General features: G+C 48.0%; 10 protein-coding genes, 3 long non-coding RNA genes, 1 other non-coding gene and 3 pseudogenes across 25 annotated transcripts; 13 read left to right on the top strand and 4 right to left on the bottom strand.

The window, feature by feature from the left end:
* The first annotated feature begins 20452 nt into the window (after positions 1 to 20452).
* On the top strand, positions 20453 to 20933 carry LOC101430960 (serine/arginine-rich splicing factor 3 pseudogene; annotated as a pseudogene).
* A 7977-nt stretch (positions 20934 to 28910) lies between these two features.
* Positions 28911 to 34365, bottom strand: LOC101431832 (zinc finger protein 689). The gene is made up of 3 exons (XM_004479375.4): positions 33807 to 34365; positions 33484 to 33597; positions 28911 to 31741 (listed from the first exon to the last, which is right to left on the bottom strand). Exons 1-3 carry the CDS (start codon positions 34018 to 34020, stop codon positions 30558 to 30560), a joined length of 1512 nt encoding a protein of 503 aa, XP_004479432.1. The 5' UTR covers positions 34021 to 34365; the 3' UTR covers positions 28911 to 30557.
* A 790-nt stretch (positions 34366 to 35155) lies between these two features.
* On the bottom strand, positions 35156 to 40789 carry LOC101431409 (zinc finger protein 785-like). Its single transcript, XM_004479374.4, has 3 exons — positions 40585 to 40789; positions 40233 to 40346; positions 35156 to 39525 (listed from the first exon to the last, which is right to left on the bottom strand). The coding sequence occupies exons 1-3, from the start codon at positions 40787 to 40789 to the stop codon at positions 38309 to 38311; spliced, it is 1536 nt and encodes a 511-aa protein (XP_004479431.1). The 3' UTR covers positions 35156 to 38308.
* Positions 40790 to 41107: 318 nt separating this feature from the next.
* Positions 41108 to 41726, top strand: LOC131275500 (uncharacterized). The gene is made up of 2 exons (XR_009182969.1): positions 41108 to 41365; positions 41496 to 41726. It is a non-coding gene; the product is annotated as an uncharacterized lncRNA (long non-coding RNA).
* A 31591-nt stretch (positions 41727 to 73317) lies between these two features.
* On the top strand, positions 73318 to 79332 carry PRR14 (proline rich 14). 4 transcript variants are annotated; one of them, XM_012520009.4, is made up of 12 exons: positions 73318 to 74274; positions 75113 to 75184; positions 75301 to 75469; positions 76074 to 76183; positions 76254 to 76443; positions 76709 to 76752; positions 76930 to 77039; positions 77528 to 78116; positions 78241 to 78310; positions 78388 to 78479; positions 78772 to 78843; positions 78933 to 79332. In XM_012520009.4, the coding sequence occupies exons 2-12, from the start codon at positions 75162 to 75164 to the stop codon at positions 79216 to 79218; spliced, it is 1755 nt and encodes a 584-aa protein (XP_012375463.1). In that variant the 5' UTR covers positions 73318 to 74274; positions 75113 to 75161; the 3' UTR covers positions 79219 to 79332. The 4 variants fall into 4 exon arrangements, with proteins under 4 accessions (XP_012375463.1, XP_058142042.1, XP_012375462.1 ...); XM_058286059.2 differs by having other exon boundaries at positions 74103 to 74270; XM_012520008.1 differs by having other exon boundaries at positions 74262 to 74341.
* Positions 79333 to 81617: 2285 nt separating this feature from the next.
* On the top strand, positions 81618 to 93109 carry FBRS (fibrosin). Its single transcript, XM_058286057.2, has 18 exons — positions 81618 to 82188; positions 82478 to 82657; positions 83385 to 83420; positions 83540 to 83569; positions 84641 to 84689; positions 84781 to 85078; positions 86477 to 86778; positions 86992 to 87197; positions 87313 to 87357; positions 87583 to 87678; positions 87900 to 87968; positions 88777 to 88806; positions 89192 to 89263; positions 89587 to 89704; positions 89809 to 89889; positions 90823 to 90906; positions 91033 to 91240; positions 91341 to 93109. Exons 1-18 carry the CDS (start codon positions 81736 to 81738, stop codon positions 91912 to 91914), a joined length of 2931 nt encoding a protein of 976 aa, XP_058142040.1. The 5' UTR covers positions 81618 to 81735; the 3' UTR covers positions 91915 to 93109.
* A 19090-nt stretch (positions 93110 to 112199) lies between these two features.
* On the top strand, positions 112200 to 112318 carry LOC111763841 (5S ribosomal RNA; annotated as a pseudogene).
* A 5778-nt stretch (positions 112319 to 118096) lies between these two features.
* SRCAP (Snf2 related CREBBP activator protein) lies at positions 118097 to 147699 on the top strand. Of its 5 annotated transcripts, none has more exons than XM_004479379.5 (34): positions 118097 to 118421; positions 119839 to 119912; positions 120551 to 120813; positions 122397 to 122648; positions 123925 to 124110; positions 124339 to 124479; positions 125190 to 125421; positions 125537 to 125814; positions 126435 to 126528; positions 126665 to 126754; positions 127224 to 127415; positions 127515 to 127843; positions 127939 to 128116; positions 128394 to 128530; positions 128756 to 128925; positions 129066 to 129258; positions 130745 to 130881; positions 130973 to 131159; positions 131554 to 131723; positions 132109 to 132374; positions 132552 to 132845; positions 133356 to 133520; positions 133802 to 133987; positions 134206 to 134472; positions 134780 to 136257; positions 139660 to 139925; positions 140065 to 140267; positions 141964 to 142133; positions 142280 to 142476; positions 142569 to 142683; positions 142858 to 142977; positions 144157 to 144351; positions 144437 to 144520; positions 144626 to 147699. In XM_004479379.5, exons 3-34 carry the CDS (start codon positions 120760 to 120762, stop codon positions 147287 to 147289), a joined length of 9690 nt encoding a protein of 3229 aa, XP_004479436.1. In that variant the 5' UTR covers positions 118097 to 118421; positions 119839 to 119912; positions 120551 to 120759; the 3' UTR covers positions 147290 to 147699. The 5 variants fall into 5 exon arrangements, with proteins under 5 accessions (XP_004479436.1, XP_004479439.1, XP_058142038.1 ...); XM_004479380.5 differs by lacking the exon at positions 118097 to 118421 and adding an exon at positions 118531 to 118713; XM_058286054.2 differs by lacking the exon at positions 118097 to 118421 and adding an exon at positions 119338 to 119419.
* Positions 126245 to 126373, top strand: LOC111760812 (small nucleolar RNA SNORA30/SNORA37 family). The gene has a single exon (XR_002794399.1). It is a non-coding gene; the product is annotated as a small nucleolar RNA SNORA30/SNORA37 family (small nucleolar RNA).
* A 447-nt stretch (positions 147700 to 148146) lies between the features above and the next one.
* TMEM265 (transmembrane protein 265) lies at positions 148147 to 150915 on the top strand. Of its 2 annotated transcripts, XM_012520000.4 has the most exons (3): positions 148147 to 148221; positions 149202 to 149372; positions 150632 to 150915. In XM_012520000.4, the coding sequence occupies exons 2-3, from the start codon at positions 149205 to 149207 to the stop codon at positions 150791 to 150793; spliced, it is 330 nt and encodes a 109-aa protein (XP_012375454.1). In that variant the 5' UTR covers positions 148147 to 148221; positions 149202 to 149204; the 3' UTR covers positions 150794 to 150915. The 2 variants fall into 2 exon arrangements, with proteins under 2 accessions (XP_012375454.1, XP_023440674.1); XM_023584906.3 differs by lacking the exon at positions 148147 to 148221 and having other exon boundaries at positions 149122 to 149372.
* Positions 150916 to 154323: 3408 nt separating this feature from the next.
* Positions 154324 to 154790, top strand: LOC101427154 (small ribosomal subunit protein eS17-like; annotated as a pseudogene).
* A 3954-nt stretch (positions 154791 to 158744) lies between these two features.
* PHKG2 (phosphorylase kinase catalytic subunit gamma 2) lies at positions 158745 to 181553 on the top strand. Its single transcript, XM_058286052.2, has 10 exons — positions 158745 to 158842; positions 159168 to 159280; positions 176967 to 177142; positions 177409 to 177463; positions 178428 to 178493; positions 178571 to 178734; positions 180361 to 180451; positions 180542 to 180695; positions 180767 to 180892; positions 180990 to 181553. Exons 2-10 carry the CDS (start codon positions 159186 to 159188, stop codon positions 181281 to 181283), a joined length of 1221 nt encoding a protein of 406 aa, XP_058142035.1. The 5' UTR covers positions 158745 to 158842; positions 159168 to 159185; the 3' UTR covers positions 181284 to 181553.
* CFAP119 (cilia and flagella associated protein 119) lies at positions 177333 to 185330 on the bottom strand. 2 transcript variants are annotated; one of them, XM_004479389.5, is made up of 9 exons: positions 185020 to 185330; positions 184669 to 184700; positions 184020 to 184085; positions 183662 to 183831; positions 183090 to 183160; positions 182734 to 182850; positions 182578 to 182638; positions 182422 to 182508; positions 177333 to 181849 (listed from the first exon to the last, which is right to left on the bottom strand). In XM_004479389.5, the coding sequence occupies exons 1-9, from the start codon at positions 185218 to 185220 to the stop codon at positions 181671 to 181673; spliced, it is 984 nt and encodes a 327-aa protein (XP_004479446.1). In that variant the 5' UTR covers positions 185221 to 185330; the 3' UTR covers positions 177333 to 181670. The 2 variants fall into 2 exon arrangements, with proteins under 2 accessions (XP_004479446.1, XP_004479447.1); XM_004479390.5 differs by lacking the exon at positions 182422 to 182508 and having other exon boundaries at positions 181605 to 181849.
* Positions 185331 to 185538: 208 nt separating this feature from the next.
* Positions 185539 to 200361, top strand: RNF40 (ring finger protein 40). Of its 2 annotated transcripts, none has more exons than XM_004479393.4 (20): positions 185539 to 185793; positions 185902 to 186103; positions 186505 to 186672; positions 186819 to 186960; positions 188066 to 188272; positions 188819 to 188940; positions 189062 to 189208; positions 189302 to 189376; positions 190179 to 190298; positions 190404 to 190583; positions 190771 to 190906; positions 194128 to 194249; positions 194334 to 194761; positions 194856 to 194973; positions 195110 to 195259; positions 195445 to 195657; positions 195742 to 195867; positions 196889 to 197029; positions 197132 to 197233; positions 199192 to 200361. In XM_004479393.4, the coding sequence occupies exons 2-20, from the start codon at positions 185972 to 185974 to the stop codon at positions 199366 to 199368; spliced, it is 3006 nt and encodes a 1001-aa protein (XP_004479450.1). In that variant the 5' UTR covers positions 185539 to 185793; positions 185902 to 185971; the 3' UTR covers positions 199369 to 200361. The 2 variants fall into 2 exon arrangements, with proteins under 2 accessions (XP_004479450.1, XP_058142034.1); XM_058286051.2 differs by having other exon boundaries at positions 185745 to 185831; positions 185880 to 186103.
* Positions 200362 to 204989: 4628 nt separating this feature from the next.
* On the bottom strand, positions 204990 to 235332 carry ZNF629 (zinc finger protein 629). 2 transcript variants are annotated; one of them, XM_058286049.2, is made up of 4 exons: positions 235251 to 235332; positions 233610 to 233888; positions 210813 to 210921; positions 204990 to 210692 (listed from the first exon to the last, which is right to left on the bottom strand). In XM_058286049.2, the coding sequence occupies exons 2-4, from the start codon at positions 233718 to 233720 to the stop codon at positions 208165 to 208167; spliced, it is 2748 nt and encodes a 915-aa protein (XP_058142032.1). In that variant the 5' UTR covers positions 233721 to 233888; positions 235251 to 235332; the 3' UTR covers positions 204990 to 208164. The 2 variants fall into 2 exon arrangements, with proteins under 2 accessions (XP_058142032.1, XP_004479454.1); XM_004479397.3 differs by lacking the exons at positions 233610 to 233888; positions 235251 to 235332 and adding an exon at positions 213415 to 213601.
* Positions 213696 to 218709, top strand: LOC105744794 (uncharacterized). The gene is made up of 3 exons (XR_001117747.2): positions 213696 to 213742; positions 217478 to 217615; positions 217756 to 218709. It is a non-coding gene; the product is annotated as an uncharacterized lncRNA (long non-coding RNA).
* Positions 228666 to 232758, top strand: LOC101440441 (uncharacterized). Its single transcript, XR_011647188.1, has 3 exons — positions 228666 to 229793; positions 230661 to 230747; positions 232054 to 232758. It is a non-coding gene; the product is annotated as an uncharacterized lncRNA (long non-coding RNA).
* Positions 235333 to 258274: the final 22942 nt, after the last annotated feature.

Genomic DNA, 258274 nt, shown 5'->3' with positions numbered 1-258274 from the left:
GGGGTGGAGTCAAAAGGGCAGCCACTAGCCTCCTCCCAACTTGGACAGATTCACACCCCAGTTGTTCCTAGGGTTATACCTTAGGCAGCCGAATCTACTAATCAGTAGCCAAAATCAGTGGCCAACCATCTCCTCCTCCCTTATTTTGGGAAATGGAGTTTCCAATTTCAGCCTTAGATAAGGTCCTGGGGCGACTTGTGCCACCAGAGTAGGATAATCACCAGCCTCTGAGGCTTGGCCAGTAATTTCCTGGAGAGGCTGGTGCAGGTCCCCACAGCTTCCTCCCTTTTGGAGGTGGCGCTAGGGCCTAGGCTAGAGCTGCAACCTGACCTGGATGTAAAGAAACCAGTCCCCACCAGTGCTGTGATTTTCAGTCTGCCCCACTTCCCCTCATGCCAGGCATGGAGTTAAGATGGCAGCTACCAGCCTCTTTCTGACTTGGACAGGTTCAAACTTTAGCTGTCCTTAGGATTATACTTTAGCTCGCTGAATCTACTCATCAGTAACTGAAGTTGATGCCCAATCATCTCTTCCTCCCCCGTTTTGGGAAGTGGCACTTTCAATTCCAGATGCAGAACAGCTCATGAGGCAGCTTGTGCCTCCAGTGGAGGATGGGCACCAGCCTTCCTGGCATGGAAAGCTCTACTTACGAATCTTCTCTGCAGATGGGCAGTCTCTTCCTTCCACCCCCAAACAGGTGCTTCAGCTAGCTCAGAAAGCTCTGGGTGTTTATTAACTGCCCTGTAGTAGGAGCTGACTCTAGGAGCTCCTTACTCCTCTGCCATCTTGCTGGTTGTCCCTTATATTTTTTTATGTAAATTTTTTTAAAAAAAAGATTTATTTATTTATTTAATCCTCCCCTCCCCTGGTTGTCTGTTCTTGGTGTCTATTTGCTGCGTCTTGTTTCTTTGTCCGCTTTTGTTGTCGTCAGCGGCACGGGAAGTGTGGGCGGCGCCATTCCTGGGCAGGCTGTTCTTTCTTTTCACGCTGGGCAGCTTTCCTCACGGGCGCACTCCTTGCGCGTGGGGCTCCCCCACGCGGGGGACACCCTTGCGTGGCACAGCACTCCTTGCGCGCATCAGCGCTGCGCATGGCAAGCCCCACACGGGTCAAGGAGGCCCGGGGTTTGAACCGCGGACCTCCCATATGGTAGACGGACACCCTAACCACTGGGCCAAAGTCCGTTTCCCTGTGTAAATTTTATGTAATCTAGATATTTTTAAAATAAATAAAAAACATATTAAAAAACAAAACCAAAGGTTGGTTCTTTGAAAAGATCAATGAAATTGACAAACCTTTAACTAGACTATAAAAGAAAAAAAGAGGATGCAAATAACAAAAATCGGAAATGAACAGGGGCATATTACTACTGACCTCATAGAAATAAAAAGGATTATAAGGGAAGCAGATATGGCTCAAGAGTTGAGCACCTGCCTACCACATGGGAGGTCCCGGGTTTGGTTGCTGGTGCCTCCTAAAGAAGATAAGGAAGACAGCAAGCTGACCTGATGGGCTATCGTGACAAGCTAATGTGGTGAGATAATACAATGAGGAAACAAAATGAGATACAACAAACAGGGAGCAGAAGTGGCCCAAGTAAGCAGGTGCCTCTCTCCCACATGGGAGACCCCAGGTCTGGTTCCCAGTGCCTCCTAAAAAGAAGATGAGCAGACACAGAATACAACAATCAGACACAGAGAGCAGAGAGGTGCGCAAACAACAAGGTGGAGTGTAGAGATAAATAAATAAAATAAATCTTTAAAAAAAAAAGAATTATAAGAAGACATTTTGAACAACTTTACACCAAGAAACAGATAACCTAGATAAGATGGAAAAATGTCTAGAAACACAAACTACCAAAATTGACTAAAGAAGAAAGAGAAGAACTCAACAGACCAGTAACAAGTAAAAAGATTGAATCAAGAATCAAAAACTTCCCAATAAAGAAAAGTCCAGGACTGGATGGCTTCACTCCTGAATTCTACCAAACACTTAAAGATAATTCCAATTCTTCTCAAACTCTTCCAAAAAAGTTGAAGGGAGAGAACACTTCCTAATTCATTTTAGTAGGCCAATATTATCCTAATACAAAAGCGGCTAAAGAGTGCACAAAAAGGGAAGCAGATGTGGCTCAAGCAGTTGGGCGCCTGCCTACCACACAGGAGGGCCCGGGTTTGGTTCCTGGTACCTCATAAAGACAAGCAAGACAGCAAGCTGACCCGATGGGCTGGCGTGGTGAGCTGATGCAACAAGGTGACTCAATGAGGAAACAAGTGACACAACAAAGCAGGGAGTGGAAGTGGCTCAAGCAATTGAGCGCCTCTCTCCCACATGGGGTGTCCTGGGCTCAGTTCCCAGTGCCTCCTAAAAAGAAGATGAGCAGACAAAGAAAGCATACAACAAATAGACATAAAGAACAGATAGCAAGCCAAACAATAAGGGGGCAGGAGAAATAAATAAATCTCTGGGAAAAAAAGAGTGCACAAGAAAAGAAAATTAAAGACAAATATTGCTTATGAATATAGATGTAAAACTCAACAAAATTTTGGTAAACCAAATCTAACAGTATATTAAAAGGACTATATGCCACAACAGAGTGGAATTTATTCCAGGAATGTGAGGGTGGTTCAACATACAAAAATCACTCAACGTAGTATACCACATTAATAGGATGAAGGAAAAAAAAACCCACACAATCATTTCAATTAATTCAGAAAAGTCATTTAACAATATAATATCTTTTCATCATAAAACTACTCAGAAAGCTAGGAATAGAAAGGAAATTTCTTAGCATGATAAAGGACATTTATAAAAAACCAGCAGTGAACCTCACACTCAATGATGACTGAACATCATTACCATAAGATCAGGAAAAAGACAAAGATGCCTGTTGTCACCAATATGATTAAACATTTTACTCTATCAGTCAGAAGGAGAGACATCTAAAGAGATGTCAACCCACTCCAATACAGGTGTTGCGGCTCTGATGGAAAGATGTTTTACTCTCATAGATAGAGACAGAGCAAGGTCAACTTCACTAGTGTCATAGGCTCCCCATTGCTGACAGGTCTTAATCTGTGGCCCATGCAGAGAGATGTTCTACACACTGCATCCCTCTAGCGTTTATGTGCTGCTGCAGTGCAGGAACCATGCTCCTTCCCCACCAGGGACAAATGTAGAGGATATGAGTTAGATGACATAAAACATGCTATTAGACTGTCTCCAGTGAATGCTCGCAGATGCCAGCAGTTCCCTTTGTGTTTTATCTTGTCTGGCTGACAGCCCTGGTCCTGAATACAGGATATTTGTGGGTCCCAAGGAAAGGCGACAAGCCACAATAGAACTATTCCCTACCATGTACTGGAAGTATTAGCCAGAGCAATTAGCCAAGGAAAAGAAACAAAAGGTACTGAAATTGGAAAAGAAGTAAACCTATTTCTATTTGCAAATGACATGATCCTATTTGTAGAAAATCCCAAAGATTCCACAAAAAAGCTACTAGAGCTAATAAACAAAATCAGCAAAGTTGCAGGATAAAATATTTACGCCAAAAATGTTTGTTTCTATGTACTAGTAATGACATAATAAATTTAACCAAGGAAATTAAAGACTTGGACACTAAAAGCTCAAAACAGGGAAGCGGACTTGGCCCAATGGATAGGGCATCCGCCTACCACATGGGAGGTCCGTGGTTCAAACCTCGGGCCTCCTTGACCCGTGTGGAGCTGGCCCATGTACAGTGCTGATGCACACAAGGAGTGCCCTGCCACACAGGGGTGTCCCCATGTAGGGGAGCCCCACGCACAAGGAGTGCGCCCCGTAAGGAGAGCTGCCCAGCGTGAAAGAAAGTGCAGCCTGCCCAGGAATGGCGCCGCACACATGGAGAGCTGACACAATAAGATGATGCGACAAAAAGAAACACAGATTCCCGGTGCCACCGATAAGGATAGAAGTGGTCACAGAAGAACATACAGTGAATGGTCACAGAGAGCAGACAAAGGGGGTGGGGGGTTGGGCTGGAAAGGGAGAGAAATAAATCTCTAAAATAAAATAAAATAAAATAAAAGCTCAAAACACTGATGAAAGAAAGTAAAGAAGACCTAAATAAGTGGCAAGATATCCATGTTCATGGATTAGAAATCTTAATGTTGTTAAGATGATAATACTACCAAAAGCAATCTACAGTTTCAATGCAATCCCTATTGAATCCCACCAGCCTTTTTTGCAGAAAAGGAAAAGCCAAATTTCAAATTCACATGGAATTGCAAAGGGTCCCATTAACCAAAGCAATCTTGAAAAAGATAAATAACATTGGCGGATGCACACTTTCCAATTTCAAAACTTATTACAGGGAAGTGGATGTGGTTCAAGTGATTGGGCTTCTGTTACCATATAGGAGGTCCAGGGTTCGATTCCCAGGGCCTTCTGGTGAAGGCAAGCTGACCCTCATGGTATGCTGGCCTGTGCAGGAGTGCTGGCCTACACAGGAGTACCAGCTCGCATAGAGTGCTGGAAGGAAGAGCTGGCACAGCAAGATGATGCAACAAAAAAGAGACACAGAGGAGAGACGATCAGAGACTCAGCAGAACAGGGAGCTGAGGTGGTGCAAGAGATTGAGTGCCTCTCTCCCACTCTGGAAAGTTCTAGGATTGGTTCCTGGTGCTGCCTAAAGAGAAGACAAGCAGACACAGAAGAACACACAGTGAATGGACACAGAAAGCAGACAGCAAACATAAAATAGCAATGGCGGGGGGTGTAATAAATAAATCATTTTAAAAAAACTGATTACAAATCTGCATTAATTAAAACAGTATAGGGAATGGAGTAGCTGAAGTGGTTGAGTGCCCGCTTCTCATGTATGAGGTCCTGTGGTCAACCTGCGGTACTCCTAAAAACAAACAAACAAAAACCCCAACTCTCATTAGGGGACAGATGTTGGCTGAGGACCCATTTCCCATGTATGACGTCCTAGGTTCAATCCCCAGTAACTCCTTAAAAAACAAATTGGAGGGAAGCAGACTTGGCCCAGTGGTTAGGGTGTCCATTTACCACATGAGAGGTCTGTGGTTCAAACCCCGGGCCTCCTTGACCCGTGGAGCTGGCCCACGTGCAGTGCTGATGCACGCAAGGAGTGCCATGCCCCGCAGGGGTGTCCCCCGCGTAGGGGAGCCCCACATGAAAGGAGTGAGCCCCGTAAGGAGAGCTGCCCAGCACGAAAGAAAGTGCAGCCTGCCCAGGAATGGCGCCGCACACATGGAGAGCTGACACAATAAGATGACGCAACAAAAAGAAACACAGATTCCCATGCCGCTGACAACAGCTGAAGCAGACAAAAAGAACACACAGCAAATGGACACAGAGAACAGACAACCAGTGGGGGGGGCGGGAAGGGGAGGGAAATAAATAAAATAAATCTTAAAAAAAACAAAAACAAATTGGAGGCAAGTTTTCTTTAAGAGGTTATCAAGGGAAGAGGATATGTCTCAAACACCTACCACATGGGAGGTCCTAGGTTCAGTTCCCAGTGCCTCCTAAAGAAGACGAGCAAGACAGCAAACTGACATGGGCTGGCATGGTGAGCTGACGCAACAAGATGACACAACAAGATGATACAGCGAGATAACGCAAGGAGGAAACACAGCAAGGAAACATGAGAGACACAACAAGTAGGGAGAAGAGGTGGCTCAAGCTATTGGGTGCCTCCCTCCCACATTGGTAGTCCCAGGTTCAGTTCCTGGTGCCTCCTAAAAAGAAGACAAACAGATAGCAGGCAAAGCGCAAACAACAAGGCGGGGGGTTGAAATAAATAAATAAATAAAAAGAGGATATCAAGTACCAACAACTTCAAAATCTGATTAGGGAAGCGGACTTGGCCCAGAGGATAGAACGTCCGTCTACCACATGGGAGGTCCGGGGTTTGACTGGTGTGGAGCTGGCCCATGTGCAGTGCTGATGCACACAAGGAGTGCCCTGCCACGCAGGGGTGTCCCCACGTAGGGGAGCCCCACGCACAAGGAGTATGCCCTGTAAGGAGAGCCGCCCAGTGCGAAAGAAAGTTCAGCCTGCCCAGGAATAGCACCGCACACACGGAGAGCTGACACACAAGACGATGCAACAAAAAGAAACAGATTCAGGGTGCCACTGATAAGGATAGAAGCAGTCACAGAAGAACACACAGTGAATGGATACAGAGGAGACAACTGGGGGGGAGGGGAGAGGAATAAAAATAAATAAATCTTTAAAAAAGGAAAATAAGCAAGACAGCGAGCTGATGCGACAGGCAGGCACAGCAGCTGATGCAACAAGGTGATGCAAAAAGAGACACGAGGGAAAGATAATAAGAGACATAACAAAGCAGGAAACAGATGACTCAGGCAATTAGGCGCCTCCCTCCCACATCAGAGGTCCCGGGTTCAGTTCCCGTTGCCTCCTATAGACACAGGATATAGCAAGTGCAAACAACTGCAGAGTTTGTGAGTCCACTGGACCACCCTCTGGCACTACCTGCAAGTTTGGGATCCCAGGTCCACCTTTGGATTCCTTAATTCACTTAAAGTACTCACAGAGCTCACTGAAAGCTGTGATAATCATGGTTACAACTTATTACAGCAAAAATATACAGATTAAAATCAGCCAAGGGGGGAGCGGATGTAGCTGAAATGGTTGAACACCTTCTTCCCATGTATGAGGTCCCAGGTTTGATCCCTGGTTCCTCCTCAAAACAAACGAAAAAAAAACAACTCTTGTTGGGAAGTGGATGTAGCTCAGTGGTTGAGCTCCTGCTTCTCATGTATGAGGTCCTGGGTTCAATCCCCAGTACCTCCTAAAAATAATAAATAATAAATAATAAAAAAAAGATCAGCCAAGGAGAAGAGATGCATGGGGCAGAATCCAAGAGAATTCCACACACACAGCTTCCAGTTGTCTGCTCCTTAGAGTTGCTATGGACAGTATTAACTCTCCTGGAAACTATATGTGGCATTACTTGCAGAACATTACTAACCAGAGAAACTTATTTGAACCTTGGTGTCCGGAGTTTTTATTGAGACTTGGTCACAGAGACATGGTTGACCAGCTACGTAGCTGACTTAGTCTTCAGCCTCTCAAGACGTTGAGCAGATAATCCATGACCCAAAGCCCCCCACCATATATCACATTGTTTGGCTATCCAGGTTGACCCAAAGCCTCCAGATAAACAAAGACATTCTTACTAAGCAGGACATTCCAAGGGCTTAGAGATCACTTTCCAGGAACTGACGAAGCTAGACTTCTCTTTGGATAAGGTTCATTCTTTACTACACAGATCACCCTGTAACCATTGACTGAAGCTGTCTTACAGGGAAATGATCTTATTTTTCTGAGAATCTACATTTAATACAGCTTTTATATGACAGATTCAGCAAAAGTATCAGTATGTTAGAAATAACTAATTTACCCAATAAAGCCATTACATACATTTTCATGTTTTGTATTAACTTATTACTTTTTCCCCTTGATCTGCCACCATTTTTACCTTATGATAATTTTGTGCAGAATTATTTATCACAGAAATTAGCCAATGGCTCACTAACTCCAGTTCTTACTCATGCCATTGGTTATCACATCCTGAGGAGGCTTTGACTCAATCTCCCAGTGTATTTGATTATCAATATCAGTATTAATATAAGACTTATTTATGTAAGGTATTAATAGTTGAACCTTATGAACAATGCCAATGTTACACCATATCACAGCATGGTCATCGCATGGCAATTCAGTTTCATTAGAGGTCCAGTTAGTAAGAATTACAGAGATATTTGTTTTGCCATTCCTACCAATCAACTCTTGCCTGCATACCATGTATTACTATGGATAAGCATCTTTACAATTGGTCATGATTCAATTTTTTCATTCTTCTCAGAATTGTACACTACAGTTTGATGACACATTTGGGAATAGTTCTTGGAATTTCCTTGCCAAATGAATCTGAAAAATAAGTCAAAAGATACTAACGGGAAGCAGATGTGGCTCAACTGATAGAGTGTCTGTCTACCATATGGGGGAGTCCAGGGTTTGATCCCCAGGGCCTCCTGACCCACGTGGTAAGCTGGCCCACATGCAGTGCTGCTGTGCACAAGGAGTGCCGTGCCACGCAGGTGTGCCCCCGTGTAGGGTTGCCCCATGCACAAGGAGTGCACCCCACAAGAAGAGCCGCCCCATGTGAAAAAAGTGCAGCCCGCCCAGGAGTGGCGCCACGCACACGGAAAGCTGACGCAGCAAGATGATGCAACAAAAAAGAGACGAATTTTCCCAGTGCCACCGCATAATGCAAGCGGACAAAGAAGAACACACAGCAAATGGACACAGACAGCAGACAACGGGGAGGAAAGAGAGAGAAATAAATAAAATAAATCTTTTTTTAAAAAAAGATACTAACAATTGCTCCAGTTCATCATGGTATTTTTTTAAATTTTTAAAAAGATTTTTAAATTTATTTCTCCCCACCCCCTCATTGTTTGAATTTGCTGCGTCTGTTTGTTGTGTGCTGGTCTTCTTTTTAGGAGGCACCAGAAACCGAACCTGGGACCTCTCCTGTGGGAGGGAGGTGCCTGATCTCTTGTGCCACCTCTGTCCCTGCTTTCCTGTGTCTCTCATTATGTTTTCCTGATGTCTCTTGTTATGTTATCTTGTTACATCAGTTCACTGTACCTGCCCATCGCATCAGCCCACTGTCTTGCTCGTTTTCTCTAGGAGGCACTGGGAACCGAACCTGGGACTTCCCATGTGGTAGGCGGGAGCTCAATTGCTTGAACCACATCTGCTTCCCTCATCATCATATTATATGACCAGAATGTTTCCCAGAACAATGCCAGGTTTGCAGGCTTCCATCATTTCCTTGTCAGATTCCACATGCAGGTATGGTCTTGGCAAATATATAGCTTCACCCTTTCAGCATCTGATATAATTGTGCCAAGAAATAATATTCTCTTGCTCTGAACCAGTATAATACTGGATTTCTTTCATTGCAGAATCCATTTATTCATAACTTCAGCTACTATTTCTCCTTTTCTCCATGCCATACATTTTTTCTTTTTATTTATTTTAAAATTAAAGTTAATAGATCACAAGGAACATTACATTAAAAAACATAAGAGGTTCCCATATAACCCACTCCCCACCCCCACCACATCCTTTTTGTAAATTGTATTTTTTTTAAAGATTTATTTTTTTATTTATTTCTCTCCCCTCGCCCCCCCAGTTGTCTGCTCTCTGTGTCCATTCACTGTGTGTTCTTCTGTGACCACTTCTATCCTTATCAGCCGCACCAGGAATTTGTGTTTCTTTTTGTTGCATCATCTTGCTGTGTCAGCTCTCTGTGTGTGCAGTGCCATTCCTGGGCAGGCTGCACTTTCTTTTGCTCTGGGCGGCTCCCCTACGCGAGGGACACACCTGCATGGCGCGGCACTCCTTGTGCGCATCAGCACTGCACATGGGCCAGCTCCACATGGGTCAAGGAGGCCTGGGGTTTGAATTTTGGACCTCTCATGTGGTAGGTGGATGCCCTATCCATTGGGCCAAATCCACTTCCCTGTAAGTTGTATTTTTTTGAAGATATATACATCACACAAAAAAATGTTACATTAAACAATATAAGAGGTTCTTGTATACCCCCTACCTCCCCACCCCACTCCTCCCATACCAACAACCTCCCTCATCATTGGGGCATACTCATCACACTCGGTGAACACATTTTGGGGCACTGCTGCACTACACAGATAATAGTTTACCCCGTAGTTTGCACTCTCCCCCAGTACATTCAGTGGGTTATGGCAGGATATATAAAGTCCAGCATCTGACCCTGCAATGTCATTAAAGGACAACTCAAAATTCCAAAAATGCCCCCACATCGCCTCTCTTCTACCCTCTCCCTGCCCTCAGCAACTACTATGGCCACTTTTTCCACCTCAATGCTAAAATTTCTTCTATTACTCGTCACAATAGTTTTATAGTAGAATATCAGTAAGTCCACTCTAGTCCATATTTTATTCCTTCATTCTGTGGACCCTGAGATGGCAATGTTCCCTCCACCTCTAGATCAAGAAGGGGCTTAGACTCCACGTGAACAATGGATGCAATTCCTCTGCTTACAGTTGTAGGCACTCTTGATTCCCTGGTGTGGTGGTTGACCATCTTCACCTCCCTGTTAGCTGACCTGGGTAAGACCAACGAACCATAGAGGAGGAGTCGCCATTCTGCTGAGGCTCAGGGCCCAGCTGGCGCATGGGCAGTCCCAAGATTCAAGTCTTCTGAGTATGGACCATCCCTAGCACCAACCACAGGTTCAGTAAAAGAAGAGGCATGTGTAGAAAAGTCACATCTGAGTCCAGCTCCGTCACACTCAGGAGCACAAATTCCAAAGTAGGGTCCTCTGACATGGCACAGAGCTCCAAATCCATCTGCCATGACTATATACTCTGTGGATCTCTGTAGCCTTCAGGAGAACCGGTACCTAGGGTTGTATCTACTTTGGCTTTTTCTGGGGTCCTGCTGAGGTGTGTGTAATGCGACCCCTCTGATGACCTCCTGACTCTTTTTGGAAGACTCTTAGCCATATCAAGTCATTTGTCTTTGCCATTCCCCCTTTTATTCAAGGTCAAAGAGCAGTTTTTAACACTTGATCCAACATGTAGGCTGAGATACTCTGCTGGTCTGAGTTGACCCTTTTATTTGAGGTCTCTTTCTAGTTGCTTCTCCTGTTAGTGATTGGTAGTAATCCCTCAGCACCAGGGAGGCTCATCTCCAGGAGTCATGTCCCACGTTTGGGGGAAGGTAATGCATTTACTTACTGAGTTTGGCTTAGAGAGTGGCCACATTTGAGCAACATGGAGGCTCTCAGGAGGTAACTCCTAGGCACCCTACTGCCCTGGGCCTAGTTCATATTTCAGACACACAGGCTCCTAAGCATAGTCATTAGTATCAAGGTCTCATTATTGGACCATCCTTCCTTATTGATCTTTGCCATTGCACTTGGGCATGTCATACATTTTTACCAGTCTTTTCCATTTTGGAAGGGTCGACCACTGCTGATCTGTATTGCCAGCAGCAATACTAGCCTAGAAAGTACTTCCCCGTCAGCCCATTCCCATTCATTTAGGATAAGGTTTATACAGGTATAGAACTAGTGGCCTTCCTCTAACACTAGGCAATAAATCAGTATTCATTGTCAACCCTGACTTTGTCAGATGGGATGACACACAATCCACTCCCTTAGGAATTCTGACATAAAGGACCTGTCCTGGGATTACTGCATCAAGTAGGAAAAAAGAAAATCAAGGTGATATTGGGAAAAATTGTACAGTTTTACTAGCATCATCTCTCACCCTCTCTCCCCCACAACCCCCAGAAAAGCAGGGGAATCTATCTAGTGGGGAATCTCTTTTGCACACACACACCCATGTTGAGTGTGAGCACACATCTGTGAAGGCCTAAAAGTCAATACTTCATGCCTTTATCACTCTCTCTTTTATATAATACATATTTCAATTGCCTGTTCCAATTCTCTATCACCCCATTATTCTGAGAATGATGTGCAGCATGATATGTTCATTTGATGTGATAGTTCTTTACCCACTGCTGGACAGTATGGGCTGTAAATTGTGTTCTTAGGTCTGAAGAAATGTGACTCTGTGCTCCAAATTGGGGTAGTAGTGTCTTCTTTTTTAGTCCTTTTATAGTATTTTGAGCATTTGCATTTACCACCAGGTATGCAAAGCCTAGTTCAGAGTAAATATCTATTCCTGTCAGGACCAATTGGTAGCCTCCCAGAGCTGCCAGCATTGATCCATTGTACTCACATTACCAGCTATGTTTGGGGCCTTTCCCCTGGGGAATCTGCCTCACAGCCAACTACCATCTCTGTCTCTCTTATAGGCAAACAGAACAATACTTGCTGGCATTTTATCCTTCAGAGGCTACAAGATGAATATACCTAGATTCTAAATCTCTAAATCTAGATCTAAGTCTAGATCTTTGCATTGCTGGACTCTGCCATTTCCACTAACTTCAAGGTCCCTGGTGACCACCTCAAACAAGCACTCCAGGATATCCATTTGCCGGTTCTAATAAATTTCTGATTGTGGAATGTGCTTTTTTCTGATCAGCATCACCTTGTCCTACTTTAATGCACCCCTTAAGCTCCTTTACTGACTTCATAGGGTGATGTCCCCTTATGGACATCTCCTTACCTTCAACTTCAACATCCTAAAACATCAACTCCCGCCTGAATTTCTAGCCTGCCTGCCTGCCATATGTATTCCAGACTTGCCAGCCCCCACAATCACATGAATCAATTCCTTAAAACAAGTCTCTGAATATATGTGTGCGTGTGTGTGTGTGTTTATGCTGTTGGTTCTAATTCTGTAGGAATCCCTGACTGATATACAGGTGGACATAAATTTTGGGGCACACTATTTAATCTAATACACCATTTGGCCCACAAAAATCAAGTCCATCCCACGTGGAAAATACATTCACTCCATTGTAGCATTCCCAAAAGTCTTAACCCATTCCAATATTAACTCTTTAAGTCCAAAATTTCATCATCTGAATCAGGTGAGATTCTGAGTATAATCCACACTGGGGCAAAATTTCTATCTATAATATCTATGGACTTGTGAAACTAGAAAACAGGTTATCTATCTCCAGAATACAATAGTGGATATACAGAGAATAGACATTCCCATTCCAAGAGGGAGAAAATGTAAAGAATAAAGGGGTTGGGATGTGGATATGACTCAAGTGATAAGGCCTCTGCCTACCATACGGGAGGACCTGTGTTTGATCCCTGGGGCCTCCTGGTGAAAAAGAAGAAGAGAAAGTATGCCTGCATGGCAAGCCAGTGCCCACGTGGCAAGTCGAGTGCCCACATGGTGAGCCAAATGCCCATGGGGCAAGCCAAGTACCCGCGTGCCGAGCCGAGTGCCCATATGAGTGTCTGTGTGGTGATCCAGTGCCCACGCAGTGGGCCGAGTGCCTGCTTGAGTGACCACGCAGCGAGCCAGTGCCTGCATGGCGAGCCAAGTGCCTGCACAGCAAGCCAAGCGCCCGCGCAAATGAGTCACGAAGCAAAATGATGACACAACAAAAGAGAGATGAAAGGCAGAGTCAAGGTGAAGCACAGCAAAGGCCAGAAACTGAGGTGGCTCAATTGACAGGGAACTTCTCCTCATCAGAGGTCCCTGAGATGGAATCCTGGTGAATCCTAGAGGAGAAAGATGAGAAGAGTAGACAGAAAGAGAAATAGATACAGAAGATCACACAGCAAATGGACACAGCAAAAACAGCAGAGCAGGGGAGGAGGAGAAGAAAAAAAAAAAAAAGACTAAAGGGATCACCAGCAGGGTAAATTCCTTTAGATTTCAAGGCCCGAGAATAATTCTCTGTGGTGCCATGCTTTGTCCTCTCAGCCTGAAGTGGCAGCCCCACCCTCTTGGCCTGCCGTGGCAGTGGTCCCACTCTCTCAGCCCATGGAGGCCCTATTGGCCCTGGCCTCTGGGCCTTCAGAGTCCTTCTTCCTTCTTTTCAAGTCCTCTCTGTCCCTTTCAGTCCAGGCTGGCAGTGTTTATGCTGCTTTAAAATTCTCGAAGACTTGTTGATTTCCTGTGCAGTTCATAGGGGCCTTTACCGTCATACAAGAGAGTCCTCCACAGATCTTTCCTAGATAACACCTTCTCTATTCCTGGCTTCAGCTGAGATGGTTCATTGGATCCAAGAGTCACTTGTCTCATGTCTCCATCAAAAGGTAGTTCAGGCACATTTTTGTCATTCTCTCCAGACATGCTTTTGCATGTTTTTGCAGTATGGATAAGATGAGAATTTTCCAAATCATGAAGTTCTTGTTCCTTTTTGCTTAACAGGTCCTTCCTTGATTATCTCTTTGCTCTCACATTTTGCTATAAGCAGCAAGGAGAAACCAGGCCATATCTTCTACACTTTGCTTGGAAATCTCCTCAGCTCAATATCTGGGTTCATCACTTACAAATTCTACTTTTCACCCAACAGCAGAAACAATTCAGCCAAGGTTTCTGTTAATTTATCACAAGGATCACCTTTCTGCCAGTTTTCAGGGACATGTTCCTTATTTCTATGTGAGACCTCAGCAAAAGCACCTTTAATGTTTCTGTTTCTACCAACATCCTGGCCATGATGATCTGTATTCTCTAAGATGGGAGAAGCATTCCCTATAGTTCTCACTTTTCTTAGCCCTCACCAGAATCAACTTTAACATACATATTTCTACCAATAGTCTCCTCAAAACCTGTCTCTATCAAGTGCCTCAAAATTCTTCCAGCTTCTACCCATTACCTAACTCCCAAGACATTTGCACGCTTTTAGGTTTTTGTTAAAGCAGCACCCTACTTCCCAATACCAAAATCTATATTTGTTTCCTAGCCTTCAGTGGCTGCATCACTTCAATTTCTACCTCTGTCTTCATGTGGCCTTCTTTCTCTCTCTCTCTCTCTCTCCCCTTCCCCCGCCCCCAGTTGTCTGCTCTCTGTGTCCATTCACTGTGTGTTCTTCTGTGAACGCTTCTATCCTTAGCAGCACCAGGAATCTGTGTTTCTTTTTGTTGAGTCATCTCATTGTGTCAGCTCTCCATGTGGGCAGCGCCATTCCTGGGCAGGCTGCACTTTCTTTCGTGCTGGGCGTCTCTCCTTATGGGGCGCACTCCTTGCGCCAGCTCTTCTTATGGGGCGCACTCCTTGCACGTGGGGCTCCCCTACACGGGGGACATCTCTGTGTGGCAGGGCACTCCCTGTGCGCATCAGCACTGCACATGGGCCAGCTCCACAGGATCAAGGAGGCCCGGGGTTTGAACCACGGACCTCTGATTTGGTAGACGGACGCCCTAACCACTGGGCCAAGTCTGCATCCCCTATGTGGGCTTCTTTAAAGGACACCAATCATTAGTTTGCCAGTCATTGCTCTAGAAAGGGCAATTCATTGCTTTTTCCCTATATCCCCTCCATGGGGCACTATTTGTTGGATAGGCTACAAAATTATACTTTCAAATTCAGAATACATGTACTCACCTTTTTTATTTGTTTATGTATTTATGTATGTATGTATGTATGTATGTATTTTAGGTTCTTCTTTTGTTCGCCAAATTCTATTTTCAGTGATACATTCAATTCCTTACAATAGATGGAACCAATGTAACTGTGTGGGCAATAGAAGTCTTCCACAAGATTATGCAAGGATAGGGCGGCGGACTTGGCCCAGTGGTTAGGGCATCTGTCTGCCACATGGGAAGTCCACGGTTCAAACCCCAGGCCTCCTTGACCTGTGTGCGGCTGGCCCATGCGCAGTGCTGATGTGCGCAAGGAGTGCCCTGCACGCAGGGGTGTCCTCCACGTAGGGGTGCCCCACGCGCAAGGAGTGCGCCCCATAAGGAGAGCCGCCCAGCGCAAAAGAAAGTTCAGCCTGCCCAGGAATGGTGCCGCACACACGGAGAGCTGACGCAGCAAGATGACTCAACAAAAAGAAACACAGATTCCCGTGCTGCTGACAATAACAGAAGCAGACAAAGAAGATGCAGCAAATAAACACAGAGAACAGACAACCGGGGTGGGGGGGAAGGGGAGAGAAATAAATAAATAAATAAATCCTTTAAAAAAAAAAAAAGATGACTATAAGACATGTTAAATTTTACACCAAAAATATATAGGGGCTGATAGGCTACAATGTAAATCATAATATGAAACATAAGATAACCAAAAATTTAGAAAATTGTATAGTCTAAAATATAAACCATAATGTTAACCCAAATGTTACCTTGTTTGAAAGCTATTGTCTCAATATCTGTACATCAGTTTCAGTAAATATAGTATGAATATGTAAAAAAAAAAATTCCTTATTTCCCCCCACCTCCATAGGGTGGCTCCCTCATCTGTTTGCTCATTGTTTTTGCTAGTTGTCTGTTCATTGTCTATTTGTTTGTTTTTGTTTTATTTCCTTTAGGAGGCACCGGAACCGAACCTGGGACCTCCAGTGTGGGAGGCGGGCACTTAACTGCGTGAGCCACATGCCCTCCCCCCTCTATTCAGTTCTTTATTTATGCATGCTTAGCTCATGAACTTGTGCCCTTTCAAAAAAAAAATGTATGTCAAGTTAGTTATTAATGCTATAGATTTTGAAGGGAGCGGTGGTATCCAAGTTTTTTGTTTTTTATTTTAGAATTAAAAACATTAACATTTTATGACTGCTGTCATAAGGAATTAATATTCACCTCTAAAGGACTTACCTGCAACGTGTAATTCTTTTTACCTAGCATGGAAATAAAGCATTTTTAATTTAATCTCCAGAAGGAAATGCTGAAAATAGCTTTTATTTAGTCAACAGTTCACCTGAGAAAAGATCTTAATCCTTGTTGTTTTGTTTGTTATGTATTTGGTATATAGTAACTAGAATAGTTCATAACTTGTCCCTTCTGAAATTTTAAATATATGCAAGAAAATATGTGTCATTAGAATCCTCTAGTGGATAATTTCTTCACATCCCAAAACAGGTATCTAGTGACTCCTTAATTGTTCCCAAATTGTGTCAAAGATGAATTGACAAATAAATAATGGAAATGAGGAGTGATATGGAAATGGTATGTAACTACATACTACTTGTTTCTGATAATCGTCTAATTTTTTTTAAAAGCCTGTTTTCGAGAATTGAGGTATATAAAACTTGTTAAAACTTCTTGCTAAAAATAGAAGAGAAGAGGAGGTACTGTGTGTTCAAAAAATTTTTAAAGAATTCAGTGTCATTAAACAACAACAACTACAAAATTAAAGGCCCCTAGATAAATCTGGTTTATTCACCCCAGTTTGGAGGAATTTAAAAGAATGGAAGGCAAAGATGAGTATGAGAAACCAGACCTCTAGTTGCCTGTGACAGTGGTCCCACAAACTAATCAAAGTAAGGATAACGAAAGGACCTAAGTCCTCTGGCAGACCCCATGCTGGGGATCTGAAGCCATATGCACATGTGTGGGTAAAATTGTCTGGGTGGGGAGTGGCTGCAGCTTAGTAGGTGAGCACCTGCTTCCCATGTACGAGGTCCTAGGTTCAATCCCCAGTACATCGTAAAAAATAAAATTTGGGAGTTATTTCTATAGTCTTGGAGCCTGTGGAAACCTGTTGGGAATAGGACTTCTAAAATGGCAAATATGCCTGGAAGGCTGTGGTCCAAGGTCACTTCTACTGGCTATAACCAGGATCTCCAGAACAAGTGAGAGCGCACACAGTACTTCTTAAAATTGAAAGCATTCATGCCTAAGATGAAACAGGATTCTATTTGGGCAAGAGATGTGCTCTTGTGTGCAAAGCAAAAAACAACATAGTGGAAAGCAGATGTGGCTCAACAGATAGAGCATCCGCCTACCATATATGAGGTCCAAGGGTTCAATACCCAGGTCCTCCTGGCTCGTGTGGTGAGCAGGCCCATGCCCAGTGCTGCTGCACACAAGGAGTGCCAGCACATGCAGGGATGCCCCTGTGTAAGGGTGCCCCCCACACAAGTAGTGACCCCTGCACAAGAGAGCCACCCTACATGAAACCGCAGCCCACCCAGGAGTGGTGCCACACACATGGAGAGCTGACACAGCAAGAGGATGCAACAAAAAGAGACACAGATCTCCAGTACCGCCTGATGAGAATACAAGTGGGCACAGAAGAACACACAGCAAATGGACACAGAGAACAGGCAAACGGGGGGGGGGGGGGCGGGGGGGAGAATAAATAAATAAATCTTTAAAAACAACAACAACAGCATAGTGACTAGTGGCAGAGCTAACAAAACCAGAGTAATCTGGGGAAAGGTAATTTGTGCCACGGAAACAGTGGCATGGTTCATGCCAAATTCCAAAGCAACCTTTCTCCTTAGGCCATTGGACAAAGAATCCATATGACACTGTGTCCATATGATGCTGTGTCCCTCAAGGATTTAATATTATTGAAAAATAAATAACATTGTGGGGGACAAATGGTCTGGGAGTGCAAAAAAGACTTCTCTGGAACTCCTTGACACAGGAGTCCAGTGCACTATGATTCAAAAGCCTGTTGAGGAAGCGGACTTGGTCCAATGGATAGGGCATATGCCTACCACATGGGAGGTCCGTGGTTCAAACCCAGGACCTCCTTGACCCATGTGGAGCTGGCCCACGTGCAGTGCTGATGCATGCAAGGAGTGCCCTGCCACACAGAGGTGTCCCCTGCATAGGGGAGCCTACACACAAGGAGTGCACCCCATAAGGAGAGCCGCCCAGCGCGGAAGAAAGTCCAGCCTGCCCAGGAGTGGTGCCGCACACATGGAGAGCTGATGCAGCAAGATGACGCAACAAAAAGAAACACAGATTCCCATGCCACTGACAAGAATGGAAGCGGACACAGAAGAACACACAACGAATGGACACAAAGAGCAGAACTGGGGGGAGGGGGAAGTGGAGAGAAATTTAAAAAATAAATCTTTAAAAAAACAAACAAACAAAAAAACGATTGGTAGGAAGCGGATGTGGTTCAAGCAATTGGGCTCCCATCTACCATATGAGAGGTCCAGGGTTCAATTCCTGGGGCCTCCTGGTGAAGGCAAGCTGGCCCATGCAGCACGCTGGCCTGAGTGGAGTGCTGACCCACACAGGAGTGCTGGCCCACTGACACAGCAAGATGATGCAACAAAAAGAGACAGAGGAAAGACAATAAGATATGCAGCAGACCAGGGAGTTGAGGTGGCACAATAGATTGAGCACCTCTCTCCACTCTGGAAGGTCCCAGGTTTGGTTCCTTGTGCTGCCTAAAGTGAAGACAAGCAGACACAGAAGAACACACAGCAAATGGACATAGAGAGCAGACAATGGGGGAGGGGGTAAATAAATAAATCTTAAAAGAAGAAGAGAAACTTCTTGATACAGGGGAGCTGATGTAGCTCAGTGGTTGAGCACCTGCTTCCCAGGTCCTGGGTTCAAGCCCCAGTACCTCCTTGAAAAAAAAGAAAACATTTTTTGCTACTGAAAAATAAAAATAAATAAATAACCTAAATAACCTATTGGTAAAGTCCTGGGGACTACAGTTAGACTGGGAGGATATGAAGATGCAGTGGTTGAGAGGTTAAGGTGAAAAGGTAAAAGTTTGTATGAGTTATTAGAATGCTTGAATAGACCCATGAAGTCAGCATGACTCCTTTACCTGATTGTATTATGTTATGGGGTGGATATTGTGTCTAACTGGGGAACACATCCTCTGCCTAGGATTGTAAAACAGAAGGGAAGGAAGGAAGCAAGACTTGGCCCAACAGTTAGGGCGTCCACCTACCAAATGGGAGGTCCAAGGTTCAAATCCCGGGCCCCCTTGACCCGTTTGGAGCTGGTCCATGAGTAGTGCTGATGTGCACAAGGAGTGCCGTGCCACGCAGGGGTGTCCCCGCGTAGGGGAGCTCCACGTGCAAGGAGTGTGCCCGGTAAGGAGAGCTGCCCAGTGCGAAAGAGTGCAGCCTGTCCAGGAATGGCGCCGCACACATGGAGAGCCGACACAGCAAGATGATGCAACAAAAAAAAAGGGGGACACAGATTCTCGGTGCCGCTGACAAGAATAGAAGTGAACACAGAAGAACACACAGCGAATGGACACAGAGAGCAGACAACTGGGGGGGGGGGGGGAACGGGGAAAGAAATAAATTTTAAAAAATAAAATTAAAAAAAACAAAATAGACGGTAAGTAAATCTGTCCTTCAGCCAGTATTGATTGAAAGATTGCCTGAGCCCACACAGATTAAGTTGAAAAATTATAGGATACCTGGTGGAACAAAAAGGTTTCCTTAACTTTAATTAATGACACGTTAGAAGCCCAGCATCTGGTCGATTTATTTGGATTTTAGAGCATAGTCTACTAACAATATGATTTACTGGGGACTTTGACCCAGGTGGTATCCGCCCAACCTCTGGAGGAGCTGGAGACTAAAGGCAGCCAAGCAAACAGTCAACACTAGCTACCTGACTGAGCCCCAATAAGAACTCTGGACCATCAAGGTTTGAGTGGGCTTCCCTGGTTGGCAGTACTTTTGCCAGAAGTTAGAGCTGTACATGACTGCTGAATGGAGGAAAACAGAAAGCTCCACACAAAACTCCTGGACTCTGCCCCATGTACATCTTCCCTTGTGTAGTAGGTTGAATTATGTACCCCATGAAAAAACCTGTTCTTAATTTTAATCCCATTCCTGTGTGTGTGAACCCATTTTAAATAAGATGTTAGAAGATGTTATTTTTAGTTAAGGTGTGGCCAATTGAATCAGGATGGGTCTATAAAGAGAGGGCCCTCCTGGTTTAGCCCACTGCAGTAAAGGAGAGCATCTGCCAGAGTCGGATGAAGAACTGGAAAAGCCATTCCAGCACGTGGGGCTGAGCCAACGCATTTCAAACCAAGATCTCAAAATGCATCGCAATTCCTGTCCATCGGGCTGAAAGATTCATGTAGATAATCTTGGAAACAATGGCAGCAAGACTGAACTGGAATGGGCTTTTCACTATTATGGACCGCTCCAAAGCATGTGTGGGCTGCTAGAAACCCTCTCGGCTTGCTTTTATTGAATTTGAAGATCCCCGAGATGCAACTGATGCTGTCTGAGAACTACATGGAAGAACACTCTGCAGCTGCCGTGTAAGAGTGGAACTGTCCAATGGTGAAAAGATAAGTCATAAGGGAGGCCCTCCTCCCTCTTGGGATTGTCGCCCTGCAGATGATTATCGTAGGAGTCGTCGGCCTCGCCGCAGATCTCCAAGAAGTTTCTAGCGCAGCCAGAGCAGGTCTCCTAGAGATAGAAGAGAAAGATCACTGTCTCAGGAAAGAAATCACAAGCCGTCCCTATCCTTCTCTAGATCTCTAAGCCCTTCCAGGTCAAATGAAAGGAAATAGATGGGTTTGCAAGAGGAGTGGTGTGCAGGAAATAACTTCATTTGATAGGAGTATGCAGAGAAAATTCAAGGTTTTTTTTTGTTTTTTTTTTTAAAGATTTATTTATTTATTTAATCCCCCCCCCTCCCCCGGGGGTCTGTTCTCTGTGTCTATTTGCTGCGTCTTGTTTTTTCTTTGTCCGCTTCTGTTGTCGTCAGCGGCACGGGAAGTGTGTGTGGCGCCATTCCTGGGCAGGCTGCACTTTCTTTCGTGCTGGGCGGCTCTCCTTACAGGGCGCACCCCTTGCCTGTGGGGCTCCCCAACACAGGGGACACCCCTGCGTGGCAGGGCACTCCTTGCGCGCATCAGCACTGCGCATGGGCCAGCTCCACACGGGTCAAGGAGGCCCGGGGTTTGAACCGCAGACCTCCCATGTGGTAGACAGACGCCCTAACCACTGGGCCAAGTCCGTTTCCCAGAATTCAAGTTTTGAGACTTCATAAACTTGGTGCATTTTTAAGATGTTTTGGCTATTTGGATTTATTTATTGTCTCTAATAACAGGGGCATACATGAAGATGTAGTTCTCTATGGTTTGAAATTGATCATATGAGGCATGTTGTAATACCAAGAATTTGTTACTTTACAATGTTCCTTTAAGCAAAATTGAATTGCTCTGAATTTTCAGTCTTGCATAGACTGATAATAAACCTCTAAATCCTGTCCAGCTAGAGTGTGATTTTTTTTTCCTTTATTTTTAAGAGCTTTAGATTACAATAAATGTTACATAGAAAATATAGGGGATTCCCATATACCCCACCCCTCCCCCTTCCTCTGATGTTTTAATACTATGGTAACAAAACTGGCAAAAATGAAGGTCTTTAATTTTGTCCATACCTGGGATGTAGTATGCAACTGTAGTTGAACAAGCAGTCTTTAAAAGCCGCTATGAACGCAAGCCAGCTGGTAAATAAAAGCTGTACCATTATATCAGATGTTTTTAAAAATCTAACTAGTCTTCACACTGGGCAGAGTTGTCTAGTTGGTATAGAATCTATTTCAAGAAAATTAGTTACCTTTGCTTTAGGTCATAAATTCCTTTTGTGATTGCTGTGTATGAATATATTAACTGTTTAATAACATCCTTTATTTGGAATTTGAGACTTAGATAATCAATGTCCTACCAGTTTAAGCTTACAGTGCAGGGAAGTGGACTTGGCCCAGTGGTTAGGGCGTCCATCTACCACATGGGAGGTCCACAGTTCAAACCCCGGGCCTCCTTGACCCATGTGGAGCTGGCCCATGCACAGTGCTGATGCACGCAAGGAGTGCCCTGCCACACAGGGGTGTCCCCCGTGTTAGGGAGCCCCATACGCAAGGGGTGCGCCCCGTAAGGAGAGCCGCCCAGCGCAAAAGAAAAGTGCAGCCTGTCCAAGAATGGTGCCACAACACACGGAGAGCTGACACAAGATGATGCAACAAAAAGAAACACAGATTCCTGTGCTGCTGACAACAACAGAAGCAGACAAAAAGAACATGCAGCAAATGGACACAGAGAACAGACAACTGGGGGAGGGGAAGGGAGAGAAATAAAGTAAAAATAAATAAAATAAATCTTTAAAAAAAAGGTTACATTGTAGATCTGATCTTTGAGTTACTGTGCAAGATTATTTCATGCTGTCATTTGTAATATATTGTATGAGAATCCTCGGGATTAAAGTTTTGGTTACAAATTGTTTAACTTGAAAGCCTATTTTCCTTTGCAAAATTCAAGCTGTGAGCTTGGTACCAAGTCCAGGTATAACATTCCTATTGGAAGCCATATTTATATTTTCTTGTAAAGTGCCTTTGAAGTAATAAAATATTAGCATAATTGTGTAATATACAGTCAATCAACTCCACTATTACCACAATTCTTGTCCCATGGAAAGCAGTTGGTTACATAATTCTTATTTTAAAACATATAATAGAGGCACTATGAATTTAATATTTAGAAATAAAGAGAATTTGGGGTTGTCACCCCAATTATGGTTAGTAATCCATTTCTTAGAGGAACTAGAAGCCAGTTAAGGGTCGATGATAGTGACCAATATTTTAAAGTATAGCAACCCTGGTACATTATAACTGAGGTAATTTGCCCGTTTAAAAAAAAAAAAAGTCTTATCATTAGCATGAAGACTTTTTCAAAGTTTAAAACATTGCTTTCTTTTTTAAAAAATATAATTTGAGATGTTGCATGGGAATTCTAAACAGTTCCATCTGTCCATCGTGATTAACAACATGGCTCAAATGTAACAGTGTAGAACTGAAACCTTTCTCTTAGAAATTGGGAGGAGTTGTAATATGTCACATTTTTGTGCAGTTAGATAAAATCCGTAATGCAATAGTCTTGTGATTTAGTTTCCTTAAATGCTGCGCTAACTTTTTCTTTAATATGGAAGATAAGTCCTTGCATTAAAAGTTCAATTTAGGAAGCAGCAGTGGCTCAATCAGTTGGGCTCCCATTTACCATACGGGAGGCCCTTGGGTTCGTGTCCTGGGGCCTCCTTGTGAAGGCAGGCTAACCCACAGGCCGCGGAGGGCCAACTCAGCGAGGTGACCCAACAAGAAAGGGAGACAAGTAAAAACACAGAAAAGCGTGCAGCAAATGCACACAGAGAGCAGACAGCAAGCAAGCCGCAAGGGGAAGGGGGAATAAAAAAAAGTTCAATTTATATAAGGATAGATAAACTGTAGGTCCTAAACAAAAGACTTAATTTTCAGTGGTTAAAGACCTTTTTTTTTGTAAATCTCAGAGGGAAGAATTTGGTGGCAGGTTCAGCATGAATCTTTTCACAGATGTATGTGTTCATTTACTGGGAGTCTATATTTTGGGCTTTTCGGCATTTTCCCATAGCCTAAAAACTGCTCATGTTAGGATCAAGCCATATAGGTAGAAAGTAAAAGAGAGTAATATGTTACATCAATAATTACTCTTACTTGTATAAATGCGTTTTATGTAGTCATTTATTTGGTAGTGTACAATTTGCAGAGGGTTAATTTGGAAGGGATTTCATAAAAAGGACAGTAGGCTATACATATGATGAGGCTAATGTAGAAATAATATTGAACCTGAAATAAAGTTGACCTCTTCAGGACAACTGTTGGCTTGGAAAAAACAACAGAAGTTGGAAGTTGTTAAAACATTGGGCAGCATTCTATTTAGAAATATATTTTAAATGTTAAAATTGGGCTGCATTTAGAGTGTAGCTGTTTGAAAGTTCTGCAGTTCTTGTTATTTCAAAAATAATATGTCATTAGCTAGTTTTGTTAAGCATCCTCTGAGTTGAACACAACACTGAGGGCAATCACAACCACTTTGATCTGTGGTGTAATTGACTATGGGTGTTCACCAGAGGTCAGTTAATAAAATAGGAAATTTAGCATGGCGGTAACTTAAGGAAATATCTAAAGTTACAGTTGTTAGGTTGTCAGGAATATTTTAACTTCATCCATGGTATCATTATGGGCTGCTTCTGACCTTCATGTCTTTAAAGCAAAAAAGGAAGTGAAAACAGCTTGTTACGCAGATAAAGGTAAATTTCATGAGACGTAAGCCCATCTACCATTTATATGCTTAACTGTCTTCCATTTATTCTTTGCAAGGACAATGTGATCTGTTAGTGCCACTATTTATTAGATTGCTGTTGGGGAAACAGACAGAGATTGAGAGTTGAATTTTCTTGTTTGTCTAGGTTTTGTCTATTATTATTATTACTACTGAAATAATGAAAATGCTCCAATAAGGATTGAAGTGATGCATGCACAACTATGATTATACCAAATACCACTGGTTGTACACTTCGGATGAACTGCATGCTTTATTAATATGTATCAATAAAATTGATTTGTTAAAAAAAAAGATTGCTGTCAGTGGTTTACATTCAAATCCATACCTGAAGGAGATCCTGGTTGCTTTTTATTGTAGATCCCTGGTTCATTTTAGTACAGGATTTAGGAATGGTGTTGCTCAGAGATTTTTCAAAATATACACAGCCTAGTTATTCTAGGCCCATTGACTGTTTCTAAAAGAACCACTGCTTTTTTTTTTGAGATTTATTTATTTCTCCCACCCCACCCCCCTCATTGTTTTTGAGCCCACTGTCTGCTCCCTGCATCCATTTGCTATATGTTCTTCTGTGTCTGCTTTAGGTGGCACTGGGAACCAGTTAAGGGACGTTCCAGAGTGGGAGAGGTGCTCAATCTCTTGTGCTGCCCAGCCCCCTTTTCTACTACATCTCTTATTGTCTGTCTCTCCTTTGCGTCTTTTTTTGTTGCGTCATCTTGCTGTGCCAGCTCTCCGAGCGGGCCAGCTTGCCTTCACCAGGAGGCTCTGGGAATCACACCCTAGACCTCCTATACGGTAGATGGGAGCCCAATCTCTTGAGCCACATCCATTTCTCAACCACTGCCTTTTTAGTACTTTTTTCTTACATGTTTTTATTTTCAGAATCTTTGTGTGATTTAGTTGGATCTAGCTTTGGTAATGTCTTCCAGTTGTCTAATTTTTATACTATCAGATTTTGCCTTCTGATTTTCCATCTTTTTGAGAACATGAAAGATTCTTATAATTAAAGTAGCTGTAGGAAGTAAAAAGAGAGAGAGAGAGCCAGAGGGAGGAGCCAGAAGTCAGAAGTCTACAGGAACCTGGAAGAGAAAGGAAAGGACATCACCATGTGATTGCAAAGATTTCTGGCCAGCCAGAACGCTACTGACCCTAGAAGGAAGTAAGCCCTCTAGCCTGTAAACCATGAGTTGTGTGCTAGGAGAGGAACAATGCTTGGAGAACCTGCTGTTTTAAAGCATGTGGTAAGCAAGGTGCTCTTTGTCCCAGATAGAGAACATTAGCTCATCCCTCAAGGCTGCAAACAGAACCCTGAGAAATGGCTTGGGTAATGAGTGATCAGGGCCTTGCACTATAGGGTGGCTCAGCAAATGTGAAGGAATGTGAGACATCCATGGAGGAGGGTCTCCCAGACCTCTCTGTGGGGTTCTTGTGAAAATTAGTTTGGCTAGAAATAAATCCATACATCAATGATCAACTGATTTTTTGACAAGCATGCCAAGTCCTTCAATGGGGAAAGAATTGTCTCTTCAATAAATGATGCTGGGAAAAATGGATTTACACAAGCAAAAGAATGAAATTGAAGCCCTACCTTACTCCATATATAAAAATTAATTCAAAATGGATCAACGACCTAAATATGAGGGCTAAAACCATAAAACTCTTAGAAAAATATTTTGTATAATGCTAGAGTTGGTAAGCATACATCCAAGAGACTTAAATCTTTGGGTGGTCCATGTACCAGCTGGGCCATGAATCTCAACTGAATTGTAACACCTCCTCTCCAGTTCATTGGGCTCATGCAGGACAACTCACAAGATGATGGACAACCACCACACCAAGAAACTGAGAGAGTCTACAGCTTCAAGCAAGGGAGTCCCATCTATCAGACATATGGGATCAAAGCCCCCTCTCAATTAGAGGTGGAGTGGGCATCACCATTCCAGAATCTTCAGACCTGGGGAATGAACTATGGACTAAAGTACTTACTGGTATTCTACTGTAGACTTATTGTGATTCTAGCAACGGAAGAAATTATATCATTGATGTGAAAGCAATGGCCACAGGAGGTTCTAAGGGCAGGGAGAGGGAAAAACAGGTATAATACGGGGGCATTTTTGGGACTTGGGAAACGCCCTGAATGACATTACGACAACAGGCACAGACCATTATATAGTTTGCCGTAACCTACAGAATTGTGTGGGTGAGAGTGTAAACTACAATATAAACTATAATCCATGTTTAGTACCAATGCTCCAAAATGTATTCGTCAATTGCAATGAACGTACCACACGAAAAAAAGGATGTTGTTAATGTGGGAAAATATGGGCACTGTGGGGAGGTGGGGCATATGGGAATCTCCTATATATTTTATGCAACATTTATGTAATCTAAGTATCTTTAAACATAAAAAATAAAAAGACTTAGGAGAAAATCAACATGACCTTAACTTTGGCAATGAATTATTAAATATGACACCAAAAATGCAAGCAACCGAAGAAAAAAATTGACCTTCATCAAAATTAAAAATTTGCATGCATCAAAGGACACAGCAAGAAAGTGAAAATACAACCTACAGAATGGGAGGAAATAGTTGCAAATCATACATCTCTTAAGAGCTTACTATGCAGAATATATTAAAAAATTCCTACAACTCAACAACTTAAACAATCCAGTGTAAAAATGGGCAGAGGATATGAATAGATATTTCTACAAAGATTTAGAAATAGCCAATAAACACATGAAAAGAGCCTCAACATCACTAGGGAAGTGCACATCAAAACCACAATGAGATGTAACTTCACACTCACTGGAGTGGCTACTATATAAAAAAGGAAAATCACAAGTGCTGGTGAGGATGTGAAGCAATTGGAACCCTCGTACGTTGCTGGTGGGAATGTAATATGGTGCAGCCGCTGTGGAAAACAACGTGGCAACTCTTTAAAAAGTTAAACATAGCACGACCATATGACCTGGCAACTCCATTCCTAGGATTATACCCAAAAGAATTGAAAACAGTAATTTAAACAGGTATTTATAAACCAAATATTATGGCAGCATTGTTCAAGACAGCCAGAAGGAGGAAACAACTCAATTGTCCACCGACACATGAATGGATAAACAGAACAGGTTACCAGGGGTTGTGGGAAGAGGGGGGAATGGGGAGTTATTGCTTAAAGGGGGTACAGAGTTTCTGTTTGGAGTGATGAAAAAGTTTTGTTAATGGATGGTAGTGATGGTAGCACATTATAAATGTAATTAATACCACTGAATTGTACACTTTAAAATTGTTAAAATGGTAAATTTTATGTTATGTATAGGTTACCACAATAAAATTTTGCAGAATTAGATGGGAATGCATGTAATGTGCTTTACTCATTATCTGGCACATCATAAATGCTCCATAAAATGACTATTAATGATAGTATTGCAGCAGGCAAAGAATAAGCAGATGATGAAGTGGATACAGTGAATATAGGCCATTCTGAGAAATTTAGCTGAAAATAGAAGATGGGGGCAGAGACCAAAGGGAAAGTTCTTTTTTATTGTTTTCAAAGACAGAGTTTAGCTTGGTTGCAGGTTGGGGTGATTTGGGACAGGAGGAGGTCTTTGAGACCATAAAACTTAGAGAGGAGAAGGAATAATAGGTAGGACCCAGGCACAGTTCCAGGGATTGCACTGTGTACCCTAGAGTTGGAAGATAAATGTTGTCACAATGGTAAATTGGGAGTGAGGAGTGGAATGTTGGAGTTCCTTTTTTTCTTTTTGACACCTTGAGTTTTCTTAGTGAAAGAAGATAGTCACTGGTTAGGGATCTATGCAAGGCATAAGCAGTGCTGAAGGTTTAGGTAAGGTTGGACATCAGGGAAGGTAGTGTGGCACCTCAGCAACGTTGTGATATGTTTTCTTCTTCCAGCTCAGAAAGAAAGAGGCATGAAGGCAGATGAGAGATTAACAGACTGAGGCTCTTAGTTAACTCTTGGTTGCAGGTAACAGAAAATCACCATCAGTTACAGGTAACAGAAAATCACCATCAGTTACCTTAAGCAGAGAGGTAGTTTATTGCAGAGCCTTAGGGACCCTAGCAAATTGTCTTTCATCTCTGCCCTCCTGAGACCACACTCAGGAACTTGGCCACCAGTGGCTCCCAAATTACAATCCAGGCCCAGAAAGTTAAAAAATCCCCAGGTAAGGAAATAGTTGGGGCAGCCTGGTAAAAGGATAGGGGAAGCGGTGAGTTCTAAAGCATGGGATTAGGCAGATATTCTAACAGGTCTCTGCTATGGCAGGGCAGGTCTCCTGATGTAAGGGGTGGGACCTCCTCTAAAACACATTTTTACTCAGACAAGGCACTAGATTTTCATTCTGTAAATAGTAATTCCACAAGGAACATAATTCATTCATCAGACATTTTAATGAGATCCAATCTGGTATGGCCCTTGCCCTAAAGCAGCTCACCAGCCAAGGACAAACAGACAAAGCAGTGTGTGAACTTCCAGAACAGAGGTAATTACAAAATGCTGTGTTCTCCAGCTGCTCCTGCCTCTGGGGTTGAGATCAGGAGAGCTGAAGAAAGCCATAGGGGTAGAAAGATAACAAATCATGTTTGGAAACTCCAATTTGGTACAGCTGCCCAAGGCAAAGTGGCAAGCCAGGTTCACATGTAAGTCAGGCGAGCTTTACTGTGGGTTCACATGTAAGTCAGGCAAGCTTTACTGAACGCGTCCTTGAGGCTGGGGGCGATGGTGGAATAGTGATGAGGAAGCTTATGAGGGAGAGAGGTAGGGACACAACTTGACCGGTTACTGTGGCTTCTTCCTGCTTTGTAGACTCCAATTACCTTTCTTCCTACTCTCCTCAAATGACCTCATCTCCTTTTACAGAAAATAATGGCCTTCTGTAAGGTTCTGTGCTGGTTCTCATTATTTTGATGAGAATCAGAGAGGCATAAGACCCGTGCTCAAGGATTTTCCACCCACTGGCTGCCTGGAACTGACCCAAAGCCACAGGATGAAGTACAACAAGCAGATATCCCAGCTTTACTTGTTGCTTGACCACAGGTCCCCTGTTTTTCCTGGAAATCAACCTTCTCTGAAAGCTTACTGTGCTCATGGTCCTACATTCTACTTGAACCAACTTTCCAAATGCAGGGTAGGGTACAGAAGACTTAGCCTCATAGCATGGAGTTAAAAAAAAAAATTACGGCATTTAAATGTCTGCAACCCGATAAACTCCTGGCACAGTGCATCTTCCCCCTAACCCAATGCAATCTAGGGCAAACTCCAGCAGACCAAGGAGGTGTACAGTACACACAGTGGCACTGGCTTATTCTTACAAGAGAAATAGAAAAACCAATGCCTTTTTGAAGATCACATGTGGGAATTGAAGCCCAGTCTTTAAGGAATGATAGAGCAAATTAGTCCTGTTTCACCTGAAGACTCAGGGACTAAGTACTGTGATGAAGGGTTATCTGAATGGCTCTGGGCAAGGCTTACCTCCTGAACATCAGTGCTATCCCACAACAAAACAACCTGCCTTGAGGTAGTGAGATCCCTGTCAAGGGAAGTTTTCAGGGAATGGGGCGGAAGACCACTTGGCAGCAGTGTTGTAAAAAGGGTGCTAAACTGGTTTTGTTCAGGCCTTATATGGAGGAAAAGGCAGAGGAGGGGAAGGTCCTGTCCCCTAGAAATGGGCTTCTCCTGACTACACGTGAAGGGACAGGTAGTCCCTGTATGCACACACTAGGAAAAGTAGGCCCTAAAATAGATGCAGAGAACTCCTAGCCCTGATATCCATAAGACAAAAAGTACTGATTGGAAAACATTAACCGAATGACATCACCTCTCACAACAGGACTGTCTGCTCTAGTCCCACACAGTAAGGCAGCCAGTGCGGTGGAATATACTGAGTTCAGGTCTGGGTAGCACGAGACCTGGGTTTTAGTGCTGACAGCTCTGCATCACCTGGGGCTTCTCCTTCCCTTCCCTTCTCCAACCCCCATGAAAATGAAGGGGTAGAAATCCTTATCCAGTCCTTCCCATTCTAAAGGGTGCTGCCTTTCTGGCTGGCCCCCCCGAGAGCAGATCTAGGGCTACAGTTTGGGGCCCTGGGGCTACACTTGTGCACTGCCAGAGACCACCTTTGGCGGAAGCAACGGCCACACTCAAGGCAGGGGAAAGGTTTCTCCCCAGTGTGCAGAAGCTGGTGTTGAGCCAGGTGGCTCCACTGGGCAAAACGCTTGGAGCAAAGGTCGCAGGCATAGGGCCGCTCGCCGGAGTGCACGCGCCGGTGGCTGGCCAGGAGCGAGGGGTAGGCGAAGCGGCGGCCGCAGTCGTCACACGCATGCAGCTTCTCCTCGGTGTGCGTGCTGCGATGTATGGCTAAGGAGCCACTCCGCCGGAAGGCACGTCCACAGTCTGGGCAGGGGTAAGGCTTCTCTCCCGTGTGCAAGAGCTGGTGCTGCAGCAGGGTACTGCGCTGGGAGAAGCGGGCCTCACAGTGCTCACAGGCGTAGGGACGCTCCCCAGAGTGCACGCGCCGGTGACTGACCAGGCGGGAGGACGAGGAGAAACGCCGCTCGCAGTCCGGACAGGGATATGGCTTCTCGCCGGTGTGGATCCGCTGGTGGATGACGAGGGCGGTCCGCTGGCGGAAGCGGCGGTTGCATTCCAGGCAGGTGTAGGGCTTCTCTCCTGTGTGCGTGCGCTGGTGGATGGCCAAGAGGGAGGGGTAGGCGAAGCGACGCCCGCAGCTGGGGCACTGGTGGGGTTTCTCACCCGTGTGCGTGGTCCGGTGATTGGCCAGGGACCGGCTCCTGCGGAAGCAGCGGCCACAGTCAGGGCAGTGGTAGGGCTTCTCCCCGGTGTGGATAACCTGGTGCTGGGAGAGGTTCTTGCGCTGGGAGAAACGTTTACCACACTGGTCGCAGACGTAGGGGCACTCCCCAGAGTGTGCCCGCCGGTGGCTGACGAGCAGGGATGGGTAGGAAAAGCGGCGCCCACAGTCTGGGCAAGGGTAAGGCTTTTTCAGATTCTGGGCACACTTGTGGCTCTCCAGGGCTGGGTGATCGGGGAAGGTGCAGCCACAGTCAGGGCAGATGGGGCTCCCAGACGTCTGCCTAGGGATCAGTCGGGGTTTGCTGGGCCGCCTCCCTCGCTTTCCCTTGCGGGGTGCCTCCTTAGGTGGGAATACTTCTTTCTCCCCATTCTTCTTTCTGGTTCTCATTTCTACAGAGAGACAGGGAGAAATTAATGTCATAAACACTGGGTTCCCTACTCCCATCTAGTACATTGCTATGGGCTAAGGTTACAAGGCAAACAGACTCAGCCCCTGTCCTCAAGGAGCTCAGTGTTAGTGGCACAGATAGCCAAGTGTGACATACCAGTAAGGAAATATGGAGGGTATCACAGGAGCCCATATCCCAGTTCCTGGAACTCGGGGAAGGTTTCTTGGAGGAGATGAAGGTGATTTTAAAAATTAAAAGTTTAAAATTTTATATTTATATGGTTCAAAAGTCAAAATTATTTAAAAAGGAAGTGAGAAAACTTGCTCCCATCCTTGTGCCTCTCCACCCAGTGGAAACCCTATTACTTTTGAGTAGTTTTGTTTGTTTTTAATGCAAATACAGTATACTCTTCTCCCATCTCTTACCTAAAAGAGAGCATGTTATGCATACTTTATTATACCTTCAGGTTTTCACTTAATATAGATTCTGGAGCTTTTTCTGTCAGCACGTCTACTTTACAGTTCCATAGAATTCCACTATGTGCATGGGCCATAGTTTATTTAGCTTAGCTGATTCTTAAAGATAATGAGGATGAGAAAGGTTGCCGTGGCACACCAGGCAGAGGAGGATAGCATGAATACCCAAGGCTCAGTGTGGAGAAGGTACAAGCTGGACAGTGACTGTGTCATGGAAGACCCTGTAAGCCAATGGTTTTCAAACTTTATTGTGATCTGAATCATTTGGAGTGCTTATAAAACAGATTGCCAGGCTGTACTCCCATAGTTCCAGACTCAGCAGGTATGAGACAGGGCCTGAGAATTTGCATTTCTAACAAGTTCCCAAGTGATGCTGCTGCTGCTGATGTGGGGACCCCTCTTTGAGGACCAATGTTGTAAGCATTAAGACCTTGAACTACATTTTATTCACTTGGTCCTCAAACCTAGATGCATATCCAAATCAAGTGGAGCTCTTTTTAAAAAATACAAGATCCTAGACCTACAAGAATGAATCAGTGGTTTTAGGGTGGGATCCAGGAATCTCTATTTTTACCATGTTCCCCCAAGTGATTCTGATATAATTGACAGCCACTTGAGAGCCTACCTTGGCAAGAACTAAGCAAAAGCTTTTAAGCAAGAAAATATCACTGTCAGATCTGAATCTTAAGATAGTTTTGGCCTTAGCATATTAGGCACAGAAACTCTGGTCCGGAGAGTTCCATCTGCCTCTGTGGATGGCTGTGGGATGCTTCTACCTGAATCCTCTTACCCTGAATCTTGCCTGATCATGAAAAGAAGACAGTATGTCTTGCACCAATCAGGATCATCCTGCCAGAATGAGAGAAAGAGGCCCATGCACCCTAGGGAGCTGTATCCCACCAACTCCCTTCAACCACAAACCAGAAAACTCGAAAGAATTACAGGGTCTCTGTGATAGAGCAAAATTCAAAGGTGGTGGGGTGGGGGTTGATCGTGGGAAAGCAGGAAGGTAACTCCTTTTAGAAGCGCACTGATTCATCCACATAATGGAGAACAGCAGGTGGTTAGTTTGCAAACTAACATGTGAAACTCTGTTCAGTGTGGTGGACCAACCCCATTATCAGAGAGATGAAGACCCTGAGGTTGTAAAAGTAAACACAGTAAATGGGTACCCCTAGCTGAACAAAACTCTGAACTGGGTCATTAGAGGTCAGAACCAGGACGTAACTGGAGGGCTGCAAGGCCTCCATGGGCATTTTTCACTCACTTCTCTGGACTGTTATCCCTTTGGGGTACTCCTGCGGATCCAGGGCAGCCGGTTCCCAATCATCTGTATTTCGTTCCAACCAGGAGATGAGGGCTGGTTTGGGACCTGCACACCCTGGATTAAGAGAATCAGTCAGCCCAGCCAGCAGATAACGACGGATAAACGCCTACCTGGTGGCATCTCCTGCTGAGCCTTTGTTTCCCTCCTCTGACCCAACCTGTTTGCAGGCTAGGCTCCATGCCCTCCATGCCCTCACCTCCCCCGCATCCCCATGCGCCTCCATCCCTTCGGGCCCCAAGGAAGCGGATGGGGCCAGGCCTCACCGAGCATGCCCAGGTGGCCATAGGTCTCCCGCATCACGTCCCGGTACAGAGCTCTCTGTGCAGGCCGCAGACATCCCCACTCTTCCGGGGAGAAGTACACCGCCACGTCCACGAACCTCACGGCCCTCGGCCTCCTTCCCCTTTTCCGGCCGGGTCCGACCTCTCCTGAACCCGGAGCGGAGAGCGGGGCCGACGGCGGCGCCATTGGACCCATAAAGCCTGTGCCCCGGCCTTCCCTGTCCCGGCCTCGGCCCCTGGGCGCTGGGGGGCCCGGGGGTTCAGGAGCCCCCGCCGGATCCGGGCCGACTGTGCCCGAGGAGGCCCGGAGGGTACCGGAATCGGCCGCCTGCGGAAACCTATCGGTGTTATTCAGGAAACTCCTGTCCGAACTTGGGTGAAAGGCACTGGAGGATGCCTTCGGGGAAAATGGCGGCGCTGCTGCTGCACCGCTTTTCCCTGGAACACCGGCAGCTTCCAGCTATCGATTTTATTGACCAGAGCGCCATGCCGGCTTCCTAACCTCTTTGCCCTCAAGTGTAATGGCGCTGCGATTGGGCTTCACGCCCCTTTTTCCCCCCACTGGACGCGGTCATTGGGCAGCGGCTGAAGAACGAGCGTTCTGATTGGGTGCTGGCGGACGCGGCCTGTTTGAACGAAGCCAACGGATGCGTAAGGGCAGGAAGCAGGGCCTTTAGTTTCGGGTGACTGCTGTCTAAGGAGGGAAACGGCGAGTTAGGATCCGTAAAAGGCTCGAGGGCTGTTTCCCCCTGTTCTCTGGCAGGCTCAGCCAGCTCTGAGGGAGAGAAGGAATTGAGCGACGCTGCGATTCTGGCCAACCCGGCGCTCAGATGATCCTGGGTTCCCGTTTGCGGCTTTCTAGGTGGAGCCTTCGCTTGGGATGGTTACTAACTTCCTTGTTTCCCTTTGGGGAAGGGAATTCAGGTTAGCGTTTACTGGGGGCAGGTTCCGTGCCCAACATTTCACACCCTTCATTTTATTTATTCTTTGCTACCAGTCTGTGCAGTGATGGTTATAACCCTGGCTTTAATGACACGAAGTTTCAGAGGGATTCCATGAGTTTCCCAGGACCAGGCTACTAGTGAGAAGTGACAGTTTTAAATTGAAACCCAGGCTGACAGGGTCTTTATTTGTACCACTACACTGGGCACCCTTCCTTCACACCATTCTAATTTGCTTTCTGACTTAGGAATCTACCTTGGGTTCTGATCTCTCATTGGGTCCAACCTTCCACACATCTTTCCATCCTTTATTTTTATATGGCATTTGTTCAATGTACAAGGCATCGTGTGAGGAGAGGCAGGGTTACAAAAATAAGTCTCGGGCCAGACTCTGAATGGAACTTAACAGTTTACTGAGGCAGACAAATTAGCAAAGAATAACAATGGTACAAGCGTGTGTATGTGACAGAGACAGAAAAATTGCAGGAGAACCAGCCATCACCCATCCTATTCTCACCATCCTGTTGTACCTAACTGTATAAATGTTGTTTCACCAGCTCAGTACTGTCTCCTAGGGGATCTAGGGCAGCAGGAGGCTATACCATTTCCCATGTTTCTCACCTCAACAGGTGACATACACATTTCTCTTTCCAATCCATTACTCAATATTTTTAAAGTACCTACTATGGGCAAAACATTCAAAGTTTTCAGAAGATAAACAAGGTGACAGGAAAAGTCACAAACCAAGATAATGGCAGCTTCCAGAAGCGGTGAGATGTTCCAAGGAAGATGATTGCTTTATCATAGGTGGTAGAATAAAACTGCAGTTAACATACACTGGTTTCTACTCTGCAAGGGATGGGAGCTGTTTATTGAACAATTTGGTGGGAAAATGAATAAGATAAAGTACTTCCTCATAACGAATTTCCAGATTGATGCTTTGGGTAGGAAATGAGTTTGGTCTATGGAGGGGTAGGACTTAAGGGAGGGCAGTGGTGCTTAATATACATTCCTTGAATCAGCTGAATTCAGTGGTCATAACGGTCTCTGCCACAAATCCAGAGAGTCAGGAAAGTTCTGGATGTGAAGGAAATAATGATACTTTCTGCTGTAGTAAAAGACGCACTTATGGTAAAACTGAAAAACTAAAAGAATAAATTGGCACCAGATATTGGAGGGCTCCATCCTGTCCATTGGGGAGCTCTTTCATAGCACCTGACCAGGTCACCCACAATCCTAGGATGTATCTGAAAAATAGCAGACATGAACTGTGAAGCCCTGGTCTTCAGAGGCAGAACCTGGCACAAGGGCTGCCCCGGTGTTCTCCCACACCTCTACCTCTCCCCTTTTGCCTGGTGGATCCACTGGTGGGCTTTTGGGGCATTCTCTTTTGAAGGTTTTCCCGCAGTCACTGCAGGGATAGGTCCGCTCAGCAGAATGGATATGCCTGCGGCTGAGCAGGAGGGAGGAGCGGTGAGGCAGATGCCACACTCTAGCCAGGGGTAAGGTTTCTTGCCTGTGTGTGGCAGAATCACTGACTCCAGCCAGCACCTTGGGGGGGCTTCTCGCCTGTGTGGATGAGCTGATGCTGCAGTAGGTTTTGCTGACAAAGCGAGCACCATATGGTGGACAGTGGCGGTGGTGTACATGCTGATGGCTGGCCAGGAGGGACATGCAAGCAAAGTGGCACCGCAGTCGATGCACACCATTGGCTTCTCCCCGACCAGTCTGGGTCTGTGGATAGTCAGGGCCATGGGCCGGTTCAAGTGGCACCCCCAGTCAGGCCCACACGCACGGGAACAGTCACCAGAGTGGATCTGACTGTCTGACCAACAGTGAGGAGCAGATAAAGAGCTGTCCATAGTCAAGACACGCATAGGGCTTCTCCCTCATGTGTGTTGTGAGAGTGCGTGGGTGGCCAGAGCCTCACTTTTTCGGAAGCAGCCACACTGGGGGCGGCAGGGAGATGGGCTTCTTGCTCAAACAGATGAGCTGATGCTGGAGCAGGTCTTTGCACTGAGAGAAGCAGTGCCCACACTGGTCACAGGGGAAGACGTGCTGGTGGCCAGCTTTGGGTACTGGAAGCTGTGGTCACAGCCCAGAGTTGGGTGGGGCACCTTTGGAGTCAGTCCCCCATTGCTGTCTGAGGAGCCCTGGGGCCATTTTTGGCCTGGCCCCCATAGTTTGGGCTCTTGGCTACTTCAAGGGGATCTTGCCAGGCCTTAAGTGGTGGTCTCTCCCTCACACAACTCCCTTGACCCATATTTCTTCCTTCTGTTCTTCCTTGTTACTCTTGTTTTCTGCAGACAGGAGAATTGGAACTGAAGAGTGTAGAGTACTCTGCCACCTCCTGGAGTCAGGCAGATGTGTCTGAGGATGGAGCAGCACTGAGTGGCTGTTCATCGGGGCATAGGACATAAGTGTAAATCCTTTATTCAGAGATTCCCTCCACCCCAGAGGCAGCAGTTGCCCATTTTCAGAGAAAGTTATCATCCCTTCCTCCTCACTCAGGGCCTCCAAAACTGTAAGTGTTCCCAAAAGAGGGGCTGAACGCTCTTTAGGGATAAGTAGGGGCTCTCCCTGGTTAAAGACCTTACTGTGGACATTTCACTGGAGACATATTTCTCAAAAGCTGAACCTTGGCATGAGAGTACATGAAAACAGCTTCATTTCCAACATATGTACCTGTGATGATGACAAGGGATCTGCTCTGAGAAAGCCACAGTGGTAAGCACTGGCAGATTCCAGGGAATTATAAGGCAGCCTCTCACCTCCAAGTTTTCAGCTCAGAGAAAGACAGGCATTGTGAATCAGGAAGGAAAAAAATAAGCCCGTAACTTCCAACTGGTTGAAACATGGAACAGGTGCTAGAGAGATTACTTAAAAAGCCCTTGTTCTTGGCAGGGATGATTAGGGAATGCTGTCCCAATATTTATAAAAACTTGCCATGCGTGCAATGCTTGGAGGACATACAATGTGAAAAGTATTGGCTAGACAAATATAACTAAATGTATATTATTTAATCCTTCCAGTAACCTTAGGCAGTAGTATTTTTGTACTCATTAGATGAGGTAACAATCAGAGAGAAGTTGATATTACAAAAGGATAAGTCAAGACTGAATAGTGGATGCCAGGCTCAAACCTTGCTATCTTCCTCTTACATTATGACTGTTGGTCCAAGCTGGGTGCCCGAGTCTGTAATATGTTCGCTGGAGCTCTAGAGTTAGGGTAAAACCTAGAGCTTAAAGTTTATAGAGACCAGAAGTCAGTGCTGGGAGAGTAAAGAACACTGGGGGAATCTCACGCCTTCCCTGGAAGTGTCTTCAACCTGGGCGTCATCCCCTCTCTCTGCTCTAGTCGCTGCTCCTAGGTCTCCCAGAGACTGCCGGTATGGCTCGGCCCCCACCATCTCCTTTCTGATGGGTTCCCTCTTTTTCCCCTTCCTGTACCTTGCCCTATGTATGGCCTCCCCATCATCCCCTTGATGAGGGAGAACTATTAAAGGCCTGGCTCATTCACACTGCTTAACTCAGGACACTTGCACTAGTGGAACACATCTGGAAAATGCCGGAAGTGTACGGATGGTTCCTGGGCCTGAGGGACAGAAGCCTGGGTTGGAGCTTGTGCCAGAGGTCTGCCACCCCTCCGACTCTCCCTGCCTGATCGATGGATCCATTGGTGGGCGTCCACGGCACTCTTCCGCTTAAAGGTTTTCCCGCACTGAGAACAGGCGAAGGGCCTTTCAAGAGAATGGATGCGCCTGTGGCTGTTGAGGACGCAGGAAGAGGTGAAGCGGTGCCCACACTCAGAGCAGGAGTAGGGCTTCTCCCCTGTATGGGTTCGCCTGTGGATGGCCAGAGAGCCACTCTGTCGGAAGCAGCGGCCACAGTCAGGGCACTCGTAGGGCTTTTCGCCTGTATGGATGAGCTGGTGCTGGAGCAAGTTGTTTTGCTGGGCGAAGCGGGCGCTGCACTGGGCACAGGGGTAGGGGCGCTCCCCAGAGTGCACCCGCTGGTGGTTGGTCAAGAGGGAGGGGTAGGCAAAGCCCCGGCCACAGTCAGGACAGATGTGGGGCTTCTTCCTCGTGTGAGTACGCTGGTGAATGGCCAGGAGGGAAGGGTGCGTAAAGTAGCGCCCACACTCGGTGCACAGGTACGGCTTCTCCCCGCCATGCCTGTGTCTGTGGATGGCCAGTGCCCCGCTCTGGCGGAAGCAGCGGCCACAGTCAGGACAAGAGTAGGGTTTGTCCCCTGTGTGGAGCAGCTGGTGCTGGACCAGGTGAGCCCTCTGGGAGAATCGAACCCCACAAGGCCCACAGACATATGGACGGTCTCCAGAGTGGATTCGCCGATGTCTGACCAGCATTGAGGGGTAGGCAAAGAGCCGCCCACAGTCTGGGCAGGAGAAGGGCTTCTCCCCTGTGTGTGTGCGCATATGGATGGCCAGATTGCCTCTCTGGCGGAAGCAGCGCCCACACTGGTCACAGGGAAAGGGCCTCTCCCCAGAGTGGATCCGCCGGTGGCTGGCCAGGAGGGAGGGGTAGCTGAAAGTACGGCTGCAGTCCAGGCATGGGTAGGGCCTCTTGGGAGTCTCAGTGTACTGGTGCCCTGTGTCTGGAGGGCCTCGAGGCAACGTCTCCCTGCAGTCCCTAGAACCAGGGACCAGCCCGGCCTTCAGTGGTGGGCCTTCCCTCATGAGCACTTCCTCAGGCGCCTTGGCCCCCATTCCGTTGCTCTGTTCATTCTTCATCTTCTTGATTTCTAAAGAGACAAGAGAATTGAAACTGAAGAGTCCAGAGTGCTTTGAATCGCCACACCTATATTTTCTCTCAGGATGGAGAATGGAGATACGTGTAGAGGGAGCAGCTGTCCTCCCTAGACCTGTTTATCTGGTGAGGATCCTTGTCTAGAACCCACCCTCCCATCTAAGGCAGCGGTTTCCATTTCCAGGAGCAGATGCCATCCCTTTTTCCCCATTCAAGGTTTCAAAAATTGCGGTTTTGTGAGAAGGTGAGGGGTGGTACTGTGTCAGAAATAAACAATCACCTCTGCATGTTAAAGTCCTTCAGTGCGGGAATTTATGTAGGGAGACAGAGAGTTTCCAAGAAGCTTTTATATACACCTACAGAAGAGTGTATATATAAAAACACTGGTTACCACCTGGACCACAGTCATGTTAATTCACTTCATTGACGCTCTGGCCTCTCTGAGGCATGCAGATCCTCTGGGCAAACAGCGGAAAGAAGGCTCCAAAGATTCTATCCCCAACTTCCAGTACCTCTCCTAACGACTTGGCTACCCTTGGAACCAAGAAAAGGGAGGAAGGGGGAGCAGCGAAGTGCTGCAAGTCCAGAAGAGAGAACTTTGGAAGGGTAGGTTCTGAGGATTTTTACCCACTTGAGCCTTTTAAAAAAGGGCTGCCCACCACGACTCACACCCCTCTCAAGAGAGGGCTCTACATTCCTCACCTGTCCTAGCTCCTGGGCATTTCAACCCCACGTGGGGGTCCTTGGCCTCTGGGCTCCATGCCTCCTTCATTCCCTCCAACCAGGAGATGAGGGCTGGTTTGGGGCCTGGAAATCCTGGAGGAGAAGAAGGCGTCAGAGGACCGAGCTGAAGCCCAGGCTGGAGGCCAGGATGCTTCCTCTGCAAAGGCGTGTGGGGCCTCCTCAACCTTCAGGGCCAAGACCCTCCTTCCCAGGTCCTTTTCCCACTTATCCGCCCTCCCCGGCAGGGCGGGCACACCCTCTCGGGAGCTTGGGAGCAGAAGACGGGTCCTCTTGTCCCGCAAGGGTGGGGAGAAGGCGGGCCGGGCCTCACCGAGCGCGCCCAGGTGGCCGTAGGTCTCCCGCATCACGTCCCGGTAGAGGACTCTCTGCGCGGGCCGCAGGCACCCCCACTCCTCGGGGGAGAAGTACACGGCCACGTCCGCGAAGCGCACGGCCCCCGGCGCCCCCGGCCTCCCCGGCCCGGACCAGGCCTCCCCAGGCGCGCCGGCGGGGAGCGGGGCCGGGGGCGGCGCCATGGGCCGGCGCTCGGGCTCCCCGCCTCGCCCCGGGGTGCCCGCCGGCCCGGGCTTCGGGGGACGCAGCCGGGTCGAACCTGCCAGTCCGCGGACGCCGAGCACCGCCGAGGAGGCCCGAGGGCCGCCAGGCCGGCCAACCTTGGGGCCAGGCAAAAGCACTCCCAGGTTGTTCGTATGACTCCTACACGGACTGGGTTAAAGCACCCAGAGGGGCCCTTCAGGGACTGCGGAGGCGCCGCAGACGCCGGCCCGGGGCTCCTGCTACAGATTTACCGACCCGAGCGCGGCGCAGGACCCATCAATTCTCTGCCCTCAAGCCTAATGGCGCACCCGGCTTCACGCTCTCTACCCTACCGTGCCTGGTCATTGGGCGACGCGTGGCGTAAGAGCAAAGAACAGCGTTTTGATTGGGTCTCGGCGAACGAATCCTGTTTAAAGGAAGCCGGGCGAAGCCTGCGGGCCGAACTTCTCGAGCGACAATTTGCCAACAGTCAACAACTCATTGAACACTTGGCAGGTGCCGACACTGTGCTGGACCGCACGTGGATGTGTGAAGCGGAAAGCGAAGAGCTCGAGGTACTGCCCCGGCACTCTGCCCCACTCGTGCCACAGCTTGCTCCAGAGCTCCCCATCGCCTTTGTACGTAGGCTTGAACGTGCATCATTCATTGTCTCCAGTTTATTGGGCGCCTGCTGGCCCATTCTAGGCACTGGAGCAGACAACACAGAACCTCGCGAAGTCTCTTCAGTCGTGGGGGTTGCATTCCTCTTCACAGCGACCCGGATTCTAATTCTGAGTTCTCCACTGGACTTGGCCCCAGGCTTGGTTGTCCTCAAGCTTCTGCAGCTCTCCACATCTGATTTTATTTAAGATGGCATCTCCGAACATAAGGCTCAACCCTGGAAAGAGTTGATAAATAAAAAAGTTTTTCATGCAATTTAGCATCTCACACGTTTTACTGAGGGATTCGTGAATCAGACATCATCCCATTCAGAAAGTAAAAGGGAGCTCCACGGAGGAAGTGGAAAGGGGAAACACATAATAGGGTCAATCCGGAAGCAAGTGAGGAAATGTTCTGAATGGCTACAACGTTTCCACTTTACATAGGGGGGATCTTACAAAGTGGGGAGCAGATAGACACTGATTAATATGGTATGCTTGTCCATTCTGATAAGTTGTTTCTACTGGATGGAAACATTTTATCACCAAGTGTTGCTTATCAGTTACCCAGTAGGGTGTTCTGTTTTCTCAGAAAACCCCAGCAGGTCAATTGTGTTTGTCTTCTGGATAAGCCCTTCTCAGAAAGGAGGCTTCTCTCAGCCAACTCCGATGCAAGTGACTTTTTTTTTTTTAAGATTTATTTTATATTTACTCGCCCCCCCCTCCAGTTGTCTGCTCTGTGTCCATTCGCTGTGTGTTTTTCTGTGACTACTTCTATCCTTATCAGCTGCTGCATTCAGCTCACAATAGGTTGGCTCGAAGGGAAGGCAACGCAGAAATAAAGGTAGAGACACAAGAGGGGAGACAAACATGGGACCAGGGGACTCACAGCTTCTGGAACTGAGAGCCTCAACCCTAGTTGTCCCATCGCATTTTTTGGGAAACTACCAAGCAGCTGTTTGCTATCTGAACTGTAACATCATTTACAATAACAGGGAACAACTGCAACATTTAACAACTGCTACATTTAACAGGTATAACATTTACAATAACAAACAGGTAAGCCAGTTTCCCACAACAATCAGCCGCACCGGGAATCTGTGTTTCTTTTTGTTGAGTCACCTTCTTGTGTCAGCTCTCCATGTGTGCAGCTTGGCCCAATGGATAGGGCGTCCACCTCCCACATGGGAGGTCAGCAGTTCAAACCCTGGGCCTCCTTGACCCGTGTGGAGCTGGCCGATGCACAGTGCTGATGCGTGCAAAGAGTCCTGTGCCACGCAGGGGTGTCCCCTGCGTAGGGGAGCCCCACACACAAGGAGTGCACCCCATAAGGAGAGCCATAAGTGACTATTATTCTTTCACAGAGATGGGGCTCTAAGGAGGACTGCTCTCACTAAGACACAAATAAACAAAGGTGTATGTGGCCGAAGGCGCAGGAAAAATCCCTGCGGGGAGCCAGCAGTCCCCAGGAGGCCACCTGAGGTCACTGCCATGGTGCAGAGCAGACCTTCAGTCCTAGCTTAGGGTGTGGTCTGTGAGCACTTGAGGGCAGGACAGCAGGAGAGCAGGCCACCATGTCTCTCAGTTCAGGTGACAGCCTCATCGCCAATATATTTACCTGTGAAGATGACAAGGGATCTACTCTGAGAAAGCCACAATGCTAAGCACTGGGAGATTCCAGGGAATTATAGGCAGACTCTCACCTCCAAGGTTTGAGCAAAGAGGAAAACAGGCCTCATGGATCAGTTCAAAAGTAATAATAATAGTTCCCAGCCGGTTGAAACAAGGGGGAAAAATGCTAGAGAGATTACAGCAGGAATGGTTAGGGAATGCTATCCCAGTAGTCATAAAACTTACCATGCCTGCCACATTTGGAGGATATACAATGTGAGTAGTACCATGATGAGATATCATTTCCATGATTAGAAAGTTGACTTTAATAAAGGGCCTGACCTATTCAGGTGAACCCTTAGAAGAGACTGGGCTCTTCCTGGTGGAAGAGGGATTTAAAGTGAGGGAGACTGTCTCTGGCTTTGAAGATAGAGGCAGCTGCCTCCAGGAGCTGAGAGCAACTCCCTGCTGACAAGTCGAAGGGAAACAGGGACCTTAGTCCTAACAATCACAAGGAACTGAATTCTGCCACAACCACAGGAGTCTGGAAGAGGACCCCGACCTTTGGATATGAACACAGCCTGACTGACACCTGGATGTAAGCCTTATGAGATCCCAGGCTGAGAATCCAGCCATGGTGTGCCCAGACTTCTGACCCGCAGATTTGTGAGCCAATAAATGGGTGGTGTTTTAAGCCTCTAAGTTTGGGGTAATTTGTGTGTGTGTGTGTTTTTTTTAAGATTTATTTATTTATTTCTCTCCCCTCCCCCTCACCCCAGTTGTCTGTTCTCTGTGTCTATTTGCTGAGTGTTCTTTGTCCACTTCTGTTGTCAGCGGCACAGGAATCTGTGTTTCTTTTTGTTGTGTCATCTTGTTGTGTCAGCTCTCTGTGTGTGCGGTGCCATTCCTGGGCAGGCTGCACTTTCTTTCACGCTGGGCGGCTCTCCTTACGGGGCGCACTCCTTGCACGTGGGGCTCCTCTACGCGGGGGACACCCCTGCATGGCAGGGCACTCTTTGCATGCATCAGCACTGCGCATGGGCCAGCTCCACACGGGTCAAGGAGGCCTGGGGTTTGAACCGCGGACCTCCCATGTGGTAGATGGACGCCCTAACCACTGGGCCAAGTCCACTTCTGTGGGATAATTTGTTATGCAGCAATAGAAAATGGATAGACCCCCACTGAGGCATTTACTCTCTTTATCTCTCCTCTCCTGTCCTAGCCCTTTCTCTGTGGTCTTCCTAATACTTGATAAGAAGAGCTATCTTAAATAAAGCTTCTTCACATCACCTAATCCATACTACTGGAATATCTCTGAAAAAGCCAGATGTGAACTTGAGGACAAAGCCTGGGGTGGGGACTGCACCAGAGATCTGCACCCACCCCACCCCTAATGACTCTTCCTGCCTTCCTAATTGATGGCAGTCTTCCTTTGGCAGTTTTGCAACACTGTGGACAAGAGAAGGGCCTCTGATCACAGTGGACACACCTGTGTCTTTTGAGGATGCAGTTCAATGTGAAGTGCAGTTTCACACTGGACACAGGTAGGGGCGCTCCCCACAGTACCCGCTGGTGAGGTGAGAAGGGCTGGCAAAGCCCTGACCACAGTCAGAACAGATTTGGAGGTTCTTCCTTGTGTGGTGTGCATTTGATGTAGCCTTGATTAATGTTATGGTTGAGACAGAGCCCACCGATTTCCATCAGCGGTGAGTCAAGAACCTTGCAGGAAGGGGGAAGCTGTTGATGCAGGTGATTTGGAATAGCAAGCCCCAGTAAGGGTAAAAACTGGAGAATTTTAACTAACTGGTTACATTGATGACCCTAAGAAATGTAAACTAGCCAAGTTAGAAGAAAGGGCCCTTTTTGATAGGTTTTTACTTCTTCTGTACCCTGTCTTCGTGAAATTGAGTCCTTATTTATTTGCCAAGAGTTCATTCTGCTAAGGTATTTTGACTTTCAAAGGTTTGCCATTGGCTCAACTTGAAGTCACACAGTACAAACTGGAATCAGCTGAGGGGCTTTAAAACAAACAAAAAACTGATGCCTGGGTCCCATGCTGGGAGATTCTGATTTAATTCAATCCTGAATATTAGGATTTTAAAAATCCTCAAACTTTTGCATGCTTAAAAATTACCTGGAAATGGCGGGGGGGGAGAATATAAATGAATGAATGAATGAATGAATGAATGAATGAATGAATGAATGAAGAATTACCTGGAGGGCTTACTAAATAGATTGCTGGGTCCGACCCCCAGAATTTCTATTTCAGTAGGCTTGGGGCAGGGCCCAAGCATTTGCATTTCTCATGAGTTCCAGGTGATAGACATGTGGCTGGCCCAGGAACCATCTTTCAATAATCCCTTGCATTGCATGTTTATCATGGGAAATTGTGTTGCTTTTCTATGTGTTTATTACAGGAAATTTTATTTTTAAGATATGCTCATCAAAAGACATTAATCATAAGACATAATTATTTTGTGTGATCTATTATCTTTTTTTTTTTTTTAAGATTTATTCATTTATTTAATTCTTCCCCTCCTCCGGTTGTCTGTTCTCTGTGTCCATCCCCTGCGTCGTTTCTTGGTCCACTTCTGTTGTCGTCAGCGGCACGGGAAGTGTGGGTGGCGCCATTCCTGGGCAGGCTGCACTTTGTTTGGCGCTGGGCAGCTCTCCCTCTGGGGCGCACTCCTTGCGCGTGGGGCTTCCCTACGTGGGGGACACTCCTGCGTGGCAGGGCACTCCTTGAGCACATCAGCACCGCGCATGGGCCAGCTGCACATGGGTCAAGGAGGCCCGGGGTTTGAACCGCGCACCTTGCACGCGGTAGACAGACGCCCTAACCACTGGGCCAAGTCCGTCTCCCTATTTATCTTTTTAAAAAGACAATTTTAAAAAGGCAGAATATAAAAAAAAAGAGGTGGTAAACTAGTTAGTTTTAGTTGATATGTTATCAGTTGAATAGGAAATGTTTTCAAATTGAAAAGGATTTGTAAAAAAAAAAAGTCCATTCTACCAGAGTTAGAATAAAACTAAGATCAAAACAAAAAAGACATAATTAGAGTGAAGCAGATGTGGCTCAAGCAGTTGGGTGCCTGCCTACCACATGGGAGGTCCCATGTACGGTTCCCAGTGCCTGCTTAAAAAAAAAGATGACGAGCAGACACAGAGAGCACACAACAAACAGACACAGGGAGCAGTGAGTGCAATCAACAAGGGTGTGTGTGTGTATAAATAAAAAAATAAAATCTTTTTTTTTTAAAAAAGACATAATTAGAATAAACAAACTCATAGAGTGTGAGTCTAGAATATAGGTTACTGAGGACCAGGCTGGGCATAGGAAATGGGGAGTTAATGCTCCAGTGGGTCAGGGTTTCTATTTGGGTTGCTTGTAAAGTTTTGGTAATTGATGGTGGTGATGGTAACACAACACTGTGAGTGTAATTAACAGCACTGGATTATATATGTGAATGTGGCTAAAAGTGGAAATTTTCAGTTGTATCTATATTACTAGAATAAAAATTTTTTTAAAGTAAAAAAAGGCATTAAATTTAGTCATCTAATTTGTAATGAACACATCAGTATTGTGATGATTCACCAGGTTACTCATATTTGGTAGTCTGACCTTATCTGTGAATCAGAAAGCTTTTGAGGCTGTCTCTTGGCTTTCTCCCTCGCCTTGTCTGAGAAATGAACAACATCTTTACCCTAACAGTTTCACTTCAAACTCTTCGGTGAAATGAGTTCACAAAGAACCAGATAATTTAGAGCGCCTTCTTGCGCACTATTTAAACAGATACCCACTGGAGAGATCCCTGATTATTCTCTTGCCTTGACAAATGATGAAATCAAAGCTCACATTTAAGAAATGATCTGCTTCAGATTTCTCTTTGAAAAACAGTGTCAGAGCCAAAATGCAAATTTAAGCCAGCGTTCCTTCTGTCCCATTGCCTCCTTACCTCTACCCATCCCTGATCCCACCCTACAACCACTACCATTTCCTGCCACTCTTAAACCACGTCAATGAGGACAACCCGCACACTCTCTTGAGGGAAGAACCCAGGGTCTCAAACATGCAAAGCAGGGGCTCAACCATGGAGCTAGCTACACCTATTCCCTTTTCTTGTCCCTCCTCACTGCCCTCCCCCTTGGCAATTTTTAACAGTCCAGTTGTTTTGGCCAGGCTGAATGGTCAAGAAAATGCTCAGGGCACTTCGGCAATGGTGGGCCTGTTACCCTACATGTGTGTATTGGGAGAGAATAAGAGACAGCCTCTGGGGGAAGACGTGGTCAAAGTCATGGGCTTTTTGCCCAAGTGTAGCAGTTGATGATGGATCAGGGGCTCTCAGTCATCAAACAGGGCCATGCACTTTAGGCAGGTAAACAGGGGGTTGACTTCCTGACTGTAGCTGCTTGCGGCTGTCCAAGGAGTAGGCCTGACCAAGCTATGAAGACGGTCAGCACTGGGCTATCAGTGCCTGCCCTTGCGCATACGTTTGTGCAGCCCCGTGATGAAGAGTTTGCAGAGGATGTGGCCGCGGTTTGGACAGCAGGCAATGCACCAAGGTCCTGGGAAGGAGGTTTTCCCAGACCTTGGTGGCAAACTGGGCCTTTTGGGACCTCTGCTGCAGATGGCATCATGGCCACTGGTCCTAGAGAGTGTGGACACATCTCCCATGTACATGCCTGACCCTTCCTCACTGCTGGTCTTTGCTGGAGAGACAGAGAAGATTGCAAACTGAGCTTCTGAAGGATTCTATTTCCCGGGTGCTTGTAAAACTGTGATGGCAAGGTTCGCAGGAAAATAAGTTGGTCTGAGGGGGATCTGCACCACTGATACAAGTCTGGACCATGTTTTTTCCAGACCCTCTGTGCCTGCAGCCATGGTTCAGGGAAGTATATGGTAGAAGCAGAGCACCTCTCTGCCCAGCAGAGGGCTCCCCATTTCCTTTGACAGGCTCCCCTCCCCAGGAACCAGAGACTCCAAAGGACCTGGCTCAGAAATTAGGTTGTTTTCCATTCTTCTCTCTTATGCAGAACACAGTGTTAACTATCCTATGCATGTCTCTTGGCATACTTCTCAAATTAGCTCCCAGAAAAGGAGTTGCATAGTCAACAAGTAGGCACAATGTACCAGCTTTAGATTGACTTTAGATTAGCCGTTTACAAGGGTTTTGCCATTTTCCACTCCTCTCGGCAGAGTCAGAGAGCCCATTCTCCCTACTAATGGCTTATGTACCCTGAATCTGAGTTTAGTGACCCTGAGTAAGCTCCCATCCTCTCCGCACATTTTCTAGGACACATTTTCAGTGTCCTGGAAATGACCACTGGGCCTCTCTTCAGCCTGATCCCCAGCATCTCTGGAAGGTCGAGACAAGACCATCTGACTCATCTGCCTTCCCCACCATCACCATTACAGGGCATAGAAGAAAGGTTTTGGTTGGCATTTCTGTCCCACACAGGGACCCCCAGCTCCAAGTACCCTTCCTCCTGAACTCTCTGGGTATCTCTCAGCCTTGACTCCTGGGGACTGCAAGCATTCAGGCTCCAGGCCTCAGCCGCCTTTCCATCCAGGATATAAGGGCTAATTAGGGGAAGGAGAAGGTAGAATCTGAGACTTTCATCAAAAGCAAGGTTGGGGAGCCGATGTGGCTCAGTGGTTGAGCACCAGCTTCCCACACACAAGGTCCTAGGTTCAATTCTCAAAAAAAAAAAAAAGCAAGGCTTCCATTTATCAGACATTAGGACATTTAGAGGAGGATTAATACCAATTCTTCACAAACTCTTTCGAAAAACAGAAGAGCAACTCATTCTATGAGGCTCATATAGCCCTGATACCCAAACTAAAGACATCATGAGAGGAAAGCAAATGTGGCCCAGGCAACTGAGCTCCTGCCAACCACATGGGAGATCTGTGACTCCATTCCTGGTGCCTCCTAAAGAAGACATCGAGCTGGCATGATGGGCAGGTGCAGCAAGCTGACACAACAAGATGATGCAATGAGACACAAGAAGAAAAACATAACAAGAGATACAACAAAACAGGGAACGGAGGTGGATTAAGTGATTAAGTGCCTCCCTCCCACATCGAAGGTCCCAGGTTCAGTGTCCAGTGCCTCTTAAAGACACAGCACACAGCACATGCAAAACAACAAGAGGGTGGGGAGAAATAAATAAATAAAATATTTTTTAAAAAGACATCATGAGAAAAGAAAATGACATACCAATACCTTGTATGAACATAGGCATGAAAATCCTCAATAAAATACACTACCAGGCCAAATCCAAGAAAATATAAAAAGGATGATACACCATGACCAAGTAGTATTTATCCTAGTAATGTAAATTGGTTTAACATCAGAAAACCAATTGATGTAATGTTCCATAGCAATAGAATAAAGGACACAACCATGATAGTCTCAATAGTTGTGGAAAAAACATTCAACAAATTCCAGCACCCCTTCATGATAAATAAAACACTTAACTAGAAACAGAAGAGAACTTCCTCAGCCTGATGAAGGCTATCTATGAAAAACTTACAGCTAACATTATCCTTAATGGGAGAAAAGACTGAATAGTTTCTTCTTAAGAACAAGAACAAGACAAGGATGTCTGCTCTCATCCTTTCTATTCAACATTATAGAAGTTCTAGCCAGGGTAATTAAGCAAGAAAATGAAATAAAAGGCATCCAGATTAGAGAAGAAGATATAAAACTATCTCTGTTTGTAGATTAAATAATATAAAAACTCCCAAGGAATTCACTGAAAAACAATTAAAATTAATAAAAGAGTTCACCAAGGTAGCAGGATCAGTATATAAAAATCAATTGTACTTCTTTTTTTTTTTTCCAAGAGGAGGTAAGCAGCAACCTTCTGCTCAATCTCTCATTTTACCTTTTTTTTTAAAGATTTAATTAATTTATTTATTTCTCTCCCCTTCCCCGCCCGAGTTGTCTGTTCTCTGTGTCCATTTCCTGCATGCTCTTCTTTTTGTCTGCTTCTGTTCTTGTCAGCAGCACGGGAATCTGTGTCCCTTTTTGTTGTGTCATCTTGCTGCGTCAGTCTCCATGCGTGTAGCGCCACTCCTGGGCAGGCTTCACCTTCCTTCCCGCTGGGCAACTCTTCTTATGGGGCGCACCTCCTGCGCGTGGGCCCCTGCGTGGGCCACCCGCCCCCATGTGCATCAGCACTGCATGTGGACCAGCTCCACACGGGTCAAGGAGGCCCGGGGTTTGAACCATGGACCTCCCGTGTGGTAGACGGACACCCTATCTACTGGGCCAAGTCCACTTCCCAAAAATCAATTGTATTTCTATGCACTTGCAATGAACAACCAAAAATGATATTAAGAAAACAATTCCATTTAAAATAGCATAAAAAAGAATAAAATACTTAAGAATAAATTTAACAAAAAAGTGAAAAACTTATACTCTGGAAACTACAAAACAATTTTGAAAGAAATTAATAACATAAATAAATGGAAAGACATCCCATGTGCATGAATCAGAAAACTTAATGTTCTTTTTTTTTTTTAAGATTTATTTTTATTTATTTCTCTCCCCTCCCCCCCCACCCCAGTTGTGTGTTCTCTGTGTCCATTCGCTGTGTGTTCCTCTGTGTCCACTTCCACTCATCAGTGGCACCGGGAATCTGTGTTTCTTTGTGTTGCGTCATCTTGCTGCGTCAGCTCTCCGTGTGTGTGGCCACCACTCCTGGGCAGCCTGAACTGTTTTTTCGCACTGAGTGGCTCTTCTTTATGGGGCGCACTCCTTGCATGTGGGTTCCCCTATGGGGGGGACACCCCTGCATGGCAGGGCACTCCTTGCACACATCATATCCGCACTGTGCATGGGCCAGCTCCGCACAGGTCAAGGAGGCCCTGGGTTTGAACCATGGACCTCCCATGTGGTAGGTGGATGCTCTATCCATTGAGCCAAGTCCACTTCCCTTAATGTTCTTAAGAAGGCAATGCTCCTTACCTTTATTTATAGATTCAACTCCATCCCTATCAAAATCCCACTGGTTTTTTTGCAGAAAGTAAAAAGCCAGTTATAAAATTCAAATGGAAATTCAAGGGACCAAGAATAGCCAAAACAGACTTGAGAAAAAGAACAAAGTGAGGAACTCACCTGTCCTGATCTCAAAACTACAGTAATCAAGACTTGGTACTGGCATAAGGACAGAAATATATCCATGGAATGTGTGATGGTTAGGCTAATACGTCAACTTGGCCAGGTGATTGTGACCAGTTGCTTGGTCAAGCAAGCACTGGGCTAATTGTAATACAAGGACATTTATGAACTTTAGACACCAGTGAGTTTACTACAGAGATAGCTGATTACATCTACATCAATCAGGGAGATTCCCATCAGCAATGTGTGACACTTTATCCAATCAGTTGAATGCCTTAAAAGGGGAAGTGATTTCAGCATTCAGAGAAAATTCCCCAGTTCTTCTTTGGACAGCCATCATCTCCCCGAAACTCATCAAGTACCTTCATTGCACTTTCAACTGAGCCCCTGGTTTGCCGCCTGCCTGCGGAACCTGGACTTGTGCATCCCCACAGTCATGTGAGAGACTGGTAAATCTCATACTATTGACAGATATCTGCAGTTGATTCTGTTCCCCTAAAGAACCCTGACTAATGCAGAATGGAATTCAGAGTCCTGAATAAAACCTTCACGTTTATAGTCAGTTATTTTCAACAAAGTAGCCAAATCAATTTGATGGGAGATAAAATGGTCTTTTCAACCAACAGTGCTCAGACAACTGGATATCCACATGTGAAAGAATGAAGTAGACTCCATCAAATACATGAATTAACTCAAAATCGATCAAAGACCTAAATACACAAGCTAAAACTATAAAACTCTTAAAAAAGAAAAGACAAGGGTATACATCTTCGTGATCTTAGATTAGGCAGTGATTCTTAAAATGACACCAAAAGGGAGCAGATGTGGTTCAAGTGGTTGAGTTTCTGTCTCCCACATGGGAGGTCCTGGGTTTGGTTCCTAGTGCTTTCTGAAAAAAAAAAAAAACAAACAAACAACAAGAAAAACAAAAAAACAACTAGGGGAAGGCAATGTGGCTCAGTGGTTGAACACTGGCTTCCTCCATACAAGGTCCTGGATTCAATCCTAAAAAAAAAAAAAAAAAAAAGATACCAAAAACACAAGCTGTAGATAAATTGGATTTAATCAAAATTTAAATTTTCTGTGCTCCAAAGGACACCATTTAGAGAATGAAAAGACAACCCATGGAATAGGGGAAATATTTTTAAATCATATATCCGATAAGGGACATATATCTAGAATATTTAAAGAAATTTTGCAACTCAATAATAAAAGGACAAATAACCCAATTTTTTCTACTAATTTTATTGCTCCCCCTGCACTGATGGCTCCCTCGTCTGTCTGCTCACTGTCTGCTTATGTCTGCTCATCTTCTTTAGTAGGCACCAGGAACTGAATCTAGGACCTCCCATGTGGGAGGTGTGTGCCCAACTGCCTGAGCCACATCTGCTTCTTGCTCGTTGTCTCTGCACATTCATCAGCTCATTGCATCTGCTCGTTGTCTTTAGGAGCCACTAAAAACTGAACCCAGGACCTCCAGTGTGGAAGGCAGGCATCCAAACTGCTTGAGTCACATCCGTTCATTTTACAAATGGACAGGAGTGGGTGAAGCTCAATGTTTGAGCACATGCTTTACATGTACAATCCCTGGTAAGAAAGAAAGAAAAAGAAAAGAAAGAGAAAGCTGCAGCCCTAGCAAAAAAAAAAAAAAAAAAAAAAAAAGAACTTGAATAGACATTTCTCCAAAGAATATATAACATGGTCAATAAGCACGGTAAGGGACGTTTGACATCAGCATCCATCAGTGATCAGTATCCATCAGTGAAATGCAAATCAAAACCACAACGAAACGCCACAGACTCTTTAGGGCTCTGTTCCCCACAGAAACTTTGAACAACTAGAAAGAACTGTCAGAAACATCTTTCTTAAAGCTACAGAAAACAACTAAAGGACTGCAGTAACAAGGTGAGCAATGAATCAAGGCTAGTTAAAGTGGAAGGAAACAAACAAAAAAGTGGTAGGATCTTCTGGACCCTGGCTAGCCCTCCCCCACCCCTCACCAGCTGAGCACAGGGCTGGCCCCCCACTCCCAGTGCAGATCCCTGTAATCCTCATGCACATTCTAGGTGCTGACATGTCTGGCCCAATTTGTCTGATGGTGGCCTAGAGGAATTTGCCCTACATGTAGAAGGTAGCTCACCGAACTCTCCTACAGAACAGCGTGGGAGAGCAGTCAAGTCATGCTGCCTGAGGCAAGGACTGCTGGCTGTAGGACATAAAGTGCAGTGCCCTGGGACCTGAAACTTTCCTAGGGAAGAGGAGACTTTTGTGTCTGTGTAAATGGAGGAATTCCTATGCTCATGCCCAAAACAAGATGCTTGTGCAGGAAGGATGGGAGAGGCTTTGATATGGAGCTATTTTCTAAACTCATTGGATGGACAAGCCCTGGCACTTGCATAGCCGATCTCCAAAGACTAGGAAAGATGTTTCTCTCTCTCTCTCTCTCTCTCTCCCCTCTTCCCCCCTTTCCCTCCCTCTCCCCCCCCCCCTCTCCTCCAAAAATAAAAGAAAAAAGAAAAGTAAAAAAAAGAAAAGTAAAAATAAAAAGTTTGGGAAGCAGATTTGGCTCAACCACATGGGAGGTCCAGGGTTCAAACCCAGGGCCTCCTGACCTGTGTGGTGAGCTGGCCCACGCACGTGCAGTGCTGATGCACGAAAGGAGTGCCGTGCTGATGCACACAAGGAGTGCCATGCCATGCAGAGGTGTCCCCCGCATAGGGGAGTCCCACGCACAAGTAGTGTGCCCCATAAGGAGAGCTGCCCTGTGCGAAAAAAGTGTAGCCTGCCCAGGAGTGGGGCCTCACACATGGAGACCTGACGCAGCAAGATGGCGCAGCAAAAACAGACACAGATTCCTGGTGCCACTGACAAGAATACAAGAGGACACAGAAGAACACACAGTAAATGAACACAGAGAGTAGACAACTGGGGTAGGGGGAAGGGAAGAAAAATAAATAAAAAATAAATAAAAGTTTTTTAAAAAGACAGGTGCTGGCAAGGATATGGAGAAACTGGAATCCTCATACCCTGCTGGTAGTTATGTAAAATGGCCCAGACACCTTGGGAAACTGGGAGTTTCTCAAAAAGTTAAACACAGAATTAGCATATGAGCCAGCAATTCCACTTCTAGGTATATACCCAAGAGAAATGAAAGTATATGTCTACACAAAAACTTGTGCATAAATGATCACAGGAGCTTTATTCATAACAACAACAACAACAACAAAAACAGAAACCCAAATGTCCATCAAGTGATGAATGAATAAACAAAATGGATTATTCAGCCATAAAAAGGAATGAAGTGCAGATACATTCTACAACATGGATGAACCTTGAAGACATTACGCTAAGTAAAAGAAGTCAGACAAAAGAGGGCACGTTATTGTATGACTCCATTTATATGAAATGTCCAGAATAGGCAAATCTATAAAGACAGAAAATGTATTAGTGGTTGGCAGGGGCTGGGGGAGAAGGGAATGGGAAATGATGGCTAAGAGGTGTGGGATTTCTTTTGGGGGTGATTAAAATGCTCTAAAATTGTGGGGATGGTTGCACAACTCTGAATATACTAAAAACTATTGCATTGTACTCTAAGTGTGTGAATTGTATGGTATGTGAATTTTATCTCAATAAAGTTGTTAACAAAAGGCCTATGTTGTAGGTGAATAGTTACGGACAAGGAGAGATGGTCATGGTAAGTTCTTAAAAAGAAATCAATCAAACAAACACCCGAAAGTTGCCAGGAGGTTTTCTCTGACAGCCCCTCCCCAGCCTGAGCCCAATCCCACCCCTTCGGCCCCTCGGCTCCCCATTCCCTGCAGGCACTGCGCCCTCTGGGGGCAGGGACCGCATCGTAGTCTCTGTAGCTCTCGCCCCAAAATGGCTTAGGTTCTAGGCGAATAAATGAACACACCAACGAGCCGATAAGGGCAGGTGTTAGGAGGCGCCCCCTGTGGCCGCAGGTTTCGAGAGCACCGCGTTCAGGTACCGGGCCTTCTGCGCAGGCCGCAAACATCCCCACTCCTCCGGGGACACGGCACCGGCACGCCCGCCGAGCTCCCGGCCCCGGCTGGGGTGGAGGCCCTCCGGGTCTCCCGGTGGGGAATGGGGTTGGGGCGGTACAGGATGCTTTAGCCCCAGAGCCACCGCCTTTTCCGGGCTGAGGAGACACTGCCCCGGCCGGAGGCGGACAGGAACTGGCCTCTACTGAAGCCAAGCTGCGACCGCGACAGAGGAATGGCCGCGGCCTGGGTCACTGTGGTACCCAGAACTGACAACGGGACAGGAAATTGCCCTGGATAAATATGGCGGCGGCTGGGTTTCACGACCATGGTTGCGATGCAGTCGGAAGCCCGTCGCTGGTTTTCCTCCAGTTGATCTCATCCGATGAGGCTCGGGTTCGCACCCGCCGCGCGGGCTCTGACAATTCCTCAGCCCTTGCAGGCGTCTGCAGAGACGGACCCGCGGCCGGACTCCGGGCAGCGCCCGCTGATTGGACCGCTCCACCCCGCCCAACACCCAGGTCCGCGCCGATTGGCCTCTCGAGCCGGAGTCCAGGCCGCTGTTGCTACGCTGTGGCTGGCGCGAGGCTGAGCTCGCGGGCGCGGGCTCAGAGGTTTGGGGCTTAGGTCTCCGTCCGCCCCGCGATTCCACTTCAGCTTCTTCTGTTCCGCAGGCTCCCAAGGCCCCAGAAAGCGTCCATCCTGGCCGCAGAATGAAAGGGGCTCCTGTCTGAGAAAAGCTACTTCTGGGGAGCTGAGTACATTTACAGAACTTTTCCACTGCCCCATGTGTGCAACCCTGTGAGGGTGGGGAGTATGGTCCCAGCTTAAGAATGAGAAAATTGACACTGCGTGACTGGAAGCCGAGACTTTCTGGCTCCCAGTTCAGTGCTCTTTCTGCTGACCTCATCACAAGAACTTTCCCTTCTCAGCTAGTGTGGGCTTGCACACACTCCGGAATAGATCAGGCCCTGACCACGAGGGGAACTTAAGTGGGTGACTTACAGAAGAGCCCTCTTCCCTTCTCCACGACTCCAGGATAAGTGGACAAGGACAGGATCTTACAGGTTGCTCCTAAGCATTATCACCGTACTGATAATAATAAAAACAATAGCCCTCACAATGTGTCATGAATTCTGCAAAGCACTTCAAATGCGTTTTCTCGTTTAATCCTCAAAACAATCTCAAGAGGCGGGTCAACTCAATTCAGGAATGAGGGCATCAAGTTCAGTCCAGTAAGGAACTTTCTCCACTGTCACAGTGCTAAGTTAAGGAGCCAGTAATCAAATCCAGTGTATCTGGCTTTGAAGCCCATGTTTCCTAACTTTATGCTACTTCTCAACACAGCAATTGCTCAAAAATATCCAACTAATGACCAAAAAAAAAAAAAACAACCCCAAAAAACAAAACTTCTTTGCATTTCCTTACATGCACATGCCTAGTCTCCAGGAGAGAAGTGATCTTCCTCCTTCCAGATGTTCATAGGATACCTTCATTCCATGACTCACCCCACTTTACAAACTCTGATGTACAGGACTCATAGTTCGGTGGACAGTGCTTAGGCCTTGGAGTCAGAGGGACCTCGCTTAAAACCTGGCTCTACCTGGTGACAGATGTGATGCTTAGGTTAATGTCAACTCAGCCAGATAATGGTGCCTAGTTGTTCCGTGAAGCAAGCACTGGGCTAATTGTAATACAAGGTCATTTCATGGACTTTAATAATCAGTGAGCTGATTGCATAAATGGCCGGTTACATCTACAATCAGCTAAGGAGATTGCCATCAGCAGTGAGTGACATCTCATCCAATCATTAAAGACCTTAAAAGGGGAAGTGAGGGAGCGGATGTGGCTTGGGCAGTTGAATGCCCACCTCTAACATGGGAGGTCCTAGGTTCAGTTCTGGTGCCTCCTGGAAAAAAAAAGGAAAAAGCAAAACAACAACAAGCAAAACAAACAAAAAAAACCAACTCAGGGAAGCTGATGTGACTCAGTGTTGAACACTAGCTTCCTACATACAAAGTCCTGGGTTCAATCTCTGGCCCCAGTACCTAAAAAAAAAAAAAGGGTGGGGGTGATTTCAGCATTCAGAGAGAGCATTTCCATTTCTACTTCAGACAGACAGCATTTCCTGGGCACTCAGCAAGGACCTTCATCGGAGTCCCTGGTTTGCAGCCTGCCCTGAGGAATTTGGATACGTGCATCCCCATGGTCGCAAGATAGTTTTATAAAATCTCATACCCTTTACAGATATCTCCTGTTTGTTCTGTTCCCCTATAGAACCCTAATAAAGCAGGTGTGTGATGTAAGCAAAGTTACTTTACCTTGCCCAGTGTAAGTTTCTTTCTCTGTGTTTTAGTTTCCTAGGCTGCTCAAACAAATACCATGAAATGGGTTAGCTTAAACAATGGGAATTTATTAGCATTTGGTTTTTAGGCTAAAAGAAAGTCCAAACGAAGGCATTATCAGGTGATGCTTACTTCCCGAAGACCAGAGTTCTGGGGCTACCTGCTGACAATCCTTGACTCCACTATCACGTGGCAAGGCACATGGCAGGGCCTGCTGGTCTTTCTCCTCCATGTTTCATTGATTTCAGTTTCTTGCTTCTGTGGCTTTCTTTTGTCTGAATTTTGTTCTAATAGAAAGGACTCCAGTAATAGGTTTCAGACCCATTCTGACTGAGGTGGGACACACCTTAGCTGAACTAACCTCATCAAAAGGCCCTTCTGGGAAGCAGATGTGGCTCAAGTGATTGGGCTACCATCTACTGTTGAGACCAGCTCAACAAAGGACTTAAGAGACACAAGAAGTAGGAAAAGATGGCAACAGGGGTCTCAAAGCCTCAAGAACTAAGAGCCTTAACCCAAGTTTCCACATCGTATTTATTTACTATCTCAGGGATGGGAGTGTAGTTACTGTTTTATTCTTTAAATAACATTTTGCCAGAGTAATCTTGTCCACATTTTTCCCATGTATGCCATGCAAGGCTTAAATGTTTCTCTCTGCAAACAATTACGGGTTTTTCAGGACAGTATTCTGTCCTGTAAGGACCTGATGTTCTTAAGGTCCATACCCTCATTTGCATTATGGAAACATTTTAACCTCCGGCCATATCTCCACAATCGACTGTATGGGAGGTCCAGGGTTTGATTTCCAGGGCCTCCTGGTCTTCACCAGGAGGTGGCCCATGTGGCAAGCTGGCTCAAGTGGAGTGCTGGCCCGTGCAAGAGTGCTGGCTCGTGCACAAGTGCTTGCCCACATGGCAAGCTGGCCCAAGCAGAAAGCTGACACAGCAAGATGACACAACAAAAAGAGACGCAGAGGAGAGACAATAGGAGATGCAGCAGATCAGGGAGCTGAGGTAGTGCAAGAGATTGAGTACCTCTCTCCCACTCCAGAAGGTTCCAGGGTTGGTTCCCAGTACCTCCTAAAGAGAAGACAAGCAGACACAGAAGAATGCACAGCTAATGGACAGAGAGAGCAGACAATGGGTGGGGAGGATAAATCTTTTTAAAAAAAAGTTCCTTCTTACACTGGGTTCATACCCACAGGAGTAGGTTCACTTTAAGAACATGTTTTTCTGGGATACATACAATTCCAAAACACCACCGTCTGTAAAATTGGGATCATACTATCTTACAGAGATGTCATGTGAAGTTTAAATGAATTAATTGTCTGAAGTGGGGGATCTTTGGTAGATGGCTAATTCAAGGGAGTTATTATCCTAGGGAGAGGGAGCTTAGCCAACAAGAAGGGAACTTCCTAACATGTTCCACTATAAGCAGTGAGAAATGCCCAAAGAATATAATAATTTATATTCTTGGAGAAACCTGTGAAGTTGGAGATATGGTCTTCCAGCCCTCTCCTTCAGAATCTCTCCCCTTTGCTAATTGGGACTCTCCTATTCCCCTGTCCCTGGTGACACACACACACACACACCCCACCCCCCACCGCCCAATAGGCAACACCTAGACCCCTGGAAGATATGTGGTAGTGCTTAGAGCACTCCGGCAGATCTGGCTCAAAGAACTGAGACTCTGGCTCTTTTGCTTACTTCTTTCATCTCTTTCCTTTTTAAGAATTAAATAGATGCAGTTAATTGTAGGCTAAGTACAGCATAATCTCTTTTGTATCTATGACTTAAAGTTCTAGGGAACTCTCAGTACACGAGTTCCTCCAAGGTAGACAGTGTGCCTTAAATGCAGTATGTGTGTAGTCAGTGTTTCCAGAACAAATGAGAAACCAGAGTATAGAATTTTTGGTAGAAATTTTTAAAAAATTTTTGTGGTAACATACATAACACAAATTTGCCATTTTTACATGTATGATTCAGTGGTTATTAGTCACATTCACAATGTTGTGCTACCATCACTACCATCCATTACCAATTTTTTTTCATTACCCCAACTCTGTTTAAACAGTAAGCAATAACTTCCCATTCCCTCCTCTCCCTGCTAATCTGTAATTCACTTTGTCTCTATGAATTTGCTCATTCTAGATATTTCAAATAAGTGAACTCAAACAAAATTTGTCCTTTTGTGTCTGCCTTATTTCACACAATATAATGATTTCAAGGTTCATTCTTTCTATGGCAGAATGATATTTCATTGTAGGTACATACCACATTGTTTATCTATTCATCTGTAGATGGACACTTGGGTTGTGTCCACCTTTTGGCTATTGTGAATAATGCTGCCATGAACATTGGTGAACATGTATCCGTTTGAGTCCCTGCTTTCAACTCTTTTGGAGACATAAGTATAAATATACCTTTGAATTCTTTTGGGGCCCTAGAAGCATGGCATTGGGAAGGTAGAAGATAGAGGGTGTTTGGTTCCAGGCCTCACTCTCAAGAAGCACTCAAATTTCAACTTTTGATTTTTTTCTCAAACATGCGGTATGGATCCAGAGACACCGAGAGAATTGAAAGAAAACCTTCCTCAGATAACTTTAAAGTTGTGCCTGATTATGGACCTTACATGCCTCCTGTATTATTTTTCTCTTGTAATTATTCTGTGGATAACACAATAATATTGCAATGTAAATTTAGTGTCAAGCAGCATCATTTTGTTACATGCAGACATTTAAAATATACCACTATTCTTGTTACCCTGTTTTAGTTTTTTCTTACTGTTTTTAATATGCTGGCAGCTTTTTTTTTTTTTTTTCCTAATGGCAATAGTGAGGACCTCCGCCAATCTTTGGAAAGACCTTTTATTAGACCTGTGTCGGCTTCAGGCAGCAGTCCTTCAGGTCCCGAGGCGCCTCCTTCCCTCCAGTGTGCCAGGGACGCTCCCCACCCCGAGCATCAGGAAGCTCAAGCGAGGGCTCTTGTTTTGCACAGAATCCTGGGAAAGTCCCTTAGAAAACATGGCGACGCCAGCTTCTTCCCAAAAACAACAACACGCCGTCCTTTCCACGCTCAGCCAAGCTGACCTTACTAAATAGGGCACGTATATAAAGTCGCACTCTCCTCGGGAATATACGGTGAAGCTTCGTACCTGGCTCTATTATCGCGCTCGTTGATAGGACAATTTCAGTCAGACGTTGAAAGAAGGTGCCTCAAAGGGCAGGGACTTTTGACTGGCGCTTGCGTGGGAGTAACAGGACCTGCGAACCGTTAGAGATCTTCGCGTGGCAGGTGATCTGGGTGCTGGGAGGAAAAGCTGAAGTAGGAAGACGCGTTGTGGGGCCTGCAGGACTCCAACACTGGGCCTATGGCTGCTCTTGGTTGCAGTGGAGCAGCCGGGAGTGCGGCGGGAAAACCCAAGCGGCTTTGCCCCGCGGGAACTCGGTGCCCGGGGTCAGCACCTCCCGGGCCCTGGTCTCCACTGCACCTGCGTTAGGGAAGGGCGCCGAGCCTCCTCCCCGAGATCTCCAGATCCCCGCCCGACTAGGCAGCGGTGGAATCTGCGATTTGTAGGTTGGAGCATCGGTGCGCGAGTTTCGTACTTAAAATGGCTATAAAACCGAGGGTGTTGGTCCCTAGGCCCGAAGATCACTGTGTAAAATTCCTAAAGAAGACATCAAATAAAAACGTGTGACAGTTTATAGGAAATGACCAGAATTGAGACAGGAAGTAGATTAGTGGTTGCCTAGGCCTAGGGATGGGGGGGCACGGAGAATTGACTACTAAAGGATATGGAATTTCTTTTGGACGGAGATGAAAATGTTCTAAAATTAGATTGTGTGATGATAATGTGCATACAAAAACAAAAAACAATCCTGAACTGTACACTTTCAATGGGTGAGTTGTATGGGACCTGAATTATATCTCAAAGTTGTTTTTAAAATGTGTGAAAGGTCTTTGTAACTTCACAAAATTTGGGGTCACTACACAAAACTTTCTCCATTGATTATGTAATGTGTCCTCCGTCCAATCCTTAGAGGACATTTTAGAAGAGCTACTCAAAACACACTTAATTGTAGGACAGAAGGGACAGTGAGAAAATGCCTTATAGGAACACAAGCAGGAAAGACTGGAAGCCTTTAGGGAAGAGGTGCGGTTAAGATGGGCCTTCAAGAGTGATAGAATCTGGACGAACAGTGAAGTAATGCCATTCTGGAAAGATATTAATGCTCAGGTGCTCAGGTATAGGGTATTTGGGATAGTTTTGGCAAAAATCAGCTTGGTAATGTATGAGAATTCTGCACATTATGCATGAGTATTTTGTAAGCTCACAACCTCTCTAATAAAATATATATTTTAAAAAGTCAATTTGGGAAAAGAAGACCTTACAAAGGAGCTCAGTGGTTGAGCACCTGCTTCACATGTATGAGGTCCTGGGTTTGATTTCTGATGCCTTCTGGAAAAAAAAGTCATTTTTGGGTAAACTCATGCCATGTGAAATAAGCATGATATTTGAGACTTGATTAAATGGATGGGGATATCCCAATTCTGACATTATGTATTAGCTTTCTGACATTTGGCCAGTCACCTTACATCTCTGAGCCTCAGTTTAATCATAATCCCTACCTTGCAAGGCTGTGAAACTTCAAAAACACTTAACACATGGTAGACAGTTGGTAAGTGTTAGTTCCTTTCTTTTACCTGAGAGTAAGGAAGCATTTTGGTCCTCACAGATAGGCAGCAGGGAGGCTTTGCGTGTTCTTGAGCAAGGGAGTAGCATCAGGGCTGTGCTTTAACATTTGGAAGAGGAGAACCTGGAGATGAGTAGAGGCTTTGCTTCATTTCATCCAGGTGAAAGTGAATGGGGGTCTTAACTCAGGTAACAGTAGTAGGAATAGAAGGAGGGTCCTTTCCAGAACCTTCAATATATGGTGTGCTGTGTTCTAAAAGAATGGCCTGATCTTATACTGTACAATTCAGAGGAAATTCTTATGGACCCCAACCCAGTAAACTAATCTCCTGAACTTAATCTGGGGAGTCAAGGATGGGTCCCACATCCCACTTCATGGTCTTCTCCGGTTTAATTTGTTAAAATTCTCCTTTTTGCCATAAACATACTCTTTCCCTCTTGAGAAGAATGAAGATGGATACTTTTCCTTTCCAAGACTCCCTAGGGCTGGGGAATGCAGTGGAATGCACACTTGCTCCCTCATTTCTCATTTTTCCAACAAATTCAGCCTCTCCTTTGACATTACTGGCTTCTATACTGCATCATCTTTTTTGTCATCTGTCTACCTAATATGCCTATGTGTGCACATGCACACACAAAACACACTCCAGCCAGGCTTCTGCCCCACTATTCCACTAAAAGAATTCTCTCCAAGGGGTACCAGCCTCTTCATTAAAACACTCTGCCTCTCTCTTCCATTGATTTCTGAATCCCTTTTGGTTCTGTTTCTCCCCCCCCCCTTTTTTTTTTTTTTTGCTATCCTTTCTCCCATCTTCCTTGTTTCATCCCTCATTGTTTGTTTTTTTTTTAAGATTTATTTTATTTATTAATTCCCCCTCCTGTTGTTTTTGTGCTTGCTGTTGTTCTTTGTGCCTTTTGTGTGCTCATCTTCTTTTTAGGAGGCACAAAGAACCGAACCCAGGACCTCCCATGTGGGAGGGAGGCACCTAATCGCTTGAGCCACCACTGGTCCCCTTCCCTCGTTTTTAGAAGGCATTTCCCCAGGGTTCAAGCATCTACCCTCCTTCCCTTGGTTTCAATTGTCAGTATATCTTCTAGGCCCATGGTTCCCAACTAGGGCACTTTTTCCCCCAGGGAACATTTGGCAATGTCTAGAGACATTTTCAGTTGTCACAACGTGTGGGGGTGATTTGCTGCTGGCACCTAGTGGGTTGAAGCTAGGAATGTTTCTCCTAATCATCCTACTATATAGAGGACAGCTTCTTCCAAAAAAAATCAATTTGGCTCATAATACCAATAGTGCTGAGACTGAGAAGCCCCATCCTAGGCCCACACATCCAATTGGCTGCTAAATATTTTCACGTGTCTGTTAAGCCACATGCTTGATATATGAACAAAGTTCAGCTCTCCAGATTAATTGACTATCTAGCTAGACTTCACTCTTCCTAATTTTGGCATTATTAGACCTAAAATCCCAAACTCAGGAGTTAACAGAAACCTTCCTTTTCATGGCATCTCCCTGCCACTTCTGAGCCTTTATTGTGGACTGGGCACAGAGAATAAATCAGTGGAAAAAAACAAAAACAAAAACAGGCCAAGGTAACAAATGTACCACACTAATGAAAATTATTGTTAATGGTGGAAAAGTTGGGAGGGGGAGGTAGTGGGGTACGTGAGAATCCCCTATGTTTTCAATGTGAACATTTATGTAATCTAAAGCTTCTTTTAAAAAGGGAAAAAAAGCAAAATAAAAAAACACCAAACGGGCCAAGATCCTCCCCTCAAGGAGCTTATGTTTCTGAGGGGAGAGGCCATTTTAAATGAATATAAGTAAGTGATTCTTCCTGTTGACTTTATAATCCTTTCATTTCCATTCCCACCATTCTTCCTGTGTGTATCATATGGCCTCAAAACTTTGTGGCTTAAACTTTAGTGGTTTATTATCTCCTAGTATCTGTGGGGCAGGAACTGGAAAAGAGCTTAGTTGGGGTGGTTTCGACTTAGGTTTTCTCATGAGGCTGCAGTCAAGATGTTGCCTGGGCTATAGTCATCTGAAGGCTTGAGGCCTGTTTCTTGCCATGTGGGCCTCTCTATTGGGCTCCATTGGGCTGTTGATGACATGTCGGCTGGCTTCCCTCAGAGCAAGTGATTCAAGAAAGCATGCATCCTTTTATCACCTAGTCCCCGAAGTCCCACACTGTCCCTTCTGCTTTATCCTCTTCATTAAAATGTAACTAGGTCCAGCTTATACTCAAGAGGAGGGGAATTAGGCTCCAACTCTTGAAACTCTTAAGAGATTCAAAGAATCTGTGGATATATTTGTAAAACCACCATCCCTCCCTCCCTATTTTATCTAGCCTGTTACGATAATTTGCCTCTCGTATGCTCATCCTCCAATTCACCTTGCATAGGAGTTGCTGAATGTTCCTAAAGCGGCATCTTCATTTTATCTTGTCCTCTGTCAAAAACCTTCACTATAGGCAGTGAATGTGGCTCCAACAGCTGAGCACCCACCTCCCACATGGGAGATCCTGTGTTCGGTTCCTGGTGCCTCCTAAAGAAGACAAACAACAAGCAGACAACGAGCAGGCATCAAGCAAAAACAATGAGCACAAACAAAGAGCAAACAGACCAGGGAGCCATTGGGGGAGCGGGATTCTTCACTATAAAACACATATGCTAATGACATATCTGTACAGGTCATCACTGAAGATATAATACCAGAAGATAGAAAGCGAGTCTATCACAAGGGAAGTGACTGAACAAACTGTGGTACACCCACATGATGGAAAACTAGGCAGCTGCTGAAAATAACATGTAAGTATGCTGCTGGGTACTGCTAAGGAACAGCTCCATGAGAAGGTAGGCCAAGTGCACAATGGTGTGTGTAGGATGTCATCCTGAGTAAAAAGAAAGCAGGGGGAATAAGAATAGATACTGGCATTTGCTTTTGTATGCATAAAGAAACTCTAGAGGATACGTAGGAATTGAATAAGAATCACTTCTTTCAGATGGACAAGACTGAGTAAAAGATTGTAAAGATTTTATTTCACCATATGAATATTGCCTATTAAGAACTAAATTGAAAACATCAGTAGTTTATTACCTGCAGCATCTGTTCAATCATTTGCTCACTCATTCATTTAACAAATCTTGATGGCACCAAGCATGCCAGTGCCCAGCCATCCCTACCTTTTTCCCCACTATGTTTGTTTCCTCCAACTAAGGTGACCTTGACTGAGCCCTGAACAATCCTTTTACCTCCCAGTTCTGTGTGGATCCCTCTCCAGATGCTGAACCTTATGCCCTGTATCCTTGGCCCTAATCCTGTGGCTCTCCCTAAACCAGTGCCTCTCAAAAGGGGCAAGTACCATCCCTAAGGGGTGTTTCATTAATTTGTGGTCACGGTGATGGAAAACTACTGGCATTTAATTAAACCATCAGTTGTCCCACTCAGTGCCAGACAGTCCCAGTTTAATGAAAAAATGTCCCTTTGTCCTCCCCATTTTCAGATGGACACTTACATAGGTGGAAAGAAGTTCACAATTATCTGAATACAGAGCCTAAATTCATTTTGCATAAGCACAATTTTAATATATCCTGTCCTTTCTGGAAAGGCCAACACTTGTATAAATTGAAGGAAGATTGTACTTTATTTGGAAGTTTACTAATAATTGCTTGCCATTGTGATAAATTGTGTTTCCAATGGCAACCCTTGTGCGATTTGATTCACCTACACAAAATCCCTGGGACAGTCTGCATTTGTGGCTGTTGTATTTGTGGAAATCCTATACAGAGGTACAGGCATATGACTACTTCAGTATGAGCATTTCATTATGTCTTTTGGCTTAGGTCTACCCAAGTATTTCCTCTGGACCTTTGCACATGCTGTGACAACCTCTGGACCTTTGCACATGTTCTGACCCCCTTTTCCAAAATGGTTGTATTTTCTATCACTTTCTCTGGAAAGCCTTCCCTGATTCTTCTTATATGTTCTGACCCCCCACCTTAACACCCACCTCCACCCCGAGGGGTCCCTCATCTGTTTACTCAGTGTTTTTTGCTTGTTGTCTTTGTTTTTTTTCCTTTAGGAGGCATTAGGAACCAAACCTGGAACCTCCCATGAGGGAGGTGGGCACTCAACTGCTTCAGCTACATCCACTCCCTGCTTGTTTTTGCTCATTTTCTGCTCATTGTTTGTTTTCTTTAGGAGGCACTGGGAACCAAATGCAGGACTTGCCATGTGGGAGGCAGGAATTCAACTGCTTGAACCACATCTCCCTTATGTGCTCTTTTTTTAAAAAAAACTACTTCTCCCCACCCCCTTGTTGTTGTTGTTTTCACTTGCTGTATCTGTTTGTCTTCCTTGTCTCTTTAGGAGGCACCAGGAGCCGAACCCGGAACCTCCAATATGGGAGGGAAGTGCCTGATTGCCTGAACCACCTCCACTCCCTGCTTCGTTGTGTCTGTCATCATTTTTTTTCCTCCCCATATCTTTTTTAAAGAATTTTATTTATTTCTCTCCCCTTCCCCCCCCCCCCCACTGTCTGCTCTCTGTGTCCATTCATTGTGTGTTCTTCTGTGTCTGCGGCATTATCTGGCAGCACTGGGAAACTGTGTCTCTTTTTTGTTGAGTCATCTTGCTGCATCAGCTCTCCGTGTGTGCAGCGCTACTCCTGGGCAGGCTGCGCTTTTTTCACATGGGGCGGCTCTCCTTGTGGGGTGCACCTATCGCATGTGGGGCACTTCTATGTGGGCTGACCCTGCGTGGCACAGCACTCCTTGTGTGTGGCAGCACTGCATGTGGGCCAACTTACCACATGGGTCAGGAGGCCCTGGGCATCAAACCCTGGACCCTCCATATGGTAGATGGATGCTCTATAAGTTGAGCCACATCCGCTTCCTTCCCCATATCTCTTGTTGCACCAGCCCGCCACCCTGCCTGTTGGGTCAGCTCGCTGTCTTCTTTAGGAGGCTCCAGGAACCTCTACTCTCTGCTTTGTTGTGTCTCTCATCATGCTTTTTCTTCTTGTTTCTGGTTGTGTCAGCTTGCCGCGCTTACCTGTTGTACCAGCTTGCTGTCATCTTTAGGAAGCACAGGATCTGAACCAGTGACCTCCCATGTGGTAGGTGCATGTGGTAGGTGGGAGCCCAGTTGCCTGAGCCACATCCACTTCCCCCTTATGTGCTTTTTTTTTTTAGATTTTTTAAAATTTATTTCTCTCCCCTTCCCCCCCACCCCCAGCCAGTTGTCCATTTGCTGTGTGTTCTTCTGTGACTGCTTCTATCCTTATCAGCAGCACCGGGAATCTGTGTTTCTTTTTGTTGCATCATCTTGTTGTGTCAGCTCTCCGTGTGTGTGGTGCCATTCTTGGGCAGGTTGCACTTTCTTTCGCACTGAGCAGCTCTCCTTCCAGGGTGCACTCCTTGTGCGTGGGGCTCCCCTATGCAGGAGACACCCCTGCATTACATAGCACTCCTTGCGCGCATCAGCACTGCGCATGGGCCAGCTCCACACGGGTCAAAGAGGCCTGGGGTTTGAACTGCGGACCTCCCATGTGGTAGGTGGACGCCCTATCCATTGGGCCAAGTCTGCTTGCCACCCTTATGTTCTCTTTTGGACACCTGTACATACTGTGCTTAGCACTTATCACACTATAATCCACTGGTCTATTTACATGTCTGTGTGAGGAAAAAGACCCTTGCTATCTTGTTCACTACTGTGTCTTTTGCATCTGGCACTTGTTGAAGTTCAACAAATATGGGGAAGCGGATTTGGCTCAATGTAGAGAGCGTCGGCCTACCACATGGGAGATCCAAGGTTCAAACCCAGGGCCTCCTGACCTGTGTGGTGAAGCTGGCCCACACGCAGTGATGATGTGTGCAAGGAGTGCTGTACCATACAGGGGTGTCCCCCACATTGGGGAGCCTCATGTGCAAGGAGTGTGCCCCATAAAGAGAGCTGCCTCATGTGAAAAAAGTGCAGCCTGTCCAGGAGTGGAGCCGCATACACAGAGAGCTGACACAGCAAGATGACGCAATAAAACAAGACACAGATTCCGGGTGCCGCTGACAAGAATTCAAGCAGGGAAGCGGACTTGGCCCAGTGGTTAGGGCATCCGTCTACCACATGGGAGGTCCGCGGTTCAAACCCTGGGCCTCCTTGATCTGTGTGGAGCTGGCCCATGTGCAGTGCTGATGCGCGCAAGGAGTGCCCTGCCACGCAGGGGTGTCCCCCGCATAGGGGAGCCCCACGCACAAGGAGTGCGCCCCATAAGGAGAGCCGCCCAGCACGAAAGAAAGGGCAGCCTGCTCAGGAATGGCGCCGCCCACACTTCCCATGCCGTTGACGACAACAGAAGTGGACAAAGAAACAAGATGACAACAGAAGCGGACAAAGAAACAAGATGCAGCAAATAGACAAGAGAGAACAGACAACCGGGGGAAGGGGGGAATTAAATAAATGAAAATAAAATCTTTAAACAAAAAAAAAAGAATTCAAGCAGACACAGAAGAACACACAGTGAATGGACACAGAGATCAGACAACTGGGGGGGGGAGGGGAGAGAAATAAATTAAAAATTTTTAAAAAACAACAACAAATATGATGAGGAGGACATGATGTAGAACAAAGCAAGCCAGACACAAAAGGACAAATACTGTATGACTGGGTTCCTATGAACCAAATATATTGTGCAACATATTGTATGATTTTAAAAAAATTATGGGCGGCAGACTTGGCCCAGTGGTTAGGGCGTCCGCCTACCACATGAGAGGTCCACGGTTTAAACCCCAGGCCTCCTTGACCTGTGTGGAGCTGGCCCATGTGCACTGCTGATGCGCGCAAGGAGTGCCGTGCCACGCAGGGGTGTCCCCCGTGTAGGGGAGCCCCACGCGCAAGGAGTGCGCCCCGTAAGGAGAGCTGCTCAGCACAAAAGAAAGGGCAGCCTGCCCAGGAATGGCGCCACACATATGGAGAGCTGACACAAGATGATGCAACAAAAAGAAACACAGATTCCCATGCCGCTGGCAACAACAGAAGTGAACAAAGAAGACACAGCAAATGGACACAGAGAACAGACAACTGGGGTGGGGGGGAGAAGGGGAGAAAAAGAAATAAATAAATCTTTAAAAAAATTTTTAAAAATTAAAAAATTATGTGCCCAGTACATTTAATTGAGAAATATATGTTTTTATTAAACTGTGGGGAAAAAATAATAAATATGATGAACAAATAAATGGGCAGGTTTAGGATAACAGCCCATAGTTTGGGCCTTCTTTTTTTTTTTTTTTTTGTCGTTTTAGGAATTTATTTATTTTTTATTTATTTATTATTATTATTATTTTTTTAATTACATTAAAAAATATATATGAGGTCCCATTCAACCCCACCGCCCCCGCCCCCACTCCCCCCACAGCAACACTCTCTCCCATCATCGTGATACATCCATTGCACCTGGTAAGTTCATCTCTGAGCATCACTGCACCCCATAGTCAATGGTCCACATCATAGCCCAGACTCTCTCACGTTCCATCCAGTGGGCCCTGGGGGGATCTACAGTGTCCCGTAATTGTCCGTGAAGCACTATCCAGGACAACTCCATGTCCCGAAAACGCCTCCACATCTCATCTCTTCCTCCCGTTCCCCACACCCAGCAGCCCCCATGGCTACCGTTCCCACACCCATTCCACATTTTCTCTGTGGACATTGGATTGGTTGTGTCCATTGCACACCTATGTCAAGTGAGGGCTTAGATTCCACATGGGTACTGGATGCACTCTTCCCGCTTCTAGTTGTAGACACTCTAGGCTCCATGTTGTGGTGGTTGACCTTCTTCAACTCCATGTTAGCTGAGTGGAGTAAGTAGTTTGGGCCTTCTTGACCACTCAGAGTTCTTGCCATCCCATGTCTAGGTTTCCCTCTTTTTCTGGGGACAAGACCACAGTGGCCTGAGTTTGTTTTTGTAGGTGTCATGGACCCCCTGCCCTGAGTTCCACCATGTCTCTGCCTTCCCAGTCCATGTTACAAGGCACAGTCATTTCCAGATACCTCCACCTGGAGTTGTGTTCTGTGCTGTCCAGAGCTGGCCTCCACCTGAAACCACAGGATGTCAGGAATTGCCAACATGACAGCTGCCCAGTTAACTTCCTCCACTTCAGCAGAGGTGTAAGAGCAGCATTTAAAGTGACTTTCAGGAATATGTCTGCACTGGAGATTTTATACTGCTCTCGCAAATGGCTACCCTCTGAAACATCTATACAGTGAGTACAGTAGGGACTTTCAAACTTTGGACATTCCATTTTATTTAGTGCTAAAATACTAGTATTTTCATTGGTGATGGTAAAAGTCAGGAGAGAGAAGACACAGTAATTTCAACTACAACAGGAAATTAGAGAAACAAGGAGTTGGGTAGTAAGAAGTAAACTAAAGAATCCAGGAAGAGCAGATATGAAAAGCAGCCACCATCTCTTAGACTAAGATAGCGTACCCAAGGAAAAGCCTCCACCCCCCCTGGCACTGGGATTCAGAACTTTTGGGAGAGGGCACAGAAGTTACTGGGTGCCACTCTGGTGGAACTTGCTGGAAATCTGCCCTCTAGAGTCCTAGGGAAAGCTGTTCACAAGAAGGCATCTCATGAGAGGCACGAAACCATCAGAGGGCATTTACAGGTAGAGCTGCAGGCCATGGAGTGCTGCTGACTGCACAGGAGGAGCGTGGAGAGGCAGCCTGCACTGCAGAAGCTGAAAGCTGGAACACCCACTTGCACTGCAGGAGCCTACCAAGAGGGCCCACCAGAACCAGGGAGCAAAACTCCTTCTTACTGCAATGCCTCCCAAACCGTATATTGACAAAATTTAATATGGTAGCAGCTGGCAAAGAAAAAATATTTAAAAGCCCCAGATCCATTTTCACAGAGCACGCAAACAGGTGACACTGGAGCTGAGAGGTATTAAATGGATAACAATGCAGTGACACACCATTGTTTAGGTATCAACAGGTAGTGCCCCTTGCCCTTCTTGGCTTTCTCTCCAGTCCTTCCCCACCTTCCTCCCTTCCCTGACAGCCTCACCAGAGCCCTATCCTTTTATCACTCAACCCTTCCCAAACAGTTCTACCCACCATCCCCCTCCCCAAAAAGCTAAAGATGTAACTTTATTACACTGGGGAAGAGGAGTTAGAACATGGGCAGGACTAGGTAAGTAAAAATTGTAGCAACTCGAAGTAGCTGACCAGAGTGGAAGGGCCAACAGAGGTGAAAATATCTAAAGGAAGGTACTGGAACCTGACCGAACCAATTACTTCAGGGTGGAGAGGACTGAGGTTGAGGCAAGTAGCGGAACCAGTGGCAACCCTGTAGACAGGGATGCAGAGGCAGGGATGTAAACTCCAGGTTCTGAGGGAACAGACACCAGGGCTAGCCCCAGGGTGCAGCACAGGGGAAGCTGAATTGTTGATATCTATTGTGCAAACCAGGGCAGCAACCAAACTCAGGGCTTCCGATTATTTCTCTGGGGTGGTTCTTAGCAAAGGGCTGTAACCAACTGTCCCAACTATTTCATCACCCTGCAGCCACAACCCCAGCCTGCCCCGCCCCATCCCACCCCTGCTGATCTGGAGCTCAGGCTAGAGGGTTCTAGTGAAGAGGTACTGAACAGGGCAGCCTTAGTGGGAAACTGGCTTACCTGTTTGTTATTGTAAATGTTACACCTGTTAAATGTTGCAGTTGTTAGATGTTGCAGTTGTTCCCTGTTATTGTAAATGATGTTGCAGTTCAGATAGCAAACAGCTGCTTAGGAGTTTCCCAATAAATGCGATGGGAAAACTAGGGTTGAAGCTCTCAGTTCCAGAAGCTGCGAGTCCCCTGATCCCAGGTTTGTCTCCCCTCTTGTGTTTTTACCTTTATTTCTGCGTTGCCTTCCCTTCAAACCAACCTATTGTGGCTTAGTGACCAGAAGGGTCAGGGTGCTCTAAGGAAGAAGAAGCAATTGTCATTTTCCTCTTTTTCTCTGTAGCCTGAGACTTCAATTACTTATCAAACACATTCAAACATATCTTCTCACTTGATCTTGATCATTGAAGCTCATCTGCCATAAGACAGGTTTATTGTACCCATTCTTCAAAGGAGACCACTGAGGCCAGGAAGAGTTAAGCAGATAGGAGATCCAGAATTTCAATGTTAACACTGATGTGCCCTAACAGCCAATCTCTGGCCACATCACCTGCCGCACTGGAGGCGTGTGTGGGGCCTCTTGCTTTTGGATTGGCACACACTGGCCATGTCCTAGAGAGTGTCTCCAGTTGGTGGGTAAGGTAGAATTGTTGAAATGCTAGTCACAAAGAGGGCAGAAGCTACAGTGTGCAGCTTGCTGTGGCTGACCTGAGCGGAGGGCCAAGACTGCCTCAGTCTGCCTGAGGCTTCACTTTGATGAACTGCAAAGTCCCAAGTTTGGGTCGTTGGCCTGGGCCCTCCTTTCCAGATTCTCAGGCTTAGGTTCTTTCTTTAGGTTTCCTCCTTTGTCCTTGATGTTAACGTCTTCAGGAGAGTCAGAGAATCAGAACTCAGATCAGGCCTGCTCTGCCCTTGAAGCTTTTTCTGCCTTGGACCCTGGGAGCACTGTATTATTTCAGCAGGAAAGGGAGAGCCGAAAGAGAGGGTCTCAACTCGCCAAAGCCACCATGCCTCCAAGGCACGTTCTCAGGCACTAGCCGGCCAGCTTGATCTAGGGGGAGAGGGAGGAGACCTCTTTAGCTGCAAGAGTAAAAGTCTCATTTTGGAGCTCCACAGGACCAAGCAGACCTAGTATTACAAAGAGAAGCTGTAGTCCTGGGAGGACTTGTGTGTGGATGAGTCCTTGGGGCCAGAGGAGGGAAGTCGTCTTTGTATCCCCCATCAGCTCTCACGTGTTCTGCTCTTTCCATATCCTCCTTTTGGTTTCATCAGCTCATCACTCAAGCCTCAGAGAATTTTATGTGGCTGGGTATGTGCCTCTGCATGCTTCTTCTTGGTCTCAGACCCAGGATCCCCGGTTTCAGGCATTCTTGCTCTATCTGGAAAACAGGGAGTGGTTTGGGCCAGGGAATCCTGGCCAATTAGTCGAGGCCCGGGTTTGGAAACGAATACATTCCGTCCTCCCTACCAACAGCCAGGCTCCTGATAAAGGCTCCGTGGTGCAGCCCTCTTGCCTTTCCACACAGCAGGATCGCGTTCCTGATCCCCTACTGAGGTACTCTTTAAACCCCCTATCAGAAAGCGAGAGGCTCCTTGAAACACAAAGAAGCGGGTGAACGGCACCGCGCACCCCAGGGTGGGTTATTGGCCTCCTGCATGATACCCCCACACTAAGACTCCGGCACAGTCCGCAGACACCTGCTCGCCTCAGGGAAATAGCACCCACCCCTCAGTGAAGAGAAGCTCACCACCCCAGCCTCCTCCCCAAACTCGGCTCGGTCCAGTCTCCCCAGCACCTCACGCAGAGAGCGGGGCCCAAGGCCGCAGCAGTTTATAGGGCCTGGCCGCGGCAGCTGGGATCTCGGGGTCCCCGTCGCCCCCTGCCAAACTCGGACCCCACGACGTGGGAACTCCGTTTTGAGCCTGGAAGACCGAGGGCAGCGGGGTAACCGGGGAAGCTACCGGAACCGGCCTCAAATGGGGCCTCTCTAGGAAATTGGGAATTTCTCCTATCGTCAGAACTCAGTTCACGTTTATTGGCCTAAGGACCAGAGGCCCGGAAGATGCCCTCAAAAAATGTGGCGGCACACTAGCTTCACTCCGGTTGCCTAAATAGCTTAAGAAACCTGGAGCAGCCTTCAGCTACTAACTGGACTTCAAAAGATGACGCCATCCTGCCCACTTGGTTGATCGAGGCCTACGATCTCTGCCCTCAACCGTAATGGCGGCGCTGCCCCATTTGGCCCCTTGCCCCTAGGGATGATGGCCGCCGAAGCGGCTTCACATCGCGCCTCACCACCCCGGAAGACCGGGGTTGTCGATTGGGCGGTGCCCGAAGGCTCCGAGAAGAAGGCCCTCGGCGGTTGGGCAGGGTTGGTAAGGCTGGTTTTAAAGGTGCCGGGGGTGGGAGCCTTCGAAGACCCGGGATCCGCGGGAGGCGGCGGTGAGCGGCGCGTGGGGGAGGGCACGGGACGGCGGGAGAGAGGGCGGGAGGAGTGGGGGGAGGAAACATTTGAACCATCTGGCCCCCGGGTGGGGGGAGTGCTGGGCGGGGTGGGGGGTGTATGTGGGCGGGACCTCCCGGGATTGGAGTGAAGGGGTATCTGCTTGACAGTGGATCCCCGGGGATCCGGACTGAGATGCGTGATGCTCAGGCTCCAGCCGCTAGCGTCTGAGTGGGGCTTCGCGGAGCCGGAGCTAACAGGGGGACGAGGATTCTGGTGTGGCGTCTGATTGGAGAAACCCGCGCTGTAGGATTCTTTCTGCAGGGATCCAGTCGAGGGGGATCTGGGGGGAGGGGGGCCGTGTGGGAGTGTTGCTTCGGAGGCCTCGGTTGCTCGCTGAGAGAGGAGTATCGCAGAGGGACTCGGCGGAAGCGGAGCCTCCCAGGACCGGGATCCCAGCGGATCCCGTGGATTCTCAGAGAGGAATTTGCAGGCACAAAGGCCCCGGGAGGCTGGGGCCGTGGGGGTGAACTGGGACGCCGCAATCCAGGTTCTCGTGGCAGGTGCCTGCCTGGCAGGGCGCGATTGATCCGCTGCCGCCGCGGCGGCTGCAAGACATCGCTTCGGGAGGCCGGCGGGGGGCGCCCTACCTCGTCCCAGGGCTCCGGCCCGTGGGCTACCCCGGCGCCGCGGGTGGACCATGAAGGGCGGAGCCCCGGGGGAGGGGCTGGCCCTCACTCCCCGCTCCCCCACTCCCCCCCTTACCCCAGGCTGCAGCCTGGGATCCCTCAGGGACCCCCCGGAGCCGCCGCTTTCCCCATGGACTTGCCCGGGGACTCCAGGTGAGAGCCCCGCCCGCCTGTTTTGAGCCGGGGAAACGGGGGACCTGGCGGCAGTGCCGGGAAACCACAGAGCCGGCGACGGACTCAGGCGACCACCTCTGCTTCTCACCCTTCAGCCCGCCTGGCCGGCCGCGTCTGTGCCGCCAGCCGCTAGCCCGAGCATTATGCGGAGCCGGGAGCCCGAAACGGCCGAGGCTGCAGCCCCCGGGGGCCCCTTCGCCCCTGGAGAAGGCTTCTCGGCGGGTCTTAGCCGTGGTACTGGAAGATGTCATGGCTGCCCGCATGGTGAGCCCCCGGGACTGAGAGACACCCCCACCACAGATCACACACATACAACCCTCCTCAGAACCAAAGTCAGATCAGAGCTTTAAGGGGGTAACTCGGGTCCAAACATCCCATTCCCCTGGCCCAGGTGGCCATTCTAGTGCTAGAGTCCTGCTTGGCTTCCACTTGCTCCAAACCTAAAATTGTACAGCATCTCCAGTCACACTGGCCACCACCAAGCCCACTGAGCTGGCACCACACCTCTACAACTCAGTCTGAGCAACCCTTCTTCCTTCTCAGCCCAGCCTCCAGGCAACCCTTAGGAAGTAGGCTGAGGTCATTGACTCCACTTCACAGATGAGAAAAAGGGAAGCCCCAAAATAAGGCAGTGACTGGCCCAAGGTCACCCTCTCCTTTTTATTTCTCCAAACAACCTGGGTGAGAAGATTCCCCAGCTCACACCCCTGCAGGTCAGGATAGCCCATTGTTTTGGGCCCCTGATTCAGTACAAGTCACTTCTTTTGGAGATCTTGAGTGAATTCCAGCTACAACCTCCATCCCCCTTATGGCTTGAGGCATCCTTGGGTACAGGAAGCCCAGCTCTTGACCCCTTGTCTTCTCCTAGGTGCAAGAGGAGACTTCTGCCCCTTGGCACCGCAGCAACCATCGGGATTCCATCTGCAGCCAGCCACCTGCCTTGCCACCCCAACAGGCCATGTGGTCCCCCCAGGCCAGGTGAGCATGGTGGGATGGGGTAAGCTGGGGACACAACTGAGCCCCTCTGATCCTCCTGTTCCCTATCTAGGCCTCCTGATCCTCTGCACTTGTGCCGAGAGCCCTTGAGCCGCACCCACTGGCCCCCTGCCACACTGAGGCGGCGACCAAGGACAACCCCTGTCCCCGAGGAGGGCCCTTCACAAAAGGTGGACCGGGCCCCCCAGCCCACCCTGGTGGTGATGCTGGAAGACATTGCCGGCCCTAAATCCCCAGCTGAGGTACGGAGGCTTTGGGTAAGAATGTAAGATTTCAGCCTGCCAGGGGCGGACACTCTAGGAGGACAAGGACGGGGGGGGGGGGGGGGGGGGGGGGTTTGCTCAGGCAAGAAGCACAGTAGTTTCAATAGAAGACAAAGACCTATACAAAAAGTCTTTGATGTGAACCCAGGCAGGCAACTGGAGACAGAGACAGAGTCAGGGCGTGGGGAGCTAAGGAGGCTGAGAGGCTTCCCTGCCTCCCCACAAACATCCTGTTTATCTCCAGGGCTTCACTCGTGAGACCCCCAACTTTATCCACCCAGTACGAAGGTAAGAGGATTGAGGAAGGGGTCATCCATTATCCCTGGCAGCCAGGATTAGGGCCATCAGGAGTTAATTTCCAGCCCTTCCTCTTAGCCCCTTCAGAAGCCTTCAGGGGCAGGCGCTGGCTCAGGTGGGATCGGGGCCTGGGAGCTCCGCCAACATTTACCTTGCCCTTTTACCCAGAGCTGAGCCCATAACGATGGTTCACCAGACCGTGCTTCCGCCCAGGGACTTGGAACCGCCCTTCCAGCCATCTACCCTGCCTGCCAATCCTCCAGAGAGCACACCACCAGGTCAGAACTAGGCAGATGGACTTGGGGCTCTGGGGAATCCTGGCTGAGCTTGGAAGTGTCAAGTGCAGAGGTGGGGGTGGGGTTTAATGCCTTCCCAGGGCAGCACCTGAAGTGTGAAAGTGGGTTTTAAACCCTCCATGGTGGGGGGAAGGGGAGAGAAATAAATTTTAAAATAAATAAATAAATCTTTTAAAAAATAAAAAAATAAACCCTCCATGGTGAAGTTGGGTACTCAGTGGTAGGATTTAGACCCTGGAGGGTGGGGACTGGTATTTAGTGTTTCACTGAGATGCCCCTAAGGGTAGAGCTTGGTGTATGGAGATTGGATTTATCCAGACTTCAGGGTCCAGAGGTTCAGCTCTGAAATGTGGGGCTTAGTTTTCAGGGGTGGGTCTATTCCTCTCTGGGCAAAGCTTAGCGCTTGGGAGAGGTGGGGTTTAGACGCCCACAGCTGAGGAATGCCCCCTCTGACCCTCTCCCTTCCTCAGCCCCAGATCCTGCTCTGGAACCCCCATCGACCCTATCACCGCCCAGTCTTCTACGTCCCCGCCTCAGTCCCTGGGGCTTGGCCCCCCTCTTCCGTTCCGTCCGCTCCAAGCTGGAGAGCTTTGCTGACATCTTCCTCACACCCAACAAAGTCCCCCGGCCCCCACCCCCGGCACCTCCCATGAAGCTGGAGTTGAAGATTGCCATTTCAGAGGGCGAACAGTCTGGGGCTGCTGAGAGGGCTACGTCTGTCAGTCCCCGGCCCCCTATCCGCCAGTGGCGGGCCCAGGACCACAACTCCCCAGCTCCCTTCCCTAAGCCCTCTCTGGGCCGAAGCCACTCCTGCCCCAATCTGGGACCCCCTGGCCCAGGTGCCTGCACCTGGCCCCTGGCCCCACCCCACCCAAGCCGGCCCCGGCCACGGCGGCACACTGTGGGTGGTGGGGAGATGGCCCGAGCCCCACCACCCTCTCGGCCCTGTCTCCGGAAAGAGGTCTTCCCTCTCGGAGGAGTGGGAGCCTCCCCTCCCCTTGCCACATCTTGCTCGTCCACTGCATCCACTTCCTCCTTCTCCGAGCCTGCAGACCCCAGGTAGTACTCTCAGGACACCCTCCTTCAAGCCTGGGCCCAGCCGCCTTCCCTAGCACACCCCGTGGGCGGGATGGGGCTGTCACTGGGAATGTGGTTTGTCCCTGAGCCTTGAGCTTCTCTGCAGGTTGGGCTCACCCCCAGGGAAGGAGTCAGCGGCCCCAGAGGACCAGGTGCTTCCAGACTCTGAGACCAAGGTAGGTCTCAGATGAGGGGGAGGGGCCAAGTGGGGGCATGAGCCCATGCCTCATTCACCCATTCTCCATTTCTGCAGACCATGGGTAAAGTTTCTCGCATCAGAATACGCAGGACCCCGGCCCGGCCTCAACTCAACCTTACACCAATGGGGCTGCCTCGACCCATCAGGTGAGAGGGTCACTGCCCATGGAACTGCCTTGGCCAAACAAGTGTGGGCTTGGATCCTCAAGTGTGGTTCTGTCTTCTCTCGGGGAGCGCTATCCAGCTGGAGGACTCAATCTGGTCTGGACACGTTTGAGCCTTGAACTACCTGTCTGCCGCAGGCCTCTGATAATGGGCCTGACATGTCCCAAAAATTGAAATATAAACCAGGCCTTTTCCTGACCCTTTAGGGCAGCTATGGGAGCCACAGACCCTTCTGGCCCCAGGTTTCTCAGTGGCCTCTGCCCTTTGCCCCCAGGTTGAACAAGAAAGAGTTTAGCTTGGAAGAAATTTACACCAACAAGAATTACCAATCTCCCACATCCAGGAGGTGAGAACCTTCGAGGGCTTGGGGATGTAGAGGGAAGGCTGGAACCAGGGGGCACGCTGGTGACCAGTACCCCTCTCTGCCTGGCCCAGGACCTTTGAGACCATTTTTGAGGAACCCCGGGAGCGCAATGGGACTCTGATCTTCACCAGCTCAAGGAAGCTTCGGCGGGCTGTTGAGTTTCGGGACAGCAGCCTTCCTCGTTCTCGGCGGCCCTCCCGTGGAGTCCGGGCTGCAGCTGGCAGGCCCCTAACTTCCAACCTGGCTCCCAGTCTGGATGTAGGACCCCTGCTGCAGCAGCGGCTGGAGGAGCTGGATGCCTTGCTCCTGGAGGAGGAGGGGGAGGAAGTTGATGGGGAGCAGCCCCATCAGACCTAGGAGCTTCATTTGTTTGTCCGTCCATCCATCCTGAAGGGGGGAGGAAGGAAGCCTCCTGATGCAGTTATATATTTTTTCTCTATATTTCTAGTAAAGTTTTCGATATGTTTCTGATTCTTTTGGATTTTTCTAGCTGAGTCTGAGATTGATTGGAAGTGGTTGATGTTTCCCCTCTGACCCCCCCAGGAAATGGAGGGAATGGGGGCTGGGCACAGGGAGAAGGTAAGGGAATGGTGGTTGGAGACACTGTCCCTCTCCGGTATGGAAGAATACTCCTCAATCCACTCCAGATGACACTATGGACCCTGGGCAGGGCCAGGTTCTCCTAATTCGCTTACCTCAAAGAGGAGCCTGAAAGGCCCAGGGTGGGCCAAGGCCTTGGGCAAGATTGCCCAACTGAGTTCTTCTTGACACACATGCCAGGCAGGACCTCTTGCTGGACTTAAGAGGGAAGAATAATCAACCGTAAATGAGCACACCCAACAACCTATATCACAGGTACTTCACATCCACCTAGGCTGATGAGGGGGACTGTAAGCATTTTACAGACGAGAAAGCAGGCTGTCAGGGCGTTGTCCACACGAAAACGTAAGCCAGGCAATAGGAGACCAGGGCACTCAAAACCTTTCACAACTGAATAGAAGTAGTGGCTGAGAGCACACACTGGAGCGAGGTTTCATGAGTCCAATATTGGCTGAGAAACTAGTAACCTGTGCAGGCCTTAGTCTCCCGTCTGGAAGATGGGGCGATACTAGCAGCATCCACCTGATAAAAGAATTGTTCTTACTAAATGAATTAATGTATGAAAAACTGACATTCAAGTGTGGAGGGGTTTTTTTTTTTTTGTTAGCGCGCAGAGACTTCAGGCCAGGTACCGAGCCGCGACTTTTCTAGCCGTCCAGAGCCCGGAAAGCACGCGGCACGCTCGGTCCACACAGCGCCGCGGAGCGATCCCGCTGAGCAGCCAGCTGGGTGACGGAATCACCACGCGCGTGCGCGAGATGCCTGGGGGCCGGCGGACTAAGCCAGAGCCGCGGAAAGGAAGAGGACACAACTGATTGCCGAACGGAACCTTCCGCGGCCGCGCGCCGCCCAGCGGTCAACCGCCTCGTGTGACTCACGAACTAAATCCCAACTCCTCCAGTCCGGACGCCATGAAAGGCTGGCCAATCGACGAAGAGCAGGAAGAGGCGGGGTCACCTAGGGGCCGCCCCAAGCACCCACCTCTAACCAGTTGAGTCACGAGACTCGAGAGAGGGCGGAGCTAATCTGTCGTACACCCAATCCGAGATTTGAGGGCGGTTACATATAGCCCTCTCCCCCTCCCCGTTCCAATCTTGACTCCGCCCTTCGCTTTGACGTAAACTTCTCAACCTATCAACGACTAAGCTTGTGGGGGGGAGGGAGAGGGGAAGAGGGCGGAGAGTGGGAGGAGGCAGAGAGAGGAAGGAGGCGTAGGCTGAGGAGGAAGAGGGAGGAGGGGAGGGAAGTCCTGGCGGAGAAGAGGCCGTAGACTGCAAAGGAGACAAGAGGAGGGTGCGTGGAGCTCCCCCGCTGCCTGACGGTCGTTCCAGATTCCTTACGGAACAAAGTCAGAGACGGAAGAAAGGAAGAGACTTTTATGTCGGCAGACAGTGAAGCTCTACCCGTCACTGTTGCCTCACATCCGGGGCTTTGGAGGGCTGGCCCCGCGGCCCCGCCTCCCCTCGCGCCTTTCATGGCGACTGGAGGCGGAGGCTGGAGGAGTTGGGCACGGAGGAGGCCCCTTTAAATCTCCTTAAAGGGGTGGCCGTCGAACTCGGCAGACTCGAACGCCAGCCTTAAAGGGGAAGCCGCCGAACAGAAGCGGACACATTGAGAACTGTGCTTTGGGGAGAATTGGGGCGAGTGGGACTTCCCACCTTCTCCTCCTTCCCACGCACGAAGTCCTTTAAATTCAGCTGAAAGGGGAAGTGGTCGCCTGTGGAGGACTGGAAACTTAACTCCCTAGCTCTTAAAGGGGCGGCCTGCTGTTGGGAGGACACTGGACTCTTTAAAGGGGAGGCCTGTTTTAGCCGGAGGACTTGAAGCATTTTTAAAGGGGAGGTCTGCGTTTCTGGGCGAGCTTTCGGCCCCTTTTAAAGGGGTGGCCCTTCCTCTTCCTCGGGGAGACTTGCCTCGACCCCTGATAGGGGGCGGCCACCGCACCAAGCCGGCCGGACACCGTCGGGCTGTCTTAAAGGGCCCAGGGACGGGACACCTCGGAACGTCGCTTTAAAGGAACGGCTGCCCGGTTTTCACCGCCGCGGCCCCGTCGGCCCCACGGTGGGCGCCCTCGGGCTTGTCGCCCCGGGGGCGGCGCCGTCTCCCCGGGCCTTGGCCTCGGGGTCAGATCGGGACCGGCAGCTCCTGCTTTAAAGGGAAGCCGTGGCCCTCTCATCCCTGTGCAGCCGCCAGCGCCGCGCCTGCGACCCCGGGCCTGCGGACAGGCCGCTCCGGGCCCCGCCGCCTCCGGATGCGGCGCTGAGGGCGGTCGCCATGGAGACGGCAGCGGCTCCGGGCCCAGGCTGGGCCGCCGAGGGGGAGCGGCGGCGGCGGCGCTGCTCGCGCCGGGACCGAGACCGGGAGCAGCGGCGCCGCCGAGGTCCCGGCGGCGACGCGCCCAGGGCCCTGTTGGCCGCCCCGCGCGGCTCCTCGTCCTCGTCGTCGCCGCCGCCGCCAGCCAGGCCTTGGTCGTCAGCTTCGTCGGGAGAGCGGCCCGGCGGCCCGAGACGGCGGCGGCCCCGTCCCCGGCCTCGGCCCCCGCGACCCAGAGCTCGGAAGCGGCCTGCCGGCTCGGGTAGCCGCGGGGAGGAAGAGGAGGAGGAGGAGGAGGGGGGCGCTGACGACGGGGAGGCTGAGGAAGAACCTGAGGAGGAGGAGGAAGAAGAGGAGGAGGACTTGATTGATGGCTTCGCGATCGCTAGCTTTGCCAGCCTCGAGGCTTTGCAGGTGGGGCCTGGTGGGCTTGAGGGCTTGTGGGGGCTTCAAAGGGGCAGAAAGAAAGGGACACTGCCTAGAGTGGGTGGGGTTGAAGGGGGAATACTGGCACCCCAAACCAGAGCAACCGGCTCCTCTGGCCAGGCCTCCGCCCCACCCTGAGGTGGGAGGAGGTAGAGCTGTTCTCTTGGGACCAGCCAGGTTACCTGGGCTGAGAGCCACTTCGGTAGTCTGGTCACCTCTAGAGAGGTCAGGAGCTTTCTTTCCTCCATCCACCTCAGTCCCACCTCCTCCCCCACAGAAGGATGCATCTCTTCAGCCTCCAGAGCGACTGGAACATCGGTTGAAGCATTCTGGGAAGCGGAAGAGGGGGGGCTCCAGTGGGGCCACTGGGGAGCCAGGGGACAGCTCTGATCGGGAGCCTGGCCGGCCCCCTGGGGATCGGGCCCGAAAATGGCCCAATAAACGGAGAAGGAAAGAGGTGAGCTTGTCCCAGATCCCCCACTTTAGGCAGAATGACCTTCACATAGACCCCATTTCGATTAATAACACCCATTGTAATAAAGTATCTCTGGGGGCAAAGAGAAAGACTGGGCAGATTTGAGGTCCCACCACCCCCATCCCAGTCCAATAGAGACATGTCTACATTCAGACTCACTTGCTTTTAGCTGCCATTAAACCTCTCTCAAGCACGTTGGTAATTCAGAGATCATCCAAGAGACTTAGCTGAATCAATGACTACATGTACAAATTAGATGTGGTCCCTGTCCTCCTCTCGAGGTGGTGACAGTCTAGCAGAAAAGAAGCAGTCAACTAACACCTAAAACATAAGAAGCTGTTTTGAGAAGCCCTAGAAGGCAGAGGTCTGGGAAGGATGCTGCAAAAACCCAAATGACAAAGTCATTCATTATGCCCAGAGAGTAAGAGTTGAATTAAGGTTAGGGGAAACCCCCTATGATGTCTTAGGTCTTAAAGGACAGAAATTTGTTAAGAGAGAGATGGGGCAAAAGCAGAGCGATGTGAGGACCTGGTATATGTAGAAAAAGAGCAAGAGTATGGGAATGGGAGTGGGCAGTGGCAGAAGAAGCTAGCAAAACAGGTTGAGGGTAGATTGTGAGGGGCCTTGAGTGCCTTGCCGGCGAGTTTGGACTTTATCCAAATGCCTTGCCAGTCAGCCTCCCTCACCTCTGGACTCTGGTCTTCCTCAGGCCTCCTCCCGCCACTCTCTGGAAGCTGGATACATAGTAAGTGCCCTCTGCCTGTACTGGCCCCTCTCCTGTCCCTCCTCCTTTGAAAGTCCCCTCTCTCCTCGGGCCCCTCTCCTCTTCTTTATCGTGACATTTCTGTCTTTCCTTCTCCCCAGTGTGATGCGGAAAGCGATCTGGACGAGAGGGTGAGTGGGGCTAGAACTTGTTGGGTGGGCAGCATCACCACTTGTAAAATGGGTTCCAACTTACAGACCTTGTGCATGTAACAGGCAGCCTTCCCTTGAATGGAGAAGATGGGTTAGGTTGAGCCAGGATTAGAGTCTAGGAAGGAAGGGGGGTTTTTGGGAGAGTAAATGACTTCTTTTCTTTGGTGGCCAGTGCCATCTGCGCAAAGAGTGGAAGGTCTTGGTATGCCATCCTTCCAAAGCCCCTGGAGGTGCCACTGGTTCTCCATTGAAATCCAGAGTGGCTGAGGAAATAAGCTGGTCCTTCCTGCTGGTCCTTAGTCTGCTCTAGTAAACCACAGATAAGGGTCCAAGCAGAGACCGTGGCTCCAGCAGTAGGCCACTAAGCTGTTGCAGTCAGTGTAAGCACCTACCCTATGAAGGTGTATTTTAGTTTCTTAGTAGGGCAGATTTGTGTGTTCTGAGATAACATGTCTTAGCGGTTGATCTTCTACCATCAGGCCCTTGTAAGCAACAAAATTTACACTCCCTGATGTGTATCTTGTTTTAGAGTTGGCTGAACAGGGACTGTGGTGAACCAGAGCATTCTTGCCCATCTACAGGGGGCGGTCACTGTCCAGTTCTGGCTAGCTGGTACCATCCATGCCAGAGTAGGGGTCCTTCACAAAAGAAGTTGCAAGTCTGAGATTTTATAATGAAGTTTCTTATTTCTAAATGTCAGTCATTAGTTTAAATTTTTTCATTAATACTTGTGGACCAAACAAATCTGTAGATCAGGTAGACCTGTGAGCTAGCCATTAGCGATACCTGACATTTTTGCTTTGATTGGCCTGCTTCTGTGCCCTCCTGGCCTGCCAGGTTCTCAGGCTTGGCTACTCTACCCCTTTCTCCAAGCAGAGACCCCAACCACCCCACCCCTCAGACCCACAGACTATGATGGACTTCAGCTAAGCTGATGAAACAGACTTGCCACCATGGCCAGTTCCTAGCAGGCTCTAGAGGCTTCTGGCCTACCTGGGTGGAGGCCTGGCCTGGCTGGAGCCTGACCTTATCCCTACCCTTCTTCCCCAGGTCTCTGATGATGACCTCGATCCATCCTTTACTGTCTCAACCAGCAAAGGTTGGTCCTAGAAACTGGGGCTGGAGATAAGGGAGGGAAATGGGATGAACATCGGCTTCAACTGAGTCCCTCTGCCCTCCTGCCCTCACAGCCTCGGGCCCCCACGGCGCCTTCAATGGGAACTGTGAAGCAAAACTCTCCGTGGTCCCTAAAGTGTCGGGCCTGGAGCGGAGCCAGGAACAGCCCCCGGGGCCCGACCCGCTGCTAGTGCCTTTCCCCCCGAAGGAACCACCGCCTCCACCAGCCCCTCGGCCTCCTGCCTCACCCCCTGCTCCCCTGCCGGCTGCCCCCAGTCTGCCTCCCCCACCCCAGCCCCAGCTGCAGCTTCGGGTCTCGCCCTTTGGCCTCCGCACTTCTCCGTATGGCAGCCTGGACCTCAGCACTAGCAGGTGAGTTATCCAGGGGTTTGGTCTGATCTGGAAGGGCTTGGTCATTTTGGTGCCAACTCCTGTGTTTTGTGGCTGGGATATGGGTTGGTATCTGTGGGATGTGACTTGAAAAAGGATTCTGAGGCCAAAAAATTTGAGAGGCACTGGGTGACCCCAATTTAAAGAATTTACCACAGGACTTAACAGAACCCTTTATGTGTTCACATGCAGGGGAATCCAGTTTGTGCTGTTTCCCAATTTTATTTGCTGATGGGACCTTTTTTCAAGGCATATCTGCTAGGAATAGTGTTCTTCGGAACATACTTTGGGAAACGCTGACATGATGATTAAAAGTGCTGGCTTTGGTGTCAGTCAGACCTGGATTCAAATTCTTGCTCTGCCACTACTGGCCATGTGATTTTTGACGAGTCATTTAACCCCTCTGAGCCTCCATTTCCTCTTTCCATAAAGTGGAATAAAAACCGTACCTTCACGCTAAAGCTGTTGTGAGGATTAATTACCAGCTAATGCAGTGTTTCCCAAAGTGTGTACGCTTCTCACTAGTGGTATGTGAGATGATTCCAGGCCTTACATGAGTAAATTTTTTGATAGTCACACGTGAGCTTTTGTGTGCTTTAGAAATAATGCATTAGTATGTCAGTCCCTTGACTTCACATATGTTATGTTTTAGGATAAGGCTAAAGAAAAGAAAAAAAGAGAATTGAGTGAATTTAAAGGCACTGGTCCAGGTGGTTATGGGGATGGGCAGCAGGGGGGAAGGTGATGGGAAATGCTGGAGACTTGCATTAGCGTACGAAGCAGGTGACAGCACTTGGCTTGTAGTACATGTTCACTAAAGGATAAGCACCATTGATGCCATTATTGTATTCCCTAATGCCATCATCTTTGTCATTAACATTGTTTGCCTTCTTGTTATTATTGGGAAAACTAAGGCTCAGAGAGGGGCAGTGACTTGCTCAAGGTCACCCTGGTATTAATAGCAATGGCAAAAAGGGCCTAGAATTCAGGTCTCCTGACTCCCAGGCCAGGCCAGCATGATGCTTCGTCCACTGTTGTAGGGTGGGAACCCAGGTGGCCTGTTGTAATTAGGCGTCAAAATGAATGATATGTTTTGTGCTATGATTGAGTCAGAAAAGAGAACATCACGTGGCCAGACACCAGAGGCAGCTTTGTGGAAGAAGAGACCTAGAGAGGGAGAGAGGGGGTGGCTGGGTGCAAGAAGCACCTCAGTCTGAGGATGGGTTCTTTGGGTTGGGGGTGGGGTGGGCCTGGGGGCCGGGTTCTGCCACCTCCCATGCTGGAGAGCCAGGGTCAGGGTACCACCCAGGCTTCTGACCCCCTCCCGTCAGAGTTGGCACCTCCCATCCCCCTCACTCATCTCCCCACTTCTCTCCCCAGCTCTTCACGGCCGCCCCCCAAGGCCCCGGCCCCTCCCGTGGCTCAGCCTCCCCCCTCATCATCCTCTTCGTCCTCCTCCTCCTCATCTGCCTCCTCCTCGTCCGCGCAGCTCACCCACCGGCCCCCGACGCCCTCACTGCCCCTGCCTTTGTCCAGCCACAGCTTCCCCCCACCTGGGCTGCGGCCCCCACCCCCACCCCACCACCCCTCCTTGTTCTCCCCTGGCCCCACCCTGCCCCCACCCCCACCCCTGCTGCAGGTGCCAGGGCACCCTGGGGCCTCAGCGGCTAACGCCCTCTCTGGTGAGTTTGGGGTCCTGGCCGGGGAGGGTGGGGGGCCATGGCCCGCCCCAGGCTTGGGCCCAGTTGGCTTTGGGGCAGCTGGACCTTAGCAAACAGCAGGGCTTGAGGAGGGAGTGACTCAAGGCCAGAAGGGAAGGCCAGACGCCCCCGGGCCCAAAGAGGCTGATATTGTGGCAACAGACATTAAAGCCTTCTCCCCCTCCCCTCCCACAGAGCAGGACCTGATCGGCCAGGACCTGAACTCTCGCTACCTGAATGCCCAGGGTGGTCCCGAGGTGGTGGGGGCAGGGGGCTCGGCCCGGCCCCTGGCCTTCCAGTTCCACCAGCACAACCACCAGCACCAGCACACCCACCAGCACACCCACCAGCACTTCACCCCTTATCCCCCGGGCCTCCTGCCACCCCACGGCCCCCACATGGTGAGCTCCTCATTGGGCCGCTGATGAGGCTTAGAGGCCTGGGGGGAGGGTATGGCTTCCAGGGGAAGGCCCTGGGTCCCTGGCTGGCAGCTCACTCTTCCCTTCTCTTCCTTAGTTTGAGAAATATCCAGGAAAGATGGAAGGCCTTTTCCGGCATAATGTGAGTGTGTGTGTGTGTGCACGCACGCGTGCACTGTGTGTTGTGTATGGGCATGGAAGCATAAATGTGTGTGGTCCTGACTGGTGGGGCCCAGTCTTCAGCTTCAAAAGCAGGAGCCTTGAGCCTGAGCCTGGGATTTAGGGTGGAGGCCAGAGGACTGATGGGCAGACCAGACATGGGGCTGCCCCTCCACCCCAGCTTGGACCAGTCCCCTTCTCTCCACAGCCGTACACGGCCTTCCCTCCCGCAGTGCCCGGCCTCCCTCCGGGCCTCCCGCCGGCAGTCTCCTTTGGCTCCCTGCAGGGGGCCTTCCAGCCCAAGGTGAGCTCCCAATCCAGATGCCACCACTTCCCAGACCCTCCACCCCCACCCCCAGACCTTCCCCTTTCCTAAAATTACATCCATCCTTCCTGTTCTCCCCTTTGGGACCCAGGTCTCCAGAACCATGCCCTCAGCCCTGCCCAATTCCCCAGCTTGGCTCTAGATCCCTTTTATGCCTGGTGCTAGCATGCCTGACCGATCCTCAACTCCCCCTTTCCCAGAGCACAAACCCCGAGCTGCCACCACGACTGGGGCCAGTGCCAAGCGGGCTCCCCCAGAAGGGGACACAGGTGAGGGGGGCCAGGGTAGGTCTTGGGGAGCTGGAAGGTATGTTGAAGGGGAATTGGAATGACTTGAGGAAGTAGAGGACTGACACTGGCCTCTAACATGTGATCAGGAGTATCCCTGAGCATCTCATGAGAAGAGGGGATTTCCATGAATACCAAGGATTTCCCAGGCAGGAAGAACAGGAATTTCATGAGATTTGTTCTAGAAATAAGATTATTAGACCAGTGGTCTTTATAGGTTTTTTTTTAACTTTTTACGTCACAGACCCTTTTTTCAAATGGCATCATACCAGGAAGTCCTGTTCATAAAGTGGGGGGGGGGGGGGGAGGGAGGCAGAGCCATCCTCTGCTTTGACCAGGTGACAACCTTAGACCCCAAGACTTGGGGAAGCTTGTGTTTTCTAAAAGATAGACTAGACCAGAGGCTCTTCACCTTCTTAAACAGTAGTAAAAGGCTTCTTTTTCTTAAATGGACCCTGATTGTACAAAGTTATTAATCAGATAGTTTCTCTGGTTGAGAAGTCTGCTGCTTTCACTAATGCCACTCCCTACTCCACCCCCACCCCAATCAGGGCTCCTCCCTGGGGCCTAGTTCACCTTTGGACTAAAGAGACTGGTGCTAGAGGGGAGATATGGAGAGTAGGAGAGATGGGAAAAGAGTTTATGACACAAGCAGGAAAGGTCTGGGGAAGCCACACAAGGTCTTGCGGGAGTGGGGGGGGGTTGGGAGGGATTGGGTGCTGTGGAGAGGAGGTACCCACATCAGTATACAGGTTTGAATTGCCTCCAATGTCTCCTTTGCCATCCCCAGATCCCCGACCATTTCCGGCCACCTTTGAGGGTGAGTTTGGTGAGGACCACAGGCTGCATGAGGCTGGGGGCTGGGGTCAGGGTGTGTGATTGAGGGGAGGGGGCCTTACTTGGGAAGCAGCAAGAAGCCCAAGGTGTGGCAGCAGCCAGATGTGGAACAGCAGACTGCCAAAGGCTTTGTAGTCACAGACCTGGGTTCAGATGTAACTGGCCACAGGACCTTGGGCAAGGCAGCTTCTCTCTCTCTGAGCCTCAGTTTTCTAGGCTGTTAAAACAGACCTAGTCACTCCTTGGTTATAGGGTCAATGAATGGGGATGGTGTGTGGTGAGACTGGGCCCAGGGCCAGGCCAGGAGTGGGTGATGAGTGAATGTTCTTTCCTTCCCTTTCCCTTTGGTCACTCTTCTGGGGCGACAGAAGCCAGGGAAATGGTGTGCCATGCACGTGCGCGTGGCTTACATGATCCTGAGACACCAGGAAAAGATGAAGGTACTGGGCCCAAGGGCTTGGGAGAGCGGGCCATGGAGCTAGGGGAGACCTGAGTGCTGGGCATTCCCCTGCAGCACAGCTCGGCAGAATCCTGGCCAGGAATCCTCCCTCCTGTCCCCTGTCACCACATGAATAGTTCCACAACAGCACTTTAGTTCTCTGCAGCACTTTGGTTTAGGGGGATGGTCAGAGAAGGCAGGGGATAGGCTCCCAAGCCCCACTGTGGTGCCATCCAGCCCTTGGAGGAGCCCTAGGGGTGGGGGAGCAAGAAGGGACCAAACCTGGCTCCTCACTCACCGTCCCTCTCCCTGTGTCCCATGCAGGGTGACTCCCACAAGCTTGACTTTCGGAACGACCTCCTGCCCTGCCTTCCGGGGCCCTATGGGGCCCTGCCCCCTGGGCAGGAGCTCTCCCACCCGGCCTCCCTCTTCACTGCGACTGGTGAGTCTGGCCAGCCCTCCTGGGGCTTGAGGTTTCTGTCTGTAACCCGTGGCCCACCTTGCGCTCACTCAGCCTCATCAGAATTTCCCACCTCTCTGCCCCAGGTGCCGTCCATGCTGCAGCCAACCCTTTCACGGCAGCTCCCGGGGCCCACGGACCCTTCCTGAGCCCCAGCACCCACATTGGTAAGAGCCAAGAGCATATTGGGCCGTCCAGGTCTTGTCCTTACCTGCCAGGAGTCCTTAAGATGGGGATGGAAATCAGACCTGAGAGGTAGCTGGAGTGGAGGGGAGACTTGGTCCCACTTGCTTTGTGACCTTGAGCAAGTTTTTTCTGCCCAGTTTGGATCTTGATTTCCCTATTTGAAAAATGGGGTAGGAAAGGACAGGGGGATCTCAGTCTCTGCCAGCTCAGATACCTGTCTCTGAGTTAGCCACTGATAGGAGGTAGAATGCCACTTGGGAGAGAAGGGTGAGGGCAGCTGTGCAGGCTCAGGGGAGAGAGGGTCACTGGCTCCTAAGGAGCTCCGCAGGCTGCTTGGGGAGGAGTTGAACCGATGGTCAAAGGGAAAGGTGTACCTGGCAGAGAATATTGTGACTTTCTCACATGAGGAACAGGCGATCTGTTCTGACTGGCTCCATGACAGCTGCACGAAGTTAGGTCAGCCTGGGAAGGCCCTGTGTGTCAGGTGCAGGGGAAGCCATCAGAGGTCTTCAGGCAAGTGGCTGGCTATAGAACTGAGGTGTGCTAAGAGGGTCTTGGTAGCTGGTTTGGGGAGAGGATGGGATGAGAGAGGCCGCCCGGGAGGCAGAAGATCCTGACGGGACCGCCCGTGGCTAGGCGACTGAAGGCAAGTCACTTCACCTCTCTGAGCCTGTTTCCTCATCGGGGAGTGGGAATGACCCTCTCTGCCTCATGGGCCTTGTGAGGCTAGATGTGATGCTTGTCAAAGCTCAACACTGCGCCCAGCCTGAGGAAGTGCTCTGTATGTGGTTGTTAAAACCGAGAAGCTGAGGGCCCCAGAGCCAGCTTGCTGATGTGCCTCTTTCTCGCCACTTTGTGCTTCCTGCCCAGAGCTGGCTGCCCAAAACTCAGACTGTCCCCCTTTTCTCCCACAGATCCCTTTGGGCGTCCCACAAGCTTCGCCTCTTTGGCTGCCCTCTCCAACGGGGCCTTTGGAGGCCTGGGCAGCCCCACATTCAGTGAGTGCTGGGCGGGGTGGGAGGGGCTGGATGGGTGGGTAGCATGCTCAGCAGGGGGCCGGGGGATGCCTGAGTGGGACCTCCCACTCCTGGCCCCTGCCACTCTCTCCTTTGCCCTCTGGCCAGACTCCGGCGCCGTGTTTGCCCAGAAAGAAAGCCCAGGGGCCCCACCAGCCTTCGCCTCCCCCCCAGACCCATGGGGCCGCCTACACCGCAGTCCTCTGGCCTTTCCTGCCTGGGTCCGGCCCCCTGAGGCTGCCCGGACACCAGGCTCAGACAAGGAGCGGCCTGTGGAGCGGCGGGAGCCCTCTATCACCAAGGAGGAAAAAGACAGGTACGCCTTTTCTCCCTCCGCACCTTCTACCCTGACCCTCAGCCTCTATCTGACCTCTGGTATACCCTTATTTTCTCCCCACCCCTATGCCTGCCCCCAGGGACCTCCCCTTCTCACGGCCCCAGCTCCGAGTTTCTCCTGCTACTCCCAAGGCCCGGGCTGGTGAGGAAGGGGCCAGGCCAGCCAAGGAATCAGTGCGGGTAAAGGAAGAACGGAAGGAGGAGGCCGCTGCTGCTGCTGCTGCTGCAGCTGCTGCGGCTGCTGCTGCCGCTGCCACCACTGGGCCTCAGGGCCTTCACCTACTATTTGAGAGGCCCCGGCCACCCCCCTTTCTGGGCCCTAGTCCGCCAGAGCGCTGTGCTGGCTTCCTGGAGCCAACCTGGTTGGCAGGGCCCCCACGTCTTGCTAGGCCACCCCGCTTCTATGAGGCGGGTGAGGAGCTAACCGGACCAGGGGCTGTGGCTGCTGCCCGCCTCTATGGTCTAGAGCCTGCCCATCCCCTGCTATATAGCCGCTTGGCTCCTCCGCCGCCACCTGCTGCGGCTCCAGGAAACCCTCACCTTCTCAGCAAGACCCCACCAGGAGCCCTTTTGGGGGCACCACCACCACTTGTGCCCGCCCCCCGACCCAGCTCCCCACCTAGGGCCCCTGGCCCTGCCCGAGCTGACAGGTGAGGGAAGGGGAGGGGCGGGGGGCAAAGCTCTATCCCCCCTTTCCTTTTGACAAAGTTCTAGGGCTGAGGTAAACCCAGGGCTGGAGGGCAAAGGTCATGACTTCACCAGCCATCTCTGAGGTCATGTGACCTAGGAGCAGAAGCCCCAACCCCCACTAGATCAAGCATCAGGTGGACTGTGGGTCACTGGGAGGGCAGAGGTCACAGACCTCTGGAGAGAGAGGTGTGTGTGTGTGTGTGTGTGTGTGTGTGTGTGTGTATACATGAGAGTGGGGGTCATCTCAGAGATCACAACTCATGATCTCCTGAGATGCACCATCACCCGTCTGAGGGCCCTTAGGCCCTTGGCCTGCCTCCCCAAGGGCTCACTAAGCCAGAGGCCAAAGTGCCCCCCTCACCTACCACCCAAGTCCTCATGCCCTCTCAGGGCTGGGGGAGGAGGGGCTGAAGGAAGGGGGGTTCCATGTACATATTTATCTCCTCTTCCGCATAGCCCCCCCAGACCTTTTGTACATTTTTACAGGGGTGTCCCTCCGCAACCCCTCTTCCTGGTTAATTAAATCCTCAGACTGGTGCTGTGTTCCTAGCCTCTGGCCTCTCTGTGGGGGAGGGGGACTGCAGGGCAGACCTGGGAGGGATCAGGCAAGCACCCCAGACTTTTCTCTTGGAATGTGGGGTATAGCAGGAGGTGAACCAACAGGAAAAGGGGCCTAGGCTGGAGGGAAGGGCATGTACTTCCTGCTTGGCTGACAGCCCAGGCCGCCCACCCCTTGCTCCTGTTAACTGTATGCCCCCACCCTCAAAAGGCTCAACCTCCAAGCCTCAGACTCCACCTCTTAATGACTCAGCCCCACCCCCACCCCAGTTTTCAAGTGCCCCCAGGACTCCTGGGCCCTGGGCCCCAGAACCCTGTAACCCAGAACCCTGCCTCGAGCTAAGGGAGGCCAGACAAGGTCACCATGTACCACACACCAAAGAGGGGGGTGGGCCCAGGGTGGGTGGCACTGGCAGCTGCTTCTCGGCCTCCCAGCCGTGGCCCCAGCCTTCCCAAAGCAGCAGACACCCCCGGGCTGGAGCCCGACCCAGAAGACAGGGGTCAGTTTAACACAAACATAACGTTGACTTTCTCCCCCAGCGGGGCTTATTCTGTAACATGACATGCCGATATTTATATAAAAATGAGTGTTACAATGAGACCCCCTGGCTCCTCTTTCAGTGTCTGAGGGATACCTGGGGGGTGGGATGGGCTGGGTCCTGGGGGAAGGGAAGGATGAGGACAACACTGCCCCTGTCCTTAGGAAGGCGTTCCCCTCCCTCTCTCCCTGGAGAGAGTTGTTTTCTTGATTCTGAATAGGTGGTTTGGCATGTTGGTCACTGATGTTTTTCATTCTTTATTTTCCTCAATTCATATTTTCTGTTAGATTCAAGCAGTACAAAAGACACCAAGCAAAACACTTAATTTCTCACTTCACCTGCCAAACCCGCCCAGTCCCCACACACTGTCAGTCCTTTGGTGTCATTTCTTTGGGTTTCTTTTTTTTTTTCTTATCAATACATTTTTTAATTATCTTTTTAAAAAGTTAATAGATCACACAAAATGTGTTCCTTTCTGTATGTTTCCCTACACATAGATGTCCATGCCCAGTTATGTCAGAAAAGAGCTATAATTTTTTAAAGCCTGAATCAATTTTTCTGTTAAGTAATACATGGCCATTATATTCAGACATATAGAAAGACATGGTACTAAAGGAAGTACCCCAGAATCCCACCCCTCAGAGGAAACCACTGTTAATTATCGCATATATATTTTCCAGTCATTTTTCTAATGATTTATGCTTAGAATATGGGTAGTTGAAAATGCGTTCCCATGAAATGTACTGTTTTGTACCTTCTGTTTTTTAACATTACTCTGCTGTAACCATTAAAAAACAAGTGACTGCTAAACTGGTTAGATAGACCACTCCCCACCACACCCCAAACTGACAGAGGCAGCCTTGTTTCCCAGAATATCCATTGTTTTAGCAAAAATCCATCCCAAGACTTTCAGTGGAGGCTCAAGCCCAGAGGTCAGGAACAGATGGCCAGAGGGCCAACCTTGGCTTGCAGACAAGACATCACATGCAAGTTCCTTGTATCTGACTTTTTTGAAAAATCTGATAATCTGTTGCCAGTGGACTTGCTTTCCCCCATGGCAGTACACAACTGGGTTTGAGTCATAGCTGTCCCTTGAGATGGACCTGAGCTGTCCAGATTGCCACAGTCCCCTCCACTCCTTTGTCTTGGGAGAGGCAGCTGTCACTGTTGAGGTTACTTCCTTGGCCTTTGTAAGCATGTAAGTATGGAACTTTAAGTGAAATACCTTACATGTCCATCTTCCTCCAGAGCTTCCCCACAAGTACCTCACATGTCCCAACCTGGGTCGTCTCAGATCTGATGCCCACTGCCCTTCTCTTTCCATATCTGTGGGTGTCAACGGTACCCAAGGCTGAAACCTCCCTAGACTCCTCCCTGTTAGCTCACTTGACCCAGTTGACCCAGTATCCGAACTTTTATTCTTTCCATGCTGTGGGCTTCATCCACTGCAGGCACTGAGCTTGTGGCTGGGGAGATGGAGATAAAACATGATCCCGGCACTCCTGCAGCTTACACGTTCTGAGAGAGTAGTGACAAACACACGGCCTGGGGAAGAAGAGGGAAACCCCAAAGCCTGCCTTTCTAGTGCCTGTTCCTAAGCTACTTTACTTCATTGACTCATCTCAGCATCTTCTGTCCTAGCTCAGGGCACCTCCTCAGGCAGAAGTAAAATGGGGGTCCAGAAATAATGGAGGAGTGGAGAGGGACACCAACAAAAATTCACCTCAGTGAGACTGCTCTCAGGAAATGCATTTCTTTGAACAAGCTCAGCTTAGTAGCTATGTAATCTGAAGCAATGTTCTTTACCAATCTCTGTCATGACTTATTTGTAAAATGGGGTTTCTGAAACAATTTTTTTGAGATAAAATTCACCCACTTCACCTAGTTCTTTGTGACTGTCTTCTTTCACTTAGCATTAAGGTTTTGAGGTTCATCTACATACTGTATACCAGTACTTCCTTTTTTTCTTTTCCTTTTTTTTATCGTGATAAAATACATGTAAAATAAAATTTGCCATTAACCATTTTTAAGTGTACAATTCAGTGGCATTAAATACATTCACAGTATTGTGCAATTAGTGCCACAATACATTCATTTTAATTGCCAAATAATATTGCATTGTATGGGTATGGATTTTGTTTATTCACGTACCAGTTGATGAACAAGGGCTTTTTCCACCTTTTGGCAACTGTGAATAATGCTGCTATAAACATTGGTGTACAGGTATCTATTAAGCCCCTGCTTTAAATTCTTTTGAGTCATGTAGTAACTCAGTTTAACCTTTCGAGGAACTGCCAAACATTTCCAAAGTGCTTGCGTTGTTGCATATTCCCACCTGTGACTTAGGAGGGTTTAACATGGAGTTTGAATGGCTTCTCCAAGCATTACTACATGAATTTGTTAGGTTAATAAGCATAAAGTTCTAAGAACACTGTTCCTAGAGCACAGAGAATGTGCTCCAAGAATGCTTGCTGGCATTACTGTTGATGCCTTGCTGATCTCGACCTTGAAGTTTTCTAGAGCCTTTGTTAAGGAGTCTGCTTACTTACATGCAGTTTATTTGGGAGGCATGCTTCAAAGCAGGCTTTTGAGGCCTGCAGCAGCTATCAAAGGAGCGCAAAGGGAGAAACATGAGTCAATGAAGAACAAGGGTAAAGAAACTTTAGATTGAGACAGACCCGGGCTTGAATTTGGCCTACACTATTTACCAGCGCTGTGACCTTGGCCTAGATGTAGCCTATTTACATGGTGGGGAAACAAGGGAAATGACGATCCCAGACCAAGGGCTTGCCATGATTACATGGGATGATGCATGGGAAGGGCACTTAGCATAGAGCTTGGTACACAGTGAACATTCGATAAATGAGTGTTGACTGTATATTAGAATTCCCCTGTTTCAAGATGTGTAAATAGTTCAGAGAAGTCGCATGACTTAAGAGTATCAGGAGAGGGTGGCTTACCTATGTTTTTTGAGGGGGAGAGGCAGGTTTAAAAAAATTCTTAGAACAGTTTTAGATTTACATAAAAATTGCAAAGATAGTAGAGTAACCACATATCCTGCATCCATTTTTCTTCTACTAACACATTTACTATTGTGCATTTGTTACAGTGAACTGATATAAATACAGCATTTAATAACTAAATTCCATACTTTATTCAGGTTTCCTTGTATGTGTGTGTGTGGTAGTTTTTAACCTACTATCCTTTTTCTGTCCTAGAATCCTATCCTGGATCCCACGTTGCATTTAGTTGTCGTGTCTCCTTAGGCCCCTCTTGACTGACAGTTTTTCAGACTTGCCTTGCTTTTTATGACCTTGACAGTTTTGACCTTGACTCAGTCAGGTATTTTGTAGAATGGTCCTTAATTGTGATTCATATGTTGTTTCTCCCAGGGTTAAACTAGAGTTTTGGGTTTTGTGAAGAAGTGCCATTTTCATCAGATCATATTGAGGGTATATGCTCTCAAGATGACTTATTGTTGATACTGATCTTGATCACCTGGCTGTGGTAGTGTTGGTCAGGTTTCTCCACTGCAAAGTGACCCTTTTGCTTCCCTTTCCATACTGTCACCTTCGGAAAGTCACTGTGCAGCCCATACTTAAGAGTGGGGAGTTAGACTCCACCTCCTTGAAAGTGGAGTAGCTACATATATAGTATTTGGAATTTGGCACAGGAGATTTGTCTCTTCTCATTTATTTATTTGTTCAATCATTATATCACCATAGCTTCATGGATATTTACTTTATACTTTGGACTATAATCCAGTACTACTTTATTTACTGTATTGCTCAGATTGTTCCAGCTTTGGCCACTGGGTGCACTTTCATTTGGCTCCTACTTCCCTTTGACACTGTTTTTGTTTTGTTTTATTGTTTTTAGCACTGAGACTTTTCACCATTTATCTTTTTGTGTCTTTGGAGTTTTGTCTTGTGCATGTATTACCTGTTTTAAAAGTTAAAAACAAGTAGTGCAATTAACATAAAAACAACTCCTAGCATATAAAGAGGTAGAGAGTGAAAAGTCTTCCTTTCCCTGACCACCGCTCGCCTCCTCCACTTCCCCTTCCCAGAGATGCCAGGTTTATTTTTTATTCCTCTGGAACAATTCCTTTTTTCTTCATTTAAACACATTTGTGTATAATATATCCCGTTCTGTATACTACTTTTTTCAAGGAACTAGCTCTTGGGGATTATCCCATTTCAGCACATAAAGATCTACCTCCTGGGGAGTGGATGTGGCTCAGGCAGTTGAGCACCTGCTTCACACATGGGCGGTCCCAGGTTCAGTTCATGGTGCCTCCTAAAAACAAAACAAAAAACAAGCAAATGAAAAATTTCAGGAGGCTGATGTGGCTCAGTAGTTGAGTGCTTGACTTCCCACATACCAGGTCCTGAATTCGATCCCTGGCCCCAGTACCTCAAAAAAAAATGATCTATCCCTTTTTAACCTTTGCACATAGTATCACGTGTAAGACTGTACCATAATTGATTTAACTAATCCCCATCAGAGGACATTTACATTCTTTTCAGTCTTCCTAGAACAAGGAGTGCTATGGTGAATACCTACATCTTACACACATGGGCAGATATATCTGCAGGATAGATTGTAGAAGTGAAATTGTTGAACCAAAGAACCAGAGAGTGTATACTTCTAAAATTTACATATATGCTGCCAAATTACCCTCCGCAAACGTTTCACTAATTTTCGCCCTTACTAACTGTGTGAGAGGACCTGTTTCCTCACACCCTTGCTAACACCAAGAATTAACAGGCTTTTTGGGTTTTGCCAATCTTACAGGTGAAAAATGGTGACTCAGTTTTAATTTGCATTTCTTTTATTTTGAGGGAAGTCAAACATTCTCATGTTTCAGAATCATTTGTGTATTCTTTTTCTGTTTGTCTTCTCAGGGCCGCTATCCATTCCCCTCCCCCACCCCATCATGGGTGCATTTAACCTTTTTTGGTGCCTGGGGAGCTCCTTGATAAAGCAACTCACTCATTTAGTCCAGCAACAATTATTTATTGACCACTTGTGTATCAGACTCCATTTTAGCAAGATGGCAGTGAACAAAACAGACAAAGCTGTTTTTCTTAGGGAGATTAAAATTAGTCTAGATGGGAGACAGTAAAAAAATAAATATGTCAGTTGGCAATAACTTATGAAAAAAAAGTGTTTGGGCTAGAAAGTGCTGGGATGCTGTATTATATAGGGCAGTCAGAGAAACGTCTCTGAAGGGATGCCAGTTGACTGAGATGGTAATGAAGTGATCACTTGGGATCCCAATCACTTGGGAGAGGGATGCTTAGGCAGAGGGAACAGCAGTGCAAAGTCCCTGGGGTGGGAAGGTGCTGGATGCGCTGAGGATCGGCTTGGAGGCCAGTGGGCTGGAGCAAAGCAAGTGAAGGGCAGAGAGATGGAAGGTGAGGTCGGGGAGTAAGTGAGGTCCCCCTCCTTGCAATAAGCACCTGGACTTCTCACTCTGCATGAGATGCTAGCCATTTTAAAGGGCCACACAGCAGGACAGTCTGTGAGCTGAGGCATTACAATACACACATTACTGGCTCATTTCCCCTCATTAGACTGTCCTAACCTGGAATATTTAGGGACCTGGCCTGTTTTAAGTAAATCCAGTGTTTTAAAAATCATCAGGGACCCAATTTTCTCTGAAGGACTGAGCATCACTGCCATGGGCATGAGCTCAGTTGGGGGGGGGGGGAGGGATTGTCATGTGGTGACCCTGTGCTGCTTGACTCAGGCCCTTTGCATGAGAATGACGAATAGGCCCCATCCTTTATTCCCACTGGAGGGGATCATCTCCCCAAAGCCTAGCACCAGCCACCTCAAGAAGTGCCCCTTGCAGGCCATAAAAATATGTGTTCAAGAATGTTTCCAAAATTAGATAGCGGTGATGGCTGTACAATTTGTGAATAGACTAAACATCACTGACCTGTATGTTTTAAAAGGGCGAATTTGATGGTATGTGAATTATATCTCAATAATAATACTTTTAAGACAGAATATCCCCAGAAACAACTCGAATGTCTCCAGGCGTCTAGTTAAATAGACTGGATAAACACCACGGAGCTCTTCAAAAGAATGAGATGTGTGTGTACTTGCAGATATGGAAGATATTGAAAGCTCTTTATGATGTAGTGCCAAGTGAAAGAAATTAGGGGAAGAACTGTGTATAGTTTGCTGCCATTTGTATTTAAAAAGGGTATACATACACACACATAGAATATCTCTGGAAGGATATTTGAGAACCTCTTAGAGGGAGCATTTCAGTTCCACTGATAATGTTCCATCTCTGTACTTTAAAAAAAGTATGTGTGTAATTTTAAAAATAAAAACATTTTTAAAATCAACACAACAAAAATTAGAAATATGAAAATTAAAAATTGGGGAAATGAATGCTTTTGGCAGGAGCAAAGAGAAGTACAAAATCCCTAAATTGGGAATGTGTTTGGTAAGGCTGTCGCTGGTTGCTGAGGGAAACATCGCTAGGGAGTGGTGTCTTTCTACACGCCAGGCATCTTGTTAGGCTCTGGGGATGAATTGGTGGGTAAGGCTGACAAATGCCCTCACCAAGCTCCTCCCAACTGCGCCCAGCGCCAGCAGGAAGCCCTGTCCTGAGTCTTGAAGGGAGTCCTCTCCCGCCCCACTCCTCCCTCCACTGGCCTCTTCTCCAGGACCTGTCACATTCAGAGCAAACAGTGAACCTTGACCTGGGTGGCTCTGGAGTCTGACAGACCAAGTGACCTTAGAGACTTAGGCCCCTCGTCTGAAAAGTGGGACTAAATAACCAAACCCATCTCAGTAGGGTTGTGAGGATTATTTAACATTCCAGAAATGGGAAGAATTCTACCTAATATTATTAGTCTACCTCCAGCACTGACTCGCTTGGGTTGGTCATTTAACAAGAAGAACACGATGCTCACAATTATCTGGTGGGCAGGCGGGGCCAGTATGGCCTATCCCCATTTTATGCATGAGTCCTCTGAGGCTCATCCAAGCCGGCAGTAAGATCTGAGGACTGGGTAGACATGCCTCAAGATGGGCAGAGTTTAGGTTAGGTCAAAAAGGAGTGGCCAATTATTTGCTTGGTGATTTTAGACTAGTTACTTTACCACTCTGAGCCTGAAAGTTAACCACACCTATTAAAAAGAGACCCGGCCTTGGACCTCACAGGATTAAAAGCAAGGATTAAAAACTGCTGCAAATTTGAAAGGCCTACCACAACTGCGCAGAACGCCGGAGTTGTTCAGGAAATAGGAGCTTTTAGGAGGCTTGTTATGCAAATTTTCTGAATAACAATAAGGACCCCTAACATTTATGGAACTAAGTGTCAGGCTCTATGTTAGGTGCCCAGATTAGGTGCCTGCAAGAGACCAGGTCTTCTGGTCTTTAACTCTTCTCATGCGGGGCAAAGCCCTGCTGTGAATGAGCCGAGAGGCCTCCAGTGATGCAAATGACTGTTGACTTTTTTCATTAACAAAACAATGAGCCCTTTCACGTGTCAGAGGATGATGTTTAGAACTTTGAAAGGGACAGAAATCAGTTAACAAGTGTTCCTAGATATACTCACACCCATCTCTACTTGTCAATAAACATTTCTCAAGACGTGCTGGGACAGCCCTGTTTTGCAATCCAGTCTCAGTCTCTAAAATGTTGTGTGAACTGGGGTATGTTACTTAAACTCTCTGTGTCCTCGTGTTCAAGCAGGAATAAAAGGGGATTCTAGAGGCTAACATTCCAGGCTGGCGGGACTTCATTTCGGTGAGACTTTCTTCGAAGAACCTGGCACTTAGAAGAAATGAAACAATTTTTCTTGCCTGTGGAAATCAGCTTCTTTTACTCCAGACCTCCTGCCCCACCCTTACTTCAGATGGATTGTCAACTTCCCTAGATCCTGAGTTTCAATGCCAAGATCTCAGTCCACTGTGGGAGTCTCCTCGGGAAGACACGAGGGAAGAATCGTGTGAAGAATAAGGACTAGGGACATCCAGAGCCACTGTACTGGGTGTATAAGAGGCTAGTTCAGTAAGCGATAGAGAGATACTTAAAATATATGCATACAGTTTTTCATATGTGCAAAGATAATCACTACAAAGGTATCTATTAAAATATTGTTTCTAGAGTATTGAAGATGGAAAGGACTCTAGTTTCCAAAAGAGGGGATTGGTTAAATAGATCCATTTTATAATGGCTAAAGTAGCCTTTAAATAATGAGGTAGATGTCACTGTGCAGGTCTGGAATAATCTCCAAGATGGGTTATCGAACAGAGAGCTCCTGTTCATCAATAAGAAAACTTAGTACTGTGAAAATATCAGTTCTCTCCAAAGTGATCGGTAAGAGTCAATGCAGTGAGAATAAAAATCACAGCAGGGCCCCATGGTAACCACAAAGAATCAGAGAATATGCAAACTCATAGAGACACAAAGTAGAGTCCACATTACTGGGGTGGGAGGGGTGGGGCAATGGGAAGTTACTGCAAAATGATGTAGGATTTCTGTTTGTGGTGAAAGGAAAGTTCTGGTAATGGAAGTGGTAAGGGTACTACCCCCTTGTGAATGTGATTAATCCCACTGAATGGTATGTTTGGGAGGAGTAAGGATGGGAAGATTTGTTGTACACGTTTCCACAATTAAAAGAAGAAACCAAAGAAACAATGGCAATTATATGCAATACATGGTCCAAGATGGGATGGGATCTAAGGATGGAAGAGAAAAGGCTCAGGAAGACATTATTGGGATATAAGAAAAAATCAGAATATAGACTAAGCAATATAAAATTTTGTGAACTCCATTACTGCACTTAAGATGATAATACAAGTGAATGTCCTTCATAGGAAATGTACAGGGAAATATGTGTTCAAGGATTATGATGTGTGCAACCTGCTCTCTAATATCCAGAAAATAGATAGATAGATAGATAGATAGATAGATAGATAGATAGATAGATAGACAGACAGACAGACAATGATATGGCAAATGAGGTAAAATATTAAAATTGGTGGAGCTGGACGTCTGGGGGGTTGGGGTATGTTGGAGTCCTGTGTATGGGTTTGGATTATTTTTGCAACTGTTCTGTAAAAGTTTGAAATTATTTCAGAGTAAAAAGTTTAAAATTTCATATAAAATCACAAAAGGGTTTTTGAAAGTGTAGGAAGGAGTAAAGGGCTAAGAAGTAGAAAACACTCAGGAAGAAAAAAAAAGAAAGGAAACTTGCTCTGTCAGAATTGTTACAAAGTCACAGTAAGGAAGACAGTGTAGTGGTGGTAGGGAGAGGAAATTCACCAAAATTAATATATGAAAGTTTGATAACTGACAGGTGATGTTGAACATGAAAGGAAGGCTGGTCAATAAATGGAGCTAGAGAAAATAGTCATCCATATGGGGAAAAAATGAAATGGGATCATTGCCTCACACCATACACAAACAAACAACTCCAGATTTAAGAAGACTTAATTATCAAAAGCAAAACTTGGAAATTTTTGGTAGAAAATATAAAGGAAGTTCTTTCTGACCTTGGGGTAGTGAAGAATCTCTTAAACAAATCACAAAAGGTTAAATATAAAATAAAATGTCAATAAATGAGACTACAGTAAAATTAAGAACTTCTATTCATTAAGACACCTTAAAGAAAATGAAGTTATGAGTTACCCATTTGAAGAAGATATGTGTAAACACACATAACCATCCGAGGATTTATACCAAGATAATCTAAAAGACCTTCTATAAATCAACAAAGGACAAGAAACCAGTAGAAAATTGAGCAAAAGACTTGAACATGTGTTTCAAATAACAGGGTATGTGGCTAAAAAGCCTTCAAAGAGATGTTCAGCATCATTTGTAATCAAAGAACTGCAAATAAAGTCATAATGAGATACCATTGTATACCCAAGTCTCTGGCACAAATTAAAAAGTCAGAAGATACCAAGTATTAGAGGAATTCTCTAGGTCTTCTAGACCTTGCTTGTGGGAATATCTATTATTCAGCCATTTTGGAAAACAATTTGTCCCTCTCTTGTAAAATTGAACATTTACATACCTTAAAAACCAACAATTCCACTCTTGGGCAAATAACCCAGGAGCAAGCCTTTGCCAAGCGCTCCAAAAGACGTGTACATGAATATTCATAACAGCAGTGAAGAGATGGCAAAACCCAGAAAGAACCCAAAATGTCCTTCAATAGGAGAATAGATACAGAAAAGGGGGAACTTTGACAAAATGAAACACTATACCAGAATGAACTATGAATGAGCCACACCACACAGAACAGCATGAATGTTTTTTTATTAGTATAATATTGAGTGGGATAAAAAAGAAAGGCAGAACTTGAAGGCTGTATAAAGTTTAGAAACAACTACAATTTATTGTCTAGTCAGGCAGACGACAAAACCACAAAACCAAAGTCAAGGAAGTAATAAATACAAAGTTCAAGATAGTGGTTTTCTGGTAATGTGTGGGACAAAGAGGCTTAAAAAGGATAGCGGCAGAGCCCACGGGAAGATATAACTTATAGTTAACGGTAACATCAATAAGTACATCTATAAATAAATGAATACACTATTAAAAACAGACACAAGCAAATTTTTAAAAATAGGACCATATCAGAACAACAACAGTGTTTCACGGATTAAGGATTTTAAATAAATACTTTGCATTTGAGGTTTTTTTCTTTAAAAAAAAAGAATATGTACAATATGCGATTTGTGTATAAAAGATAGTGGGGGAAATATCCATTATCCAAACCTATAAAATTCTATATTCATAAATGACCTGTACATACCCATGAAACTGGCGTTAGCCTTTCACAGGGTCTCAGGGGGCTGACTGGGAGTGAGAAGTCACTCATGGAAGCGTGGATACCTGTGTGTGTTTTTTAATGTCTTATTTTTTTACCTGGTGCATAGGATAGCTTTTCAACCAAAATTTAAGTATCAAGATTTTTAAAATAAAAATTAAAACAAAGCTTTTGTTCAGACGACAAATACCTATTGGATGCTTGCTTTAGTAAAGTTGAAATTTTACAGCAGATATTTTAAGGCTTTGCTAATTAATGGTTTGGATGAGGGAGGGGCAAGCAGACGCCCTTCATATCATGTTGGTGGCACTAGAAATTGTTGCAGCCCCTTTGGAGGGAGATATTTTGCAGTGTCTTAAATGCACATACTCTTTGATGTCGCCATTCTCTTCCACTTTAGAAATATACCTTAAAGGTTTACTTGCATAACTCAAGATATAAATGTACAAGTTTCTTTAAAGTCATCTGTACATCACAGTTAATTGCACATCATGGTCCATCTGCATAATTGACTATTAGGTAGCTATTTAAAAGTATAACATATCTAAGAGCACTGACCTAGAAAGATATTATGCATATATAAGTGAAGAAAAGCGGAATACAATACAATATATAGTATGATACTTGTAGGAAGAAAGACACACATATTCATGGAAAAATCCTGGAAGGAAGCACAAGCAATTCAATGCCGGTTTCCTCTAGAAGTGGAACTGAGAAGGCAAAGAGAATAACATTTCTTTGGTTTATATTTGCAATGGTGTGTTTTATTTTTTACAAAGAGGAAGCACTTATTACATCTCTAGTAAAAACTATTTTAAAAATGTATAAATTTCAAAGAAGCAAAGTTTGCTTACTGCAAAAAAAGAAAATTTTTGAAGAACATATAGAAAAAGAAAGATGATGTTTTTGCCTTCTCATCCTCAACAAAATAATTACATTTCATAATTGGCAGTATTTCACGCTTTTGTCTGCTTTTTAATTTGTTTATATAAATGGATTTATTTTTACAAAATGGAACAATATTATACATGTTCTTAGTTGTTTTTTTCACATTTTACCATGTCAATAATATACACCTATATATCATTTTCACCAAAATGGAAGAAATGGTAGTTATTTTTCTGATTGTAAAAGTGTTATTCACAAAATAAATATCTCTTTAACCGTGTTGCTAAATGAAGAGTGCAAATTATACTACCATGTGGACAGTATCATCGCAGGTATGTTAAAAGAGAACAAAAAAGAAAACACTGTGTCTGTGTGTAATGGATTGAAAACTGTAAAGATACCTGGCAAACTCTATACAGAGGAATCATTTATGGGGGATTGGATTGAGGTGGTTTGGATTTTCATAATGTGTATCGCTTTTTAAAAATCCGATTTGTAATTTTACAGAAAAATCATGGAGAAAATATGGAATTCCCATATACCCCACTCCCCAGTTTTCCTATTTTTAACACTTTGTATTAATGATGTGGTACCTTTGTTACAACTGATGAAACAGTATTATTATAATTACACTATCAACTATAATTCATAGTTTACATTAGAGTTCACTGCATTGTCTAATCTTATGTTTGTTTTTTATTTTATTCTAGTAATACATATACAACCTAAAGCTTCTCCTTTTAACCACATCCAAATATAGAATTCACTGGAGTTAATTACATTCTCAATGTTGTGCTACCATACCACCATCCATTACTCAAACTTTTCCATCCCCCCAAACAGAAACTCTGTACCAATCAAGCATTAACTCCCCATTGCCTACGCCCACCCTGGCACCTGGAAACCTGTATTCTAGTTTCTGGCTCTACGAATTGCTTATTTTAATTATCTTGTATCAGTGAGAGCATACAATAGTTGTCCTTTTGTGTCTGGCTTATTTCACTAAACATAATGTCTTCGAGGTTCAAGGTTCATCCATGTTGTCGTATGTATCAGAACCTCATTTCTTTTCCTTTTTAAAAAGATTTATATTTATTTCTCCCTTCCCTAATTGTTTGTGCTCACTGTCTGCTCATCTTCTTTTTAGGAGGCACCGGGAACCAAACGCAGGACTTCCTATGGGGAAGGGAGGTGCCCAATCGCTTGAGCCACCTCCACTCCCACCTCATTTCCTTTTTTTTTTTTTCCACTCTGATCATATTTTATTCCTCCATCCTGAGGAGCCTGGGATGGCGATCTCATTTCCTTTAAGGCTGAATAATATTCCATTGTGTATATGTATATATAGAAAACACATTTTGTTTTACACTCATCTGTTTATGGACACTTGGGTTGCTTCCATATTTTGACAATTTTGAATAATGCCACCTTGACTATTGTGCAAATATCGTTCAAATCCCTGCTTTCAATTCTTTTAGGTATAACTCTAGAATTGAGATTGCCAGGCCATATGGTAATTTTTCTTTTTAAGATTTATTTTATTCATTTCTCTCCCCTTCCCCCCTGTTGTTTGCTCTCTGTGTCCATTCGCTGTTCTTATGTGTTCTTATGTGTCCGCTTGCATTCTTGTCACGTGGCACCAGGAAACTGTCGCTTTTTTTGTTGCGTCATCTTGCTGCATCAAGCTCTCCATGTGTGTGGCGCCACTCCTGGGTGGGCTGCACTTTTATTGCGCAGAGCGGCTCTCCTTGCAGGGTGCACTCCTGGTGCGTGGGGCTCCCCTACGCGGAGGACACCCCTGCATGGCACAGCACTCCTTGCGCGCATCAGCACTGCATGTGGACCAGCTCACCACATGGGTCAGGAGGCCCTGGGTTTGAACCCTGGACCTCCTATATGGTAGGCAGATGCTTTATCAGTTGAGCGGATACTCTGTCAGTTGAGCCACAACCACTTCCCTCATATGGTAATTCTATACTTAACTTTCTGAGGAACCACCAAACTGTTTTTCACAGTGGTTGCAGCAGTTTACTTTCCCAAAAATGAACAAGTGTTCCTGTTTCTCCATATCCTCTCCAACCCTTGTTATTTTCTGCTTTGTTTTTTCAATAGTATCCATTGTAGTGCATGTGAAATGGTATCTCATTGTGGTTTTTTATTTACATTTTCCTAATGGCTAAAGATGTTGAGCATTTTTTCATGTGTTTATTGCCCATTTGTATATCTTTGAAGAAAATGTCTATTCAAGTCGTTTGCCCATGTTTTAAAAATTGGGTTGTTTGTATTTTTGCTGTTGAGTGGTAAGAGTTCTTTATATATTCTGGAAATTAACCCCTTATCAGCCATGTGGTTTCCAAATATTTTCTTCCATTCTGTATGTAGGTTGTCTTTTTACTTTCATGATTAAGTGTTTTGATGTTTTTAATTTTGATGAAGTCTCTATTTATCTATTACGTTTTCTTTTGTTGCTTGTGCTTTGGGTGTAAAGTCTAGGAAACCATTGCCAAACATGAAGTCCTGAGGATGCTTTCCTATATTTTCTTCAAGACTTTATTGTCCTGATTCTTATATTTAGGTCTTTAATCCATTTTGAATTAAAATTTTTAAAAAGATTTATTTTTATTTATTTCTCTCCCATCCCCCCCCCCCCTCATTATCTGCTCTCTTGTGTCCATTCGCTATGTGTTCTTCTGTGTCTGCTTGCATTCTTGGCAGCACTGGGAATCTGTGTCTCCTTTTGTTGCATCATCTTGTTGCATTAGCTCTCCATGTGTGCGGCACCACTCCTGGATGAGCTGTGCTTTTTTCATGTGGGGCAGCTCTCCTTGCAGGGTGCACTCCTTGTATGTGGGGCTCCCCTACACAGGGGACACCCCTGCATGGCATGGCACTCCTTGTGCACAGCAGCACTGCACATGGGCCAGCTCACCACATGGGCCAGGAGGACCTGGGTTCAAACCCTGCACTTCCTATATGGCAGGCAGATGCTCTATCAGTTGAGCCACATCTGCTTCCCTTGAGTTAATTTTTGTAAATGATGTCAGGTAGGGGTCCACTTTCATTCTTTTGCATATGTATATCCCGTTTTCCCAGCACCATTTATTGAGGACAGTGTTTTTTTCCAATTGAGTGGACTTAGCACCTTTGTCAAAAATCAGTTGGCCATAGTCAATTGGCCATAGATGAGAGTTTATTTCTGAACTCTCAGTTCCATTCCATTTGTCTGTATGTCTATCATTGTGCCAGTACCATGATGTTTTGGGTTTTTAAAAAAGATTTATTATTTATTTATTTATCTCGCCCCCCCCCCCAACTCCCCTGTTGTCTGCTCTCTGTGTCCATTTGCCGTGTGTTCTTCTGTGACCACTTCTGTCCTTATCAGCAGCACCGGGAATCTGTGTTTCTTTTTTTTATTTCTCTCCCCTTCCCCCCTGCCCTAGTTGTCTGTTCTCTGTGACCATTTGCTGCGTGTTCTTCTTTGTCCCCTTCTGTTGTTGTCAGTGGCATGGGAATCTGTGTTTCTTTTTGTTGCGTCATCTTGTGTGTCAGCTCTCCATGTGTGCTGCACCATTCCTGGGTAGGCTGAACTTTCTTTCACACTGGGCGGGTCCCTTACGGGGCGCACTCCTTGCGTATGGGGCTCCCCTATGCGGGGACACCCCTGCGTGGCAGGACACTCCTTATGCACATCAGCACTGCACATGGGCCAGCTCCACACGGGTCAAGGAGGCCCTGGGTTTGAACCGCGGACCTCCCATGTAGTAGAAAGATGCCCTATCCGCTGGGCAAGTCCGCTTCCCACCATGATGTTTTGATTACTACAGTTTTGCAATGTTTTAATATTGGATAGAGCAAGTCCTCCAACTTCATTCTTCTTTTTCAAGGTGCTTTTTGGCTATATGAGGCCTCTTACCCTTCCATATAAATGTGAAGATTGGCTTTCCATTTCTGCAAAGAAAGCTGTTGGAATTTACATTGAATCCTTAAATCACTTTAGGCAGAATTGACATTTTAACAATATTTAATGTTTCAATGCATGAACACAGAATGTCCTTACATTTATTCAGGTCTTCTTTGATTTATTTCAGCAATGTTTTGTTGTAGTTTGCCATGTACAAGTCTTTTACAACCTTGGTTAAATTTATTCCTAGACATTTGACATTTTAGTTGCTATTATAAATGGAATTTTTTCTTGATTTCCTCTTTGGATTGTTCATTAGTAGTGTATGGAAACACTGATGATTTTTGTGTGTTGATCTTGTACACCTGCCAATTTGCTGAATTGATTTATTAGTTCTAGTAGCTTTGTTGTGGATTTTTCAGGATTTTCTTTATATAGGACCATGTCATTTGCAAGCAGGGTAAGAACTACTTCCTTTCCAGTTTGGATGCCTTTTATTTCTCTTTCTTGCCTAATTGCTCTGGCCGGGACTTCCAGTACATGCTGAATAATATTGGTGACAGTGGGCATTCTTGTTTTATTCCTGATCTTAGAAGAAAAGCTTTCCATCTTTCACCATTCAGTATGATGTGAGCTGTGGTATGTATTGCTTTTATAATAATGATACATGTACGTGATCAACATTTTTAAAAATTCTGATGAATATACAAAAGTTGAAATCATCCCTAAATCCTATCACCCAGAGAAAACCCTCGCCAACATTTTGGTGAACACCCTTTCAGATTCTCTCTGCCTATACAAACGTTATGATTCTCCCAACTTTCATAAATTGGAATCACACAAAATATACCATTTTGTACCTTGTTGTCAATATTTTCCATGTCAGTTCATCATTCCTTCTAGTGGTTGCACATTAAAGCATTGTTCAACTGTACCATCCAATCCCTTACTGTTGCACAGTTTCTTCAAAGACTTTTTAATTGTAAAATGTATCATATAGAACAATTTAGAAGGTGCATGTACTGTTTGTGTCACCTCTATCCAGGTTAAGTAATAGAACATGGTCAGTACTCTAGAAATATTTTTAATTGTTTTAACTTTAAAAACTATGAAATAAAAATCATTGAAAAGCATAACAAAACACCTTTGTACCACTCTCTCAGAATTAACAGACATTCAAATTCTGTTAGGTTATTGCTTTTATTTTTGTTTGATTTGCTTTTTTTTTTTACTAAGACAAAACAATGAATTTTTTTCTATCTGCCCTTTTTAGAATACAGTACTTTCTGCTCATTCTTGTGAATCATTTAATGGACAAAGGTTTTCCCTATTTATTGTGTGTCAGTTGTCCTCAACCTGATTACCTGTGAGGGTTACCATCTTTTCATATTGGTCATTTGAATTTCCTTGTCTCTCATCTGTTTCGTATCTTTGTCCATTATTTTGTTGGAACCTTATGTTCAATTTTTTTTTCTTTTATAAACAATGCTGTGATGAGCATCTTTGCACGCATATATTTACTCATTTATCTGATTCATTCCTTAGGATAAATTCCTAACGTGGGATATGCATTTGAAACTTAGCACATTTACACTCCCCTCAGCAGCATAGGAGTGTCTGCCTTCGCTTGCCTTTGCTGGAACTGGGTCCCATGTCAGTTTCCTTCTATTAGAGTTGGGGATGTTTTGATTGGGTTGTTGGTTAAGATGTGCTGAATTCACCCAATGAAGGTTCTGCATTTGACGATCCTCTTGGAAGTTTCCAGTCTTCCCAGAGGAGAGGGAAACCACCAACTCCCCACCTTCTCCTCGCCTCCCTCTACAGCTGCCTTCCTCCCAGAGGTTCTCAGGGAGAGAGATTTGCTAAATCTGGCAACCCTATCCCTTGGCTCCCTCAGTCTTTTGCACTTCTCACCTGGACTCGCATTTCACTGACTACAGTCCTTCCTCAACAAGCTCTGCCTGCCCTCTGCTGTCTCTTGGTACACTTAGAATTACATCCAGCGCCTTACCCTGACCTTCAAGATCCTGCCAGGTCCTGGCCTGACTCTCCTCTCAGACCCCATCTCCTACTGCTTACTGCCCCTGTAGCTCTAGGGCCTCCGGCTTGTTTTCTGTCTGGATCAGCAGGATCCAGCCTCAAGGTCTTTGTACTTGTTCTTTATCTCTGTTTAGAGTGTCTTTCCCCTGAAGTATCCAAGTCTCTGCTCAAAGGTCACCTCACCACCTCCCAGGCCACCTTGTCTAAAATAACACACATACCCTGCCCCTCAGCCACTCTTCCCCAGCCTGCTTTACTGGATTTTTTCATAGTACCTTATCCATGACTATTTTCTACTCTTACTTGTTTATATGTTTATTCTTTGCCTTCCCCCCAGCTCCATAAAAGCTGGGGCTTTGAGCATTTGGCTTGATTGGTTTCCCAATAGTACCTTCCCAGTGCCTAGAACTAAGCCTGGCACTTGGTGGACCTGATTTTGATCTGGCTTTGATAGGTTGCATTGCACAGCAGTTCAGAGCAAGATGCCAGGCTCCTTTCTCACTGTGCAGCTCCAGACAAGTTACTTAACTCTTCTTCTTCTTTTTAAAAATTTTGTTTTAGAGCAGTTGTAAGTTTACAGAAAAATCATGCAGAAGGTAAAGAGTTCCTGTATATCCCCACCCCACCTCCCACAGTTTTCCCTATTCTTAACATGTTGCATTAGTGTGGTATATTTGTTACAACTGACAAACTAATATTATTAGAGTTATATTAACTAATGTCCATAGTTTACATTAGGGTTCACACTAGTCTTTTTTTTTTAATTTATTTTATTTTATTTCTCTCCCCTTCCCCCCTTCCCATTGTCTGCTCTGTGTCCATTTGCTGTGTGTTCTTTTGTGTCCCCTTGTATAATTAGGCAGCACTGGGAAACTGTGTTTCTTTTTTGTTGTGTCATCTTGCTGTGTCAGCTTTCCGTGTGTGTGGCTCCACTCTTGGGCAGCCTGCACTTTTTTTTCACATGGGACGGCTCTCCTTGCAGGGTACGCTTCTGGCGTGTGGAGCTCCCCTACATGGGGGACAGCCCTGTGTGGCACAGCACTCCTTGTGCATGGCAGCACTGTGTGTGAGCCAGCTCACCACACGGGCCTGGAGGCCCTGGGTATGGAACCCTGGACCTCCTATATGGTAGGCAGATGCTCTATCAGTTGAGCCACGTCCACTTCCCCACACTTTGAATTCAACAGTTGATTTTTTTTAAAAAAATTGTATTGTGTAACATATACAACATAACATTTCCCATTTTAAGCACTTGCAAGTATGCAGTTCAGTGGTGTTAATTCTATTCACAATGTCGTGCTACCATCACCACCATCCATTACCAAAACTTTTCCACCATCCCAAACAGAAACTCTGTACCCATTAAGCACTAACTTCCCATTCCCCACCCTTTTACCACCCATAAAATAGGGGTGATAATCTACTTAATAGCATTCCTGTGAGAATTAAGTGAGAGTTGGTATGTTTAAAAACACAGGCTAAAAATAAAAATAATTTAAAAATAAAATAAAGGCTAGTCTAGGGCCATACCACCCTGAACTCTCCCCATCTCGTCTGATCTTAGAAGCTACGCAGGGTCAGGCCTGGGTAGTACTTGGGTGGGAGACTGTCTGGGAATACTGAGTGCCGTAGGCTTAAATATGCAAGCTCATAGCTCATAGAAAAAGGAATCAGAGTACAGGTTGCCAGGGTGAGGGTGGGGTTGTGATGAGGCAAGGAAGGATGGGGAGTTAATGCAAACAAAATGGGTGTAAGGTTTCTGTTCAGGGAGACTGGAGAGTTTTAGTAATGGATGGTGATGAGAGCACCCAGCAGAGTGAATGTGATTAATCCCACAGAAAGGCATGCTTGGGAGTGGGTGAGATGGGAATGAATGTTAAGGTTGTGTAAATGTTCCCACAAAAAGAGAGAGAGAGGAAGAGCTAGCATGAGAGGGAGAGAGTGCATGACTAAAGAGACAGTGACAAGTAAAGGCAATACCTGATCTTGGATGGGATCTAGCAAGAGAGGAAAGAAGGCTCAAAAGGACATTCCTGGGACATGTTAGAAAACCGAACGATAGACTGTACGTTTTGTATCAGTGTTAATTTCTTCAACTTGATAGCTATACTTTAGGCGGTTGCATAAGTGAATATTCTTGATTGTAGGACATGTATTGTCCTACAGTATTATGTGTATAATAATATATAATACTGTAGGACAGTATTATGTATTCAAGGATGATAATGTGTGTGAGCTGTCAAATGTTCATAAAATGGGTTGATATGTAAATAGACAGATAGATGGATTGATAGAATGATGGATAGCTAGCTAGAATGGTATGACGAGTGTGGCAAAATGTTAAAATTGGTGGCTCTGGGTATATGGGGGTGGGATGGGACTTTGGAGTTCTCTACATGGGGTTTGTTTTATTTTTGTAACTGTCCTGTAGGTTTGAAGTTATTTCAAAGTAAAAGCAAAACACAACAACACAGGCTGGTGCTTAGTATCTGTCATTATGACGTTTTTCTAATGAATTGAGCACATATGAGTGATTGGGAACACGCACACTCTGTGGCGTCAACCACCCTTACCTATAGACATTTCTATGTGCTGGAAACTGCCCCCTGACGATGGGCTCAGACAGGAATGGGTGTGCGTATGTCAGCCGAGACCCCATTCTCACCGTGAGCCCCAGGGGCTCAAGTAATTATTCCTAGTGTGGGAAGGGTTGAGAAGCACAGAACACTGGATGTTACAGGAAAGTCAACCCAGGCCGAGCATCCGGGAAGGTTTCTGGAGGGAGCAGCATGTGCTCCGGGGCTGGAGATCTCTAGGCTTTGCCTGGGTGGAAAGGGAAAGGTAACCATGCATGAGGAAGCCCAGAGTAGAAAAAGAGCCCACAAGGCATCAACAGGGAGAAGAGGGGGCAGCAGAGTGTAGCGGGCTGGGACAGAAGATGGAGAATTTGGCAGGAGATCCCAGGGTAGGGCCTTGGGGGTCTCAGGAAGGCGTTCCATGGGAGCCATAAAAAGATTTGAAGTAGGGGACTGAGTCTGTCAGATTCGAGGTTAGAAAAACTCTCCTGGATCTCCCTGCTTGAATTTTTCTTTCAATAAACAGGGGGTTTTGATTATATGGAGGGAGCAGAGGAAAGGGAAGCTAAGAGAAGGGAAGCTCTCCCTGGCTGTCATGTAGAGAAACTTCCTTCAGGTCTCTCTTTAACTCACTAGAGACCAGCTTGCCTAGTATCTGTCCGTCCCTCATCTCTGCCCCCCTCCACCTGCTTTACTATGTTAGTAGTCCTCATTGGTCCTTGAAATAATATTATAATTTCACATTTGTTCTTTGACTCCCCCCACTAGAATGGAAGCCCTGCAAGAGCTGGGACTTTGGGGGATAAGACTGGCAGCAGGAAGATCAACTAGGAGGCTGGTGCAGAGTGGGTTGAGGCTCCAGAATATTTACTTGTAAGAGGGCTTAGGAGCAGCTGTCTGGTTGGGAGGGAGCAGGGGGCTAGGTCTCGCCTCACCTGGAAGCTTCGTTTGCAATACAGATTACAGAACACTGAAAAACATCAATGGTCCATATCAAAGAATGTGGTGGGAGAGACTGATGGAAATGATGGTGTGTGTGTGTGTGTGTGTGTGTTTGTGCATGTGTATGTGTGGAGGGGGGTGCTAAAATTCCAAAAGGCCACTCCTGGTGCTGTCACGGATTATAAATTGTCAAGGGGCTAAGGTGTGTGGAACTTGAGTTAAAGAGCAGGTGTGGGACTAGAGAGAAATGAATAGACTGGAGAAATTTAGGATGTATAGACAAGGCTTGGGGCATAAGAGAGAGGGAAGTGGTCCAACTTGAGCAACTGGTTGGATGGTGATGCTGTCCCCTCAGAGCAGAGGGGAGGAGGAGCAGGTATGGGGTCTCAGATCATGAGTTCAGTTTTGGATGTGTGGTCCAAGGTGCTTGAGGGGCCTTTGAAAGGCATCCGGGAGTTTGGCAGAGGAGAATGCAAGTTCTGAGCACAGGATAGTCCTGAGCATAAGAGAAGGTACAAGATATTATGACTGGAGACTTAGAGATAAATGTTTTTTTCTTCCAAGATCTCTTTAGGCAAACACTGGCCAGAAATGCTTTCTTGCTGCAACCTGGCTTTCCCACCCCACCTAGACTATTCTATAACTCCTGCAACTTCCTGCAATCACTAGGGGTCTGTGGAAGGGAAGGGGCCTGAAACTTATTATCATTTTTCTTATTAGCTTCAGGGAATCTGCCTCTGCCCTGAAGAGTGTGTTGGATGAGAGAAGGCAGATGAAAGAAGAATCTTGAGGACTTCCAACATTTAATGGAGAGGTCTCAGAGAAGTGGCCTATAAGGGAAATTGAGAAGGGAGAGCTAGTGATGCAGGAGGCGGCTGAGAAAGTCTGGCCTTGCAGAATGCCAAAGGAACAGGCATTTAGAGGACTGTCATCACCAGTAATCAATGGCCTTACCAAGTTTTCTAATTCTTCTTCAGTACCTCTCCCCCTTATCTCCACTGCCCCCTCTTGGATGGTGGCCTCCATTACACCTGGGTGATAGCTCCAGCTTGCCTTCTCCAGCCTCTCCCTACAGCCATCACAGGCTTTCGGTTAGACCACCTTTTGTAATGTGGAGCTCTGACCATGCCAATACACTGCTTGACAACTTTCAACAGCAACCTGTCACCTCCAAACTAATGCAGCACTAGTCTGGCATGCTGGGCCTTTGGTCACCTAGCTCAGGTGACCTCTCCAACCACACCTCGATTCATAAAGAAGACAGGTTGATGTGGTCACTGTCTCACCAACCCTCAAACTTGCTCAGGCTGTGCCATCTGCCTGAGGTGGCCACCCTTCAGGCCTGAATTTTTTAAAGCTAGGCTTAAATGGCACCTTCTCTAGGAAGACTCCATGATGTCCCTCTGGATTTGACTTGATCCTTGGTGAGTTCCTTGACTACCCCTCTCTGTCATGATTTCTACCAAGCTTGGTAGAAATTCTAATGACAAAATTCTCGAGAGCAGGGTCTGTGTTGTCTTCCTTTCTGGCCCTCCCATTGGTCCCAGCACAGGTCCTGCCATGTAATGGGCAATGGAAATGCAGGCCTGGAGAGAGCACTCCTTACCATTCAGGTGTGGAGAAGAGGACACAAACTCAACTGCTTCAGGAGTCAGACAACAATGAACGTGTGAAGTTGCACAGTATGCAACAGTGGGTGATGGGGCCTGTGGCAAGATAGACTTCATTCTCCTGCCTAAAAGTATTAATAATACCCAGAACATTAAAATACTCTGCAAAGCACATCTGAAGGGTAAACTTGACCTGAAGATCATGATTTTGGGACCCTGAAATATTGGCCCCAAGCACACCTTTGCTTTTAGGTGGTTCTGTAGTGCTTTCAAAGCAATTTTCTATTTTCAACTCTCCTCACTTTACAGATTAGGAAACTGAGGCTCACTCTGAGACATGAAGTGAATTGCTCAAAGTCAAATAGCAAGGGAGTAGCAGCACAAGGCTAGGTCCCATTTGCTTTGCCTGGCCTTCTCCTCTCAAGAGGTGGTTGTGGGGGGAGTCTGAAAGGATGGATATTTTTCACTGTTTATTCAACCAAATCTTCATCTGTAAAATGGGACCAACAACCCCTTCTTTAAAGATTATTTATTTATTTCTCTCCACTTCCCCACTCCCCCCCCCATTGTCTGCTCTCTGTGTCCATTTGCTGTGTGTTCTGTGTCCGCTTGTATTTGTCAGCGGCACCAGGAATGTGTCGTTTTGTTGCATCATCTTGCTGCATCAGTTCTCCAAGTGAGCCTGCCTCCTGGGCAGGCTGCACTTTTTTCATGCAGGCGGCTTTCCTTATGGGGCGCACTCCTTGCACGCTGGGCTCTCCTACACAGGGGACACCCCTGAGTGGCAGGGCACTCCTTGTGTACATCAGCTCATACTAAAACATTTCCAGGTGGTGGCCTGGGGGTCCTGGACAGACCATCTATTAAGATCAAATGCCAATCAGTGTTGGAAAAGGCCAGGAGGCTATGGGAACCAGACAGGTATTAACTCAGCCTGGGAGTGGTCAGAAGAGACCTTTTGGAGGTTGTGGTCCCTCAGACACATGCAGTTTTCTCTATTAACACTTTGCATTACTGTGGTACCTTTGATGAAACAGTATTATTATAATTACACTATTAACTATAGTCTATGGTTTATTTTAGGGTCTTAAGCTGAATTTTGAAGGAAGAATAGTAAAAAAAAAAGGGATGAAATGGTATACAGAAAGGTCAAGAGACATGAGACTCTTCTAAGTTCAGTGTGGCTCTATGGAAAGTCTCATAAATGTGTATGCTTGGCCTGGAAAAAAAAGACTGAGGAATTGAGCCTAAATGGATGGGTACTCATTCACTTATTCAACCAATCCTTCCTGGATCCTTCTATGTGCCTTGAGGCCCCAACATAGGCCAGAGGTAGCAAACAGGCAGCCTATGGGCTGAATCTGACCCACAGCTGCATTTTGGCATTCTTGTAGGGTTGTAGGTGATGGCTGATTGTAGTTGAACTTCGGATGTTCCTTTGGACAGAGCATGTGTCTCCTGTTCCTTACAGTCCTTACCTGCCCCTCTTTGCTCTGTTTACATGACCTTCCTGGACCTTTTAAGCTTTTGCATTTTAAGCCCTTAGCCTTCGCTGTAAGAGAAATAAGACTTCGAATTAGTGGCAAGAGAGAGAATGTTCATTTCTTTGAGCAGGGTAGGGAAGAGCTAAACTGGTTGGAGGAAGGAGAGGAGCTGAATAAGAGCTTTATCAAGGAACTTGAGCTCCTTGGATGGGCTTAAAGTGACAAACTTCCGTGAGAGCGTGTGCATTCTTCTCGGAGGCAGTGTGCCCTGAACTGTGGGGGTATGAATCTTGGCTTTGGGCTCTCTTGGTTAATTCCTGAGCCTCAATTCCTCATCTGTAAAATGGGATGTTAAGAGGAAATAATCAGTGCAAAAAGGAGCACTCCGGAGAAGATAGCTGTTATTATTGTCTTTCTATTCCAGGGTGAGGGTATCAGATGGTATAGGTGCTTGGAAGCTATGTGGAATACCATCCTCGTGTAAAACGAAGTAACTATAAAAGTAGGCTTTCCTGGGAGTGAGGAGGCCTAGGCTCCACTGCTAACTTTCTGAGAGTACCTGACAAATCGCTTCAGTTTCCTCGGTGATCCATTAAAAAAAATGGGGGGACTGGCCCGAAATGGGAGCCGCAACGCAGCCCGAGAGGTAGCTTCTGGGCAGAGGTGGGTAACGATCTCTGCCGCGGGACAAACGCGGAGCCTACGAGCGGACTACATCTCCCAACATGCCTTGCGCTTCGGGCGGCAACCTCCGCTAGCACGCGAGCCTGCCCCCTCCTCCCCGCCACCACCAGTTACTGTCTCTCGCGAGAGGACGGGCCGCGCCAGCGGTAGCTATAGCGAGCTGTGGTGGTGGTGGTGGTGGTGTTGGTGGTGGCGGCCGAGAGGGCGGCGGCCATTTTGGCGGGGCCTCGGGAGCGACGGCGGCGGCTCGCTGGGAGTAGCGTCTTCCCTTATCCCCACCCACCGCCCGTATCTGGCCGTGAGAGGAGGCGGTGGAGGCAAGGCGGTGGCAGTAGCCGTGGTCCCCAGGGGAATTTAAAGGGTGTGAAAGCGGCGGCCAAGAGGGGGCCCTCCCCCCTCCTCGGCGGGAGGGGGTCTGGTGCGCACGCCCCCGAGGACGCAGGTAAGGAGAGGGAGACAAGATGGCGGACGCTTCTCAGTTCCCCTCCCCTGACAGATGACTGCGCGCGCATCTTTCCGCCGCCGCCTCCCCTCCCACTTCCCGGGGTGCTGCGCGCGCACCTACGGCCGGGGCCCCGGGGCCGGTGCGCGAGGCTGTCGGCGCGCGCCCATAGAGACAGACTGATTGGGGCCAGGCCGGCAGGCGCTGGGCTCCAGCGAGTCTCCTCTCCCCTCCCGCCCTTCTGCGCACGCGTGCCCGAGCGAGCGAGCGAGCCCTGAGAGGACGGACCCAGGTGCGCTCCTGCCCGCCCACCAACCCCAGCATCCCACCCCCTCAGGGGCGCGCGGGAAGAGGAAGGGGGCGCGTGGGGCGAGTCGGGGGCGCGCGCCCACCGTATCTAGTCAGAGGACCAGGACCTGGCGGCACGAACTCTCCATTTTTTTTCAGCCTTTCGCGGTCTGTTGGCGGGGGCCCTCGACGGGCTGGGATGAGGGGATTCCTCGCCCCGCGACCCTTGTGTGCGTGGGTTGGGGTTCTGGCGGGAGCCCCTGGGCCGTGCGCGCTGCCGGCTCACTCCACCTCCAGCCGCGCACGCGCGGGCCCCTCCCCCCCGCCTGGCGCGCGCGAGGGGTGGGGTGGGAGTCTGGGGGGGCGGGACTGTCTCCTGGCTAGTGGCAACTTGGGGCAGAGGTCAGGGGTCACTACGGGTTAGCCTGCCGGGCGTAGTTGGGCGACTGTAATGAAGACTGGGGTCAAGAGTTCAAGTTTCTTGGATTCTGTTTACCTCGGGTCCTGGGAATCTTGAGGGAGTGAATCAAAAGCGGCACCTAGTGAAAGAGTTTCCTTAAACACCGGGGAAACACTTCCGGGCCTTGTATGGGGTTAACCTACCCCGCTTCCGCTCATGGTTCATCACTTTGCGGCCCTTCTCACATCTGACCACCCTTCTAACTCTCCTGCTGTAGTTCTTGTGATAGGCACAGTGTCTCGTGGTGCAGGTAAAGAATTCACACGACCCTGTTCTGAGGAAGGGTGCATTCTCTTGTGATCAGCATGTTTGTTTATTCTTCCCGGGAATTCGTCTGTTATTCCTGGCTGGTCAGCCCTCCCTGTAATGCAGAGCAGGCTCTCATGTAGCCAGCACCTTTTAAAACTTTTGGCTATGACAGCTTACTTTGCTTTGTTATTTGTCTTTCATTCAATGGGCTTTTTAAACATTTTTGTTCTACTGCTTCAGTGCCCCCGTCTACCAGCCATAATCTTTAATCCCTAGGGCATTCTGTTTTCACAAAGTATGATTTGCTGCTTTTCGGAAATGTGAGCTTTCCCCACTGCTGTAGCCTTTCTCTTGTGGTGGGTGTTGGAAAATATGGATTGGTTCCTCAGGGCTGTCTCCTTCCCATTCTTTTTGTTTCAGGCGTGATTCCTCTCAATACGGCGGCACCGTGGAAGTGCAGACTTTCACAGGGGGTGTGGTCTCAGCTCACACAGGTGAGGATTCTGATATCTCCTTGCATACTTAGGCTAATGGGAGAAATGTTTGAGGTCGTTCATGAGAGAAATAGGTCAGTATTTCCGGGTTCTTGTTCTGGAAAACTCTGGGGATATTTGCATATGATTTCTTTGTGGAGGGTTTGATGATAGGGTGACAACAGAACTGGGGTTGTGGATAGAGGAAGATCTGGACACCTTGGATTTCTAGGGAGTAGCAGTTCTCCATAATTTTGGCATCAGACTACCTGGATGTAGGTCTTCCATCACTTCCTTACTGTCCATTGATCTCCTTGTGTTCTACTTCCTAGTTTGTAAAATAGAGATAATATTAGAATGTAAGCTCCAGTTGGTCAGAAATCTTTTCTGTGTGTCTCTATTCTCAGTGCTAAACATGTGTTAGGAACTACATAACGTTTATAATGGATCAAGAAGTACCTGTTTTGTAAAGGTAGCTGTGAGAGTTATGGAATTTATTAAGTACTTAATAGGATATCTAGTAAATGTTCAAAAAACATAAGCTATAGTCACTGTGTTTACTTACTTTTATTTTAGATGTTATTCCTGTACTCCTGGCTTATAAAACTTTTTCTTTAATCTCCTTTAATTCCATTTCTATCCTTTTTACCCTGCTTTAGGTGCTCCAGAGACCGGTGGACCTGAGCGGAGACTGGGACGCCCTGGTGGGCCCCGGGCCCTGGAAGGTGGGTCCCGGTGGCCGGTGGCCCAGAATGAGGCCAGCTCCCAGCATGCCCTGCAGCCGGACGCCAGCCCCTCGGCCAGCAGCAGTGGTGACAACGACCCAGTCATTCTTCAGGCATCCTATAAGGAGCCTGGGAGTGGGACCATGCAGAGCAGCCCCTCCCCTGCTCACCCTCAGCTCCCAATCCTGCAGACACAGGTTTGCAAGTGGGGAGGATTCCTTCTTTGTTTCTCTGTTTTTGGATTGCTGGCTGTGAGGGGGAAGAAATGTGGCATGTCATAGCCACATTTCCATGGTCCTAGCTACCAGGGTAGCTAACTCTGGAGAATCTTTTGTGCTTAGGAGGGCTGGGCTGTAATGTGCCAGGCCTGTTGGACATTGGTGTACTGTTGCCCTTCAAGAATGTGAATACCCTGCAAGCCAACTCCTGTAAAAGTTTTAATTAGACTAGGTTGGAAATGGAATTTGAGAAAGCATGCTTCTAAGACTGTGCTTTGAGAATAGCCTAACTTGGTTTTGTACCTGGGACTATGGTAAGCCTTGTAATGGTGGGTAGTGTTTTGTTATTTTCTTATACTGAGGAAATGTGTAGGATAGGAGGAAAACCATGGCTTTTGGAACCAGACAGACCTGGGTTTGCATGCAATAGGCTTTTGATGCTAATAGATTTGATACTTAAAGTTTTCCTCTGAGCAGCCAGAAAAAATTGTGGTATATGGTCTTTTCTCATTTAGCTGAGGTAGGAACTTGAGTGACATTCTGTGAGGGTGGTGTGTGTTTTGTCAGTCCCCTCAGAATCCACATTCCAGTAGGGCTTTGTTCTTCATTTTCTTACTGCTTGTGCAGTACCTTATCAAGTGATGTGTGGGAGTTGGAGGACACCAACCCCCTCAAATAAAGGGAACTAGTAACCCTGGTGGTGAGGGTGAGGAGGTCTAGCTGGTCTTGAATTTTAGTGACCTATTGAATTTGATTTATTGTACAGGGGAATTTGCCATACTTGCTGTAAAATTGAGGGAAGGAAAGAAAGTTATGTGAGAGAAATTCTTGAAGCTTTGAAAGTGTCATTAAAGTTTGAAACCATATGCCATGGTAGCAATCTTGAATTTGGGGATCCATAGAAATATTAGGACCTATTCTTATTATATGTCGAGCGTCTGTTGTACTTTCATCTCTGTCATCTTGAACATCTTATTAACACTTTGTTTTTTAAGATTCATTTTTTTTTTCATTTTTATTTCTTCCCCTTCCCCCCATTGTCTGTTCTCTCTGTCCATTTGCTGTGTTTTTTTGTGTTCGCTTGCATTCTTTTCATGTGGCACCAGGAAACTGTGTTGCTTTTTTTGTTGTGTCATCTTGCTGCATCAGCTCTCCATGTGTGCAGTGCCTCTCCTGGGTGGGCTGTGCTTTTTTTGCACGGGGCGGCTCTCCTTGCGGGGCACACTCCTTGCATGTGGGGCACCCCTACACAGGGGACACCCCTGCATGGCATGGCACTCTTGCACGCAGCAGCACTGCGCGTGGGCCAGCTCACCACATGTGTCAGGAGGCCCTGGGTATCGAACCCTGGACCCTCCGTATGGTAGCAGACGCTCTTATCAGTTGAACTGCAACCACTTCCCAATTAGTAACACTTTTATTGCAGATGTTTGTGTTTATAAAAATGGGATTGATACATTACTACAGAGAATTTTCTTGTGAAGATTAAATGAAATAATTTCCTTAAAACTCCTAGCATGGTGCTAAGCAATTGTTTTCTCTTTCATTTTCCCCTTTTCTAGATGGTGTCGGACGGCATGACAGGCAGCAATCCTGTGTCCCCTGCCTCGTCCAGTTCTGCAGCCTCTAGTGGGGCAGGTGGCATCTCGCCCCAGCACCTCGCTCAAGATTCCTCTCTTGATGGACCTCCAGGCCCCCCAGATGGTCCCACAGTGCCCCTGGAGGGGCTCAGCTTACCCCAGGCTGCTGACCTGTCTAACAAGGGCCCAAAGTGGGAGAAGAGTCATGCTGAAATAGCAGAGCAGGCCAAACATGTATGTTTGGGGAGGGCCTGTGGAGGTTCTTGGAACACTTTTTCCTGAATGCCCTTGTACCCTGGTATTTTACTTCTCTTCTCCTTTTGTTGGCATAGATTTAGGGCATTGTTTCTGCCTTAACTTGCATGATCTTATGCAAGTCATTTCAACTCTGAGCCTCAGTTTCCTTTTCTGTAAAATAGGGAGATAGTGTAATAGTCTGTAGGCTGTTGTGAGGTTTAAATTAAATGAGGTAGTATACATGGAAATGTTTTTTAAGTTGTGAGACTTTTAAGATACACTGGTTTCTATTTCTCTATCCTGCAGCTTCTTAAGCAGTGGTAGTTGTGGTCCCTGGGTCAGCAATCACCTAGGAACTTGTTAGAAATGTAGATTCCTGGTACACTTCTCTCCCACTTAAGCATTTAGAAACCCTGGGGATAGGCCCAGCAATGCCTTTTAACAAGCCCTACATGATTCTGATGCATACTCAAGTTTGAGAGCCACTGGTCTGTTATCTGTATTTCTTGACGTTTCCTTTGCTGTCAAGTCTTTTGGTTCCCTATTTCACCACTGTTTATCATTTTCTCTTACCTAATTTTTGAGAGGAGAGGACAAGAATAATGGGAAACTATAGGGCCATTTTCCTGAGTTTTTAAGTCTTCTCTGTTAAAAAATTTATCAAATGCTGTTTTTCCCTTATTATGAAAGTAATATCAGCAGTATAGAAAATTTAGTAAAAATGACCACTGCTATCTTTTTATCTGATGGTTAATTTTTTTATGTGTAATTTTTCAATATTTTCAACATAGAAGTGCAAATGGTATTGTGTAAACTGGGCTCAATAGCCTGTTTCAGAGCTTGATACCTAACACTCTGGGTTAGTGGAATTCTACAGTGATGAAGACCCCTTGTGTATAGGGTCAGGAAGGAAGTATGCACTCCCAGCTTCCTGTCTGTTTTCTCAAGTCTTGCCTGTGTCCATGGAAAGTGGAGAGTGAAAAAATGGAAAGGACATGAACTCTGGTATTTGGAGTCATTAGACCTATTCTTGATTCCCAGTTTTTACAACTTCTAACTGTGTGATCTTGGTCAAGTCCCTGGTCTTTTTTTCCCATATCTGAAGAGCGCATAATAACTGTTCTATGATTGGCATGAGGATTAACTAAGATCACAAGCATGAAACACTCAGCCCAGTCAGCACCTCTGTGTGGTCAGTGCTCAGTAATTCAGCGATGGCTGAGGCGGAATATGTGTCCAGAAATTATTGATCGACCTAGCCCTCCCCCAATAGGAGGCCGAGATTGAGACTCGGATTGCCGAACTCCGGAAGGAGGGTTTCTGGTCACTGAAGAGGCTGCCTAAGGTGCCGGAGCCCCCTCGCCCCAAAGGCCACTGGGACTATCTGTGTGAGGAGATGCAGTGGCTCTCTGCTGACTTTGCTCAGGAGCGCCGTTGGAAACGGGGTGTGGCCCGTAAGGTATGTGTTCAGCTGGGTCCACCTTCTCTTCCCATTGAAGGTTTGCCTTCCTTTGACAGGTGGGTTGGTTAGAAGGGAACCAAGCATTGGAGGATGTTCGCCGATCCTCGTAGGCCTGAAGAGGCAAGCTCTGGCTTCCCAGGTCTCTCGGCTGGATTCTTTTCTTTGCCCTTGGACCAGGCAGATTCTGGCTTGTGGGTGTTTTCACTTTGGCTTCTCATTCCTCAGGTGGTGCGCATGGTGATCCGACACCACGAGGAGCAGCGACAGAAAGAAGAGCGGGCCCGGAGGGAGGAGCAGGCTAAACTGCGCAGAATTGCCTCCACCATGGCCAAGGATGTCAGGCAGTTCTGGAGCAATGTGGAGAAGGTAGGCAATGGAGGTGGAAACCTAAAGGGATGTGGTTATGGGGTTATGCTGGTGGGTGGGTTGGTGGCAGGAACTGGCCAAAACTTCTTGAGGGAGTAAATACTACAATTTCAATAAACTTTAATGATATTTTTTATACATTGGGCCTTTCTAGCATTGAATGCTGTGGAGAACAAAGAAATACAGTAGGAAAATATGGGGCCTTGCCTTTGGGGATTGTTACCAAGACTCCTTGACCTCCTCTAGCCCATTTATCCTTCACAGGGCATTCAGCATGCTTTTCCTAAAGCTAGTATCTGTGCCATTTACGTGTTTAAATACCATCAAAGTTCCTGTTGTATACACATACGTTAAAATTACTTTTCAAGTGTTACTTGACTTCTGATGTTTTCATTCTTGTCTTCTGCCACATCCTTTCTCCCTTCCACTCTACACATGCCTTTTTTCTGTGCATCCCTGGCTGTTTACATGTTCCTTCTGCTCCTGAGAATTCTCTTCTTATTTCCACTTAGAGCCAACTCTTTATTTTTAAGACCCAACTCTGGAAACTTTGTGTTTTTCTTAGATACACCCTATTAGATTGTGAGTCTCTTAAGATTACTTAGTTCTTCCTGGAAGACCAGCCCAGGGCCTAGCATAGAGGAGGCCTCCTTAGATGTTTAGGAAAAGCACACAAGTGGCTCTCTTGGTCCCTTTCATGTTTGTGGCAGGTAGTGCAATTCAAGCAGCAGTCCCGGCTTGAAGAAAAGCGCAAAAAAGCTCTGGACCTGCATCTGGACTTCATTGTGGGACAAACTGAAAAGTACTCAGACCTTCTGTCACAGAGCCTCAACCAACCTCTAACATCCAGCAAAGCTGGCTCTTCCCCTTGCCTTGGCTCTTCGCACACTGACTCAGCTGCTTCTAGTCCTCCACCTCCTGCTTCCCGGCTGGATGATGAAGGTGTGTGTCTTCTTTGGCCCTGTTACTCTTTCCCATGTAGCCTTTCCACAGCTGAAAACTCACCCTATGGCTTGCAGGGCCCCGTGGACTTTGTGACCTTGTTCTCCTGCTATAGATGGGGACTTCCAGCCCCAAGAGGAGGAGGAAGAAGACGATGAGGAGACGATTGAGGTTGAAGAACAACAGGAAGGCAATGATGCCGAGACCCAGAGGCGTGAGATTGAACTGCTTAGACGTGAGGGAGAATTGCCACTGGAAGAGCTGCTCCGTTCCCTGCCCCCTCAGCTGCTGGGAGGGCCTTCCAGCCCCTCGCAAACTCCCTCATCTCATGATAGTGACAACCGTGATGGGCCTGATGAAGGTGGTGAAGAAGAGCCCTCTCAGATGTTGAAGGTACAGGTAGAAGAGGCAGGGGGAAGACTCAGAGTGGGAGCAGAGAGAGGTTTAGGGTTTGAGTTTTAGGCTGTAAGTCGGTTTGTGGTTTTCAGGCACCTTTCCTGATTAAAGACAGTTGGACGCTCATTTGGGGATTGGTAAAGAAGAATCTAGGTTTGGGACAAGTTACATTCTAGATAGACAGGGTTTCTCGTGCTGTAGTGGAAGAGTGCTCTGCACTGTACTCTTTTAAATGGCTGTGTAACCTCAGAGAAGTACTTTCTCTTGCTCTTACGTGTTGCTTCTATGAAGGGGCTGTGGTACTCCCATACCTAGTTGTAGGTTGGGAGCTGTGATGGTAACCATGAAGTCTCTTCTGGGCCTAAGCTCTGTTTCTCCATATGGCTGAGTGCATGGGATGGTGTTAAAGGCCTTTACTTTTCATCATTTAGCACTTTCACAGGTCCTTCCCCAGGCTGTGGGGCCAGGATTTGGTAGCTGGTGCTGAGAGAAACCTCTTGGGTGCACCCTTGCCCTGGGACTGTTCCAGTGGCAGTTGTCACTCATTGGGACAGAGAGACCTTTCTGTGAGCTGTTCTAACCTCAGGCTTCCCCGCTTTTCCTCTTTTGCCATATAGGGAAAGCCCTCACCCTCCTCTGTCATGCAGCGCAACAAACAGCCCTGGCATCCTGATGAAGACGACGAAGAGTTTACTGCCAATGAGGATGAAGGTCAGGCTTGTTCTCTTCTTCTATTGTCTCTGATTCTTTGAATTGTCTGAACCTCTCCTTTTGGGCTTTCTCACCTCTTCCACTTGGACTCTTTTGTGCCCCATCCCCATTGACTCTGCTTCATTTTCTTTCCTAGCGGAGGACGAAGAGGACACCATAGCAGCTGAGGAGCAGTTGGAAGGGGAGGTGGATCATGCCATGGAACTGAGCGAGTTGGCTCGAGAAGGTAACATTCCCAGATTTTACTGAACATCCATTTGGTGTCTTCCCTGTGCAGAGTGCCAAGGATAGAGAGATGAATTGGACAATTTCTGTCCTTCTCAGAGGAACTCCCAGTCTAATGACAGATTTATAAACAAGTAATTATAAATAGAAGGGTAGTTTATGCAAAGTGATGTGGGATTTTAGTGGGTAAAGGAGCTACTATGGCAGTATTTCACTAGAACCTTGAAAAGGAGGCTCACTAGGTTAATGGTGTCCTTCCCTGGGCAAGGCAGCACCTTTCACACGTCTAGCCAGGTTGAGGGGCTTGGCTTTGGTAGTTGCTCCTGAAAGTAAACTCTTGCTTCTGCTCAGACCTGAGCCTATTTTGGTGTTTACAGAGACCGAAGTAAAACAAACTGGGGCGACTCAGAAACTTCCATACCCCCTTTCCCTCAAAGCAATCATGAATTTACCCTCCATTTTCCCTCCAGGGGAGCTGTCTATGGAGGAGTTGCTGCAGCAGTATGCAGGAGCCTATGCCTCTGAGGCCTCAGCCTCAGGCTCCGGGAGCAGTGAAGAGGAAGAGGAAGAAGAAGAGATTGAGGCAAATAGCTCTGACTGTGAACCAGAGCAGGGCATGGGAGAAGAAGAGGTTCTTCGGGAGGATAGTAGCAGTCAGTCAGGTGAGTGTGTGGTCATGATACAGGAGCTGGGGGTTGGGGGGTGTGCAGGCAATGGGGGAGTAAGTGTGGTGAGCAATAAGCCTTGGTCTTGTGCTTCAGACTCTGCTCAGGAGCAGAGCGAGGATGAGGAATATGATCATTCACGGGAGGAAGAAACAAGTAGGAGTTCAGACTCAGAGGAATCGGAGTCTGATGCTTCTGAGGAAGCCCAGTCACAGAGCCAAGCAGATGAGGAAGAGGAAGAAGAAGAAGATTTTGGGGTGGAGTACTTACTTGCCCGAGATGAAGAGCAGAGTGAGGTAGATGGGGGCAGTGGACCTCCCACCCCAGGGCCAACCACCACTCTAGGCCCAAAAAAAGAAATTACTGACATTGCTGCAGCAGCTGAAAGTCTCCAGCCTAAGGGTTACACGTTGGCCACTACACAGGTATGCTAAGACCCCAGCTTCTGCTTTCTGATATCTTGATTGTCCTGTTTCCCAGTGACAGATGCCTCAGTGGTAACTCCTTTCCTCCCTATTAGGTGAAGACACCTATTCCCTTGCTGCTGCGGGGCCAGCTCCGGGAGTACCAGCACATTGGGCTGGACTGGCTGGTTACTATGTATGAGAAGAAGCTTAATGGCATTCTTGCTGATGAGATGGGGCTGGGCAAGACGATCCAGACCATCTCTCTGCTTGCCCACTTAGCCTGTGAGAAAGGTAACTAAACAGGTCCTTCCGCTTGGTCCCCTCTTTGCCAGCTTCCTGGGGAGCTTGTTTAGTGGTGATTCCAGCTGCAGGATGGTGTACTCCTCTTAAGTCTTCTGCTATCCTAGCACTGTCACTGACTCTGATCAGTAATTGTATAGAGAGGCCAATGTAGGTTGTAGGATACTTAGGAAGAGCCATTAAAAGGACAGGATGGGCAGGGTTATACTGAAGAACCAGACCACAAAGTTTGTATTTCCTTACCATCTCTTGTTCTTTTGCTGGCCAGGTAACTGGGGTCCCCATTTGATCATTGTCCCCACCAGTGTGATGTTGAACTGGGAGATGGAGCTGAAACGTTGGTGTCCCAGCTTTAAAATCCTCACTTATTATGGAGCCCAGAAAGAGAGGAAGCTCAAGCGGCAGGTTTGATCCTCTGTGTGGTCATTTTCTCCTTATTAGTGCTTTCTTACCTTTTTATGCCCTCAGATGGGCCTTTTTTCCTCCTCTATCTGTTGCTACATTATCCTCCTAAAACTATCTTTTTTCTCCCAACCTGATTTCTGTCCCTCAGAGACCTCAGCATGTCTTCACTTTGCCCTCTTCCTTTTCTTTTTATCTCACCATATGCCTCCTTGCTTGGTCCTTCAGGGATGGACCAAGCCCAATGCCTTCCATGTGTGTATCACATCTTACAAGCTGGTGCTGCAGGACCACCAGGCCTTCCGCCGTAAGAACTGGCGCTATCTCATTCTGGATGAGGCTCAGAACATTAAGAACTTCAAGTCACAGCGCTGGCAGTCACTGCTCAACTTCAACAGGTAGGGATGGAGATGAAAATTTGTGAAGGGTTGACTTGGCCTGAAGGGCGGGCTACCTGGGTTAAGGAGTATATTAGGATGCGGGAAGATTGGGACCTTGCTGATTGTCCTCCCTCTAATTCCTTGCTGTCTTTTTGCAGCCAGAGGCGTCTGCTCTTGACAGGAACTCCCTTGCAGAACAGTCTCATGGAGCTGTGGTCCTTGATGCACTTTTTGATGCCCCATGTCTTCCAGTCTCATCGCGAATTCAAGGAGTGGTTCTCTAACCCTCTAACTGGCATGATTGAGGGCAGCCAAGAGTATAATGAAGGGCTAGTAAAACGCCTCCACAAGGTAGGGCCTGCAACAGTTTGTCAAAGGTGTAGGGAATGGTGAGCAATACCCCAAGGCCCTCAGGGAGAGGGAGGTCAGCACTAGACTGAAACCATGTCGTCCAGCTATAGGGTTCTAGTGACCAACTCATTGCCAAATTTGAGTGATCTCCTCTTAGTCCTCCCCTTTTTGTTCTTTTTGATGGTGATGTTTTTGCTCTTATTCTCTCAGGAGAATGATATTCCTGATCAGCCCCTGCTTGGGTTTCTCTTTACTTTGATTTTCTCAACATCTTTGTTCTTGGTGTCCTCTCCACGTCTTTGATTTTCTCTGCATCCTGTCCTTTGTCCAGTTTTTAAATGACAGCTGCTGTCAGGAGTCTGGTCTTTTCTTTTTAGTCCTCTTGATGTGAATTTCTGATTGTTGTGCCCATTTCTCAGGCTTTGGCTAGCTACCTATGTGTGACATTGATACTCTGATTTGTATTTTTAATCCCTTGTTCCTAGAACACCTGGTAAGTATTTCAGTTTCTGACCTGATACCTTACGTTGATAGTTCCTCTTGAAGTCACTCTCCTAAGCCAAACATCTCTGGTTGCATTACCAGTTATTTCTATTCCATTTCACTCAATCACATCATTTTGTTAGACCATGGTTTCTAGCTTGAAGTCTTCCTCACCTACCACTTTTACTTCATCCTCCCCCCAACCCCCTTTTTTCATTTCTTTCATGTCAACTTGATGACTATGTCCTATCAGGTTTTTACCTTCTAAAATTTTAGATTTGCCATTCTGTTTTCTGTTGTCACTGCTGCAATTTTTGTTCTCAATTTCTCTCTTTTTCATTTTTATAATCTTGTAAATTTAGAACCATTCTCTTACAAAGTTAGTTACTCTTCTGAGGTTGTGGTGTCATCTTGTTTGCATCTTTTTCCCTCAGCAGGTGGTAAGTTTCTCCAGGGCCTGAGCCTGCATCTACTCATGTTGGGGGTACTTACCATGCTACATAACTCTAGGAGTATTTGCTTGTGGGTCAACAAGCTGTGGGGGGAGGGAAACGGACTTTGGCCCAGTGGTTGGGGCGTCCGTCTACCATATGGGAGGTCCGCGGTTCAAACCCCGGGCCTCCTTGACCCGTGTGGAGCTGGCCCATGTGCAGCGCTGATGCGCGCAGGGAGTGCCATGCCACGCAGGGGTGTCCCCCGCGTGGGGGAGCTCCACGTGCAAGGGGTGCGCCCGTGAGGAGAGCCGCCCAGCGTGAAAAGAGAGAGCAGCCTGCCCAGGAATGGTGCCGCCCACACTTCCCGTGCCGCTGACGGCGGCAGAGGCGGACAAGGAAACAGGACGCAGCAGGTGGACACCAAGAACAGACAACCAGGGGAGGGAGGGGAATTAAATAAATAAATAAATCTTTAAAAAAAAAAAAACAAAAAAAAAACAAGCTGTGGGGGGCTGGGGCTTAGTGCCTTCTTTTCTCCTGTCACATACCTTCTGCTTGTTTGCTTTTAGGTTTTGCGGCCCTTTCTGCTGCGCCGAGTTAAGGTAGATGTTGAGAAGCAGATGCCTAAAAAGTATGAGCATGTTATCCGCTGCCGGCTCTCCAAACGCCAGCGCTGTCTCTATGATGATTTCATGGCACAGACCACGTAAGGGAGGATTGAGGGTGGGTACCTGGGACCCTGGATTGGAGCAGAGGTGACTGTTGGAATGCCTCATATTTTTTTCCCCTCTTCCCAGGACTAAAGAGACACTAGCCACAGGCCATTTCATGAGTGTCATCAACATTTTGATGCAACTGCGAAAAGTCTGCAATCATCCAAATTTGTTTGACCCTCGGCCTGTTACTTCCCCCTTCATCACCCCAGGCATCTGCTTCAGCACCGCCTCTTTGGTGCTGCGGGCCACTGATGTCCACCCCCTTCAGGTAAGTGAGTAGTTACCCCCACAGTTTATCATCCCTTACCCTAATCCTGCATCTTAGGGACTAAACTTAGGCTAGGGAATGAACTATTACATCCTCACTCTTCCCCTTGTGTCAGCATCTCAGCACTATTCCTCTAGGTTCATTGCTTTCTGAGTAGGTAGCTTTTGGCAAACTAATTATTAACTTCAGACTCAGTTTCCTTGCTCTTCAGAACAGGGATTATAAGGCCTACTCTGCAGTGTGTTTATGAGAATCAAGTTAACGTTTTTGGAATTGCCAAGTCCTATGTCTGGTATAATAGTAGATACCTAGTAAATGTCACTTTAGTTTTCCTAATATTTCCCTCTTTCTGGCCAGTTTTAGCACCCTGCATTTGTGTTTCTTCTTTTGGCAGCAAATAGACATGGGTCGATTTGACCTTATTGGATTGGAGGGCCGTGTCTCTCGATACGAGGCCGACTGTTTTCTGCCCCGGCACCGCCTCTCCCGCCGGGTACTGCTAGAGGTGGCTACTGCTCCTGACCCTCCACCCCGGCCCAAGCCAGTCAAGATGAAGGTCAACAGGTATCAGGGCTGAGACACAAGAGGATGAGGGCCTGGGGAAAGTAGCTGTAACTGGTTAGTGGGGATTGGGGTGGAAAGGAAAGAGCTGAAGGCTAGACAAGAAAGTATACATGAGTGGTGCAAAGGACTGTGGAGGGATTGGAGGAGAAAGTAACTAGAAGAGGGTCTTTGGAGGGGTCACTGAGTTTGTCACTGATTTCCTCCTCCCATCCCCCACCCCTGACTTGGTGCTTTCTGGTTATCTTGGATTTGTCCCCACGCCTTTGGGTAATTTTTTTTCTCTTTGCTCTTACATTCTCTGTTTCTTTGCCTTATCTTCTTCCTTTTTTCTTTTTCTATTCCCTATCCTTCCTCCTTCCCTCTCCCTTTGTTTTTTTCCTCATAGGATGCTACAGCCAGTGCCCAAGCAAGAAGGTCGGACAGTGGTGGTGGTGAACAGCCCACGGACTCCCCTAGGTTCTGTTCCAGTCCGACCTTCTCCAGGCCCTGAGCTCTCAGCCCAGCTCACCCCTGGTCCAACCCCCCCAGTGCTGCCAGCGCCACTGATGGTGTCGGCTTCATCTGCTGGGCCCCCGCTTATTCCAGCACCCCGACCCCCTGGTCCTGTTCTGTTGCCCCCGCTGCAGCCAAACAGTGGTCCCGTCCCCCAGGGTGAGTTACAAGGGAACTAGGATGCTGGGGTAGTTAAGGAAGGTTGTTCAGGCTGGGGAATGAAATGAGATGGACAGGGGTGGTGTTTAATGGGCTGGAAGGGAATGTGGAGGTTTCTGGGACCAGGCTGTGGCTCTAGGCAAGGTGCAGTAACAGGCATTTGCTTTGTGTCTACAGTTCTGCCAGCCCCCCTGGGGGTCCTGGGTGGGACCTCAAGGCCCCCCACACCAACCCTGTCCTTGAAGCCGGCTCCACCTGCCCCAGTTCGCCTCAGTCCAGCCCCACCCCCAGGCTCCTCTAGCCTGTTGAAACCCCTGACAGTGCCACCAGGCTACACCTTTCCTCCTGCTGCTGCTGTCACCACCACCACTTCTGCCACCACAGCCGCTGCTACCACCACAGCAGTGCCAGCTCCAACACCTGCACCACAGCGCCTCATCCTGTCTCCTGATATGCAGGCTCGCCTACCCTGTAAGTTCTCAAATCTGCTTGATAAGGACGTGAGATGGGAGGAAGGCTTATATGTCAGGAAGCTAGAGAAGAAATGCTCCAGAACCTCAGTGTCAAATTCTAGGCAGTTAACATATAAGATATTTTGGCCGACAGTGTATAATTAATGCATAATTAAGTAGTTCTCAAGGAGTTCACAGTGTACTAGGGGAGATGAAACGTAGTGGTGAGGATACTAGTATATGATTTGGGGTCTAAGGGCAGTGCAGAGGAGAGGGCAATGTTAAGCTTAGTTTGGTGGCTAAGGACTAAAGGAGATTGCTAAGCAGGCAAATGGGATCCAAAGGAATAGTGTGGCCAAAACTCAAAGGCCATAGATGGAGGCTGAGTTTGTTGGGACATGGTAAATTGTGGGGAAGGGTGGGAGGAACTGAAGACTGGGAGGGAGGCAGGGGTGTGCTTCCTGAGGGGCTGGGAGTGGCACTGAGAAGAGCAAGCCACATGTACAATAAGCCCCTCTTCTGTTCACAGCAGGCGAAGTAGTCAGCATTGGACAGTTGGCCTCACTGGCACAACGTCCAGTGGCTAGTGCTGGGGGAAGCAAACCTCTTACCTTCCAAATCCAGGGCAACAAGCTGACTCTGACTGGTGCCCAGGTGCGCCAGCTTGCTGTGGGGCAGCCCCGCCCGCTGCAAAGTAGGTAAAACCCACCCCCTGCCCTGCCTTCTTCCTCTTCTTGCCTGTCCTCTTGTTTTTTGTGGCTCTTCCTCTTTGGATGTTAGTCTTTTTGTTTCCTTCCCCAACTTGGGGTGGGTGAGGCCAAGGGGAATGGTTAGAGGGGGTCTTTTAATAAAGATAGGGACAGTGTTGTCCTAGAGATGTCCCATCTCTGTTTTTTCTCTCTCTCTTGCTCTTGCCTCTGTCCTCCTCTGGCTGATAGCTGCTTCTCTCTCTCTTTCTCTCTCCCCTTAACCCAGGGAATGTGGTGCATCTGGTGTCAGCAGGGGGGCAGCACCACCTCATCAGCCAGCCTGCCCATGTGGCCCTCATCCAGGCCGTGGCCCCGACCCCTGGCCCCACCCCTGTCTCTGTGCTGCCTTCTTCGACCCCCAGCACCACCCCTGCCCCTACTGGCCTCAGCCTTCCGCTTGCTGCTAACCAGGGTGAGGCTCCTGGCCTTCCTACTTACTTAACCCTTGCTGGCCTTGGTCCTTCCAGGCATGCCCTGGGCTCCTGTCTGTCCAGCCTTCCCTCAGTGCTGCTTCCCCTTCCCAGTATCTCCGATGTCTGTCTGCCACCCTCTCCTGCCCCTGAACTTCTTCCATTCTTTGGGTTTCTTGTTTCTTTTCTACCTTCCTCTCAATGTAGCTTCCTCTTGCAGTGCCACCAACCATGGTGAATAATACAGGAGTGGTGAAAATTGTAGTGCGACAGGCCCCTCGGGATGGACTGACGCCTGTTCCTCCGTTGGCTCCAGCGCCCCGGCCTCCAAGCTCTGGGCTTCCAGCTATGTTGACTGCACGCCCTACATTAACCCCTGGCCGGGTGCCCACACCTTCTCTGGGTACTACCCGGGCCCCCATACCCACATCCGCTCTGGTGAGGCCCCTACTCAAGCTGGTCCACAGCCCTTCGCCCGAAGTCAGTGGTGAGTCCAGGTGTCTGGGCCAGACATTTTGGTCAAGAATGGAAATGGGGGGCCTTGACGGTTTCTCAGTCACAAGAGATCCTGTCATTATTAACCAAACTGCCTTGATTTGCAGTGGGGCCCAGAGCTGGGCTGTCTGAGGGAAAGGAAAATACGTTTTCAGATTCCTTGCAGCTTTAGTGTGGTGTGGGGGAGTAAAGGTTTTCTGGGAAATAGGTGATGCTTGGAGCTGGGGGAAATGGTGGGACAGGGTGGTGGAAAGAGCAGGGAAAGAGTTCGGGGACTAACTCATCCTCTGTCTCCACAGCTTCAGCACCTGGAGCCGCTCCCTTGACCATCTCATCTCCTCTTCCTGGACCACCCTCTTCTCCAATGCCAGTTCCCAACTCCTCTCCCCTTGCTAGTCCTGTGTCCTCCACGGTCTCCATCCCAGTCTCATCTTCGCTCCCCAACTCCATCTCCACCACACTTCCTGCCCCAGCCTCAGCTCCACTCACCATCCCTATCTCAGCCCCCTTACCTGTCTCGGCATCGGGCCCAGCTCTGTTGACCACTGTGACTCCAACACTGGCACCTGTTGTCTCAGCGGCTCCTGGACCTCCCTCTTTGGCACCAGCTGGAAATTCCCCATCAGCGTCAGCCTTGACTTTAGGTTTGGCCACAACTCCATCTCTGTCTCCATCTCAGGCACCCGGTCATTCTCTGTTGTTGGCTTCCGCCTCTTCACATGTTCCAGGGTTGAACTCAACTGTGGCCCCAGCATGCTCATCTGTCCTGGTGCCAGCTTCAGCCCTGGCCAGTTCTTTTCCAGCAGCACCAAATCCAGCTCCAGCTCAGGCTTCCCTTCTGGCTCCAGCACCTTCTGCATCTCAGGCTCTGGCGCCCATAGTGGCTCCACAGACAGCAATCCTGGCTCCTTCTCCAGCTCCTTCTCTGGCTCCTCTTCCAGTCCTGGCTCCATCGCCACGTGCTGCTCCTGTCCTGCCTCCGTCGCAGACTCCAGTTCCAGTTTTGGCTACATCATCTGCTCCAGGAACTGCTTTAGCTTCATCTTCTTCACTGGTGCCAGCCCCAACTCCTGTATTGGCTCCATCGTCGACTCAGACTATGGTACCAACCCCAGTTCCATCACCTCTCCCGAGCCCGGCTTCTACACAGACACTGGCCCTAGCCCCAGCTTTAGCATCCACACTTGGCGTCTCGTCTCCATCTCAAACACACTCTTTGGGAATGGGGAACTCCCAGGGGCCCTTTCCGGCTCAGACATTGTCATTGACTCCAGCATCATCCCTGGTACCAGCTCCAGCCCAGACACTATCTTTGGCACCAGGACCATCAGTGGGTCCAACTCAAACACTTTCTCTGGCTCCAGCACCCCCTTTGGCTCCAGCTTCTCCAATGGGCCCAGCCCCAGCTCACACACTGACTTTGGCTCCATCATCATCGTCTGCTTCACTCCTGGCCCCGGCTTCAGTACAAACACTGACCTTGAGCCCTGCCCCAGTTCCAGTGCCCAACCTGGGCCTGGCTGCAGCTCAGACCCTGGCGCTGGCCCCAGCCTCAACCCAGGCCCCAGCCTCCCAGCCATCTTCCCTTGTGGTCTCAGCGTCTGGCTCTGTTCCCTTGCCTGTCACCATGGTATCCCGGTTGCCTGTTCACAAGGATGAGCCTGAGACACTGACACTGCGCTCTGGTCCACCCAGCCCTCCTTCCACTGCTACCTCGTTCAGTGGCCCCCGGCCTCGACGCCAACCCCCCCCACCTCCTCGCTCCCCTTTCTATCTGGTAAGTTTTAATGCTGCAAAGGAGAGCAAACAGAAAATTGAGTTTCTTTGGAGTGTGAAAGGAGTGAGTGGGATAGAATAATGTCACTTTTATCTTGGAAAATTATAAAGCCTGGTGTCTTAGACCAAGTATTTTGAGTGACGTTGGACAAGTTGCTTCCCTAGTCCTGTATCTCCTATGTAAAATGGCAATAATTATCCATATTTTACTTTTCTCAGAGAGGTAATTGAGGACTAGAAGTGTTCTTCAGACTGAATCACTGATATGTTCCAGGCCTACCTATGGTCTCTTTGGTCTTGCTTACTTTTTGGAGTTGGTGTTGACATATTAATTGCTCTCTTTTACACCTACATGAAGTAGCCCACTAAATGATGTTTTGCAAGGTTATGTAAATTGTGAGTACATAGGTGTGCTTGTTCCATTGTTTTCCCCTCTTATAGGAGGTATTCCCTAGAAGCAGGAAGAATTTCCTCAGTTGCTAAAAGCATCCCCATTTTCAAGTATTTGAATGTCCAAGGGAAGGATGACCCTGTGGGATAAAGGTTCTCTAAAGATCATAAGATGACTTTTTCATCTTTCTTAGTTTTCTGATTAGTGGGCAAAGAAAGAAACTCTTCCCCATCCCTTCTTGAACTTCTGGTTTCTCCCCCTCCCCTTAAAAAAAAAATCTTATATATATTCAGTTAAATTGAATTTACAGCTTGAGATAGAATAAAAATTTAGGAACTATTAAGAAAACAGGTCCAGTGAGTCTCTACGCTCTCCTATCTTTTTCTCACTCCTTATCTTCAAAGCTGTTTGCTACCTCTCTACCTCAGCCCTCTCTACCATCTTCCTGCCACAGTCTGGCCTTTGCCCCTATCTTTTTCTAATGCTGCCAGCATGGTCCTGGCTTGCTGAGAATAGAGGGTAGACTTACTAGATCCTAGTTCAGACATAACCCATGGTCTGTACTGAATTTTGATTGATCCACAAGTAAGTGGCAGCTTCTTGCCACTACTTTTTTTTCACTGAACAGCATTATTGAAATACAGTTAATGGACCATACATTTTACCAATTTGAAGTGTACAATTCATTGGTTTTTAGTATATTCACAGGGTTGTGCAACCATTACTACAGTCTAATTTTATAACATTTTCATTAGCCCAAAAATATATCTTGTACCCATCTGCAATCACTCTTCTTTCCCTTCTACCCCCCACATCATCCCCATTTCTAGGCACTAATGTATTTTCTTTCTCAGATTTGCCTATTTTAGAACTTTTAATATAAATGGAATCATACGTATAATATGTGGTCCTTTAGATCTGGCTTTTTTCACTTGGCATGTTTTTGAGGTTTATCTGTGCTGTAGCATGTAGCAGTATTTCATTCCTTTTTTATTTTATTTTTTAGAAGGTACCAAGGATTGAACCAGGGGCCTCATACATTGGAGGCAGTCACTCAACTACTGAGCCACACCTACTCCACTTCATTCCTTTTTATTGCCAGATATTCCATTGTATGGCTATACCACATTTTATTTATCCACTTATAAGTTGATGTGAACATTTGGGTGGTTTCCACTTTTGGGCTATTATGAATAGTGCTGCTGTGAACCTTTGAGTATGAGTTTTTTGGTGACATGTATTTCAGTTTCTCTTGGCTATGTAGCTAGGAGTGCGATTCTTGGGTCATATGGTAACTCTTTTTAACCATTTGAGGAAATGCCAAACTATTTTTCAAAGTGGCTTGTGTCATTTTACATTGTCATCAGCAATATGTGAGGGTTCCAGTTTCTCTGCATCCTCTCCACCATTTTTTTTAAGGTTTATTTTATTTATTTCTCTTCCCTCTCCTCCCCTCTCCCCCAGTTGTCTGTTCTCTGTGTCCATTTATTGCATGTTCTTCTTTGTCCGCCTCTGTTGTCAGCGGCATGGGAATCTGTGTCTCTTTGTTGTGTCATCTTGCTACATCAGCTCTGCGTGTGTGCAGCACCATTCCTGGGCAGGCTGAACTTACTTTCCCACTGGGTGGCTGTCCTTATGGGGCGCAGTCCTTGCACATGGGGCTCCCCTACGCGGGGGGGGGCACCCCTTCATGGCACAGCACTCCTTGCGTGCATCAGCACTGCGCATGGGCCAGCTCCACATGGGTCAAGGAGGCCCAGGGTTTGAACCGCGGACCTCCCATGTGGTAGACGGATGCCCTAACCACTGGGCCAAGCCCGCTTCCCTCTAACACTTGTGTCTTTTTTATTACAACCATCCTAATGGATGTGAAATGGTATCTCATTGTGGCTTTAATTTGTATTTCCCTAATGACTAATGATGTTGAGAATTTTTTCATGTACTTTTTGGCCATTCATGTGCCATTCATATATCTTATTTGGAGTAATGGTTATTCAGATCCTTTGTTCCTTTAATTGGGCTATTTGTCTTTGTATTATTGAGTTGTAAGAGTTTCTGAATTCTAGATACCTGTCCCTTTTTAGATTTATGATTTGTGCATATTTTTCTCTTACTATTGAGAGCTGGCTTGTATTGTTTTTTTTCTCTCTGCTAGGATGCTTTCCTTTTTCACTTGGAGTACCAGGAGCCAAGAAGGCAAGCTTAAGGTAGCAGTCAGGGAGATATGGAACTCTACTTTTTTCAGGATCCTCTCCTGTGTGGTCTCCCTCATTATTCATTTTATTTAACAAGTAAATGCCGAGAACCTACTTTGTATCAGGCACTAAGCTAGATACTGGTGGTTTTAGTGAGCAAAATCAGATACGATTTACCTTATAAGGAGCCTAAAGTTTAGTGAAAAGACAACATTAACAGTTACACAAATGTTAAATTACAAGCGTTGTGATTAAATGATATGTAATGGGGTTAGGTGGTTTTATAGGCCATGAGATTCAGAAGCACAGAGATGGGGAAGGATTGAGTCAAATTCATGCAGGTCTCCTGGCTGTCAGTGCACTCCCCTTTTCTCTCTCGGAGTGATGAGACTTGGATAACTGGTCAGCTGATTCAATATCATCCTAACTCAGTCTGGCCCTTTGGCAGAAACCTGTTGTGGATTTGATTAGACTGTCTAACTCCTATTGAGATTTTTCGGGAAAGCTTTTAGTAATTATTTTGGATCCATCCCAACAAGATAAATGAATTTACGTGTTTTGGAGCTGAGTGTTACATAGGAAAATCCCCACAGATCTCATTCTTTACGCTTATTGGGTCTTAGTATCATGAAAGAAATAATACTCATTATTGATAATTTAGAAGACTACCAAAAGTGTACTGTGTTTTTGAATCTTAAGATTTCCATAGATTATATATTTTTCCATCTGGGAGGAACTATCAAGTTTTCTGTGAGTCTTTGATGTGAACTTTGAAGACAATGATTATTTTCTCTGTGCTTTTCTCTCTCATACCCAGGACTCTCTGGAGGAAAAGCGGAAGCGGCAGCGGTCTGAACGCCTGGAACGTATTTTCTACCTTAGCGAAGCTCATGGGACTCTGGCACCCGTGTATGGGACTGAAGTCCTGGATTTCTGTACCCTGCCTCAACCTGTTGCCAGTCCCATTGGCCCTCATGCTCCTGGTCCCAGCCACCCCACCTTTTGGACTTTTACTGAGGCTGCCCGCCAAGCTGTACTATTTCCCCAGCAACGACTAGACCAGCTGTCGGAAATCATTGAGAGGTTGGCAGGGCTATATGCTAATGGAAAGTGGGTTTTGGGGCCCCTGAGTGCATATAGTGGTTAGGGCTGATGAAAGTGTTAGCTTTTGGGGCTTTTCAGAGTCCCATCTCTTAAAATACTTGCCTTCTCCCTTCCACAGGTTCATCTTTGTCATGCCTCCTGTGGAGGCACCTCCCCCTTCCCTGCATGCCTGCCACCCACCTCCTTGGCTGGCCCCACGTCAGGCAGCCTTCCAGGAGCAGTTGGCCTTTGAGCTCTGGCCCCGGGCTCGTCCTTTGCACCGGATTGTGTGTAACATGCGTACCCAGTTCCCTGACTTGCGGCTCATCCAGTATGATTGCGGTGAGTTCATTGGTTACTAAGGGTCACTTGCTCTCTTTTCCTTTCTTAGTAGCAAGACTGTTATTATTAGAGTAATGCCTCATATAAGGTCTCTGTTGTTTTCAGTAAAGCCTTAGACGTTTTTTTAGGTTATGCTTACGGGCAAGTTGGAGAAACATAGGCGTTATGATGGGTTCTTGGTATTGATGGATTGGGCTTTAGTGAAAATTGAAATTGTGTGCTGCTTAATCATTTATTCAATCACTGCTTGCTTTATGAACTTCAGTTGTTAGTCATTTGGCATGCAAGGACAAACAAGACAGCATATAGCACAGTTTTCAGATGTATGAGGAGAGTTGTGTGGTCTATACAAGACTGCATGTTAAATAAAATTTTGATGTGTATTGGTTAAAATTCTTTTGGCTGCAAATAACATAGCAGAAACCAACTAACAGTGACTTAAAACACAAGGACATTTATTTATTAATGAGGAATTCTGGGAATAGTGGTGTGTGGCTGGCTCAGTAGTTTCAAGAAACCCTTAAGGATATAAGACCTTTCTACCCTTACCTGTTATCCTTAGCTTTTATCTTTTCAGCCTGATTTATCTTATTTTCTTATGGTCTCAAGATGGCTGCCATAGCGCCAGGGAACACACCAATGCTCCAAGCAGGAAGCATGGGGTTGAGATAAAATACTTAATTCTAGACAATTTTTTAAAGAGACAGAAAAAAAAAATTATAGCAGGTTGTTTTTTGTTTTTTTTTTTCTGGGAAGAAGGACCCTCCCAGCAGACTTTGCTTCAGAACTCTCTGACTCAAGTTGGGCCACATAATACCCATCCCTAGAATAGTCACTGACAGAGGAATGGCACAGAGGAGCTATGACTTTTTTAGACCAATCATGATTCATCTTCTGGGCCTGGGGTGGGGTCTGCTTTCCCTCAGAGCATGGACCCTCTGCCAGCTGCCTTTAGTGTTAATCAGGTTCTGTTAACCAAGATTGGCTTTTGGACTGTAGGGAATAATTTCTTCCACAATCCTCTACAGACATTTCTATAGTAATGTGGTTGGTGATGTCCTGAATGTCTTAGACATAAAATCAAGAGAGTTTTTATGTGCTCAATAAATACTTTAGTAAAAAGTAATTTTCTAACACTTGAAACCATTCAAAGTAGATGATAGTATTCGAAGTCTTTGTTAAGACTTTGACCCATGAGAAATGTAGACATCATGTCTTTGATAGGGGGTTGAATTCTAGATAACCTTGTAAGATCCCATCTGACTCTGGTTTTCATCTGTGAGCCATGGCCACAGATTTGTTCATCTCTGTTTTATGACTCTGTTCTGTGCTTCAGCTGGTATGACTATAGTAGTACTTAAAGAACTCTTGCTCGTACATTGTTGAGAATTCCTTTCTGCCAGATCCCACCCCAGATCTTATTATCTATCCCTAGTTAGACTTGGAAAGTTAGATCTTAGTGAAGGGTAGGAGGAGGGGAACCCTTAAGAAGAGACAATGTATGGAGTTACATATTTATTTTTGATTCCCCAGGCCAATTGAAACTCTAGCCCAAAGCCTTGATTATCTTCCACCCACATCCTTCCAGTGCAAAATGTTCTCTCCATTCTTGCTTATATGAGTCCTAGCTCTCTGTATGCCTTCATAGTTGCTTATGCCCCTCCATAGCTCCCTGTTCCCTTTCATATGCCTTCAGGAAAGTTGCAAACGTTGGCAGTGCTGCTGCGGCAGCTCAAGGCGGAGGGCCACCGGGTGCTCATTTTCACCCAGATGACCCGAATGCTGGATGTACTGGAGCAGTTCCTCACATACCACGGCCACCTCTACTTGCGTCTGGATGGCTCTACTAGAGTTGAGCAGAGACAGGTAACCTAGTCCTCCACAGCCCTTGGAGGCTCACCCCAGCTCTTCTTTTCCTGGCCTTTGGGCTCCCAGAAGGGGCACCACTAAGCCTTGAATCCTCTGTGTCTGGATATGTCTCCCAATAACATGTTTTTTCCCTTTCTCTCTAGGCCTTGATGGAACGATTCAATGCAGACAAACGCATATTCTGTTTCATCCTTTCAACTCGGAGTGGGGGCGTGGGTGTGAACCTGACAGGAGCAGACACTGTCGTATTTTATGACAGCGACTGGAATCCTACCATGGATGCTCAGGCCCAGGATCGCTGTCACCGAATTGGCCAGACCCGAGATGTCCACATCTATAGGTATTGCCTGGTTTTCCTCACCTCACATCACCATTGCTGGTAAGGTTTCCTTGATGTATTTGGCTGTTTACATATGACCTTCATATCCCTAGGCTTATCAGTGAACGGACAGTGGAGGAGAACATTCTTAAAAAGGCAAATCAGAAGAGAATGTTGGGAGACATGGCCATTGAAGGAGGCAACTTCACCACAGCCTATTTTAAACAGGTAACATACGCTAAGTTCTTTCAACCTCTTCAGAAGAGAGTTGTTACACATTAGTAGTTCTTCTTGCCCTCTCCAACTAGTGGAGCCTCTTATACTTCCTAGAGCCTCACAGCTCTAGACCTTGGACCAACATTCCATTGGCTCTGACACTTTCCGCTCTGCTTTTCCCAATAGCAGACCATCAGAGAGCTGTTTGATATGCCCCTGGAGGAGCCATCTGGCTCATCTGTACCCTCTGCCCCTGACGAGGAGGAAGAGGCTGTGGCCAGCAAGCAAACCCATATCCTGGAGCAGGTGAAGAAAGTCCCTCAAGTAGAGCTGATAATTTGTAGGGTATCCTGTCTCTCGTCTGTCTGTTGAGCTTCTTTCCCAGGGTGGGAAGGAACTTTCTGCTGCTTTCCAGGTTACAGTCGGCTTTTTTTTTTTTTTTAAGGAGGTAGCGGGGATTGAACCCGGGACCTTGTATACATGGGAAGCAGGTGCTCACCCACTCCCCAACATTTGGCTTTTAATGTTTGTATTTTGCCTATTGGTCTACATGAATAGTAAAAAGAAGACAGAACTTGAAGTCCCAAGTTCTAGGTTTTAATTCCAACAATGTTCCTTAGTAATAGTGTCTGTTAAGCCAAATCTGTTTAGTCTTCCTTTTTTGTATTTTTTTTCTGATTTTTATTGTGATAACAAATATACAACATAACTGTTTATTCTTCAAAGCCTTACTTTCTACTTCTCTGAAATACTAATGCAAAGAAAGTAACTCAGGAGTAAATGGTATAATGGGTGTAAGAAGTACTTCATACATGGCATAAAACAGTTTTCCAAATGATGATGTGTAATGGAATCTCTTGGAAAGCTTTTTAAAGTATTGATTCCTGGGCTCCATCTCAAAATCTCCCAAATCATAATTTTGGGGGATGGGGTCTTGGCATTTGTATTTTTTCAGAGCTCCTCAGATACAGACAGTTGTTGAGGAACTGCTGGAATAGAGCATCTTGGAGATGTTTCCTACTGAGAGCCTTCCCCTCACGGCTGAGCCTGCTGTAGGTTACTTCCCTCACTGACTGGTGTCAGCTCTCCAGATATTCATCTAAATGGAAAGATCAGACTTGGTTTGTCTGTTAAGGAGAATTGTCATGAGGCATCTCAGTGCAAAAAATTTTGGCTTTTTTTCAGGATTCATAATTTCCTGCAGTTTTTTTCAGAGCTCTAAGGCTGATTTGAAGGAAAGGCAGTAGAGCTATAGGGCTGTAAAAGTCATTTGTCCCTAGTGGGAGTCCAGGTCAAGCCCATTCCATTCTGTGTGGACCACAGGGTTGCTTTGGTAACTGGGGGCCCAGAAGGGACTTGAGAAGTTATGCTGCAGTCTTGGTTTTGGTGTATATTTGGCCTCATTTTTTCCAGAATCAGTTCTCATGATGTAAAGTTCTTTAAGGCAGGTCTGATGTGCTTTTTTTTTCTTCTCCTCCCTTGCAGGCGTTATGTCGAGCAGAGGATGAGGAGGATATCCGTGCAGCCACCCAGGCCAAGGCAGAACAGGTGGCTGAGCTTGCAGAATTCAATGAGAATGATGGGTTTCCTGCTGGTGAGGGAGAGGAGGCTGGTCGACCTGGAGCTGAGGATGAAGAGATGTCACGGGCTGAGCTGGAAATTGCTGCCCTTGTAGAACAGGTCAGTGTTGGATACTCCTTTGGGCTCTGTGGCCCTCCTCCTATTTTCCTTTGTGATAGCAAACCTGCACACTTCCTTCCTACAGCTAACCCCCATTGAACGTTATGCCATGAAATTCCTGGAAGCCTCACTGGAGGAAGTGAGCCGTGAGGAGCTCAAGCAAGCAGAAGTGAGTGTCTCTAGGGGGTGGGGCTAGAAGTGGGAAGCTACTGGTTTCTACATCCTCCCTGCCCTAGTTGACTCCCTCTGACCACCCCTTGGGCTCTGTTGGCAGGAACAAGTGGAAGCTGCCCGCAAGGACCTGGACCAAGCCAAGGAGGAGGTGTTCCGCCTACCCCAAGAGGAGGAGGAGGGGCCAGGGGCTGGGGATGAGGTTTCCTGTGGGACTGGTGGAGGCAGCCACCGGCGCAGTAAGAAGGCCAAAGCCCCTGAGAGACCGGGGACTCGTGTCAGTGAGCGTCTTCGTGGAGCCCGGGCTGAAACTCAAGGGACAAACTACACTCCTGTCACATCCACCCATAATACCCGCAGCACCTCCACGCCCCCCCGCTGCAGCCCTGCCAGGGAACGAATTCCCCGGCCATTGCTTAGGCCTCGACCCACTCCAGTTCCTGCTGCAATTCCTGTCCCAGTCCCCTTCCCCAGCACCATTTCAGCCCCAAATCCAATACCTATTCTTCCTGTCCATGTATTGCCTGCCCCTCCTTCGCAGATTCTTCCCCCTTATTCTTCTCCTGCCTGTACCCCTCCTCCTGCCTGTACCCCTCCACTGGTTCATACCCCCCCACCAGTCCAAAGCCCTCTCCTAACTCCCTCCTCACCTCCCCTACTAGTTGGTCCACCTTCTGTACCCATTTCCCCCTCAGTCACCAACCTCCCTTTGGGTTTGGGGCCTGAGGCAGAGCTATGTGCACAAGCATTGGCATCTACTGAATCCCTGGAATTGGCTGGCATGGCTAGTTTTGAGAGTTCCCCGCTCACTCTGGTGCCCCCCAGGGATCTGATACCAATTGCTGTTGAGGTCCTGCCCATGCCCGAGAAGAACCTTTCTCTTACCCCTTCTGCATCTAGCCCAACTTTGGAGGCTGGCAGCATCCCCAATGGTCAAGAGCAAGAGGTGCCAGAGCCTGCTGAGGGGACCATCCTCACAGTGCTGCCTGGGGGTGAGGTGCCCACTTGTCTGAGTGAGAGCAATGGGCTGGAACGCCCATCTTTAGCACCATCTGATGAGCCATGTCAGGAGCCATTGGAGGCTGCCAGGAACTCTGAAGAGATGGTGGAGGCCCGGACCCCAATTTCCAGCCCAGAGAAACTGCAGGAACTTGGTACAGCTGAGGTTGCAGCCCCATCAACCTCATCCTCTGCCACCTCCTCACCTGAGGGTCCTTCGCTTGCTCGGCCCCCTCGGCGTCGCACCAGTGCTGATGTAGAAATTCGGGGTCAGGGTGCTGGTCGGCCAGGGCAGCCTCCAGGCCCCAAAGTGCTTCGCAAGCTGCCGGGACGGCTAGTGACTGTGGTCGAGGAAAAGGAACTGGTGAGGCGGCGGCGACAGCAACGGGGCCCTGCTAGCACCTCGGTGCCTGGGGCCTCTGAGACTGGTGCCATCCCAGCAAGCCCATCTACCCACAGCATGTTGGGGCCAGAATCGTCACCTCCCACCAGTGGGCCCTGTGAAGCTGCTCCCCCATCTGTTCTGCCCACCCCAGCCCAGCAGCCCTTCATAGCTCGCCGTCGCATTGAGTTGGGGGTAACTGGTGGAGGCAGCCCAGAGAATGGAGAAGGAGCTCTGCTTGCCATCACTCCGCCTGCTGTGAAACGTCGGAGGGGGAGGCCCCCTAAGAAGAACAGGTCTCTTGCAGATGCTGGGCGAGGGGTAGAGGAGGCTCCCTCATCCACCTCTAAGGGAAAAAGTAATGGGGCTGACCCAGTCCCTGGGCCTGAGACCCTCATAGTTGCTGAACCTGTCCTGGGACCCCAGCTTATTTCTGGGCCCCAGCCTCTTGGACCTCAGCCAATTCGCAAACCCGAGCCCATCATCTTGTCACCTGTGGAGAAAAGAAGGCGTGGGCGGCCTCCTAAGGCACGAGATGTGCCTATCCCTGGGACCATTTCCTCTCCAGGGGATGGCAATTTAGAGAGCCGGACACAGCCACTCCCACTACCACCACCCCTTCCACCACTCCCACCACTCCTAGCTTGTCCTACCGCTACTGTCACCAACACTGTCACCACCATCACCATTTCAACCTCCCCACCCAAGCGGAAGCGGGGCCGACCTCCCAAGAATCCACCATCACCTCGGCCCAGCCAGCTCCCTGTCTTGGACCGCGACAGCTCTTCTGTCCTTGAGACCTGTGGACTAGGGAGGCGGCGGCAACCCCAGGGCCAGGGGGAGAGTGACGGCAGTTCCTCAGATGAGGATGGGAGCCGCCCACTCACCCGCCTGGCCCGCCTACGGCTTGAAGCAGAGGGAATGCGGGGACGAAAGAGCGAAGGGTCCATGGTGGTGGCTGTGATTCAGGACGACCTGGATGTAGTGGAGAGTGGGCCAGGCGGGTTGGAATCAACACCTCCCATGGTCTCTCTGGCCCCAAAACTGCGCTCAACCCGGCTGCGCCCGGGGTCTCTAGTCCCCCCACTAGAGACTGAGAAGGTGCCTCGCAAACGGGCAGGGACCCCAATCACTGGGGCTCCTGGGCTGGCGAAGCGGGGCCGCCTCCAGCCCCCAAGTCCCCTGGGGCCTGAGGGTTCAGTAGAGGAGTCTGAGGCTGAAGCCTCAGGCGAGGAGGAGGAAGGGGATGGGACCCCTCGCCGCAGGCCTGGTCCCCGCCGTCTTGGTGGGGCCAACCAAGGGGACCAGCGCATCTTGCGCAGCAGTGCTCCTCCTCACCTAGCTGGCCCTACCAGCAGTCACAGAGGCCGCAAGGCTAAGACGTGAGTGGGCTGCTCCTCCACATAGGCTTGTTGCCACGGTCCCTCTCCCCCCCTCCCCCACAACCAGGCCTGACTCTGTTAACCACTACTTGAAGTCTTTTGAGGGGGGAAGCCTCCAGGGAAACATAGGGGCCTTCTCCCTTCTTTCCACCAAAGTAGGGGGTAGGCAACTGGTTGTTATGGAAATGGGGTTCTTCACCTCTCCTTCCCTTCCACCCCACATGGCTGGGCAGTGTTAAGGGTGGCAAGATAGTTTCTGTCCCCACCCCCTTGTACTTGATTCCCCAGCTATCTATCACAGCCCCCCACCCTTAGGGGAAGGGGGAGGGGCATCTCCACAATGAGTTTTTTTTTCCTTTTTTTTTTTTTTTTTTTTTAAAGAAGAAAAAATAATAAACTTAGTTTCTGTATGAGCATCCGTGTAAGGAGGCTTCTGATTTTCTGGTCTGGTGAAGGGTTGGGTGGGAATTAGGGCATCATTTTTCTCCCCTTTCTTGCCAACACCCCAGTGCTTAGTGTCTAACCTTTGAGGCAAAAGTCTTCACCCAAGAAGAAGGAAGACTGGCAAATCTGTATCCTGGTTGGGCGCCTTTCCTTACAGGCTCGGGTTTCCAGGAGTTCAGATTCATACACTCTTCTCTCTCCTTTCTACCTCTTTGCTTCTTGGACTTGCCTCAGAACTGTCTTATTCCTTAGGGCCTTTTTAGCCCAAGAGGGTGCTGCTGCTTTTTCTGAAGGGAGGGAACCTACTTCCATTTGCTCCATCCCTTGGCCCTCCCCTGCTATCCTCCATCCAGTCAAACTGGTTTGAACCAACCACACCTTCCCAGCTCCTGGGGCTCCTTGGCTTGGAGCCTGACTTAGCTCTATCTCCACCCAAGCTAAATTCAACCTGAGGCAGGAGCTGAGACTCAGTCTTTCAAGGCTTTGAGCCAGGTAAGAGCCCCTATGCCTTCTTAAGTTTTCTCTGACCTCAGGTCCCTGGGCCGCAGCCTTGTGTTTTCCTCCCCCTGCTGAATTGGCATCTGTTTACCTCTTCTGATATTGTCCTTTATACCCACTCTCTTGCAACTTTGTGACCTACCTCTTTCACCCTTTCTGTTCTTGGTAACTTGTGTCCAGGGAAATAAAAAATGTCCCATATTGTCTAGGATGAAAGGAAATGGCTGGAGAAGAGGGAGAGTGGAAAGGTGATTTGATGTAGTGGACCTGAGATGAGGAAATGAGAAATGGTTGTATATGTCACTGCAGGTTTCTGTGTGGCTAATGAGGGTTAGGACTGCTCATCTGAATGTGTGTGTGGTGGGGGTAAAATGGAGAGGAGGTGGCAGAGAGTCAGCAATGACTGGGGACTGTTTGGTGTTCAGACTATAACAAAAGAGGCCTTGGGCGGGTTGTGCTTTCCTTTCCCCCTCTCCCAGAACTGTTCACACAAAATGACACTCTGGCTTGGAGTGGAGTGTAGGACTTAACGATCCCCATTACTCAGAGGCAGCCCTTGGGGCAACTTCAGGGAACTCTTAAAAGAGTCCTTTGAAGTAATGGTTTCGGATCACTGACTTCAGTGGTCTTAGAGTCCTACCAGCCTTTGAAACTGTTTTCCTATTGCTTCTCAGTGTGTATCTGGTCACTGCTTCTCCCCATTATCAAAACAATAAGGAACACAGGTAATGCTACTTTCACCCGCTTGCCTTCAAAGACTTAAGGAAATCTTACGCTGAGATAAAAGGGAGTCCAGCCACACATTTCCTCTCTTGGTGTATGAGTCACTAGAGGAACTCTCCAGTAAGGCAGGATTCTTGAGAGTTGAGCTGGACTACTAGGAAGAGTGCTTTGAGAGAGGGATGAAGTCTGCGCCGGCCAGGCCAAAGGCTCAGTTGCTGGGCTTACAAGTACCTTGACTATATCGCCCACAGGTGATGGAGGACGAGGAGAAGGCAGTGGAGAGCTTGGTGAGCAATACAGAGGCTGCTCTTTCTCCATCCCCCATCCACTGCTGCCGGCTCCGCCTTCGCTATTTGGCAGCTACTAGCATTATCTGTGGCTGCTCTTGCCTAGGCATCATGGCTCTTGTGTTTGCCATCAAGGTGAGGAATGTGATTCAAGTGGGAACAGGGAGGTGCCGGGTGTAAGGCAGTGGTTTCCTGTATCTGATACATCTATATTGATTAAACCCTTAGCATACCTGTCAGTGCTGAGTTCTGGGCTGTGGGCCAGAAATAATAAGACAGGGCTCCTACTGTTGAAGGGCTTATAGAGTCATAGAAATGATAGTAGAGAAAATGGAGCATTATGAATAGAATGCAGCTCAGAAGTGCCATGACTGAGGGAAACTCAGGGTACCAAGGAGCCAGAGAAGATCCATGGACATGATTATGTGTGTGCATATGGTAGAGTAGGTGTCAGGGAAGGCATCTTGGGGAGGTGTGGGGAAAATAACCAGAAAGGATGTGTGTGAACAAGGGTGACAGTGGTCCAGGTGAAGAGAGTAGTGTGTACCAAGGCCTGCACTGTTAGCACAGCTGGACAAGGGAGGGAGTCATGAGAGATGAAGCCAGAGGGCCCAGGTTCTTGAGGGCCTTTAATGCTGTGCTTAGGAGCTTAGACCTTATCTAGAAAGTATTGAGGAACCATTGGAGGTTTTCATAGGAGAGCATGAGATGGTCAGACTTGTGTTTCAGAAAGATCCACTCTGAAGGCCTACATGGAGGGTGAATTGGAGGGGGCAAGATTGGAGGTAGCTGAGCAGTGGTGAGAACAACCTCTCAGAGTCTGGAAGTAGTTATGGAGTCCTTGAGAGGACCTTAACAACTCAAGAAAACCTAACAAACTGCACATGTCCCGTTTGAAAGACCACACATCATACTGGAATCTTCTCAATTCAGTTTGATAACTCTAGTTTTATCAGTCAAACTCTTCCTATCATCATAAGAATTTTCTGGGTTTCATTAGGGCAAAGTCATGAATAGAATCCATAGTGATGAAAAAGATGGGACCTACTGGGCAATGAGTATGAGGTGTTACTTGGACATGAGTGGAATACTCCATGACCACTGTTTCTTGCCCAGAATTCCAATTCTCAATGAATCTGGATGGGTAGAAAAGGATAGGGAGTAAAAGTGTTGAAAAGTGCTTTGCCATATGATCTTTTTAGCTGTGACCACCCTAAGAAGAAGGCAGGACAGAGGTGAGTACCTTGTTTTGCAGATGAGGCACAAAACAGAAGCTGGAAAGGGAAATGGAAGGTTTGGGTGTGAGGTTTTTGAGCCAGGGATGGGGAGTTGGTGGGGCCCTGGGCATTGCCAGGCAGAGGCAGGAGAACCTAACCAAGAACCTGCCCCCACAGGCAGAAGAGCGGCATAAGGCAGGCCGGTTGGAGGAGGCAGTACATTGGGCGACCCGGGCCCGGAGGCTTGTCCTGGCCAGCTTTGCTGTCTGGCTTGCTGTCCTTGTTCTGGGCCCCCTGCTGCTGTGGTTGCTGTCCTATGCCATCGCCCAGGCTGAATGACCCTGGGTGGCCTCTGTTGAGATGCAGCTGAGAGACCTCTTGTATGCTGCAGTTCAGACTTGCTGGGCTCTGGTGCGGGCAGTGGCCCTTCCCTGACTGCAAGAATGGTGCCTCGCCCAAGGACTTTTGAGAAGAGCTCTTCTCACCCTATGTAGGAAGGCAGCAGCTGAGACTGATGAGAGACGTCAACCCCCTTATCCTCCCAACCCACCCCAACTGAGGTACCTCCACTCAGAGGTGGGGCTGGAGACCAGACCTGATTTTACTAGAATTTATTTCATAATAAAAACTTTTTTTTAGTGATGAAATGCTCATGTGTAATTGCTCTTTCCTTGCTTTCCCCTGGGCCCTTGGTGAGAGCCTGGCTGGACTTCTAACTTATGGCAGAAACCTGAATCTTACCTCCCCTAGGAGCTCTTCTGGAAGTTTCCCTTCCAGCTTCTCCCTTATACTACAACAGAAACTTTGAGGCCAGAGAGGAAGACTAATAGCAGCAGCTACTATTAATATATTGAGTACGTACTATATTCTAGGCTGTGTTCTAGGCATTTTATGTTTCTTCTTCAGTCCTTAAAATAACTATAGGAGAGATATGGGTACCATTATTCTCATTTTATAGTTGAGGAAACTGAGGCACAAATTTGTCCACGGTCATACAGCTTAAGTGACAGAGCCGAGACTGAAGCCCAACTGGTTCCAGAGTTGAAATATGTGAAAGAGTTGGATGACAGCAACGCTACCCTGTAAACAGAAATTTGTATAATATAATGACTTTTCATATCCTGTATCTCGAGCTTCATAATAATTTTTAGAAACCCTTTTTTTAATTGAGAGGTATTATCACACATAACAGAAATGTATCCAACGTAAATGTGCTACTCAATAAATTAACATAAAAACACCCGAATAACCACCAGTCATGAAACTGAACATTGCCATCCCTTCAAAGCCTCATTCGAGCCCCTCCCCACCACTAGTCCTTCCTTTCTTCCCATAGATAACTACCAACCATTCCAACTTCTAAACTAAATTTTGCCTGCATTAAAATTTCTATAAATGGAATCAATATACTCTTCTTTGTCTGGCTTCTTTTACTCATTATGTTTGTGAGCTTCATCAATATTCTATGTAGCTATAGTTTTCATTGCTCGACAGTATTCCATTACATGAATATATTGCAGTTTATCCATTTTCTGTTGGTAGACCTTTGGGGTATTTCCAGTTTGGGGATATCAAGACTTACACAGCTCTGGACAACCTTCCATGTTTTCTGTGTTCATGTGCCTTGGGAATGGAAATTTTGGACCACCTCACCATAATTCACAGATCTGTAGAGCACCTAAAGTCAGAAGATGTTACCTCTGTAGAGAGGAGAGGAGAGAAGAGGAAAGGGGAAGGAGAAGAACACAATGGCTGTCTACCATGTTCTCAGGACCTTCTGGAAGAAAAAGTGACAGGAATCCATTGCTGGTCCTAGAGTTTCAAATTCTGACAGTGTGTGTAAGTCATAGATAGGGCAGTGATTCTCAGTCTTGGTTTCATAATGGGATCACCTGGGAAGGTTTGAAAAATATTTACGCCTGGGCTTCACCCCCAGAAAGTCTGATTTAATTGGTCTGTAGTGCTGCCTGGACATCAGGATTTTATTTTAAGTTTCCCAGTTAATTCTAGTGTGCACCATTGGAAAACCACTACTCTTTAGAAAACATTTGATTGTGTCCACTCTCCTAATTCCTAAATCAGGAAAGAAGAAACCTTTTTTTTTTTAAAGGTAATGTTTGAATAATCGAAAACATCAGTGTACTAGAATATCTCATTCCCCCAAATTCTGACTAAATGAGGTCTTGCTATTTTTAACTATTCACTTTGAAAATATGTCAAACCTACAGAATGATTTAAAAAATAGTACAACTCCTATATACCCTTGACCTAGATTTATAATTTTTTAACATTTCACCATGTCTGTTTTACAACAAATACGATAAATAACATTAGCAATACATGATGTTGTTGGGGAGTGGGTATAGCTCAGTGGTTGAGCACCTGTTTCACATGTATGAGGTCCCGGGTTCAATTCTCAGTACCTCTTAAAAAAAAGAAAGAAAATACAAAGTGTTGTTGCTAAACTATTTGAGGGTAATTTGCAGGCCTTTCATCCCTAAAAACTTCATGATGTATTTCCTAAGAACAAGGATATTATTATCTTGTAACTATACCAGAGTTATGTGATTCAGAGAAGTTAACATTGCTACAATATTTCCTTCTAGAGTTTAGTCCATATTCAGATTTGCCATTATCCTAATAACATCCTCTATAGTAGTTTCTTTCCTGTTTTTGAACCCAGTGTGGGAAGAGAAACTGCATTTAGTTGCCATACCTCTGTAATTTCCTTTGATTTAGAATGGTTCCCCATCCTTTCTTTGTCATTCATGACATCTTTGAAGCAAGGTCAGTTGTTTGTAGATATACTTCAATTTAGGTTCTTATGGTTAGAATAAGGCTATGCATTTTTGGCAGAAATATGACAAAAGTGGTACATCTTAATATGTCACACCATGAGCCACCTGGTGTCTGTTAGTCCTGTTATTGGTGGTGTTGATATTGACAGCCGAGTTCAGGTAATGTCTGTCAGTTTTCTGCAAGGTAAAAGTATTTTTTTTCCTTTGTAATTAACTGACACAACAAGATGACGCAACTAAAAGAAATACAGACTCCTGGTGTCGCTGATAAGGATAGAAGCGGTCACAGAAGAACACACAGGGAAGCGGACTTGGCCCAGTGGTTAGGGCATCCGTCTACCACATGGGAGGTCCGCGGTTCAAGCCCCGGGCCTCCTTGACCCGTGTGGAGCTGGCCCACGCGCAGTGCTGATGCGCGCAAGGAGTGCCGTGCTACACAGGGGTGTCTCCCACGTAGGGGAGCCCCACGTGCAAGGAGTGCGCCCTGTAAGGAGAGCTGCCCAGCGCGAAAGAAAGTGCAGCCTGCCCAGGAATGGTGCTGCACACACGGAGATCTGGCATGGCAAGATGACGTAACAGGGAGAGTCACAGATTCCTGTGCCGCTGACAACAACAGAAGCAGACGAAGAAGTACATGCAGCAAATGGACACAGAGAACAGACAACCGGGGTGGAGGGGGGAAGGGGAGAGAAATCTAAAAAAAAAAAAAGAAGTTTATCTTAAAAAATACAGATTCCTGGTGCTGCTGATAAAGATAGAAGCGGTCACAGAAGAACATGCAGCGAATGGACACAGAGAGCAGACAACAGTGGGGTTGGGGAGGAAAGGGAAAGAAATAAATAAAAAATAAATCTTGGTTTTTGTGCCAGGCCGCCATCCCCACAATCGTCCTCCATCCTCCGCTTTCCGTGGGCCCCAGTCTTCGGAGGGAGCCCTGGGCCCGGTGGGCGCGGGGCCCTTTCGGGCTGGGGCCGCGGGCTTCCGCCCTGGCCCCCGCGCTCCTCACCCGACCCGGGCCCAGCCCGCGGCCGCTCCCTTCCCAGGGGTGCCCCGACTCGCGAGTGACCCGGTGCTCTCCGCCTGCAGGGCCGCGTTCGCACCAAAACCGTGAAGAAGGCGGCTCGGGTCATCATTGAGAAGTACTACACGCGCCTAGGCAACGACTTCCACACGAACAAGCGCGTGTGCGAGGAGATCGCCATCATTCCCAGCAAAAAGCTGCGGAACAAGATAGCAGGCTGTCACGCATCTGATGAAGCGGATCCAGAGAGGTCCCGTGCGGGGTATCTCCATCAAGCTGCAGGAGGAGGAGAGAGAAAGGAGAGATAATTATGTTCCTGAGGTTTCAGCCCTGGATCAGGAGATCATTGAAGTAGATCCTGACACTAAGGAAATGCTGAAGCTCTTGGACTTCGGCAGCCTCTCCAACCTGCAGGTCACTCAGCCCACAGTTGGGATGAATTTCAAAACACCACGTGGAGCCGTTTGAATCTTTCTGCTATGCTGTAATATTTTCAATAAACCTGAGGACATCAAAAAATAAATAAATAAATAAATCTTTAAAAAATAAATAATCTGTATAAATATCCTTTTCTCCAGCAATGATTTTAGCACCTATTAATTTTGCCCAAATAACTTATTACTGTGAGGCTTGCAGAATGTTTATGTCCTAATTCCTTCTACATACATTAGTTCATATTCTATTATAAGGAACATCTTTTCCTCTACCTCTTAATTACTTACAAATTTTATTGTCAGTATGGGTTATTTCCCCCTCCCTGAGATGGTTCCCTCATCTGTTTGCCCATTGTTGGTTTTTTGCTCATTGTTTGCGCTCATTGTCTGCTCATTGTTTGTTTTTTCTTTAGGAGGCACCAGGAACTGAACCTGGGACCTCCCGTGCGGGAAGTGGATGCTCAACTGCTTGAGCCACATCTGTTCCTGGGACTCATTTTTTTTTAACAAAGATTTATTCCTCCCCCCACTTGTTTGTGCTTGCTGTCTGCTTTCTTTGTCTGCTCATCTTCTTTTTAGGAGGCATTGGGAACTGAACCTGGGACCCCTCCATGTGGGAGGAAGGTGCCCAATCGCTTGAGCCACATTCACTCCCTGCTTGTTGTGTTTCCTTGTTGTGTCTCTTCATTGTATCATCTTATCGGATCAGCTCACCATGCTGGCCCATCGCATCAGCTTGCTGTCTTGCTCGTCTTCTTTAGGAGGCACCAGGAACCAGACCTGGGACCTCCCATGTGGTAGGTGGCCACCCAACTGCTTGAGCCACATCTGCTTCCCTGGACTCATTTATTTTTTTTAATGGATAAAAAGAAAACTTTTTATTTTGAAATAATAATAAATTCTCAAGAAGTTGCAAAAATAGTATAGAAAACTACCATACACCTTTCCCCTAGTTTCTTCCAATGGTAACATCTTATATAACTCTAGTACAGTATCAAAACCATGAAATTGACATTGGTACAATCCACATACCTTATTCAGATTTCAGCAGTTTTACCTGTATTCATTTGTATTTGTGTCTAGTTCTGTGCAATGATATCACACATGTAGATTTGTGTAACTACCACCATAATCAAGATATAGAACTGTCCTGTCACAAGGATGTCTCATGCTGTCCATTTATAGTTACACTCATGCCTCCTTCCACTAGTCTGTTCTCCATCTCAATTATTTTTTTCATTTCTAGAATGTTATATAAATGAAATCATACATATGTAACCTTTTGAGAATGGCCTTTTCCACTCAGCATAACCTCTTTGAGATTCACCTAAGTTGTTGCATGGATCAACAGTGTGTTCCTTTTATTGCTGAGTAGTATGGTAACCAATTGCTCAGAAGCAGAACAGAAGATGGTGAGGTAGCTCCATTAACAGTAGCGGAAACCTGGTACCATCCCCCATCATGCACTGGAGGAACAAAGTAAGGAGTTAATGTTACCAGAACCCAGGGGTCAGGGTCACCTAGAAGCTTGAATTGTGGCCAGCCTGTCCTGTGGGAGCTGGAGACATGAAAGAGTTACAGCCACCTGGACTCATTTTCAAAAATTCAATTTATGGTCATTAAAATTTGTTGAGGTAGAATTTACATATAATGAACAGCACAGACCTTAAGTGTGCAGCTTGATAAATGTTTATATTTGAATATATTTGTATTACCACCACCCAGGTGAAAAGAACATTTGCAGCTCATCAGGAGGCTCCCTTGTGCTCAGCCCCATCTCACGATTCTTTTTGTCCCTTATTTTTTTTTTAAAGATTTATTTATTTATTTATCTCCCCCCCCCCCCACCGGTTGTCTGTTCTCTGTGTCTATTTGCTGCGTCTTCTTTGTTCACTTCTGTTGCCGTGAGCGGCACAGAAATCTGTGTTTCTTTTTGTTGTGTCATTTTCTTGTGTCAGTTCTCCGTGTGTGCGGCACCATTCCTGGGCAGGCTGCACTTTCTTTGGCGTTGGGCAGCTCCTTACGGGCGCACACTCCTTGCGTGTGGGGCTCCCCTACGCGGGGGACACCCCTGCGTGGCAGGGCACTCCTTGCGCGCTTCAGCACTGCACATGGGCCAGCTCCACACGGGTCAAGGAGGCCCGGGGTTTGAACCGGGGACCTCCCATGTGGTAGGCGGACGCCCTAACCACTGGGCCAAGTCCGCCGCCTTTGTCCCTTATTTGACCAAAGGAATTCATGTTCAACCTGGTTCCTGTATCCTTTTGATAAGTCATCGTTATTTTGAGTACCTTCTTACTTTCTGGCACACAAATTGTTCCAGGCTTATCTTGTACTTTTTCTGCTCTGGCCTGGGAATTGGCTGTTTCTCCCGAGGAGTCCTGGTTCCTTTTAGTGGGAACCATTATTTAGAAATCAGTATCTGGGCACTAGGTGTGCTCATTCCACTGGGATGTTATTGCTTCTAGGACTTTTCAGAGGTCAGAGCTAGAAAATATCTAATTTTATCTATTTAAGTCTACTTTTTAATTACACCTCCAATTTCAATCCAACATCATAGGTTCTTTCTCTCCTTTCCTCATTCCACATTCCATAGTCCCACAGTAAGAACTTTGGCTACCAACCACAGCAGTATATTTACTCATTTCCTCTTCTCAGAATGATTACCCTATTATACTACCAACAGTAATTCTACTAAGAAAAGTTCAAGATTTCTTTGCAATTAAAAAAATATACTTATTTTATTTATTTCTCCCCACCCCCTCGTTGTTTACTTGCTGCATCTGTTCCTCTTCTTTTATTTCTTAGGAGGCACTGGGAACTGAACCTGGAACCTCCGATGTGGGAGGAGGCACCTAATCCCTTAAGCCACCTCTATTCCCTGCTTTTTGTGTGTCTCTCCTGTTTTTTCTTCTTGTGTCTCTTGTTGCATCAGCTTGTGGCACCTGCCCTCTGCTGGCTGCTGTCTTCTTTAGGAGGCATAGGGAACCCAACCAGGGACCTCCCCATGTGGTAGGTGGGAGCTCAGTCCCGAGCCACATCCGCTTCCCTCTTTGCAATTCTTTTGTCTTTAGATTCATAGTATAAGGTCAAAGTACTCTGGTAAAAAGTTACTTGGATTTGTTTTTTCTCTCCTTGTATTTTTGTGATCCCAAAGTGACATTTCTAAGATAGCTGTTTGAAGATTAGTGAATTCATTCTATGCTTTTCTCACTGAAACTGAAACATAACACCCACAAGGATAGGAACTTTAAAAAAATTTTTTTTATTACTGTTAGTCTAGGGCCTAATGCTTAGACCTCAGGTCAACAAATATTTGTTGAATGCGTAATTTAATGCCACGACTGAGCTGTACACTGAGAAGGCTTATCTCGTAAATCGCTTTCTGGGAAACTCACAACCTCATAAGCTTTTAACCAAAAGTGATTCACTCCAAGGCTTTTGGGAGGGAGTGGTGGAAGCTTGGGAAGGTGTGTTACCCCAGATGGTGAGCGTGCTAGGGTCGTGGAGGTATTCAAGTGGAGCCTTAGCGGCTCAGGACCAGGAGGCCTCTTCTGGCTGAGGCGCCGTGGCAAGTCCAAGCCCTCACCACGTGGCTGGCCGTGTTCAGGGTTGGAGTCTGCTCCTGGAGGTCGGGACTTTGGGTAGGTCTGCCTCAGTATGGTCGAATTCAGACAGGGACCCTGGGAGGTAATCGTGGCGAGATGCTGCCTGAATCTGGAACCAGGCGGCGCAGCGAGTCCCTGCATTCGGGGTGCCCAGGGATCTCGCTTCCCGCGACCCCTAACTTCCGGGTCCGTTTTGGAGCTTTCAACCATATTTGACAACAAGCCCCGCCCTCCGCCCCACTATTATTTGATACTGTGCGCTGATTGGCCGACTCTGAAGCCCCGCCCCAGCGCCGCTGTCTTGGGTAACTTCGAGCTCCAACGCCTGCTCCAGCCCCGGGACTCTCAGCTTCCTATTGGACTACCAGTTACCCCAGTCTTCGGGCGGCGCTAGCCATTGGCGGAAGAAAGGGGGCGGGGCCTGAGGTCGTTGCCGGCGCCGCGGGAGGGTAAGGCCAAGGACTAGAGGCGAACCCCGCGACACAGCAACCTCGCAGCGACCCCGGTTTCTTTCCCCGCCCCCGCGGGTGAGCCTGCGCGAGACCCCGGCCCTCCTCCTTGCCCCCGCCCAAGTGCGCCTGCGCGGCAACAGCTGCCCTGGTGCCCCTTCCCCTTCTTCCTCGGCATCTTCTCCCTTCCCCTCCCCCGCCCCTTCCCCTACCCTGTCATCCCTCCCGACCCCTAGGCCCTTCTGGGGGTTCTACCCAGTCCTGAACCCCCCCCGCCCCAGCCCCATCCCCAAGGACCCTGGCGCCCCAGCCGCAAGGGCTGCGCCTCCGGGAGCCGCGATGTGCGTCCTCTCAGAGCCTGTGGGCCTCCTTGCCCTCACTGCCCTCCGTTTCCTTCACACAGGCCCCCACCTCCTTCAGAATGACGCTGGATGTGGGGCCGGAGGATGAGCTGCCCGACTGGGCTGCTGCCAAGGAGTTTTACCAGAAGTACGACCCTAAGGATGTCATTGGCAGGTGAGGCCGGGGCCGGGGAAACAGAGGTCCAAGGACCTCGAGTCCTGGCTAGCACGCGTAGTTCCATCTGGGGGCCGAATGGTTCCAAAGGGAAGGGTCAGTGGATCCCATTCGGAGACTAAACTCTTTTTCTGGGTCAACCTCTATTTTTTTTTTCTCACAAATCCATTAATTCATTCGTTCATTCATTCATTCATTCATTCATTCATTCAAGCATTCAAGAAACATGTCAGCCACAAAGCTAAACCAGGGGAGGGTGGAAAGACCTTGTCTTTGGCCCGGAGGCCTATGGCTGGAAGAGGCACACGAACAGCCAGAAGGTATCAGGTTGTATCAGGGGTCTTTATGAAGTGCTGTGGGATCCCAGAGAACCAGGTAATTAATGCTGAGGATTGGCTTCCCAGGAGGGTGGCCTGGTCTGGAAAGGGGAGGAGGATTTCAGCATGCAGAGAACAGAAGGAAGGTGTGTAGAGCCTCGCATGCCAGATCGGTTTATTCATCAAAGGTTTCCTAAGCACCTACTTTGTGCTGGGTGCACTGTATTAGACACTGGGGATTCAAGATCCACAAGTGACTGTCCTTTTGGGGTTTCTGTTTCAGTGGTAGAGATGGACAGTAAACACAAAAACAAGGGAAAGATAGGGAGGCTTGGGAAGCTTCTCTGAGGTTAGTTTGAGCTGAGACCTCATGAGAATAAATACGCCAATCATGAATTGTAGCAGGATAGGAGGAAATTGTTGAAGAGAGGAACAGGGGTCAGATTATGTAGGATCTTCGGCCATGATAAGGAATTAAATTTTGCTTTTAACGTTTATTTTGATTTTGTGTGACCTATGTATCTTTAAAAAAATAAAAACATTTATTTTGAAATACATTCAAACTTAAGATCAGTTAACAAAAATAATACAAACCCTATATAGAGAACTCCAGTATACCTATATTCTCTAAGAAACCCAGATCCACCAGTTTCACTTTTTGCCACATTTGCCATTTCATTTTATCCATCCATCTCTCTTAAGTCGATATTCTGTACACTTGAGTGTAGGTTTTACACATCATGTTTCCTGAACACTTCTTGAATGTGTACATTGCTTAAGAACAAGGATATTCACTTATATACCCACCTTAGGTGCAGTTATAAAGTTCAAGCATTTAAGTTGAAATAAAGTTGATAGTCTATATTCAAGTTTTAAAAATATGTCCCTTTGAGCCTTTTCTCCTCCCTTGCTAGATCCCATCCAGGATCATGTATTGCCTTTTGTTATCATTGTCTCTCTCTCTCTTTTTTTTAAGATTTATTTTATTTATTTATTTCCCCTTCCCCTCCCCCCTCCCCCATTGTCTGCTCTCATGTCCATTCGCTGTGTGTTCTTCTGTGTCTGCTTGTGTTCTTGGCGGCACTGGGAATCTGTGTCTCTTTTTGTTGCATCATCTTGCTGCGTCAGCTCTGCGTGTGTGCGGCGCCACTCCTGGGTGGACTGCACTTTTTTTCACACGGGGTGGCTCTTCTTGCAGGGCACACTCTTTGCGCCTGGGGCTCCCATACAGGGGACACCCCTGAGTGGCATGGCATTCCTTGAGTGTGGCAGCACTGTATGTGTGCCAGCTCATGACATGGGCCAGGAGGCCCTGGGTTCGAACTCTGGACCTCCTATATGGTAGGCGGACACTCTATCAGTTGAGCCACATCTGCTTCCCTGCCATTGTCTCAGTTGATGTTTTTTTTTGGGGGGGGGGATATATATATGCAATGTAAACTTTCCCATCTCAACCATTCCTAAGCATACCATTCTGTGGGATTAATCACATTTGCTCTGTTGGATGCCCTCATCACCATCCATTACTAAAACTCTCCCATCTCCCCAAACAGAAACCCTATATTCATTATGTATTAACTTGCCATTCTCCCTGACCTGGCAACCCATACTCCAATTTCTGTCTTTATGAGCTTGCATATTCTCCAATATTTTCTTTGTGGTTACCATGGGGCTTAAATAAAACTTCCTAAATCTATAACAGACTTATTTACTTTGATGCCAGCTTAACTTAAGTGGTATTAACAAACTATGTTCCTATACTTTCCATCCCCCACATGTATGTACTTCTTGTAACAAATTACATGTTTATACATTATATACAAACCATTGATTTATCATTACATTTTATACATTTGCTTTTTAGATCCTATAGAGAGTAGAAAGTGGAGTTACAAACCAAAACTCCAAAAGTACTGGCATTTATGTTTACCCATGTTGTTAACCTCACTGGAGATATTTATTTCTTCATACACCTTTGATCTATTGTCTATTGTCCTTTTCTTTTGACCTGCAGAACTCTCTCTTGCATCTCCTATAGGCCTGAGTCAGTGGTGACAAACTCCCTCAGCTTTTGTTTATCTGGGAATGTCTTACACCTCATTTTTTATTTTTTATTTTTTAAATTCTTTTTACATTTATTCCCCTGCCCTTGTGGCTTGCTTGTTGTCTGCTTTCTGTGTCTGTTCACTGCATGCTCTTCTGTTTTTTTTTTACTTGTCTCATTGTTGCATCACCTTGCTGAGTTGACTCTCCACAGTGCTTGCAGACCAGCAGCACTCCATGGCGCCCAGGCTGACGGCTCTCCACAGCATGTGGGTGAGCCTGCCTTCACAAGGAGGCCCCAGGATGCAAACGCAGGGCCTCCCATATGGACGGGAGCCCAACTGATTTAGCCATAGCTGCTTCCCCCTTACGCCTCATTTTTGAAAGTCACTTTTAGCAGATTTAGAATTCTTGGGTGGGAATTTTTTGTTTTCAGCACTTTATGTCTTCCTCCCTGGTTTTTTTAGAAATTGGCATTTAATCGTACTTTGGCTCCCTTGTCCGTGACACATTGCTTCTCTCTTACAGCTTTCAGAATTCTTTATCTTTGACATTCACTAGTCTGGGTATAATATCCTGTTTGGAGTTCATTAAGCACACTGAATTTGTATATTCATGACTTCTGTTAAATTTAGGAAGCTTTCAGCCATTATTTCCTTGAGTATTCTCTCTGTCCTTTTCTATTTCTTTTCTTTCTGGGATTCCCACAATGAGTATATAGGTGTGCTTGATTGTGTCCCACAGGTTCCTCAAGCTTTTTTCACTTTTCTTCATTCTTCTTTCTACTTCTCAAACTCTGAATGATTTCATTTGTCTTATCTTCAAGTTCACTAATTTTTTGTCTGCCAGTTCCAATCTGCTAGTGACCCCCTGTAGGGAATTTAAAATTTCTGTTATTGTGGTCTTTTTTTTTCAATTAAAAAATTTTTTAAAGATACTTAGATTATATAAATGTTACATAAAAAATATAGGGGATTCCCACATGTCCCGCTGCCCACATCTCCTACACTAGCTCACATTAACAACATCCCTCTTTAGTGTGGTACATTCATTGCAATTGATGAACACATTTTGGAGCATTGCCACTAAGCATGGATTATAGTTTACATTATAGTTTACACTGTGGTCTTCAAATCTGTTTGGTTCCTTTTCATAATTTCCATCTCTCAATTGATATACTCTTTATGTTCATCTCTCATTTTCCTGATTTCCTTTAGTTAATTGAATCTGTTTTCTTTTAGCTCTTTGAGCATATTTAGGACTTTTCTTTCTTTCTTTTTTTTTTTAAGGTACCAGGGGCTGGGGATTGATCCTTGGGACCTTGTATGTGGGAAGCCAGTTCTCAACCACTGAGCCACATTGGCTTCCCTGAGTTGTTTTTTTTGTTTGTTTTGCTTGTTGTTTGTTTTTTCAGGAGGCACGAGGAACCGAACCTGGGACCTCCCATGTGGAAGTGCTCAAGCACTCGAGCCACATCTGCTCCCTTTAAGACTATTTTTAAAAAATCTTTTTCTAGTATATCCCAGGTCTGATCCTCCTTGATGGTTTCTAATGCTTTTACCTTCTCCTTTGCCTGGACCATCACTTCCTCTCTCTTTGTATGTTTTATAACCATTGGTTGAAACCTGGACATTTTGATATTTTAATGTATTATCCTTGAAATTTAGACTCTGAGCTTGTATCCATCTAACGATTTGACTGAGTTTTCCTTGAATGCCAGAAGCTAAAAAAGAAAACAAGAAAACACTTTTCCCAGAAGCCATTTCCTTCAGGGCTTAACCATACTCTGGGTTGTAGGAGACTAGCCTCAGGCCAAAGCATAGGAAACTCCCTGAGCCTTTCTGAGCTTGCATCTTGCCTGGAGCATGTGCATATGGCCCTGGAAATCCCCCCATTTACTTGTTTCCAAATGTCACCTCTCCCTAGGAAACAATTTCCTCACAGTCCTAGGCAATGCCCTGTTAGGTCCTACAGCCAGCAGTCCCTTGCCCTAGGCAGCACAACTTGGCTGCTCTCCCAAAGCGTTCTGTAGGAGAGTTCTGTGAATTCCCTTCTACATACAGTGCAAGTTCTGGACCTGCAAGTCTCTCAGGCTACCACCAGACAGATTGGGCCAGGCATATGTATTCCCAGCATGTGCACGAGGGCTACTTGGCTCCCTTTGGAACTGGGACCAGTATCTCACACTGGGCACGGCCCAGCTCTGCATCAAGCTGGTGAGGGTGGGGGAGGACCAGCCAAGATGCTAGGAGCTTTACCATCTTTTTGTTTTTTTACATTCCACAAGTCTTTCATTTATTTATTTATTTATTTATTTATTTATTTATTTATTTATTTATTTTTAAAGATTTATTTTTCATTTATTTAATTCCCCTCCCCTCCCCCAGTTGTCTGTTTTCTGTGTCTTTTTGCTGCGTCTTGTTTCTTTGTCCGCTTCTGTTGTCGTCAGCCGCATGGGAAGTGTGGGCGGCGCCATTCCTCGGCAGGCTGCTCCCTCCTTCGCGCTGGGCGGCTCTCCTTATGGGTGCACTCCTTGCGCGTGGGGCTCCCCTACGCGGGGGACACCCCTGTGTAGCACAGCACTCCTTGCGCGCATCAGCACTGCGCATGGGCCAGCTCCACACGGGTCAAGGAGGCCCGGGGCTTGAACCGCCGACCTCCCATGTGGTAGACCGACGCCCTAACCACTGGGCCAAAGTCGGTTTCCCCATTTATTTATTTTTACACCTCCTATGCCATTATTAATAGGAAATAGGTTCCAGTAGCTCAGGCTCCTTTCCGTTGGTTCTCACAAAGCGTGCTTCTCTGAGTGGAGCAGGCTGGCACTTTATTTAAACCTGGGTACCTTTCTCTTCGGCTTCCTTCATTTTCTGATCATTTTCTTTCATATATTTTGGAAGTTGTCTCGGCTCTAAGAATACTTAATCTGCTCAATACATATATTATTTCTCTTAGTAAGAATCTTGCTCTTTACCTGCTTGTTTACCACTATACCAACAGCATGTTGGTAACACAGTGGACTCTTCCAGTTTTGCCACAGTAACATTGGTGGGGCATTCCTTTTTGAACAGTCCCATTGCCTTGATATTTACAATATCATCTTTCTTGTAGATTTGCATATATGTGGCCAAAGGAACAACTCCATCTTTTCTAAAAGGCCTAGAAAACATATATTGGGTGTCTCTCCTCTTTCCCTTTGGGTTTGCCATTTTGGTGAATTACTGCAAGATGGTGGTTCTGGCCGAAAGGGAGCTCCTACTGTTTTTTATTTGTTTTTGTTTGTTTTTTAAAAAGATTTATTTATTTATTCATTTCTCTCCCCTTCCCCCCCCACCCAGTTATCTGTTCTCTGTGTCTATTCGCTGCGTTGTCTTCTTTGTCCGCTTCTGTTGTTGTCAGCGGCACGGGAATCTGTGTCTCTTTTTGTTGCATCATCTTGTTGTGTCAGTTCTCCGTGTGTGCGGCACCATTCCTGGGCAGGCTGCACTTTCTTTTGCGCTGGGTGGCTCTCCTTACGGGGCGCACTCCTTTGACGTGGGGCTACCCTATGCGGGGGACACCCCTGCATGGCAGGGCACTCCTTGCATGCATCAGCACTGAGCATGGGCCAGCTCCACACGGGTCAAGGAGGCCCGGGGTGTGAACCGCATACCTCCCATGTGATAGATGGATGCCCTAACCACTGGGCCAAGTCTGCTGCATGTTTTGTTTTGAGTTACCAGGAGCCAGGGATTGAACCCAGGACCTCTTATATATGAAGCCGGCACTCAACCACTGAGCCACATTGGTTTCCCTGAGATGTTTTTTTTTTTTGCTTGTTGTTTGTTTTTTCAGGAGGCACTGGGAACTGAACCCAGGACCTTGCATGTGGGTGGCGGGAGCTCAACTGCTTGAGCCTACTGTTTTTAAGAAGACTTTTTCTTGATTTGGCACTTCCCCTGTTTATGCAGTCCTTTAACTGTTTTCTGTTTTCTAGAGCTGCAAGAAAGATGTTTCTGCCAATTCTTATTAGTTTTTCAAAGCTTCTGGGAGGGGATAGAGACATGAAGCTCTCACTCTGCTGTCTTGATCCCATACCTAAAAGTTTTGCTAAGAATTTAAATTTTATTCTAGTGAAATGGGATGGTTTCAAACAAAGGTAGTAACTTGATCTGATTTATATCTGTATGATTTGGGGGCAAGGAGGTTAACCTTTCTGTGCCTCAGGTTCTCTATTGTAAAATGAGAATAGAAAGAGAGCTTACCTGGTAGGTTGCTGTGAGGTGGGAATGAGTTAATATGATATGCTAAGACAGTTCCTGGCACAGGGTCAGCACGCAAAGATTTTTCTCACTCTTGTGTACAGAATGGATAGGGGAGGGCCAAGAATGGAAGCATAGAGGCTGGTTAGGAAGCTGCTATTAATTCAGGCAAGAGGTGGTGATAGATTAGCCTAAAGAGGTGGTGGTGGAGATGAAGCTAAGTGGATAGATAGAGGTTATGTTTTGGAAGAACATTAATAATAACTTGCTGAAGGACTGTATGTGGAGCCTCGGGACAAGAGGAGAAAACAAGGGTGACTTCTAGATTTTGAGTTTGAGAGCTCATAGATGGTGGTACCATTTACTGAAATGAAGATGGAGGCAGGGTCAGATTAGGGGATGAGGGGAGCAAATTAAGAGTTCCATTTTGGAAATAATATGTTTGAGATTTCCAAGTGGCACAGTCATGTGGCTATTTATATATATTTATATAATATATATATATTATATATATATGTATATGTATATATATATGTATATGTATGTATATGAGTTTGGACCTGAAGGGAGAGACCTGGGCAAGAGCTATACACATTTGGGAGGCATTGCATGAAGATAGTAGCTAGGGTGAGAACATAGATAAAAGAAGGGAAAGAGGTCTAGGATCAGTCCCTGGATGACATCACCACTTAGGAAGCAATTAAAAAAGGTGGAGCCAGCAAGGGAGACTGAGGAGATGCTGTCTGTTAGTTAGAAGGAAAGGAAAACAAGGAGAAGAATGTACCTCTGGTAGGTGAATATGTTCTGCTGTGTCAGATGCTCCTGAGGCCAGGAAGAAAAATTGGTGTGTGACCATTAGATGTGCCCAGATTCCTTTTAGATATTGTTTGGAGATGTCAGTAAGGCAGTTGGAATCAGGAATTCTGGAGAGAAATCAAGGCTTGAGAAAGTATAGGGGGAGTCATTTGGTAGTAGATATTTAAAGTTCCTGGGACTGGATGGAGGTCCCCAGGGGAGAGGATTGTGGGGAAAAGAGAAGATAGCCCGTTCCAAGCCCTGAGATGTTGCTAGGTTCCAGGACTTGGTAAGGGATGATGCACCATAACTAGTGTGACAGTTTGAAGTTTTATTGTGAGTCCCAAAAAGTAAAAGATTATGTTTTTGAACTAAGCCATTCCTGTGGGTGTGGGACCTTTTGATTGGACTTTGTCAGTGAGGTGTGAGCCAGCTTGGGTCTCTGCCCTCTTGCTGGTTGTGATATAAACAGAGACACACAGAGAAAGGAGGCTGCCAATTTGATCCTGCTATGTGAGGAAGGATTCAAGAATCGCTAGCAACCTAGGCTTAAGCATAAAGACCCCAAGAGGCTGAGCTAACAGAGTAGCTCAAGGCTGAGATGATGAGCCCTGCCATATGCCTGTTAGTTCAGAACTGAACTTGGGAAGAAAGCAGAGCAGCCGAGACTGAGAGAGGAGGCCTGGAAAGAGACAAGCCCAGTGCTTAAATGCCCAAAACTGAGCTCCAGGAGACAGTAGATTATGGAGGGGAAAGCAGGGGCCTCAGCAGGTACTGGCGGCTACCCTCACCACATGGCAGAACCTCCAGAATCACCAGTAGCTGACTTTGGTGAGAAATCATCTCTGCTATTGCCTTGATTTGGATATTTCATGGCCTTGGAACTATAAGCTTTTACCCCTAATAAATTTCCCATTTTAAAAACCAACTGATTTCTGGTACTTTGCATTGGCAGCCCTATGGCAAACTAAGATAACTGAAAAGAGCCTTAGGGTAAAACTCCACTCCCAAGGGAAGCAAAATTATCAGTTTTGCAGAGGCAGATGAGAGGGCAGGGTAAGTATCCCCTCGTTCCAAGGTTACTGTGGTAGCATCATCCCCTGTCTTTTTCCCCCTCTTGTTTTTCCTGAACATGCTCACTAAATTAATGTCTCCATAGTACCAGTTTTAGGAAGCTAATTCTTGAAGCACTTTAGGGAATGGTTTGCAGAGACAGACATGGCGGTAGGGAGATCAGTGAGGTGGCTCTTGTTGTCCAGTTGAGAGATATAAGGGACTGTGGTAGCAGAGGGGCTGGGGCAGTGGAGGGAAAAGATGTGGGATGGAATGGACTGGTTGGATGTAGTGGATTGTACAAGAGAAGGAGAAGCCAAGACTGGCATCAAGGCTTTGAACTTGGGGGACTGATTGGATGACTATCCATTAATTGAGATCAGGGCTATGGAGAAAACAGCTTGTTTCAGGGAAGGATAAGGTAGGTGTCAGTGGCCATGATGAATATAAGTTGTCACTAGGACTCAGACATGTAGGCTTGGCACTTCAGGGAAACATCTGGATTGAAGCCAGGGGGATGGCCAGGATTACAGAGGGAGAGTGTCTGTAGCCTGAGGACAGGGCAAATGATGGGATCTTGGGGAATCTGACAGCACTGGGATATAGCTATGGAAGAAATTTGGACTTATGGTCTGCAAACCTGAGTTTGAGTCCTGGCCTTCCCACGTGGATAATTATGATGCATAGTAGAGAGGCTTGATTACTTGGGGGACAGCCTTTCCTTTCCTTTCCTTTCCTTTTCCTTTCCTTTTCCTTTCCCTTGTACATGGGAAGCAGGTGCTTGACCACTGAGCTACATCCACTCCCTCTTTTTAAAAACATTTATTAATTTTTAATTGTAGTAAAATATACACAACATAAAAAACATTTTAACTGTTTTAATGGACAATTCTTTGACATTAACTGCATTGGCAATACTGTGTAGCTTTCGCCACTAATTCCAGACTCTCTTCATCATCTGAAACCAAAACTCATACTTATTTAGCAATAACTCCCCATTCCTCCCACTGGTGTTTTAGTTTCCTAGGCTACTCAAAGCAAATGGCATGAAATGGATCAGCTTAAACAATGGGAATTATTGACTCATGGTTTGAGCCTGGGAAAAAGGCCAAATCAAGGAGTCATCAAGGTGATGTTTTCTCTCCAGACTGTGCCTGGCAAGCCTTGGTTCCTCTGTCACATGGCAGGGCAAATGGCAGTGTCTGTTGGTCTCTCCTCTCTTCTGGGTTCTTTGATTTCAGCTTCTTGCCCCTGGGGCTTTCTTTCTCTTTGTCTGAATTTCATTCTTTATAAAGGACTCTAGTAATAGGATTAAGATTCATCCTGATTAAGGTGGGACACACCTTAACTGAAGTAACCTCATCAAAAGTTCTTACTTACAATGGGCTTACACCCACAGGAATGGATTAAATTTAAGAACATGTTTTTCTGAGGTACACTTAAGCTACAAACCACCACAGCTGGTACTAACTTTTCTGCTTTCTGTCTTTATGAATGTGCTTATTCTAAATATTTCACTTAAAAGAAATCATAAACTATTTGTCCTTTTGTGTTTGGCTGTTTCACTCAACCTGATGTCTTCAAAGTTCATATTGTACCATGTACCAGCACTACACTTCTTTTTACAACTGAATAATATTCCATTATATGTGCATACCACATTTTGTTTATCCATTCATCTATTGTGGACATTTGGGTTGGTTCCATTTTTTTAGCTATTGTGAATAATGCTGCAATAAACATTGGGGTAAAAATATCAGTCCAAGTCTCTGCTTTCTATCCTTTTTGGTATATAGTACCTGACAGTGGAATTGCTGGATCATATGATAATTCTAAATTTACCTTTTTGAGGAGTTAACTTTCTGTTGGGCATCTTTGCCAACATGTGTTATTTTCAGTTTTCTTAATAGCCAAACAAGTGAATGTGAAATGGTATCTGATTTTAGTTTTAATTTGCATTTCTCTAATGTCTTATGATATTGAGCATGTTTCTTTATGCTTATTGGCCATTTGAATATCTTCTTGGGAGAAATGTCTCCACATCCTTGGCCAGTTTTTTTAACTGGGTTGTTTATCTTGTTGTTGAAGTATAGTTCTTTATATATTCTGGATGTTAAATCCTTATCAGATTTGTGGTTTCCAAATGTTTTCTCCCATTCTGTAGGTTATCTTTTCACTTAGGAAAAAAAAAAAGATTTATTTATTTATTTCTCTCCCCTTCCCCCCTCACCCCGGTTGTCTGTTCTCTGTGTCTATTTGCTGCATCGTCTTTGTCCGCTTCTGTTGTCAGTGGCACAGGAATCTGTGTTTCCTTTTGTTGCATCATCTTGTTTTGTCAGCTCTCCGTGTGTGCGGCACCATTCGTGGGCAGGCTGCACTTTCTTTCGCACTGGGTGGCTCTCCTTATGGGGTGCACTCCTTGCACATGGGGCTCCCCTATTCGGGGAACACCCCTTCATGGCACGGCACTCCTTGCGTGCATCAGCACTGTGCATGGGCCAGCTCCATACAGGTCAAAGAGGCCCAGGGTTTGAACCGCGGACCTCCCATGTGGTAGACGGACGCCCTAACCACTGGGCCAAGTCCGCTTCCCATCACTTTCTTGATAATATCCTGTGATGCACAAAAGTTTTTAATTTTGATGAAGTCTACTTTATCAGTTTTTTCTTTTCTTACTTGTGCTTTTGGTAAAATCTAAAAATCCATTGCCTACTACCGAGTCCTGAAGATATTTCCCTATGTTTCCTTGCAAGAGTTTTATTGTATTAGCTCATTGATCCATTTTGAATTAATTTTCATGTATGGTGAGAGGTGGGAGTCCACATTCATTCTTTTGCATGTGAATTTCCAGTTGTCCTAGTGCCATTTATTGAAGAGTTTGCTCTTCCTTCATTGAATGGACTTGGCACCCTTGTCAAAAATCAATTGTCCATTGATGTGTGGACTTATTTCTGACTCTCAATTCTATTCCATTACTCTATATGTCTGTCCTTATGCAGTACCATTCTGGTTTGTTTTTTTAACAAATCAATTTTATTGGTACATATTAATAAGCATACAGTTCATCCCAAGTGTACAATCAGTGGTATTTGGTATAACCACATAGTTGTGCATTCATCACTTCTATCATTATTAGAGCATTTTCATTATTTCAGTAATAATAAACAGAAACAGACAAGTAAATTCTTCACCTTTCCCATTCTGTTTTTTTTTTTTTAAGATTTATTTCTCTCCCCTTCCCCCCCCACCCAAGTTGTCTGTTCTCTGTGTTCATTTGCCGCGTGTTCTTCTTTTTGTCCGCTTCTGTTACTGTCAGCAGCATGGGAATCTGTGTTTCTTTTTGTTGTTGCTGGATCATCTTGCTGCGTCAGCTCTCCGTGTGTGCAGCGCCATTCTTGGGCGGGCTGCACTTTCTTTTGCACTGGGCGGCTCTCCTTAAGTGGCCCACTCCTTGCGTGTGGGGCTCCCCTACACAGGGGGCACCCTTGCATGGCAGGGCACTCCTTGCTTGCATCAGCACTGCACATGGGCCAGCTCCAAATGGGTCAAGGATGCCCAGGGTTTGAACTGCGGACCTCTCATGTGGTAGACGGACGCCCTATCCACTGGGCCAATTCCGCTTCCCCCCATTCTGTTTTATGTTTGTTTTTTTAAAAAAAGATTTATTTATTTATTTCTTCCCAACCCCTTTGTTGTCTGCTTTCTGTGTCCACTCACTGTGCATTCTTCTGTGTCTGCTTGTTTTCTCTTTAGGCGGAACTGGGAACTCATTGTGGGACCTTCTGGAGTGGGAGAGAGGTGCTCAATCTCTTATGCCACCTCAGCTTCCTGGTCTGCTGCGTCTCTTATTGTTTCTCTTCAGTGTCTCTTTTTGTTGAGTCATCTTGCTGCCCCAGCTGTCTGCTTGGGCCAGCCTGCCGTGCAGGCCAGCATTCTGCATGGGCCAGCTCATCACACAGGCCATCTCACCTTCACCAGGAGGGCCTGGGAATCAAACCCTGGACTTTCCATATTGTAGATGGGAGCCCAGTCTCTTGAGGCACATTTACTTCCCTCACACATTGTTTTGTTTTGTTTTTTTAAAAGATTTATTTATTTTCCCCCTACCCGTCCTCCCGCCCTGTTGTTTTTGCTATTGTCTTCTCTTCTCATTTTCTCTCCTCTAGGATTCACTGGGATTTGATCCTGGAGACCTCTGATGGGGAGAGAGGTTCCCTGTCAATTGCACCACCTCAGTTCCTGGTTTCTGGTGCGTGTCACCTTGACTCTCCCCTTGTCTCTCTTTTTGATGCATCCTCATCTTGTTCTGTGACTCCATTGCGTGGAGCACTGGCTAACCATGTGGGCACTCGTGCAGGCAGTGGCACACCACGCAGGCAATCTCACAGGCACTGGCTTGCCATGCGGGCACGCTTTCTCTTCTTCTTTTTACCAGGGGGTCCAGGGATCGAAGCCAGCTCTTCCCATATGGTAGGTGGAAACTCTATTGCTTGAGCCACATCCGCATCCCACCATTCTCTTTTAATTACTATAGCTTTGTGGTAATTTTTTTTTTAAGATTATTTTTTATTTTTATTTTTTATTTATTTCTCTCCCCTCTCCCCACCCCCAGTTGTCTGCTCTCTGTGTCCATTCTCTGTATGTTCCTCTGTGACCGCTTCTATCCTTATCAGCGGTACTGGGAATCTGTGTTTCTTTTTTTGTTGCATCATCTTGTTGTTGTGTCAGCTCTCCGTGTGTGCGGCGCCATTCTTGGGCAGGCTTTCTTTTGCACTGGGTGGCTCTCCTTACAGTGCGCAGTCCTTGTGCGTGGGGCTCCCCTACACAGGGGACACCCCTGCGTGGCAGGGCACTCCTTGCGCACATCAGCGCTGTGCATCGGCCAGTTCCACACGGGTCAAGGAGGACTGGGGTTTGAACTGCAGATGTCCCATGTGGTAGACCGACGCCCTATCCGCTGGGCCAAGTCCGCTTCCCTATAGTAAATTTTGAAATCAGGAAATGTGAGTCTTCCAACTTCATTCATCTCTTTGAAGATTATTTAGGTTGTTTGGAGCTCCTTACAATTCTATGTGAATTTGAGAATCAGCTTTTTCATTTCTGCAAAAGGGATGCTGGAATTTTGATTGGAATCACATCGAATTTGTAGATTGCTTTAGGCAATATTTACTTTTTTAAAAAAGATTTATTTATTTATTTATTTCTCTCCCCTTCCCACCCTCCCCCCAGTTGTCTGCTCTCTGTGTCCATTCTGTGTGTTCCTCTGTGACTGCTTCTATCCTTATCAGTGGCACCGGGAATCTCTGTTTCTTTTTTTGTTGCTTCATCTTGTTGTGTCAGCTCTCTGTGTGTGTGGCTCCATTCTTGGGAAGGCTGCACTTTCTTTCGCACTGGGCAGCCCTTCTTACAGGGCGCACTCCTTGCATGTGGGGCTCCCCTATGCAGGGGACACCCCTGCGTGGCATGGCACTCCTTGCGCGCATCAGGCCTGCACATGGGCCACCTCCACATGGGTCAAGGAGGCCCAGGGTTTGAACCACAGACCTCCCATGTGGTAGGCAGATGCCCTATCCATTGGGCCAAGTCCGCATCCCAATATTGACATCTTGACAATATTAAGTCTTCCAATCCATGAACACAGGATGCATTTCCATTTAGAGTTTCTTTAATTTCTTTCAGCAAGTTTTATAGTTTCCCGTGTGCAAATTTTTCAACTCCTTAATTTATTCCTAGGTATTGCATTCTTTTAGATGCTATTGTAAATGGAATTGTTTTTCTTGATTTCCTTTTCAGAGTGTTTGTTACTGATGTATAGGAACCTAACTGACTTTTGTGTTTTTATCTTGTATCCTGCAACTTTGCTGAATTCATTTATTAGTTTCAGTAGCTTTCTTGTGGATTTTTTGGGATTTTCAATATATAGGATTGTGCCATCTGTGAACAGGGATAATTTTGTTGGTTTTCTCCATTAATTTTTCTTTCTGCTCCTCACATTGGGTAATTTCAATTGTCTTATCTTCAAGTTCACTGTTCTTTTCTTCTGCCTGTTCAAATCTACTGTTGATTCTGTGTAATAAGTTTTTCATTTCAGTTACTGTACTTAGCAGCTCTAAAATTTCTGTTTGGTTCCATTTCATATTTTTATAATTTCTATGTCTTTATTTTTCTCAGACAATATTTTCCTAATTTCCTTTAGTTTGTTGTAATTGGGTTCTTTACCCCATTAAATATATTTTATGGTAGTTGATTTAAAGCCTTTGACTATAGTTACAATTTATGAGCTCCCTCTGGGATGGTTTCTGGAAAAATATTTTTTTCCTATAAATGGTCCATATGTTCCTGCTTCTTTGTGTTTTGTAATTTTTTTGTTGGGAACTGAGCATTCCAAATATTATGTTATTATAACTCTAAATCTAGTTTTCTCACTCCTCTGGGTTTGCTAGGTTTGCTGTTGAGGGCTGGAGCTGTCAGTTTTTTAATTTTCCCAACTTCTTTTGCTCCCAAATGGGAAATGGAAAGTGAAAAGAGGAATGAAAAAAAAACCAGCAAAAATGTAACCTCTTTACAACTTCTCTGCTGCTTTTGCCTGCGGAGTTTGGGAGGATGTTGGAAAATGGTCACTCTCAGAGTCGGCCCCCCAGCAATTTGAAGTAGCTGATCAAAAGCAGTGATCAGCCATCAGACCGCCCACTCCAGGATTTGGGGAGCTAAATCCTTAAAGCCTAGCCTGGCCCCAGCGAGCAGCACCAGAGCCTGGGCTGCAGTTCTTACTGCTGCTGCTGCTGCATGGAGGGTAAAACTCACTGATATTTACTGCAGTTTTCCAGCTCTTCCCTGGATGTTGCAGTGTTCCATTAGAACCCAGAGTTCCAAAACAGGTGATCTGAGGTAGCTCCTGACAGTTCAGTAGTTGTTTTGGTGAAGGGATTGATTTCTGAACCTTCCCACCTTGCCATCTTCCCACAGTTCTCTTGCTCCCTTTCCTGAGCTCTGTGAGGAATGGCTAATGGATGAGACCAAATGGGTCTGGGACTAGGTGCTCCCCCACAGTAGGGGGTAGTACAGGCCTTTTGGGAGGGAGAGAGCACCAGATTGCAGAGCTGAGGGCCTATGATTAGAGGCATGAGAGCTTAACATGACTCCATTCCAACTATTACAAACCAAGTATCCTCACCTCAGAGACACATGCTTCAGTGGCCTGATGATGAGCCCCAGCTCATCCTGTCCACAGACACCTTGGAAGAGTTTAAGGAAATGAATAAAGACACGTGGAAGAAACTGCAGGAGAAGTGTGCCAACCCCCTCTCCCCATAACCCCATTCCACAGAGGCCTATGGAAGCACAAGGTCTGAGCTTGGTCCTCATTTCTTCTACGCCCCTAAGTGTGGAGTTTTGTATGCTACCATTCTAAATAAAACCATTCCGATCCCTCCTGAAAAGGAAAAAACAAAAACAAAAATATGACAAGCATAAAAAGTATAAAAAGAAGAAAAAAAAAAAACCAATACGATGGGAGTGTTCCCTTTCTGCTTAAAAATGAACAAAGAATTGTTGAGGGAAGCAGATTTGGCTAAACAGATAAAGTGTCCACCTACCACATGGGAGGTCCAAGGTTCAAACCCAGGGCCTCCTGACCCGTGTGATGAGCTGGCCCACGTGCAGTGCTGATGTACACAAGGAGTGCTGTGTCACGCAGGGGTGTCCCCCATGTAGGGGGGAAGGAGTGTGCCTCGTAAGGAGAGCCGCCCAGTGCAAAAAAAGTGCAGCCTGCCCAGGAGTGGAACCGCACACACGGAGAGCTGATGCAGCAAGATGATGCAACAAAATGAGACACAGATTCTGGGTGCCGCTGACAAGAATACAAGTGGGCACAGAAGAACACAATGAATGGACACAGAGGAGACAACTGGTGGAGTGGGGGATGGGGAGAGAAATAAACAAAGTAATAAAATCTTTAAAAAAAAAAAAAAAGAATTATTGAGGAAGTTAGCACAGTTATTTTGGGCCTTAAGGAGGGATTCTTACCTGGATGGCTCCAGGGGGTCTTTGAACCCCTTGAACTGGTAAAAATGTTGTATGTATGTGGTAGTAGGCTCCAGCCTTCATTGGATTCTCAAATCAATTCAGTAAAAGGTGAGTAATAATTAGACCAAATGCCCTTAGTGATTGGGCAGGAAATTAAAACTGTGAGGTAGCCGAGAATAAGATGGTAGAAAGTGTTGGGCATTGTGGCAGCTGGAGGGTTCCCATCCTGCCTGCTATGTGAATTCAGATTTGGAAAGAATGTTGAGCTGGCCAAAACGAAGCACACGCCTATGCCATGTCTGGCTTGAGGGTCAAAATTTTACACCCCCTGATTTTACTGGAGAAGTAGGGACAGGCATTCCAGGTAGAGGGCGTGCCTTAGGACAAGGAGCCCAGAAGCGCATAGCAGTGAGGCTCTGGGAGGGGCAACAGGGGACCAGCCTCAGAAATAGGGTTCCAGGCCAGATCCTAGAGGGATCTGACACAGCCTGGGGTATTTGTAAGGTCATATGGTGCTGGTGACAGAGGCAGAACAAGGCAGGACTGCCTTGTCTAGGAATTCCTCTTTGCCATGCCCAGTTGGCTTTCCTCTCTCTCCGTGAAGAGCTCCTTTCAGCAGCCCTTCCAGGTGGTGATGACCACATTTCAGAGCTGATGGAGCTGCATCCTGAGACTTATGTCAGTGACTGACTTGCAGGTTATTTAGTGGCAAAGTTAGGGCCAAAATCATGTTCCCTATTTTCAAGTTTAGTCTGCCAGTCAGTGGCTTGCTATTTATTGGGAGGCTCCTATATGTGAGGAGGGGAATTCTGGAATTTGACGGGGGATCAGGGCAATGTGATTAAAATTTGGAGGGAGGCTTAGAGTATTTCCTCCCATCCTCTTATGAGGGTACAGGGCAGGGGCAGGTTCTGGGGCTCATGGCAGGAAGGTCTTATCCAAACTTTGAGGGAAGGAGTGGAAGAGCTGGGCTTGGAAGTCAGGTCCTCTGCCTGCTCTTCTTGTGAGCTTTGCATTGCACCTTGATAGGCCTCTAGGTTCTTGAAGTGGCTGTGAAGCTACCATGGGCCAGGGTGAAGTGCTGGGGTAGTTGCCCTGTGGTCCAGATAGGTCTCGGGAGTCCAGTGCAGTGGGCGTGAGATGTTGGGCCTCGGCTGTGAGTGGAAACGGGGTTCAGGAGATGCTGACTTGTGCCATTGTCTGGTCTGGCAGAGGAGTGAGCTCTGTGGTCCGCCGTTGTGTTCATCGAGCAACTGGCAATGAGTTTGCGGTGAAGATCATGGAGGTGACAGCTGAGCGGCTGAGTCCTGAGCAGCTGGAGGAGGTGCGGGAAGCCACGCGGCGAGAGACGCACATCCTGCGCCAGGTCGCCGGCCACCCCCACATCAGTGAGGCTGCATTCCCTGCTCCTGTTAGCTGACTGCCCTGCTGCCTGCTGCCCCCACCCATGGCCCACTCCCCCATGCTCCATGCCTCTACTCCCCTCCTGGCTCTGCTCCACCTCAGAGCGTGGCAGCCTTTGGGTCCCTCCTGCCTCCTTCGGTTCTCCTTCCTTCCCAGCAACAGACCTCTGCTGCCTCAGGGTGGAAGAGCCCCTTTAATATACATCCACTCCTTTCCATCTGTCTCTCTGCCTTTCTGCCTCTTTCCCCAGTCACTCTCATCGATTCCTACGAGTCTTCTAGCTTCATGTTCCTGGTGTTTGACCTGTGAGTATCTCCCTGCTCTGGGCTGAGAGCCTCCTCCCCACCCCCAGGCAGGGCCCCAGCCTTCCCACACTGGGCTGGAGACCACCCTGCCCACACCTTCCTCTGCTCCAGCTAGCACCCTCTCCATCCCCATGGCCTGCCTGCCCACCCGTGGTTCTGGCCTCTCTTCCCCAGGTGCCATGATCGAGGCAAGTTTTGCAAAAGCAGCAGTGACAGCTTCCCATGGCTAGGAGGTTGGCAGGAAAGAAAAAGTTGTGAGCTGACTGCTCATGACGTAGAGCCCCACCCTGCTACCCTCCCATTTAACACTGGTGTCTGTCTCTCCCCTGAGGTTTCGAGTTCAATTCCTGGTGTCTCCTTGGGAAAAAAAAAGGCGATTTGAATACTAGAGAGTTCGGCAGGGCCTTTGGGAAAAATTCGGTCATCCATATATATTTACAGAAATGACCCTTTGCAAGTCAGAGGGATGTGGGGAGCGTCTGTAACACCGCCATGGAACTTTGAAAAACAGCGATCCTCCCCAGTAGCACCAATGTGTTATTTCAAGAATTGATCTAGGGTTGCAATTATAGCCTCCGTTTTTCAAGACATAAGATGAAATAAGCAAAATTTCAAAATCCTCATGAACTTTTTTCCCCACTATAAATTGTGAAATTTTGGTCCATGTTGACTTTGAGGCAGTTCTTTATAGATAACAAGGACTTCCTATAAATTATGGTCATGAGAAGGCACTCTTGCGAAAATAGCCCTCTGATGGCACAATACAGATATTTCCACTGCCAAGCCACTGGGTCAAACTGCCCCTGGTATCTGATTCTTTCTTGGAGTGCTGTCTTGAGACCTTTTGGGCTGCCTGCCGAGTAGTCTGTCTCTAGTGGTCTCCTCCATGGAACTTCTGTGGGCACTGGCTGGTTCTCACCCCACTGTGGGTGCATCCACCTCCCATGCCCCTCCTGTGCCTTAGGATGCGGAAGGGAGAGCTCTTTGACTATCTCACGGAGAAAGTGGCCCTCTCAGAAAAGGAAACCAGGTAATGACCACCCCCGGGGTGGGCAGGGAGTGGGGAGGGGCAGGGAAAAGCAGAGGTGGAATGTGCGCCTCCCCCAGGTCCATCATGAGGTCTCTGCTGGAAGCAGTGAGCTTTCTCCACGCCAACAACATTGTGCACCGAGACCTGAAGCCTGAGAACATTCTCCTAGATGACAATATGCAGATCCGACTTTCAGATTTTGGGTTCTCCTGCCACTTGGAACCTGGCGAGAGGCTACGAGGTGAGGGGCCTTGGGAAGGAAGGAGACCTAGGCTGAGGTTGGCTGGGAGGGAGTACTGAGTCCAGGTGTCAAGGGAAGGGAGAAGGCAGCAAGCACTTGCCACGCACCCTCTGGGTGCAAAGCCTGTGGGCCTTGTAGCGGAGGCTTCCTGACCTGGGGAGGATGGAGATGTGGGAGCAGTGGTGCATAGTGGGCTGAGGGCCAGGGCAGAAGGAGGCCGAGAGAAGAGAGCACCTGCTCAGCCTGAGGATGGGGCTCCTGGGCCTGTCCCAGGAGAAAGGGGACATCCGGGGTCAGCAGTGTGTTAAGAGCCTGGAGGCGAAAGAACTGCTGAGCCTCTTAAGAGTGCTGTGGCCAGGCAGCCTCTTTCTGTGCCGATACATTTGTCATGGCAGAAGGTGTCTGGAGCAAATGGAAGACTTCAGAGTTCACCTATGGGGCTCCTCAGTCTTTAATAAGCTATGACTTCTCCCTCACTGGTTTTGCACTGGGCTTCTGGTTAGCTAACATGTCCTGGTGCTTATGTGAACTAGGCTCTGCAGTAAGTCATCCCCTGCCCTTTCTCTAGCTTGTCATATCAACCCAATGAGATAGTGTGTCTCCATTTTATAGATGGGTGGTCTATCTTAACCTGCAGATTTAGATAAATCTTGAGGGTGCTATGTATTCCCTTTGGGCTTTCATGCTTACTTTTGCCCCTTCTGGAATACTTTTAACCCTTCCCTGTTCCATCCTTCCCCTAGTAATTCAGGTTGCACTTTAAACCTCCAGGTTAGGTAGGGTCGCTTTTTCTTTTGTTATTTCTCCTTCTGGGACACTTGTTTTACTCTTGTTCTCATTTGCTTTCTGGTAGATAGTAAGCTTGGCAGGCCCATGTCTGTTGAATTCATTGTGCCGAGTATGGTGCTTGGTATGTGAACACTTGGTATTGGAATGCATTTCCCAGGAGACTTGCTTCCCAATTCAGGCCCGTTAAGATCTGAAAGTGTGCCTTGGAACACAGTTTGTGAATTGTGGGTCTGGCAGGAGTGATGCCTGGAAGTGGTAAAAGAAACTAAAAATATGGGCTCGGACAAGTCACTGGGGGGGGGGGTGGGGGCTCTGTCCTGCAGGAGTCTGGACTTGAAACAGATGCCATGATGGGGAGCGAGGGAAAGATTTTAAACAGGGCTTCCCCATATGTTCTCTAGGAATTCCCACTTGTTCCCCTTGGGCTGAATGGTGGTTCCACTAACCAAAGTCGAGATTATAGGACAAGGAATAGGTTTGGGCAGAAAGGAGTGTGGAAAAGATGTTTTGTTTTTCACGTGTTATGTATGTAAAAACATGGTGTCAGACATGGTGCAAGGACTGGGGTAGGGCTTTGTAGGTTGGCTTGGCTGGAGGAGGATCTTGAAATCCAATCCACAACTCAGGTTTTCCAATGAAGGCCACCAGGAGCCTTGGTGGATGTTTGAGTTGTTCAGCAGTGAGTGGGCATAGGACTGAGAGACTCTGTAGAGGGCAGGCTGGGACAGAATAGGGGAGACATGTGGCCTGGGCAGAGCTGAGAGGGGGCCAGCAGGGATCTGTCAGGGGCCCAGGAAGGGGCTGGCGGCACCCTTAACCTCAGCCTTCTCTCCCCAGAGTTGTGTGGGACCCCGGGGTATCTAGCGCCAGAGATTCTTAGATGCTCCATGGATGAAACCCACCCAGGCTACGGCAAAGAAGTTGACCTGTGAGTTTCTGCCTGCCCCTCACCACATGTGTATGGTTCCTCATCATATTTGCCCCCTCCCCAGCCCTGCCTGACTTGGTCTCTTCCCAGCTGGGCCTGTGGGGTGATCTTGTTCACACTCCTGGCTGGCTCGCCACCTTTCTGGCACCGGCGCCAGATCCTGATGCTACGTATGATCATGGAAGGCCAGTACCAGTTTAGTTCACCTGAGTGGGATGACCGTTCAAGTACCGTCAAAGACCTGGTGAGCTGGGGCCATAAGAGGGCATGTGGGGAGAACAAGAGCTGCCCCTCATGGCCTGGGGTTCTCCCTAGATCTCAAGGCTGTTGCAGGTGGATCCCGAGGTGCGCCTGACGGCTGAGCAAGCCCTACAGCACCCCTTCTTTGAGCGTTGTGAAGGCAGCCAACCCTGGAACCTCACCCCGCGCCAGCGGTTCCGGGTAAGCCTGAGCATGTCAGGGCCGGGCCGGTCCCCCTGCCTTTGGTACTTCTTCTGTGGTGGACACTCCACTGGAACTCACACTGCCCCCTCCCCAGGTGGCAGTGTGGACAGTACTGGCTGCTGGACGAGTGGCATTAAGCTCCCACCGAGTTCGGCCCCTGACTAAGAGCTCCCTATTGAGGGACCCTTATGCACTGCGGCCAGTACGGCGCCTCATCGACAGCTGTGCCTTCCGGCTCTATGGGCACTGGGTGAAGAAGGGTGAGCAGCAGAACCGGGCAGCCCTCTTCCAGCACCGACCCCCTGGGCATTTTCCTATTACAGTCCCCGAAGAGGAGGGAGACTCAGCTGCTGTCACTGAGGATGAGGCCATGCTGGTGCTGGGTTAGAACCTCAGCCCTCGGGAATTCCAGAAAGCAGACTCTCCAGGAGGAGGATTTTTAATCAGTCTAGCCCCCTGGGCTCTGGCCTCAGGCCCCCGTCTGGCCGGGCCCACCACTGATCATGGTACTATCACAAAAGACCAGCCCTGGACACCCACCTGCCCTGGCCGGGGCTTTGAGAGCAGAGCTGGAATGGAAGGGAGCCAGCGGAATGTCACACCCAGCCTTGCCAGTGCTGCCTGTGCTGCCCACGAAATAAAATCTCCACGCCAGGGAGAGCAGGTGCCCTGTGTCTGGTGTCTAGCTGGGGCAGGGAAGCCCAGAAGGTTTTCAGGAGGGGGGCAGGGGTGGGGCCACTGTGGCCCAGGCCTTTATTGGGGAAAATGCTGGAGATCACTTGGTTTTGTTCTTGGCTTTCCCAGGGGGCAGCTGGAAGGGCTGTTCCAGGGAGGCAAGCTTGCTGCTGAGCCGCTCCTCGCTGGCCTTGAGCTGCTCCTCCACCAGCTGTCGGAGCTGCCCCAGCTCCTTGTTCAGCTGGGTCTTGACAAACGCTTGGAGGACAGACATGTGGCCTGCAGAGGCAGGGACGATTGGGCAGGTGAGGAGAGATGCTGTCTGGGGCTGAGGTTGTGGCCCCTCACTGGGCAAACCACCCCCACAGGGCTTTAAATCATGCAATGTCAGCTAGCCCTTCTGCCAGAGGAGGGCAGAGCAGCTGTGCCGGCCTTGCTGGCTTCAGATTCTTGCTGTGCCTTAGTAGCTATGCAATGTTAGGTTATTTAACCTTTCTGTGACTCAGTTTCCTTGTGTGTAAAATATGGATAGTAATAACACCTACCACCTACGGCTGGGTGAGTATTATAAACAAGTTAACGTATAAAGAGCTTCAATCAGGGCCTCCCTGGTGCTGAGTACTTGCCCTATATGTGCTAGCTGATGTTGTCATTGCTTTTATAATCATCCTCTTCTGGAGCTTTAGCTCCATGCAGAGCAGCTATGTGTCTGTCTGTCATGTTGGCTTTCTGCATAAGGAATCATTTGCAAAGAGGGTACCATGATTCAAAACAAAGTCCTGATGTGGTCACACCCATCATTTTACACCTGTCTGGAGTCATAGGGGACCCTGACTCCTCCAGGTTCTCACCTGACTCCTGCCCTGGCTGGCTCACTGTCTCTGGTTGCTGCTCGTGTGGGGTGACTGTCTGTTCCTCTGCCTCCTCGCCTTCTTTCTCTGAAGCCAGAAGCAGGAAGAGGCCTCAGCCCCATCCCAGCCCCAGCCCTCTTTTTTCCCCCATCTTACCCTCTGGCCAGAGCTTGGGTGTCTGCAGCCCCAAGTAGGTCAAAGATAGATCCAGCCGCACCTGGGAGAAGAGAGGAAGCGGGATGCTGAAAGGAGGGCATCTGCTCTGACAGAAGGGGGTCGTGCAGAGTGCCTCTTGTAGCCCACGCCCAGTACCTGGGGAGTGAAGACATATTTGTAGAGCTTGAAGTGGCGGAAGTAGGTGTTGACCACATAGTCTGCCACGGCCAGCAGCTGTTCTTCCTTGAAAAGGTCAATGCTGAAGGGGGGCCGCTGTGGGGATGACTGGGAATTAGGGCACCCACCCACTTGAGGCCTCCCTTTCCCCATCACCACTTCCTGAAGCCCTGGTCTTTCCTCCAAGACTTGGCAGTCTAGGAGCAGGCTAGAAGTGGGCTCAAGTCCACTGGGATCTTTGAGGAAGAAGAGGAAGGGCGATGAGGGTGAGAGAGAACTGAGGTCAGGTGGGATGATGCCTGGGGGAATGAAGGTCCTGTTCCGGGAGAACTGACCCTGACTCCATGGCAAAAAAGAACACTGGTGAAGTAGCGGTAACATTCCTCCACGTTGCCCAGGGGAGTTGCTGGGAGGGAAAGCAAGATTTGACAGTGAGTCCCCTTCCTGACATTCATTTCACTCACTTGTACATACTGAGCATGACTTGAGGTGGACAGATCTAGGTTCAAGTCTGGGCTTGTTTTGTTAATCTCCTCAACAGATATCTAGTACCCACTATGCTGTTCTCAGTACTGAGCAAGACAAGTCTAGCCCCTGGACAAGAGTCATGTACAATAAATCAAGAGTTCCAAATCATGCTAACTGTTCTGAAGAAAATCCAGTCAGGGAATAAAGGGGAAATAAGGGCTCTTTCATTGAGCACTACACACATACTCATATTCTCATTTTATAGGCAAGGAAAACTGAGGACTTCAAAGGTTAAGTAACTTGCATGTGCTAACACCACTAGCTAAAGAGAACAGAGAATCTAGCTGGCAATCTCTCCACTTCCTATTTCACCCATGGTCTCTTGTGCCAACCCAGCCCCTTTATCCCTTTATCCCTGTGGTGCAAACCCTCCACTCACCAACACAGGCTTTGTGGAGATCTTGGAGCAGGGCACAGGCTGCTGATGTCTGCTCCAGCGAGAAGCCCTGCTGGCGGCAGAAGATCAGTGCATGGGCAAAGAGGTCCAGGGTGATGGCCTCCCGTAGGCTCTGCTCGGGACAGCTCAGCCCCAAGAGTTCAGCCAGTACCCTTGAGAGGGAGGGAGGGAGTAAGTGATGAGGGTGTGTGGAAGAACGCAAGCCTAGCCTCCTGCACCACTCCACCTTCACCACCCTGTACACCACATGCTTTGGGACCAGCCATTTTTCAAGCCTTCCCACCCCACTCTCTCAACCTTCCTCAAGAACTCTGCTTCCCCTCCCTGCTCAGCCCCATACTTTTTCATCTCCTCAGTGTTGGCTGTCTTCTCCAGCAGGTGCATGGAATGGATGTCCAGGTACTTCCTGTCATAAGAAAACGGGAGAGAAAGTGTTGGCTGTTTCATGTTAGTCTTGTGAAAGGGCAATGATGGCTAGAGCATCTGGCTGGGAATTGGAAACCAGAGTCCAATGCTTAGCTCTTCCACTAACTTGCTGTGTAATCTTAGGCAAGTCACTTCCCTCTGTGGCCTCAATTTCTTTATCTGTCAATGAGGATATGGCCTACATGAACTCTTCTGATCCTCTCCATTTATAAAGGCTAGGGTTAGGAAACCTGTGTTCTCTCTACTCTGCCACTACCTTGCTGTGTGACCTTGAGCAAGTCCCCCCTTGTGGCGCTTCAGTGTCCCCATTTGTACACCACCTTACAGCAATGATAATATTCTATTGTGTCACTACTGAGGTCCCTTTATCCCACACTCCCTCTGTGGACTGGGGAGGCAAGAGCACCGGCTTTCCTAGTCACCTGGGGTAATTGCATCTCAGGGCCTTAGTTTCCATCTGTAAAATGGGGATGCCCTGGCTCCTCAACAGGATTATTGGGGAGGCACTAAAGGAATAACACAAGTGTGCTGTGTAACTTGTTCCCATGGTTCTTCATACTCACCACATGCAGATTCGGGGCTGGGGCAGCGGCGGCTGCGGAGAGAGCAGATTGGGGAGAGGCAGAGCTATGTTGTTGCCCCTCGCCCCCTAGCTCCTGGCCTATCGCCGCTCTCCAGCGGGCGGGAGGACCTGCGGAACTTGCTTTCTGATCTCAGGGACCCCGTAGGAACCACGCGGGCGGGGTGGGGCTTCAGCAGGACCTAATTACTATTCAGGGACGTGGGAACAACAGTCCCACACGCCCTGCCTCGTTTCACCGAGATAGCCCGGGGACGGCTGGAACGTTAGGAAACCTTCCTGCCCGGAAGCCCATTTACAAACTCAGGAGCCGACCACGCTGCCCCGCTCTCACCGGGAACAAGTTGGCCGCAGGATCTTCATCCGCTGCCACGGACGCCGTCCCCGACTCGGTCCGCGCCTCCGTCCCCTCCCTCGCGGGCGATCCACCCGCTGAGTTCAAATCCTTCTCTGGTTCCCGCCGCAGTTGGGAAGGCAGTTCAAGCTCCGATGGCATTCTCGGTCCCAGCCTTTGGGTGGACTTCTGGCGGATCATCTCGTCGCTCCTCCGTACTGTGGGTCACCGCAACCTCTGTCCCGCCGAAGTTCTGGGACAGCCAATTCTCAGGCAGCGACTGTCAGGGCCTGGCTCTCTAGTGACGCTTCAGCCAATCTACGCATGCGGTGAGGCTCGGTGCAGCCAATCCGCGGGAGGCGTCGCCCTGCGTCTCAACGGTGACCGTTGCTAAGGAGGCTTGTGAAGGAGGGAAAATAGACAGTGTAGGGGGCAGGCCAATCAGGGAGAAGGCAGCGCGCATGCGTAAAACGTTGCAAAGCCTTCCGCTGTGCCCTCTTCAAAGTTGCCAATAAGAGTATAGGCGAGGAAGTGGGCGTGTGGTGTCCGTTACCATAGCAATTGTCTACTGGCCAATCACCGAGAGAAAGAGGCGGTGTTCAGGCAGAAACCAAACACGATCGAAGAGACGGGACCAAGTGCAACCAATAGAAACAGGAAATAAGAAAGTGTCGCCATTTCCGGCACCGCGTCTGGCGCCTGCGCCCTGTGTTGGGCAGGCCGGTGACGTCCGATGAAATCCAAGATGGCGGCGCAAGGCTGAGGGTGCTGCGGGTGAGCGCCCTGCGGCTGCCGAGGGGGATATCCGGCAGGTGTGTGCGGGGGTGTTCGGGGCAGTGGGACACTGGCCGCTTCCATAGCTCTGTCTTCTGTTTTCTGCAGGTGACGGAAGGTCCGCCTCCGTCCTCTGGCGCTCCTCGGGGACCCTGCGCCGCTCGTCTCCACCGCGACCATGTCGGGACCCGGCAATAAACGCGCCGCAGGCGACGGGGGCTCAGGTCCCCCAGAGAAGAAGCTGAGCCGCGAGGAGAAGACCACAACCACTCTCATAGAACCCATTCGCCTCGGGGGCATCTCTTCCACGGTTCGTGGGCTCTTGCCCCACCCCTCAGAGATTGCCAGACCCCCATCTGTCTGTTCTGCGCATGCAGCCCTAACTTCCGATCCCAGACTTAGCTTTTCAGTAAACTTTATTGAAGGGACCTGAGAACACATTTGCCTTCCGTTTAGTGATGGAAATGTAGGTTCCCAGAGGGCGTGTGATCTGTCAGAGACTTCAGAGTTAGAAAGGGACAGAGGCAGAAGCAGAACTAATCTCATAACCAAAAGCTTTCTCTGTGGGTGTTGGAGCTTCTTTAAATTCTGTTAGCATTAGTCTGGGGAAAATCTCCCATCTCTGGTCCATTCAAGTTGCTCTCCTCTGTGCCTCCCTGGCTTATGGACCCTGCTTGACCCTCTCATTGGCCCATCTGTTTCTTCTGATAGGAAGAAATGGACTTGAAGGTACTGCAGTTCAAGAACAAGAAGCTGGCAGAGCGGTTGGAACAGCGACAAGCTTTTGAAGATGAACTCCGAGAACGAATTGAGAAACTAGAGAAGCGGCAGGCCACAGATGACGCCACACTCCTCATTGTCAATCGTTACTGGGCACAGGTAGATTACCCTTCTGCTTTCCAAGATCTGGCCTTGACCCAGCTACCAATCCTCAGCATGATTCTTTTTTCCCATGCTGGGAAAGGAGTATCATGCTGGGAAGCACCTGAGGGATTCATACTATTTTTGGTGCTTTCTCCCTTTAGCTGGATGAAACTGTGGAAGTCCTTCTCCGACGCCATGAGAGCCAGGGGGAAGAGTCTTCAGGGACAGAGGCACCTGGGACCCAGGAGGGTCTGGCACGTGATGGGATGCCTACCACAGAGCCAGGGACATCAGAGCTGAGGGGTAGGGCAGAGCCCTAGGATCTGGGGAGCTTAAATGAATTCTGGGAGGGTCTTGGGTAGGAGAGTACTTTGTTAGGCTCCTGAATTCTCCACCCTCCATCCTCCCCAGCACTATTCATTTCATTTTTGGCAGGAAAGTATGGTGGGTAAGAATGCAGGGTATGGAAAATGACAGGCTTGGTTTGTAGGGCAGTCCATCTTTTGATACGCATGTTTAGTTAAAAAAAACTTTTTTTTAAAAAAGATTTTATTTATTTATTTATTTCTCTCCCCTTCCCCCCCCCCGCCCCGACTGTCTGTTCTGTGTGTCTATTTGCTGCATCGTCTTCTTTGTCCGTTTCTGTTGTTGTCAGTGGCATGGGAATCTGTGTTTCTTTTTGTTGCGTCATCTTGTGTCAGCTCCCCGTGTGGGCGGCGCCATTCTTAAGCTGGCTGCACTTTCCTTCGCGCTGGGCGGCTCTCCTTACGGGGTGCACTCCTTGGGCGTGGGGCTCCCCTTCGTGGGGGACACCCCTGCGTGGCAGGGCACTCCTTGCACGCATCAGCATTGTGCATGGGCCAGCTCCACACAGGTCAAGGAGGCCCGGGGTTTGAACCGTGGACGTCCCATGTGGTAGACGGATGCCCTAACCACTGGGCCAAGTCCGCTTCCCTATAAAAACTATTAATATTGAGTGTTGACTATGTACTTGACACTGTCTTTGATTCAGAGGAGGCAAAGGTAAGCACAAAGAAACATTGCATCTACCATTTGGGAGCTAACACGTAGAGAGGTAAACAGAGTTTTAAGTAAGTACAAGTACATGCACAATTGTAAGCTGTAAGTAGAAGCGTAGGAGATCCTGAAAGGAAATAAATGTGTGTGCATGTGCATGTGTGGTTCTCATTTAGATTGGGAGGGCAAAAGAAGCTTCCTGGAGGAAGTGATTTGGGAGTTCTATGGCTCTGAGGGAATTATTTTCTCTCTCGGAATCTCATTTGTTTCACTTTCAAGATAGGATAATAATGTACTACGGGCATTGTGTTAGATGCACAGAGCTGTGGAGTATGAAGGACTGTCGGGGACTTGGTACAGTGTGGTGGTAACTGCTCTCTGTTCATTCCAGAGCCCCTGCCAATGCAGTTGCGGCCCCCTCTCAGTGAGCCAGCTTTGGCTTTTGTGGTGGCTCTGGGTGCCAGCAGCAGTGAGGAGGTGGAGCTTCAGCTGCAGGGCCGTATGGAGTTCTCCAAGGCGGCTGTGTCCCGGGTGGTAGAGGCCTCAGACCGCCTACAACGCCGGGTGGAGGAACTCTGTCAGCGAGTGTACAGTCGAGGTTAGTTCTTCACACCCCCACCCCAAAGCTGTACACTGCCACCTGTACCTTTATGGCATTCTCTCCAGGCCCTGATCCCAAAGGCAGCTAGAATTCCCCAAGGGCTAAATCAGCCACGTTCCGGAGGGAAGGGGCCTTCAGCATTGATTCCTGGAGTTGAACTCGGGAGGGATGGGTAGGAGTTGTTGTTGATGGTGGTGGCACCACCTTTTACTGGCTGCAGACCTCTCTGGTGCACTTTGCACAAACTGCAGTGGTGCTTGCTGTTCCACAAGGCAAACCAGCAAGTGCCCTGGTTTTGCAGACTGACAGCTTTCTCCAGCCTTAGCTCTGTCACTCTAGCCTGGGCATCCTGTACAAATGGAAAACCCTGTCTGAGGATTTTCTTTTTCCTTTCCATACAATGGGGATAAAGATGCCTGCTTTTGTCCCATGAGAGATTGGCAAGACAGCCGGGGTATCATATTGGGCACGTAGCAGACTCCATAGTAAGTGCTTTGCCCCATTGTCCTGGTTTTGGCTCTTACCTGTGCCCTGCCTTCCCAGGAGACAATGAGCTTCCTGGTGAGGCAGCTCGGGCACGGACCCGGGAGCTGGGCCGTGAGAACCGGAGATTGCAGGACTTAGCCACTCAGCTGCAGGAGAAGCACCACCGCATTTCACTGGAGGTGGGAATTGGGCATGTGGGGCGGGATTAGACTCAGGGCTGGGTTTGGGTTAGATGGGCACCCGAGGAATCTTGGGGAGCCAAGTCTTCAACCCAAGCATCTTTCTTCTCTATTGCCATAGTATTCTGAGCTCCAGGATAAAGTGACATCAGCAGAGACCAAGGTGTTAGAGATGGAGACGACAGTGGAGGATCTGCAGTGGGACATTGAGAAGCTGCGCAAGCGTGAGCAGAAGCTCAATAAGCACCTAGCAGAGGCCTTGGAGCAGGTGGGGCTGGAACTCTGGGTCTAACGGAGCCAGGGCTGGGACACATGGGCCCTGGCGTTTCCCCACGGCTCTTTGTCTCTCTTCTCTCCACAGCTCAACTCTGGCTATTATGTGTCTGGGAGTTCCTCTGGCTTCCAGGGTGGCCAGATCACACTCAGTATGCAGAAGGTAAGTGGACATCAGTCTTCTCCAAGCCTCCGATTATCTTTACTCCACTCTTAGTGTAACCCTCAGAATTAAGGATAAACATGGAAGCATAATGCCTGAGGTCCTGCCCTATGTGTTTCACTCCTGCTGTTCTTTTATTCATTCATTTACTCAGTAAATAATTGCAGGACACTAAATGCCAGCTCTTGCGCTTGGTGCTAGAAATGCTGGAGAACAAAACAGACGAACATCAAAGCTGTTACAGAGTTTAGGTTCTAGGCTCTAAGGGAAACTGACATAAAAAAATAAATAAAGCGTGTAGTATGTCAGTTGGTTATAAAGACCCCAAACAAACAAACAAACAAAAAAACCAGAGGAAGGAGGTGAAGAATGGAAGTGGGTTGGAGTTCAGTGGCATTCTAACTGGGTGGCTGAGGGTCTTGTGTGGGGTGTATTAAATCAATATCTTATTTTGCCTCCTGCCTTCTCTCTTGCTTCTTGGTCCTTGCACATAATTTGGTGCCATGGGGGTCAATGTACCTTGTTTCTCTTTACTCCAGCTGGCTCTTCAGGTCTTCCAGGAATCCTCCCCTGACTCCAGAGCAGTTAAGAGCCTTGATTCCCAGCACTGACCATGCAGTACTGAATTTTCTCCCTTTTTTTTTGGGAGCTCTTGGAACAGTGTTTGGGTCTGGCTCTCCCTGTGACTTCATAGTCCATCACTGCCCTGCACAGGGGGTTTGGACGGAGTTTATGGTGGGGACGTGAGGGAAGCATGCATTCCGGCCTGGCTCTGCCTCCCATGGCCCCTCCCACTCCATAGTTTGAGATGCTGAATGCAGAGTTGGAAGAAAACCAGGAACTGGCCAACAGCCGCATGGCAGAGCTGGAGAAGCTACAGGCCGAACTGCAGGGGGCTGTGCGGACCAATGAGCGCCTCAAGGTGGGACGTGGTTGGGGTTGAGGCTGCCTGGACCTGCGAGGCACAGGCAGACCCCCGAGTCCTGCTTGCTCACCACCTTTGGGTAACCCCCCTCCCTCAACCCAGGTGGCCTTGCGAAGCCTTCCTGAGGAAGTGGTGCGGGAGACAGGGGAGTACCGCCTGCTGCAGGCCCAGTTCTCACTGCTCTACAACGAGTCTCTGCAAGTGAAGACCCAGCTGGATGAGGCCCGGGGGCTGCTGCTGGCCACCAAAAACTCCCATCTGAGGCACATCGAGCACATGGAGGTGTGGCCCTGGGTCAGAAGTGGGAGGTGGGTTAGAGGTGGGGTAGGGCTCAGACCCAAGCGCTGAGTGTGTCTGCCAGGGGTCCCTTGGAATAGATTATTCCTAAGCCTTTGAGGCCTGAGATGAGGAGAACAAGGGGAGGGTTGGCCAGAGGGGTCATGTGGGACCTTAACGCTTCAACCCACAGAGTGATGAGCTGGGGCTACAGAAGAAGCTGCGCACAGAGGTCATCCAACTGGAGGACACGCTGGCCCAGGTCCGCAAAGAGTATGAGATGCTGCGCATCGAGTTTGAACAGAACCTGGCAGCCAATGAGCAGGCAGGTATGTGGTGCGGGCAGGACAGGTGGGGCCCTACCTGGGAATGTCAGGCCTGGTGGGGAGTGCTGCCTGTCCCAATGCTAGGGCTTCGGCCTTTTATCTTCCCAGAGCTCAGTGCTCTCTGGAGAACAAGACCATACTGTCTGGCTCATGGTGCACAAGTTGGGGTTGCTGTCAGCCCCATCTGGTTCACTGGCCTTAAAATGTGTTTCTGAGAGACTCATTCACTGTCCGCTGTCCACTTAGGAACCAGGCTCTGCTCGTCCAGGCTTTGGGGTTATGCCAGTGAACACAATACAAAGAATCCCTGTGTTGTGGAGCATCATTATAGTAGGGGAAGACGAGCAATAAAGCAGGAAAAAAAATAGAACACATGTTTAGTAAAGAGTATACCAAGAAACATAAAGCAGTGAAGGAAGATCGAAAGTCCCAGGAGAAGGAATGTGTGATTTTAGTTGGGGAGGGCAGGAAAGTATGAGAAGGTTATAGCTGTTTAAAAATCTAACACAGGAGTCCTTAACCAGGGATCCATGAGCTTGAATTGAAATTCAAAAAAAAACCATTATTCTTGTGAGGATATGTTGGTGCAGGTGTGATACAGTTATTTAATAATACACAGTATAGAGTATGTAAAATAAAGGCTTACACATCTTTTATATTAATCACTGTAAAAAAATAATAATAATACACAGTATAGTGTGGGTTTAGTAAAGGGTTCATGGTTTTTACCTGACTGGCAAAAAAGGTTAAGAACCCCTGGTCTTCAGGAAGTTGATTAATTTATTTTGACCCTGTTATAGTTATCTATTTCACTGAAGGAAATTAAGAGCAATTAAAAGAACCTACATTAGTATATTCACAGTATTGCACATCAGCACAAAAAATTTTAGAACACTTTCTACTGAATACTAAAAGCCACTGATTGTACACTTTGGAAGGATTGTATGGTATGTGACTGTATCTTAATAAAACTTAAAAATAAATAATAAAATAACTTACATTAGCAGAAGTAATACAAAGAAAGGATGTTGGATTTTGTCACGTCTTTTTGCATCAATTGAGATGATCATGTGGTTTTTCCCCTTTGATTTATTAATGTGATATATTATGTTGATCGATTTTATGTTGAACTAGCCTTGTATATCAGGAATGAATCTCATTTGGTCGTGATGTGTAAGTATTTTGATATACTGTTGGATTCAGCTTGCAAGTATTTTGTTGAGAATTTTTGCATCTATGTTCATTAGAGGATTGGTCTGTAATTTTCTTGTAGTGTCTTTTTTTTTTTTTTTTTTTTTTTTTATTTATTTAATTCCCCTCCCCTCCCCCGGTTGTCTGTTTTCTGTGTCTTTTTGCTGCGTCTTGTTTCTCTGTCCGCTTCTCTTGTCATCAGCGGCACGGGAAGTGTGGGCGGCGCCATTCGTCGGCAGGCTGCTCCCTCCTTCGCGCTGGGCGGCTCTCCTTATGGGTGCACTCCTTGCGCGTGGGGCTCCCCTACGCGGGGGACACCCTTGCGTAGCACGGCACTCCTTGCGTGCATCAGCACTGCACATGGGCCAGCTCCACACAGGTCAAGGAGGCCCTGGGCTTGAACGGCGGGCCTCCCATGTGGTAGACGGACGCCCTAACCACTGGGCCAAAGTCCGTTTCCCTCTTGTAGTGTCTTTATCCTTTATCTGGCTTTGGTATCAGGGTGATGTTAGCTTCATAAAATGTATTGGGTAATTTTCCTGTTCCGTTTTTTGGAGGTGTTTAAACAGGATTGTGTTAATTATTTTCAAAATGCCTTGTAGAATTCACCTGTGATCAAGCTTTGTGGTCCTGGACTTTTCTGTGTTGGGAGATTTTTTAAAAGATATATTTTATGTATTTATTCCCTGCCCGGTTTTTTGCGGTTGCTTTCTATTCTCTGTGTACATTTCATGTGTGCTTTCTGTGTCTGCTCCCTTTTTTTTTAGGAGGCACTGGGAACCAAGCCTAGGATCTCCCATGTGGAAGAGAGGTGCTCAATCACTTGAGCCACCTCACCTCCCTGGTTTGTGTGTCTCTCATTGTCTTTCCTCTTTGTTTCTCTTTCGTTGCATTATCTCATTGTGTCAGCTTGCCGTGCCTGCCTGCCAGGACAGCTCACCTTTTCCAGGAGAACCTGGAAACTAAACCTGGGACCTCCCAAGTGGTAGGCATAAGTCCAGTAGCTTGAGCCACATCTGCTTCCCAGTTGGGAGATATTTTTTGTTTTTTTTGTGTTTTTGATTTTGATCTTTCTTTTGTCAGTTGGGAGATTTTTGATGACAGATTGAGTCTCTTTAAATGTGATTGGTTTGTTAAATTCTTATATTCTAGCGTCAGTGTAGATTGTGCATTTCAGGAATTTGTCCATTTGATTTAGTTTGTCTAGTTTGTTGGCATGCAATTTCTCATAATATCCTCTTATGATCCTTCTTATTTCTGTAGGGTCAGTTGTAACTTCCTCCCTTTCATTTCTGATGGTATTTATTTGCATTTTCTCTCCTTTTTTTTTGTTAGTCTAGCTAGGGGTTTGTCAATTTTATTGATCTTCTCAAAGAGCCAGCCTTTGATTTTGTTGACTTTATTGTTTTCTGGTGTGGTTTTTTTTTTGTTCTCAATTTCATTTATTTCTATTCTAATCTTTATCATTTCTTTCCTTCTACTTGCTTTGAGATTGGCTTGCTGTTCTTTTTCTCGTTTCTCCAGCTGTTCATTTAGGTCTTTGATTTTAACTTAATAACTTTCTTCTTAAAATATCTTAGCTTTTCATTTGTCTTGCTATATTTACTGATTTCACTTGTAATTTCTTCTTGACTCACTGATTATTTAGGAGTGTGTTGTTTAGTTTTCACACATTTGTGAATTTATCTCTTTCCTATTATGGATTTCCATAATAGATATTCCATTATGATCTGAGAAGGTGCTTTGTATAATTTCAATCTTTTTATATTTATTATATTTATTGAGTGCTCCATTGTGCCCTAACATGTGGTCTATCCTGATATAAATAAGAATAAAAGCACCTACATTAACAGAAATAATACCAAGAGGCAGCATTGTTACTTTTGGGTGGATTTTCTTCAAGTCTGTTATTTACTTCGATGAAATCATGCTATGCTGTCTGCCTCTCCTGCACGATGGGAATGATGGCTCTGGCTCAGCCTTTTCTCCCACCAAGGGGTCAACCCCTTACTTTCCGGACTCCCTTCTCCCAGGTCCCATCAATCGGGAGATGCGCCACCTGATCAGCAGCCTTCAAAACCACAACCACCAGCTCAAGGGGGACGCCCAGCGCTACAAGCGGAAGCTGAGGGAAGTGCAAGCTGAGATTGGAAAAGTGAGTGGGCTGCCAGGGAGTTGCCTTAGCTGGACCCAGTGGGTACCAACTCACCTCACTCCTGTTCCCTCTCTGTCTTCTCAGCTCCGGGCACAAGCCAGTGGCTCTACCCACTCCATCCCCAACCTGGGCCACCCAGACGACTCCGGTCTCAGTGCCCCAGCCCTAGGGAAAGAAGAGAGTGGGCCAGGCCCTGGTGGCACCCTCGATGGCAGAAAGGAGATGGCTTCAGTGCCTGGCATCACCCCTACTGCCTCCTCAGTGAGGAAGGAGGAGCTGGTCCCCTCTGAGGAGGATGCCCAGGCCCTAAACCCTGGGGCCCAGGGCCCCTCTTCCCGGGCCCGAGAACCTGAGGCCAGGCCCAAGCGGGAACTTCGGGAACGGGAAGGACCTGGCCTGGGACCCCCACCTGCAGCCTCAGCTCTCTCAAGGGCTGATAGGGAGAAGGTCAAGGTGGAAGAGGCCAAGAGGAAGGAGTCAGAGCTCCTCAAAGGTCTCCGAGCAGAACTCAAGTGAGGCCCCTTTTCCTGTCTCCTACCCTCCCCACCCTGGCCAAGTGGTTTCCAGCTCTTAACTTGCTGACCCTTGGTCCCATACCTCCCCCAGGAAGGCCCAGGAGAGCCAGAAGGAGATGAAGCTGCTACTGGACATGTACAAGTCAGCGCCCAAGGAACAGCGGGATAAGGTGCAGCTCATGGCAGCTGAACGCAAGGCCAAGGCTGAGGTGAGAAGGTGGGGCCCGGGGCCTGCACAAAGGCTACCCCAGGGGTCCTGTTGCCCTTGGAGGGGTCTGACCAGAGCAGAATCCTAGGTCAGCAGGAAGCAAAGGCAAGAACGCACTCTCCTCCTGGTGGCCATAGGTTGATGAGCTCCGGAGCCGCATTCGGGAGTTGGAGGAGAGGGATCGGAGGGAGAGCAAGAAGATTGCGGATGAGGATGCTCTGCGGCGCATCCGGCAGGCAGAGGAGCAGATTGAGCACCTGCAGCGCAAACTGGGTGCCACCAAGCAGGTTGGCCCCTCGGTGGTCCCCTTGCTTCTGAGTGCTGGGCTTCCTCAAATCCCTGGTGGGTGCCCCTCGCAGCTGTGGCACCTCAGCGGCCTGTTCCCTTCCTTGGTTCTTTGCTCAGCCACATATTCTGTGGCTGTTGCACAGCCATGCTGTCTGTCCATCTTGTCGCTGCCCACTTGATGCAGGAGGAGGAGGCGCTGCTGTCGGAGATGGATGTCACAGGTCAGGCTTTCGAGGACATGCAGGAGCAGAACGGGCGGCTACTACAGCAACTGCGGGAAAAGGATGATGCCAACTTCAAGCTGATGTCGGAGCGGATCAAGGCAAACCAGATTCATAAGCTGTTGCGGGAGGAGAAGGATGAGCTGGGCGAGCAGGTTCTCGGCCTCAAGTCCCAGGTATGGCTGCCCTGGGCTCATGGAGCAGAGCACAGATCTGGAGAGGCAGGGGCTTCCCAGCAGAGTCTTCTCCCCTACCCTCAGGTTGATGCCCAGCTGCTGACCGTTCAGAAGCTGGAGGAAAAGGAGCGGGCCTTGCAGGGCAGCCTCGGGGGTGTGGAGAAGGAGCTGACACTGCGCAGCCAGGCCCTGGAGCTCAACAAGAGGAAGGTGAGGCTGGACCCACAGGGTCCTGTGACCTAGGAAGTCGGCTCACCCGCCTTCCCCACCTCCTGAAGTGAGAGGCTGGGTGGGGTGAGGGCATGGAAGCTTGGCTCTGCTTCTCCTTGTGTCAGCACGCCCAGCTAGTTACCAGCTCACACACATCAAACCCTTCTGTGTGCCAGATGCCATGCCGAGTGCCATGCACACTTGGTCACATTTTTGTCCCACAGTGATTCTGTCAAGGTGGCTTCAGTTATCAGTACCCATTTCATGAGTGTGGAAAATGGAGGCTCATGGAGGCCAGCTGTCTTAAGAGTAGATTAGAGCTGGATTTTGAGCCTAAAAGTGTCTTTGGCTCCAGGCTTCATGTTGTCACCACTGTCTTGGTTCAGCGGTGGGGTGAGGTGGGGGCAGGTCTTGTCACACATAGTCAGTGAGGTCCACAGGAAAAGTGTATAGCTCACGGCAAAGGTTTAAGAGTAGCGTTGATTTTCATCTTCTGTTCTCCGTTGGGCCTTTTCTTCTTCAGTCAGCCCATTATTGTTACACCTCTGCTGTGTGCCAGACCCTGTGCTGGGGACAAGAGGGTCCCTGCCTTTGTGGCCCTTCCTTATTTCAGGAGCAAATATCAAGCCAATAACCCCACAAATAAAACATATCGTTACAGATAGCAGTGATTCTTATGGTAGAAAACAAGGTGCTGTAAGAGAAAAATGGGGAAGCCTCTTTCAGGAGATGACATTTGAGCTGAGACCTGAGGGAGTTGCAGGGGAAATGTTTATGATGGGAAGATTGAGGGGAGCAGAGAGAAGACCCCTGTGAAGTTTCAGACAGGAGAGCATCGTGCAGGTGAGGAAGTGAGTGTTGGGAGGAGGGGGAGCGGAGCAGGAGCTCAGGGCTGAGGAGACAGGCAGGAACAGTGCGGGTACAAATGGTGAACTAGACGGTTTTCCACCGCATGGGCGGACCTGGGCTTGGCTTCCCAGGCTCAGGAGGGCACCCCTCCTTCCTGTCCCCCTTGCCTCAGGCTGTGGAAGCAGCCCAGCTGGCCGAGGACCTGAAGGTGCAGCTGGAGCACGTGCAGACACGGCTGCGAGAGATCCAGCCCTGCCTGGCGGAGAGCCGGGCTGCTCGGGAGAAAGAGAGCTTCAACCTCAAGAGGGCTCAGGTGTGTGGGGAGGGCAGGGTGGGCAGTGTCACAGAGGCTGTCTGGGATCAGGCAGTGTGAGGGGACGGCCCTGCACGTAACCTTGCCTCCCTCCTGCCCCAGGAGGACATCTCGCGGCTGCGGCGCAAGCTAGAGAAGCAGAGGAAGGTGGAGGTTTATGCAGATGCCGACGAAATCCTCCAGGAGGAGATCAAGGAGTACAAGGTGGGGCTGTGGGGTTGAGCTGTGGCCCGCTGACCCAGGAACCTGAGATAGGGGCTTGGTGTGGACTGTAGTGGGGGATAGTCTTGGGGTCCCAGAGATAAGGTAGGACCACAGAATGGTACTGATGAGCCAGTATTTGGTGACCATGTGCTAGGCACAGTGCTAGGTGCGGGGCAGGGACTGAAAACTAGTCTTGGTCACAGATATGTTGGTCCTCACAGTCAGATGGGGGAGGCAGTGAAGGGATCACATCAAGAGATGTGATGGCAGAGGCTGGGGGCCTGCTGTGGGAACTCCGAGGAGACCCTTAAACCAGCCCCGGGAGGTGTGTTCTGCACCCACACACTGAAGGATGGTCAGAGTTAGCTGCAAGGAATGGGTGGGCGGCTTTCAGGCAGAGGAAAGGTACGCCGAGGCCCCAAGCGGAGAGAGAGGCATGCTGGAAGAGTGGCCTGCTGGGCATCAGAGTTGGGGCTGAGAATGTGGGTCCTGGGGTGAGAGGCAAACCTGGTGAGGTGGGGCAGGGTCCTTCCTGTGGGGTGTGGTGAGCCAGGGTGAGGTGCTTAATTTTTTTTGCAGCAGTGTGGAGACTTGAAGGGTTTTAAACGAGAGTGACTTGGTCAGGTTTGTGGTTAAGCTGTTGTGGTTACTGAGGCAAAAATGGTACTTAGTTGGCCTGAGGTATTGGGAGACCCAAGAAGATGGATTGGGAAACATTTAGGAGGCAAAATTGCCTGGATTTGGGGATCAGGCGCATGGCGTAGGGAAGAGGACGTAGTAAAGAGAACTCTTGGGTTCCTCCTTTGAGCTCGGATGACAGGGCCATTTCCTGAGATTAGGAAGATGGTGGAAAGGTAGGTTTTGGCGGATGATATCACGGTAGTGCTGAGAACAAGATGCTGATGGGACCTCCTGGGAGAGCTTTCTGGGAGGGGGTGGCCCTCAAGGCCCAAGGTCTAGGCTGGAACACAAGCTTGGGGCATGGCAGCAGGGGCCGGGGGGAAAGACAGGTACAGGTGCACTCACCAGGGCAGGGTCTGGCAGTGAAGGCATGGGGTGTTCTTCTCCCTTTGAATTCTTAGAATTTAAGTGGTGGCTAGAGGAAGACTAGCCTGGGTTGGGAAGGAGAGTGATAGGGAGTTGGGGGAAGTTGAGGGGTGGGGGTAAGCTGAGTCAGAGCTGCCAAGGAGGCAGATGAACTGAGCATGAGACGCCCCTTAGATTTGGCAGTCTGTGTGGGAATTGTTTGGGTGGGGTAAGGGTCATATTACCCTTGTCTCACCAACTAGAGTGGGTGGGGGGTGGGGGGTGTGATCTAGTATTAGACAACCCTTTGAAGCAGTTGCCTGAAGAGGGGCCGCCGCCATGGGGCTTCTAAAGAAGAGAGGCTTGGGAGCCTGTTAAATGCTCATGAGTCAGGCCCTGAGGTGGGGAAGAGGTGATGCTGGGCGGTTGCTGAGGGGTTGGGATGGAATTTCACACAAGGCAGGGGAGGAGTATTGGAGAAATTCCCACCTGGAGTTACTAGGTGAGGGGGAGGAGTGAGTCCAGGGAGTGACAGCAGGATTTCTGCGCAGCACCTGGGGGTCAGGTGAGGGTAGAGACAGCAGATTCCTAGTGACACTGCCATGCTCAAATGTGACGTAGCAGGTACAGGTGGAGAGAATGTGGGCAGCAGGCTTGAGCCAGGGTTGGGGTTTTGCTGTAGAAGGCATCAGTGCCAGAGGTGAAACAGTGGAAGGGCCTGGAAGGGCTGGGCAGGGCCACTCCAGCCTGTCTTTCTCTTTTTGAGACCTCGGCTTCTGGGCTTCAGTGTCCTGTCTATAGAGTGCCCTTCCCTCACTCCCTGGGTTGTTGGGAGGGTGTGTGCACTGCCACACGGTGGGCTCAGCCTGCGGGTAGCTGAGGGCCTGGGCACACCAGGGCTGGTCCAGAGCTGCCGCCTTTGCCCCGCGCAGGCACGGTTGACCTGCCCTTGCTGTAACACCCGCAAGAAGGATGCAGTCCTTACCAAGTGCTTCCACGTTTTCTGCTTCGAGTGTGTACGGGGCCGCTACGAGGCCCGCCAGAGGAAGTGCCCCAAGTGCAATGCAGCCTTTGGTGCCCACGATTTCCACCGTGTCTACATCAGCTGAACCCGAAACTCAGGGGACTTTGGAGCACCCACGGACCCTGGGGGCTGTGCCCCCAACCTCTCCCCTCCCCAGGTCCAGTGACTCCTAGCCTGTATTCCGGATCCCATGGGCCCAGCCCCTGACCCCACCTAGTTGGTTTGGGGGCCCTGGTGCCTGCTAGTGGGAGAGAATCAGCCCAGCTCCTGAAGTCTGAGCTGAAGCTGAGGTGGGTTCCCACCTGCAGGGGAAAGGTCTGCCTTGAAAGGCTCTCAATCCAGCTTCCTGAAAACTGGCCCTAACCCTTCTGCAGACTCCCACCAGCCATCGCAGCCCTAAAGGGGGGGACTTCCCCAAGCCTAAACACCCACGCGTGAGGAACAAGTGGGTCTGGCCCCCAACCTCTTTCTCTGAGGCTGGACCCCTCAAGAAGCCAGGTGGACTTGCTTCATCCACTGCCGCTAGACTTGGGCGGGACTTCCCTGCTGTGGAACCCCAGGGCCCATTGCACTTGCTCTTGTGCTAAGGTCTGAAGGGGGGCCCTCCTTGGGAGGCACCGCCTCTTCCTCTGGGCTTGCTGCAGGTACCACATCCTCATCCTGAGTGCTGAACCAGCATCCTCAGTTTCTCTCGAAACAGGCCCCTCCTCAATCTTTTTCTCCCAAGCCAGCTTCCCCCCACCTCATGCACCCTAAGGCTCCCCTGGGGCCCTAGCTCTGACCCTGCTTCAATCCTGGTGGCCTTACTGCCGTGAAGGCAAAACTTCCCAGGAGGGGAAGGGACAGACCAGTTGCTGGCCAACTTCTGATCATTCCAGGCAGAACTTCACCCAGCCACCCCGTTACTGACCCTGTACCCATGAAACTTGCTGTGGTGCTGCCCAGGTAAATGCCACAGGCTGGGAAGGCAGCACCCAGAGCATGGGAGGTGCAGCTGTGATAGGCGGGCCCCACAGCCCCTGCTCTACAGAGATGTGTATAAGCTGGTAATTGTGAATAAATGTCCATCCAGCCCTTGCCTGCGATGCCCCATAGGAAGGCCCGGGGACTACACGTGACCCCCATGCTGCTGTGGCTGGGTGTGAGCACCCAAGGGCCAGCGTGGGCATGAGACTGTACTACCCCGTTTCCAAGTTCTGTGTTTGGGACTAACGGCTGGCGGGGACCCCTTCCCTGCACAGGGCCACCGTAGGAAGCGCGTCTGCACGGGACAGGTGGCATGGGCAGTCCCTTGCGTCCACCCAATCTAGCGACTACCAGGAGAGGCTGAAGGCCGCTGGGTCAGGGTGGGCGGCTTGCCACGCCCCCCCGCGCTCATTGGCCATTGAGGAGGGCACCGCGAACTGCATCCTGGGAAATGTAGTCCCTGTTTACGCAAAGCCGGGAGGCGCCGCGGGTGGGGCCCGCCGGCCTGGTGCGACTTTCCCAGCCGTCCTCCCTCCACCCTCCTTCCCCGCGGCGGGCGGACAGATGGACATCTCGGTGGGTGACCTCCTTCATTGCAAGCTGGAACCACGAGTCGGTAGTGCCTCTGGGCTCAGTGCGCTGTCTTGGCCTCAGGCGGAGCCTTCACCGAGGCAGTGCTGGGACTCGCGCTGGGGCCGGTGAGGGTCGGGGCTGGAGCCGGAGTTGGGGCCATAGCTACGGTGGCGGCCGCGGGCTTGTCAACGGCCGCACCTTCGCAGGGGTTTGCAGCCTTATTCGCTTTCGGACCCGGCCTGGTGCCCGGGGCTTCGGCGGGACCGTAGCGGCTGGACCAGGTCGGACTGGAGACGGAGACACGGGCTACGGTGGCTTCGGGCACGGTGCTGGAAGCGCTGGGCGCGCTGGCGGAGGCGCGGGCCGCCGCGGGGGACGGCATCGGGCCTCTGGGGAAGTATCCGCCTTCCGGGGGCAGCGGAGGCAAGGGTGGGCAAAGCAGGATATTACATCACAGAGATGCGGCCCGGGGCCAGGCCGAGGTCAGCCAATCCCTCTGGGCATTCTTCCCAGGAGTTACCTCTGCGCGGGCTCCTTAAGTCAATGCCCGTACAGACAAAAAAAGCTTCCCAGACCATCTTCCCTCACGATCGGCTAGTCTGGGTGGATCTTCAAACCAAATAGTAGGTTAGGGTCCAACCATTTTCAAAAGCTTTTTGAGGCCAAGGGAGTGACTTATAGACCCCAGAGTTTCAGTGGTGGTAAATTAGCACTAGTGGCAGTGGAAGAGGAAACTATAAACATTGGTTTACCACAATCCTGTCTACTGTTTGGAATATCTACTCCAGGGGCTGGTAACGCCCCTCCACCCAGGAGTTTGACCCCTGCAGGCCCCCAGTAGCCTCAGTGACTGATACCCTGGGCCTCTGGGATGGGCAGGCCAAAGCTCTGCTGGACCATCCCCAACCTTGGCTGGCTTCTTGGGCATGAGCAGGTGTTGGCCTTGGTAACGAAGCTGCACGATTCTGCAAGAACTAGGGCTGCTGGCTGTGAAGGCCCCAGGGTGTGATGAGCGTTTGACGCTGAAACTCTCCCCTTGAATTCTGGGGTGTTCCACTCTCCTGGTTCTGCTCCCCAGCTGCTAATACTGGCTATCTCCTGCTGGTCCCCCAGGTTAGGCCTCTCCCTTCTACTCTGCCTCCTCCCTGGATGTATGCATCCACCACCTTGGCTACCGTTGAGTTGCTAAGGCCCAACTCTTTCTTAGCTGAGGTCTCTCACGAGCTCCAGATCTGGAAAATCACCACCCATCATGGGGGAAATAAGATGCCATCCCCAATAGCACATCACAAGGCTTCTCAAACAAGATGCTCCAAACCCAGATGGATCCACAGTGTGCCATGTTATATTCAAACTGTTGATGGCAAAGATAGAATTCTGAAGGCCACAAGAGAACCAACGTGTGGCGTACAAGGGAGCCTCAATAAGCTTAAGTGTTGATTTCTCAACAGATACTTTGGTGGCAACAAGAGAGTAGGAAGACAAAGTGCTGAAAGCAAAATATTGCTAACCAAGAATGCTGTATCAGGGGAGTAGATGTAGCTCAGTGGTTGGGTGCCTGCTTCCCACATACAAAGTTCTGGGTTCAATCTCTGGTGCCTCTCAAAAAAAATTTTTTTTTGTATCTGACAAAACTGTCAAAAATAAGAGGAATTAAGGCGTTCACAGAGAAACAAAAGCTGAGGGACTTTGTTACCACTAGTCAGGCCCTAGAGAAATCCTAAAGGTTGGGAAGTAGTTGTGGCTCAAGCCAGTTGAGTGCCCACCTCCCACATGGGAGGTCCCAGGTTCAGTTCCCAGTGCCTCCTAAAAAAAATAACAGAGGAAAAAAGCAAAAAAATAAAAAAACCAAAACAAAGACAACAAGCAGTGGACAACGAGCAAAAAACAATGAGCAAGATGAAGGAGCTATCACAGGGGTGGGGTGTATGGGGAGACCTTATCTTAAAAAAAACAGAAAATCCTAAACTGTCCTGTAGGTTGGAAATAAAGGACGCTAGGCAATTGGCTGAGGCCACACAAAAAAAAGATCTCCAGTAGAGAGAATGACAGGTCAACAGAAATACGAGTACTAGTATATTTGTAACTCCATTATTTACTTCCTACAGGTCCTAAAAGGCCAATGCATAGAGTACAATGGTTTTAGATTTATAATGTATAGACATGTGATTTGTGACGCCAACTCCGTAAAGGTGGGTGGTGGAGGGGCATAGGAACATAGTTGATGAATGTCACTGAAGTCAAGTTGGTATCAAAGGAAACAAGATTGTTACAGATTTAGGATGTTAAATGTAAGTGCTGTGGTAACCACAAAGAAAATATCAGAGTATTCAAACTCTTCAGAAAGTGGAGTACAGGTTACCAGGAGTGGAGAGCAGGGGCAGTGGTGAGTTAATGTAAAACGAGTGTAGCATTTCTGTTTGGAGTGCAGGGCAAGTTCTAGTAATGGATGATGGTCAGGGTACTGCGACCGTGTGAATGTGATTCATCCCGCTGAATGTATGCTTGGGGGAGTCAGGATGGGAAGATTTGCATATATGTATTAAAGAGAAACTAAAGAGATAATGACAATTAAATGCAAGAAGTGATTCCGGGTGGAATCTAAAAATGGAGGAGGAGAGGCTCAAAAAGACTTTATTGGGACATAAACAATTGGAATATAGAATGTAAGCTTCATATCAGTGTTAAATTTCTTGAATTTAACTGCACTTAAGGTGATCACGTAAGTGCATATCCTTGTTTATAAGAAACGAACATAGAATTATGTGTTGAAGGATTGTGATGTGTGCAACCTGCTTGCAAGTGTTCAGAAAATAGATGACAGATTTAGACAATGATACAGAAAAGGTGGCAAAATTTTAAAATTTGCCTTTCTGGGGGTGTGGGGTTATGTTGGAATGATCTGTATTGCTCTGTATGGGGTTTGTGTCAAGTCTGAAATTATTTCAAAATAAAAAGTAAAAGAAAGCTCCCCATTCTGGCTTCTGCTTTTAGTGTTGCTATCCCACAATCCCCTGCCCAGCCCCCCACCCCGACCCCTGTTCCTCAGGTGATTTCCTCCATCAAATTTCCCCACCTCCTGCCCCATCCTCACCATCTCAGCTCCGCAGTTCCTTCTCTCAGCCTCTGAACCAATCACCGTGCTCTGGTGCCTGCTTTTTCTCTGTGATCCCCTCACTTGACTGAGGGCTCATCGGGCACTGGGACCATCACGTTGTACCATCGGGCCCCCAGCGCTGGGAACGCAGGGGATGTGGAAGCCAGGTGCTCTTACCAGTCCCCTCCCTTCTCTGGCCCAGCCTTTGCTTTCCAGGTGGGCGATGGGAAGGAAGGACAGTGAGCCTGGCCCTGGGGGGCACGGAGAGGGTCGGGACCCAGCAGAGCCGGGTGACAGGCCTGGGCAAGCATTGACCTCAGGGTGGGGTTGGGGGGCAGGGCCAGGCCTGGGCCCAGGAGGTGGCGCTGCGGCAGGCCTGGCTTTGAGGGTTCCCTGAGTGGCCCCACCGGGTGCAGACAGTGCGGAGCCCGGGCCGGCCCTGGCAGGCCCAGTGGGCGATGGCGGCAGGCACAGGGCCTGTCCTGGCTGCCCTGACTTGCTGCGGACCTGAGGCAAGTGGCTGCCCTTCTAGAAGCCTCAGTCGCTCCACCCTGAAGGCCCCCAGGCTGAGTGGAAAAGATGAACCAGGTCTCCACCCACCTTTCCTCAGGACCTAGAAAGGGGCCAAGACAGGCGCGCCAGGCCCAGGACCCAGGTCAAGCAGGGGAGGCAGCTACCAGCTTCTGGAACTATAACCTGAGAGGACAGGCTTTCCTCTGAGGCGCTCTGGGCAGGGCACAGGCCTGGTGCCCACAGCACCTCCCTGGGGCTGCCCAGCTGAGTCTGAGGTGGCCAGTGCGTCAGCGGGCAGCCACCCAGCCAGAAGCCAGGCACCCACAAGAGCTTGTTGACTCTGCCAGCATCTCACCAGGTTTCTCCCCTTCCCCCAAATGTATGGATTTTAAAACGTCACAACCCCCTCAGCCTCCCACCAGGAGGCACTGAATGGGGACTCTAGGGCCTTTGGGACAGGGTACAAGGATGGCCTGGGGCTAGGCCTGGGCCCTGCTCTGAGAGAGAGCAAGCGCCTTCAGCTTGCTCCAGGCTAAAACGGAAGACAACACACCTCGGAAATCTTATTCCCTTTATTCTCTTCAACTAATCAACATGAACACCGGTGACACGACACTGGTATTGACACACAACACTCAAAGGTGGGGCCTTCTCTTCACTCTAGGGGGGCATCTCAGGCGAGTGGGGCTGCCCTAACAGGGGCAAAGGAATCTGGGGGGCTGCTCACCTCTGGAGAGGGTGTCATGGAACCCCACCTCTTTTTTGTGACGGTTTCAAGTTTCCCCACCATTAGGACGCATGCCCAGTTCTTTAGAGTTCCCATCTGACCTCATATCCACAGCAGTTTCAAGTTTCACCCTAAGCTCAGTGCAGTTTCCACTCTCCCCTCTGCTTTCACCAATGACTCCCAGAAGCTGCCTTGTGTGGGGCCTGGGGCCTTGTGGAGCTGGAGAAGCGGGGGTGGCGCCGCTGTGCCTTCCAGACTCAGTTCTGGGGCAAGTGCCACAGCTCCTGGCCTTTGCCTGAGCGGGTCAGAGGGGCTCTGAGCACTGCCGCCCCGCACCCCTCCCAGCCTAGGTCCTCCCAACAGAACGTGGCCCGCTCTGGGGGGAGGGGAAGCACCTGGCTGAAGGAGTTGGAGGAGGAGGTGGAAGCAAGAGAGCCCAGGCCGCACCCAAGAGGTCTCCCACTCTGCCCTGTTCCCACTTTGAAACCCCAGATCCTTGGGAATCGTGTCAAAACCAGCCATTCTGTACCGGACCCGAGCCCTCTAGCCCTCACCCATCCCTACGGCATGCGAGCATCCTACTACGTAAGCTACACCCTACTCTTCAAGGGGCCGACCCTTGGCCTCCGACTACACTGAGCACCCCCTGAGCTTCAGCCCCAGGGGCCTCCCCCACAGGACTCTTCTGGGGACAGATCCCTCCCTCCTGTTCCAAGCGCACCTGCCTAGCTTTACTGGGGGCTGGCTCTACAACACCGCTTTCTTTCTGCTTCCATCTTGGGGAGGGAGGGATCTGCTTAGGCTTGGAGGACTCATCTCCTCGTGCTCAGTCTTCCAGGGGACACCCCCTTGTCAAAGTCCCTTTTGGCAGAGGCTCAGCAGGCAGGCGCCTCCCCGCGCGGCCTTCCTGCCTGGCCTTTGGGTGGGGGCTTTTTGTGAATGTACCAGCGTTCTCCCCATGCCCACGAGGCCCGTCCTGTCCCTCTCCCCAGGAGGCCTGGCATTTTTCTCCGACAATGTCCTAGATTTGATCCTTTCCATCTGAGGGGCTTCCCTTCGGGGGCGGGAAAGATGGGGGATGAAGGGCCTTCACCTTTTGAACTTGAAGGTAATAGAACTAGAGGTCTCTTGCGCAGCTGTGGAGGAGCCCAGGCCACCCTCTCTGGGGATGAGATCCTCGAAGGGCCACCTCACCCTGGTGCGTCGCTGGTGCCAGTGTGGGCTCAGTGGGCACTTCCCTTCAGACCCAGCACTGGACAGAGTCCTCTTCATCCTTGAGGGCTTTCGGGGGCAGGATTCCTGTTACAGGTGATTCTCTCAAAAGTTTTCGCTCTTCCAACCATTTTTCAGGGCAGCAGTCTCTTTTCCCGGCCACGTGCACCCAGTTGTGACAGTGGGTTTGGCTGGGTTTACAACGGCGGGCAACTGGGTGATGCGGGAGGACAGGAGACGGGCCTGGCAGGGGAGGCGAGTTTCTCGTTCCTTCCGTTTTCTTCTGGCTGGGGAGGAGAGGAGCTGAGGGGGTGGGATCTGTCCCTCTGCAAGGCCAGCACCGGGCTGGGCCGTCCCCGCCTCGCCTCGCCCCGGTAGCAGGCTGTGGAAGGTGCGCAGGCCTCCGGACCCTCTGCAGGATGCCCCGGTTCAGTCTGTGGGGTGTCAGGACACCCACCACTGCCCGCAGCTGCCCAGCGAACAGCACCAAGGAGCGCCTGGCTGATGAAAGCTCCGGCGCCTGCCGCCCTGCTGTCCCTGGGCCACTGAGCACCCACAGGCGGCTCTGCTAGACGGCAGAAGAGAAGTCAGGGAGGCCTGACCCCGCAGGCCTGGCGTCGCTGAAACGCTTTATTCTTTGGAGGTTGACTAGCAGCTGCGCTCCCTCTCCACCGAGCACAGGCTGCAGGGAAGAGGCTGCCACCGCAGCAAACTGGCGGCCAGGGGTGCAGGGGTACCTCCTGAGGGAGCCCTGAGAGCCTGAGAACCTGGCAGGTGGCACCTTCCACCCTGGGCCGGGGTAGGGGCCGGCCTGGCCAGGGAGAGTCCTGAGCTGGGCTCTGGCTTGCACTTGCAGTTTAACAAGCTTCTGGAAAAGGGGAGGCCGCGGGGGCCCGGGATTTGCTGGCTTTCCTCAGAACCGTCTAACAGCCCTCCCCACGCTTCCCCTTGCGTTGGTGGCGGTTCCCCGGTATTCTCACACTGAAAGATTTTCTGCACCCCAAACGTCGCTCTTTAAAAAGACTTGCTGTAAAAACATTTTTTTCCCCTTCCTCATTTTTGGTTTCTTCTTGATAAGGAATTCCCTGGGCCCCCTCCCCTGACACACGAAATTCATCTCAGGTGGGCCTCTCACCCCCAAGACACCACGAGCTGGCCTTTCTCTCACTAGTTCCCGGGTTAGCTCTCCTGTGTCCCGTCGTCTCCTTCCGCTTCCGCCCAGTCTCCACGCCGCTGCCCGGCTGAGCATTGTCCCCAGCGTCATTGTCCCAGGCTGCTGGGAGGCGGACTCCCTCCCAGGCCCCAGCGGGAAAGCCACCGGGCAGCGGGCTCATGGGAGGCTTTCCAGCACCTTCTGCGGGCCACTCCTCTAGCCCATGCCGGGCCTGTGTTCCCTGCACTTCTCCAACCCTATAGTTGCACGAAGATTTTGATTCAGTTTTATAGGGTTGTCTAGAGACATATTGGGACCTCTTCCTACAATTAATAGGGCTTTTATCCACTATAGTTTATAGGTTTTTTCTGCTACAGACTTAAAGGACTTTTTTTTCTCCTACGTATTTATAGGGTTTCTAACCCAACAGTTTTTCTCTACTGCTTTATAAGTGGCTCCCTCCCCCACCCCCAACAACCCGATAGGGCTTCTCGTCAGGAGGCAAAAGCACTAGGCTCCCCCAGGGTTCTCTAGCCTCACTCTCTCTATGCTGACCCGGTCTTCCTCCTTTCCCCGCACACTCTCTTGGGGATCCAGCGTTCCTCTCAGCAGAGAGAGGCCCCCCGGTCTCCAGACCCATTCACAGGGAGACCCCCGGGTGGCAGCTCCTGTGGAGGAGGAGGGCCGCGACTTCTGTGAAGCCGTCCCCACACTCGGGGCACATGTAGGGCTTCTCTCCCAAGGGGGTTTGGGGGTTTTCCCCCTTCTCGTGGCTGCTGCTCCCTGCGGGGGCGGGGGCCTCCCCGTCACCTTCCGGGCTGGTGGACAGGGTGGCGGGCTCTGGAAGGGGGTCCTCGGGCCTGGGGGACTCTTCCTGGCCGTGGGTCTCCTGGTGCCGGCCGAGGGCCCCGCGGTCGGGGAAGGAGGCCCCACAATCTGAGCAGCTGTAGGGTCTGGCCCCCAGGGGGCTCCTGAGGTGCTCCAGGAGGACCGAGGAGCTCTTCCCCAGCTCAGGATTCTTCTGGGGTTTGCCACCTGCATGGACTTTCTGGTGCAGCAGGAGCTCAGAGCTGAGGCCAAAGCTTTTTTTGCATTCGGGACATTTAAAGGGCTTTGCGCTCAGGAAGGGGCTGGGCCCCGCCCCTTCCCCGAGGCCAATCCGATAGTCAGGGAAGAGAAAGGGCTTCTCGCTGCCGTGGGTGAGCTGGTGCTGCAGGAGCACGGAGCGGTCGTGGAAGCTCTCTCCGCAGTGCGAGCAGATGTAGGACTTGGAGGAGAGCAGCCCCAGCCTCGGGCCCAAGCCCTCCTGAGCCTCGGGCACTTTAAAGGGCTGCCCCGGGGGCTCGGCTCTGCCCTCGGCGGCCCCGGGATAGGAATTCCCTCCGAAGGGGAGCCTCGGGGGCCTGAGCTGCGGCGGTTTGGGGGCTGGGTGGGCCATGAGGCCGTCTGAATTTTTGTAGGGGTTTTCTCCGATGTGGATCCTCTGGTGCTGCATGAAGATGCCCTCGTCGTTGAAGCCCTTGCCGCAGACGAGACACTTGTGTGGTTTGGCGCCGGGCGGCGGCAGGGCCGGGTCCCCGCGCCCCAGCAGGGCCTCGCCCTGGGCGCGGCGGGCGGGCGCCTTGCCCCTCTCGTGGATGACCCGGTGCTGCTCCAGCTCGTGCGCCTCCAGGAAGGCCTTGCCGCAGTCGGTGCACACGAAGAGGTTCTCGTCCATGTGCGTGCGCACGTGCGTGATGAGGTTGGAGCTCTGGCTGAAGCTCTTGCCGCACTCGGGGCACTTGTAGGGCTTCTCGCCCGTGTGCGTGCGCCGGTGCTGGATGAGGTGCGAGCTGCGGATGAAGCTCTTGCCGCAGTCGGAGCACTTGTAGGGCTTCTCGCCCGTGTGGATGCGCTGGTGGCGGATGAGCGTGGAGCTCATGATGAAGCTCTTGCCGCAGTCGGCGCAGATGTAGGGCCGCTCGCCGCGGTGGATGCGCTGGTGGTTGATGAGGTTGGAGCTGACGCTGAAGCTCTTGCCGCACTCGGGGCACTTGTAGGGCCGCTCGCCCGTGTGCGTGCGCTGGTGCCGCAGCAGCGTGGCGCTCAGCGTGAAGGTCTTGCCGCACACCGGGCACTTGAAGGGGTCCTCGCGGAGGTGAGTCCGCTGGTGCTTGATGAGCGTGGAGCTGTGGCCGAAGCTCTTGCCGCACTCGAGGCACTCGTAGGGCTTCTCGCCGGTGTGCGTGCGCTGGTGCTGCGTGAGCTCCGAGCTCTGGATGAAGCTCTTGCCGCACTCGGTGCAGCGGTACGGCTTCTCGCCCGCGTGGATCTTCTGGTGCTTGAGGAGGTTGTGGTTCTGGCCGAAGCGCTTGCCGCACTCGGGGCACTTGTAGGGCTTCTCGCCCGTGTGCGTGGCCTGGTGCTGGATGAGGTCCGAGCTGCGGTAGAAGGCCCGCCGGCACTCGCCGCACTTGTAGGGCTTCTCGCCCGTGTGCGAGCGCTGGTGCTTGATGAGGTTGGTGCTCTGCGTGAAGGCCTTCTCGCACTCGGTGCACTTGTACGGCTTCTCGCCCGTGTGCGTGCGCTGGTGCTGCACCAGGTTGGAGCTCCAGCTGAAGCACTTGCCGCAGTCGGGGCACTTGTAGGGCTTCTCGCCCGTGTGCGTGCGCTGGTGCTGCACCAGGTGCGAGCTCTGCGTGAAGCTCTTGCCGCACTCGGAGCAGGTGTTGGGCCGCTCGCCCGTATGGATGCGCTGGTGCCGCAGCAGCTTGGACCACTGGCTGAAGCTCTTGCCGCACTCGTTGCAGATGTACGGCTTCTCGGCGCCCGACGGCCGGCCTTGCACCAGCTCGCGCAGGCTCGGCTCGCTGGCCGGGACGCCCGCGGGGCTGTTCCACGTGGTCAGGGTCCCCCACTGCCAACTGGCCTCGCAGGCCTTGGTCCAGTCAGACGGGGTGGGGACCACCTCGGGGGCGGGGGCATCCAGAGGGGCCTGGTGGTCCAAGGGGTCGGGGTGACCCAGGGAGGCTGGGGGGTCGTGGGGCACCGAGGACTCCGGCGAGGGCCCCTCCAGGGGCATCTCCGGCGGGTCCTTGAATTCTGGGCTTGGAGCTGGATCTCCCAAGATGATCTCCACCCCAGAATTTTCCTGCTGAGAGCCCTCCTCCTCGTTCCCACTGTCAGCACCTACAGGGAGAAAGGGAGTCTCCAGCCCCCGCCTTCTCGCAGGACGCGGGCTCCGCGCTCTCCCCTCCCTTGGGGTCGCCCCCGGGCGGGGCCCCTCTCTCGTCCCTCTCGTGCCCTCACCTCTGTGAGCATGGCTGGGGCTCTGCTCAGGACCCTGCAGCTCCGGGCCCCACAGCACCGCCTCGGGCTCCATCCCAGGGCTCAGGACTGCCGGAGGGTTCCAGGGGCCCTGGGAAGGAGAGATGAGCGCGATGGGGCTGCCTGCAGGCCCGGCCCGCGCCCGCTGCGCGGCCCTGACTCCCCCCCAGGCGAGCCTCGCCTCCTTCCTGCCCACTTTCCCGGGCTCAGGTCCTCACTACGCCCCCGCCAGCCCTGATTCTTGTTTCAGGCCTTGCGATCCCAACAAAGCGCAGAGCGGAATCTAAGAGCGCAATTAAAAGCTCATCAGTCCTAGCCCTTTGAACCCAGGCTAGGGGGTACCTAACACCCAGGGGCGGGGTGGTGGGAGGGCGTGCTCACCCCCCACTCGGAAGCCCAGCGGCTGGGAAAGGAGCCCAGGAAACTTGTTATTTTGTTAATCAGACAAAGCTCATTAGAGTCTAATTTTCCTCCTTAATGGGGCTGCTAATTGAGACCAATAAACTTTTCCCTTTTGAGTCCCAGCGAACTGAGGCTGCCTGGGGCACTTAAAGGGTTAAAAAAAAAAAAAAAAGTAACCACCAAGATGTCCCGAGGGAAAAGGGGCTCTCCAGGGGGCCCTTTCCAGTTAACACAGGAAGAGGCTCAGGCCCTCAGGCCAGGGGCGGTTAAAGTACCAGGCTGGGGGCAGTTAAAGCACCAGGGAGCTTCAGTAGGGACAGGAGGAGAACCGGCGGGTGTGGAGAGCAGCCGGCAGCTGACACAGGGCCCGCGGGGTCCTCACTGACCTCACCCAGGCCCCCGCGCCCGTGAGGAGGCCCAGGGCATAGGCAGTCCACTTTCCAGATTGGTAAACCAAGGCCCAGGGAGAGGAGTTGACTGCGAGGTCTCGGGCTGGGAAGTGGCAGGGCCAAGATGGACGAGCAGGCTCGGGGCAGGGTCTGGCCGGACCCGGCCTCTGCGAGGGCGAGAGGACCTTAGGAGGCGGGGGAAACTCAGAAACGCGGGCTGCGCGAAGCAGACGGGCGGCGAGGAGGGCGCAGGCCACGCCCGCGGGCCTCGAGACTGGGGCGGAGAAATCCCTGGGGCCAAGAGCTTTCCTTGGGGGTCAGAGGCGGCGTCGGAGCCGGTGGCACGGCTGGATGACCTGTGCCTCCGCTCAAAACTCAGTGTGCTCCTCCTGGAGGCCTCCCGTGACCCGGACCTCCAAGCCCCACACCCCTTCTCTCTGCTCCTCTCGTCCCGTTTGGTTGGTGCCGTGCCTCGGGCTGAGGACGGGGCCTGGCACACAACAGGCCCTCTGACATTGTGTGGCGTGACGGGAGGATGAGCCGATGAGCGTGATGGGCCTTGCTCTTGGAAGACATATTTGGTCCAACGCTTTAAAGGTCAGTGTGTTCCCAAGGATGTGACAGGAGTGGTCAGAGGGGTCCCCTGGTAAAACAGTCAGCTGTCACCCCTCGAAAGCTGGTATGATCCCAGCATGAGGGAACAGGGTGGCAGGCGCTAAGTGCTGGGAGGACTTCCCACAACACGTGGGTCTTTAACAGAGTCCCTGGGTGGGGCCTGGGCTTGGGGCGGCTGTGGGACCGGCAGTGGTGCGAGGGTGCCACGGCAAGACCAGGAGAGGGGCAGGGGCCGTGCAGAGGTGACCCAGGGGGTGGGGGCGGCGGTAGGAGTGAAGACTTTGGGGAGTAAATTGACCTCCACGTCTCTGCGGCTTCTTAGGCTGAGACTCTACCTCCCACACCCCCAGCCATCGCTGAGTCTTTGGGGAGGTGGAAGCAGGAACCTCTGCCCCATGGGGGCTGCCTGGCTGTTCTGAGGCCGGGAAGGACATCCTGCTGTGCTTGCTGAGGTCAGGTAAGAGCTCATGTTCCTTGATTTGCTCGAGCCACTCAAACTCCCGTCCAGAGTAGAAGAGAAAGGGTTAATGGCAAGGCAGACACGTTGTATGAAAGTGGAAAGACTTGGAGCCCACCCAGGCCCTGGCGCCGAGCGCCTGGGGCTTCGGGCGGCATGAGGGCCCCACTGCAGAGGGAGGACGAGGTGGCCTCCCGGCGAGGCGCGGGCAGCGGCCCAGGGTGACCCTGACATGGAGGCAGCGGGCCCCTGGCCCCCCGACGCCTGCGCCGGGCCAGACCTGGACTTCTGCCCCACCTGCTCCCAGCGCCCCTGTTTCCGGCGTCCAGTCCAGAGCCTGGGCATCCTCCCCTCTGCCCCCCAGGCCCCCCTGGCACCCAGGCTCCCGGCTCTCCCGCCAGCGCCTGCCAGGCTCCTTCCAGAAGTGCGGCTCGCAGCGCCCCAGCCCCCGGCCCGCCGGGCGAATTCCCTCTTCCCAGAATGCTCACGCCCTCCCCCTCCCCCACAGCCAGACCCTCACGCTCTTCCCAGAATCCTCCAGCTTCGCAGGGCCCCCTGCCCCGGGCCCCCACCCCTACCCCGGGGGGGGGGGGGACGAGGGGCGGGGGGAGCGCGCTCAGGCCCAGGCGCCAGGCCCCCACCTCCCGGGCCCCATTGTTCCCCGGCGGCCGTCCCGGGCCCTCCAGGCCACCCCCCTGGAACCCAGGCGTCCCCAACTCACGGCTCTGGGGTCTGGGAAAAGCCGGAAGGCAGAATCCAGCCCCAGGGGACTTAACCCCTTAAATGCCCTGCCTTGGGGGTCGGGCTAGATGCCGAGGACTCTGGGGTCCTTCTCAAGGGGTGATCCCAGGCTGAGGACCCGGGGACCAGTTCAGGGTGACTGGGACGGAGCAGGAAGTGACCCCAGCTTCCCGGGCCCCTCTAGCCTGGAGTCAGAGCATCAGCTCTATGGGATTTAACCCTTTGCCTCCCACAGCCTGGGAAAAAAGGGACAGGGGGGCAGGGAGGTGGCTGAGACGACATCCTCTCTCTGTCTCCTGTGGGAGCGGGTAAGATAGGCCAGCACCCATCTCAGGGGACCCAGAGGCCAGCGAGGGGCTCGGGGACTGCTCCGCGAGCTGTGCCTGGAAAGCCTGTGCTCAGATTTGGCATTTGCTGGTCCCCTGGGGCCTGCCTTTGTTGGGACTCGGACCCCAGGTTGGGGCTCGGCAGCCTGTGTCGGGGGGGCTGGGGCAGGGGCTGGCAGGCGGCCGGGAGCTGGAACATCCTCCAGACCAAACACGGCAGGAATGCGATCATCAGGACAAGGGTTTGGGCTGAGGGGACAAGTGCAGCCAGGAGGGGATTTGTGGCCGTCCCAACCGGAAGCGGGCGCCAGTCCCTCTGCTCCCACCGGCTCCTTCCAGGAGGAGACTGAGGCCCCGGGACAGGAGGGAAGCCAAGGCGGATCCTCCTGGCCCGGGAGAGTGAGAGCTTTCCCAGGCGCTTAGGGGCACCCAGCTCACAGCAGGAAAACGTTTACAGTCCCTGGACCACTAGGATCTTTCCCCCGCGCCCCCCAAATCTTCCAGCCTTGATCTCATTACCTTTTCACCACAGTCCCACCAGGGGGACCGCATGTTCTCCCCCCATTCTGCAGGCCAGGAGACCGAGGCCTGAGAAGCACCAGGTCGGGGTATTATTTATGTGCACATTTGCAGGCTGCAGCCCGTTATTGCCTGGGCCCCGCGCTGAGCGCAGCTCCTCAGGCTTGATCAAGAATCAGGCTCTTCAAACTCGAGAAGAGGTGTGTGTGTGTGTGTGTCTCGCAGCGGTGTCACAGGCGAGCACTCCCTGTGAGAGATCGGAGGGAGCTGGGGGAGGAACAAGCCACGCCGAGGGCAGTGGGCCCTGCTGAGGAGCACGCGGCCCCTCGCAGTATCTGGGGTTCAGGAAGGGTGAGACGGGCAAGCGCGGACCCGCCTCTGCTCCTTCCCCCGCGCTGTCTCTCTCCACCTGCCCTCCCATCCAGGCTTGCCCCCATCTCATCCTGGCTGTTGCTGCCTTCAGCCCCTTGCTCTCACCTCGGGCCGGTGCCCCTCCTGTCCCCCTTCCCTGCTCTCTTTCTCACAGCACATTGTCACTCTTGACAGACCACTCGCTGCCCACCTTCCCCCAGCCCTTCACACACGTGCTTTCCTGTCAGCTCCGCCAGGGCAGACACGTTCGCCTGTTCCCCTCGCTGCTGTGGCCTGGGAGCCTAGGCCGGGCCTGGCATGTAGTAGGTGCTCAATTAGTATTCAGCAAGGAAGCGCAATGACCACATCCTCGGGCTGGGCAGACGGGGCACTGCTGGACTCCGGCTGTGCAGCTACATTTAGCCGCAGACTTCCTGTTCCTCTCACAGCGGGACAGGTGAGAAGGGGCTTGGGTCAGAGGGGCCTGCGACAGCTCAGCCCTCACCACTCTTCAGCCTGCCACAGGGTGGAGGCGTGTCACGTGCTCAGGACATCTCTGCAGTGGAGGCTCACGGAGAGTTTAGTTTGGCTTGTTTGTTTTTTAACCGAATTAATTGGCACATTTAAAAATCAGAACATTTCACATACAAATTTGAATGTCCTGCTTCTTTTGAAAATCCAGCCACCCAAGTCTTACCTGACAACAACTGGCTGTCGCTGGGCAATGGTTTCCTTCCTTAAGGGGGAACTGGCTGTCCAGTCCGTCACAGTCCCTATCACGCTGATTGTGTCCCCAACCCTGAGGCTGAGGGGTGGCTTCATCACACCAATAGTCCTTCACTGTGAGGTTCCACCACCTATTAGACTGCAGGTATAGACTCTGTGCCCCCGAGTCTGTGTCCCCAGGTTCAGAGTGCTAAAGGTGAGGGAGGTAGCGCCTGACACAGTGACAGCAATTGAGCACTTACTACGTGCCAGGCACGGTTTCAAGTGTTTGGAACCTTCACAGCTCATGACGCAATATTAGTATTTCCCTAAAGACAACGAGGGTAAGTCACTTGCCACAACTAGCAAGTGACCGAGTTGGATTCAAACCTAGGCATGCTGGCTCTGGAGCCGCCATGGCTCAAATCAGCTCTTCAAGCATTTCGGGGGGTCAAAGGGTAAGCCCCTCGGCCCTGCCATTGCCCCATCTTGCTTTAGGAGTTGGAGAGGGGAAGGGCACGGCACCCCAGTCTGGGCAGAGCCCACTCCAGGCACAGTTTTGGGCATCCCGCTCGCCAGGAAGCGAGGGCTGCTCTGACCGCAGGCAACGGTGCCATGTCCCTTCCCGCAGGCAGCTGGCCGAGCCGCCGGGGGAGACCCTCTGGGCAGGGGAGCGCCTGCAGAGGTGCCTTTCACAGACCACCCACTGCCACGCTCCCCCAGCTCATGGCTCTGCAGCCCCCACAGAGGCCCTCCGTTTGGGCCCCCATGTCCCCAGGTTGCTGCGATCGCAGTGAGGTCCTGGAGGAGGGCTGGGGTCCCGACCCCGCGCTGTCCTCCCTGGCTCCTGTGGCCCTGGGCCACAGACTTTGCCTCTCGGGGATTTGGCTTCCTCTTCTTTGGAAAGGGGTCCCATTTCCTTGAACCTTGAACAGGACAGTTGGACGAGTTAACGCGTTTCACAGCACACGGCGCAGCAGGAGTTGGTTCCCCTTCCCAAAGAGAAGGAGCGGCCTAACTCTGGCCAGGCCTGCCTCGGTTTCCTCAGCAGAGTTCACCGCCCTCAGCCTGGTGGTTGGAAGCATGTCCTGAGACAACCCAGGGGCTGGTCAGCCTGGGGAGGACGTGGGGGCCCGCCATCTCCTCCCAACCTCAGCTGGGGGAGGATCTAGACGACAGGACGCGCAGGCCGAGAACGCCAGGGCGGAGGAGGCCCCTTCTCACCGCAGAGGCTGTCGGGCCACAGGTAGCAGCGGTGGCCGCCGGGAAGGACGCGCCTCCTTCCCTGGAGAGGTGCATGCCACAGGGTGTGGGGGCACTGCTCTCCAGGACCATGTCCTCCAGTGTGGGACCAGGGCTGGGCCCGAGGCCTGGGAGGCCATGCTTCCTCTACGGGTTCCCCGCAGGCACCCACAGGGTTCCCCGCAGGCACCCACAGGCACGCCCTAAGGCTTCTCGCAGAAAGTCCTGCCCTCCTGGCACGCTATTTGCATTTCCTAAGGCGCACACCTAAGTCTTTCCATTATATTCTCTTCCTCGAAAACCTCAGGAATCTCCTGCTTCCAGATCCTCAGCTGTCAGCTGCCCAGCCCTGCCCCTGGCCTTGAGGCCCTGCTCTTTCCCCCCATCCGTTTAACAGACCTTTCTGCCCAGCGGCCACCCCACATCCACCTGCTCCATTTCCCTACACGACACCCTGTCATCCTGCTCCCCAAGGCTTGGGGGGGTGGTTACCCTACTTTGCATCTCCTCAGCCAGTGAGGCCTCAGGCCTTTGGCGTCCTCCTTTGGGATGCTCCTGCTCACTCTCCTGTCCCTCTGTCAGGTTCGCTGTACCCTGGGTTCCTGCCCCTTCTCCCAGCCATCCGTTGTGCCATGGGTCTCCCTAACAGCCCTGCTGGGTTCCTCCTCAGAATACCGCCATGCACTACTCATTATTAATGGACAGTTGGTTTTTTTCATTTTAATTTTGGAAACTATAGAACTATATTTTTTAAGAGTCAGAATAACTTTATATAATTGTGTACATGGTTAAAAAATACGTATACTGTTTTGTAACCAAATATTTGCCTTAAAATGTGACCTGAAATAACTCTAGTCACGGACCTACTTGGGCCTCAGTTTCCCCATCTGCAAATGACAGGTGAGATCAGATGTTCTCCAACCATGAGAGTCTATGAATCTACGAAGAATTTTTCATGTACCTTGGCTATTTTGGGGAGGATGCGCAAATGCCTGGGAAGAAGGACTGAGAGCCTGGGGTGAGAGGGAGACACACTAGGTAATCTTTTGTTCTGTTCGATGATTTCCAATTAAAAAAATATTTTGTAAACAGTAAATATTTAAGGTATAAGGTTGGGAATGGAGGTTACGGTATTAAAATGATATGTTGACTTCTTTTTCATGTTTCTCCTGATCCAGGCCACGTTAAGACAAGCGTGACGGATTTCCTGCCCATATATGTGATGCATGGGCTGACCTGGGAGGTTTCTGGTCACCCCGGGAGCAAATGCACGACTGGGCCTAAGGATGAGACAGGCTGGAGACAGGAGGAGGGGGATGTCGTACTGCCACAATCAAAATACCTTTAAAAATCATTACGCTCTCAAAACACTTGAGGCCCGATTCCACCACTGGCACACCCCCAGGAACCCAGAATCGTGCCTCTAAAACAGTGAGGGCCACACTCCCCGAGGGCCCGGCCTCCTGCCTCCCGCACGACGCCCTCCGGCCAAGCCCACCCTCCCGCGGACCCGGAGTCCACCCACTCCTCGGCCTGCTCCTGCTGTGGCTCCCCTCTTCTCTAGGGTGCTTCCCCCTGTCCTCCCTCCTTCCGCACATCCTGAGCGTCCGTCCCGGGCCTGCTCGAATGTCCCCCCACGGCAGGGGTGGGCGGTAGCTGGGCCTGTAGTGCTGTCACACGCAGATGGGCATTGGGTTCTCCATACGTGCGAGGCAGGAAGCATCCTCCTCCTTTTACTCGTAAGGAAACGGGTTCAGACAGGCCGGATAACGTATTCCAGTCACAAAGCAACTGTCGGGGGCTTCCCTGCTCCAGAACCCACATAAATCCCATCTCTTCCGTGAAGCCTGAGCACAGTGGCTTCTAGACCGCTGCCCTCACCCTCGGCAATGTCTCCCTGCAGGAGGAATGCCCAACTTTTATTCACTGTCTTTGCCACATCAGGGACTCTCGGTACTGTTATTTTTCATATTTTACTTCAGTTTGACTCATATTAACTGAAAGAAACATAGCAATACTAATATGATAGACTAATGCTTCTCATAAATTACAGGCAATTATAAATATAAATACAATGCAAAAGAATGAAGTTAGACTCTTACCTTACACCATAGTAAAAAATTAAATAAAAATGGATCAAGGACCTAAAGATATAAGAGCTAAAACTATAAAACTTTTATAAACATTTAAAGTAAGTAAATCTTCATGATCTTGGATTTGGCAATGGTTTCTTAGATATGACACTGAAAACATAAGCAAGAAAAGACAACTTACTGAAATGGGAGAAAATATCTGCAAAACCTCTACCTGATAAGGGTCTAGTACCCAATACATACCTAAAAAAAAGTCTTACAACTCAATCATCGAAAGACAGCCAACCCAATTTGAAAAAAAAATGTGCAGAGGACTTGAGTGGACATTTCTCCAAAGAAGATAAACAAATGACCAACAAGCACATGAAGTGTTAGTCATTAAGGAAATGCAAATGAAAACCACAATGAGCTTCCACTTCACACCCACTTGGATGAGAACCGTCAAAAAACAACAACAACAGAGAAGACTCAGTGTTGGTGAGAGTGGTAGCTTGGAGTGCTGTACCTCCAAAACCACACTCTTAATCTCAATCCATTTCTGTGGCTGTGAACCCGTTGTCAAGAGGACCCTTTCATGTAGGGTGGGGCCCCAAAAGGATCAGGAGGGGTCTTAGTCCTGTTCCTGGAGGCCCTCAAGGGAAGCCCACAGAGAGAGAAGCCGTGGAGGAGCCGCCAGAAGCCGGAAGTCAACGAAACCCAGAAGAAAAAGAAGGATGCCACCATGTCCAGTCATCTGACAGAAAAGCTAATGACCGTGGGTCTCCAACAGCCAGCCCCAGAGCTCCACAGTCTTCAGTCTCCGGGGAGAAGACATCATCTTGCTTGTTCTTCTCCTAGTCTCAAAACCACAAGCCAATAAATTCCATTTCCGGTTGAGCCAAACCGCTGTATGGGATTTGTTTTAGCAGTCAGGAAACTAAAACAGCAAGGATGTGGAGGTTGCCGGTATGAATGTAAAAATGGCGCAGCCGTTGTGGAAAACTGTTTGGCAGTCCCTCAAAAAGTTAAATATAGAATTACCACATGACCCAGCAATTCCACTCCCAAGTATATACCCAAAATAACGGAAAACAGGTGTTCAAATAAAACTTATACATGATCACAGAGTTGTGCATTCACCACTTCGATCAGTGTTACATTATAACACCAAAGACCATCGATTATACGCTTTGGGTGGATTGTATGCTTTTTGAATATGTATCAATAAAATTGATTAAAAAATACCTTGTACATGACTGTGCATAGCAGCACTATTCACAACAGTCAAAAAAAGGTGGAAACAACCTACATGTCTTTCGATGGATGAATGGATAAACAATGTATGTATATCCATGTAATGGAATATTATTCAGCCATAAAAGATGAAGGACTGATCCATGCTACATGGATGGATCTTGAAAACAATATGCTAAATGAAAGAAGCCAGATACAAAAGGCTATACAGTGTGTGATTCCATTTATCTGAAATATCCAGAATCCATAGACAGAAATCACATTAGTGGTTGCCAGGTGGGGGCAGGGGGCATGGGGAGTGGTTGCTTAAAGGATATAGGGTTTATTTTTGGAATGGTTAAAAGGTTCTGGAATTAGATGATGGTGATGGTTGCACAACATTGTGAATGAACAGAACACCACTGAAATGAACACTTTAAAACAGATAAATGATAAATGTTATGTTATTTGAATTTTACCAGAATTTTGAATTTTTACTAAAAATAAAAACAATGAAAAACAATGTTAATAAATACTACTCAGGTACTGTTGCCTAATTAAGGCCAAGGCTTTGGGTCTCAGGGGCTTATGAGTGTGTGTGTGTGTGTGTGCCTGTGTGTGTAAAAGAAAGAAAGGGAGAGGTTCACGGCGTAGCACCAATCTGAGACTTTCTCTTTCGTGGACTCAAATGCCCTGAAGGAGAACCAGAAGGACCACGTTTCTCCCAGTTCTCTTGGCACCCTGGCAGAAACCACCTAAAATCACCTGGACACCCTTCTGCCCGCTGTGTGGGCACCTGGGCAGTTTTTCCTGCACAAAGGTGCTGGGTGCAGGAGCAGATATGGGCTGCATTTCAGCTGAGGCACCATCCAAAAGGAGCGGCCTCTGCTCAGAGGAGGGTTATTTCTGTAATTTGTCTGCCCTGAAGGGCACCTTTTCATAAATTCCCTGAAAGCACTGTGGGCTGGCAGCCCTCTTCTATATTTTGGGAAACCAGGTAGTGTCGAAGGACATGAAGGCAGGGCAGACCTATGTCAGTTCCATCTCCTACCAGCTGCCAGATCTTGTGCAAATTACTGGAACCTCTCTAAATCTCCCTCTCCTCATTTGTAAAGTGGAGACGATGACTCAGATGAGTGGGACAATTAAGCGAGGCGTCTGGATGCATCAACCCTCAGTTTTCTTTCTTCCTTGATTCTCCTGCTAATTAGCAACATCTTTCATCTTTGGCTTAAATACTTTTTTGTTGATTGCTCGCTTTCTTTTCTTTTTTTTTTTCTTTATAAGGAAGTTGTGGGTAAATACATTTTTTTTTTAACACTATAAAAGTACTATCTAGGAATCCTGTATTTTATGTATACTTGTGCGGTAAACTCTCTTTTTAAATTAAATTAAATTTTATTTTATTTAATCCCCGCCCCCCGCCGCCCACTCTCGCTGTCTGCTCTCTGTGTCCATTCACTGTGCACTCTTCTGTATCTGCTTGTCTTCTCTTCTCGTCTTCTCTTTAGGCGGCACCGGGAACCTGTCCCAGGACCTCCCACATGGGAGAGAGGCACTCAATTCCTTAAGCCACCTCAGGACCCTGGTCTGCTCGGGTCTCTCACTTGTCTCTCCTCTGCATCTCCCCTTGTTGCGTCATCTTGCTGTGCCAGCTCTCCACAGTGTGGGCCGTCAGCTCTCTGTGACACAGGCCAGCTTGCCTTCACCAGGAGGCCCCAGGAATCGAACCCTGGGCCTCCCATATGATAGATGGGAGCCCAATCACTTGAGCTACATCAGCTTTCCAAACTTCTCTTAAAAATATATAATCAAGGGGTAGTCTAGGAATGTAAATGTCAATTGGAAGAAAGCTGGAGAATATCCAGGGACTGAATAACAGTGAACCCGGAGGTAGATGAGGATTGTGGTTAATAGTACGAATACAAGAATGTTCTTCTATGAACTAGAACAAATGTATGTCACTATAGCAAGGTGGTAAGAATATAGCAGTGTTTGGGAAAACACAACGTAACTTATAAGTACAATTAACAGCAAATTGTAATATGCTTGCATCAATGTCAAAGAAGGTACTAAGTGTCAGTAAATGGGGGGATGGGATTTTCCTTTTGGATTAAGGAAAACATTAAGGTTTACTGGGGTGATGACTGCACAACTCTGGGATGAAAGTCAGAGCCATGAGTGTACACTTTGGATAGAATGTACAGGGCAGGGACTGTGTAACACAGTGACCCATGCGGTGAAAGGTGGACTGTAGTTAACAGTACAAATATGAGAGTGTTCTCTCATCAACTATAACAAATGTACAAGACTAACGCATAGTGTTAATAATAGGATATGTTTGGAAAAAATATACCAAGTGTACACTGTGGACCATAGTTAGTGGTAATAGTCTGATCATGTTCTTTCGTAATCTATAACAAATGCTCCACAACAGTGTAAAGTGTCAGTGGAGGGGTGATGTATGGGAATTCTGCATGTTATGTATGATTGTTTTTTAGGCTCGCAACTTCTCTAATAAAAAATACATAAATATAATCATATTAAAGAAAGTATGGATAAAAATTGTCACTTATTTTCCACTGCATTTCTTATATTTTAAAGCTGTTTTTTTTTTGTATCTAGTTGTAAGTTTAGTTGCTTCATTATCTTCACAGCCATAATTTTGGCAAATGTTCCACAGATACCACATTTTGCTGAGCCATTTCCCCCTTGCCAAATATTTACAATGCCTCCATTTATTTTTTGCTGTTATAAATGAAACTTGGAGGAACATCTTTGAGAAATATGTCTCCAAATTTTGGGTATTTTCTTAAAATACAATTCTAGAAATAGAAATATTGGGTCAAATCTCTGAGTGCGTATCTGGCTTTTGTGGATCATTGTTTATAAATTTGTTGTAACTCTCAATATTCGACCATCGGCCCAGATCTATCCATCTTGTCTAAATGATGCACATAAACTAGATCAATAGAATTTCCTTGGTCTACTAACCTAGTAACCTTATAATCGTACAAAGTAGTCCCTACCTCATCTCATAGTGTGGATGTGAGGGTTCAGCGAGTTAAGATGCAAATACTCTTAAGAACAGTGCCTGGCACAGAGCTAGCGCTCATCATTGTCAATGGCTATTCTTGAAATCACTATCTAAAGGATGTGAAGTTGGCCTGGCACTGCGATTCTTTGTGAGCTCCTAGCGATCACCTCTTCCTTCATTGGGGACTTAGGGGTTGGGTTTCACAAGATTATTGTTACTAAACTAATGGCTTCTGGCTGCTATGAAGTGCTTGTTTTGCTTTGTAGGTTTGTTAATTTTCAAGGACAATTTCATGAAGGAGAACTATGAAGAGCTATGAAGATACGAAGTTTTTCTCTAATATATAAGGTTAACATGGGAACTTTAAGTGGGTCCCATAAAGGAGATGAAGGAATTTTGCAGTTGTGTTTCTTTATTTATACTTTGCTTGGTTTCAAAAAGGACTTGAGGCATTTGTAGAGCTCCATATTAAACAACAGGTGCCTGGCAGCTACTAAGGCTCACAGCTGCTAAATGTTGGTCATTAGAGCTGTGATAGTAGAATTAGTAGTATCAGTCACAAGATAAAAAATAACACGATAAAGGGAAATTAAGGCGGAGGTGGGGGAGCCAGGGATGATAACATGAAGCCAAGATCAGTACATAAATCATATGATGTAAACAGTTTATACAACTGCTGAAAATGGGTCATGTATTTGCTGAGGTCCAGGCAAAGATGGGTTATATAATTCATGTGAGATTTGGGAGCAAGTTCTCCTGTGTGTTCTCCTCAAGATGATATTTTGTGATGCATAGGGTCACATCTTCCACTCATCCCCTAGTTCTGGACCTGGTCCAACACATGGACAGATGGGCAAAGTCCCACCCATCCATGTGATACAGAGGATGGCTGCAGTAAGGTTAGCCAGTAAAGCTACCGTTACTGACCACACAGCCCAGCCAGGAGAAATCCCAATAAGGGATTCACAGAATGTTGAGTTTTAAGCACTGAAGTTACACCGTGCATTAGTCAGCCAAAGGGTGCTGATGCAAAACACCAGAAACCTGATGGTTTGTATAAAGGGTATTTATTTGGGGTAGAAGCTTACCAGGCCATGAAGTGTAAGTTACTTCCCTCATCGAGGTCTACTGCCACGTGTTGGGACAAGATGGCTGCCGACATCTGCAAGGATTCAGGCTTCTTGGGTTCCTCTCTTCCCGGGGCTCCCTTTGTCTCCGGGCTCAGCTGCTGTGCTCGCTCCACAAGGCCAGCTGTAGACTCTCAGGTGAAGGGTTCTGTCTCTTCTCGCCCCGGGGCTTCTGCCGTGTCTAAGGAGTCGTCTCTTTTCCTCTGTGTTCTTCTCCTGTGTGTTCACTTCCCCAGCTCCAGCTCAAAACTCCAATCTCCCTTCTCTACGGTGCAGTTTTTCTGTAAGTCCCCGCCCACCAACATCCTACTGACATGGCCCAATCAAAGCCTCAATCATTATTTAATCAAGTAAACTTCTGAATCCAATATAATCGAATATGCTCAGAGGAAAAGACCAGTTCATAAACATAATCCAATATCTATTTTTGGAATTCATAAATAATGCCAAACTGCTCCGTACAGTCTCTCCTCCTTGCCCAACTCCAGGAGGCCATTCACAAAGAGTACGACATGGTGGCCCTAGAAAACGCAACAGACAAGAAGAAGATGGTATTTTGTTGTTTTCATCCTTTAGAGTGACCCCTAGGCCTGGAGTAAGCCTGCCCTTCACAGGGGCAATCCACCTGCTCTCGCTTCAAACTGCTCTGTCACTGTGCCATCTGTCAGGCCCCCCTCCCCTTCCCCCAGAGGTCTGGGGTCTGAAACCCGGAAGACTTGGATTTAATCTTCTTTCTCTTCCACCTTAACATATTTTGTGCCAAGCATTTTGTACGAGCTGTATTAGTATTTGCCAAAACTCTACAGATGGCTATTGCTGCCCTTATGTTATACTGAAGAAATCGAAGTTCAGAGAGATTATCCTTTCTCAAGGTTACTCAGCTAGCAAGGGCTGGGATTTAATGCCATCCTGTAGGGTTTGAGGCTCTTACTCTATTCCCTACCCCATGCCATCTTATTCACGAACCTTCTGTATGATGGCCCTGCTGGGTTAAACAATAATTTTCTTGCCCTCTTGTTTGCAGCATTCATCTCCACTCCCCCCCCCCCCCCCCGCCGCCACATTTTTTTTTTTTTAATTGGGACTTGTTCATCTCCACTGTTCTGTCACCTCTTCTCCAAGAGGCAGGTGGCTTATGGATCTCATTGGCAAATTCTCTCATTACACTCGTCCAAGTCAGGTCAGGAGATATATATTCATTCAAAGAAGCAAAATGCTTTCTTAAAATCTCACATCTTCTAAATTAGGTTTCAATTTCCTCTTACCAGTGTTTATGATGAAACAAGCTTTTTAAGGCAAATAAAATCAGCCACGAAATACTTTCCTACCTTCCTTCCTCCCTCCCTTCCTTCCTTCCTCTTTCTTTCCATAAGAGGTTATCAAATATAAATAGTTTGGATTATATACTACGGGGAGAAGGCACTCACACTTTCTTAGTGAAAGTATATATCTTCACTGCCTCTTTTTTTTTTTTAAAGATTTATTTTTTATTTATTTATCTCCCCCCCTCCTCCAGTTGTCTGCTGAGTCCATTCGCTGTGTGTGCTACTGTGTCCATTGTATTCTTGTCAGCAGCACCAGGAATCTGCATCTCTTTTTGTTGTGTCATCTTGCTGCGTCAGCTCTCCATGTGTGCGGTTCCACTCCTGGGCAGGCTGCACTTTTATCGCACGGGGCAGCTCTCCTTATGGGGCACACTCCTTGTGCATGGGGCTCCCCTACACGGGGGACACCCCTGTGTGGCACAGCACTCCTTGCGCGCATCAGCACTGCACGTGGACCAGCTCACCATGTGGATCAGGAGGCCCTGGGTTTGAACCCTGGACCTCCTATAAGGAAGGCCGACGCCCTATCAGTTGAGCCAAATCCACTTCCCTGCACTGCCTCTTTGAGGGACAATTTGGTTACAGTGATCAAAATTTAAAATGCCCACACCCTTTGATCTGGCAATTCCATTTTTATATCCTATAGGTACCATTGCACATGCACATAAAGATGTATGCAAAATGACATTCGTTGAAATGTTTTTTATAGCAAAAGACTGAAAATAACCTCAATGTCCACCATCAGGGGATCTGATCGAGTAAATTATGGTATATTATATAATGGAATATGCAGGAACTGAAAAGAAATGAAGCCAATATGTACGAACTGACATGGAACATTCTCCAAAATACATTATGTGAAAAAAGCAAGGGGCAAAGCAGTATCTATACTGTGCTATCACTTTTGTGTTCTTCTAAAAGGAGATACTTTCATACGCCTCCACTGTCTCTGGAGAGACACCCAAGAATCTGGAAATGGTGGTCAAGAGAAGGAAATGGGGGCTGGGAAAGGCACAGGCAGGAGGGAGACTCCAGCTTTTCACTTAACATTTTTTTATACCATTTGAAAAAATTTTTTAACTAAATAAATTTTTTCTTCTGAAATATAAAAAGAAGTGAAAAAGCAAAGAATTAAAATAAGCCTCATTAGAAAACATCCCATGCTGGATGGGCATGATTTTCCTTGCTGGAGAAAGCACATGTGGCCTTTGAACCCAGAGACATGCTAAGCTCCTTTGTACCCCGTGTACATTTTTTTTATAACGTTCATTTTTTAAAAAATTAATTAATTAATTTATTTCTCTCCCCTCCCCCCAGTCACCCGTTCTCTGTGTCTATTTGCTGCATCTTGTTTCTCTGTCCGCTTCTGTTGTCAGCAGCGCCAGGAATCTGTGTTTCTTTTTGTTCCATCACCTTGCTGTCAGCTCTCCGTGTGTGCGGTGCCATTCCTGGGCAGGCTGCACTTTCTTTCGCGCTGGGCAGCTCTCCTTACGGGGTGCACTCCTTGCGCGTGGGGCTCCCCTACGTGGGGGACACACCTGCATGGGGTGGCACTCCTTGTGTGCATCAGCACTGCGCATGGGCCAGCTCCACATGGGTCAAGGAGGCCCGGGGTTTGAAACACGGACCTCCCATGTGGTAGGCGGACGCCCTAACCACTGGGCCAAGTCCACTTCCCTGCACCCCCGTGTACATTATGACCTCATTTACCGTGTGGGACACTCACTGCCCTGGCCGTATGCACAGAAAGAATTTAATGCAACATGGATGGAGTGCCAGGGTGCAGGGTTCCAGTCCTGACTCAACCACTGACTGGATGAACGATCCCGGCAAAGCGCCACCCTGTTCTCGGTGTTAGAGTACACAGGTGCTAACACTGTTTTATCCTTGAAACATATACTCAGTGCCTTTGTCTCTTTGGATGTCTGCAACTTAGTTCTTTTTAAGGTCCCAAGATCCTTTTATTAAGCAAGGATGGGGTCTACCCCAGGGGTGGGTCCATTCATGGTTGATTTTTATCCTGCTGTATAAATCAGGTGGTTTTACACAGCCTCCTCAGCTCTGGACTCACTGGACATTCATGCTAGCGACAGCACCATGGGTTTTCATGCTTTAGACAGGAGCCCCAGAAAATATTTTCAAAATCAGAGAGCAGTGAGAAGGGGGAAAGCCACACACTCTCTTTTTTTTTTTTTTTTAATGTACCGGGGGCTGGGGATTGAACCCAGCAGGATCTCCTATGTGGGAAGCCAGTGCTTAGCCACTGAGCCACATCAGCTTCCCTGCGTTGGTTTTTTCGTTTGTTTAGCTTATTTGTTTTTGATTCTTCAGGAGGCACCGGGAACCGAACCTGGGACCTCTCATGTGGGAAGCAGGAGTTCAGTCACTTGAGCCACATCTGCTCCAAACATGCACTTTTGAGTTCAAATCTAGCCTCTGACACATACTCTGTTACAAGACTAATTACCCATAAAATAGGAATAATAATAATGCTTTCATGGCAGAATTGCCCTCAGGTCATAGACATATGGTATGAAAGGAACTTAGCACATAGGAGGCCCTCAGTGAATAACTCTTTCTTATTTCTGCCACGTTCCTTGTTGTTATTTCACAACACTGACCCTCTAACCAACACTTCTTTTTTTAAAAGGTAGCAGTAAAAATGATGATAATAACTAACACGTATTAAGTGCTTATTACGTGTTAGGCATTCCTTTAAGTGCTTTTCAGGAATTTATTCATTGAATCCTTCCTGCAACCTTTGCAGGCAAATACGATTACTTTACAGATAAAATAGAAGCTAGAGACTAAGAGTCCTTTTGGGGTGAGGAAAATGTCTTGGAATTACATAGAGGTGATGATTGCACGATGTTGTGAATGTATTAAATGCACTGAATTGTACACCTTAAAATGATTAATGGCTAATTTTATGCTATGTGAATTTTACCTCCATTTTAAAAAGAAAGAAAACAGAGGCTCAGAGAGGTTGTAGAACGGCCTGAAGCGGCTCAGCATGCAAGTGCCAGGGCTGGTAGACAAGCGCAGGCAGCCAGGCTCTGCTGCTCTCTAGGCAGGCGCTGCAATCACTGAAACGTGCCCCAGAGTCAACACGCGAGACAGCTCCGAACGAATTCCTCTAGAAACGGCTTTAGGCTGCTGGGACGGAAGGGGTTATTCCCACTGAGAAGCCAGAGCCCGCGGCTCCTAGAGAGGCTCGGCTCGTGGGCGGGAGGAACGCCGCGCTTCCTGCCCGGGCTGGGTCTCCGGGAGCCCGCGCTGCGCTCTGCGTTCCGCTCGGGGATCGCGGGCCCGGGCGGCGGGGGCTCCAGCCTCGGCCCCGGGGCCTCTGCGCGGCGGGGCGGGGCGCGGGAGGCGGGAGGGGGCCTCGGCGCGGCAGCCTTGCGGGAGCCCCAGCAGGGGAGAATTGATGAGCTGGGGGGGCGAGCGGGCAGAGGCGACGCGAGGGGGCCAGGCCGCGGGACGCGCTAGGGGGTGCGCACCGGAGGGTGCGTCCCTCTCCCGCCCTGGGGATACGCCGACTCCCGGCGCGGGGTCTGCGCGGGGCTGTCCGCCCCGGGCGGCGCTGGGTGCCGCGGGCGGCGCTGGGTGCCCCGGCCGGCGCTGGGTGTCCCGGGCGGCGCTGGGTGCCGCGGGCGGCGCTGGGTGCCCCGGGCGGCGCTGGGTGCCGCGGGCGGCGCTGGGTGCCCCGGGCGGCGCTGGGTGCCGCGGGCGGCGCTGGGTGCCCCGGCCGGCGCTGGGTGCCGCGGGCGGCGCTGGGTGCCCCGGCCGGCGCTGGGTGCCCCGGGCGGCGCTGGGTGCCGCGGGCGGCGCTGGGTGCCGCGGGCGGCGCTGGGTGCCCCGGGCGGCGCTGGGTGCCGCGGGCGGCGCTGGGTGCCCCGGGCGGCGCTGGGTGCTCCGGGCGGCGCTGGGTGCCGCGGGCGGCGCTGGGTGCCCCGGCCGGCGCTGGGTGCCCCGGCCGGCGCTGGGTGCCGCGGGCGGCGCTGGGTGCCCCGGGCGGCGCTGGGTGCTCCGGGCGGCGCTGGGTGCCGCGGCCGGCGCTGGGTGCCGCGGGCGGCGCTGGGTGCCCCGGGCGGCGCTGGGTGCCCCGGGCGGCGCTGGGTGCCCCGGGCGGCGCTGGGTGCCGCGGGCGGCGCTGGGTGCTCCGGGCGGCGCTGGGTGCCCCGGGCAGAGCGCCCTCTCCCGGCGCCTCCGGCGAGCGCCCTCGGGGCATTCGCGAGCCCCGGGCGAGAAACCCCGAGTTCCTTCCTCCACCCTCGCCTCCACGATAATCCGCGCCCCCGCCATGCGAAGTAGGTGGTGTCGTCACTCCTTTGTAGGCCACTTGTTTTTAAAAAATGCGTTTTGTAAACGGACTTGTCCAAGGTCACTCGGCCGCAGAGGAGCACAGCCGGGACTGCCAAGGTGAGGTGCTGGGATGGCCAGATCGTGGTTCAGTTTATCTCAACAGGCGCGAAACCAAACTGTACCTCATTGTCAGTCAAGGTGAACCGCAGTTATCTGTCCTCCTGCCCCTCCTTTCCCCTCGACCTCTTACTACCGTCCTTTTGTCCTCATCTTTTTCATCCATCGCATCCTTTCCAGTCCTACTGCCACCATCTTTCAACCTCAGGGCTGTAGACCCGTGTTGCTGCAGTTAGCCTGCCATCCTCCCGCCACTCCCCCCTGATTTCATATGTCACTCCACAAGAGCCCCAAACCTAAAATTGCATCAATTCTAGTGGTTACTCTCTGCCCATAAGCGCCAGCCCAGCCTCCTTGCCTTGACATTCAAGGCCATGTGCAACCTGGCCCCAGCCCCGCTTCTCTCTTGGTTCCCTGTGGAGAGGTCACTGATTGGCAGATACGACTGGACAATATGTTTCCTTTGGCTGCTAGAGTGTCTTTTAAATTCAAATTGATATTTATTTAAAAACCGGGAGATTTCATTTAAGTAAAGACAGATTTCCAGCTTCTTTTGAAGCATCAGTAGAGCTGGAAACGCTGAGCCCCATTCTTAAACACAGCAACCAGTTTAAGAGTGGCCATACTTTAAGATGGGGCCCTGCTCCCCAGTTCACCATAGTTCCCCCACTCCCACGGACAGCCCCGTCTCCGAGCCCCAGCTCCAGCTATTGTGCTTGCAGTGATGTTGTTCGCACAACTGTTGTGCCTACGTCTCAGTCAGAAGGGCACAGCGGAAGGTAGAGCAAAGGGATGTGTATGTAAAGACAAACGAGAGAAAGAAGCAGCCGGCCTCCTTAACTCATTTTTCTTCCCGGGATCTCCTAGCCATTCAAGTGTTCACTCATGCTCGACAGGAACCCTCGAAGACTCCCTCGGGAACCTCAGCACCCTACCTGTGCACCGTCTTCTCCAGTAAGTAAATACGATTCCGTAAGGTCCAGGGCTAGTTCTGCTTGACGAAGCCTTCCGCGGCCACCTCCCTCCATCTACCCACCACCTCATCTACGTTTCTGGAGGCCAGGCACCGAGTTAGGTGGGGATGACCACCCACTACCATCTCCCTCCTCTGGGTTTCTGTGCCTATGCCCAAGTCAGCATCTCATACAATGTCTTGCATGGCAGGTGAGCAGGAAATATATAATTATCAGCTGAGTAAATGGCACAATCCCACACATCCCCAGCCCCGCCCCCATTAGACAGTAAGGTGTCCGAGAGCAGGTCCAAATCACATCCATCTCTGTACTTCCCCAGCAACCAGCACTTAGCAGACACTTGGTGACATCTGAGGTGATATGTGCCATAAGGAGGTGCCCCAGAGAAGGAGCTGATGCCGAGTTTCTGTCCAGTCCTGGCTGGAAGCAGCACCCTCAGAGCCTTAGGGGTGCAGAGGGCTGGAGAGGCAGCCCCAGAGAATGAGAGAGCAGAGGCCTTACTCAGTCCTGAAAGCAGGGAGCATTTCACAGACTCCTTGACCTGGAGGCTGGGCTCAGGATTCAGCAGAAGCTCTGGCTAGGACCCAGCTGTGTCCCCTAGGCCTTGGGAGCCAAGACCCAACCGGATTCTGATTCTGAATTTCAAGCTCTAAAATAACAACAGTAGTGCTCTCTCAGTGAGGTCCCCTTGGCCTCCTTTCAGCCTCACCAACCTCTGGCAAAGTCAATCCTCCATTTTGATACAGGCTGAGGCTCTAATGCCCAAGTAACTCAGGGCCCTGTTGTAGCAGGCAGAGCCAATAATTCCAACTCATGCCAGCTGATGCCAGGGCCCCACTCTTAGCCGTGTTCCTCTGGAACATCTGGGGCTGAAGAGGGATGTTGAGTAGGGCCCAGGGACTTGGCTATTGTCAGCTATTCAAGTTATGTGGATTGTGTGCCAAATAGTAAACCTCAAGCAAGTGCCAACCCCAACTTCTCTTTCACCAATTTTCTCTAACATCCTTCTTTGATCCTTACCTAAGGAATATATATATATTTCAGAACCCACAAACCCTTAAAAAGTCCAAAGAAAAGTCTTTACATTTTTTTTATCAAACTGGCAGACAATGTAGCCTCAAAATCTGATTAACACAGTAACAAGCCTGGATTCACAGGAGGAAATCACAAGAAGGAGTAGTAGCTTCATGAAGAAAAGGCAGGGAGGGCAGCCAACAATAAATGAACATCTGTGTGCCAGGGACTTAACAGATTCTTTCATCTTTTATTTCACTGAATCCTTCCAGATATGAAGGTATTATCATCCTCTTTAACAGAAGAGGGAGCTGAAGCTTAAAAATGTGATGTAGGGAAACGGACTTTGGCCCAGTGGTTAGGGCGTCCGTCTACCACATGGGAGGTCCGCGGTTCAAGCCCCGGGCCTCCTTGACCCGTGTGGAGCTGGCCATGCGCAGTGCTGATGCGCGCAAGGAGTGCCGTGCCACGCAAGGGTGTCCCCCACGTAGGGGAGCCCCACGCACAAGGAGTGCGCCCGTGAGGAGAGCCGCCCAGCGTGAAAAGAAAGAGCAGCCTGCCCAGGAATGGCGCCGCCCACACTTCCCGTGCCGCTGACGACAACAGAAGCGGACAAAGAAACAAGACGCAGCGAATAGACACCAAGAACAGACAACCAGGGGAGGGGGGGAAATTAAATAAATAAATAAATCTTAAAAAAAAAAATGTGATGTAATTTTTTGCAAAAGTGAAACTGACACGGAGGGATAGAACTTGGCTGGGAAACCAGTCCTGGTAGTCAGGGAGGCATCTAGTGGACCCATCTCCATGTCTCTAGATGGGATGGTCTAGTCAAAGAAACTGGTAACTTCTGAGTTACAGGCCCATCATCTAGTCCAGGGACTCTTAACCACTAAGAGGTCTGTGGAAAGATTTCAGGGGGTCTGTAAGCTTGACTTGAAAATTAAAAAAAAAACCAACATTCTCGTGGGGACGTGTTGGTGTGGGTGTGATTTATTTATTAAATAATACACAGTATAGTGTGGACTTAGTAAGGGGTCTGTGGTTTTCACCTGACTGGCAAAGGGGTCCATGGAACAAAAAAGGTTAAGAACTCCTGCTTTAGTCTCTCACTGCCCAAATGTCATTCTGCATTTCTCTACTCTACCAGAGTTCTTTTAGAGGGGGACCGCAGGAGAGGGATATCTCCTTTGCTCCTAGCTTAGGTTTACAAAATACCCTTTTAAGTCTCTCCCTCTTTATTACTAAAGTGCCTAGCACTTAGTAGATTCAGTCAATAAATGTTCATTGAGTGCTTACTGTGGGCTCTTTTAGGTCATGCAGATAGCATTGTCAACAAAACAGATCAAAACCAAAACCAAAACCAACAAAAATTCCTGCCACTACAGAGCTTAAATTCTACTAAGGAAAACAGACAAGGAACAAAATAAGTAAGTTAGAGAGCAGTAAGTGCTGCTGAGAAAGAATAAAGCAGGGGAGGGGCTAGGAACTGTTGGGGTTGGGGAAGGTGTTGAAATTTTGGTTATGGTGGCCAAGGGAGACTTCCCTAAGAAGGTGGATTTTTGAGAAAAATATAAAAGAAGTAGAATTTCAACAACTAACGTCATGAATAAACTAATAAAATCATGCTCTTTTCTAAGAACTCTTCCAGCGAGAAGACAACCTATACCACAAGGAAAGCTGCTCAAACACTGTTATGTTTTGGGTAGTCCAGAAGGAAAAACATCATGAAAGATTAAGGTTGATTCTTTTCCTTCTCAACATCTTTTTTTCTTTCCAATTTTGCCCAAGGAAGTTTCTCGTGTTTCCAATCCCCGACAAGACTCACCTCTATTCTGCTGTGTATATTCTTTCCTTCTCTATCCCAGTTCACTCTGGAGTAGCCAAGAAATGGAGTGGCAGCTGAGGCAGGCGAGCAGGTGAGCAGGGGAACTAGCATGCTTCCTTCAGCTACATGGAGCTGGGCTGAGTGTAAAGTGGTGTCCAGAACAGGAGATGGGCCACCCTGGAAGTGACACTTGGAGATTCTAGAAATGTCTGTACAGGCAAACGGCCCAGAACAGCAGCCCAGGTTTCTCAAGAGTAAGATGATGTTAACACATAGAACCTAGGGAAGAAATGAAGGCACATGTCTTTTATTGTTGTTGGGTTATTATTTTTTTTGTAACAGCTTTTTTAAAGTATAATTCACATATCATATAATTCACCCATTTAAAGTGTACAACTCTAGTTTTTAGTAGATTCAGAGTTGTGCAGCCATCACCATAAACCATTTTAGAATATTTTCATCACCCTCAAAAGAAACCTCATGCTCATTAGTAGCCATTCTCATTTTCTGTATCAACACACCCCACTACCCTGGCTTTAGACAACCATTAATCTACTCTCTGTGTCTCTATATATAGATTTGCCTATTCTGGACGCTTCATATAAATGTAGATGTCATTTGGGCCTTTGGTTGGATTTCTTCTTTTCCTTTGTGTGTGTGTGTGTGTGTGGGAGAAGGTGGGTGACCACTGAGGAAAAATTACAAAGGTGGGTTTGAAATATTAGAAGTTGAGACGCTCTGCTGGTCAGGAGGGCAAGGCTGCCAGAAAGGAAAAGCAAAAGCTGGGGAGAGAAGGGAAACCTTACTTTTTTTTTGCTCTGTTTTTGCAAAAAAAATGTAGGCAGGGCAGAAATCCCAAGTACGTGAAAATGGGAAGTGCTGCAAATTAAATTGCTTTTATTTCTGTGGACAATTTTATTTCCTGGTTTTACCTGTTCATGCCTATTTGCCAACACTGTGTGTAAAGGGACTGAAAACGTGGGTTCTTCCTCATATTAGCAGCATGATGTAGGTCTCAAAAGTTTTCTATAAAATAAACGGGTTGAACTATAGAGCCAAACTGCAGGTAGTGAGTCTTTCAGGAATATGTTGACACCCCCTATTTTATTTTTTCTGTGCCATTCTAGTTTTTTTCCTCCTTCCTGGGAAAATCTGCGTAGAAAACATGAAGGAAGCTGAGAAGATAATGTGAATTGCTTACAATTTGCGTAACATGTCACACTTTCACAAAGAACCTTTGCATATAAGAGTATTTTGTAGCTAGAAAGAACTAGAAAGGACCTTAGAAGACATTCAGCCCCATCCCTGTAAATGAGGAAACAGCCCAGAAATAGAATGTGACTTGCCCAAGACCACAGAGCAAGTGAGTGCCAAGGCCAGTTCTGGGCTGCCGGTGCCTATTCATTGACATTTCAGAAAGTCAAACGCCAGAGAAGCCCAGAGCGTTTACTAGAGTCAGGGCCTCTCAGGCCGGGAGGCTCTTGGGGATCATCTGGATTTTGAACAGCGAGGACGCTGAGGCTTAGACAGCGGCCGGCCTTCCTCCGAGGTTTCTCGAAATGTGCTAGACCAGGATCCTGTCCTCCCGGCGCGCACGGCAGTCAGAAAGAACCTCTCCCTACCCCGGACCGGGGCGCTTACTCCGAGCGGAACTCAGGTGTCCCAGACATTGGGTCCCCTCCCCAGACAAGAGCCACGCCCAGGACAACAAAACTCCCCTGGATCTCCTCGGAGCTCATTCCTCCAGCCAACCGCCTTGGGCGGGGCACGAGCCCGGGGCGGGGACGTGAGCGAGTGGCGATGAGCCAATCCCAAGCCGCGCTGTGCGTAGGGGCGGGACGTCGGCTCCCTGGCCCCGCCTCCTCATCGGTACGGACGCTCTACGGTGACCTAGGCAACCGCACGGCGTAACCGCCCACCTGGCAAGTCAGGGGCCGCCAGTCCCTCTTGCCACAGCCAATCGGAAAGTGAAGGTCCTTTACGGGGCAAAGAGGACTTTTTAAAAAAATTTAAATAATTTATTTATTTTTAGTTGTGGCAAAATATACATGATACAAACAAATTTAAGCATTTTAGGTGGACAAGTCTTTGACAATAAGTACACTGACAATACTGTGTAAATTGCATCACTGTCGATCTCAAGACTATTTTCATCATCCTAAACCAAAATTCATACTCATTTAGCAATAACTGCCTATTTCCCTTTCCCCTAGTAACCACAATTCTGTTACCTCTATGAATTTGCATTATTCTAATTATTTCATATAAAAGACATACATTTGTCCTTTTGTGTCTGGCTTATTTCACTCAACATGATGGCTTCAAGGTTCATCTATGTTATACCATGTACCTGCATTTCTCTTCTTTTTAACACCTGAATAATATTTCAGTATATGGATATATCGCATTTTGTTTATCATTTCATCTGTTGGTGGACACTAGGGTTCTTTACACCTTTTGGCTATGGTGAATAATGCTGCAATGAACACTGGTGCACAAATAGGTGTTCCAGTCCCTGCTTTCTGTGGTTTTGGTTATATACCTAGAAGTGGAATCGCCGGGTCACTTTCTGATGAACGGCCACTGTTTCATCAGAATGGCTACACTATTTTACATTCACGCCAACAACTGTACAAGGGTTCCTGTTTCTCTGCATCCCTGCCAACACTTGTTATTTTCATTTTTAATAAATAATAGCCAACCTAATGAGTGTGAAGTGGGATCTCATTTGCATTTTTGAATGGTTGATGATGTTGAACATCTTTTCATATATTTATCGGCCATCTAAATATCTAAGTGTCTTTTTTAAAAAACAGTTTTATTGATATATATTCACATACTATACAATCTATCCAAAGTGTATAATCACCGGCTTTTAGTATAACCACAATGTTGTGCATTCATCACCTCAAAACATTTTAGGAAAATTTCATTACTCCAAAAAGAAAAACTCCACACCGCTTAGCAGTCACCTCTCAATCCCTCTATCCTTCCCCAGCCGTACATAACCACTAATCCAATTTCATCTTTACAGACTGATTTATATTTACATTTTATATAAATGGAATCATATGATACATAGTACTTTGTGTTTGGTTTCTTTCACTTAGCATATTGTGGGGTTTTTCTGTCTGATATTAACATCTTGTAACATTAACATACATTTGTTCAGTTTCAAAGAAAAACGTCTTATATATACCATATTACCCATACATCTGAATATCTTCTTCGGAGAAATGTCTATTCAAATCCTTGCACCATTTTTTAGTTGGGTTGTCTTTTTGTTGAGTTGTAGGAGTTTAAAAAAATATATATTCTGTATATTATTTATCAGATATATGGCTTCCAAATATTTTTCCCATTCTGCATGTTGTCTTTTTACTTCCTTAATAATGTTCTTTGATGCACAAAAGTTTTTTATTTTGGTGGAGTCCATTTTACCTATTTTTATATATCTTAAGATATTTCCGTAAGTTTTCTTGTTAATGTTTTTAGTATTAGATCCCTTATGTAGGTCTTTGATCCATTTTGAATCAATTTTTGTGTATGGTGAGAGGTAGGGGTCTACATACATTCTTTTGCATGTGGATTTCCAGTTGTCACAGCACTATTCTTTACTGATTGAATGGACTTGGCACCCTTGCCAAAAATTAACTGGTATGTGGGGATTTAACTCTGGACCCTCAAGTCTATCTACTGCATCGGTCTATATGTCTAGCCTTACGCCAGTACCACACTATTTCAATTACCATAGCTTTGTAGTAAAATGTGAAATCAGGAAGAGTGAGTCCTCCAACCTTTTCAAGATTATTTAGGCTTTTCAGAGTTCCTTGCAGTACCATACGAATTTACGGATCTGCTTTTCCATTTCTGAAAAAAGACTTCGGAATTTGATTGGGTTCACATTGAATTTGTAGCTCGTTTTAGTCAGTTTTGACATCTTAATAATATTAAGTCTTCCAATCCATGAACACAGGGTGTCTTTCCATTTATTTAAGTCTTTAATTTCTTTCAGCAACATTTTATAGTATACAGTGTGCAAGTCTTTCACCTCCTTGGCTAAATTTATTACTAGGTATTTCATTCTTTTAGATGCTTTCGTAAATGGAACTGTTTTCTTGATTTCCTTTTCAGATTGTTTGTTACTGATGGATAGGTACCCAACTGACTTCTGCATGTTCATCTTGTATCCTGCCACTTTGCTGAATTCATTTATTAGTTCTAGTAGTTTTCTCATGAATTCTTTGGGATTTTTTATAAAAGGTTTATTTTATTTATTTCTCTCCCCTTTCCTCTTCCCCCTGTTGTCTGCTCTCTTGTGTCCACTCACTGTGTGTTTCAATCATTATTAGAGCATTTTCATTATTTCAATAATAATAATAAACAAAGAACAGAGAAACAGTAAACAAAATTCTTCACTGCTCAATCACTGTATGTTTCACTTGTTGTACATAGTTGCTATTTCTGGCTATTCCTGCACAGTTATTTATTTATTTATTCAGCAGTTTTATTGAGATACATTTACATACCACACAATCTATCCAAAGTGTACAATCAATGGTTTTTAGTATAATCACAATGTTGTATATTAACCACCACAAAAAATTTTAGAACCATTTCATTACTCTAAAAAGAAAAACTTCATGCCCCTTAGCATGCCTTCCCCAGTCCTACATAACCACTAATCCAATTTCATCATTATAAATTGATTTACATTTACATTTTACATAAATAGAATTATACACTATGTTACACACTATATTTAGTTTGTAGTAGTGCAATCATACAGCATTTGTCCTTTTGTGTCTGGTTTGTTTCACTCAACATAATGTCCTCCAGGTTCATGCATGTTGTCATATGCTTTATGACTTTATTTCTTCTTACGGATGCATAGTATTTCATTGTGTGAATACACAGTTTATCCATTCATCAGTTGATGGAAACCTGGGTTGTTTCCAATTTTTTGCCATAATGAATAACGCCACTGTGAACATCAGTGTGCAGATGTCTGTCCGTGTCACTGCTCCTAGTTCCTATGGGTATATAATCAGTAGTGGTATTGCAGGTCACGTGGCACATCTATATACAACTTTCTTAGGAACTGCCACATAGTCCTCTACAATGTCTGTACCATTCTACATTCCCACCAACAGTGAATAGGTGTTCCTATCTCTCCACATCCTCTCCAACACTTGTAGTTCTCTGTACTTTAATAGTGGCCATTCTGATAGGTGTGAAATGATATCTCATTGTAGTTTTGGAGTTCCCTAATCAATAGTGATGTTGAACAGTTTTTCATGGTTTTTTTTCCATTTGTTTTTCTTCTTTGGATAAATGCCTATTCAAATCTTTTGCCCATTTTTCAACTGGGTCGTTTGTCTTTTTTTTTTTTTTTAAGGTTTATTTTATTTATTTATTTATCTCCTCTTCTCCCCTCGCCCCGGTTGTCTGTTCTCTGGGTCTATTTGCTGCGTCGTCTTCTTTGTCCGCTACTGTTGTTGTCAGCGGCAGGGGAATCTGTGTTTCTTTTTGTTGCGTCATCTTGTTGTGTCAGCTCTCCGTGTGTGCGGCACCATTCCTGGGCAAGCTGAACTTCCTTTCGCACTGGGCAGCTCTCCTTATGGGGCGCACTCCTTGTGCATGGGGCTTCCCTATGCGGGGGACACCCCTGCGTGGCACGGCGCTCCTTGCGCGCATCAGCACTGTGCATGGCAGCTCACCACATGGGTCAGGAGGCCCAGGGTTTGAACCCTAGACCTCCCATGTGGTAGGCGGATGCTCTATTTGTTGAGCCAAATTTGTTTCCTGAGACAGCATCTCTTGATGATGCTTTGATTTGGACATTTCCATAGCCTCAGAAACTGTAAGCTTTTAACCTAAAAATTCCCATTATATTTGCCAGCCCTTTTCTGGTATATTTCATTGGCAGCCATTAGAAACTAAAACAGGCTCCTGTCTACCATATAGGAGGTCCAGGGTTTGATACCCAGGGCCTCCTGGTGAGGGCAAGCTGGGCCACGTGGAGTGTCAGCCCATGCGGGAATGTGGCCCTGCGTGGGAAAGCTGCCCCGCGCAGGATTGCCAGCTGACATGGAGAACTGGCACAGCAAGATAACACAACAAGAGACACAGAGGAGAGAGAATAAGAAAAAACATAGCTGGGAAGTGGATGTGGCTCAACTGATAGAGCGTCCACCAACCATATAGGAGGTCAAGTGTTCAAACCCAGGGCCTCCTGGCCCATGTGGTGAGCTGGCCCATGCACAGTGCTGCTGTGTGCAATGAGTGCCATGCCATGCAGGGATGCCCCCTGCATAGGGGTGTCCCACGTGCAAGGAGTGTACCCCGCAAGGAGAGCCACCCCTCACGAAAAAAGCACAGCCTGCCTAGGAGTGGTGCCACATACACAGAGAGCTGACGCAGCAAGATAATGCAACAAAAAGAGACACACACAGATTACTGGTGCCACCAAGAATGCAAGCGGACACAGAAGAACACACATGAATGGACACAAGAGAGCAGACAATGGGGGCAGGAAGGGGAGAGAAATAAATAAAATAAATCTTAAAAAAAAAAAAGATGTAGCAGAGCAGGGGAGCTGAAGAGGTGCAAGAGAGTAATTTGCCTCTCTCCCACTCTGTAAGGTCCCAGGATTGGTTCCCGGACCTGCGTAATGAGAATACAAGCAGACACAAAAGAACACACAGTGAATGGAGACCGAGAGCAGCAGGGGGAAATGAGGGGGAGGGGCAGGGGGAGAAATAAATAAAATAAATCTTAAAAAAAAAACTAAAACATTTTCCAATTTGGATGCTTTTTATTTTTTTCTCTTGTCTGCTTGTCCTGGTTAGAACTGCCAGGACAATGGTGAATAACAGTGGTTACCATGGGCATCCTTGTCTTATTCCTAATGTTAGGGGGAAACCTTTCAATTTTTCCCCATTGAGTATATTTGTTGTGGGTTTTTCATAAATGCTCTTTATTGTGTTGAGAAAGTTCCCTTCTATTCCTCATTTTCTGAGTGTTTTTATCATGAAAATATGTCTGATTTTGTCAAATCCCTTTTCTGCTTCAAATGAGATGATCATTGTATTAGCCAAAAGGGGTGCTGATGCAAAGTACCAGAAATCTGTTGGATTTTATCAAAGGCATTTATTTAGGGTAGAAGCTTACAGTTACAAGGCCCTAAAGAGTCCAACTTAAGGTACCATAAGAGGTACTTTCTCACCAACTGTCTCTTGCCACGTGTTGAAGCAAGATGGCTGCCCATATCTGCAAGGGTTCAGCCTTCCTCTTTCCTCTTAAGGCATATAATTGTTCATAGTATCCTTTTTAAAAAATAATTATTTAATTTACTTTATTTTTATTTATCCTCCCCTCTTCCAGATGGTACTCTCATCTGTCTGCTCATTGTTTGCTCACCTTCTTTAGGAGGTACTGGGAACCAAACCTGGGACCTACCACAAAGAGGGGAGTGCCCAACAGCCTGATCCACATCCACTCCCTACGCCCTGCTCCCTGTGGTGTCTGCGGGCTTGTGTCATTTGCTTGTTGTGGTGGGGAGGCAGCATCTGCTCGTCTTCTTTTAGGAGGCACTGGAACATCCCATGTAATAGGTGGGTGCTCAAGGGGTTGAGCCAAATCCGCTTTCCCATAGTATCCTCTTATAATCCTTTTTACTTCTGTAAGGCTGGTAGTAATGTCTCCACTTTCATTCTGATTTTAATTATTTGTGTTCTCTTTCTTTGTCAGTCTAGCTAAAGTTTGTAACTTTTATTGATCTTTTCAAAAAAACAATTTTGGTTTTATTGATTTCTATATTGCTTTTCAATCTATTACCTTTATCTCTGCTCTAGTCTTTACTATTTCCTTTCTTCTAGTAACTTTGGGCTCAGTTTGCTCTTTTTTTTTTTTAAAGATTTATTTATTTAATTCCCCCCCCTCCCCTGGTTGTCTGTTCTTGGTGTCTATTTGCTGTGTCTTGTTTCTTTGTCCGCTTCTGTTGTCGTCAGCGGCACGGGAAGTGTGGGCGGCGCCATTCCTGGGCAGGCTGCACTTTCTTTTCACGCTGGGCGGCTTTCCTCACGGGCGCACTCCTTGCGCGTGGGGCTCCCCCACGCGGGGGACACCTTTGCGTGGCACGGCACTCCTTGCGCGCATCAGCACTGCACATGGGCCAGCTCCACACGGGTCAAGGAGGCCCGGGGTTTGAACCGCGGACCTCCCATATGGTAGACGGACGCCCTAACCACTGGGCCAAAGTCCGTTTCCCTCAGTTTGCTCTTATTGTTCAAGTATCTTTAGGCGTGAGGATACATTATTAATTTGTGATCTTTCTTTTTTAATGTAGTCATTTAGAGCTATAAATTTCCCTCTGAACAGTGCCTTCACTGTATCCCATATATTCTGGTATGTTTGTGTTTTCACTTTCATTCATCTCAAGATATTTCCTAATTTCTTTATGATAGGAAATTAGGAAATATCATAATTTTCTGTCTAATAGTGTGTTGTTTGATTTCCGCATATTTATAAATTTTCCAGTTTTCCTTCTGTTATTGGTTTCTTGCCTTATTCCACTGTGGTCCCTGAAGATACTCTGTATGATTTCAATATTTAAAAATTTTTAAGGTTTGATCTGTGGCCTAACATGTGGTCTATCCTGGAAAATGTTCCATGTGCACTTGAGAAGAATTCGTATTCTGCTGTTGTTGGGTGGACTGTTCTACATATGTCTATTAGTTCTAATTGAGTAATAGCATTTTTCAAGTCCTTTATTTCCTCTTTGATCTTCTGAATAAGTGTTGTATCAATTATTGAAATGTTCTATCAAAATATTGAAGTTCTAACTATTACTGTAGAACTATCTGTTTTCCCCTTCAGTTCTGTCAGTTTTTGCTTCATATTTTATGGGGCTCTGTTACATGCACATATATTTATGGTCATTATATCTTTTTGCTGGACCGAACCATTTATCAATATAAAATATCCTTCCTTGTTTTTTTAATCTGTTTTTATCGAGATATATTCATATACCATACAAACATTCAAGATGTACATTCACTGGGTTTTGGTATAATCTGAGTTGTGCATTCATCACCACAACCAATATTAGAGCATTTTCATTACTCAAAAAAAAAAACACACACACCCCTTAGCAGTTATCTTTCAATCCCTTTATCAATCCCCTGTCATGCATATCTGCTAATCTATTTCCATCTCTGTAAATTTATTTATATTTACAATTTATATAAATACTTCCTGCTTTCATTATCACAGATAAATAACTCTGGTCTGCTAATATGTTTCCTAACACTAGTTTCTAACTTTAGTGTCCTCCTCTGGTAACACTGCTCTCTTTCTACTACATGTTGTATATTGAATGTCATCTTATCCACTTCCTCCTCTAAAATCTCAACTCATTCACTATGCACAGGGATAAGCATCTGACCAATTCATTATGCCTTCTAGTGAAATCATACCTTAGCTTTTACATATTAGAATAGGGGAACAGGGAAAGCAGATGTGGCTCAAATGATAGGGCTTCCGTCTACCATATGTGAGGACCCGGGTTTGATCCCTGGGGTCTCCTGGTAAAAAATAAATAAAAAGAGAAAGTGTGCCTGTGCGGCAAGCCAGTGTCCACATGGTGAGCTGAGTGCCTGTGTGGTGATCCAAGTGCCTGCATGGTGAGCCAAGTGCCCACACACGTGAGTCACACAGCAAGATGATGACACAATGAAAGAGAGACAAGGGGGAGAGTCAAGGTGAAGCACAGTAGAAACCAGGCTGAGGTGGCACAGATGATAGAGAACCTCTCTTCACATCAGAGGTCCCTAGGATCGAATCCTGATGAATCCTAGAGAAGAAAAAGCAAAAGACAGAAAGAGAAATAGATACAGAACATCATACAGTGAATGGATACAGCAAAAAAAGCAAGGTTGGGGGGGAGGTGGAGGGGGGAGGAGAGGGAGAGGAGAGGGGAAGGAGGAATAAATATTTTTTAAAATAAAATAAAATAAAATAAAATAGGGAAACTGGTGTAGCTCAGTGGTTGAGTTTCACATATATGAGGTCCCAGGTTCAATCATTGGTACCTCCTAAAAAAAATTATATTTTATCATTATTACCTTTATTTTCTTTCTCCATTATATTATAGTTGTGGCATTGTTTTTTTAAAGTTATATGTGCAGGTAGGTTTTATTATCTATGATTTTTATTTTAGCATAGATTTCATTTGTAACAAAAAGAGAAAATGCCAAGTGGACCAGATGAAGAACACACAGTAAAGCCCTGGCTACCCCAGGTTCTTCAGAGTGTCGCAAGGCAAGATTCCTTATTTGGCCCTCAGAAATCGTTAATTTCTAGGGGTGAAGCCCTTACATCCCTCCCTCCTTTCCTTTCTTCCCTGTTTTCATTAAGGTTCAGCAAGTCCTGTAACTCCAGGCAGAGATGCAAGTTCACTGCACAGAATCAGATGCAGATTGCAGTCAGAATGCTGCTTGTGGAAATAAGTCATCCATGATCCAGAGCCCACACTCTCCATCCCATCCTCATCTCAGTAGTTTCTCAGTAGTTTCACCTCTCACCCTGCCACAGGTATTCATCTTCAGTTAAACATATAGCATGGTGTTTCAGCTGAACCCAACTGGAATTCAGAGTCTGTTCCTAAGCTGGGACCCACTCACCCCAATGGATGTAACCAGGAAAACATAAACACCTCTAAGTATTTAAAACCAAGGGAGTTTAAGGCAGACAAGTTCCACTGTGTTAGAAAAGTAAGGAGCCGAGGTAAAGCTGAGATTAGCAACAGCAGGAATCCATTATGACCCCTAGACCAGAAGGACAAAGAGGAGAAACCAGAACTAGGGTGGGCATTTCCAACAAGAGCTGGGGCCATCGAGGAAATACAGCTGCTTCTGGAGATGCCCTCCTTGAGGTGGTGGTGGGGGGCGGGGGATGAAATACTCTGGCATCTACCTTCCACTTGCCAATCTTCTTCCACCAGTACCTCCCACTGCCAGGAGCCAGCCGACAGGGGATCCTAGGGAACACAAGTTGCAGGGATCAGCTTCGCTCTGCACCCCATACCCCCACCCCCCATACAGAGCTGAGAAGGGGAAGAGGACAAGGAGGGCTCCTGAGAGCAAACACACCCGAGAGAGTCATCCCCACCCTGGGATCTCTTTGCATGAATCCGTATTAGAGGAAGGAGTCCCAGGAGGAGGAGGAAGAGAGACGATTAGGGATGGAGAGGGCAGTTTATCAACCCTACAAATTAAGGAATTATGGACCAGGGAAGCTTCTGATTTTCCAGGACATATAAATAGAGCTGTGAATAGGCCCTTGGTGACTAAATCTGAAATTCTTCCAAGTCTGCATCATAGAGGACATCTTTCCCTGTTTTCAGAGTTGATAGAGATTGCATTCTATTTTTATCTCCTTAGCTCATTTGATTCTATTTCGAAGAAGGCTGGCCAGTTGCATACCAATTCTTTTGGTACTATCTTTCCCAGTATTTCTTCCAAAAGATCCAGATCTTTTTATGTGCCAGGCAAATTCCCAAATAACCAAGTCCAAAGGGTACAATTTTCTTCCATACCGAAGTAGCCACAGTTGAGCCTGTTGTCCTACCATGTGACAAATCGAGATGGCCACCGGTCTCTGCTGAGGTCTCTGCCTTCCCCTCACCGTCTCTCAGAGCCCAACTCCGGAGCTCAGCTGTGAGCCACCAGGCATAGGGCTTGTCTCTTTCCAGGCCTCCTCTGTCAGTCTCCACAGCTCCACTTTCTTCTGGAGTTCAGCTGTAAGCTATCAGATATGTGGATCACCTCTTCCTGGGCCTCCGCTCCTGGAGCCTCCTGAGGCTTTATTTTCCTGCAGTCCTCAGACCTCTCTCTCACATGGCAGGATCAATATCCTTCCTTGTTTCTTGGAAACTTTTTTTTTTTTTTACTTAAAGTCTCTTTTGTCTGACAATAATTCAGTGATGCCAGCTCAATTTTTATTATTATTTGCATGAAATATCTTTTTTACCCTCTCAACTCCTTTGTGTCTTTGTACCAAAAGTGAGTCTCTTGTAGACAGCATATAAACAGATCATGCTTTTTCATCCAATTTGCCAGTCTCTGCCTTATAATAGAGTTTAATCTACTGATACTGAAGGTAACAACTGAGAAGGAAGGATTTACTTTAGCAATTCAGCCATTTGTTTTCTATATTTCTTCCATGTTATTTGTTCTTCAATTACTTCATTACTGCCTTAAAAAAATATATTTAGTTACTTTTTTGTTGTGTACCATTTTGATTCCTTTGTTTTTTCCCTTTCTCTGTTTTTAAATTATTTTCTTTGTGGGAAACGGATGTGGCTTAACCAATTGGGCTCCCATCTACCATATAGGAGGTTCAGGGTTTGATGCCCAGGGCCTCCTGGTGAGGGCAAGCTGGCCTGCGCAGTGAGCTGGGCCACACGGAGTGCCGGCCCACGCAGGAGTGCCGCCCCGCGCGGGAAAGCCACCCCATGCAGGAGGAGTGCCAGCCAATGCAGAGAGCTGGCACAGCAAGATGATGCAACAAGAGACACAGAGGACAGAAAATAAGAAGACATAGCAGAACAGAGAGATGAGGTGTCCCAAGAGAGTAATCGCCTCTCTCCCACTCCAGAAGATCTGAGAATCGATTCCCGGAGCCGCCTAATGAGAATACAAGCAGACACGAACACACAGTGAAAGGACACAGAGAGCAGACAAAGGGGGGAACGGGGTGGGGGGAGAAATAAATAAAAATAAATCTTAAAAAAATAAATTATTCTCTTTGTGATTACTTTTGTAATTACCAGTAGCATCTTAAACTAATAAAAACCTTTGAGGGAAACGGACTTTGGCCCAGTGGTTAGGGCGTCCGTCTACCACATGGGAGGTCCGCGGTTCAAACACCAGGACCTCCTTGACCCGTGTGGAGCTGGCCCATGCGCAGTGCTGATGCGGGCAAGGAGTGCCCTGCCATGCAGGGGTGTCCCCCGCGAAGGGGAGCCCCACGCGCGAGGAGTGCCTCCATAAGGAGAGCCGCCCAGCGTGAAAGAAAGAGCAGCCTGCCCAGGAATGGTGCCGCCCACACTTCCCCTGCCGCTGACGACAACAGAAGCGGACAAAGAAACAAGACGCAGCAAAAAGACACAGAAAACAGACAACCGGGGGAGGGGAGGGGAATTAAATAAATAAAAATAAATCTTTAAAAAACAAAACAAAACAAAACAAAAACAAAACCTTTGACTAGTACCTATTTAGTTTCAATAGCACACAAACTTTATTTTTTTTTTAAGATTTATTTATTTATTTCTCTCCTCTTCCCCCGCCCCCTGCCCCAGTTGTCTGTTCTCTGTGTCTATTTGCTGCATGTTCTTTGTCCGCTTCTGTTGTCAGCGGCACGGGAATCTGTGTTTCTTTTTGTTGCATCATCTTGTTGTGTCAGCTCTCCATGTGGGAGGCACCATCCTTGGGCAGGCTGCACTTTCTTTCACGCTGGGTGGCTCTCCTTATGGGGCGCACTCCTTGTGCGTGGGGCTCCCCTACGTGGGGGACACCCCTGTGTGGCAGGGCACTCCTTGCGTGCATCAGCACTGCGCATGGGCCAGCTCCACATGGGTCAAGGAGGCCCGGAGTTTGAACTGCAGACCTTCCTTGTGGTAGACAGACGCCCTAACCACTGGGCCAAGTCTGCTTCCCAGCACACAAACTTTCAACTCCTTTATATTTCTTATCTCTCCATCTTTATATTGTTACTGTCTCAGGTTACATCTTTATACATTGTAAGTTCATTAGCATAGATTTATAATGTTATTTTGTTCATTTGTTTGTTAAGTCATATGGGGAAAAGCAGTTACAACCCAAAAGTACAATAAAATAGGATTTTATATTTACATATGTAGTTACTTTTACTAATGTTCTTTATTTCTTTTTATGGCTTAGACTTACTGTCTAGTATCTTTTTATTTAAGCTGAAGGGCAGATCTTCTGGTTACAAATTCATTTTTAAATTGACTTGTAAGTATATATTTGTGTATTTTTTTAAGGAGGTACCAGGGATTGAACCCAGGACCTCATACATGGGAAGCAGGCACTCAACTTGAGTGACATCTGCTCCCCTTTAAATATCTTTTTTTTAAAGATTTATTTATTTACCCCCCCATCTTGTTATTTGTACTCAATGTCTGCTCTCTGTTTGTCTTCTTTTTAGGAGGCACCAGGAACCAAACCCGAGGACCTTCCATGTGGGAGGGAAGTACCCAATCACTTGAGCCACCTCTACTTCCCCCTTTAAATATCTTAATGTCTCATTTTTGAAGGATAATTTTGCCGGATATATAATTCTTGGTTGACAGTTTTTGTTTTTTTTCTTTCCTTCCTCCCTCCCTCCCTTCCTTCCTTCCTTTCCAGAAGAAACACCAAAAAATCTAATGTTTCTAATTCAAAGTATCAGCTTTCTGAGGTTTGGCTATGCCATCCCACTATCTTCTGTTCTTCATTGTTTCTGATAAGAAATCCACTGTTAATGTTATTGGGAATCCCTTATATGTACCATGTTGCTTCTCTCTTGCTGCTTTCAAAATCCTCCTTATTTTTTGGATTTTGACAATTTCACTATAATGTGTGTCTTGAAGTAGATCTCTTAGAGTGTATCCTGAGTGGAGTTTGTTTGGCTTCTTGGGTGTGCATATTCAAGTATTTCATCAGATTTGGGAAGTTTTCAGCAATTGTTTCTTTAAATACTTTTTCTTCCCCTTTCTCTCTGTCTTGTCCTTTTGGGACTCCAATGATGTATCTGGTGATATCACAGGTCCCTCAGGCTCTGTTCATTTCCTTCCTTATTTTTCTTTCCCTCCTCACATTGGATAATTTAAATTGTCTTTGTTCACTGTTTCTTTCTTCTGCCTGTTCAAACCTAGTGTTTAATCTATGTAGAGAGTTTTTCATTTCAATTAGTATACTTTGCACTGCCAAAGTTTGGTTCCTTTTTATAATTTCCATATCTTTATTTTGTTCAAATGTTTTTCCTAATTTCCTTTAGTTCTCTTTATATGGATTTCTTAGCTCATTGAATATATTTGAGTTGGTTCATTTAAAGTCTTTGACTAATATTTCCAATGTATGTGCTTACTCATGGATGGTTTATGGCAAATAATTTTTTTCTGGTGAATGTTCCTTCTTGGTGTATTTTGTAATTTTTTGTTGATAACTGGATATTTTGAGTATGTTGTTACTGCACTGGAAATCTAATTCTACCATATTTCTGGGATTGCTAGCTTTTTTTGTTTTTTGTTTTTGTTCTTGTTGAGTGCTAGAGTCGTCAAGTTGTGACTTTTCCAAACTACTTTTGCTCCCAAATGAGAAGAGAAATGAAAAAAGATTAAAAAAAAAAAAGAGGGAGAGGTACTTCCTCTTTAAGACTCCTCTGCTACGTTTCCCTGAAGGGTGGTGATTGGAACAATGGCAGCCCTCAGGGCCAGCACCCCCAGAAATCTGAAGAAGCTGATCAGAAACAATGACTGGCTATCAAACCACGCGTCTATGGATTTTGGAGGAGTTGGTCTTATAGCTCGCCTTGGCACCAGCAAACTGCATCAGGTGCCCAGGCTGCAGACCACTGCTGCCTGCCATGCCGTTGGGGAATGAGGAAATGGGAACCACTGGCTGGAAGGTGAAATTCATGGATATTAATGGCAATTTACCAGCCACTTCTTCCAGCTCTTCCCTGGATGCTGCACAGTGTTCCTCTGGACTCCAAAGTTTCAAAGTAGTTGATTCAGACAGTTCCTGCCAGTTCCATAGTTGTTTTGGTAGAGGGACTGATTCTTAGAGCTTCTACTCCACCATCTTCCCTCAGTTTTCCACAGGAAGGGGGTTTTGATTGATTGGTTGGGTGAGTCAAGTACCTCCACTGGAGGAGTCCTCAGTCAGGATGGATACTGTGAGGTGGAGGTGTGTGCTTTTTGAGAAGGTGCGCAGAGAAAGGGTGTATGCGGACCTAAAATTTGATGTTTCCAATTCAAAGTACCAGCTTTCTGGGGTGTGGATGAGACTAGTGGGAGTCTAAGAAGGGAAGGCAGGGCTTAATATTGTTAGATTACCCCAAGCTTATGAGGAATACAGATGTATATTCATTTAACATTTATTTATTTTTTAAGATTTTTCAAATTTTTATTTATTTCTCTCCTCTTCCCCATTCCCCCCGCCCCCAGTTGTCTGCTCTCTGTGTCCACTAGCTGGGTGTTCTTCTGTGTCCGCTTGTATTCTTGTCAGTGGCACGGGGAATCTGTGCCTCTTTTTTTGTTGTGTCATCTTGCTGTGTCAGCTCTCCATGTGTGCAGCGCCGTTCTTGGGCAGGCTGCACTTTTTTCGTGCTGGACGTCTCTCCTTACGGGGTGCACTCCTTGCGCATGGGGCTCCCCTGCACGGGGGACACCCCTGCATGGCACGGCACTCCTTGCGTGCATCAGCACTGCGTGTGGCCAGCTCATCACATGGGTCAGGAGGCCCTGGGTTTGAACCTTGGACCTCCCATGTGGTAGGCGGATGCCTTATCCGTTGGGCCAAATCCGCTTCCTGACTTAACATTTATTGAGAGCCTGGCATGTTCTAGGCACTGTTCTAGGTTCTTGGACTCAATAAAAGCAAAGATTCCTGCATCTTTAAGTTTATATTCTAATAAGGGGAGACAATACAGTGTATAGTATGTTAGAAGATGGGAAAAGGTTATGAACAAAAAGTAGAGTAAGATAAATAGGTGACCAGGGTAGACACAGTGAGAAAATGGGCCAGCTCCACACGGGTCAAGGAGGCCCGGGGTTTGAATCGCGGACCTCCCATGTGGTAGACGGACGCCCTAACCACTGGGCCAAGTCCGCTTCCCAGTAGGGTCTTGTATGCATGGCTTTTACTCTGCAATGGGGGCCGTGGCAGGCTTTTGAGTAGAAGAATGATCACCTGATATTTTTAAACACTCACTCTGGCTGTTGTGTTGAGAACCTATCAGAGGGAGCAAACATAGTAGCAGGGAAACTCACTAGAAGGCTATTGCAGTAATGTCTGCCATGATGTGCAGGAGATGATGGTAACTTGGACCAGGGGTGGTGGTGATGGAGATGGTGAAGAGTGGTGAAATTCTGGATATATGTAGAAGGTAGAACCCACAAGAGTTCTGAAAAGCTTGAATAAGGGGCTTGACAGAAAGAGAGAAATTAAGGATAGCTCAAAAGTTTTGGGTCTGAACAACTGGAAGGGGTAGTTGCCATCAATTGAGAAGAACAGGCCGGGAGTGGAGCAGTTTTGGGGGCCAGAGAAGATCCAGGTTTAAAAGCATGCAGAGTATTTCAATCAGAGAGGTGCAGTTGCAACCAAAGCACATAGCAGGGTTTGATAACCTAGTCTAGAGTCCAGCAGGCCTCCCACACCTCTCACTTCTATAAGGGTGAAGAGTTACACCAGTGATACTTTAATAAGGGATGGGAGCATATCAGGGAAATCTTTTCAATCAAAACCACCCAGGTACTCATTACTCCCCCAAATCTTGCCTATGGCAGGTGGGTGGGAGAAGTGGCTGCCAAAGGGTGCAGCAGCAAGACAACAGTGAAGACTGAGGATGGTATGGATGAAGGGGGGAAAGATATTTTCTTCCTGGGAAAGGGCTAATGTTGCGGAAAACTGTTTTCCCCAAGTTGGAAATCAGTCATCAAATGAAGGACGAGATGGAAATGTATGGTCCAGACTCCAGACTTTTCTCAATTCTTTCAATCACATTTTTTAAAAGTAAAAATGACATAGTGACAGTAAAGGGAGGCTTCTGGTTACATATGGTGACTTGCAGGCACTTATCTCTAATTTTTCTTGAAACACTTTTAAAATGAGAGAAAGGGACTTTTAAAAAATGACAAGGAGAACTAGAGAGGAGATAACAGAAATAGGATAGTAACATTTGTGAAACTTGAAAGCAGAGAACTCTTGCTGATAAATATGGCAGGTTAATCTATTCAGATTCACCAAAAACAATAAAAATGCTGGATAAAATATATTTTTAGATAACTTCTTGAGGAATTCCAGGAAGACAGCTGACTAGAAAGACAAGAGACTCTTTTCTCTCCCAGAAAAGTAGCTAGAGGACAGGCAGAAATGGCCTGGAAAAAAAAATCTTCTGGGTTTGGGACACCAGGGAAAGGCTGGACACTGCCCAGAAGAGAAAGGGACAAGAGAAGAGAGTTGTCACAGCAAAACTGTGAGTTAAAGGCCTGGGCTGCTGCTGCCAGTACCCTCCTCCACACAGACACTTCTGAATGCTCAGGCCTCTGAATCGGAGCCTATAGAAAAAGAGGGCCCCGGGATCCACCTCCCCAGGAAAGGGGAGAGAGAGCGACACACCCTGGGATTGACTCAGCTTTTTTTTCTCGCCCTGCCCCTCACCATTGTCTGCTCTGTGTCCATTTGCTGTCCATTCTTCTGTGTCTGTTGTATTCTCATTAGGTGGCTCCAGGAACCCATCTTGGGAACTTCCAGAGTGGGAGAGAGGCAATCATTCTCTTGTGTCACCTCAGCTCCCTAGTTTGTTGCATCTCATATTGTCTCTTCTCTGTCTCTTTTTGTTGCATCATCTTGCTGTGTCAGTTCTCCGTGTGGGCGGCACCACTCCTGGGTGGGCTGCACTCCTGCGCTGGGGCAGCACCCCTGTGCGGGAGGGCAGTCCTTGTGCACGGCAGCACTTTGCATGGGCCAACTTGTCACATAGGTCAGGAAGCCCTGTGTATCAAACCCTGGATCTCCTATATGGTAGGCAGAAGCTCTATTCACTGAGCCATATCCACTTCCCTGACTCAACTTTTGACCGACAAATTTTGTCTGCTGTGTCTGATGAGCCCTTCCAGGCCCAGTGGACCTGTGCCATTGTTTGCCTTTGGGAGCCAGCTTGAGACTTAAAGCTATGCAACCCTCTCAATATCCCTCTGTACAAACCAGGATGGATTTGGAGGACACAGAAGGGAAGGGAATTATTTCCTACTCGGAAAAAGGGAGGAGGCTGTCAGCAAAGGTTGAAGAACTGTCTTTGAGAAAGTTTGAATCACAAGGCTCTTAGCGTCCAGGCAGGAATCTATATCTAATTGATCTAGTCCCGGTTGGAGCAAACACACTCTGAAAAGGCTTTGAACTGAGAGGACTGCCAAAGCGCACCATCTGCTGGCAGACCAAGGAAGTGCATGTGATGAAATTAAAAGTAAGAGAGGTTTTTCCCAGCCTTTAAAACCTCCCTCCCCAAGGCCCTAGGAAGCGAGTCTGCAACCCATTACTGGGTCCAGAGCCCAGTTTTGAGCAACTAACAGGGACAATCCTAAAGACCCAGGTTGAATCAAGACTCAAAGATCACAATAACACACAGCTTCCCGCCACTAAATCCCTGAAAAAGAAAAAGAAATTGAGCATCTGAGTAATCTCACCATCATAATCAGATGCCTAGATATCAGCAAAAAATTATGAGCCATACTAAGAAAATGGAAGTCATGGCCCAAGAAAAGGAATATATCAAAGCCCCAGAAGAACACAGGATTTGAGACAACTGATTAACATGATGCACACAAATTTCCAATCAAAAGATACAGGATGACAGAATGGATTTTGAAAAATTAGCCTCCCATATGCTACTTACAAGTGACTCACCTTAGAACCAGGGATACAAACTAGCTGAAAGTGAAGGGTTGGGAAAAGATACTCCGCAGAAATAGTAACCAAAAAAGAGCAGGGGTACCTATACTAATATCAGACAAAACAGACTTTATTTATTTATTTATTTTTTAAAGATTTATTTATTTATTTAATTTCCCCCCCTCCCCTGGTTGTCTGTTCTTGGTGTCTATTTGCTGCGTCTTGTTTCTTTGTCCGCTTCTGTTGTCGTCAGCGGCATGGGAAGTGTGGGTGGCGCCATTTCTGGGCAGGCTGCTCTTTCTTTTTCACGCTGGGCGGCTCTCCTCACGGGCGCACTCCTTGTGCGTGGGGGCCACGCGGGGGACACACTTGCGTGGCACGGCACTCCTTGCGCGCATCAGCGCTGCGCCTGGCCAGCTCCACACGGGTCAAGGAGGCCCGGGGTTTGAACCGCGGACCTCCCATATGGTAGACGGACGCCCTAACCACTGGGCCAAAGTCCGTTTCCCAAAACAGACTTTAAATGTAAAAAAGTTATCAGAGCTACAGAAGCCATTATATATTCATAAAAGGGATAATCCACCAGGAAGATATAACAGTCATAAATATCTATGAACGTAACAAGGGTGCCCCAAATACATAAGGCAAACTCTGGCAGAATTGAAAGGAGAAATAGACATCTCTACAATAATCATTACAGACTTCAACACATCACTCACATCATTAGATAGAACAACTAGACAGAAGATCAACAAGGAAACAGAGAACTTGAATAATATGCTAAATGAGCTAGACCTAACAAACATATACAGACCGTTGTACCCAAACTCAGTAGGTTATGCATTCTTCTCAAGTGCCCTTGGATCTTTCTCCAGGATAGACCACATGTTATGTTACATTGCAGCTCTCAATAAATATGAAAAGATTGAAATTATACAAAGCACTTTCTCAGATCATAATAGAATGAAACTGGAAATCAATAATAGATAGGAAAGAGATAAATTCACAAATGGGTGGAGGCTAAACAACATACTCCTAAATACCCAGTGGGTTAAAGAAAATTGCAAGTGAAATCAGTAAATATATATATATATATATATATTTAAAGATTTATTTATTTATTTAATTCCCTCCCCTCCCCCGGTTGTCTGTTCTCTGTGTCTGTTTTGCTGCATCTTGTCTTGTTTCTTTGTCCGCTTCTGTTGTCGTCAGCGGCAGGTCAAGTGTGGGCGGCACCATTCCTGGGCAGGCTGCACTTCCTTTTTCGCGCTGGGGGCTCTCCTTAGGGGCGCACTCCTTGCGCGAGGGGTTCCCCTACGTGGGGGACACCCCTGTGTGGCAGGGCGCTCCTTGCGCACATCAGCACTGCGCATGGGCCAGCTCCACACGGGTCAAGGCGGCCTGGGGTTTGAACCGCGGACCTCCCATGTGGTAGACGGACGCCCTAACCACTGGGCCGAGTCCGTTTCCCCAGTAAATATATTGAAACAAATGAAAATGAGAACACAACTTATCAAAACTTATGGGACACAGCAAAGGCAGTCTTAAGAGGGAAATTTATAGCCCTAAATACCTATACTTTTTTTAAAAGCTAAAATCAAAGCTCTAATTGAATGTGTGGAGTGGGCTCAAGCCATTGGGAGCCTCTCTCTCACATGGGAAGTCCTGGGTTCAGTTTCCAGTGCCTCCTAAAAAGAAGACGAGCATACAACAAACAGACACAGACAGCAGACAGCAAGCACAAACAAAGAGGGGTGGGGAGAAATAAATAAAAATAAAATAAACCTTAAAAAAGAAAAAGATCTAACTGAACAAGTGGAGAAACCAGAAAAAGTACAGCAAACCAATCCCAAAGCAAACAGAAGGAAGGAAGGAAAAAAATAATAAAGATTAGAACAGAAATAAATTAAATAGAGAATAAAAAATAATAGAGAAAATCAACAAAACCAAAAGCTGGATCTTTGAGAAGATCAATGAAATCAACAAACCCCTGGCTAGATTAACAAAGAAAAAAAAAAGAGAAGATGCAAATAAATACAGTCAGCAATGAAAGAGGGGGAAGTTACAACCGACCCCACAGAAATAAAGATCATAAGAGAATATTATGAGAAACTGTATGCCAACAAACTAGACAACCTAGATGAAAAGAACGAATTCCTAGAAATGCACACCTACATTGATGCTACAAGAAATTAAGAACTTAACAAACCAATCACATTTAAAGACATTGAATCCATCATCAAAAATCTACCAACAGAATAGTGGATGTGGCTTAAGTGATTGGGCTCCCGTCTACCATATGGGAGGTCCAGGGTTTGATTCCTGGGGCCTCCTGATGAAGTCAAGCTGACCTGTGCAGCGAGCTGACCCGAGCAAAGAGCTAGCCCATGCACAAGTACTGGCCCATGTGGAGTGCTGGCCTGAGTGGAGTGCTGGCACAGCAAGATGACACAACAAAAAGAGACACAGAGGAGAGACAATTACAGATGCAGCAGAACAGGGAGCAGAGGTGGCACAAGAAATTGAGCGCCTCTCTCCCACTCCGGAGGGTCCTGGGGTCGGTTCCTGGTGCCACTGAGGGAGAAGACAAGCAGACACAGAAGAATGTATAGTGAATGGACACAAAGAGCAACAATGGAGAAGGGAGAAATAAATAAATAAATAAATAAATAAATGATAAATCTTAAAAAAAAAAATCTCCCAATAAAGAAAAGTTCAGGACCAGATGGCTTCACAGGTGAATTCTACCAAGCATTTCAAAAAGAATTAACACCAATCCTGTTCAAACTCTTCCAAAAATTGAAGAGGAGAGAAAATTACCCAACACATTTTACAAAGCCAACACCTTAATACCAAAGCCAGATAAAAACACTACAAGAAAAGAAATTTACAGACCAATCTCTCTAATGAACATAGATGCAAAAAATTCTCAACAAAATACTTGCAAATCAACTTCAACAGCATATCGAAAGATTTATTTATTTTTTAAGTTTTTTACCCCTTCCCCCTCCAGTTGTCTGCTCTCTGTGTCCATTCACTGTGTGTTTTTTTGTTGTTGTTGTTGCGTCATCTTGCTGTGTCAGCTCTCCGTGTGTGCGGGGCCATTCTTGGGCAGGCTGCACTTTCTTTCGCACTGGGCGGCTCTCCTTACAGGAAGTACTCCTTGTGTGTGGGGCTCCCCTATGCTGGGGACACCCCTATGTGGCATGGCACTCCTTGAGCACATCAGCAATTCTCATGGGCCAGTTCCACACGGGTCAAGGAGGCCCAGGGTTTGAACCGTGGACCTCCCATGTGGTAGGTGGACGGATGCCCTATCCATTGGGCCAAGTCCGCTTTCTCCTCAAAAGATGTATACACCACGAACAAGTGCGATTTATTCCTAGTAGGCAAAGCTGGTTCAAGATAAGAAAACCAATTACCGTAGTACACCATATTAAAAAATTGAAGGAAAAAAGCATCTTGGTTGATGCAGAAAAGGCATTCAACAAAATTCAGCATTCTTTCTTGATATTAATAAAAACATTTTGAAAGATAGGAATAGAAGTAACATTCCTCAATATGATAAGCATATATGAAAGCATATATCATATATGATAAGGCATATATGAAAAACCCACAGCCAACATTGGTTGAAAGCTTTCCCTCGAAGATTGGGAACAAGACTGGGATGCCCACTGTCACCACTGTTTCCAACATTGTCCTCGAAGTTCTAGCTAGAGCAATTAGAGAAGAAAAAAAGTTAAAGGCATCCAAATAGGAAAAGAGGAAGTAAAACTCCCTATTTGCAGATGACATGATCCTATGTTTAGAAAATTCTGAAATGTCTACAGCAAAGCTACTTGAGCTAATAAATGAGTTCAGCAAAGTTGCAGAATACAAGATCAACACACAAAAATCAGTAATGTTTTTGTACACTAATATGAACAATCTGAGGAGGAAATCAGGGAAAAAAACTTTCATTAATAATAGCAACACAGAAAGGATAGCCAAAAGAGTAAAAAGACAGACAAAAATAAGATACGATGTATGAAAACCAAAGAATAAAATGGTAGAAGCAAATAATGCATTTACAGTAATATCATTTGGATTACAGTAATCCATATAAATGGATTAAACTCCCCAATCAAAAAATACAGGGGGAAGCAACTGCGGGTCAAGCAATTGAGCCCCCATTTACCATGTGGAGGACCCAGGTTCAATCCCTGGGACCTTCTGGTAAAAAAAGAAAAAGGCATGCCAGACCTGCACAGAGAGGTGCAAGGCCCCTAGCGTGGTGGGCTCCACAGCCCCCAAATGGCTGACAGAATGGATAAAAACACGTGAGCCATCCATATGCTGCCTACAAGAGACTCACCCAGGAATAGAGACCAGCTAAAAGTGAAAGTTTGGGAAATGATGCTCCATGCAATAGTAACCAAAAAAGAGCAGGGGTAGCACACTAGTATCAGACAAAACTGACTTTAAATGCAAAAAGTTATAAGAGATACAGAAGGCCACAATACATTAATAAAAGGGACAATCCACCAGGAAGATATAACAATCATAAATACCTATGTACCTAACCAGGGTTCTCCAAAATACATGAGGCAAACACTGGCAAAACTGAAAGGAGAAAGAGACATTTCTACAATAATCATTAAAGGCTTCAACACAACACTCACATAATTAGATAGAACAACGAGACAGGAGATCAACAAGGAAACAGAAAACTTGAACAATATGATAAACGAACTAGACATATACAGAATGTTGCACCCAAATGAAGTGGGTTATACATTTTTTTAGAGACACTGGATTATCATTATTTTATTTTATTTTTAAAGATTTATTTATTTATTTCTCCCCCTCTCCCGTTGTCTGCTCTCTTTGTTCATTTGCTGTGTGTTCTTCTGTGTCCACTTATATTCTCATCAGGTGGTACTGGGGACCTGTATCTCTTTTTGTTGTGTCATCTTGCTGCATCAGCTCTCCATGTGTGTGGCA

Source organism: Dasypus novemcinctus, chromosome 23 (genome assembly GCF_030445035.2).
Source record: "Dasypus novemcinctus isolate mDasNov1 chromosome 23, mDasNov1.1.hap2, whole genome shotgun sequence".
NCBI lineage: Eukaryota > Metazoa > Chordata > Mammalia > Cingulata > Dasypodidae > Dasypus > Dasypus novemcinctus.
This window is presented reverse-complemented; position numbering and strand designations above follow the sequence as displayed.

What these genes read in the sequence shown, in the direction of transcription:
- LOC101431832 (XM_004479375.4), bottom strand. Translation starts at nt 34,020, where the DNA reads ATGGGTCCAATGGCGCCGCCGTCGGCCCCGCTCTCCGCTCCGGGTTCA. An exon ending in TGGCCACCTGGGCATGCTCG is followed by an intron (nt 33,598 to 33,806) that starts GTGAGGCCTGGC and finishes CTCTTAATCCAG; the next exon opens with GGTGTGCAGGTCCCAAACCA. An exon ending in AGGGATAACAGTCCAGAGAA is followed by an intron (nt 31,742 to 33,483) that starts GTGAGTGAAAAA and finishes GTCTCTCTGTAG; the next exon opens with AAATGAGAACCAGAAAGAAG.
- LOC101431409 (XM_004479374.4), bottom strand. Translation starts at nt 40,789, where the DNA reads ATGGCGCCGCCCCCGGCCCCGCTCCCCGCCGGCGCGCCTGGGGAGGCC. An exon ending in CGGCCACCTGGGCGCGCTCG is followed by an intron (nt 40,347 to 40,584) that starts GTGAGGCCCGGC and finishes CTTCTCCTCCAG; the next exon opens with GATTTCCAGGCCCCAAACCA. An exon ending in ATGCCCAGGAGCTAGGACAG is followed by an intron (nt 39,526 to 40,232) that starts GTGAGGAATGTA and finishes TTGTCTCTTTAG; the next exon opens with AAATCAAGAAGATGAAGAAT.
- PRR14 (XM_058286059.2), top strand. Translation starts at nt 74,158, where the DNA reads ATGATGGCCGCCGAAGCGGCTTCACATCGCGCCTCACCACCCCGGAAG. An exon ending in ATGTCATGGCTGCCCGCATG is followed by an intron (nt 75,470 to 76,073) that starts GTGAGCCCCCGG and finishes GTCTTCTCCTAG; the next exon opens with GTGCAAGAGGAGACTTCTGC. An exon ending in CAATCTCCCACATCCAGGAG is followed by an intron (nt 78,844 to 78,932) that starts GTGAGAACCTTC and finishes TGCCTGGCCCAG; the next exon opens with GACCTTTGAGACCATTTTTG.
- FBRS (XM_058286057.2), top strand. Translation starts at nt 81,736, where the DNA reads ATGGAGACGGCAGCGGCTCCGGGCCCAGGCTGGGCCGCCGAGGGGGAG. An exon ending in CACCCCACGGCCCCCACATG is followed by an intron (nt 87,198 to 87,312) that starts GTGAGCTCCTCA and finishes TCTCTTCCTTAG; the next exon opens with TTTGAGAAATATCCAGGAAA. An exon ending in GAGCCCCAGCACCCACATTG is followed by an intron (nt 89,890 to 90,822) that starts GTAAGAGCCAAG and finishes TTTCTCCCACAG; the next exon opens with ATCCCTTTGGGCGTCCCACA.
- SRCAP (XM_004479379.5), top strand. Translation starts at nt 120,760, where the DNA reads ATGCAGAGCAGCCCCTCCCCTGCTCACCCTCAGCTCCCAATCCTGCAG. An exon ending in CAGTGGTCCCGTCCCCCAGG is followed by an intron (nt 132,375 to 132,551) that starts GTGAGTTACAAG and finishes TTGTGTCTACAG; the next exon opens with TTCTGCCAGCCCCCCTGGGG. An exon ending in CCCTTCGCCCGAAGTCAGTG is followed by an intron (nt 134,473 to 134,779) that starts GTGAGTCCAGGT and finishes CTGTCTCCACAG; the next exon opens with CTTCAGCACCTGGAGCCGCT.
- TMEM265 (XM_012520000.4), top strand. Translation starts at nt 149,205, where the DNA reads ATGGAGGACGAGGAGAAGGCAGTGGAGAGCTTGGTGAGCAATACAGAG. An exon ending in CTCTTGTGTTTGCCATCAAG is followed by an intron (nt 149,373 to 150,631) that starts GTGAGGAATGTG and finishes CTGCCCCCACAG; the next exon opens with GCAGAAGAGCGGCATAAGGC.
- PHKG2 (XM_058286052.2), top strand. Translation starts at nt 159,186, where the DNA reads ATGACGCTGGATGTGGGGCCGGAGGATGAGCTGCCCGACTGGGCTGCT. An exon ending in ATGTTCCTGGTGTTTGACCT is followed by an intron (nt 177,464 to 178,427) that starts GTGAGTATCTCC and finishes CCTGTGCCTTAG; the next exon opens with GATGCGGAAGGGAGAGCTCT. An exon ending in CTCTCAGAAAAGGAAACCAG is followed by an intron (nt 178,494 to 178,570) that starts GTAATGACCACC and finishes CGCCTCCCCCAG; the next exon opens with GTCCATCATGAGGTCTCTGC.
- CFAP119 (XM_004479389.5), bottom strand. Translation starts at nt 185,220, where the DNA reads ATGATCCGCCAGAAGTCCACCCAAAGGCTGGGACCGAGAATGCCATCG. An exon ending in CTGCGGCCAACTTGTTCCCG is followed by an intron (nt 184,701 to 185,019) that starts GTGAGAGCGGGG and finishes CTCTCTCCGCAG; the next exon opens with CCGCCGCTGCCCCAGCCCCG. An exon ending in AACACTGAGGAGATGAAAAA is followed by an intron (nt 183,832 to 184,019) that starts GTATGGGGCTGA and finishes CTCCCTCTCAAG; the next exon opens with GGTACTGGCTGAACTCTTGG.
- RNF40 (XM_004479393.4), top strand. Translation starts at nt 185,972, where the DNA reads ATGTCGGGACCCGGCAATAAACGCGCCGCAGGCGACGGGGGCTCAGGT. An exon ending in TCGGGGGCATCTCTTCCACG is followed by an intron (nt 186,104 to 186,504) that starts GTTCGTGGGCTC and finishes TTCTTCTGATAG; the next exon opens with GAAGAAATGGACTTGAAGGT. An exon ending in GGCAGCCAATGAGCAGGCAG is followed by an intron (nt 190,907 to 194,127) that starts GTATGTGGTGCG and finishes CCCTTCTCCCAG; the next exon opens with GTCCCATCAATCGGGAGATG.
- ZNF629 (XM_058286049.2), bottom strand. Translation starts at nt 233,720, where the DNA reads ATGCTAGTTCCCCTGCTCACCTGCTCGCCTGCCTCAGCTGCCACTCCA. An exon ending in ATATACACAGCAGAATAGAG is followed by an intron (nt 210,922 to 233,609) that starts GTGAGTCTTGTC and finishes TCTCCTTCCCAG; the next exon opens with GGCCCCTGGAACCCTCCGGC. An exon ending in CCCCAGCCATGCTCACAGAG is followed by an intron (nt 210,693 to 210,812) that starts GTGAGGGCACGA and finishes TTCTCCCTGTAG; the next exon opens with GTGCTGACAGTGGGAACGAG.